Source organism: Urocitellus parryii, chromosome 2 (genome assembly GCF_045843805.1).
Source record: "Urocitellus parryii isolate mUroPar1 chromosome 2, mUroPar1.hap1, whole genome shotgun sequence".
Taxonomy (NCBI): Eukaryota; Metazoa; Chordata; class Mammalia; order Rodentia; family Sciuridae; genus Urocitellus; species Urocitellus parryii.
The window spans coordinates 215,399,615-215,687,972 of record NC_135532.1 but is presented as its reverse complement, the minus strand read 5'-3'; the positions used below and the strand labels follow the sequence as shown (position 1 = coordinate 215,687,972).

Genomic DNA, 288,358 nt, shown 5'->3' with positions numbered 1-288,358 from the left:
CGATGGCTTCCCCTCAGACTTGCCCATTGGCTCACAATCCTAGAAGCCGATCCCTTACAAGAAATCTTTAAATGTGTACATCCTACTTGTGGAACCCTAATACGATGTGCAGAAGGAGAATACTTTCTGAATCATGACTCTTGGGGGATCCTCATGTCACTTAAGCAGCAGGCAGAGAAGGGGATCACTGGGTGGTCTGGGGTGACTGATCTCAATAACCAAGAGGCAAATTACCATGGATCCCAAGAGATTCACTGGAATATTTCTTAGTACTTCCTTGTCCAATGGGCTTAGACCATGGACCAAAAGGTCTCCAAGGTCTTAAACCCTTCTGAAATGAAGGCTCGGGTCATCCCTCTAGATACAGAACTCAGTCTAACTTAGGCTGATGTAAGATCAGCTGGAGGGGGTCCCCAAAAGGAGGAAGAAGGCATCGGTGATTGCCAACTCAATAAAGGTCAAGAGTGACACCTGGGGGGCAAAAGGTGGCCTGTGCTGAATGTCTTCCCTTTGCCCCTCCAGCTCTGCTCCCAGGGGTCTGAATTTGAATGACGGCATCAAAGGGCTCCTGTGCTCTGTGACTTCCATTTGTCTTCTGTCCTTGGAACATCACTGACTGGAGATGAGAGGGGGATGGACCTGTGAGGTCAGGCCTGGTGTTCTCCTGATCCCTCTCTGAGGTTGCTTATAGGCTGACGGAATCCCTCCAACCCCCGTCTTCTCCACTCATCCCTCTGTGTCCCGGGTCCCTGTGCTCTTAGGCTGGAGATATCCACTACTCCAAGCCCAGTGATGCCACATTATTTCTTGTTGCTATGGCTTGAGTGTGTTCTGCAGAAGTTCATGTGTTGGAAGAAAACTCCAAAGTCATAGGTTGCTGGTATTTGAAGTCTTGGCCTTTGGGAGGTAATAGGATGAGATGAGGTCATGAGGGTGGAACCCCCAGATGGCATTAGTGGCTTTTTTTAAGAAGAGGAAGAGAGGACCAAGCTGGCACACTTTCTCTGTCTTACCATGCGATGTCTTCTGTCACGTTTGATGCAGTAAAAAGGCCTTCACCAGATGCCAAGCAGTTGCTGGCACCATGATCTTGGTCTTTATGGCCTACAAAAGCCTGAGCCAAATAAATTTCTATTTTAAATAAGTTTCTAAATAAATCATTCTGTGGTATTTAGCCTGTCACATTCAGTTACAGCAGCAGAAAACGGACCAAGACACTTGTGGTTGCCCTACATCCTGCTTACACTTTTGTAAGGGGCCCCTTTTTAAAATTTTTCTTAAATGATTCAATTTGAGAAAACTGCTGCTTGCTTGAACCCTGAAGGATATAGGCTATTTGGGCTTATTTAAGTTCCTGAGCATTTTCCCCAAATTGTCAAAGGCTCTTGGGCTGGGAAGGACTGTGCATGTGATGGAGACCACATTCCTTTCTCATGGGAGATAGCTGAGGCCCAGAGCAAGAGTGGCAAAAGACTAAGTCCAAGGTCATCCAAGTTCACATAGACAACAGGGTAGAGCAGGGCCCATCCCAGGTAACCTGGCCAGGAGCTCTGCCAGCTCCCTTGCTCTCCTTTGTCCGTCTGTCTCTGTGGATGACTCTCAGGCTGTTCTAAGCATAGGAATTCCTCTGCAGTGAGGAGGTAATAGCCAAGGTGGACCCCAATAACAATACGGTGGGAACAAGGTGGCTTCTTGAAGACCTTCCAACCACTCGGAGACTAATGCTCATGGTATCACCACTGGAGTCCACGGAGGAGGAGCTCCAGGTCAGGCCCAGCCCTAATGCAAGGGGGAAGCTTGTCTCGTCCCCTGGGTCCTCTCCTGTCAGCCTCTTGGCCCCTACTGCCTCTGCCTCCACCAGCTGCTCTCAAAGCTTCCTTCTTAGGCAACACTGTTAAGATGTCACCTGTTAACCCAGTTTTCTAGGACATTGTCCAAGCTGTTTGCAATGGATGAGAGAACTCTGGCAAATGTGGGTTTCTGGAAGTTATTACGTGATGAGAGTATAAAGGAACAGGGGTGTCCTTTTGCTAAAACATTTTGCCTGTCTTGCACATTTACTCCTGTCCTTCTCTACCCTCTTTTTCCTGCAGTTTCTGTCCTTCTTAAAAAGCCACTAATGCCATCTTGCCATCTGGGGGGTCCCACCCTCATGACCTCATCTCATCCTAATTACCTCCCAAAGGCCCAACTTCAAATACCAGCAACCTATGACTTTGGAGTTTTCTTCCAACACATGAACTTCTGCAGAATACATTCAAGCCATAGCGACAGAAATAATGTGGCATGGCTGGGCTTGGAGTAGTGGATACCTCAATTTGGGGGAAGTCAGGACTGAGGACTGGGCAGGACATATTAAAAGGCCATCCACCATATGGCAACAACACAGTTGCCCATCAACAGGCAAATGGATACACAAAAAAAGGTGGTTAGACAAATTTCTCATCCATACCATGGACTACTACTCAGTCATAAAAGAAATGAAGTTCTTTATATGGCACAATATGGGTGAACCTTGAAATAATAATTCAAATGAAATAAGCCAGATAAAATGAAAGGGCAGCTCTTGCATGATTATATAATCCCATTAATATGAAGCATCTAGAATAGTCAAGATCCTACATGCCAATTAAGGAATGAACATTACTTCAATGAGTTGATAGATGAAGGAACAGCAGACTTGTCTATACTTAAAAGACACCTGTTTATATGCATTGATATTACTGCTATATGTTTTCACAACAATTTGGGCTATAATATACATTAAGATCTGCAAAATCTACCTATAGGCTGATTGTTTAAATGTGAAATTTAAGTCATAATAAAAGATTTTACAAGTGTTGTCATAATTAGGCAAAATGTTTTAAATTACTCAATTTTTAAAAAAATAATTCATTTTATCATGACCACCATAACCAACTGAAAAACTTTAAAAATCCAAGATCAAGTCCCTGTGGCCAAGTCCACCCTCTGACCAGCAGCTTTGCTCTCATTAGCACTCACTGCCTGGCTGATTTTTGCTCTCATTTGCATTGTGCAAAAGGCCTCTGACAGCTTCCTTTCCTCTCTGTTCAAACAAACAATAGTCCTTGGAACAAAGGAGGAAATTTGTAGCAGGTGAAAGTTGAGTTTTAATGATGCAGAGGCCAAATTGTTTTTAAACTTGAAATATATAAAAGACTCCAACTCTCTTTTAATTTCTCATTTCTCACAATCACCATTATACTTTATCAAATCCTTCACACTGAATCACAGAATCTTTGAAGGAAACCACTAAATACTATACATTGTACTAAAATCAGCAGATGCACAAGTGCCTCATGGCATGGTATTTGCACATGTCCTACACAATCCTCCTGCACACGTTAAATCATTGCTAGTTTACTTGCTTACACCCAATACAATGTAAATGCCCTGTAAATTGTTGGGATAGTATATTGTTTAGAAAATAATGTAAGAAGTACAGGTCTGTATACATGCAGTTATTTTCTTCCAAGTTGTGAATAGATTTTTTTAGCAACAGGGAAAATCACCTTTCTGTCTGTGAATTTTTTTCCTCTTCTAGAACATGAGATAGAGACATAAACTTATAGGACTTAGAAGCAATGACCAGTGACATTTTCACATTTTTTTGAGGGAAGAAAACATATCCTAGAGAGGTTAAAAAAAAAAAAAAGCATAAGCCTGGTCATTTGTGTCCATATGTAGCAGCGGAGCTATTAGGCCCTGGCAAGCTCAGCAGATCAGGACTCCCCAAGCTGTTCTGGTTCTCTTTATGCCCTGAAATCATTAAAGCAGGCTATTTAATTGGTGCATAAAACAGTGACCTTAACACACTTCACGGTCACCTTTCCCTGGAATCTTCAAGACAAAAGATTGGTGAAAACTTTTCTAAATAAACACAATCTTTCCAATGTTCAGTCATATAGGAAGAAATGTCCGCTTCTACATATGGGGTCATTACCTGTCTTTGAGAACTTCCCACTGAAATCCAGAGGTGGCATTAAGGATGGAAAGACCAGATATAACCTGGCAGGTATGATATCAGAGTTCATTAGTCAGGGCAAGTTATACTAGCTGCAGTAACAAATGTCCCCCAAATATCAGTGACTTAACACAATACAGGCTTATATCTGCTCATGCCACAATCCATTTTAGATTGGGAAGTCTTCCAGGCAGTAATGCAGGAACCCAGACTCCCTCCATCTTGTTTTTCTGCCATTTTAAACCAATGGCCTTCACGGTTGCTGTGGAACATAAAGAAACAGTATGTGGAAAACACAGAGACTCAGTCAGGGTGCACATCTCTCCTGCCAAATGTCATTTTCTAGAACTAGTTGTTTGCCCCCCACCTAAACACAAGTTTCCAAAAAATTAGTGAAAACTGTACATAAGAATGGGTCAATAAGTCTAGTAGAAGAACACAGTTTGGAGGCTCCAATGAGGATCTGCACAATGGCAGTGCCAGTGGCGTGGGTCCCTGTTGTTCCCAGGGTGGTGGCAGAAAGCTTCAGGGTAGGCTTGCACTTCACTCTCATGCATGACACTCACACATACCCGATGCCTATAAACACTTACAGCCTCCCGAGAACCGAGCCCTCGTGCATTCATTCCCTCCTGATTCTGCATAGACTTTCTCAATGTGTCAGATCTGTTACACGCTTTCCCTTGCAATGTCAAAAGCAGCTCCCTCCCTCCGACCTGCCAGATGACCTGAGCAGCGACCTGATCCTCTGAGCAGGTGGAAAGATCATCTCAGAAAATCCATAGAGATGCCAACTGCTGTGGGCCCCCAAATCTTTGCTGTTCTCCATGTTAACATATGTATTCTTAACTCAGCCCTCGTTCTGCAAGGGGAACTGTGTTTTGACAGGTAACTTGATGCCCTCTTCACCCAAAGGTCAAGGGTAAGACCTGGCAGCATGGTGAACTCTGTCTGAGGTCATGCCTTTACCCTGCAGGAAGGTGTCTGTGAATGGGCATTATATGGACACTTTGGAGGAAAACTTCCCCCTAGGATGCTGACCTTAGATCCCACAGGGACCTGATTCCACCTTCAGAGTGACCACTCTCCAGAGCAGATGCTGGGCCAGGCAGGGCAGATGGTCAGATGTTGCCCTCTTCTCTGTTGGCATCCTGTCACAGAAGGACCCAAGATCAGAGAAGTCCAGAGCTCTCCTCTGCCTTTACTCTTTTACTGTGTCTTTCATGAGTTGAGAGATGATTAAGGATCAAAAAGATGAATGGATGGGTGTGGGGATGGATATGATGCTCTTTCCCCTTCCCAATTCTTCAAAAATCTATAAAACCAATGGATAGAACATCAGAAAATGGCGATTATTACTTTTATGGTCACCATCGCTTTTCCAATGCATGCTTGCCATTATTCTTCTTTCTCCCACCTTTGAGCAATCCTGAACTGAGCACATTAATGTGTGAAGGTCCCTGGTCAACATGACTTCAATCCAACCTTCCAGATTTGCTTCAGGTCACCATCGTTCCTCAAGGACCCCAGGGATCCTCTCACTGAATTATAAACTTACATGCTTTCTCATCTAGTTGTACTCCCTCTGCCTAGGGCAACCTTTCATTTAAAAAAAAAAAAAACTGGAAAAGCTTTTCAATCACCCAGAACCTCTAGCAAATATCACCTCCTCTCTGAAGCCCACTCTGATTGGCTTCCCTTCTTCCAGTACTTACAGTATCCTGATATCTTAACTATCGGCTCATTGAGTGATTAATCCCTTTGATCTGATCTTCCCTTTGATCATCTTATTCTTTAGTCTTTGTCCTCCTTTGGTACTGGTGATTAAACTCTGGGGCACTTTACCACTGAGCTACATCCCCAGTACTTTTTAGTCTTTAGTGTGAGACAGAGTCTCACTAAATTGCTGAGAATCTTACTAAGTTGCTGAGCCTGGCTTTGAACTTGCCATTCTCCTGCCTCCGCCTCCTTTGAGTTGCTGGAATTACAGGTGTGCGCCACCACACCCGACAATCGTATTATTCTTTCTGCCCACCCGGGTTCCCTAAAGTCATTGGCACGTATCAGGCCCTCAATTAGGGTTTGCTGGATGAATGAGGATGCTGAAATTGGGAAGAGATATCACAGGACAGGAGGAAGGAAACCCAGAAGATAATTCACAAATGGGGCTGCCCTTGTGTTGGCATCAAGTAGCCACAGGGCAAGGTGCTTCCTCTTCACAGGACTCACATCCTCTGGCACCTTACAGCTTTGGAATGACTCGATCTCCCCCTTTTATTAAAATGCCTGCCCCTGAGAGGCTGCTGCTGAGTTTTGTGAAGAGGCACCATATTGGATGAGCTCCGTGAGCACCTGATATTCTTATTTCTTGCCTTCCTTTCAGCCAAAAAAATTAAAGCACCATCCCACTGTTAAAGACCAAGAGGAGAACTGCACGGTGAGAAAGTGATTAGCCCAAACTGCCTCACAGGTGCCCCGCAGCAGGTTCCCTGCCGAGGGCTTGGAGCACGGGGGTTTCTTCTGCTGACGAAGCTGTGCAATCCTGCGCTTTCCAGGGACTCACAGACAGGCTCTGCCACTGGTCAGAGGCCTCCAACTCATGTTCCCTGTGTTGACATCCCCGAGGGGAGAGCGAAGAGCAACACCCTCGGGTGTGTGCTGACCTCAGCGGGGCTCTGATCCTGCTGAGAAGTCATTAAACCTTTGCTGAAAGAGGCGCTCCCTCCCCCAAGAAGAAATGAGAGTGATGGGAAGCCAGAGGGTAATGGGAAGAGTTTCTATAAAAGATGCTCATTGAATTCTCCGTCAAATGAGGAGGAATGGTAAAATCCACAGATGAAAAATATTCAGCGTTGCCATATATTCCCAGCATGCCTCCAATACTGTTTTATAGGTAGTGCTGTTAACCAGCCCTACAGGTCCTGAAAAGGTAAGGTAATTAAGTATGGAGACAGCTCCTATTCTGAAGATCCCATGAGAAGACATCCTGGCAACTGATAATAATGCATAGATGTTTCATTTCACCTCTCTCTCTCTCTCTCTCTCTCTCTCTCTCATACATACATACACACACACACACACACACACACACAGAGAGAGAGAGAGAGATGCACACACATTCATGAACCACTGAGAGAAATAGCTATTGATTGGCACACCCCAATTCCTATCTGTCTGGGAACTACCTACCTACCGTACCCTTAGAATTCCCATTGGATCTGCATGTTCCCACCTCCCCCTACACACCAGCTTCAGATAATTGATTGTTCCTGGGGTTGGTTCCTGACTCCAGGATACCAGTTCTTCCCACCCCAAGAATTACAGACCTGGGGTCTAGGGAACATCCCATAAGTCTCCATGGCCATAGCTGTGAGATGTGACCACAGCTATTCTGTTTCCTGCATGAGGTAAACCACAGCTTGCAGGTCTACCTGCGAAGAAGGAAGAAGCGGAGACAAGAGGCAGAGGGGTTCTCTGATTCTGGGTTCCTGGATGTAGCTGGGTCCGAGGCATGTTCTGTCCTTGCCTCCTGTATTAGTCAGGGTTCTCTAGAGGAACAGAATAAACAGGAAGTAAGATTATAAAAGGGGATTTATTAGATTTGGCTGACACAACCAGAAGTTGGATTGTCCGCAGTGGCCGACTGCAGGCTGGAGAGCTGGAGGAACCAGTAGCTGCACAGCCCAAGAGGTGGAAGCCCCAGAACAAAGGGATCCACAGTTCCACCCCAGCCCAAGACTGAAGGCTTCTGAAAACTCCCTGGAGAATGACTTGCAGAGTCACTTTGGAAGAATGAAGGAGCTGGAGTCTGATGTCCTCAGGTGATCACACTAGCAACCAAGAGCCTGTCCAAGGAGAATTGAGCTTGCACCTGATGCTGCTGCTTTCTTGTTCTTCCAACTTTTTTAAAAAAGTTTTTTAGTTGTAGATGGACATAATACCTTTGTTTTATTTATTTATTTTTATGTGGTGCTGAGAATTGAACTCAGTGCCTCACGCATGCCAGATGAACTCTCTACCACTGAGCCACAACCCCAGCCCTCTTCCAACATTCTATTCCATCCAAGCCCCATCCTATTGGACAGTGCTGCCCATGCTTAGGGAGGATCTCCGCTTCAATTGGCTATGCCACATGCCAATCATTCCTAGACACATCCTCACTAACATACCCAGAAGCCTCTTAATTTTTTGCATCTCTGAATTCAATCAAATTGACAATTCAAATTAACCATGACAGCTGTATCTAGACTAGGCAATGATTTTCTAGATTTTATGAGCTCTCGTAATGTTTGCTGCCTAGTTTTTGGATGATCCACTGGCTAAGAGCTTACATTTTTTAGTGGTTGAAAAAAAAATGAAACATTCTGTGACATGCAAAAATTATATGGGATTCAAATAAAGTTGTATTGGAACAGCCACACTCATCTGATGACACATTGCTGTGGTTGCACTCAAACCACCCCAGCAGAATTGAGTAGCTGCAGCAGAGACCCTCAGATATCCCAAAATGTGTGAAATATTCTGGCTCTTTACAGGTGTCAAAACATCTGGCTCTTTGTAGAAGCAAGAAGCCTATAAACTCAGCAACAATGGTGGATCTTTTAAGAAGCCATGGAATTCAATCAGCCTTTTGAAATGTGACTCTTGGCTACAGAAATTCTAGCACATGCTAGAGTTTTGGGGAAGAATCTGGGGAAGAGTATGGGGGAGAGTTTTTAACTGAAACTATCATCCTGGGGGGAAAAAAGAAAAAAAAAAGGGACACAGGAAGGAAGGCCCCTCAGCCTTTCCACACACAGACGTTCCTCAGTCATTGGTATGTGTAACCAGGAGGAGTACATGCATTCCCTAGAAGAGGACCCCCATGGATTAAGGAAAGGAGTGCATGGCTAGTAGCCCGTCTCCCGCCCTGCCACTTGAAGAGCAGGGTCCATGCAGCTGCCTGCCTAATGGTAGGTCCAACAGACCTCAGGCATCACTCAGTCTGTCCTGTCAGGGGCACTCCATCTGATCCTCGCACACTTCCACCTCTTCCTGGGGTGGGCTCAAGAAGGTCCTGAATTTGCAGCCTTCTACTGTCTCCTGAGATTGAATTCTAACCCAAAGAGAAACTTTGGGGGTTTTACTTATTTATTTATTTATTTAGGTGCTGGGGATTGACCCCAGAGCCTTTGCATGTTGAGTGTGTGCTGTACTACTGAGCCACACCAGCAGCCCCAAACAGAATCTTTAGAATCTAGGGATTGTTTATATTTGCCCAAGTGGTCCTGGAAAATTACCAGAAAAAGAAATAACAGCATCAACATTTTACATCAGACTCAAGAAAAAGAGAAACAATCCAAAATAGATGGGGTGGGAGTGGGTTGAATTGCATCCCCCCCCAAATTCATGTCTACCCAGAACTTGAGAAGGTGATCTTTGTTTGGAAATAGCAGCTTTTCAGATATAACTCACTAAGGATCTCAAAGTGGTATCATCTTGGATCCTAAAACCCATGACTGCTGTTCATCTAAGAATAGAAGATGACCATGGAGGCAGAGATTGGAATGTTACAGACACCTGCCCAGAAGTGCCAGGGACTATCAGGAGCTGGGAGAGGTGAGGGAGGACCCTCCCCAGAGGTTTGGGAGGGAGCACAGCCCTCTGACACCTGATTTCCCACTTCTCTTCTCCAGGACTGTGGGGGACAAATTTCTGTGGTTTTACGTCACTGTTTTATAGCACTTTGCTATGGCAGCCCCAAGACACTCAATCAGGGGGATTGAGTTTCCATTGAATATGGCAGTGGACTTAGGTAAGAGGCAGGGAGAGAGGCCATTATCCATGCAAGAGACTAGGAAACACGTGAGCCATGGAGACCTCCCATCTCATGCCTGGCTCCCTCCTGTTCCGTCTATTTAAAAAAAAAATCACAAATTAAACACTTCCAGGTCAGGAAACTCACTTTTAAAGCATCTGATTCCATGTTTGGACAGCTCCTTATGATAAACCCGAAATCTCTTTCCTCCCGCAGACAGTCTTTCACGTATTAAAGATACTCTCATGTATTCTGACATATTTTATTCTCTCCATTTTTCATCCCACTCCTTCCAGTTGTGTCTCTCACAGGTTTCTTCCCCTGAGCATCTCAGCTCCTCTCCTCTGAACATGACCCAATTCTTTTGTGTCCCCTGTCATATGAGTCTTTGAAGCTGGACGCAACGCTTCGGTCGCTGTCTGACCTGCCCAGAGGGAGTGAGATGGTTGCTACTCTTCTTCTAAGTATTGTCAGTTGACTTCCACTGTCTCTTTGGAGTCATGGGATATTTAACTTCAACCATCACGTTGGCCTGTGTTGTCTGTCGGAAGAGAATGTTCAGAACCCAGAGTATTCCAAGAAGTGGACTGTGTGTGTGAATCTGCCATCTGGAGAGAATTCCCCTGGATCTGGCAGGAGAACAAAAGTCCAGGGCTCCACCCCAACTTCTGGGGGCGGGGTTGAGGTGGGTAGGTGAGAACCTTATTTTATATCAGCTGAAGGAGGAAAGGTGATACCCCTAATTCCCATAGGAGGGCAAATAAAATTCGTAATGACAATCTTTGGGGAAAAAAAAACCGAATGAAGTGAAAATTATTACATTTGCTTTAATACCATCTTAAAGAATATTTGTTCTTACTGGAAGTAATTAGTGATAATCACCATCAATTTTGTGCCAGGTGCAGAACAAAGTGCTTCCCATCCATCATCACAGGATATCCTACCGCTCTGCAAGTTGCATGTAACTCGCTCCCTTTTACAGTTGAAGAAGTTGAAGTTTAAAGAAGTTAAGTGGTTTGTCCATAGCCACACACGTGCCAGAGAGTGGAACGCAATTAGAACCCAGTTTATCTGAAGCCGACATCAAGTTTTTGACCGCCATGCTCTAGTGCAGCCAAACTGTCAGCCAAAATGAAGATCTGGGAGGCTGAGTTATCACAGCTCTTTCAAAACACACATCACACCACACTCCTGAGCTTCTGCTTCCCTCTCCATGGTGGCTCCCAGCCTGCGTTTCCACTCTCCTTTACCCCATCATGGACCCTCCTACTCTTCCGAAGAGGAGACAAACCAACAAACCAAGGTGTGACCTCTGAGTTGCCCTAGGCTGGACCAAACGCTCTCCCTACTTGTAGAGCGCTCTCTTCCTAACCCTGTCCCCTAATTTGTGTTTCCTTTCTCCCGCTCTTTTCCTATTTGTGGAATGCTAGCTTCCCTATCGCCACTGTCCTTTGAAAAATTCCATGCTGTGGACACCAGCTCCACCCCAGGCAAACACTCACCGTCTCCTAGAGGCTCCATGGTGCCCACGGACCATGACAACACCCCAGCCCTCACCAGCTTGGGGAACAAGAACAGTGCAAGAGTGATCTAAGTTCTTATTTTGTAGCCAGTGCATCAAGAATAACTGAAAGAGAACTCTTAGAACATTTTTGGGCTGGTGTCGTAGCTCCGTGGTAGAGTGCTTGCCTAGCATGTGTGAAGCACAGGGTTCAACTCTCAGCACCGCCTGTAAATAAATAAAGGTCAAAATGGCACAACCTTCAAAAAAATTCTTATATCTTTTCATTTCCAAAGTGTGCATATGCCTTACCCCTTACTAATGGCATACTTCAAAAGAAACTCTTTCTCCACATCCCTGTTCAATTGCTCCAAGTTCACTTTAAGGGAAAAAAAAAAAAAGTCATAGATCATTTCTACTTTTCTCCCTCAAAGAGAATTTTTTGGTGGGGAAGAAAAATGATATTGATGTTAGCATAGTATACTCATCAAGACAGCTGCCCCTCATCCTGTGAGAACATGCCTGTGGTGGAAATCAGACATTTTTATCCCTTAACCGTGCCCATGTCCTTAAAGCAGATAAAAAACAAATATTCACCCTTGGTTGCAAATAGGTAATCAGGCTACATCGATGGCACATTTCTAAGAGTGCATCTTCTGTGAACTCACTGTGTGCCCTTTAGAGATGCCCATAACCCCTCGGGTGTTTTGTTTTGTTCTGCTTTGTTTTGTTTAACTAAGGCTGGATTAGATGATCTCCAAGATCATTTTTGGCCCCAGGACTCCACTATGATTGCTCCTCTTTCCCTATTTTTCTATGAGCTTGCAGTTGGCAGAGCCTTACTGACAAGTTCCATGGGTGGAACATAAATGCAGATAAACGGGGGGCTATTCAATGACCTATGCTGGATTCTGTTCCAGCCCATTTCAGTAAAGCTGGGGCCCAGGGTTCACCCCCCTCCACCGCAGCATTGATGTACATGGCAAAAATCTAGCTCTGAGAATCAATGCTGAATCCCCCAGATGCTTGTCCCCAGGACTCATGGGGGGGAGGGACAAAGGAAGAGCCACACGGCCCTCATTAATCCACGTGGAAATAAAAAAGATTAGCAGCACAGACACTATGACCACTGGGAAAATGACAGAAATAAAGATCATTACGTGCATCTGCTTTTCCAGGGGTAAGAAACGGAGATAAAGCCTTAAGTCTTTAATAAGGCTAGAAATTAAAACTGGGATTAACGACACCACGAAGCATCTCTAAGAAGATGCACAGGACACTCCTGATTAGGGTGTGCTGGTCTGGTTTCTGGAACATTTTCTATGTTGTTGAATTTTATTTAGTTTTTTTCTCTGGTTGAAAAAAAATAGTCATTGCCCAGTGGTTTAGGCCCACGGGCTGCTCCCTAGACAAACCCAACCTGCTTCAAGAAGATGCTTGAAAAGCATTCAGCACCATTTCCGTGAGGTTTCTGCAGAAGTGGAGGAATCACTAGAATTTACAGGAGTTGGGGTCTGGCCTTGTCCCATGAGATGCAGAAATGGCAGCTTCCCATGCAAGGTGAGAAAGGGCCTCGCATCTTGAGCCTGGAGGGATGATGGGGAGGGTGGATTCTCCTCATCAGATGCCTCTGATTCTTTCAATGGTCCCAGTGACTGTGTGTGCATGTCTACGAGGCTCTGTTAAAATGCAGATGTGCTGGGCTGGGGTTGTGGCTCAGTGGTAGAGTACTTGCCTAGCATATGTGAGGCACTGGGTTCGATCCTCAGTACCACATATAAATAAATGAATAAAATAAAGGTCCATCAACATCTTTAAAAAAAATTTTTTTTAATTGCAGCTGTGCCACTTGGTTGAATGGTCCTCTCCAGAGCTATGTGAGAGTCCTAAGCCCTGGTTCCTCTGACTTTGCCCTTATTTGAACAGAGGACCTTTACAGAGGTAATCGAGTTAAAATGAGGTCACTAGGGTGAGGCCTAATCCAATACGACTGGTGTCCTTACAGAAAGGGGAGATTTGGACAGAGGATGCGAAGTGAAAAGATACGTAGGAGGGTGCCCTGTGAGGGAGGAGGATGCAGCAATGAATGCATCTGCAGCCTGAGAACACCCAAGCTTGATGGCAGACCACCAGAGGCTAGGGGGTCCCGGGACAGTTCCCTCCTCAGAGCCCTCAGAAGGAGCCCTCTTTGCTGACACCCTAATCTTGGACTTCTGGCCTCCAGAACTGTGAGATCATAAATGGCCATTGTTTACGTCATCCCACTTCCAGGACTTCCTGATATCAGCTCCAGGAAACAAAAACACCAACACTCAACCCACCGGAAATTATTAGTGCCTGAGCTCTGATCACCTAGCAAATGCAGAATTTTAAAGGAACGAAAAAATATGTCCCAGCACGGAGGATAGAAAGATGGAGAGGAAGGAAGGGTGGGTGCTGGCCAAGGCCCAGGAGGGGGGTGTTGCCACAGGGCTATGGGGTGTTCAAGACTAGCCCAGGGGTACTGAGACCTCAGGGAATTGAGGACAGGGACACAATTGAAGGCCAGGAAGGAGTTAAATATAAATTGTCCTTCTCTCAGTCCACTGAGGTAGAGGACACTAATTTTTATCCGTATTTGAACTTGTAATTAATCATAGATTTTCAAAATTGATTATACCTAGTAGCAAAAGCTACGAGGTGGACTTAGCTCTCTTCACCTGAGACGCTGACCATCAACAAGAGCCATGGCCGCTGTACTGGCCCCAGTGCCTGTGAGCAGGGCTGAAGTCATCAGCACTGCTGATCCCGTTGGGTGGAGATAGGAGCAGAGCTGTGGGGCGGCTGAGGACATGGTTGCAGACAGCCCAGTTGGTGAAGCCTGGGGGTGGGAGACTGGGGTCTCCAGGCCAACTCTGAGCAAGCTGTCAACAAAGGTGAAGCCTGAGGCCAACCTGCTTCTGGCTCCTAGCCCCTCCCCACCAGCGCTTTTCTTCTTCCCTCCCCCTTCCCTGATCTCCTTTGCCCTTGCTGAGTTCAGCTGCTTCAAGAATGTAGCTGCAACCCAATGTGGCACAGTAGGTCTCAGGAAATAGAACATTCTAGAGCACAGAAGTCAGACATTGTAATCATTAAAGTTAAATTCAGTTGTAAGTCACAGAAACAAACCTCAAACCAAGGGGATTAAATGAGATGGGGCGCTGAAGGGGTTCAAAGGTGGACAGTTTAGAGCAGGAGGTGCCACACAGTGTCAGGGACTCCTCTTCCTCATTGCTCCACTTTGGAGGTCCCTGAAGTCATCCCATTGTCCCAAGATGGCTGCCAGAACTCCAGCCAACAGGATCACATTCCAGCCATGAGGAGAGGGAAAAGGTCAGGAGAAGGGCATGCTTCCTTCCTTTGGGGACAACTCCAGAAAGTCAAGTTACCACGTTAGCTGACCTGACAGTCACAAGGTCACACCAGATTACAAAGCAGGCTGGGAAATGCATTCTTTGGAATTGGCAGCACTATGACCTAAAATCAAGAATTTCATTACTTTAAAATGGGTTTGTTCAACCTCAGCACGATTGACGTTCTGAGGCTGATGAGACTTCAGTCGGGAGGGGCTGCTCTGTGAACTGTAGGATGTTTAGTGGAATCCCAGACCTCTACCCATTAGATACCAGCAGTAGCCTTCTTATGGTGACAAACAAAAAGGACTCCATTCTTTGCCAGATGTTCCTCTGAGGAACAAAAATCATATCTGCCCCCTGTGGAGGAGAATGCCCATCTCTTCCACTTGTGCCTTACCTGCTTATCACTTGACCAATTCCTACAGCCTCCTCTGCCACCAAAGGTGATCTTTTTCCTATTGTGACTTTATGTTGTTCCTTCATTCATGCTAGAGCTTGGATCTCAAATATCTCCCAAAAGCCCACGTGTTAAAGGAGATGCTATTGGGAGGTGGTGGAAACTTTAATAGGTGGGGCTTAATGGGAGGTCTTTAGGTCATTGGGGATGTGTCCTCCAAGAGCATCACAGGACCCCAGCTGCCTCTCGCTCACTGGCTCTCTGGCCATGAGGTGAGCAGTTATGCAGTGCCACATATTCCTGCCATGAAGAGCTGCTTTGCCATAGGCCCCAAACAATGGTGCCAATGGACTAAAACTTCCAACACTATGGTCCAAAATGAACCATTTATCTTTTTAAGTTGCTTAATCTCAGGTATTTGTTACATAATGTGAAACTGACTAATGCACTAAATTGTAACTTCCAAATCTGTTTCACAGACAATCTTTTTTTAACACCTCAAATTAACTCTGTCCTAGAACCTTTCAGTTTTGTGGGTAGGAACCATGCAGTCATGGCAGGACACGGCCTCAGAATTAAAGGAAAACATCATAGAGAAACAAGCTCATGTGAATATATTTTGGAATACCGAACTTCCTGAAGAAAATGCATTCATAAAAAATGTTTTTGTGTTGTACAAACATGCACACCAGACATTGGTGTTTGGGGACTGAATTTTTATAACTATTAAAACACAACTTGTTCCTAGTTGCTGAGTAACCCTCCACCTAAGGGCTGAGGATTCATGGGGAAGAGGGTTGGCACTGCCCTGGAGAGACAAGCCATCAATTAACTGAATGCTTCAAACCAAACTTTTTAAGGTGAGTAGTTTGGGGAAAGGGAAGACAAAAATCTTGAAAGTCATGTTTCCACAAGACAAAGAAAATGGATTTCTTGAATTCCCAAAGTTGCATTTTATGCATGAGGAACTCAATCTGGAGGACTGACCATAGAGTAGCTCAAAGAAGGTGGGATGAGACGTGAGGGAAGGCCCCAGCCTACAGGGAGAAGGAAGTCCTTCCAGGGCCCCCGAGAGGAACTTGGAAAGAATTCCAGGGCTGTGAGAGAAGCACCCACAAGGAGGCACTGACACCCGTATCCTGCTGAGTCCTGGCAGCCACGGGACAGGCAAGAGGTCAGGAAGAAGTAGGCAGCCGCACTGGAGCCAAGGGGCGCTTGGACACTAACTCTGTTGTACCAGGGCCCCACCCCCACGACCTCATGGACCTCAATTACTTTTTTACTTCAAATAGTCACACTGGGTGTGTGGTTGGGGGTCAAAGCTACTCCACAGTGAATTTTGAGGGAAACATAAGCATCATAATTGACCATTTAAGTATTGCCTTCTAACACGTTAGAACAGGAGCTCCAGAGCAAGTTTATTTACATTAGAGAAAAGTAGATTAAATTTCTCTAACTACATTTGAGTGCTTAGCCTATAAAAAACTTAGGTCCTACAAAAATGCAAATATCATAAGTCCACGTGTTATTGATTCTTTTCACGTGTTTCCATATTTAACCTTTCTTTAATTGAAAAAGCACATAAAATACTAACAAATAAAACGTCACTATACTCCATCTACCATAACTGGGCAAAAAAATAATAAACATGATACTCTCTAATCTGGAAAGATTCAGGGAAGTGAGAACTTCTTTGCTGGTCAAAATAGGAACTGTTTCCATCTTTCTGCAGGGATGTTTGTTAATATATATCACAAGCTTTTTAAATGTGCATATGTTTTGATTAAGTAATTCTACTTTTAGGAATTTGTTCTTCAGAGGTACATTCTGAGGAAAGGGTAAGAAACATGCACAAACATTTATATAAACAAACTCACACAGTTTATTTGAATCATCAAAACCCTGAAAATGCCTGACCATCTAATTTTATGGAATTAATTGCAGGAATTGGACAGTCCATACTATGGAATTCCACACTATGCAGCATTTAAAACTCAAGTTGCAGAAGCACGTTGATATTTGCCACATATTGCTAACTGAAATTCTAAGCCACAAAACTGTAGTTTTAAGATGATTTGATCAGTCACAATAGTACTGCAAAACAAAGCATTTCCCCAAGCTTGGTGGCTTACCAGCTGCCACTCCCATGCCTGGGGTATGTTTTTGGTTGTCTGCCGTGTGGCTGATCTAGGCTGGGCTCAGCTGAGTGGACTTTCTCAGGTAGAGGCAGCTGGGCTGGGCTCTGAGCTGCAGGATGGTTTGAGGTCTCTTCCTGTGGCCTCTCATCACTCCAGGACCTGCAGCTCCAAGGAGCACATTCTCAGGGTGACAGAAGCCCCACTCCATGACCACCCTGAGAGCCCCTGCTTAACTACATCCACCAGCTTTCCACTGCACAGCACGAGCCACGCGGCCAAGCCTCTCACATCAATGAGCTGCGAAGATACTGTGCTGCCCCAAACAGTGCCTGGCAGAAGGCCTGGGCACAGGAGCATTGAAGAATTAGAAATAGGATAGCTGTCTTCCATCTTTAATGCTTATTTTGAAATAAATAATGCAGGATATCTACCTGTCAATCTATTTCTGAAAGAAGCCTTTTTCATAAGGAATGCACTTGGCAATAAGAGGCCAAAGTCTTGAGTATGGCTCAAGCAAGTGGAAGGTTGAGTCTTCTTCTGGAACCCCAAGATCCGAGGGTGACAAACTGACTGTGTCACTAGGAGTCAGGCAGGTTTCTTCTTCATCCTGACCCAGCACCTGCAGCACGTGGTCTTCGTCCTGAAGTCACAGGAGCTGGATGCCCTGCAGGTCCACGTGTGTGCTCCCTGGTCTGCTCCCAACCCTAGGATTTTTCAGAGCATTGATTTTTGTTCACCTGAATGAACATAGACTTTGCGTCTACCTTGGGGACACAAAGGGCTGCTGGGAACTGCCATCTCCTTTACCCATTCACCTTAAAGACAGTTACTAATTGATCAACACATAGTCTAGAATCATCCAACATTTTTACCCCAAAATGATGCCAAATTATCTAAGACCTTTCCTGGGTTCTTTGCTTCTTCTTGTGGCATTTTGACTGCTTTAGACCTTTGCACGTCCATTTCAGAATCAGCATTTCCGTTTTTACAAAAGTCCCTTCTGGGATTTGGGTTGGGATTGTGTTAAATATATATATATATTTTTTAGGAAAGCTGATATATTAACATTCTCAGTCTTCTAATACACAAACATGGTACATCTGCCTGTTTTCATTCTTCCTCATAAAAAGAAAAGTAAAACTGAATAGAATTTACTATGCCCCAAAATGTGTAGAGAGTAGACATTTTCTGTGTAACAGTGATCATTTGAAAAACCGCAATAAAAACAAATTCTATTTTAAATCACAAAAGCCAGACCTGCACCAAATCCTACAGTCACTACCCAAGTGAATGCTAGGGAACCCGAATGTCCACTCCTGGTAGCAATACATGTCTTTATCTACTTACCATTGATACAAAGATCCTAAAATGGGAACTTTTTTATCCTGGCACTAAGAGTTATCATTTCATAATCCAGGAACCAATATGGTCTATGAAATGTGTCACCTGAAATTGAGGAAAAGAGGATGAATCCCCAGAATTCCTCAGGAACCCTCTTTTCTGCCACCTGCCTCTTCCTTACACCACTAAAGTTTATTTTGGATACTTTTGCAACCCTGATTAGGGGAGGGAAGCCAACACATATAAAGGTGGGAAAAGTGTAAGTTCTGCTGGTGCCCTGCCCAGAGCAGGGCATGCTGAAGCCATACAGGACACACCAAGTTAAATGTGGGAGAGCAAAATCAGGAGCCCTGACCAGGTGACCCACCAACTGTGCAAGAATAGAGAACACAGATGTTCCTTCAGAGTGGGAGCTGGCGGAGGGTACTCTTAGAGTACCCAGTTTCAACTCCCACGGTGTGACTGGGGAGTGCCAGTCCCTGGGACAGCCAGGCACCTGATCTGGTGACTGCATGAAGAGGTATGTTGTTCTGGAGGAGTTTTGAGCAACAGTATCCAAATAGCAATTGTTCTGGTCAGCTTTTTCACTGCTGTGACCAAAAGACCTGACAAGAACAACTTTAGAAGAGGAAAAGTTTATGGGGTGCACGGTTTCAGAGGCCTCAGTCCATACACAGCTGGCTCACATTCCTCAGAGGCTCAAGGTGAGGCTGAACATCATGGTGGAAGGATGTGGTGGAGGGAAACGGCTCCAGGTATCAACCAAGAAGCAGAGAGAGCTAAGTTCAACTTACAAAACATACACCCAACACTCCACTTACAGGGACCACCAAGTTAATGGCATTGATACACTGATTAGCTCTGACCTTTTATAACCCAGTCATTTCATCTCTAAACTTTTCTTGCATTGTCTCTCACGTGAGCTTTTGGGGGACACCTCATATCAAAACCATCACAGCAATGTCCCAGGCCCAGTCTTCCCAAATACAGAGTAAAGAGAAACCTGCTGCTCACTAAGACTTCTCCAGCCTCACGTGTACCGAAATGCCAGCAGGGCACACTGACTGCAATTTTTACTTCTGATTACTCGTATAGCCACCCTGAATCATTTTCTTCCTTCCACATCCTTGTCCACGTTGCCTCAGTTTCCACTCCTCGTTCTGCCTGCTTGCCCGTCCGGTCTCAGTGTTACCAGGAGAGGACAAATCCTGCAGGTAGCTGTCACTCACCCACAATGGCAGTGGTTGGGAGAGCCAGGCTCCTGCTGTGAAGGGCCAAGCGCCCTGGGAGGGAATGACCAAGGTCAATGTTGGGGACACAGCATCTGCAGCAAAGCTTTGCCCCATTCTCCTCCCGCAGTCATTGTTACTTTCCACTGACCAGCTGCCTGCAGGCTCCCAGCAAAGACAAAATGGGTAACACAGCCACCATTCAGTGCAGATTAATGGCTGAAATGAGCCACACCTCTGAACAATTGCTTCCCATAAGAGGTACAGCACTGAATGGCCAGGGAGCCCATTGATGACTGTTATAAAAGAGGTGAAGGCTTGCATGGAGGGAAAGAAAAGTTTCCAACCACCCCGCAAACCTAGCTCCGATTCTCCCTTCTCTTCCTTTCTGATTGCCCATTTCGCCCACATTGCGCTAATCCAGGATCGTTTTTTTATGTACAGGGACTTGGGCAGCAAGCTGAAAATTCACAGATTTGCTACTGTAAGTCATATCCCCGCGTGCTGATCACGTTGGTACCATTATCTGTGCAACTTTCCGACTTGACAATTAGTTACTATCATTCACACTGTGCAATCAGCTGTTAAATCCTCCTTTATGCTAATTTGAATATGAATGTGCTGTTCAATAACATGTTAGATTGCCATGTTTACAAATATACTCCAGGTATTTAGAAATTTAGATGATGCAAAACATACTGTTGGACTTGTGCTGGGTGCCAGTTTCAGTAACTTAAGCCTATTTATCAGTCACTTAGCAATTCCTTTCACATACTTGTGTTTTCCTCTGTTGACCCTTCGCAACCAAAACTAAAATATGCTCTTTTTGTTTGTTTGTTTTGTTGCTGTATTAAACTAATCATCTTCAAGATGGGACCTAATTAACAGTTACTTCAACTTGGGTCTTCTTTTCTAATTCCTGCCTCTTTTAGAAGAGATGAAAGAGCAAATGGGGTCAAGAAAGGAAAACAATGCTCTTTGCAGCCTCAATGTTAAATATCAAGTCCTAATGGAGTCTCTGAAAACAAATGATTCTTATGTAGCACAAAGCGGGAAGAAAATGAAATTTTTGAATGAAGGTAGAGCCTAAGGCAGCAAGTTAGGCCCGGGAGTGGCCTCCTGGAAGGAGAGCATGTGCACCTCCCAGGCAGGGCTTCCCAGGCTTTGCAAATCTTCCTGTGCATTTGGATCACCTAGTGACTCCCTAAGACCTGCAGCCACTGATCCTGTCAGTAGGCAGGGACAGAAGGGCTGGGGCGCCAGTGTCTCACCAGCCTCCAGATCTGCTAATACAACTGCTGCTCTGGGGACCACACGGAGCAGCAAAGCTCTAAACATGTACCATAGAACCTCTACCTTCAATTCTTGCTTATCCAGGAGGAGATTTAAAAATGAAGCCTGATATTTCCTCTTTGGGGCAAATAGCCCCCAAAAAACTGGAATGCAGAGTCTTGAAGAGATATTTACACATCACGTTCCCTGCAGCAGTATCCCAATAGTCAGAAGGAGGTAGCTACCCAGTTATTAACACAGATGGAGGAGTGGATAAACAAAATACAGCACACGGTCATTCCCCATGTTGGAGGGGGAGAGCCTACCAAAATCCAAGGATTCTCAAGTGTCTTATATAAAATGACAAGTGTTTGAATATAACCTATATACACCTCCCCATAGGCCTTAAATCCTCTCTAGATCGCCCGTCATACCTCATACAGTGCTGAAGCTCTGTAAATGGCTGTCATACTGTATTGTTTAAAGAATGATGACAAGAAAGAATTCTGTACATCTTCGGTGCAGATGCAATTTGTTTCTGAATATTTTTGATCTGTGGTTGGTTGAATCTGTGGATGCAGACCAACTGTGCACAGACATTGGATCACTATTCAGCTGAAGCAGAGAATGAAATTCCTTTTTTATTGGTTCTTTTTAGTTATATATAACATTAGGATTCATTTAGAAAAACTTATAAAAACACGAAACACAATGTACTCTGATTCAGTCCCCAGTATCTTCCCTCCTTTTCCCCTCTTTCCTCCCCCTGTTCCCTTCCCTCTACTGTACTGCTCTCTCTGCTAGTTATTATAGTTTTTAAAAATTGTGGGTATACATGATGGTGAGGTTCACTGTGGTGTATTCATAGATATACCTAGGAAAGTTATGCCAGAATCATTTCAATGTTCTCTCCTCATCCCATCCCTCCTCCCTCCCCTTCAATCCCCTTTGTCCACACCACTGATCTTTCTTCTATTTTTTTTTATATTCCCCCTCCCCTTATTTTGGATTAGCTTTCACATATCAAACATTTGACCTTTGACTTATGGGACTGGCTTATTTCACTTAGCATGATTTTTCTAGTTCCATCCATTACCATGTTTATGGCCAAGTAATACTCAATTGTGTATACATACCACATTTTCTTTACTCATTTATCTGTTGAAGGGCACCTAGTTTGGTTGCATAGCTTAGCCATTGTGAATTGAGCTGTATAAACATTGATGTGGCTACATCATTGTAGTACACTGATTTAAAATCTTTTAGGTATATATATACCAAGGAGTGGGATATCTGGGTCATATGGTGGTTCTGTCCCTAGTTTTTGCCACTTTCCAGAGTGGCTGCACCAATTTGCAGTTCTACCAACAACATATGAGTGTAATTTCCCCCCAACATCCTCACCAACACGTATTATTTGAATTCTTGGTAATTGCCATTCTGACTGAAATGAAATGAAATGTCAGTGTAGTTTTAATTTCATTTTCCTGATTGCTAAAGATATTGAACATTTTTTCTTATATTTGTTGACCATTTGTATGTCTTCTTTTGAGAAGTGTCTGTGTTGTTCTTTTGCCCATTTATTGATTGGGTTATTTTTTTGGCAGGGGGGGTGTTAAGTTTTTATTTCTTTATATATCTATCTGAGGTGCAGGTGGCAAAGATTTTTCTCCCATTCTATGGGCTCACTCTTCACACTCTTAACTGTTTCCTTTGCTTTGCAGAAGCTTTATAATTTGATGCCATCCCACTTAATGATTTTTCATTTTATTCCTTGTGCTTCAGGAGTCTTGTTAAGGAATGGGTTCCTGTGCTGACATATTGGAGTGCTGGACCCACATCTTCTTCTAGCAGTTGCAGGGTTGCTGGTTGAATTCCTAGGTCTTCCATTGAGCTAACTTTTGCACAGGGTTATAGATAGGGGTTGAATTTCATTTTACTATATAAGAAATTCCAGTTTCCCGAGCACCTTGTGTTTAAAAGGCTAAAGTTTTTCTGATATATGTTTTGGGCACCTTTGTCTAGTATCAGATAACTGTGTTTATGTGGGTTTGTCTCTGTGTCTTCTTTTCTATTCTCTTGGTCTTCATGCCTGTTTTGATGCCAGTACCATGCTGTTTTTGTTACTATAGCTCTGTGGAATAATTTAAAGTCTGCTATTGTGATGCCTCCTGCTTTGATTTACTCACTAAGAATTGTTTTGGCTATTCTAGTTCTCTTCGTTTTTCAAATGAATTTCATAACGTCCTTTTCTAGTTCTGTGAAGAATGTCATTGGAATTTTGATGGGAATCTCAGTGAATCTGTACAGCACTTTTGGTAGCATGGCCATTTTGACAATATTAATTCTGCCTACCCAAGAACATGAAAATCTTTCTATCTTCTAAGGTCTTCTTCAACTGAAGACTGAAATTCTGACATATGCTATAACATGAATGAAACTGAAGAACATGAGCTGGGTGAAATAAACCAGTCATGGAAGGGAAAAAGTAAACACTGCATGATTCTGACTATACGAGTGAGAGACCGAGAGCAGTCAAATCCATACAGACAGAAGGTAGAATGCTTTTTGCCAGGGTCTTGAGAGAGGAGAAAATAGGAAGTGTCTAATGGATATAGGATTTCAGTTTTGCATGATCAAAAAGTTCAAAGATAGATTATGCAACCATGTGAATACACTGACCGTTACTGAACTGTACATTTAAAAATGTTTAAGATGGTGAGCTTTGAGTGATGTGTGCTTTACTATTTTTTAAAATAAATTTACAAAATGGGAACAAAATCAAGTTTGGTTTCAGGAACATACTTAAAATGTATACATACACATAAATATATTACAAAGAAAGTTATATTTCAGCTAATTCTTACTAAAATTTTCAAGGAGCTGGTCAGATGTCACCAGCTCTGATATGAGCTGGGAAAAAAAATCAATCCTTTTTCTTCACATTCCCATATCCTTCCATCAAAATTCTACTATAGCAACGATCACATTCTGGTTGATGTTCAAGTTCTCTGTGAATGTCCCTCCTGCAGTGTGAGGCTTTGAGGCCATGGCTGGATTCCCCATAGCAGATCCCCTTGCTGCCCTACCTACCCTCAGGCATGTCCCCTTCTCAAGTCCCCTTGGAGCTTCCAAGGAGGAGCCTGAGTCCCTCAATGTGACTGGTTCCAGCAGTCAACTAAAGGGCCCATACATAACAGGTGGATTTTGTGGCCAATAAGACATATGCAGAGTCTTCAGGGAACATTCTGTTTGTTTTCCAGAAGAGACACAAGGAAGAGGTGTCCCTCTGCTTCTGAGGGGTGCTGCCTCTGGATGAGACACAGGGGAAGAAAGCAGCCACCTTGACAGCCTCAGAGCGACACAGCACCAGGCAGGACACAGCCAGGGGGACTCCAGAGAGGTGAATCCAGAGCCCAGACTGTCCTGCCTTCCGATCTCCTACCACGCAAAATAATAAAGAGCCTCGTGACTTCAACTGGTTGAGCAGGAGTTTCCTGTTTCTTGCAGCCAAAACCACCTTAGCTGACACCAGTACTTTGCAGGCAGGAGATATTGTGAGGTTTGCTGGGTTGAATTCAAGTAGGCAGAAAAAACTGTTTTGCTGTGCTGAGATGACTCTTTAAGAGACATGACGAGGGTCCCCTGCCCCAAGCCACCTTGTACATGAGAAGTTGTTATCCAACTAGAAAGGTAACAGGGTGTTTTTGTTTGTTTGCTTTATTAAAAAATATTCCCAGGGCATTTTTTTTTCCTAGAAAACATCTAAAATTCCATTCCATTTACACAGTTTTATTTAATTTTACCCTCTGCAAACCTGTCTTCCAAGAGCAATGTTCAGGAAAATATAATAATAATGGCTGATGTTGGCCGAGCACCTAGAGGACGGGCAAGCTCGGCTAATCCTCACAAGGGCCCTCAGAGGGATGCTCTGACCATGCTCCTCCCACAAAGGAAGAAGTGAAGCCACAGAAAGTCTTATTGACTTTCCCAAGACCACACAGCTTGTAACACGTAGGCCCAGATTCAAACCTGGATGGTCAACTCCTACCGCTGGGCTCTGAGGCCAGCTGTGGCCACGGGCATGGTGACTTTCCTCAGCTCAGGGGAACCGCAACCCACTCATTCTCTATGGAGTGGACAGAAAGTCTTCTTAAACTACTAAAACCTCATGAAGACCCAGCTCATGTTAACCTGGGACTCTGTGCACGTCAGTGGACTCCAGTGGATGTTCTAGATGATGACACAGATGGGGACACAGATGGTGACCCAGACCATGGGGCTCGGCTTGGAATGCCCTCCCCCCCCACCCAGCCCTGCTTCTCTCTTACTGGACACTCCAGCTGCTCTGGCCTTTCAGCTTCTCTAACATATCAAATGGTTTTCATCTCAGGGCCTTCACACAGGCTGCTCATTCTGCCTGGACTCAACGCCTTCTCTGCCCCTCAGACAGACAGGCATACACACACACACACACACACACACACACACAGACACACACACACACACCTTGCTGTAAAGAAATCTTATCATGGGGTCAAGAGATGCATTGCTTTGCACATTTTTTCTTTAAGTGAATAAAGAAAGAAGTTAGTGAGCTGGGTGCAGGAGTGCACCTGTAATTCCACAACTAGGCTGAGGAAAGTTCAAGGCCAGCCTGGATGATACAGCATGACCCCATCTCAAACAAACAAACAAAACAAAACAACCCCCCCACACACACACACAGAAAAAGAAGAGAGAAAGAAAAAGACTCACTGAGAAAAATGACTTGAAATATCCAAGCACCCCCCCAAACCATTAAAGATGAGAATCATTTAAAAATAGAATAATCTGGGCAAGCAAAGAATCATTTAAAATAGACAAAATAAATTCATTCCTGAACATGTCCAGCTACTTAGAAAAGGTGATTAAATTCAGTAAATTGTTTTAAAATCTATTTATTTTTTTCCAGTATATATTTTTTAAAATTAATTTATTCTTGCATTACAATTCTTAATACACCATTATACCATAATTTATTATATCTCTGATTATATATAAGGTATATTGACACCAAATTCACATCTTCATACATGTATTTTGTATAATGATGAGGGTCTCCTTTTAGAGCATTGCTTTAGTAATTACAACTGACTTGATATTGACTAACAAAATTCTAGCTCACCACTGAAACTGTGTGCTCAAGTATCCCCCATTAAAAAACACAAGGAAAGTATCAGACTTTTTTTTGCTCTATCTTTAAAAATATTTTCCCGTTTTTATTGGTTTATTATAGTTGTGCATAATGGTGGAATTTGTTGTTAAATATCTGTATGTACACATAATATAACAAAATAATTTGGCCAATATCATTCCCTGGTGTTTCCCCTTCCCTCCTCCGTCCCCCGGTCCCTTTCCTCCACTCTACTGATCTCCCTTTCATTTTCATGAGATCCCCCTCTTTCATTTCCTTTTTCCTTTCTCACTTCCACAGGTGAGAGAAAACATACGACTTTTGACCTTCTGAGTTTGGCTTATTTCACTCAAGTTCCACCCATTTTCCTGGAAATGACATAATTTCATTTTTCTCTCTGAACAAAATTCTGTGTGTGTGTTTGTGTGTGTGTCCCACATTTTCTTTATACAGTCATTCAGAAAGTATTGTACTTTAAGTGTGGAAAAAAACGTAAATACCTAATTTCTTGGTTTCAAATCCATTTTATTCACAGGACCCATCAATTATTCACCTGATGTAGCTAGAAATGTGACTGGTTTAAAAAAAAAAAAAGATAGGAAGGAGAGGAAAGAGGGAGGGGAACATGTGCATCTAAACTTACTTATCACATTACCTGGAGGTTATTATCCATTTATTCTTCAATACCTCCAAACTTCAAATAGCGTCTGGAAGTTTCCACTTGCAACAGTTTTTCTCCAGTGGTTCTGCCTGGCAGCAGGTGCATGGGTTAGGCCGTTCCTTAGATGTACATCACACAGCCAGACACACATCTAATGCAAAGCTAGATGGGACTTCAGAGGTTATCAAGTGTTTGTTTTATGCATAAGGAAACCGACATTTGGATAATTTAAAGCACTGGTCAAACACAATGAGCTTTAAAGTGTCCACCCACATTAGCAATGAAAAAGCAAGAAAGGGGATTTATATCACTGCCACCTTGAACTGGTTGAAGTATATCTTTCTTTTTTATTGGATTCCCTCATTCATTCATTCCACCACAAGTATTTAGTAGGAAGTGCCAGACATTGCCGGCAGAGACCCCAGTGAACAAAATCAACATCACCACCCTCATGGAGCACATGTTCCAGGTATTTGGTATAATTTAAATTCCTGATTCTATTTTCCTTCTCAAGGTTGCTGTTTGAACACTTCTCTGAAACTATTTAATTAAAACTGAGGGGGCTCAGCAAATGTCCTGCTGACATGATAATTTGATGAGTGCAGGCATTTCAATAAGAGTCCACCTGATTGATTACAAAGAGAACTGGAAGCTGTGTACAATCGATTTTTTTAAAAAAAGAGAGAAATTAAACCCCATGGAGAAACAATGTTTCAATATAACATTCAGATTCCACAGACACATGTCCTGAAACAGGAGGGGACTGTTAGAAGAAAGACAAAAGACAACTAAAAGCATTTTTAAAGGCTTTACATACGGAATAAGAAAACATTGAACTTTTGGCAAGCATCCTAGCAGCTTGCAGAGCCAAACCCCTCAGTGCCTGTGAGTGTTTAGCCCACAGCTGTTGGAAATGAAGAATGTCAAAATACGCGGATGCAAGAATCAACGCACATACATCAAAAAAGCCACGCTCCAGGGGAGCCCGGGGTAGAGCTGGACAGAGGGCTGATTTGCTGATGGCTGGGGAAGCCCTAGAAAAGGAAACCCTGCACCTTGCAGAAGACCAAGCGATCTTAATGTCACAGCCACGACTCCAAACTGTGCCTTGTGCCTCTGTACCATCAATGAAAAAGCAAATCATCTCTGACATTCGGAAACCTACTTTAGTAGGACCCGAAGTCTGTGGTAGTTGCTTCGTTCTGCACACATGACTTACAGACTCAATAATGAAACTCGGCAAAGTTAGGCAGGGCTCTTTTGGCTTTGGCATTTTCTTTTTCCCTAGCCAAATCTTATGTATATTGCACCAGTAGAAAGTTATTTTTTAAAATAAAATTTAAAAATCACATTTAATGAAGAAAAACATCATATATTTTGATAAGCCAATATTCTAAAAATTCATAAAATCTCATGTTTCTTTGGAGGTTCATAAATCCCTGTATGTCTCTGGTTTGAGTAAAATGATCACATTCTAGCCACAAGGGGTGACCCACTCACCATGGGGCAGACACTTGTGGCATTGTTGGTGATGGTTATGAAGTGGCAATGTAACTGGGAGAAATTGTGAAGTTTTCTTTTTGTAATGTTTAATCTTTAAAAGAGTTGGCCATATTTGTTTCATAATTTTAATAAACATTTACTAAAAATATAGAGAGTGAGCCTCTTCCATGACTAGAGATGAGAAGCATGTGAGAGGGTGTGGTCCTTTCACATAAAATGACAAAGAACAGTGTGACAATGCCAGAGAAAGCAGCAGAGAGATGACCTGGTGGCAAGTTAAGTCACAGGACACACAGAATACAAGGATTTACATTTTCCTCTGGCCACTCCTCAAGAATACAAATAGTGATAACTGCTGGTAAGGATGTAGGGGGACTTGTACAAGGTACACTTGGACATCGTTGGTGGGCTGGCAAATTAGTACAGGCACTTTGGAAAGCAGTAGGAAGATTCCTCAAAACACTAGGAATGGAACCACCATATGACGCAGCTATCCCACTCCTTGGTACTTATCCAAAAGGACTAGAATCAACATACTATACTGATATGGGCACATCAAATGTTTACAGCAGCGTGATTCATAATAACTAAGTTATGGAACCAGCCCAGATGCCTATCAACAGATGAATGGATAAAGAAATTATGGCACGTATACACAAGGCAGCTTCTCTCAGTGATATATAAGAATTAAATTAGGGCGTTTTCTCATAAAATGGATAGAACTGGAGAACATCATGCTAAGTGAAATAAGCCAGACTCAGAAAGTCAAGGGTTGAATGTTTTCTCTCATGTGCAGAAGCTAGAGCAAAATAAGACAGAAAGTGTGGTTGGGAGGATGGTTGATGGAAATAGGAGGGAGATCAGGGGAGCAGAGGAAGGGGATTGAGGGGGAGGATGGGAAGAGGGAGGAACTAAGGAATGAAACTGACCAAATTATGCTATGTGTGTACAAATATACCACAGTGAATCCCACCTTTATGTGTATCTATAAAATTTTTAAAAAAACAATAAATAAACAACCAGGTAAAAAACAATAAATAACAGGAAGATTAGTACAGTAGAGGAATGGGAACACAGGAAGGAAGGAAAGAAGGAAGGAAGGAAGGGAGGGAAAGAAGTAGTGCCAGGGACTAAAATGGACCAAATTATATGCCATGCATGTATGATTATGTCAAAACGAACCCCACTATTATGCATAATTATAATGCACTAATAAAAACTTTTTTAAAAGAATTAAAACTTTTCTCTTGCAGAGCCAATTTACTCAAATAATTCAAGACTTTTGTAAGTGTTACAAAAATGGCCTCTAAAATGTCATCTGCTACTTGGGTTAAAAAAAAAAATAAAAAGAAGAAGCAAGAGTTGCCACAGTCTGGCTGGGCACAAATCACGAGCCACTCAAGCAGGAACAAACTTTATTTCTGAACTCCACCAGCACACTCCACACACGCTCCCCAGGAATTCTCCCGAACGCCAGCCACGTGGCTCCTCCAGGAACCACCAACCGGAAAATCCCTCCTCCGGCACTTCCCCAACCAATGCCAACTCTTCAGGAATCCCCGTGAGAGCTCAACCGGAACTCAACGGGGACTCCGTGAGAACTCAAAAGTCATCATCTTAATTGCTCGCTGGTGTCACCTCTCAACCACTACTTCTGGCAAAAATGCCATGCGTCATCCCGACTCGGCTGTGGCCCTCAACAAAGAGTGAGAGGGCAGCAGAGATATGTTGTAAATAGCTCTCTTGAGAATCTGAATTCAGGACAGAGAGTTCCAAGGCATGAGAACTACAGCTGGCAGGAGCTTGAATTCATAATAGTGAATATGGCTGCTGGCTCCACTCTGTGCCCTTTCCCCCAAAAGTCAGTTGGTGGGATTCACATTAAATAATAACTTTCTAGAGGACAGCTTGACTAAGAATGGGAAAACTTGTATCTTTGGATCCAATCATCCCTGTTTTAAGTCTTTATCTTAGAAAAACTAATCAGAGGAACACAAAAATGTGTATGGATGAGATGCTCATGACAGCACTCTTCCTAGTATGAAAAGGATGGACACTACCAAGTGAAAAAGGGGACTAATCAGGTAATTAAACAACATCTGTTGGGTTGGTTCTGTTGCCGCTTTTAAAAAGGAATGAGCACATATGTAGGCAGTGACATTGGAAAAGCTACCAAGGCTTGTTCTTGGGCAAAAACAAGCAATTTATACAATAGCAAGAATGTCACAGCACTTTTTGCCAAGTGTGGTGGCACTCACCTTTAATTCCAGCAGCTCAGGAGACTGAGGCAGGAGGATCACAAGTTCAAAGCCAGCCTCAACAACTTCGTGAGACCCTAAGTAAGTTAGCAAGACCCTATCTCAAAATAAAAAAGGACTGGGGTTGTGGCTCAGTGGTAAAGTACCCCCTGAGTTCAATCCCTAGTACTAAATAAATAAATATATTTTTAAAAAAACAATGTTACAGCACATTTTTTTACTCCACAAGATGTATAAATACACAGAGACATATCTGGAAAGGAGGTCTCCAGTCTAATAGCAGTAGGTATCTCTGGGTGGAGATTTCTGGAAGACTTTCACTTTGTTCCTCATTCTGCCCTGTGTGGCTTGGGCATTCTACAACAGGAGTGGTGGACTTCCTCATCAGGTACTCAAAGGAGCCTCCAGGACAGAGCTGACAGGAATCCTTGAGGAGTCCTGGGCCCCTGGGATGCAGAAAGGCTTAAGTGATGTGGAAGCAAAGAAAGAGCCAAATCAGTTTTATAGCAAGAGAAAGAACTATGACCAAGCAGAATTTCTGGGTGATTAGGTGGAGTTCTCCGCCAGACTCCTGGGGATTGCCTGTCACCATCCTTATTAACAGAATTCCTGGCATCATGGAACTCAGTGGGCCATTCCAACAGTGTAGCTAGCCAGTATTTTGTTTTTGTTTTGGTTTTTGGTTAGCTTGGGGCCTCTGCTGGGAAAGCAAGTACCAAATTAACTTTCTCAAGAAATGCCATCAGCTTTGGAGGTGGATGAGAAACTGTTCCTCGGAGCAGAGTAAATCATCAAGGTTCACGAGTAGGCTGTACACTATTTGGATGGGTAGTTGTCTTCAGCACTAAGAGATAGAGTACATTTTTGTTTCCTTCCTAAAAAAGGAGGAAAAGAGGTATGAGAGGATGAACCTCTAACTTTAACAGGGATTCAACAATAAAATGTGGCTGTAGAATATTACTACGTAAACTGTGAAATCCTCCTAAACCAAAACTGGGAATGATTCTTTACCAGAAAGTATAAATATAAACATTAAAAATAGCATTAATGCTACAAAATTTCCAGGAGTAAAAGAGGCAAATGAGAAGCATTATGGGGCCTAATTAAGGTTTTTTTTTCTGGTTAAATATTCTTTATAGAGTTGATAGAGCTAGCCACAGAAATCAAAGGTATTCGATTTTTAAAGAATTGTCACAGTATTGATTCAACACAGAAGCATCGTTCAATACAGCAATAATATAGTTTCCACTATATGTTTAAAAAATATTATAAAAGTTTAGCCAAAATACTTATTAAAAGATAAATATCTTCAAACTCGTTACTCAGAAGAGCTTCAATAAAAGGACATCCCAATTCTCTGAGGGTTTTCTTGTTTGATAATTTTAATAGTGGTCCTTTGAAAGCTCAACCTAAGATTTGCAAACCCTGCCAAATTAAACATAAAACAGCCCAAAGAAATAAAAAAGTAAAAACATAACACAAAACCAAGCTGCAACAAAGAATCCTCGAACATTTGAGGCTGTTTAAATGTTATTTTCGAACATCTCAAAACGAAAACAAGCATCTCTGCTCAAACCTAGTTAGAAAATGTTTGATGTCACAACACAGATTTTCTATCATGCACTTTGAGTTAACACAGAGATACAACTTAATACAATAAGCATGGCTTTCCTGTTTGAGATTTTTAAATAGGAAGAAATAGAGCACGCAGGGTATTTACTTGGTTTGAATTAATAGCAGTGGATATATGGGATATTATTCAAAGATCAAGTTATTCTGTGACCATTTGCTGCTTAAAATTTTCCCATTTAACAGAATCCATACATTGGTCATGTTTAAAATGAGAGTATTCTGTAACGACGACAAAAAAGTATTCGAGTGTATAATCTTCAAAGTGTTTAATTTGTATTAAAGCTAAATCCAGAGGCTCTGAAACCTCGGGGGCTCTCGATGTGGATTTTTGTACTGGTTCACACACCTTGAGACAAAGGCTTATAGTCAAGATGTGGAGGAAAAAGGCGTTTTTTGTGTGTGCAAGATGCGGGGCAAATTTATTCCCGAGGCAGCCTGGAATGGGCTTCAGAAAATGGATAGAGTGTCTTCCCTAAGAAAGGGCCTCTAAGTAAACTCGACTGCCATTCAAAAGATTTGCTCTGACACTTAACAAGTGGTGCAGGAAGAAAGGAAAATCTGTTGTCAGGTTTGGGGTGTTTATCAGCTCTTCTCCAGACACTTGACCTAATGCTGCGCCCCCCCTAATCCGCTGATCTGCATGCGGTGGCCTCGCAAGACTCAGCCCAGGACTGCTGGCAAAATTGCCTGGAACACTTATCCCCACACATTGATCCTTCAGTATATTGTGAGCCACTCACCTACTCCCCCTCCTCCCCGCCCACCCCCCTCTCGCGACGCCCCCGAAATTTAATTCTGCTCACAAATTGTGAAATAAGTTGTTTGGGCTGGATTTGTCGAGTGAATTGTCCCACTAATGAAACAGTCTGTTCATTATACAGTTGTAGGACGGAAGATTTAGCGCTCCCATACCCCGGGACCCAGGCAGGTTAACGTTTCTAGACTGACAGTTGACAAAAGAATGAATAGCTCTCTCCTGTCAAATCAGGCTTACACACAGATTGGCACACAAACAGTTACTGCTTGTGTGCATGCGGATTTAGGGTCCCCGTCTGCTAATGCCCCAGATTTGTAAGTACAAATTGGTTAGTCTTCAAACTGTTTGCAAAAGGAATAAAATGACCAAAAATTAGTTTGTTTTAGCCTTTTCCCTTCCCCTCCCCTCTCCCAGCAAGTGAAACATTAAAAAGAAAAAGAAAAGAAAAAGGATAAAATAGCGTGTAATGGTCTCATGGAATATTGTTGGGTTTTTGCTTAAAGCATAAAATTAAGCAGGGCCATTGTTTAGCAGGAAACATTTGGTTGTGCTCTGGCACCCTGCTTCCCAGAAAGCAGCTGAAAATCTAATGGAATTAATGGAAGATGTGTGATTTTAAAAGATAGAGAGCAGGGAGGGAGGGAGATCAAAAACTCCCATTTTTATTCATTTTAGTACCTGTTGCTTAAAACTGGTTACAATTCTTCCCTCCTTTTATCTGCATTGGCCATTTAAAATGGATCACTCAGATTTCCAAAACTTTTTCATAGGCGATTATGTGTAAATTAGACAAAACCCATTTTGCCTTTTTAATGTCCGTTTGAATTCTGTTGTGAATAAATTAAACTAATGCAAAATCGTCTAGGGAGAATGCTCTATGGAAAATGAGGTGACAATTCTTTTATGTGATTTTTCAGCATGTGATCATTTCTGTTCTGGATTAGATTAAATAACTCTTGAATATATATTTTTACTACTTTATAGAGAGATGAAGGTAACAGACTAAGAATTTTTTAAAGTCAAGCTTGATCTGAAGTCTTTGTATTAAAATTTCTTTTCTTTTTCTTTTTTATCAGATACAACACCATAATAGCCAAATTCCTTATAATACTAACAGTTACTCTTTTATATTTCAATAAGTTCACTGTCACATCTTTCCATGTACTCTAGAGATAATTTTTTAAAATTGGAACTTTGCAAGGAGTCGTTATGAATTAACTTGAAACTTCCTTCAAACCTTTTCCCTTATCCACGTCCAAACCTTGTACCAGTATTTTGCAGCATTGAGAGTTCCAGACAACAAATATAATCTTAACCCAAAAAATGTATGAAGTCAGTGGCAATCAGCTATTGGAAATCTGAATAAAGCAAGAGGGTTAAACTGCTGGAGAGAAGTGAGACAACCTGCCTCTCAGGTATGGTTGAACCGTGGTTTATCGAGTCATGCAAGCCTATGGAATATGCCACACCTGCGAACCCTTGTACAAATATCAGCCACTTAAATCTGAGGACAGCAGTAGGTGAGAATTATAAGCAACTCAACAGCAAACTCAGCACTGCAGCTCCACTAGAACAGACCCAAGTGGTCTCTCTCCATTTTCCGTCTCTATCCTCTGCTACCAGAACTTGGCCAACAGTTTCTTGTAAATTCCTTTTGCATCCAACCTCAGATATATCTTTTTTCCTACTTCATCACAACATTTCAGGTATTTCCAAGACAGGTTGGATGAACTGTGGGCTAAGAAAAGGCATATGTCTAGTGGAACATTTTTAGAGAAATATGCTTAGATAAATGCCATTTCTGGGCAGATTTTATCCTGCAATGACTCCTTTACCATGGAAAGCCATCAGAGAGTCAGGGGGTCAGGGATCGAGTCACCTGTTTGGGGCAGACTTCTCCTCCTGACCCACTCAGATGACCAGCAGCACAGGGTGAGGAAAGCTAAAGCTGACCCAAATTCTATACAAAGGTTGGAGAGAAATGGATCAACACTTGGGGCTGCTTATTGTCTTATTCCCATGAGAAACAAAAGCTGCTGGTGAAGCATTGTTCCGCTGTAGGCTGAAACACAAAGCCTAGCTGGCTGAAAAGGAGCTGAGGGGGAGGAAAGAGAGCCACCTCTGTAGCAGGAAGGGTGGCAGGTCTCTGCGGGAGGGAATGCTGTCGACCTACATGTACTGTCTTCTGCGGTGACAAAGCCTCTGGGTCTCAACTTGAGAGCTTCCCCACCATCTGAAAAATGGGGAGAATAGTATCTCTTACTGTTGTGATGAATAATTAATTTATATATGTGTCACAGTGTCTGGTCTACTCTAGCAATCAAATATAAATATATTCTTTTCTTTAAAAAAAAAGAATATATTTATGTGTGTCTATATAGACACATATATACATACATATATAATATATATAAATATATACAAATACATATACACATATATAAATACATATGAGTGTGTGAATATATATATATATATATATATATATATATATATATATATTACCCTCTGTATCTGGGGTTCTGCACAGATTTAACCAATTTTGGATTGAAAATATTTTTTTAAAAAAAAATGTTATCTGTACCAGACATGTACAGATTTTTTTCTTTGTCATTATGCCCTACAAAACATAATAACTATTCACAATAGCACCGACATTGGTATTAGTTACTATAAGTAATGTAGAGATGATCCAAAGTATACAGGAAGATGTGCATAGGTTATATGGAAATATTACTACATTTTATATCAGGGACTTGAGCATCTGTGGATTTTTGTATCTGCATGCGAATACTGAGGGATGCCTATATAAATCTCATGAGGTTTCTGAGCAGGCTCACTTGGGTGAAGCAGAAAAATACTAGCATCTTATTAGATATTCAGGGACACTGAAAAGCAGAGGGTGATGGTTTTAGCTTAGTAAATAGCCTCACTCCATTGCCACATCTCTAAGACTTAGCCCATCCAGTATCAGTCTGCGGGTCTAACTTCTTCATCTTACAGATTTACCATTTACCAAGGTTAAATGTCACATCGAAACCACATCTTTCACATAAAAGTGTATTGACTTGAGAAAACTCTACCAAAATCATGGCCTGAGGATGAAGTAAATGGGGAGCAGGAATGTTAATTAAAATGGATTGTAGGAGAAATGTACCTGCTTTACTATCACAGGTTTTCCAGCATGTCCTAAGCACCCCCACCCACCCCAGCAACCTCTGACATTCATTTTCCTCTTAGCCCTTTCCTTTCTGTGATGGCTGCCAGAACAATCTTCTTCCAAGTACCATTCAACACAAAGAGCTAAGACACAACCATGCAGGGCTCAGGTTAGAACGGTAGCAGCGCATTGCCTGAGCTACCTATTACTTTGATTCAAGTGACTCTAAATTTCAAGGGTTATCAGCATCCCAGTTTGGCAGAGGACACAGAAAGAGAAGCCCAAAGCTCCTGCATTGCATAATTTTGCCCAGTGCAAACCCACAGAGGACCTACATGACAGCTACCGTTCTTTAAGTACAGATGGGTCCAGGACATTAGTCCTAGGTGAGAAGCAACATGGTATAGGAGTTGAAAACAGCAACCAAACAACTAGGCTGAGCAGAGGACTCAGCTTTGAATTTTATTTCAACTACTTATAAGTTGTCTGGCTTTGGTTGTTATTTAATTACCTTGTGCCCTGGTATCTCGGTCTAGGAGATGAAGGTAATACTATTCATACCGCTTTCATGAGGCGAAATTGATAAACACATATGACATGTACATACAGAATTGACGTCCCAGTCGTGTGGTTGGTAAATATTGGCTGCTTGTTACTGCGTGTTCTGGGGATGTTCTACCTCCTGGCTAGAGCAGTGTGGCATCAATATCACCTGGTTAGCAAGGCAGTGTCTCAGCCCCCCTCCCAACTGCTGAACCAGAATCTGCATTTTAGTAAAGACCTCCGATGAGTCCTGTGCCAGGTGAAGTTAGAGGGGAGCTGGCTTCCAGTGGACTCCCTTCTGCACTCTGGATTTGTCCCTTGAGGACTTGGCTGGGAGATGCTTAAGTGAATGCTGGAGTCTTCAGCTAGGATTCCCCATATGCCAGCACAGGGCCCCGGCAGTGGGGGCTGCCAAGCTGGTTATTTAATGAGTTTTATGATACATTAAATCTTCCAGACCTCATGGCAATTTGACCAATAAAGAAATAACTTTTTTGAAGGTAGCCCAAAACAAGCCAACTCAAGCGGATGATAGGATTAGCATGGCGATATTGAAATCAGAGTTGGACCACGTGAGTCGACCTCCATCCATCAGGGCTTCTGTCCTCACGGCTGATTATGGCACATTGTTTCATCAAATTAAACACCAAAGGGATGTTGTAAAGGCAGCATATGGTCCTCTTTCAGACGCAGTTAGCCTGGCATTGCATGAGCCGCCTCATCGGGGCTCCCCTGAAACCTTCTAAATCAACACATTGAGGTTATTTGCTTTTGCAAAACAATGTCTCATAAAAGTGGTTGCTTTTCATCACAGGCTTGCTGTTGTCAGAAGCAAGGCCAGGATGTGAGATGTGGAGGAAAGTAGATGAAATCATGATGGGAGGGAGGAAACTGACCATCCCTCTTTTCCTGTTCAATCATGGAACAGAAACTATGGTGGAGAGAGAGAGATGCTTGCTTCTTCCCACTGGATGGATGCTGAAGGCTGAGAAATTGACTTTTTCTCCCATTAGGCAGAAACAGACTGGGAGTAAGTTTTAGAACCAAGACAGGAATAATTACATGTGGTTAAGAGACCTGCTGAAAGGCAGGGAGTGTTTTCTCAGCAATCAGGAGAGAAAGAATGAAAAACCTTGCAGAGATGCCAGATTAGTACAGCTTTTTCAGTTTCTGGTGGTTCCAGAAGAACTCTCAGAGTTGATGATGCACGGTGGATAAGCCCTAGAAGGTGACACCAGCCCGAAAATGAATTTCAAGAGAAAAGTCATTAGGCAACATTAGGAGCAGTGTTTGGTTGCTATTTGCATTGATGTGGCTGGCCTTTCCTCCAAGGAACATGAGGCTCACCAGTGTGTAATTAGCAAATAGCAATCCTCAAAGCGCCCCTATGAGCCCTAGCATAGAATGGTGTCAAAGGCAGCAAGTGACTTTAGCCATCTTCTCGTCTTCCGACTGCAACTCTTTCTCTCATCCCCTTCTCAGAGCATCCCACAAATAAGAAGTTTTGGTCAACCTTGCTGCTGGAGTGGGGCTGGCCACCAGGCGGCTCCCACTTTCTGTTGCTTCTAACCCAACAGTTGTCACCAGCCCTATGGAGACAGCCCTATGTCCATAGGAGACAGCCCTATGTCCATAGCCCCCTTCTATTTCTGCTTAGAGGTAAATACAAGCAAGAAAGTAGGGCATCTTTGAATGCCAGCCTAAAAAAATTGTTATTTTGTGATCATTGTTATTATTAAAAGCAAGACATGATAATTTTTTTTATATTTTCTTAGTTGTCAATGGTCTTTATTTATACGTGGTATTGAGAATTGAACCCAGTGCCTCACACATGCTAGGCAAGTGCTCTACCACTGAGCCACAGCCACAGCCCACATGATATTTTTTTTAAAAAAATTCAAAATAGACCAGCGTAGATATAAAGGAAGAATCAAAGTCTTGTCATTTGACCCCCGTCCTTCTTTACCTTCCCCTTCTGTCCAAGAGCACCACTGTTGCTGGTGTGTCGCATACCCCGAAAGGGGTCTTGCTGCTCTGAATCAACTTCACAGCCACTCTGGAGTCTCCTCCACAATGCTGAGGATGAGCCAACCAGCCTGCAGCCTCGTCCTGGCCAGAATGTCCAGGACGTCCTCGCAAATGTGACGGACTTTCCCTCAGAGAGTGGGAAATACTGGTTTTTTAATCCTGGCTAATTTAAGTCTGGTAGAATTATATGGTATTTTACCCGGGTATTTTACCCTTGATAAAAGGTGCATCTGGGAGCTCACCACCTTTCCACCAAGAGGCAAAAAACAATAGATAGCCAGGCAGCTAAGATAATAAAATCCATGATACTAGCAGTTTATGTAACCTCAAAACTCCAATTAATTATTGTAAAACTTCAAATGACAGAAGTAAACAATTGTGAAGGTCTGTCGAAGAAACCATTATTAAACCAATAGGGTGATTTTATTTTAACCACTTACAAGCTGTCTGGCAAGAAATATAGCAGAATTCATCTCTGGTCCAGAAATGGCACCATGAGAAGACTTCATTCTAAAAGAGAAACACTGAGTTCCTGCTTGAATCACAGGGCATTTCATTTTATTTAATTATTTAAAAAAAATTTAAGTTGGACACAATATCTTTATTTATTTATTTTTATGAGGTGCCGAGAATCTAACTCGGGGCCTCACATGCTAGGTGAGTGCTCTACTGCTGAGCCACAACCCCAGCCCACATGGGGGCATTTTAAAGGAGGAAGAAAGAGTGCCTTGGAGTGGGCTCATCCAATACAAGCTAGGAGCACAATACGGAACTGTACAACCAGTGAACCTGCACAACCAGGTTGCTTCTGGCGCAGGACTGATGGGCACTGGCACGTGTGTCTAGTCTTTATGGCTCAACTAAAGTAGCGGCTGTGCTTAACCAATTTAAATGACCTTAATAAACTCTGTAACCCTGGCGTTGGGCCACTTTGGGATCTGCTGCAGCTGAAGCGTAGCAAACAACCAACCTGCTGGGGGAAGGTACTACTCAAAACACACCTGCGGGGAGCTATTTTTTGGTATCAATTTAAGACCCAAACACTGATGCAATTTGGCCCTCTTTAGAGCCAGGCCTCATCAGCCGCCCTCCTCGTTAATTAGCGTGAGCTGTAAGATGTTGCTAATAGCTACACATCTTGTAAACATGTTGCACAGGGCCTGCCCCTGAAGAGCCCGCATTGGTAAGTGATATCTCAACTGGGGCTGGCAGAGCTGAGCTCCTCACCAGGGAGCAACAGCAATGTGTACGGCCTCAGTTCCCAATCAAAACATCCTCCTTTTGTCATTGTCCCTATCTTGGGGACTGCCTTTGGTAGTAATGATAATAATAATGAGAAGGAGAATAAAAACAAAGAGGAGGAGGAACAGAAGAAAATTGCATTTACATTCCCTAGAGAATATTCATCCCCATCAAGGCTGGGTGGTGAGATTATGGAAGTACTGTTCACTGAGGCGAACAGAGACATGGAGAGAAAAACGCCTGACTGTTCCTTAGTCACTGAGATGGCTGGTCAGGGGCTGTCCAGCCAGGATGAAGGAAGAGGTGAGGAGACCACGTGGCTGTGCTTTATTTACTTGCTAACTTTATGCTTGAATTCTTCCTTTGCAGGACGAGGTTCAGTTTTTGCATTTGGTGGTACATCAGGGGAGATGGTGGCAGAAACACAGAGGAAGCCTGGATACAGGGTGGACAGTCAGCCCAACTGCAAGGGCTCTCCCAGTTTTAGCAGGGAAAGCCTCCATCCCAGGCAAACCAGGGCCTGGCACTGCAGAAGAACAGGGTTGAAAGAGTACTGGGCTCCTGCCGCACTCCCTGTTCTGACATCAGAGGGAAACTGAGGCCCAGGGGGCCAAAGAGGAAGTATAGTGGTTACTGTCTTCTTAATGGATGATGAATGTATCTAGTCTAATGTGGGTAAAGTCACCAGAGATGACTAACTGCAAAAATGGTACAAGACAAAGGGCTGGCTCCCGAGTGTGGGGCATGCATTCTCATTCTGCCTCTTCCACCAGATGGGAACTCTGGGTAAAGTAACTCCCACCTGCCAGGTGCTATGTGCCAATTGATTTAAACTGGTGACTTAGTGATACTCATCTAAGGGCTATTTTTTGATCGAAAAATGGGTTTGGAGAAATCAAGTAAGTGTCCCAATCTCATAATAAGCAGTGAGTTTTAAAGGCAGGTTCCTCTGACCCCAGCAAATGCTCTTCTCAGAGTGACCCTTACACTGGTACAGAGCTGTCAGCAAATCCACCTGCCTGTTGCTCACACCCAGTGACTCATGAGACGAGAACTGCGACTGGGAAGGATTTCTTTTTCCACTGGTGCCACACCATCAGGGAGATGACACAACTGTCACAGAACACCTTACTTTTACAAAAGATTTAGATTAGCAAAACATGTGCGCTCTCTCCTCTCTTCCTTTCTTTTCATAACCAACTGAACATCTTATGGACTTGAAAAAAAAAAATTTAAGTCACCAGTTTCTTATTCCACCATAATCAGAACATAAACTCCATGAGGACAGGAATATTGGCCACTACTCTAAGCCCAGGGTACAGACGCCTGACACAGTGGGTGTTTGAAACATATTTGTTAGATGGGAAAAACAAAGGAACTTACAATTCAACAGAGGAATAATTTTATTATATGTTTTATTTCATAAATTATTTATTTTTCCTACTCAGTCATTTTGTTGTTGCTGTTGTTGTTTCTTCTAGTTACACATAACATTAGGATTCATTTGGACATAATTACAAAAGCATGGAACATATTTTGCTCTTATTCAGTCCCCAGTAATTACCCTTCCCCCCCTCCTCTCTCCCCCTGTTCCCTTCTCTCTACTGATCTTTCTACTACTTATTTATAGTTTCTTTCTAATTAGTGTCTTGTGGATGTACGTGATGGTAAGATTCACTTGGGATATTCATATGTGTGCAAAGGAAGGTGAGGTCAGATTCATTCCTCTGTTCGTCCTTTATCCTGCCCCTCCTCCCCTCCCCTTCATCCCTTCCACTGATCTTTTCTCTATTTTGATCTCTCACCCTGCACAAAAATCAACTCAAATTGGACCAAAGACCTAGGAATTAGATCAGAAACCCTCTGGTCTAATTCAATAGCTAGAAGACGTAGACCCGACACTCTAACATGTTGGCATAGGAATCAACTTCCTTAACAAGACTCCTACAGCCCAGATATAATACCAAAAATCAATAAGTGGAATGGCATAAAAAGCTTCTGCACAGTAAACAATTAAAAACATGAAGACAGAGCCTGCAGAATGGGAGGAAATCTTTGCCACTTGCTCCTCAGATAGGGCATTGATATCCAAAACTTATAAAGAACTAAATATATATATATATATTTCAAAGTTGATCCAAAGCCAAGAGAGGAAGAGATAGAAATAAGAGAAGTAGAGACATAGCCACAAAAAAATTTAACCAAAAAGATTATTGGGTGAGCTCTTAAATTGATCTACATATTTATTTTTTTAGAGAGAGAGAGAGAATTTTTTTAATATTTATTTTTTAGTTTTCAGTGGACACAACATCTTTATTTTTATGTGGTGCTGAGGATCGAATCCAGCACCCCACGCATGCCAGGCTAGTGTGCTACTACTTGAGTCACATGACCAGCCCAAATCTACATATTTTTAATTTTTATAAATTAAATGCTCTTAGTTATACTAAAAAAAATTACTAAAGAAATAATTTTTGCATCCCTTGTAACAAAGAATTTTTTAAAAGGTAATAATAATCATAAATTTATTTTTCTAAAAAGTTTGATGAATTTACCAATTTTGTGGTAAAATTGAATCTCTCTTCTAGAATATTATTAATGTAGTGTATATGTTGGGAGAACAAAACTGAATGGTTTTCTAATTTTTAGTTATTTTTCATTTTATGTAATTATCAGGTGTCTAATATGAAAGCAATAAAAAGAACTCGGACATTTTGAAACTGATTTTTTAAAAATCTTAAATCTTTTTTAAATGGCACTTTGTTAAACTAAAAGTTTCTACAAACATAAGCATATAACTATATTGTGTCACCATATATATCATAAACATGGTTTCAAAAATGTTGTTAAATATAGTTTCAGCACATTTTAGAGGGAAAAAGAAACTATTATATAGAGCTAATCTCAATAAACCAATCCATCGGTTTTAATAGCACAAGATCAGAAAGTAAAGCTTAAAAGCAACATGCGGAGGTTACATATAAATTTAATGGTCTGAGAAATAACTGATTGAATTATCCTGCCACTCTATATTAGATAGGTTATTAAGACAATGCTCAAATAAATTATTTCTTTACAGACACAAGAGGTCTGCTATCACAAAGAATTGATTACATCTCTGACTATTTCAAGGCAAACAGTGCATAAAATACCCCTGCTACAACAAGGAAATGTGTCTATGTCAGGCTAACATGCATGAAGCCATATGAACTCTGCTTCTTTGGGCTAATCTGTATACATCCCTAGGACTATGACTAATCCTCTTTATTTGAACAACTTCAAAGACTCTGATTTGACACTCACGGCACACATATAATAGACACACTCTTAGCTCCTGCCAGCAGGTAATCAGAAGCATCAAAAAGGTATATCTTAATAAAAAATTGCTTTGCATCCAAGTCACCACATCAACTGATGCAACAGAAATTCATCCTGTTACAGGTCATGGCTCAGAGCAGAAGGGGTCTGGTTTGCAGAAGGAAAAAAACATCATTCATTCAGCCTATCAGACTTGGAAATGATCACTTCCATAATTAGGTATAGAAACCTGTTGACTTTTTTTATAACTATCTATGTAGCCAGGCACTTTTTTGAGTTATCTTGTTTCTAACAGCTTTTGGTTTGTTTTTATGCATTTCAAAGATACATAATGATATAATCTGCAAATAATTCACTCCCCACATTTACAGTTTCTTTTCTCTTATCTAATTACAATTCATAGTGGTCAATATCACTTTATATTTGAAATGGGAAAAGGCTTCTAGCATTTTACCACAAAGAATCATGATGGTTTTTCAATCAATATATATCTGTTTACATGTAAATTTATTGTGCCTAGGATCTATTCCTATTTATAACTTTTTAAATAAAATGAAAGTCTACTGAATTCTGATTAAAAAAACTTTTTGAATCCAGAAAATTAATCATGGAGGTTTTATTTGTCACCTTTAATATAGTGAATTATGGTAACAAATTTCATAAATATCAAACCATCCTTGCATTTCTATGACTTTTGCTTTTTAATACACTCTGAAATCTATATGCTAAAATTTTCTTAAAGATATATAATACTTAGAAATAATCAAAATTATACCTCTCTGTACCGGCATTTCTGTTCTCTTTGGCACTAGGGAAGGGAATGCTGTTAATATATCTCTAGTATTTATTTCTATAAGCAATTTTTAATAATAATTTTGCTCACACTTACATAACATGTATCCTATGACAGATGTCAATTTAACAGCTTTGCATACATTAAGGCTTTTATTTATTTATTTATTTTTAAGAGAGAGAGAGAGACAGAGAGAATTTTTTTTAATATTTATTTTTCAGTTTTCGGCAGACACAACATCTTTTTTTGTATTATTTGTATGTGGTGCTGAGGATCAAACCCAGCGCCACATGCATGTCAGGCCTCATCCCCAGCCCCTATATATTAAGGCCTTTAATACTCAGAACAACTCTGTGAGGCAAGTACTATTATTATCTTCATCATCATCTCCATTTTTTATATGAGGAATCTGAGCTTAATAATTTTTCAAGGTCACAAAAGTTGTAAGTAACAATATCCAGGCAATCTGGCACGAAAGTTTATGCTCAGATTCCCTAAGTCACTCATTTATTCAACTGCAACATATATCTACTGACTGACTCCTATTTTCAAAGCACTATATGATAGTTTCCTTTTAAAAGAAATGAGTACTTTAAAGAACACGTAGGTCTAAGCAAGAAGTCAAAAAAGTTGTATACCTTTATTCCAGACACTATTTCCATATGGCTTTCTCCCAACCTTCCAACACTTCTGTCCAACATTCTGTGTTCCGGTATGTCACACCAAGGGAATATTAAATTAACCTCAATCAATATACTAACTTAATCTGATGGCATTCAGGCAGATTCTTTGTGGATGCTCCTGGAAAGGCATGTTCTTAGTAAAAAAGGAGAACTGTCTTTTTGGTAAAGAGGTTGCAAATGATGCTACCAGATACAAGATGTGTCATCTGGAAAAGGTAGAAAACTAGCTAGCGTTAAAGAAATACTGTAAGAGATAGAGTGCTTGGTCAACAGAAGGCATAAGAAAATAACCAAGTGCCAGCCATAGGCAGAGTGTGAGTGGAACAGTGGCCAGCAGGATTCCACACTGCAGACCTTTTCCTCTGCCCCAGGGGTCCTGTGGCATTTTTGAAGTGTTGGTCCTTGATTTCTTCTATTACCTGGTTTTCATCCATCTCCTGAAGCCCTCTTGTGTGGGTTGCTGCATCAACTATGAGAGCAATGAATAGGAAGCACTCTCATCAAGGTTTCTCAGAAGGAGCCTTGTGAATGGGCCTGATGAGCAGGAGCTGGGGGGCCAGGAGGGTAGAAGGAATGTTTCCTTTGCCATACAGTATGTAATCACCAACCCTGACTCATTTGGCAAGCTCTGCCCTCTTCTGTCAGCCTCACAAATAGGTCCAACCTCCCAGGGCTCCACACAAGGTTGGCTTCCCAAGTGTCATTGAGATGAAGCAGCCAGAACATGGCCTGAGGACTGTGGATCCAGCCTCTGACACCAGCACTACCCCTTCCTCCACAAGCCTATGTTACTCTATGGATCTATAATTCCAGGAAAAACTTTATTTTCATGGCTAGGCACTTTAATATTTAGTATTCTCAAGGTGAGTACAACCCAGTAGAACCATTTCCTATATGTATTATTTTTCCTAAGAAATTATGATTCTACTAAAGTTATGATTCAGATGGTTCAGATGGGTCAAAGCGATATGAAATTATAAACATAGTTGTACTAAAGTAACAGCAAACTTCTCAATGGTTTTGATTTTTTTTCCTTTTCTAGACCTTAACTATCATACTTATCTAATTTTTATAATAATCACAACCAAGATGTGTTTTTTCGTGCTTTTCTTGACAAGCATTTTTAAAATATTGCTATGTTCCTTTTTAAATGATTGTTTTAATGGCTAGATATTCATCTCACACTAAGTTCATGTAGTCAACTTTGCCCTGCTGCTGGACACGTATAGAAAAGGACATCATGCACAGGTAGGACAGCCCACCCTTTGGAATCAGAAAGCCTCAGTTCTGTTCTATTTGTAACAGTGCCATCTGAGTACCTTACCCAGTCTGAACATGCCTTTCATCTAGAAGTGAGGGTGGCTACAGCACCTGCCTCCCAGGGTCACCATAGAATAAAGGAGCTGGTATGTGTGTTCCTGAATTGTAGAGCCCAGGCAGGTTGGATTTATTTTTAGCTTATTCCAAATTTTCTGTACTAAAAATAAATATTATAGTGGATATTTTCAAACACATAGGATTCAACTTCTTTTGCATTCTTTGCCTAGGATAGATTCTAAGAAATAGGATTATTACATCAAAAAATATGAATTATTTTTATGGTTCTTTGATCCAAATTGCTCCCTGGTTTTAAAATGGATTGAACCAAGTTACATTGCAACTGAGTATATATGGATAAAGCATTTGCCAAAACCTCACTGGCAAAGCAAAATTTTATTTAAAAACATATCAGCTAATTATATAAGTTGTTGCTGCTTGCATTATTTGGTCACTAGTGAAGTCTGAAGATTTTTCATGTGTCATCTTGTGAAAAAAGGTGAACTTTTATAACAATATTAAGGCCATTTAAAAAAAATAAGTTTCCAAGGTGTCGTAGGGAGAGAGACCATACCATATAGAAAAACCAAGATGAACTTTAAAATAATACTTATGTGAAAGGTTTGCAGGATTCTGCAGTCAATGAGCTCTCATAAACCAAGACTTCAAGTTTCAACTTTTTGCTGAGATACATCCATACATGATGGTTTATTCAGACCTAGTGCCCAGTCCTTCACCCTTGGTCCTTTTCTTATCATGTAGGTATTACATTGTGAAGAAAGTAAGTGACAGGTTTAGAGGCTGAGACTTTTCCTATTATAAACTGAGGCTTGTTGAGGGAGGGCTAGATGTCAATTAATATACTAATGGATGAGTATATATTAGGTATTACTAAGCACTTCTTAAAAGATGATTCCCACTCCCAAAGAAACTATAAGCTTAAAGACTTGACAACAATAAACTATCATTGAACATTGAACATACTTCACTGAAAACTAATGATATTATCTCTAAGCACCCCCAATAGATCAGGAAATGGGGGGGACTATGTAGCCTAACTGGGAAGAGCAGAAAAATAAGAGAAGAGGCAAAACTTATCCTGTGTTGGATCAATGGCAGCAGAATGCAGACAGAGGGAATCTGTCCACATAAAGCAGTTGGGACCAGGTCACTGTGCATGGTGGTCCCATGAAGAGGGTTGAGGCAGTTGCATCCTGGTCCAGGAGAATCTTAGGTCCAGAAGGCAGAAGCAAAATTTGGAAATAAATGGCAAATCACAAAGAGATAAGGTAGTATTTTAAGTACTATATATAAGCATTTGTATAGTGGTATAATATTTGAGGATGGTGTTTTAATTACAATATTTGAGCATTAGCATTTTAGTATAATATTTGAGTATGGTATAATAATATGTGAAGATTAATACTATGGTATCTTATGAGTATTAGCATTAATACTATACCATTTGAGTATTAACATTTAAGTATCATATTTGAGTCAGTCAGCTTTCTGTTGCTATGACAAAATACCTAGGAAAAACTTAGAGGAGGAAAGATTTATTTGGGCTCATGGTTACAGAAGTTCTGGGTCAGCTGGTTCCGTTACTATGGGACCGTGGTGAGGCGGAGCATCGTGACGGAGAGGGCATGCAGAGGAAAGCTACGCACCCCATGGCAGCCAGAAAGTAGAGGAGAGAAGGAGGAGGACAAGGACAAATATAACCTTCAAAGGCACAGTGCCAGTGACCAACTTCCCCCAACTGGGCCCCATCTGCACAATTTCCACCACCTCCCAAAAACGTCATCAGCTATGAACCCATCAGTGGAGGGACGAATCCATCCATGAGGTTGGAGCCCTCAGGATCCAGTCACTTCCCAGAAGCCTCATCTCTGAACATTGCTGCACTAGGGGACAAGTCTTCAACACACGAGACTTTGGGGAACATGATAGATCCTAACTCTAACAATGTTGGAAGATAGCATTATGGTTTTATTTGGTTGACATGCTACCTGTAGGATTTTACTTTATCCTACATGAGCCTTGTTTTTTTTCATTTGTAAGAGAAATTTTTTAAAAAGTGTGTGTGTGTGGGGGGGGGTGTGCCGAAGATATATTTGCACAATTTATTTAATGCCTTACCATTTACAAACAAGCTCACCATTTTTATCTTGATGGAACTTTATGACCCCGTTTTACAGGTGGAAACCCAGAGGTTCAGGGAAATCATGACTTATTCAAAGTCGTGGGAGCCAGCTTAAAGTCTACAAAAATAGAATTTTTTACTTTGCATCTACTAAGCATAGCTAAGCATTTTACTTGTTACCTCATGGTACTCTCTAGCCTCCTAGATGTGAAATCAGTGCTACTTAGCCCTGGTTTATAGAATGACATTGAGTTTCAGGGAGAGGTAATCACCCAGGCTCATGGAAGAACAGGATGAGCTCAGCCCTGTCTGACCCCAAAGCCTGCACTCATTCCACTACACAATCAGCTTCCTGGGAGATGATGGGTCCGCATTTTGGATGGGGAAGCCTACGAGCAAGTCCTGCAAGGGGAAACACAGGTTGCTGGGTCCTCTTGAGGGAGCAGTACCTTTCAGCATGGTTGGGGAACAGGGGATTCCAGCTCAAGTTCAATCCCAGCAACAATCTAGTTCCAAAAGAGGTGTTCTCAGTTACACTGTATATTAATTAAAATAAGTCCAAATCCTGCTATTTCCCAGTTTACCTGGGTCAGGCAATGATGAAATATGACTCAAACATTTTTTTGCTAGTCAATAAAAATAGCTTGTTTGTTCAAAGGAATGAATGTGTTTCTTCTTCCAAAGCTGAAAAGACATACATTAACACAGAATGCACTAACATTTATTAACTTGTTGACAAAAAAGTTCAAAGCAAGTTTGTATTTCTTTGGTTTTTTTCCCATCTGATTGTGGCAACCTTTGTAAAACTCTAAAAAAGTAAAGCAATAATGAACCCAGAAAAAAATGTTCAAGCAAAAATGAAAAGGTTCTTCTCTCTTTATTTGGAGAAACTTAATTCCTCAGGTTTAGGTTCTTAGGATTTTTGTATTCTCACATGATACCATATTAATTTTTATTCCTTCCCTTCTCAAAAGATGTAGTGCTGATTCTGATTATGAATCCTCTGAATTCAATATAATCTGCTTTGTTATTGATTTTTTTTCATTCCTTGGCATCCAGTACAATGTTACAAAGATTGTGTTTCAGTTATAGTAACTGCAAGTGATTCCAAGCAGCCACTTAATAGCTCAAGAAGTCAGAACCCTTTTGTAAGGCTTCATTTATTAAAAAATAACCACTAATATGTCAAGAGCTTTGTAAGGTTTTGAACAACCAATAAAAAAAAAAAACCACTAAATTCTTTGTCATTATGTATTCAAAGAGATGCTCTTAAAATGTAATTTTCAGGTATGATAGGAACTAGGAAATAGAAGTTACATGACATTAATTTGAAATATATTTATATTACTAGAATTTATTTTATTTATCATTTGGTGATTTTTAACATTTTTGCCTGTTTGCTGTGCCTATTATTACCCAATCTTGGGCCAAAAACGTGTTATCAGAGGTGATATTTGAGATATATCGAGACAATGATTTATATCATTAATTGTTTCATTAATAGAGCAAACTACAAAACACATTTTAATTTTGATCTGGTGTTCATTAGCACATGGTAAACTGGTAGAGAACAATTTATAACAGCAAATTTGTCCTAGGAAGTGGATGTGACGACACACTTTAAAGCAGATTTCCTGCATTTTCAACTGTAAGCAAGAGAGGACATGTGGGAACATGAGAGGACAGACCTGTGGCCCCTGTGGCCGCAAACTGTGGCCTTTGCAAGTTTGATTCAACACTTCAGCAGACCCATTAAGCAACTCAGAAATACGTTAGATCACGGAAACAGCTGGTTTCTTGAGTTTCAGGCATCTTTCTCCATACATTAACATTCATTAAATTACACAGGAAACAAGACCAATATTCCACAAAGAAGCACAGGCATGTATGAGAATCTCTTGAAAATGAACAGTAGGTTTTACATGATTTGGACCTCAGTTTACCATGGGAGTTTGTGGCTGATTACTGAGGTTCTTCAGGAAAGAATGAGAGTGAGGAACTGAGATTGCAACCGTACTGACAGCATGAGAGCATTGCTGGTGAGGAAAATAAAATACAGGAGAGACACACAGCCCACTGGGGAGAATCAGAGCCTGGGCAAGGGCAGTGTCTCTTGCCAGCACTTAGCTCTGCCAGGTTCGTGCAGATATCTTGGCTTGGCACCCTCTCCATCCATCTGCCAAGAGGGGACTTGGCTTTGCCCACCTTTCCCAGTTCCACTTTGGAGTGGAGATAGCCTGAAAGATAATAATCAACAGGCTTAGGAGGCCATAGGCTCTGGTGGGAAACTGGCCTGCATGCCCCTGTTCTCCCCTTCTTCACCTTTCCAACCCCACCTCAGTCCCAGCTCTTGACTAAAGATCTGGTATCTATGTTTACACCTTCATTTTAAGTAGTTGTGTTCTAGTCAGCTTTTTCACCACTGTGACCAAAAGACCTGACAAGAACAATTTTAGAGGAGGAAAAGTTTATTTGGGGGCTCATCGTTGCAACAGTCTCAATGCATAGATGGCTGACTCTGGGCCCAAGATAAAGCAGGACATCATGGCGCAAGTGTGTGCAGGAGGAAAGCAGCTTAGGACATGACAATCAAGAAGCAGAGAGTGAGCGCTGTTCACCAGTGACAAAATATACACCCAAAGGCATACCCCAGCCACTCACCTCCTCCAGCCACTCACCTCCTCCAGCCACTCTCTGCCTGCCCACAGTTACCACACCATTAATCCCTATCAGGGGATTAATGCCCTGACTGGGTTAAGGCTTTCAAATTCAATCACTTCACCTTTGAACTTATTTGCATTGTCTCACACATGAGCTTTTGGGGGGACACCTCATATCTAAATGATAACAAGTTGGGTTACCCTTCTATTTACATTTTAAACTTTATCTCTTAAATCAGGGTTAGGTGGTCAGAGGTACTGTTCACCCACAGAAGTGTGGAAACACGGGTGGGGAAGGTGGAGAGACACCACACTCTTACCAAGCCTGCTGGCAACCCGGGACTCAGGTTCCAGGGGCCTTGAGGGGTCATCTGGTTTGGCCTTGGGACCTCAGGTTTCAGCCTTGAGGCAGATGCTCAGGACTAAGGACCACACAAGTTTGCCTGGTCAGTGCCCACTGGGGCCAGGTCCCAGGCCCCATCCCTGGGCAAAGTGGATCCCACCTGCAGTGAGGTAAAAGCAGTCTCCCTAGGGTTTTGTAACATTCGGAACTGCTGCATAAAGAGGAAAGAGGAAAGTAAATCCAAATAAATAGTAATGAAGCAGGCCTGGTCCCACGTGCATAAACTGAGAGAACTGGGTGGAGCAACTTTTCTGTCCTTCTCAACTCTCCAATTCTGTGGTTCTAACAAACAAGATAGCAAATGTTAGGATAAAGACCACTTTAAAGTGGAGGATGGGCCCTGGAACCACCTACATTTTAATTTCTCAGCTAGAAAATTGCTTTTCCCTCCCAACCCTCCTGCCCTTAGTCACCAAGTCTTCTAGTTTCCTCCTTCGACTTGTTTTTCAAATCTTAGCTTCCCTTGCCAGGTCTGTTCCTTTCACACCCACCCCTCTCCAATTCCCCTCTCTTACATATATTAATGTAGGACCAACTTAACCTGCCTAAAATGTCATTTCCATTTAGATACCCTGTGAGAGGGAAGCAGCTATTTACCACATACAATAAAATATTCTGCAGTCAGTAAAACCAGGGTGGGTTTTTGGGTGAGAGTTCATGACAAATCAAAAAGCAAACAAGCCAGGCTCTATGTTGCACACCTGTAATCCCAGTGACTGGGAAGGCTGAGGCAGGAGGATGGCAAGTTCAAAGCCAGCCTCAGCAACTTAGTGAGGCCCTAAGTAACTTAGTGAGATGCTGTCTCACTAATAAAATACTAAAAGGGCTGGGGAATATAGCTCAGTGGTTAAGTATCCTGGGTTCAATCCCTGATAACCATGCCACCCCAAAAGAAAACAAAACAAAACCATGTAGTCCCATTTGAATGAACAAGAAAAGCATTACAAATACATTGAATCATCTTGGGGCAGTGGGATTACATGAGATTTTTATGTTCTTATTCTACTGCATGTGTTCCAATCTTTTTGAAATAATTTTATAATAGGGGAAAAGTTCATGTGATATAACAGCAATAACAACACAAAAGCTAATATTTCCTGGGCATTTCTTGCATGCCTAGCACTATGGCAAACACATTGCACACATTATCTCATTTTCAAATGAGACTAGGAGACAGGGATCCTCGTCCCTTCTGCTGTGTAGATAAAAGAACTGAGCTCAGCATTAGTTCCAGAAATCTAATCAGGCAGTCTCACTCCAGGGTTCATCTATTTGAAGAATTTTTATTGACAAAGGAAGTGCTCCTGATCATTCAAATATATATGACATGTTTTTGTCATGTGCGGAGAAAAATATTGGCACCAGAACGTTAACAGTGTTTGTATCTGGAAATGGAATTTGGAGAGATCACAATGTTTTTCTTTATATATTCCCTAACAACCATAGATTACCCAAATGATAAAGAGAAAGTGATAAATAGGAAGTGATATTATGGGTTAACTAAGAAAATGAATCACCACATAAACCGTTTTAATTTTAGAATGTGTTTGGAGTTCCAGAAATTTAAAAATACAACTACTTCGCAGATAGGGGGCTAGCTGAAGTCATTTTTGATGAGTTGTATGATTATACAACAGTGTAACAGTACTTCCTCCGGAACTGCCAAGAACTCCTTGTAGACCCAGGAGCTAGCACAACTTTTTTTTTTTTTTGGGGGGGGTGGAATTAGCCCCATAAATATCTATTGATGGAAACTGGCAATATTAAAAGTAATGTTCCAAAAAGCTTTGCCCTGTCCTGTTTCACAAGGGCCTCGGAAGTAAGCATCCTGACTCCTATTTGGGGGACAGCAACTCTAAAGCAGCATTTCCCACTGCAATTCAGATTCTTTTCAAGACAGCAGAAAGTAAGAAAGAAAACGCCATTCTCAAATCCAAAAGTTGGATCCAGAGATCCTCAGGCCCCCAAAGTGACCGCTGTGCACCCACCCTTCTCCCTCACTCTCCTCCCTTCCCTAGATCTCTTCCCCTTACCCTCCGTGGGCGCTGCACCTTCCCCCAGGTAAACAGAAGCCTGCAACTTCTCCTTGGGCAACTTGAGTGGCAGCAGCTGCTAAGCCCTGAGCCCTCCTAGGGGAGGCTGGCGCGGCCCGCGAGCCTGCGCGTCGGGCTTGGTTTGCGGAGAAGCACTGCCATCTAGCGGTGGGGAACAGCAACGCCGCCACGACTGCTCCCGAGACCGCAGGATGTAACGCAGGTCAGGTCGGAAGTTCACACAATCATCTCTCTTTGAAGCCAAATTACATTTAAGCTTTCCTAGGAAAAGCTTTTATTCTCGTCTTTCTATCTTAAAAGGTGCTTCAGTGAATTGAAGGAAGCATAACTGGGTGCTGCTTTCCCATGGGAAAGGAAATGACAAAGGAATAAAGCCACCTTGGGTTTGCCATCAATTTGTCATTTCCCTCGGTTCTCTCCTCTCCTTCTTGAACATATCTCTCCTTTTATCTTTTATCTCTCCTTCTTGATGCCTGACTCCTTTGTCACCTAATCCAACCCTCTGGACTCAGGTTACATAGGTGACGACCAGAGCTCATGCTAGCAAACCCTCCTGGTGTGCATTCTGGTTGGTGATCATCTAGGGGGAACATGCCTCTAAGAAATCTCTGTAGGGGCTGGGGTCCTAACTCAGTGGTAGAGCACTTGCCTAGCATGTGTGAGGCACTGAGTTCGATTCTTGACACCACATTTAAATAAATAAGGATCCATCAACAACTAAAAAAAATTTAAAAAGAGAAAAGAAATCTCTATAAAAGTACAGATGAGATGATGACCCCAAATTCAAATTAAAGTCGTAAGATTTCTGACAGTCAACTTGGGAATGATGAACACTATCAAGTTTGCCCTACAGCATGGGCGAGCAACCCCAGAAAGTTTAGAATAAAAATAAATAGGGTGATTGGGATTTTAAAAATTTACCTTGGAGTCAGATGATGAAAGAAAATCTAAATATATCAATAATAATATTAATGAACCAAATTATTACATTTAAAACAGATCAGATTAAACATTCAGTTAGATTTCATTTATAAAAGAAAAACCCAAAACATACAGGCAAGGGAATAGTCAAAGTGAGGTGAGGAATAACGATCTACCAGGCAAAGTGAGCCAAAAAAAATCTGAGGTAGTCATCATAATTCTAGACAAAATAGCAATGAAGAAGGTAACTAACTTTCTTCTTTGGGAAGAAAATATAAAATTCAACTCTCCAAGAAAGCAACAATGCTAAACTCAAGGTCATCACATAAAATAGCATCAAAATATATAAACAATAATTAGAAAACAGGAGATACTATAATTAAATGGAAACATAAAGGGCTAAGGGTTGCTAGGGCAATCCTGAAGAACAAACTGGGGCCTATTTATAAAAGTTCTATTATAAAGCCCTAGGAACCAAGGCAGTATGGTATTGGCTTACGAATAGACGAACCAACCGAACAGAATGGTGAAATGAGTGAGAAATAGGCCCACATAGATATAGTCAGCCAATTTATAAGAAGCTCACCATGGGTAAATTAAATTAAAAAATAATTTACCCTTACTTTACGCCAAATGTGAAAATCAATTGCAGATAGTGGTAGGTTAAAAGTGTTACATTGAACATATGAAACTGCCATTTTTGTAAGCCAAATATTGGTAGCATCATGAAGTTCAACCTAATAAAACAATGAAGGCTTTGATACAGAGCACAGGAAAATATTGTCATGATATTCAAGTAGGCAAAGATTTATTTTACTGGCACACAAATTGTAATAATAATAGAAAAAACTTAAGTAAATTAGAACACACTAAAATTGGGAATTTTTGTTTATCAAAAGACATAATAGAATAAAAAGTTAAGCCACCTATCTAGGAGAATATATTTGAAATATATGTAGCCAACAAATAACTTATACCCAAATTACATAAAGAACTCCTACAAAGTGATTTTTTAAAAGTCAATCAACGTAATAGAAGACAGGCAGAATTATGGACAATTATGTCACTTCACAGAGAAGATATCCATTAGACTACTTCACAAAACTTAGGCAAGACCTGCTGACGCTCCACCCCTAGGTGCACGCTCAGCAGAAATGTATGCACGCGTTCACCAAAAAACATTTATAAGAATGTTTGTGGGGGGCTGGGGATGTGGCTCAAGCGGTAGCGCGCTCGCCTGGCATGCGTGCGACCTGGGTTCGATCCTCAGCACCACATACCAACAAAGATGTTGTGTCCGCCGAGAACTAAAAAAAAAAATAAATATTAAAAATTCTCTCTCTCTCTCTCTCTTTCTCTCTCTCTCTCTCTCTCTCTCTCTCTCTCTCTCTCCTCTCTCACTCTCTCTTTAAAAAAAAAAAAAGAATGTTTGTGGCCTCTGTATTTGTAAAAGTCTAAACTGGATGCAACTCAAGTGGCCATTAATAGTAGGATGTAAATAAATTGTGTTATAGTTGCCTATTGGAATAGCACTCAATAGCCAGTGTAGATGAATCATCTGTAGCATTCTTAGTCTACTTGAGCTGCTGTAACAACATATCATAAACTGGATGACATTAGAAATTCTCATTCACAGCTCTGGAAGCTGGGAATTCCAAGAACACAGTGCCAACAGTTTGGGGATCTGCTGAGGACCCACTTTCTGGTTCATAGATGGTTCATTGCTGTGTCTTCACATTGAAGAAGTGAAAGAATTTGGGTCTCTTCAGCTCCTATAAATGTCACCAAACCCATTCATGAGGGCTCTACCCTCATGATCTAAACCCCTCCCAAATGTCCTAATGATATTATATTGGGGATAAGGATTTCAAGAGAAGAATTGGGGGGGACTAATATATTTACCATAGCAAAAATATAAAGAGCTCAGAAACAATCTCATACATATATAGAAAAGTTAATACTTACATATCAATAAGTGAAAATTAGTTATTCATAGAAATGAATACCTAAATCATAACATACTCAGGTAATTAAAAATATGTTAAAAACTAAATGTAAAAAGAAACTTTAAAACTTTGGGAAGAAAATATAAAAACTATCCTTATAATTTCAGAGTAGGGAAGGAATCCGAGGCCAGTCAACTGGCCCCAATCCCAACTCCATGACTCACTGTGTGAGTTTCAGTTCTTAGTTCCCATAACTGAAAAATAAGGATAATAATAGTACAGGTGATGGAGAGACTGAAATAAAAATATGCATAATTTTTTAAACACTTCCTGACATGCAAATGCTTTTTGTTTGTTTTGCTAGTGGTAGTATCTGCTGTTGTCATCAATGTTCTTATAGAAGTAGAACTAGTTACAAGGGGCAGGTGCTCTCCAGTTGGTAGATATACTCCCAACGATGTTCAGAAATTCTAGTAATTAAGGAAAGAGAAGGATATTCAATATTGGAAAATACCAAAGAAGGAAAAAATAGGAAGACCTAATCAAGAAGGGACAAATTAAAAGTTCAGGAACCATCACAGAAGAAGAAATATGAATGGTTAACAAATACATGAAAAAATATGTTCAACATCTCTAGCAATTAAAAAAATGCAAATTAAAACCACACTGAGATTCCATCTTACCCCAGTCAGGATGGCAATTATCAAGAATACAAGTAACAGTAAATATTGATGAGAATGTGGGGTGGGGTACACTCACATATTGCTGGTGGGACTGCAAACTGGATGCAGAATGAAGATTCCTCAGAAAACTTGGAATGGAACCACCACTTGACCCAGGTATCCCACTCCTTACTTTTTACCCAAAGGACTTAAAATTGCATAGTACAGTGATGCAGCCACATCAATGGTTATAGCAGCTCAATTCACAATAGCTAAACTGTGGAACCAACCTAGATGTCCTTCAACAGATGAATGGATAAAGAAAATGTGGTTCATATACACCATGAAATATTACTCAGCCATAAAGAAAAATTAAATTATTGTATTTTCTGGCAAATGAATGAAACTGGAGAGTATTATACTAAGTGAAATAAGTCAATCCCCAAAAACCAAAAGCTGAACGTTCTCTTTGGTATGCAAATGTTAACACACAATAAGTGGGGTAGGATAGAAGTTCATTGGATTAGACACAGAGGAATGAAGGAAAAAAAGGGGGGATGGGAATAGGAAAAACAACAGAATGGATCAGACATAGTTTTCCTATGTTCATATAATACACAACCAGTGAAACTCTGCATCATGTTCAACCACTAGAATGAGATCCTAATTAGAATAAGTTATACTCCATGTGTAATAATATGTCGAGATGCTTCTACTGCCATATATATCTATTTTTTTTTGAGAATTTTTAATATTTATTTTTTAGTTCTCGGCGGACACAACATCTTTGTTGGTATGTGGTGCTGAGGATCGAACCCGGGCCGCACGCATGCCAGGCGAGCGCGCTACCGCTGAGCCACATCCCCAGCCCTGGTGACAAGATTTTCCATGAGATTCTTTCCCCATGTCAAATAATAACATCTCCAACCACAGATACCCATTCTTATATTTTTAAATATTCTTGGGAAAAATGTTCATTCCCCACAGCAGAAACCCTTTGCTGAATTTGAAAACTGGTTTTATGAACTAATGAGTCCCCATTCTAATTTTCCTGTTTATCTGGATATGTTCTTTATGAAGTGTTCTGCCCTGTAAATCAGAAGATGGGATACTAATCTTTCCTTTTCTTTCTTTTTTTTTTTTTTTTTATTGGTCGTTCATAACATTACATAGTTCTTAATACATCATATTACACGGTTTGATTCAAGTGGATTATGAACTCCCGCTTTTACCCCGTATACAAATTGCTGTATCACATCAGTTACCCTTCCATTGATTGACATATTGCCTTTCTAGTGTCTGATGTATTCTGCTGTCTGTCCTATTGTCTACTATCCCCCCTCCCCTCCCCTCCCCTCCCCTCCCCTTTTCTCTCTCTACCCCTTCTACTGTAAATCATGTCTTCCATTTGTATTCTCTTGACTTACCCCTCCTTACCTCTTATATGACATTTTGTATAACCCTGAGGATCGCCTTCCATTTCCATGCAATTTCCCTTCTCACTCCCTTTCCCTCCCACCTCTCATCCCTGTTTACTGTAAATATTCTTCTCAAGCTCTTCGTCCCTACCCTGTTGCCATATATATCTAAAAAGAACAAATAAAAAAAACAGTACAAATTTTAAAATAAAGTTTAGGAACCACTAATATCAAAAACCAAACATATGCAAATGTGTTGTTACTCTTTCATGTTATCATTTCATCTGTGAACATCTCCCCTGCGGAACCTCAGACGGCCCCCATCAAGAAAATAAGGGTTGAAGACTTGTCTGTAGCTTCCTATTCAGAAAGGCACAGTGCATTAGGGGTGGTCAATAGAAATCAGATGATTGAGGAACATACTCTCTAGGCTTGAAGCTAAAAAGATAAATAGCATAATGAGCTTTGAAAGCACAGTTTTCTGGTAAGATTCTGTAGAAATGAGAAATGGCAAAACACCGTCTTCTTGGAAGTCCAATATACTTTGCAGCAAGGCCTTTCCCGTCACCTTTTACAAGTATTCTTGCACTTATTAGTTTCTTTAGTCTTTTAATAACATAATATTTTTACTTCAAACAATGAAAAACTTTGGGTATAGGACTGTCAGTCACCTGCCACAACAAATGACGTGGTATGCAGATATATCATTTTGCGGTTTCCTGTGGTAAGTTTTCTGTTATACCATGCTTTTTTTTCTAGGAAAATTCATAACTGTTGTCTTGATTTTATCACCCAGTTTAACACATTTGCAGCATTTCCTGATTTTTGCAAAGTGATATTTAAAATACTAGAGAACTATTTTTTTTTTAAATCCTGTGAATCCAGACTTTAAATTTAATTTCTGCAACAGTTTTGTCTTTAAAACCAGTAGAGTTTCATGATTTTTGAAGACATTATTTTGGGCATGTCACACAAGTAGTAATTAAAGATCTGAACTATCTAGGGTTTTTCTTTCATAACAAACTTCAGAACTTTATAAAAGAAAAGCAAATCTCATTTGAAGACTACATGTTAGAAGACATCAAGTCAGAATTTGGAAGATGATAAATAAGCAGTTGGCGTCCCCTGCCACCCCCTTTCCTAGTAGGCCCCTTTTACCAAGACAAGAAGATTTTGTTCCTTATTGTATCATATCAACATCCCAAGTATAGCAAAATCAGTCTATTATTGCCTCATGGATGGCACTTCTAACAGGGATTGATTTTTTGTTACCAGTCTGAAACTTCTAGTAGCAATAGGATAAAGGAGTGGCTCCTAACTAACAGCTTGCAGGATAAAGTGCTGTTTAGTCCTTGGGGCAGCAGGTCAGGGTTTAAGGTCTGATTCTGTGAGAATTGAGTATCACCAGTAGGTGGCGTAGTTGATCAGAAATCCACAGTCCTGTTGAAGATATGGAAGTTACTGTCTAAACTGTGGTTTGAAGGGAAATCTGAAGGGATGCTACTAATCCAGGTACTTTGGAAAGTATCAGGAAGTGAGGATTTAACTAGATGAGAAGCCAGAGTAACTGTAAGTGTAAGATGTGAGTGAGGGATGGCACCACTAAGTTGGGGCAGTTCCCATGTCGGTTTTGCAGGCACTCTCTCTTGAGAAATGGAGCTTTTTTTTTTTTTTGGTGCTGGGGTTTGAACCCAGGGCCAAGGCCTTGTGCATGCAGGGCAAGCACTCTACCATCTGAGCTATAGAGTTCTAAGCTTGAATCTGCTCCCATATAGTCATCTAGGCCAACACCCTCTCCATCTAGCTCATTGAGGCCCTGGAATACACCATACTTAGCTGAATGCTCAGGTTTGGTGAAGATTTTGGAAGTAGACCCAGCAACTTCCCTATCACTGGCTCTCCACCTAGATGGATAAATAGACCTATTCCATGACAATGGTTGTTTAAATATCTGGGCTAATGTATCTCTCAGATTTTCTATGAGTCTCCTCCCCGTTGGACAGGTATTTTGCAAACTGGGCTTTGCACAATCAAGGTTAATAAGGTAATGGTTGGTGAAGGAAAGGCAAGTTTGCCTTCTCTGCTTGAGCTGAGCCACTGTGTGAGTCAACTTTCCTTTACTGTAACAAATACCTGAGATAATCAACTTGTAAGGAGAAAATATTTCTTTCAGCTTATAGTTTTGGAGACACCAGTCCACAGCACATCATGGCAGAGCAAAGCCATTCACTGCACGGTCAGCCAGGGACTGAAACAGAGAAAGGTGCCATGGTCCCACTATCCTCTTAACAGAATACCCCCAATGATCTGAAGACCTTCTACTGGGCCCATTTCTTAAAGATTCTACCACCTCCCAATAGCACCACACTGGGGACTAAGCCTTTAACACATGGGCTTTTAGGGGACATTTAAGTTCCAAGCTATAACAGACATCCATCCTCTCTTGTCTTCAAACATCAGCACTCCTAGTTCTTGGGCCTTTGGACTTGAACTTAGACTTGTACCCTGGGTGCTCCTGGTTCTCAGACCTTCAGGATTATCCTGGAACAACTCCACCAGCTTTCCTGAGCCTCCACCTCACAGGTGGCAGATGATGGGATTTATCAGCCTCCATAATCATGTAAGCCAATTCCCCATAATAAATTTCTTTCTTTATATCTGTGCATCCTATTGGTTCTATTTCTCTGGAGAACCTCATTAATGCATTTCTATTCTGACCTTTTTTTTATCAGCTGTATTGAGATATCATTTACATGCTACATAATCAACGATTCAAAATACAAAACTTGATGGTTTTAGTATACCCAACAGAATGGTGTGACCAACGTTACCATCAATTTTAAAAACTTTTTGTTATCCCTCAAAAAACAAAACAACAACAAAACACTAACAGTCATTCCCCATCTCACCCCAACCTCCAGCCCCTGGCAACCACCAATTTACTTTCTGCTGTGGATTTGCCTACTCTGGATGTTTCCTATAAATGGAATTGTACCGCACGTGGTACTTCCAGACAGAATTCTTTTATTTAGATAATGTTTTTGAGTCTTACCCATATTACAATATGTATCAGTACTTCATTCTTTTCCATTGATGAATATTTTATTGTATGGATATATCATATTTCATTTATCCACTCATCAGTTTATAGACATGGGTCGTCACCATTGGGGAGGTATTATGAACCATGCTACTATGAACATTTGTGTACACGTTTCTGCATGAACGTGTGTTTTCATTTCTCTTGGGGATTTACTTCCCAGTGGGATTGGCCTGCTTAATGATAACACTATGTTAACCTTTTGAGAAACTGTCAGGATGTTTTCCAAAGTGGTTGCATGGTTAATCACTTCTTATTTTTAAAGTTTCTCAGTGTTCCAGAGATTCATTCTATTAATTTTCTTATTGTTCTCTGGTTTTATTTTCCTGTTTATTAATTCCATGTAGACTTAATTTAATATGTAGTAACAACCTATATACAGATTTTTCTCCAAATTCACAGCCAGTGACTTAAGAATCATTGTTGAGCAATTTAATCTCCTCATGATATCTATTGCCTTCTTTTATGTATCAAGTATTTAAATAGAATTATAATTCTGGGTTTCTTATATTGTTCCATTGATTTTTCCATATATGTCTATATCAGGCCCACATTATTTTCATGATTGTTATTTTGGGTTTAATGACTCACATGCCAATATTCCATTATCATTATTTATTTTTAGGATATTCTTTCTTTATCCTCATTTGAACTTCAAAATACTTATATCAAAGCCTTTCCAAAAAACCCAGTGTGGATTTCTTAAATAACCATGGTATTCGCTCTATAAATTAATCTGACCTAAGTTGTTCTTTCTATAATATTTAATTCTTCCACCTTGAAACATGTCCATTCTGTAGGAGAAATTTCAAAATAAAACTGGAAATACTTGGTGACTTGTTTGCTCCCTGGATTAAAAGAGAAAGAAGACTCAACATGCTTCTGGGGTTTGGGGCTGAAGTGACAAGGAGAAGCTTAATATGAGCCAACAGAGTATTGCTAAGGCCATCAGAAAGGGGGAAAGGCTTTTGGGTTTTTTGTTTTTGTTTTTGTTTTTTTCCAGTGTTCCCTCAGAGGGCAGAAAAAACAGCCCGTGTCTCAAAATTACCAGGAGATTAAGCCATACATAAGAAACCATTTTATATACTATAGTTCTCCAAAAATTATAAAAGCTGCCATGTAAGGAGGTCAGCCCTTCATCCCTGGAAGCATTCAAACCAAAGAGGAATTACCAAGCGTCGAGGACAAAGCCCTCCTCTTTCTAAGTGTGGGTTGAGTTTACTCTTCAAATGGAAATGACCTTTATATAACTGAAACAAGAGTCTAGAACTCCTGGAGAAGACCAGGGTCAATTATTACACTTTAGACAGTGTCCAAAGGAAGGAGAAAGAGGAGCTGAAAGGAGAGAGAGAAAATGTGACCAATGAAGTAAGACAGACCATCAAAAAGAGCCATCGACTTATGGATGACAATGGAGTGCCCAGGAAAAGTGGGCCGATGGTCATCACCACCGAGAGGGAAAGTAGGTCAAGGTTTAGAAAGAGCCCCTATACTTGAAAAGCAAATCATGGGTTACACTGGAGAGAGAAGATCCTGTAGATGTATGTGACAGCCGAGTGGCTCTACAGAATCAAGCAACAGTGCATTTGTTTCAGGATGAGGAGTGGTTCCACCTCTGAAGTCCAGAGTCCTGACAGTAGAGATTAAGGGGTAGAAAGTACAGTAGATGCCTGACATGTATGGCTTTAATATCTATGGTTCTTACAGTTTGTCACTGACCCGGATGGTCTAAGACACATAGTAATTTGTAAATTTTGCCAAGACACATATTGGAAACACATCAGCTGAGAAACTGCTGTACAGCAGTGAGTCACTTATTTGGAGAGCAAAGCTAGCCAGCTGCCCAACATCTGTATCATATCATGCCTTTGTTATTCTCTACTCATCGCTGCATATGCTGTAACAATCAGGAAGCAATAGAGACTCTGCTGTCTTGTGGATCCAGGTAAATTTAGACATAATGTTGATATAAAAGTGACATATGATGACAAATTACTTTGGTGATGGAAAACCACCTGGTGTGGGGACTGATGATATCATTTTTATGCTGCAGATATTGTTCTGTCCATTTAATGGAGGAATTAAATAGGAGAGGTACTCCAAAAAGTGGGATTTTTAAAGCTCTTTGGGAACATTACTTAAAATTATCAAGATTCTACTTATTGGAAGAGGTATGGCTATTGTTATAGAAGAAAAGCTGTGAGGAATTGGAAAGAGCTGGGTTTTAGCTCACAGGTGGAAGAATTTAATTTGGAACAGGGAATGAATAAAGAATGTGTCTTAGCCTGATTTCCCCAGAGGGTGGACCATAATAAAAATATAAGCATATACATAAAAGTACTTTATAAAGGACAGTGGTCACAAGAAGCAGGAATGAAAGAGGGAAGCCATTAGAGACAGCACAGGGTACCTTACAGAACTGCTTGATCCCATGGATCACCAAGAAGCTGTATGACACACATCTCAGTACCTTCCTGTCTGGGGTGAGAAAGGAGGAGGCATCTATTCATCAGCTTTAATCTTCGTCGGTCACAGAGTCCACTCCATTGAGACACTAAGACCCCATCACTTCCCAATTGCACTTGTGAAGACACCAAAAGTCTGAAGGCACAGTGACAGCAGAAAAGCTTTAGTGTGGGAGGCAGAAAAAGCTGGCAGGTTGCCCCGACGTGCAGCAGCCCTGACTCTTGGCAGAGCTGGTCACCACAGTGGTTGCTGGAATAAAAGACAGATGGGTCTGACAGGATCAGAAATGGTGTATAAGAGGTGCCTGATCCGAGATGTCTATAGTTGAAGAAGTATTTGGGGGTGAACATGAGACTAAGAAAGCCCAGGGCAGGTCCCCAGCTCCTCTCAGATACAAGGTCTTCTGACAAGGAGGCTGTGATAGGAGTGTTTGATTCAAGTGCAGAGATCATCAAAGCCTCTACCCAAATAGTGGGATAGTGTGTCCGATTTTTGCTGCTGTGACCAAAATACCTGACAAAAACAACTTAGAGGAAGAAAGGTTTATTTTGGGCTCACGGTCTAAGAGTTCCAGTCCTTGATCAACTGACTTCCTTGCTCTGGGTCTGAGATGAGGCAGAACATAATGGTGGGAGAGTGTGGCTAGGAAAATTGCTCAGCTCCTGACAGCTGGGGAGCAGAGAGAGAAAAAGAGGAGCAGGGACAAGATGTAGTCGCGAAGGACCTGCCCCCAGAAGCCTACTTCTCCAACCATGCCCTACTCGCCTACAGTCGCCATCCAGTGTTCCATGAAATCATCAGTCTCTAAGATGGATTAACCCGCTGATGATGTTTCAGCTCCCACACTCCAATCTTTTACTTCTGTACTTTGCTGCATTTCCTAACACATGAGCTCCTTGGGGAACATTTTAGATCAGTACCATAACAGACAGTGTCAGGGGTTTGTTTGAAGCTGAAGTAGGAATTTTAGTTCTTTTCATTCTCTTCATGAGGGCCTGCCCCGTAAGAGGGGCAGCTGAGAAAGCAGACTGGCAGGTGTGGGGCGTAACCCAAGGGGGCCCGGCACACAGCATAGAGCAAGGGTGTTGGGATGGATCATCGAATGGGGGTGTGGGCACCACGGAAGCAACCAATCAGAGTCAAGGGTGGATAGAACAGACAAACCATCAGAGGCGCTGGTATCTGGTGGTCTCCAGAGCAGAGCAGAGCAGCAGCAAGGAAAGAAGATTAAACCCACTGCTGATGGCAAGATCTAGAGCAAAATCAGGCCACTGGGTTTCATCCTGCAATGAGTTGAGAATATGGACGCTGAAGCTGTCCATGAAGAGAACAGGAAGGAGAGGAAACCCTGAGGTGGCTCCTAATGTTGCCCAGTCCTGGAAGATGCTAGTGACAATTTGGAGGCTGTGAAGTGGGTGGCAGTAGAGACCTCGGATGAGAACACAGGGAGAAGAGGTGTTAGAAACAGTGTTATTTGAGGCTTTGTGGAAAAAGATTTTAGGGACCAGCATGTTACCTAAGAATCACAGTAGCTGCTAAAGTTTGAAAACACAGGAGGATTTGTACTTACCAGAGATTATTTCTGCAAGAGAGGTTGGAGAAGAGGATGTCAATTTTCACTTTTATTTAATACAAAAGATGTAATTTTGAATGTGCTATAAGGAGCCTGTATTGTTTTTGTGATTATAAAGGAGGAGGAGGAGGAGGAGGAGGAGGAGGAGGAGGAGGAGGAGGAGGAGGAGGAGGAGGAGAACGACAACGACAAAATTACCCAAGGACAAAGCTAGAATTCAATCCCACCACCTCCTGCCTCCACCTGGGATCAGGAGGTGTGGTTTATTAGTCTTCCCAACCAACACTCATTTTTGCTAAAGTAATTTTATTTTATTTTAAAGCAATTTTAAATTAAGTGACCTGGTTAACACAAAGAACAAATGGAAGTAAATGCTTTTACAAGATAGGGAGATATGAAACCCAGGGTAAATGTTTAACATGCCACACACAAAGACCCAGTCATACTTCAGCAGCAACTGTTTATTTGGCCTTCATGTTTCCAAGGAGGTACCTGCTTCCTCACAGCCTTTGCCTTTAGCCTAGTGCCCCACTCAGAAAGAGGTCCTGGAAGGCTTGAAGGCCGTGAATAGAGGATAACAAAGTAACACTCATAAGAGCTACCATGACTGAACGCCTGCTGTGTGCCCCGTTTATGCTCCATGTTTATGTTATCTATCTTAGCCCCTAAAATAAAGAAGTAGGTGAGATGGTACCAGCAAACTTCCACTTACCTTGGACTGGCCAGAACTAGCCACAGGGATATGATTCATGGTTCTTGGTTGCTGAAAACAGAGTCTGTGATAGTTAAATCAAGCCAGCTAGGGGGGTGTCTAAAACCTACACATAGGTCCTCCAGTCACTGGGAAAGCTCAGGAAATGAACTCTTGCCCAACTCTAAAAGTCACCCCATAGCATCAGGTCATCATGGGAACTGCTGTGTCTTCTACAGTCAGAGAGTTGCTGGATTGGAAGGCCACATTCTCCAACAGGAAGCTATCACCAAATCCTCATCTCTGGGGAAATGCAATATTTGTCACAACAAGGAAGTAACTCAATCAGAAAACTGTCCCCACCGAGCACACCACACCACTTCTGCTGATTCCCCTGCTAACAACAACAACAACAACAAAAAAGATGCTGGGGACTCTCTCCTCTTCCCATGTCTAGCTCAGATCCCACACACAGCCTCATGGTTCCTTCCCACAAATTCAGCTCCAAATCAATTATAAATGATTAAGAAAATTTAAATCAAATCTGAAACACCAGCTGCAGGGGACTCTGGTAAGCTGAATGTTAGAGCCTCTGAGCCTCTAGAGCAGAGGAAAGCAAGAGAGAAAGGTGTTAGGACGGAGGCTGAGTATTCCAGACCATTGTAGGAGCCATAGTTGCTCCAGCAAATTGTGTCGCCTGGTGCATGGTTGGCCAGCCTTCCCCTCCCCCATCCTCAGGCATCCCCAGTCATTGGAGCACATATATTATCTCATTGAGTCCCCACCTCAACCTTTTAACAAAGCACTAGCAATGCCTCCCTTTACAGAGAAGGAAGCTGAGGCTCATAAAGTTGAAACAATGTGCAAAGAAATCACAATCAAGACTTGAACTAAGTTCCACGTCTCACATGATAGAATTTATGTTAGCTTTGCTGAAACTGAATGCCAGGGAAGTAGACTCTGTGTTCTCAATGCCCCTTGTTCTGGCTACAATTCACTGGCTTTCCAAACAGCCAACAACGCCTGGGACTCTCCTGTCTCCAAATCTTTGACCCAGCAATTTTCTTAATTGCTTGAGTTTCTTGATCCCCTGGACTACCTGAGAAGTCATTGTGTCAAACCAACTGGGTCAGAAATTGTCTTTTCCCCTACATCTGACCATGCAAGTCCTACCCCTCCTTAGGGCCCAGATCAAATGTCATCTCTTCAAAAAGAGTTTTCCATTCTGACTGGAGTGAGATGAAATCTTAGAGTAGTTTTGACTTTCATTTCTCTAGTTGCTAGAGATGATGAACATTTTTTCATATGTTTGTTGATGGATTGTATTTCTGTGAAGTGTTCAGTTCCTTAGCTCATTTATTCATTGAGTTCTTTGTTTTGCGGGAGGTAAAGAGATTAATGCTCTATCTGAAGTATATGTGGTAAAGATTTTTTCCCATTCTGTAGGCTCTCTCTTCACATTGATGATTGTTTCCTTTTCTGAGAAGAAGCTTTTTAGTTTGAGTCCATCCCATTTATTGCTTCTTGATTTTACTTCTGGCACTTTAGGAGTCTTGTTAAGGAAGTCAGGTCCTAAGCCAACATGATGAAGATTTGGGCCTACTTTTACTTCTATTAGGCACAAGGTCTCTGTTCTAGTGCCTAAATCTTTGATTTACTTTGAGTTGATTTTTTGAGCAGAATGAGAGACAGAGGTTTAATTTTATTTTGCTACATATGGATTTCCAGTTTTCCCAGCACCATTTGTTGAATAGGCTATCTTTTCTCAATTATCAAGAATACAACAATAATAAGTGTTGGCAAGGATGGGGGTGGGGAAGGTACACTCATACATTGCTGGTGGCATTGCAAATTGGTGCAACCACTATGGAAAGCAGTGCGAAGATTCCTCAGAAAATTTAGAATGGAACCACCATGTGACCCAGGTATCCCACTCCTCACTTTATACCCAAAGGACTTAAAAATCAGCATACTACATTGATGCAGCCACGTCAATGTTTATAGTAGCTCAATTCACAATAGCTAAACTATTAAACCAACCTAGATGCCTTCAACAGATGAATGAATAAAGAAAATGTGGTACATTCAGTCATAAAGAAAAATGAAATTATAGCATTTTCTGGTAAATGAATGGTGCTGGAGAATATCATGCTAAGCAAAATAAGCCAACCCCCAAAAAAACCAAAGGCTGAATGTTTTCTCTGATAAGCGGATGCTGATCCATAACAGGGGAGGGGGCAGGCAGAGAAGAATGAAGGAACTTTAGATTGTGCAGAGGGGATTGAGCGGAGGGGGGGGGGAGGTGTATGGGGATGGGAAGGACAGTGGAATAAGCCGGACATTATTACCTATATACATGTATGGTTATACTACTGGTGTGATTCTGTACCATGTACAGCCAGAGGAAGAAGTTGTGCTTCATTTGTGTACAATGTATCAAAAATGCATTCTACTGTCATGTATAGCTAATTAGAACAAAAACCAAAAATAAAAATAACAAAAATTTGTTTAAAAATTTAAATTAAAAAAAAAAAAGAGTTCTCCAGGGTCCCTGGCAAAGCACAACCCCACCTCCTCTCACACATTTCCACAATCAAATTACACAATTGCTTCGTGTTCCTTGAAGACGAGATCCTGATGAGATCCTGGCATTCATCTGTGTGTCCCTTAAATCTCCTGGCACAGGGCAGGTGTGAAGTAAGGACTCCCTAGTTGAGGAATGAATGAATGAACTTCCCCAGTGAGGTGTTCTCTTCTCTAGAATATTGGGTAATCTGCATCCAAGTAATACACATTAATTGATCTAGTCTCTTGGTGTTTTTAATTAGTGAACCTGTCCTCCATTACTCCCATCCATCTGATTTCTCCCATATTAGTGAGCTCTCATTAGTTGCTCACAACTGGATGTTTGTACCGCATTCCCCAAAATTCATATGTTGAACCCTAACCTTCCATATGGAATTTTAGGGGGAGGTGATTTGGTCAAAAGGGTGGAGCCCTCATGAATGGGATTAGTGCCCTCCAAAGGAGCTGAAGAAGAGTTCTCTCCCTTCCACCCTGAGAAGACACAACTAGAAAACACTGTTCCCAGACACTGAATCTGTTGGTACCTTCATCCTGAATTTCTCAATCTTCCAGAGTGCTGAAAAATAAATGTATTGTTTACAAGCCACCCAGTTTTGTTATTTGGTTGTAGCAGTGGCTACAGATGGACTTCTAGTTTGAACTAAAGCATCCCCCCCTCCCATCTTGCCTTTATCATTCATTATGTTCATCATTATCATTTATCATGTTTTTTTTTCCACTTTTAAATAAAAGAAACAATTTTTTAAAAAGCTAACTGTCCAGGCCAAATGCTAATGTTCATCTAAGCTCACTGTTTCTTTCTTTCTTTTTTTTTTTTTTTAATGAGTTAACCCTGTAAAAACCTAGTGTATATGAACAGGCAGTAAACACATTACTATTAATAGACAAACAAAATCCATTAGTCCAAATGAACTAAGCCATAAGTTAATGTAGAATGTATACAGAGTTTTTTTTTAATCTATTTATTTGTTTTGTGGTTTCTAACATTTTTTTAAAAAAATGAATTAAAAAATAAAAAGAGAGAGAGAGAGAACAGAACTATATCCTTGAAGTTGAAATGAGTCCATTTTTTTCCCGTTGGAACAACCACAATAGGATGGTTTTTACACCAGGGCAGGCACTTAGCCTAAGAAACAATTCATCAGGCCAAAAAGAGTGGAAAAATCATGGAAGTAAAAGTATCAAGGAGTCTCCATAGTCTACTTTTAATCCATTCAATTTCCTGCTAAAATAGAATTTCTTCCATTTGTGTCAATCCTTTGGGGTCAACCTATAGCAGCATTCCCCTCAGTTTCTTCTGAAAAACTCCCAGTTTAGAGCCCCCCAAAGAGTGGCCAGCAGTCTCTGAGGCAGGTTCCCTCCTGCTGTGTGGTTAATGAAACTGGTAGGCCAGCCGCTTCCTCCTGGTTGCCATGGAAATGACCAGGCCGCTGGCCCTCTGAAAACGGAACAGAACAGCAAGTGCGAGACCACACATTCCAGCCTGGCTCGCAGATTCCACCAGCTGTCAAGCCAGGGTGAAGGATCAGTGGCCAGGCAGAGGTCTGTGGAGCAGGGAGACAAGGCCCCCGTCAGGAACTCCGAGATGTAAGTGGTTTCTCTGCTCTTCTTTTCTAAAGAACATATCTACTTTAACAGACACACAGTTTTAAATAGCTTCAGAATTTCTGCTGCATGGCAGAAAAGTTGTGAGACAGTTTGAAGAGCCACTGACAAGGTCACCTCTTTGTGGCTTCTGCCTGCGTTCTCTGAACACAGAGTGCAGGGATGGGCGGATGGGCCGTGGTCACTCTGAAACACTTTCTTAGGCTCCCAAGAACATGAATCGCTTTTTACTGAGATCTGCCTTTAAAAGGAAACGTTTCCAGTGTATTGAGCAAAGAATGAAGTGGTCTTCTCATTTAGTCCCTGAATAGATACACGCATAACAAATATAATGATTTTTATCTCTGTGGAATCTGAGCTTTTTGTTTCTATTTTAAAACATCTGCCCATACTCTTGTGTTACTCTTTGATGTGAAATGGCAATTAAATCAAAGATAAAAATAAATTTCTTTTTTCTTTTTTTATTGTGATTGCAAACAAAGAAAAACTAGGAACTCTCAAAGCATCAGCTTATGTAGTTTTTTTTTTTTTTGCTCTGTTTGTCTTTTAATAGTAATGTATTTACTGCCTGTTTATACACTATTTTTTACAGAGTTAACTCATTAGAAAAACACAGAAAGATAGATACAGTAAGCTTAGATGAGCATTAGCATTTGGATTGGATATAGTGAGCTTTTTAAAAAAATTGCTTCTTTTATTTAAAAGTGAAAAAAACACATTAAATAATGCATGATAAAGGCAAGATGGGGGATGCTTTAGTTTAAATCCAGAAGTCCATACACAGTCCTGCATAGATTTTATTGTTTAATAAACATGTTTGGGGCAGTTTTTTCACAAAAGTATTCTGGTATATTTGGGGGAAAGAAAATGTTTCAAAAGCTTTGTGCATAATATTTAGAAAAACTTGTCCTTGAAAAACACCAAAAAAACCAGACCTCGTTTGTTTGAAATTTTGTTTGAAAGATTTCTTAATGAAAAGAACAATCCTTGAGAAGTTTTTACTTTTTATGTTTAGACTGAATGATACAAGGTTTGGAACTAAAAATTTATTTTTCATTCAATTTTTTTTCTGACAAAAATTGGGCATTTTCTGAAAATAATAGTTTTGATAAAGCATTTATGGAAGTGAGTACTTTTCAACAGCTGACTTGGATTTCCCAACTTATTTTTCCAGACCAGTTTTTATTGCTTAAAGCTGGTATTCAATCAGCTTTTAAAATCCAGTGCCCAGTGCCTCCTGTCCCTGTGTATAGGAGCCAGTAAACTGGTGGGCCCCAGAGTGGAGAGTTAGGCCGTGCTGTTCTATGGGCATGCGGCCAGGGGCAGATGGAAAAGCTGTGGGTTTGAACCTCAGTGGTCCAGTCAACTGAGCATGTACCAAGTCACTCCAGGGGAAGACTTGACGGGTTGGCATTCATTGGCGAAGCCATTCTCCCCAGGGCTTGTGTTGAGTAGAAAGATACAGTTGCTGAACTTCAGGACCTCCCAGTGGCTCAGTCCCTTGGGGATGCTTTGTCTCCCATTCCATGCCTATGTTAGCAGATGCAGAGCTCAGTTCACAGTGTCCTCTGTTCTTAAGATGAACTTCAACTTCATTTTTTTTTCAGTTTTCTTTTTTTTAATGCTATTATTAGTGCATTAGAGTTACACATATTACTGGGCTTCATGGTGACATAATCCGAAATGCATGGGATATAATTTGCTTCATTTCAGAGTCCCTTTCCCTCCTTTCCTCCCTCCCTCTGTTCCTCTTCCTCTATTCTACTTGTCTTCCTTCTATTAATTTATTGTTTTTAATCGGTGCTCTATAGGTATGCACAAGGATGGAATTCAATGTGGCACACTCATATATGTACATAGCACAGTGTGGTCAATTTCATTCCACGGCTCCTCCCTCTTCCGTTCCCCCCTCCTTACCTCCGTCTTCTCTATGCCTCTTCATGCCTGCTATTTTCATGGGGTCTCCTCCTTTTTCCCCTTGTTTTGCTCTACCTTCAGCATATGACAGAAAACATTTGAAATTTGACTTTTTATGAGCTTTGTGAAAACTTAATTTATAAATGCTTCTTTTTCCCAGAGTGTTTCTGAAAAGTTTGTGTTATAGAACCCGTTTAATTCCTTTTGTTGCCTACCTATTTCGTGTGAGATCTCTATAGACATTTTTAGTTGAAGGCCACAGAGTCTGGTAATGGGATGGAAGGCACAGGACATCATTTCAGCCTGCCCTGGAGTGATCCTGGAGTGGGAAACAGCACTGTGATTTCTGCTGTGGCTCCTTGGAGTGTATTTGGCTGTCTGAATTCAAATCTTGGCCATTACTAACTAGCACTGGGACTTGGCACAAGTTATTTAACCGCTCTCTGAGTCTCCAATTCCTACTATGAAAATAGGACCATATTGTCAACCTTTAGAATAATTGCAAAGATTGAATTATATAAAACATGGGAAGCACTTAGAAAAATACCTGGCACAAAAGAAGAATTCATTACAGGTTATTATTAATAGATTAAATATATATATATATATATATAGTTCCTGATTTCAGCCAGTTTTCAACATATCTGCATCTCTCACCTTTTTTATTTTTAAGCACATTGACTCTCATCAATGACTTTTTTTTTTTTTCCAATGGGTTCAATCCTACTGGAGGTTGAACTCAGGGGCACTCAACCACTGAGCCACATCCCCAGTCCTATTTTGTGTTTTATTTAGAGACAGGGTCTCACTGAGCTGCTCAGCCTTTGCCAAGGCTGGTCTTGAACTCAGATCCTCCTGTCTCAGCCTCCCTTTGGAGTCACTGGGATTACAGGCTCTATGACTATTTCTATACTTAGCTAGCTTAGCCTTAAGGACACAGGGCTGAGGAACAGTAACATTTTGATACAATAGCGTTTCTCTTCTATCTGAATTTTCTTAGGAATTAAGAGTTGTGTGTTTGACAGATGTCTATTAGAAATCCAGGAAGAACTGTCAAGGAAAATACTAGACATATGGGCCTGAAACTTGGGGAGGAGATTAGGAGTGGGAGATACATCTTGGAGAGCTGTCAGCACACTGGTGGTATTGAAAGCCGAGAGGTGTTCTGCAGTCACCAGGAGGTAATGCACATGGAGAAGAGAGTCAGGCAGGGTGGGAAGATGAGATGCCTCCCAAGGAGACAGAAGGACTGTCCATGGGAGTAGTATCAAAAAAACCAGGAAGAAGAGAAAGTTCTCCACTCAAGAAGGAAAAAGGCAACCAGGTCAAATGCTGGTGAGAAGTCAGGAGATATGAGGCCAGGAAATTGGCCTCTGAATTTGGTGTGTTGAGGGGTGGAAATCCCTGAAAACTTGATAAGAATGTTTCTGAGTGATGGCAACAAAAGCCTATTGAAGTGGCTTAAAAATTAAAACAGAGCTCAATGGTGGAGGGTTTGCCTAGCACGGGAAAGGCCTCGGATTTGATTGCTGGCATTTAAAAAAAAAAAAAAAAGAAAGAAAGAAAGTCTAACACAAACCGGTTCTGACCTCTATATGACCACAGATTTGCTTGTTTGCAATCTATTAATGGGAAACTGACATAGCACTAAGAAAAAGAGGTCTGGGCCAAGTAAGAACTGTCAGTTATGTCCTTAGCCTCCAAAGTTTCATGAAAGAGATGAAATTTAAAGACAGTTGAGGAAATGGAGGTGGTTTCTTGGAGAAGACACAGATATTGTCTCCAGACCTAGCGGGCAGTGTAAGCAGTAAGAGGGAGAAATCAACTCTGGTTTGGAGAAAACATAATGCAACACACACACACACACATACACACACACACACAAACACACAACTCCTTCCCACAATGCCTCCCCTTTCCCAGTTTGATGTGTTTCCAGTAAAAGGATTACTTCCTATTTGCATTTCTTGAGAGGCCTGGCCTCCAGTGTCATTAGGGAAACCAGAATCTTCTCTGTGGCCAGAGATTCATTTGGAGTTGCACCTGCACCATTTGATGGCCACTCAGCTTAACCCAAATTGTGATGCCCTAATTACCTACTGGAGCTGTGCTGTTGTCACTGAATTAACTTCCCAAGAGTCATCAATGACATCAGGATCTTTTTAATAAACTCCGTATTTTAGACTAGTTTTAAATTTACGGAAGAATGGTGAAAATAGTACTTTGTCACCGTTCACAAAGAGCTGTTGATGCACTATATTATAAGCTGAAGTCCAGACGCTGTTCAGATTTCCTCGGATCTCATCTAATGCTCTTTGTGTCCCAGGCTCCCATCCACAATCCCACACAGCTTATACTCATCATCCCTAGGAGGCTTTTTAAACTCTTAGAGATCTTTCAAGAAAGCAATGAGATTTAAACGTTCTTTGATTCCAATATTTATATCTTAAACCACCAAAGGAAAACTTCATTTTTACTTATCTAAAATCGAATGGTGATAGGTTTAATGTGAACACAGATGAAAGGAAACAGCTCAGGAGTGACTTCTGGCAGTAATAAGTTCAAGGTACCTTATGGGAATGTAATATGTACAACTGAAAGGGGAAGGTCTGAATCCCCCTTTATTGTTGTAGAGCAGGTAATTAAAATGTTAAAGGCTTGCCAGCCTTGCCTTGTTTCTCATCTCCTAGCAAAGGGATTAGGGAAATCATTTCCTTGGCAACCTCACGGGAAATGCTGGCCCAGTGATTTGAGCAAAGCTCTCCCTGAGTTAGCGCTATAAGACTAGACTCTTAAATGGTAGGTTGTGGGGCACTTTTGCAGCAGGGGCTGTTATAATCCCCCAAGCGAGAGCAGTGAAGGTAAGGGCTGTGTCATGCTCACAAATGTCTGAACCCCATTCGGCCAGCACGCTGTATTTATGATTCCTGAATTTACAGACTCGGCCAATCTCTGGTCAAAAATATTCAGAAGAAACAGTGCATCTGTACTGAACATGTATAAGTTCTTTTTTCTTGTCATTATTCCCTAAGCAATAAAGTATAAAAGCTATTGATATAGCATTTATATTTTAGTAAGTATTATATGTAACCTAGAGATGATTTAAAGTATAGGGGGATATGCATAGTTAATATGCAAATACTACACCATTTTATACAAGGGGCTTGAACATCCACAGATTTTTTTTATCCACAGGCTGTGGGGGTAAAGGGCGTTCTGTAAGCAATCCCCTGTGGATATTGAGGGATGACTCTGCTTATGTTTCCCTGAGGCCTAGAGAAGATGTGTAACATGAGACAGCACAGTGACCAGGGGCCCTGACTTTGAGCTCCTGTCCCCAATTGAGGCAAGTATTCCATCCTGTGTCCCCATCAGATTCTCAATAAACTTCCAAGACAACCTCAAATCTAGACTAGGCTAACTGGTAAGATCAGAGGAGGTTGCCAGATGCCATTCATGTTTAAATCATGGTGATAAAATTTTTGTTGAAAAATAAGACGAATTTTGCTTCCTGATTTTTTGTTTTGAGCCGGGACCTTACTATTTTGCCCAGGTTGACCTCAAACTCCAGGGCCAAAGCAATTCTCCTGCCTCAGCCTCCTCCATACCTGAAACTGCAGCTACCATTCCTGGCCTGCTTGCTGATTTGATGACATGATACACCACATAAAAGAAGTAATAAAGGTTCAAAAACATGCATCTTTGACTTTGCTATGGTAGGATTTATTTGGATGATCTACATATTCAAGAAGAGCCTCTAGGTGTCACATACTATGCTAAGGACTCAAGAAATACTGTCCATAAGAAAACTGGGTCTTATTGCATCAGAAACCTGCCTTCCATAACACACCAGCAGCCAGGGGGTCCAACATCCAAAAAGCAAGTTACTGGGTTAAATCAACATATAGTTGAATTCAATGTTCTGCTCTTCAGTCTCTTCTTCCTTGACTCAGTCTAGAAGTTCCTGAGAACTTCAATCTATTTTTATGATTTAGTCAATTTACTGCCAAAGTTGTGATTCAGTTGATACCTGAGGGGTTCTAGCTTCACCAGAAGGTTAAATTGACACTAATTGCTTGTGTTTGGCTGGCTTGTGCTCCTCCCTACCTGATACAGTTCCTTGCTGCTCCCCCATCATTCTGTCTGCACAATTAAGTCCGCACCAATTATTTCTCAGAGCTCCCAGGAGCATCATGCCTCTCTTCTGCTCATCCCTGCCTCAAGCACTCAGGCATCCCCAACACTCTTTCTTCTTCCTTCCTCAACTGTTTTTACTCATGCAAACAGCCACCTGGAGATGGTCCTTCTGAACTCACAGGAGGGATCAGATGCAGAAGATTAGGCTTGGCTGTGGGCAGGAGAAATGCTGTGAGAATGTCAAGCTTGGAAATTCAGAAGAACCTTAAAGGAGCTCAGGATGTGTCCCACAAACTCATGATCCAGTCTGGTGAGGGTAATAAGCCACATGACACAATCGCAAACCTGGCATGGCCTGGAATAAAAAGGATGATTTGTTTTGGTCCAAAGAGGTGGTTTGATGTGATGACTTAGTTTCTTCATAATCTCCATGTTCATTTCCTATTGCTGCTGTAACAAATTCCTACAAACTTTGTGACTTAAGACAACATGAATTTTATTCTTCTACATGTCTGGAGGTCAGAGGTTCCAAATCAGACTGACTGGGCTAAAGTCAAGGTCACAGTAGGACTGGCTCCTTCTGGAGCCACCAAGGGACAACTCTTCCTTGCCTCTTCCTGTTTCTAGAGGCTGCAGTTCTCCTGGGCTTGGGGCCACATCACTGCAATCTCTGCTGTTGCCTTTTTCTTCTCTGTCTCCTGTGTCCTCAGGCCCCTGTGATTACACAGGACCTAGCTCATCAATCCAAGATCATCTCCCCATCTCTAGATCCTTAACTGAATGACATCTGCAGAATCCATCTTACCACATAATGTCACATATTCAGTAGTTCCAAGGATTGGGACATGAACATCTTGAGGGGCCATTATCAATCTATTACTTTATTAGAAATAGGACAGCAGAAGTGACATTTTGATTATATCCCATACTCTCACTATCCCTTTAAACATTTTATACAAATTCAAATTAGTAGAAATGGGATCTGGACAATTAATTTATATCAATTAATTCCCAGGATAGCTCACTAATAATTTCAGAACTTCTCTTTCCCCACAATTTACAGAGGGTAGTTGTAAATCTGATTTAATTTGTTATGGTAAAAACCAGGGAAAGAGACCTTTTTGTTTTATGCTGAAACTGTTCTCTAGTCATTTTTTTTTTTTTTGTATAGTGATGCAGTAAATGAATTAGTTATTTGGATTTCTTTGAGGTGGCCTCTGAAGATACCTTGATGGAGCATACCAACACAGCACTGTTAACATTATAATTTTGACATGGCAAAATATTGCAAATAATGCTATAATAATATGGACATTGTAGCATGCTTATGAGTAGCAGTAATAGTACTTATAACACTAGTATACTGTGTGTATAAATATATATGTATGTATATATATATATACTTATATATTATCCCATGCATCTAGCTTTGCTCTTGTAATCACATGCCACACTGAGAGAAATAAGTATCAGAAAAGCTTTTAGACTGGCGTGACCACATATCACCATTAGACATGAACAATCACAAAGATCTTTTAAATTATGTCCTCTTAAGACCTAATTGCATGCTTGAAATTTAATTTTGCTTCAATTTCAACGTATGGAGACATGAATTTTTAATTTGCTTTTTCTAAGTATGCAAATATATCAGATGATAGAAAATAATTTAGGTTCTACTATTTAAATCAAACAAGATGCCAATCACATAAAAATCACCAGAAGATCAGCTCTTGCTTCTCACAATGAACTTTGTAAACCACAATAAAAGGGAAATAATTGCTCTTGTCAACAGAGTGGCAGATTCAGCGTCAGGCACTTGCAAAGGCATGTGAAAATTTGGTGGCTTGTATAGGAGTGTGCTGCTGTGGAATGTGAAGAAGAAAGAAAAGACAACACTTATTACATTAAGAAAACATTGGGGAGAGACCCAAATTAACTTTCAACTTCATAAGCTTTAAAATATCAAACAACAAGGATATAGCTCCCCGCTTTTAAATATCATTTTACATAGTGTTTATCTCCAACCTGCCTCCTGCAGTGCTTTTGTGGAACAAAGCCAAAATAAGAAAAATGCTAGAATTCTCCTTTCTCAATAGGGTTTCAAGGTCCTGAAACCCTAAAACCCTCACATAGTGCCTCTGTGACCATCTCTTCCATAAAACCCAGAAGAGCCGACCTTCTCTTTTGGCCTGGTTGGGAAGGGAGATTGCACAGCCATAGACAGATTGACAGGCCTGAGACAAGTGACCACTAACTTCTAGGACTTAGGGAGGAGTCCCCACCCCACCTCCCAAGTATCCCATCTGAGTCCTGCTATCCCTCTAATGAGGGCCAAGGTAGGGAGGGATAAGGCTAAATGTGTAAAGAACTTTGGCAAGGATAAGTTGGTTTAAATTCCTCTAAGGCTTAAGCAACTGACACTAGACCCTTTCTCAGGGTAGGTTTTCCGTGCTGGGCACCTGGAAAGAATGGATGTAGAAGATGATCAAGGAACCGAGAGGAAGGCTCTGCAAGAAGACCCTGGGAATGGAGATATAATTTACTTGCTTCATAGCCTGCCCATAGCTAGTCCTCATCGGCAGCTGGGCTTGCTGCCAGTCTAGTCAAACCCCTCAGGGCCTCCTGTCTCTGAGAGTGAGCTGTGCCTTTCAGATGGCTATCAGAGAGCAGAGCGTACTTATCTAAGAATGAATTCCCAGGCAGGCTGCATTGGGATGCTCAAAAGGAGACAAATGGCTCCCAGTGTGGCCCAACTGGACTTTCCTGCTTTCTGCACTGCTAGTTCCCCGGGAGGGATTCAGGCACACTCACTGGAGGAAAGAGCCTCGTGCTCACCCTCTCCCTCCTTAAACATACTTTCTTGGTCTCTCCAGCCACTCCATGATTCCTGATACTGAAATAGTTTTATCCAGAGAACTTAGTGTTGGGGATTTGCAAATAGATATAAACCTTCAGAGAAAATGCAAAAGAAAAGTGTTTCCTCACTTGGAACTCTCTGTCCTATCTGTTTTCTTCCCCAATTCAGTCTCTCGCAGACAACCCCAGTTTCCTTCCTCAAGCATAGGTCTGATGAGGTCTCCTCTGCTGCAAACCTGCACTGCTTCATTTTTGCTTCTGCGAGGGCCTCTGAAGGAGGGACACAGGCCTGCCAGTATTTTTACTTTTTATTTCATTAAAAAAAAAAAAATTCTACCCATCGTGGATTGTTTGTAATATGGATAATCTATAAGTATGCTAATACATGGGTGGCCTTTGTAAGTTTAAAAATTATATTTATGGGGGAGGCATAAAGTTGCTGCTGGCATAAGGTCTAAGCACCTCAGCTTGGCCAGCAAGGTCCAGCCCTGTGCTCAGCCTAAGGGGCCCCAGACATCTGATAGGTGCTCTGAACACAGCAAGTGCTTAAGTCATCCTGAGGTCTTGCTCAAGTGATTCCTGTATCTGTGCTGCCTCACCTGTCCTAACTCAGCCCCCTCCCTGTTGGGCCCAAACTGCATCTGCCTTGGGAGTCTTTCCTGTTATCTGCAGCCCAACACTTCATTTGCATCTTTAACAAACACTACTGAAGGCACTGTCTCCTGAGTAGTTGCCCAGTTGTTTGTTCCCAGAGCACATTCTACATCCCTTGGGCAGATTTCAAATCCCTTGGGGGGTGGGGCAGGGGGCGGGCAGGACATCTTCCTTTTTGATTTCCCATGAGTTCCGTCATTGCCTGGAATTAAGTAAATGTTCTCTACATGCTGATCTAGAGAATGTCATTTTTCTTTCAAGAGAAGAGGATGTAAAAAGCTAAAGTTGCAAACTAACATTAGCACTTAAGGGTAAACGAAATGCTGTGGTAAACTTCCAAACATCTGTACTTAGGATAATAATATCTTCCTCTGACATCAGTCTGGAGTCCTTGTGGGAGAGGGGCGTGCTCTGCTCCATAAAATCTTTCAGAGACTCGAGTTTCTAGTTATAGTTCTACCATTTCCTGGGACCCTCAGGTCCTCCACAGAATCTTCCACCGTATTCTTACTGGTCAGAATTCAGTTCTATATCACCATTGCACTAAAAGAAATTTAGAAGTAAAGTCCAGTGGTGTGCCAAAGTGGGAGAAGAGAATGAGAATTGATGGACTTCAGAAGTCTCTAATAGCCCCAGATTATAAGACACAATTACTGGCTTTATGGAACCATGACAAAAACTCAGACAGTGTAATGCATCTGAGTTTTTCAAGAAAGTTGCTGAAAACTATATATAGTCATTACATGTTTAAGCCTTTAAATTACTGAACTATTTAAAAACCACAGTTAATATTCAGAATCAGCTTAAATGTTGTTTTTGTATTGCAACTGAAGAAACCTCAATAGCAATTCATACTAGCAACTAGCTGCAGGAAGGCAGAGACTTCTGAATTAAGCAGATACAGACATCAGTTACTTCAAAACAAATTCCACCCAGATTCCTTCTCAATCTAGGATTACACCCAACATTTAGATCATGTTTATATTTGGCTCCAAAAGGAATGTCTGAAACTGTTTATAAGAAGATTATTAGCAGTAAGGAGATACTGTGTTGGTGGGAGGATGGCATTTGGACCATTTGCCCTAAACAGACTTGAAATGTCATAAATAATGATATTTTCAATTCTATAGATTTTTTTTGTGGAAAAATCTAGTGACATTCTTCAAATCCTTGTAGCAATTAAAAATCAAATGTGAATTAAAATTTTAATTCAGAAGTGAGTTCAAGTTGAGACCAGAGTGATTCTTCTTTTAAAGGAGAAAAGGCAATCAGAGAAAAGACCTAAGTGAAGAAACTGGGGAGATATGAGGACCAGAAATTAATGAAGTGCTACAGCAAAAAGCAGACAGTCAAATATAAAACTGAGCCATGGCACTGGGAATAAGGATGGAATAAAGCCAGGGCCTGGACACCCTAAGGAATACACTTTGAGCCAGGTCTTTGGTAGCAAACAAGGAATTCTCTCACAAATGCAGTCCCCACAATGTTCCCCTGCAAGTATCCTTGAAGATACTGAGAAGGTGAAAATGAGGGGTCTTCCAGTAAGGAAGACAATTTAGAATTCTGGGACTATGCCACAAAAATGAGTGTATTTGTCTGTTTTCTGTTACTATCACAAAATAAAGGAGGCTTGGAACTTTACAAAGAAAAGCAGTTTATTTAGTTCGTAGTTTGGGAGGCTGAAGATCCAAACAGCATAACATCAGCTCTGGTGAGGACCATGAGCATGTGGGAAAGAGAGATCACAGGTTGAAATAGAAAACCAGAGCTCAGGGAGAGGCCAGGCTCACGTATATAATAATCCTCCTGGAAGAACTAACCAGAGTCCCTGGGAAACTACATCAATTCCTTTTGAGGGCAGTGCCCTTCATGACCTAATTACTTCCCTCTAGGCCCCGCCTCTTAAAAGTCCTGCCACCTCTTAACATCATCATGCTGGGGACAAAGCTTCTAACACATGAACACTTGGGGGGACAAACGACATCTAAGCCACAGTGGTTGGACATGTATTTGCATTCTTGGGGTGTATTTCATCAAAGGGGTGCCAGTGTTGGCTGAAACTGATAGGAGGAATGTGGTCATGCTCACCTCTGAGTCTTGGCTGCACCCAGGACTGTTCAGCTCACCTTGCCTTTGTGTGGTACTGCTCCCTGGTTTCATTCATACAATTGACAGTTTAAAAAGTTTTTTCGTCCATTGGCATTTGGTAAACTATGTTTTTCCATTCAATTAATTTAAATTGTTGGGTCCTTGTTAGGTACAAAGCTCTGTACAAAGAAAGCACTGAAACAAAGAGTATAAAGGCAGATAAGAGCCCTCTTGAGGGGTTCTACCCTAAAGATACATTCAAACAATGACAGTGTGGTGTGACGATGTCTGTTATAACATTTTGTGGGGGGGGGGGGTATTACCTGGGGGTAGAAGATGCCATGCTAAACTAATAGAAGAGGTAATATCTAAGGAGGGGAATATTTCTTGAGTGTGAAAAATAATAAAAGGAAAATTACCTATATAATTACTACAGGGAGACAAGTATTGAAAAATCAAAAAATAGGACAGAAGATTGGCAGACTATGGGGCTGGCAGGCACCCATGGGAAGGAGGAGTTAGGAGTTCTCATGGGCTGGAACCCTCTAACCTACCTTGGCCAGACACATCATTTTCTTGGCAGCCAGCTTCTGTGCCCCATCATTGAGATTTTCCCCCTATGCCATCATCGAGGCCCTTAACGTCCCGTCCATCATGGGCAGGGGAATAGCAAAGTAGGAGAAACATAACTTATTCATGCCATTCTGCTTATGCCATAGTAGAATCTGTCCACAAATCAATAAATATACAGTGAAACTAGGGTGTCCAGGATCTATGGTTCAACACACTAAAGAAAGAAATTCACAGCAAACTGATGGCCTCTTTGTGGTTACCCCTGTGCGTGGTCACCAGGGGTGTTTGCCTCAACCTGGCTACCCTTATTTAGGCTTCCTGCATCTGGCCTCCTTGTTCTGGCCTTTGGGCTCCCTGATGTCCAGTAGGCTGGGACCACCTGAGGTCTACTCAGGGCCCCCACCTTTAGGAAGTTGTTTGCAATTCCTTTTGGAGACTTCCAGACCCACATGTCCTGGCAAATCAACCTCCTTCCCCTTCCTGCCTTCTCTCTCTCCCCTGCGGGTCTTTGAAGAGAAGCAGCACCTGAAAGACTGAGGCAGACTCCCCCTCACCAGGTTGTGGCTGATGTGTGGGTGCTTCACCCTCCCTTCCCCTTTGCAGCCAGGGGTCTGAGGGGCTAGTGGTATTGTCAGCATTCCTGGTTCTGGGAAGGCAGGGTTACTGGGACGTCAAGTCCCAGAAGTCTCTGACAGAATCTGGGACAGCTGATCATCTAAAATTATCTTGCAATTAATGAATTATTCTCTGTTTCTTTACTAAGTGAGGGAGTCACCAACACATTCTAACGCCGTTCAAAACCCTTAAGCCTCTTACTCAGGGAGAGCGCTGGTTCTCCAAGTTTATCAAAGTTCCTTCTTTTATTACAAAATGGACCCGTTGAGATAACCTTTAAGAAAATCTTGTGTCAACTTCAAAATAAATACAAAATGCTATAAACCACCTTATCCAGTTCCCCCAAGTAGAATTTAATCTATCTCTCTGCTATTCTTATAATCATCTCTATGTTCAGTAGAGCCTTTCTCAGTTCAGCCTTGTCTATCTTCCTCCTGTGAGTAGGAACCCCTTGAGGGGAGGATCCAGGTCTTGTTTATCTGTTTTTTTTTTTTTTTTCTGCCCCGTGGGCTTGGCCAGGGCCTGACACAGCACATGCTGGGCCCTGCCTACCTCCTGATACAGTTCTCTCCCCATTTCTACTGCTGTAGCTTCTGGGTCCTCATGTGCAGACCTGGCTTGGGCTTGGGCTTGGGCTCTGATGCCACAGCCAGTTGCAATTAGAATCAAGTCCACCAGAACATAAGCTCCATTAGGGTTAGTCCCTGGGTTGTCTTCTTCTGGGCCATATCCCTACAAAGTGCATGCCACCTAATAATCTCTCAATAATCATTAGTTGAGTAAATGAATGAATGAAGGAAGAGATGGATGGATGGATGAATGGATGGAAGGAAGAATGGATGGAAGGAAGGATGGATGGGAGGATGGATAAAAGGATGGAGTAAGTTACAATTGCTGGGAACCAATTCTCATCTTCTATCCTAGTTTACTCAGCTGAGCTTCTCTTTTCCTCCCTGTGCTCCAGTTGCCTGGTGATAGACCTGTGCCTCTCTACCTGAGCTCTGGCATTTTTAGCTTTGCCTCCCATGCATTTCCTACCTCCTCATTTCACTCTTCATGGCCTCATCTTGCGCCCTCGTCTGCCTGGCCTCCTTCCCACTGTCACCATGCTCTTCAGACACTTGATGCGGGTGCACTGACTATTCCCTGTTCCTTCCTGTGCTGGTCTTTTTGATATCTCTGGGCCCTCCTAGTCACAGTCCCATTCCAAGTATCCGCCTATCTATGGTGTGCTGTGAATACAGATGGACTGAACTGTATTATTTGGTTTCTTGTCTTCAATCATAAGGTAACTCGGGAGAAATCTGTTTATTTTTGCAAAACTGAAGTCGGATGCGTTCTGCCATGATGCTTCTCTTATACCAGTAATACCACAAGAGAGAAGCACTCATCTATTATACACCAGACATTGTGGGGCATTTCCCCGCTAACTTGACATTGGTGTTACTCTTTACTCGGGCTGTGGCTGTGGCTCAGTGGTAGCGCACTTGCCTGGCATGTGTGAGGCACTGGGTTCAATCCTCAGCACCACATATAAACAAATAAATAAAATAAAGATCTATCAACAATTTTTAAAAAATTTTTAAACAAAAATAAAATAAAAAATATATTACCTATGTAGTTCCTTTAGCAGTGCTTATATATTGCTTAGTTTTGGACTCCACAATAAATTGAAAAAAGTCAATTTATAAAATTTTGGGGGGATAAGAGTAGATAAATAAAGATACTGTGATTAATATTGGTGGGCAATTAGCTTTTTCATTGTCTATTAACCTAGTTACAATTGACTCTGATACATAAGTACATTTGTAGAGAGCCAGGAAAAAAGATGAATGGGTCTTTAAACAGAGTAATATGCTCAGGGCAGGGGTGTAAGGCACGTTTGTCTAGCTAGCAGTGAAAGTTTATCATTAACCAAATGTTTCACTTATGACATTGAACATGCTGTGCTGTTTAGCAAGCAGTGCATGGGTAGCTAAGTCTCCCAAGGAACTGTTTGTCTCCTGAATTCCGGGAAGTCAGATACTGAGGGAGAGGAAGGCCTGTGTACGTTGAGGGGTTAATGGGTACTAAACACTAGTAACTGGATGTTTGGAAAGTGTGCGCACTCAGCGCCAAACCCTGCCACAGATGGGATGCCATAGCTGTCTTGACAGGTTAGTCTCATGGTCAGCAGACATCACTAGGAGTCTTCTGTCTTCAGAAAGCTGAGCAGAGTTCAGCTTTCTGGCTGCTGCTTCTCTAGAGGTTCTGAGATGAGACCATTATTGCCTGTGTTTATTAGAATTACAAGAGAGAAAAGTTTTCAACTGGTAATTTAGGGGGCTCCTTTTTCTTAAGCTGAGTATTTCTAATGAGAGGCTGTGATAACAAAGCTTCATATTTTCTTTCAGGTGAGCTCCAATGAATTGGCCCATGAAGGAAAAACAGGAACACATTGGGCCACACTGGACGAGAATGGCACCGCCTTCCAGACGCTGCCTCCTTCTGATCGGTGCACTGGGCGTCTTTGCATTTGACCGCTTCACACAAGGTCAAAAGAACAGCACACTAATTTTCACAAAGGAAAACACCATCCGGAACTGCAGCTGCTCTGCAGACATCCAGGACTGTGATTACAGTTTGGCCAACCTGATGTGCAGCTGTAAAACTGTCCTGCCTTTTGCAATAGAGAGAACCAGCTACAACGGCCATCTGACCATCTGGTTCACAGACACAACTGCGCTGGGCCTCCTGTTGAACTTCACACTAGTCCGGGACCTGAAGCTTTCCCTGTGCAGTTCCAACACCCTCCCCACTGAGTACTTGGCTATTTGTGGGCTGGAGAGACTTCGCATCAACTCAGAAGCCAAGCATCCATCCCCAGAGCAGAGTTTACTCATCCATAGTGGTGGGGACAAGGATAGCAACTCCAAAGAGAAGCCAGTGTCATTACATAAAGACTGGCAGACATGTATGTATATATCATTCTTAGATATGGCTCTTTTCAACAGAGACTCATCCTTAAAATCATATAGTATCGAAAACATTGCTAGCATTGCCAACGACTTTCCTGACTTTTCTTACTTTAAAACCTTCCCAATGTCAAGCAACAAAAGCTATGTGGTCACAGTCATTTACTAACTTTGTAATTGTGTCCAAACTCTAGGAACTTCGACAAATGATGGATCATTTGAACAAGGAGTCTGGGAATAAGGTCATGAGACAGTTATTCCTACTCACAGCTGTGCCTTTTAACCCCCAAACTCTGCTCATGGCAGAGCCACACATAAATAACCAGCTCTCTCTGCTCTGCTCCATGCTCAGCCTTGGCAGCTATTTTGAAAAAGAAAGTGAAAAGAAACAAAAACAATGAACTTGATTCAGTCTGGAGACTTGTCTCAAGGGCCAGTTAGAACCTAGGTCTTGGCAACTGGGAGCTTGTCAGACCAGAAGAGAAGAAAGCAATGCCCATCGGAAACAGCTTATTGGGGCTCATTATAGAGTAAGACATCCCCCACCCCCACAGAAAGGCATCTTCTTTTAAAATACAATAGTCACCCTTTATCTGTGGGGGAACACATTCCAAGACCCCCCAGTGGATGCCTGAAACTGCAGATAGCACTAAGCCCTACCTATACTCTTTTCTCCTACATACACATTCCTATTATAAAGTTTAATTTATAAATTATGCACACTTATGGATTAACCACAATAACTACTAATAAAAGTAGAACAATGATAACAATACACTGTAATAAAAGTCATGTGAAAGTGCTTCTCTCTCTCAAGGTATCTATTACACTGTATTCACCATTCTTCTTGTAATGATGTGAAATGATACTTAAAGGAAGCATCTTAGGGCAGGAGCATCATGTCCCTGGACTTGAACACTCAGGGTCACTCCAGGTGAACTGGGCTGCACAAAATAATCACACAGAGACAGATAAATACCTTTTTCTTTGGATTCTGTGACAGCTCCTCTGACCTTAGGTGTCTGTGGAAAGAGAGAGAGGAGCATGTGCTGAATCATTTTTTTGGGAAGAAGCCATTCATATTAGGCAAGGGGTAGGATTACAAAGGAATAGGTGAGCGTGAGCCTAGCTCAACCCTGGCAGGTGACGCCTACACCTGGAGTCACGCCTTGCTCTCTGAGCTGGGACAATGCCAAGTCACCACGAAATATAGTGCTTGGTCAGAGCCTCCTGCTTCAGGACTGGAAGGCGTGGTCATTCACAGCAGCTCCCCACACAGGAGAGTGGGAGATTTTAGCACATCACTCACTCAGGACAACTTGAAATTTAAAACTTATGAATTGTTTTTTTCTGGAATTTTCCATTTAATATTTTGAAATGATGGTTGACTGCCAGTAACTGAAACCATGGGCGGGGGAATTGTGGCTAAGAGGAGAATTCCGTACTGCTTTAAGTTTTTTTCTGCTTTGTTTTGTGACACTGTCTGGAATTCCCCTCAGTGGAGAATGGTAGATATCAGAAGTTTGGGGACTTTGAACTCCACAAAATTTCTAGGATCTCTGAGGCTAATATTTTCCAAATATCTTGCTAAGAACAGATGCACTGAGAAATGGGAGTTTCAAGAGCATGATTTTGGAGGGTGGGATAAAGTAGAATAGGCATAGATAGGGCAGGAACTTGGCACCCCAAATGAGGACAAGGGTTCTGAAGAGGGGGATGCAGAGGTGAAAATTGGAGGGCACAAAAAATAAAATAACTGCATATTGTATCTCAAGATGTTGCTTAGAGCAGCCTAATCCCAGGGAAAGGGTTCTTCAAGCCCTTCTCTTTCACGTCCTCCATTCTCTGAATCTCCCAGCTTTGTCTCCCTTATTCTACTCCCCCCACTTTTCCTCTCATTTCCTCTTCCCTCTTTCCTCCTTGCTTCAGAAATCAGAACTTAGATTATTATCAGTTGAAATATTAAACTTCATTAGGGGCTAGCCTGGGAGTCTAATAATCACTTCTTATTCCCATGGAGAAGAGTGCTCAACATATTATTAGTGTGTGTCGATCCCATGCTGGAGTTGAGCCCCAATGCCTCATGCACACTGGGCAGAGGCTCCACCACCGAGCCGCATGTGCTGTGTGCAGTTCCTGGTAAACTTTACTTTTTTTCTTTGTCTTTGATAATTAACAAAATAAATTTTGGTACTCAGACCATTTGGAAATTCAAGATTGGAAAGGTAAGACACTTTATGTAACCTGATGAACACACAAAAAAATGGTGTTATGTGTGTTGATAAAAGGAATGAAAGCAACATATTTTTTCAAATCAAATTGGTTCAACATTACAGAAAAAAACCCTTCACCTCACACAACTTGCCATTACAGTAGAACAGAAAGAATCTATGACAACTGTGTTCAAATGTTTACACTCAAAACACAATGATGTAAAAATATTATTGCACCCATGATTCCATAATGATAAAAAATAGTTTGATATGATGTTCCAGAGATGGGCCACTTTCATTACAGATGACAATCATCGCATTTTTTTTTCTTTTAACCTTAACATAGGGTGACTGAAGTAATCTGAAATTTCTACATTTGCTTAATTGGTGGGGGATTTGGCCATTCAAGCTAATTAACATGAGTTTATAATGTCAGTGTTTAAATTAGGCCAGAATGCAGACCAGAGTATGAATTTTAATTTAAAAAATGCAACAACCTCATTACTGCATTGTACTTCAGAAGTAACATTAAATTAGAAAAGACAAAGAAGGGGGAGAAAAGGAGGAGAAAGAAGACAAATAAGGCATAAGTGAAAAATAATAAACATATCTTTACTGTCATTAGTTATGGAAAATGTAACAGATTGGATTTTAATGAAGTTTTATTAATGCATAAAACTAATTGATGTTATAAATTATGTACATCCTATAAAACCTATCATTTGGTAGCTTTAAATAGTTTCAAAACCCTTTCACATATGTTTTCTTAGTTCTTATGAGAAATCATTGAGAGCTAATGAGTTTTAAACCAATAGAAGGTGGGATCTAATTTAGCTATAAGTCAAGGCTGAGGTTTCCAGATTTCTAACTGCAACTGTAGGTTGGGTGTTGCTGTTGTGGGATAAATAAGGGATGGAAAATCCACAGCACAGACATGGTAATAAAGGGAATTCTGCACTCAGCAGCAGGGTGGGAGGAAAGCAGGGAGTGGTGGGATGGCTGTAAACTGAGGGTGTAACTCCAGTGGCTCAGCTGCTGCTGAGTGCTGCCCTGGAACACTGTGGGACCAGATCTGATGCTTCAAAAGAATTTGGAATTCCAGCTTTTGATGTGAAAATTTGCAATTTGTAAATGTTGACATGCCATTCAGTGTTTTTTTTTTTTTTTCAAAACATCATGTGGTCAACAAACTATGCTAATAGTTACATCTGGACTGGAGCAAGTTGGTGAAAGTTTAGCCACCATTTAAAAAAAAAATCTATATCTCTATCTGTATCTGAATATATGGGTCTATATACAGATACACACACACAGAGGTATCTGTATGTATATATATATATGTCTATATACAGATATATATAATGTACATAGTTCATTATGAAGTATATGCTGTACAGAATTTGAAAATGATAATAAGTATGTATTATTCTTTATTAAGAATTCTACAGCACAATTAATTCTCAAAGAATAGTATGCTTGATTTTTGTCAAATTCTTATATCTAAAACCAACTTAGAGTTGCAACCAATGAGAAAGTGCAGTTCTGGCATGAATAGTGATTGAGATTTTCATTTATGTTGGGAATAAGAGCAAAGTTAAACAACAAAAATACACACATGGGAACATTAGTTGTTAGTCGATGATGTAAGCAACTTCTTTGCTAAATCAAGTGATAGTTTTCAAATCCTGGAGGAGTATTTCTTCTATTTGGGGGCTATCTATAATTTAAAGGGTATAGACATGATTTAAGTTTAATCTACATTTTTTATCATTCTCAACAAAATAATAACTCAAACTCATATATGCAGTGTTTTCCTGATTTCAGTGTTTTAAATATTGTCACTACAACCAAACAAAAGCTACCAAGAAAACACAGAGTTGAGAACAGTAGGACACCATTAAATGACATCCTCTCAACAGATGCAATAGGTACAAATAATATAAAGAGCATTATAGTAAAGTGTAGTAAAATAATTAGGGAGCCATGAGTTTTAAGTATTTATTATCTTCATTTTATATGACTTATATAATTGTAAGTTTATATAATTTAACTTTTAGCAATGACTGTGCTTAACACCCAGCTTGGAAAATTTCTAAAAATTTGCCATGAGGTCCTGCCAGCCATATAAGTCCATGCCACCCACTGGCAGAAAGAGATGCTGAAGGATCTGCAGGAAGACGATGAGTTTAGGGAAGGGAAGGAGAGTCAATTCAGTAGAGAAATGCCCATCTTCTCACCTTCCAGACCCACAGGTGGAAGTCTTAGGGATTAGCAACCACCCTACATGCAGTAGTCCACTCTTCAATATACAGAGCAGTGGTCCCAAAAGTTCCTAATGTGGGAGATGGTGGGGTTGAGGAATTTAAGATCTTATGAGAAAATATGAGTTAAGAGCTAAAACTCTTCAGTCAAACTATAAAAGCCCCCACCCCCGAAAAAGAGAAAGGAAACAAAGAAATGAAGAAGAGATATGAATGATATTTTATGCAAATTAAATTGGTAAAGATGGGAATCAGATAATCAATTTCAATTTCTCAGACTTTCTCCCTGGTAATTTCAGGACCTTCCTTTGTCCATAATTTACAGGAAGAAGTTTGGAAATTTGATTTGATTTGTTTCAGGAAAAATGAGGTGACAAGGTCCTTTATTTATGCATTTGAAGTTGAACAGAGTCACTAATCACAACTCAGTGGTGCACAAGGTCGGTCATGATTTACTCAGTTCATCTCCAGAGAAGCAGAGGATCTGCAGAGTGGAGAAGAATCATAAAGCCTTTCTGACTTAACCAACGCAGCACAACCAACAGACAGAGTGGCAAAAATAGCCCCAAACTTAACCCAATTTTTTAAAATTTTGTACATGTGGAAACAGAAAGAGACTAACAATCAAACAGGAAAACAGGGAAATACACAAACATGTGAGCTGTAACTCAAATAGCCAATAACTGAATTTAAAATTACCTTTACTAAAAGAAATGCAATGGAATACTAATATTTCATCCATTAGGTTAGTAAAAAATAGTTATTTTTTTAAACAATTTTTTTTAAAGAGAGAGAGAGAGAGAGAGAGAGAGAGAGAGAATTTTTTAATATTTATTTTTTAGCTTTCGGCGGACACAACATCTTTGTTTGTATGTGGTGCCGAGGATCGAACCCTGGCCGCACGCATGCCAGGCGAGCGCGCTACCGCTTGAGCCACATTCCCAGCCCAAAAAATAGTTATTTGATATTAACTTTTGTTGTGTCTGTAGGCAAATACATATTCTCACACAATGTTGGTGGGAGAATAAACTCAATTTAAAGTACAATTTAGGAATGTGTCTTAAAATGAATACAAGCTTGAAGCCAATGATTCTGTTTCTCCATATCTGCCATAAAGAAACGTTCCTCCAGAGAGAGATATGTCAATTAATAAAAGTCCATTTAACCACTCACATGTCAATTAATAAAAATTAACTTAACCATTCACCTATAAGCATATTTTTCATATGCATACTATACTTCAATAAAGAGTTTTTAGAAGAAAACAATGAGTAACATAACACTTGGGTAATTGTCTTCTAGAATTGATAAATATGAACACTCTGTCATGTTTATCCTAAGATTTTTTAAATGAAAGAAATAAAACACTATTAGTTTTTAAAATTGGAAAACAATTATGAACTTTATATAGTAGGTTTGTTGTTGGAAGTAGTATTGACACCACAATTCTGAAACTGTATTGAGTGTATTGTAGGATTGTGCAAAAGAGTAGATATATTGAAGTTCTGAGAGATCTATGTCTCTGTTAGAAATATGAGTTGAGGGAGGGAGAGGGAGTGGCCAAGGATATTAGACTGAACTGAAGGTATTGTACAAGCTCATGATTTAAAAAAAATTTTTTTAATTACCAGCTCATGATTTTTAAGACATGTTAGTAAAAAATAGTTATTTGATATTATATAATTTTATCCATGGAGAGGACCTAGACATAATGACACTCTTGTGGCAAAGAGCACACCCCACACCCAAATTTTGGTTTCTTCAGTGTCATTTCCTATTAAGACAAACAAATATACAAAAACTAGGATGATGAATAAATGGCTGATTCCAAAGGGCAGAGCTGCAAAAAATAAGGTGAACCTGGAATACCTTACTGGGTCAGTATGAAAAGCTCAAAAAGTTGATTGGGGACCTATCAAAAAAATACGGGGGCCAGCTTAAATTATTCTACTGGCCATATCAGGGACAATCTTGACATCAAATAATCAATTATGGAAGTGGATTGCAGTGTGTTGATTTGAAGAACATTCCAGAGCCTATACTGTTCACAAAATATAAACAAAGGTTGGAAGAGGGAAGAAAAAATTCTGCTATACAGAAGGACAACTAATAAAATGTATGTGCATAACAGGGTAAGCAAGAACAGGAAGATGGTTACTGTGATCTTCGTTCATGTAACTGTCACAAGGCATACTGGTTATCTATACCTCTTGCCTCTGTGGCCCATTCCATGTTCCTCTAGCTCCTTCAGCTGGGATCTTTACCTGCTGGGATAACCCCAAACTTTCTTCCTGAGGGGTGTGAGCCCTTGGCAGTCCGGCCTCAGCTGGATTTCAATAGTCTTCCATTAAAATTTTCCTCCAGATATGGAAATACCAGCAACCGACCCCTAGAACCCTGTAGGTTCCAGATATGTTCTTCACTACCCCACCATGCTAGAGTAACTTTATTCTCCTTTAATAATAAGGACAAATCATCCAAGACAATACAGTAACCCCCTTTCCCCTCTGATGATTCAGAAGCATGAAATGCCAAAAATAGCCAGGGTACATACTCAACTGTCAGTTAAATGTAATCTTCATTGTGTCTTCTGATGGAAGCATTTCTTCATTGAATAAAGACTCACTTTGTAGATAAAGGCCCAATTTGCAGAGACAGGAAGTGAACATTTTTTAGTGATTAGGTATAACAGAAATGACACTACCACTTCCAGTCCTGGGTTTTAAGATTTTTGTGTTCTCACTATAGAGTTAGAAATTTGAAATATATATTATATATATTCCACAGAACAGAACCCCAGCCTCTCCAGCATTTTCCCAGCTGGTGCCATGCTAAGTCTTCAATAGGCCACTCCAGTGTGCTACAAGATATATAGCCCTGTATATTATCCAGGTTCTTCTGGGTAATGAGATGAGTGGAAACACTAGTGCACTATGGGAACAGGAGCCCCCGAAACACTTTTAGCATCAAAAAAAAAATGGCCCCTGGTCAGAAGCAATGTTCTATATGAGACAGCATTAGGTGAATTAATGGCTTCACTAATTCCGTGGAAGGTGGTATTGGCAGAAGTACTAGAGACAGGGAAGTACATAGAACAAACACCTATTTCACCCAGTGAAGGAAAATTGTTGTCCCCTTCATGATGGAAAACATTACTGTAACTAAACTGATTCTCCCAGGAAATGTTCTGAATTGGGGACCGGTAGCTGCTGTTGATGAGTTGGGCACTAAGCATTTAGATTAGTGAAAGGACATCCTTGTTGTTGAATCCAATATAAACCTTCATCTCTGATACCATGGCCACTTTATAAGACCACTGCATAAGCAATGGAATAGAGGCAGACTGATACCCAGGGAACTAGTCATCATATCTCCTTGATTATTGAGAGCATTTTTTTTTTCAGTGAGGTGACTTTAGAGTACCCATCTAATCACCAATATCCTCCTACTTCTACCTAGTCTGAGAGTCTATGTGTATAACTTTTCCCTGTCTTATTCTTTCCAAATCTCTGACAATTGACTTCAGCCTTTTAAATCCAGGGTCCTGTGAGAGAATTAACTCCCATAGAAAATAATGTGACATTTCTCAATTTTACTGAGGGTGGAACATAGTCAGATACACAAAAATAAGTTAATTATAGATTCATAAAAGGTATAAGTTCATTTGTTATATACAATAGATTTCAAAGAGCATTAAGACTTTTAAGGAATTCCACCTCGGGAGTGGTGATCCACTCAAACCATCAGTAAATCATGAGTCAGTATATATCTCCCCTTCCAGCCATGACTCTTTCTGAGCAAAGCAGGAAACCAGATGAGTTGCTTGAAGTTCTGCCTACTGGGAAGATTTTATTTTATCATTCTCCTGGTCTGCTCCTAATGGGACTGCAATGCTTCCGAGTCCTCTTCCAGATGGGGCCATAACAATGTGAAACTGTCTGTGTACTAGAGACTTGGATTCTTTTTTTCTTCCTTAATCAGTTTGTCACAGGGAATTCCTAAAAAGGCCATATATATGGCTTGAAGGAAGGGCTATGGACATGAAGAGTGGCAATGCAGAGAGAGTAAACACTGGGAGCAGGAGTCATCTGCTCTTGCAATGTGCTTATGTCTGAGATTTGCTAGCTCTCAACAAGGTGTATACTGCTTCCATTCATTTATACAGTACATGTCCAACTTTATGTTTTGGTAGATCAGATAACCTCAGCTCATTTGGGACAACTAAAATCATATGGTCATTTGGCGTTCTAAAATAGACACTCACTCTCCATTAGGAATTAGGGCAAACCAGAGCAATTGCTCAAAAGGAGATTTATTTGCCACTTAATTGAATTCAATAAATCTATTTAATACCAGATTCATATTAATCACAGGGCTTAAGATCATCATAATCGTGAGAGTATTTCAAGCCATGGAACTTAATTTGATCCCTTAATAAGACAATGAGAAAGAAAGCCCAAAGAAACATTTGAAAACTTGGGGGTCATTTAAAGAATATCTACTGAAGGGCTAACAATGTCAGTGAAGAAAGAAACACATGAAAAAGGGATGTCTGGAAGCAGGTAAATGTTGCATAGCCAGCTCTCCATAATAAAGCAGCTCTGATTTGAGGCATTTACTGATTTCCATGGCATAAAGTCTCCTACCATGGCCAATTTCAAGCAATGAACGTGCTGTCACTGAACCTGGAGTTGAGAAGAGACGCAATCAGTTCTTTCAACCCAAAGGAAACAGCTCCAGCACACAGTGTGATTGTCGTGCTTCAAACAGGAAAGTGGGCCTATCAGGCTACAAGCTGTTGATGGGTCCAATAAGATGAACCCAGGGGTGTCCTGTGGACTAGCAGAGGTAAGTTATGGGCGAGGTTGACCAGGTGAGTGTTGGTGAAGTTGCTGGGACAGGACTGACTGGAGTGGTTTGAGGAGTGAACAGGACATGAGAGTGACCTGCAGGAATGCAGACAAATGTGTGGAGGAGTCTGGGTGTGAAGGAGACCAGGGAAAAGGAGCCACAGCTGGAGAAGGCCAAGGAGATGTCTGGATGGAACACATAGTTTGAGCATGCTGATGGGATGACACAGCAGAAAGGGTGCATGGGACTCTTAGAAGACAGAAGGGATGGGTATGAGGGTCAGGTTCCTAAGTGAAGGAGATCTGGTGCACAAGTTGGCGGATTAATCTTCGAGAAGAGGAGGACACTTTCATTTCCATGAGCAGAGGAAAGGATGACAAGGACAGATGAAAGCAGGTTTGCAGATCCCATTCCCTTCAGGGGCTTACCTCCTCAGTGAAAAGTGACATGATTTTGTCATAGTATGAAGCACTTTGAGAAGAGAGGAGGATATACATAAATAAGCATCTCACGATATGGAAAGTCAGCTTACCAAGAAGACCTATTATGAGTGCTGGACAGATGCACTTGTTGGAGCCCCTCATATGTGCAGCCTCTTCATTGCCATATATTTTAAAGTCTTTACCATTGGATTATCAGGGTGATAGGAAGAGGAACTGATTTAAAAAGAAGAATCACATGATCACTTCCAGGTTTTTAACCAAAAGCATCTTTCCTCTTGCTTAAAAACCTTTCCTACTTCTCTTGTTGCTCTGTTAGGAGACATTAGGTGATCCGCGAGTCGGTTTTGTGCAATTTGTACTTTGCTAGAAGACTAACATCTTCTGTAGAATTTCAGCTGTATTGTCATTAGGTGGCACATACTATTCTCCCTTAATTTGGCCTCTTCTCTATTTCTAATCACACCTAAAGTTATGGGGTATGTGTGTGTGTGTGTGTGTGTGTGTGTGTGTGTGTGTGTTGTGTTCCTTTATTAGGCTTATTAGCTAATTTTCTTTGAAATCCCTACAATTTGGTTTTTATTTGGTTATTTTATAATCTACTAATTTGTCTTTGAACATTCCTATTTCCTACATTCTTGGAATTATTTAAGTGTTTTTAATAGTTTCTGAGAATACTTTCTTTTTGTTACTATTTTTGTAATTATAAATTTAGTTTAAAGCTACACATAATTCCAAGTGCGTCTTGAGGTGTATACAATATATTTTATATGAAATAGCAACATCTGTATTATAGTTTACAGATAATTTATATTTTATTTTCCTCTTTGATTCAGAGATTTAGATGTTTGATTAATTCCCAAGGAGTTAAGATTTTTTTAGTTTATTTTTTTACTTATTTGTTTTTGCAGTGTTGGGGATTGAACCCAGGACCTGTGCATGCCAGGCGAGCACTCTACCACAGAGCACACTTATTTTTTTCTTTCAACTAGGAGTTTCTTAACTTATTTGATTTATAATTTAACTTTTCCTCTAGTTGGGGAATTTGTCTATAAAAGTTTTTTGGGGGAGGGGAACTGGGGATTGAATTCGGGGCACTTAACAACTGAGCCACATCCCTAGGCCTATTTTGTATTTTATTTAGAGACAAGGTCTCACTGAGTTGCTTAGGGCCTCACTTTTGCTGAAGCTGGCTTTGAACTCATGATCCTCCTGTCTCAGCCTCCTGAACTGCTGAGATTACAGGCAGGCACCCTCGTGCCTGGCTAAAATTTTTTTAACCAATACTGATTATTGAACACAGGCCCTCATGCAAGGCAGGTAGGTACTGAGCTACATTCCTAGTCCTCCCTGCTACTCCCACTTGTTTATTTTTTTGTTTTTAATTCTTTTGTATGGGGTCTCCTTAAGTTGCGCAGGTTGACCTCCAACTTGTGATCCTCCTATCTCAGTCTCCCAAGTAGTGGGATCACAGCATGTGCTACAGCACCTGGCCTGTAAATATTTGAGAGTTTGTTCAGATTTTTAAAAATTTAGTTACCAGGTTAATGATTGATATTTATAAGTGTTTCACAGAAGAAACAGATTATTAAGTAATCGAGTTTGGATAGTAAAAAATTATCTCTTTATCTATTTATATTATAGTTGAGGTCACTGACGATATTACTAAAATTTTCCATACCTTACATGATTTTTGGCCAAGTGATCTTTGTGATTCAGAAAGAGGCTTATTAAAATATTATATATTAGGGCTGGGATTGTGGGTCAGTGGTAGAGTGCTCGCCTTGCACGTGGAAGGCCCTGGGTTTGATCCTCAGCACCACATATAAATAAATAAAATAAAGTTATTGTGTCCAACTACAGCTACAAAAAATAAATATTTTAAAAATATTTTATGTTGATAATATTTAGTGTCCATTTGACGTTTCTATTTATGAATTTAACACAAAACAGGAAAAGTTTGTTGATCAGGGACGGACACAGAGAAAGCCACATGTGACAGCCATGAGAGAGTTTTGCTGGGTGAGTACAACAAAGAAGAGAGAGTTGAAGGTGTTGCAAGAATGTGACTGTTTAAAAAAAACATAAATGAATAAATTTTAAAAATTAAAAAGTAAAAAAGAATGAGACTGTGATCTGTGAAATCCAATGTGGATAAGGAGGGAAACAATAAGAAGAGGATGGACAGTGGAAAGTGAGGGTTAGTGGACTGGAGGTAGAGCAAGCCAGCTGGACAACAGGAATGATGCAGGCACTGGGGAGGTCCAACATGCAATCTTTACGGCTAAAGTAGAGCGGCAGATAGGATTATTAGAGGTGATGTGAGGCAGCCGGGAATGCAAGATCAGCCACTCAGATACCAAAGTCACTAAGAATAAGCCAGTAAATGAACATCCCTCAAACAGTAATGAAAAAAATGCACCAAAAATTAAGTATTTGTAATATTATAAGCAATTTCTGTTTTCTTCTTCATATCATTCTGTATTTTCTTTTTCCCCAATTTTAAAAAAATTTGTTCGTTTTTAGATATACATGACAATAGAATGAATGTATTTTGGCATACTATACAGATATGGAATATGACATTCTAATTAGGACCCCATTCTTGTGGTTGTACATGGTGTGGAGTTACACTGGTGGTGTATTCATATGTGAACATAGGAAAATTAAGTCCAATTCATTCTGTTGTCTTTCAATTCACAGTACCAAAAAAAAAAAAAGTTCTGTATTTCTAAATTTCCAAAGTATGTAGGAAGTACTTTCCTAATTAGAGAAAGATTACTTTTAAAAGTCTACTTAGAGTTTTTAACAAATTCAAAGCTGTGAGGGTCTTTGGACTTGTATTTATTGTACAACTTTGCCACCTTTCCGTAAAACTTAAGAGAAACTTTTTCTTCTTTTATACCCAGAAGGGATGTTCTTAACCCTGCTGTCTTCAGTAATACATCTGTTTTTAATTTTTCACTCCTAGTCCCAGAGGGACAGACAATAATGTCTAAATGATGCTGGTCCAACACAGCTGGTAAGTGTTGCAAAGAAAAGATACATTGCTATTATTTGCTTATGCCTTAGTATTATAGTTCTTAGATATATCTATAAAGTGTTCATTGTGAATGTAATATATATCATATGGGGTGTTATGTTTCTGAATTACACTCTCTTACACAATAATGTTAGATGATTCCAACTGCTCATTTTATAGGAGATGTTTTAAGAAAAGCTTATTGAAGGAGATACCCTGAAGCTATTAATTGTTGATCATCTTGCAGGAAAAGGTTCTGCTTCAATCCTGGAAAATCACATTTTCTAATGATAAAAATACGTAAATGGCCGCTGGCACATATGTGCAAATATTATTTTTCTAAATTTTCTAATAATTACTTTAAAAAACTCTGGGTCTATTAAACCTGGTTTGAGTCATGGTTAACGGTTTGATAGAAAATGTGCTCTCATTGAATTAGAATCAAAGGCTAAATTTTAATTTATTGGATACTCTATCACTGAGCTACACCCCAGGCTAGAAGTTTTCTAACATTTTCAATTAGGGCAAGTCACATGCTATGGATGGAAGCACATGTCTCTATTTGCAGGTTAGCTGCAATAACTACCTGGAAGAGAAAGGGCCATCCTCACTTTTGCCTGCTGCTTAAATGCCTACCTGTGGGGGGGTAGCTTTATGGATAACTTTTAAAAAAAATACAACGCACCAAACTCTTTGCTGACCAAACTATAGCTAAAGACTTACTGAGCTGGTAAATTATTTAAAAATTACATAATTTGCAAGGAAAAATCAACAATAAGGGCTGGGGGTGTGGCTCAGTGGTAGAGCACTTACCCTACATATGTGGGGCTCTGGGTTTGATCTTCAACACCATGTAAAAATAAATAAATAAAATAAAGGTACCATGTTCATCTACAACTAAAAAAATTTTTAAAAATTGTTTTAAAAAATCGACCATAATATAAAATTAAAGCACTGTTTTTTTGTTAGAATTCATTGGTCCTAAGATTTTTAGATCCTAGGATTTTTAACGGAAATAAAGTTGAACCATTTTGTTTAATTTAATTAATTTTTATTTTTTTTTAAATATTTATTTTTTAGGTGTAGATGGACACAACACAATGCCTTTATTTTTATGTGATGCTGAGGATCGAACCCAGGTCCCACCCGTGCTAGGTGAGTGGTCTACCGCTGAGCCACAATCCCAGACCTAATTAATTTATTTTTATGTGGTACTGAGGATAAAACAAATATTTATTAAATACTACTTTTGTGTGCAAAATACCTTTTCAGGTACCAAAAACACTGCACTGAATTAAACACAGAAATTCTCAGACCTGCCTTCATCAAGGAAAGGTCTGAAGAAATTTAGTTCAATAATCAAATGATTCTGAATTTCCAAAGTAGAACTGAGATGTCCAGAGGTATAGTTTTAGAAAAAAATCCTAGATTATGGATTTCTAGACTATTAGACTTTTTACTTGACAATAATTTTTTAAACTGTGAAAGGACTCACAGTTTTAGTTTGCCAAATAAGGGCATATGTTTGCCAAACACACTGGGCTGGCAGAGTAACTCAGTGGTGGGATACCTGCCTAGCATGCAGAAGGCCCTGGGTTCAACCCCCAATATACAAAACAAACACACAAGAAACTAAAAAACTGAAAAACCACTACCATATATTACCACAGAAATTCACAGAAATAAAGACATTTTCTCATCTTAATACTGAAGAGAAAGACATAATCTTAGACTAAAGAACCATTTTTTTCACAAGTGGGTTTTTGACTACTGTCTATGAACAGACTGTCCTTACTATTCTTACCTGGCAGCTGCCTAGGGGCAAATTTTTAGAGGTTCATAGACTTGCATTTGGTAATCATTTTCTAAACTAAAGAATCTAAGGCTGAGTCAGCAAACAAAACTGATTTGTCTGTTTTATCTGAATTTTTGTGGGTCAATTAATCCAAGTCACAATTTGGTGGAAGAAATCATTAAAATTATTGGTGAAAATACATTTTTTAAACTAACTTATTGATTCAAATCAAATGGTTGATATAACAGTTCTATATAGTCCTTATCATCTTAGAATACTAAAGACATTCCAATATTAAATGGTGATGATATACTATGTTAATAAATTTTTAAAAATATTAATCAATTTAATACTCAAAGCACAGAAGCACTTTCTCAAATAATTCATTTCCAATGGCTGACAGGCAATTGTAGCAGCACTTCAGTCTCAGGAGTTTGATTTCTACAAGATCTATAATATCCAGCAGAAGGAACTTTGGCTTACTTGGGCAGCAAGGCAACTTTTTAGTGTTTAACTTTGCCCTTTAAGTATCTGAATACGGTAGACTGGCAAAGTCATAAATACATTTGTTATCTTTAAATATTTGGGCTCACTATAAAATCAGAAGTGTTCTTCCCTCTATCCATACTCAATTGGTGCTTTTCAATGTGTGAGATCTTTTTAAAACTTCAGGCCACTATTTCACCATGTTCTGCTTCTGGGCCTTATCTTTGTTACCTTTACCTTAATTGTTTTACAGCAAATTTATCTCCAGGTCCAGGTGTCTCATGGCTGACCAGCCATAATTTGAATATTCTTTTATTGAAAATGGAGTTCCACTTCACCAGTGAAACATGCTGTTGGAATCAGAACTTAAACCAATGCTGAACAGCCAGAATATAAGAATTAAGAGTAATGTGAGTAAAATAGAAGCCATGATGTCATTAACTTTTCCTATTAACTGAAGGAAAAATGTTATAGGGAGGTGCTCTTAGTTCCAAAACTAAGTTCGATGTGGGCAGATTTCAAATTCAGTAAAAGAAAATCAGAAAAAAAGACACAGATGTGTACAAAATAGAAATTCTTGGTGGTCTTGGGACCTTCTGATTTAACTTGGAATTTAAATATCAGTGAAATTGTGTTTGCTGGTAGAAGTGAATTGAACAACTTCTATAAAGAGCAATTTAGAATTAGCTAAATGAAAAACGCACACATTGGGATCTAGCAATTCTAATTCTAGTACATCCTAATGTTATGAATATGTTCCAAAGTGTTTCACTGCAACATTGATTATTATAGTGTAGGGGAGGGGAAACTTGTTACTCTCCAAAGATTCAATAATTGAGGCTATGAAGTAAACTGTCAGTAGACAAACTAACAAGAGAAAAACCATTTAAATTATGTACATATGCACAAAGTCCCACAAAATATGAGATTTGATGAAGAAGTAGATGATTCAAGTTTTTATGGCATACTGAGCTACAGAAAAGAAGAGGAACATACGGTTTCTGGTGGGAGGTGGTGGTAAGTTATGAGAGGGTAAAGAGAAGAGCTGTATGGTGAATGAAGTTTGTCTTGTTTCACAGATAGCCTCTTAGGTAATACAGGTTGTCTTGGAGGAGCCCATCAGAATAGGGGCTCTGTTCTGCTGTGATACAGTCAATGTTGCCTGGTTAATGAGATTCTCTTTTGGGGACTCTACTGAAGTGGCATCCCCCTTCTCCACAGAAAAGCCCTCTTCACCATGGCTGATTTTAGGTCAGCAAAAGAGTCTCTGCAAAAGAGTTCAATGTAGATAAACTTCCTATTTTCGTGTTGCCCTATTTACTTGGCCACTGGCCGAGAAGATACCAGCACTCCAGGTGCTGGATACTCCCTTACTAGTTTTTCACAAACGTATCCAGTACAGTACTTTGAAGAAATGTGCAAACAAGGCCTCTGGCCTTGAGCTGGACTTCACAGAGATATCTACATTTTTAAGATAAGTTACAATTGGGCTCCATGGTAACAGCTGGCAGGGGGAGGAAAGAAAGGGGAGAAGCAGCTCTCCCCTTCTCAGGTGTTGTCCTTGAAGAGTGAACTTGCCCAGAACAGTGAAAGAAAGAGCTGCTTTTATGTGAACTTCTGCAGACTGTGAACTTCTGAGCCCCTCCCCTTACACACTGGGTATAAAATTCTGAAACTCCCTGAACTCCCGGGTTCAGGGGATTAATTGACTACAGCAAAGGCTGTGCCCTCTGAACCTGGCTGCAGCCAAATAAAACTGTTTCCTGCTATCTTCTGTGCCTTGCCTTCTTTGTCCCTACAACACTACTTTTATGCAGATAAGGGAATTCTTGAGAATGCCCCCTCTCTGCACTTTGGTGGTTGCAGTGGTGGGGACTAGGAAGGGAAACAAGAAGGCAGAAGGCCAGTAAGATCTTAGTCCTATTTTAATTGAAAGTACCCAGAATGCCAAAGCCCCAGATTTTAAGGTATCATTTTTATTTAAACCCCAACAACAGCAAGACTGGAAATAACTTCAATACCAAATTTTACAAGACTCTAAGTAAATGATGCAGCTGTGTAAAAGAAAAATGAGACAAGCTTTTTCTTTTCTTGGAGGGGGGGGGTTACAGATATAGACAGATATCCAATTTGTTAGGTTAAACATACAGCTTACACACCGTCTGTGTAAAAAGGGAAATTCATTTAAAATATGCACATTTGCCTTTGTGTTCATAGAATATCTCTGGAAGATCATGCTAAACTGTTAACGCTGCTGCAGAGGAGGTGAACTTTTTTCATAACGAATACTTTTTGAATTTTGAAACATGAAACTGATTTCACAAACCACACATACACACCCGAAGGCTAAGCTTGCAGGAAGAACAAGCTCCAAGTCTGACGATAAAAAGAGAAATGGGGTTCAACTTCAGAAGCAATCACCTTGTTAAGACCTTGGTGGTTCAGATAGTCCCTTTGTAACACAAGTCTGAAGACTGTCACAACATCCCCACCCCCAGTTTTCCTCCCGTTTGTTTCTGAAATTAACGATGCTTCGGAAAGAATTTAGTCACAGAATTGCTATTAAGCTTGTCCCTGCCTCCAAAACACTACATTTGCTTTCCTTGTAACAGCTTTGTGTGGGTGATGTCACCCAGATAACAGTTTATCATAAATAAAACTTAATGTCTAAGTGCTCTATGGCTATAATGCTGTAGAAATACTAAGTTTTAATGTAATTACTGATAACTCCTACAGTCTGTTTTGAGAAGAACACCCACCCAGGGAACACACTTTCCCCCCCAACTCGCCTTCTCCTTCTGCTCCACTCCACCCCTCCGCCTCTATCTGCCCCGCCCAGAGCTTGGCGGGAGGTTTTCTCACGTGACCGCTTCGCGTAAGTGCGGAAGACGCACTGCAGCAACACAGTCGAAGACATGATAGAGTCTACTCTTTACTCCCATCTCTATGATCCTCTTTGTGACCAGTCGAACAACACGGGAGTCCCAGAGTTCCGTGCCAATAGTCCTCCAAGCCGAAAGAGGGCGGTGCAAAAGCTGACGTTCTCACTACAGGCGCGAGGCGCTCTTTCTCCAAGTATTGAGGGAGCGTGGGAGCTCAGGCGCATGCGCGCTCGGTGGTGCGCGCTAGCGAGAGGGAAGACACGACCCGGCTAGAGCTCCGGAGAGCGCGCGTGCGCCTTGGTGAGCTTCGCGCTGTCTGGGCCGCAGTGTGGGAGCCGGTGTGTGACCACCGTGCGGACCGCAGGGATGTTCCGAAAGGCCCGGCGGGTGAACGTGCGCAAGCGGAACGATTCGGAGGAGGAGGAGCGGGAGCGCGATGAGGAGCAGGAGCCGCCGCCGTTGCTGCCGCCGCCGGCCACTGGCGAAGAGCCGGGCCCTGGCGGCGGCGAAAGGGCCCCCGGGGGGGAGTCGCTGCTGAGCCCGGGGCTGCCACCGCCCTCCGCGCTGACCCCGAGCCTCGGGGCTGAGGCGGGGGGCGGCTTCCCCGGCGGCGCGGAGCCCGGCAACGGGCTGAAGCCGCGCAAGAGGCCTCGCGAGAACAAAGAGGTGCCCCGGGCCAGCCTACTCAGCTTCCAGGACGAGGAGGAAGGTAACCGTCGCGCCTCGGGCACCCAGACCTTCGCATCCCGACCCCCAGGCCCCCACCCCAGTGCGCGCCGTCCCGGGATGCCGAGCTCCCGCACCCCAGAACAGAGCCCCTTTCCTCCCGACTGCCTGCGAATCTTCCCCCGCCTCCGGCCTTGTGCTCGGGCAGGGGAACCGTTCCCGCGTTGCCAGCAGCCTTTTCTCTTCTGCCTGCTCCTGCTTGTTCTCCCTTGCGTTTCCCACTCCCAGGGGGAAGGAACTCTGATCTGTCGTCGGAGTCTTTTAAGTGGGAATCCGTGCTCCCTGTCCTGTCGCTTCTCCCGGGTGTTTCAGAGAGAACTTGATTTGATTGAGCTCCTCAGTAGATTGCTCTTGGCACGCTCTCTGAGCCCTCTGCAGGCCACTGTGCCCACGTCTCGCCGGTGCTCTGGTCCCAAGCATCCTTGAACAGGAAGGCTGGGTTTTGAAAAGGAGTACTAGGTCTGGAACAGAAGTCCACAGTCACAGCTCTGGTTCTCTAAGTAGCAGAAGTCTGCTTTCGCCTTGGATTTTGGAACAGTGAAGAGACGGTGTAAAAGTAAACATGCAGTTTCTTCAGTCTCCCGTGAGATATCAGGCTGCAGTGGATTTAGATTTCTGAACCTAAATGAGCCTTAAAAAAATTTTTTTTTATTGTTGTTAACTTCCCACACAGTTGAGTGTTTATGACTTAATTCTGTGTTATGAGAAATGACATTAAGATTCAAATATTGATTCAAATGCTTTTCATGTTTCTAGTAAGGTAGGCAGTTAATCTTTGCATTTCTGTTATTTTGTTTGAGAGGAGTGCAGGTCAGTTTCTGTCTTTGATGATACATAGACTATTTGGTAGCTTTGTGCTTGACCTAAAAATTGAAAAGGGTGGATTCATGACTAAAACTTATTTTTGCAAAGTAATTTGCTTTTAGCTTAGTCTTCAACTGTCAGTTTATGATGGATGTGGAGTTAACTCAGACTCGACAGCACCTTTTGATTTTGGATATAAAATTGTTTCAGGTTTGAAAATTATTTGAGACTTTCTGAGTGATTTTTTTTTTCCTCCTGAAGTAGATGATTTAAGGAAAGTAATAATAAATACATTTTTGTGAAGCTACTTCTGTTATGCCTTAAAAGTCTCAAGATTTCATTACTCTAGATGAATTTGGGAAGTTGATCTCAGTTTTTGATAGATACTTGAAATAATTTCAAATTTTATAATGATTATATTTGGGAGTATACACTTGGAAGAACTTGAACAGCACATGTGATTGGGGGAAAGAAGGAAAATATTTTCTGAAAGTAGTTGGTATAGATCTTATTTAATTTCTTTTTTTAAGAAAACGAAGAAGTTTTTAAAGTGAAGAAATCAAGTTACAGCAAAAAGATAGTAAAATTGCTCAAGAAAGAATATAAAGAAGATCTTGAAAAGTCCAAGATTAAGACAGAACTCAACTCATCAGCAGACAGTAAGTACCAAATAGTATTCTTTTGAAGTAACAAATAGACAACTCTTCTTCTGTGATTTGTGACATATTGTGAACTCATTTCTTTCACTCTGTCATTCTCAAGTGTCCATTTTGAATAGCAATGCAGTTCTGTTGTTTAATTCTCACACAGTTGGTTTTGTAAATGCATTTTTTAAATAGATTGTTGCTACTGGAATGTTTCTTTTGAAATAATTAAATCTTTCAGTTTTCCTACCAGTGTTCAGGACACAGGTTTATTCCTGTTTAAAGGAGTACTGTACAAATCCCTCTACTAGTATTTTATGGAGACAAGTTATCAACATTTTTGGTGCTATTTCTGTACTGGGTTTAATTCTTAGAGAATATTTAGGAATGCAGTAAGATTAGTGTTTATAATACCCTCCCTTAGCAGCCTTATCTGAACATGGGTGAAGAGTCCTCAGTGTGAGGCAGGTACATTGTACAGATAATGTCTTTTTAGTTTTAGGTGGACACAGTATCTTTATTTTACATTCATGTGGTGCTGAGGATCAAACCCAGTGCCTCATATATGCTAGGCAAGCACTCTACCACTGAGCCACAACCCCAGCCCCCAGATAATATCTTTTGTGTTCTTTCAAAACTTAAGTTTAATCTCCCCTCCCCACTGTGACTAGAGATGGAAGCTAAGACCTCATGCATGTAGGCATCACTGAGCTCACTCCTTACCCCTAAGCTTAAACATTTTTTTAAGCCATTTTTTTTGTCTTTAGAAAAGTAGACTCATTATAATGTGCTATGTGGTCTGAGTTATTCTCAAACAAATGCTTTATATATATTTACAAATGCTTTATATATATTTTTGTAAAATTAAAGGTAGAATTATTATTTTCCAGGTTCTCATTGGTAGACTTCTTGCTTTTCTCTCAAATTTACAATCTAGTTGTGGAGACAACATCATGTAAACAAGACTTAGTGTTTAGCAAAATGTCCCAGTGAGTGGTCAGAGGCTAACTACATTTTTTTTCCCCCCAGAAGAGGGAGGACTGCTTCATAGAGAAGTGGGGCATGAAGCTAGATCTTTGATAATTAGAATTCCAAAAAATAGAAGAGGGAATGTATGGGGATATCAAGAATTAAAATGATTAGAACTGTTTATAAAAAAGCAAGAATTATCTGACAGGCAAAAGCAGGTGACTGGTAAAGGAAATAATTAAAAGGCTTAATGTGGGAAATACATTATTGACAGATTGTGAAGGATATTCACTATGCAGTAAGGTGTTTAGAAGTGCTGGGTTCCTTGGCACACCAAGATGGTGACATGATACATGCCTTTTGAAACCTTAACCTGGTATTGACATACAGCATGGATTGGCACGTGGTTGGAGACTGGAGACCTAAAGCAGTTTAAACTCAGGGGACAGCTTTGATCCATTAATAATGTGTTTAAAAATGTCAAGATGGAGACTTTTCCTGGCTGGGTGGGAAATAGTGGAAAGATGAAAAATATTTGCTATGAGTATGGAAGAAGAAATGGAAAGAAAGGATTATTTGAGAAACATTTCAAGGGAGAATTGATAGACATCATACATGTTTTTGATGCTAAATTTAAAAGAAGTAGTCAAATTTGATGTGCCAGGGTGGCTGAGAATAATTATGAATTATATATAGGAATGCCGAAGGCAGGTAGTAGGAGGAATATTTTTAGAGGAAGTGATTATTTTAGGAGTATAGGAAATTGCCTCATTTTTCCTGGAGCTCTTGAGAAACAACTATGTACAGTGAAATAGTGTAAGAAAGTTCCTGGCAAGTGGGAACTGAAAAAGGCCTTTTACCTATGGCTTTTGTTAGTAAATAAAACCATTCACACTTAAGTCAGAAATTGAAGTGAGTATGAGGTTTATGAGGTTCCTTTTGTGACTTCTTCCTGCTTTTTATCCTCATATAGTTCTGATATTTCACTCACCAAATATCTCAATATCCTCCCCCAAAGGTGGAGCCATTGTGTTATAGATATCATTGTTATTGCTGAAATGGTGGTCTTAGAGGCGCTTTTGTTAATCAAACTTTTTCTGCCTCTGGTCTTCCTTTATAGGCAAAGATGAATTAACTTCGAAATGAGTAATATTGACTCAACTTCCATTTTTGTGATATTCCTAAAATAATGTTTTCTTTTTAACTTGAATTTGAGTAAAATTGACTAGTGAACAGCTGAAGTTGTAGATTTAGGTATAGTGCTTATTTGAAGTGATAATTAAAACTGAATGGAATTGACAAGGAGGCAGTATAAAGGAAAAGTTACTGAGGACCAAAGACTGCTGCTCTGTAATAAAGCATACATATCATGGAGAAGAAGATTTACCAGAGAGACCAAAGAAGAAAAAGAAGGAAATCTTGAAGACGTTTGTCAGTGGTATAAGAGAGGTTGGGAAATTGAGGACCAAGGAAAAGGGCTATTGACAGGATTGCTGAGTTTTTTTTTTCTGGGGGAAGGTTTTCTGGCCACTAGCCAACCTTTGTGCCTACAAAAAGAAGGAACACCTTTTGCTAAATTGCTCAACCATACTATCAGAATTACCTGTGACTGCAGTCATTGGATTATCTTAGAATGGAAGATATCAAAGCCCTTCATTTGCTAAGTCTAAGACTCTGAAAATTGTTGAGGAAGTTGAAGAGAGCAGAGAGAAGTAGAGGACAATAGCTAGAGGGACCAATTAAGTTAAGTAGAAGAGGAAAGAGAGCCTGACCAAGTTTACTGTGATGGGATAGTTAATTGTGAGGGCAAATTTCCTGAAGTAGTGGTAAATGAAACCAAAAGCACCAGTAGAACCTTGAACAAAGTTATTTTACATCTCTATAGATATGTCTAGATGGGTCACAAGACCACTAACAAAACATCCATTTGTCACCGTGCTTTACCCTTGTATTTGCTCAATCCCAAGCAAGTAACTCTGAACTCAGTAAAACATTGAATCTTTGAAATATGCCGAAATTATCCAAGCATATCTGATCAAGTAAACTTTTTGCGGTTTTATTTTCATTCTATGAAAAGCCATTGATGCCATGTGGGTTTAGAGTAGAAGGAAGGGGCTGGGGATGTGGCTCAAGCGGTAGCGCGCTCGCCTGGCATGCGTGCGGCCCGGGTTCGATCCTCAGCACCACATACCAACAAAGATGTTGTGTCCACCAAGAACTAAAAAATAAATATTAAAAAATTCTCTCTCTCTCTCCCTCCCTCCCTCTCTCACTCTCTCTTTAAAAAAAAAAAAAAAAGAGTAGAAGGAAATAGGTAGTTTTTCTTACTCCATGTAACCAAACATCTGATAAAGTGAATTTTAAAGTCTTGTAGCTTCAGAATACGAAGTATATGGCTAATGAGATAGGTGGTAGGGAAGTTAAAAGAAGGATACTATCTCTGGGACTGTAAGTTAAGAGATTAGAATATGGCTTGAGAAGAAGGGAGAACTTTTGAAGCAGTTTTAGGGGGAGAACATGTTAGGGAAACAACAGAAGAACATTTTTCTGAATTAGAATAAACTTTTGCTTTACTCTTACATTATATTCGTTGTATCCATTGTGAGCATCGCTTCAGTGTAAAAAGGCCTTGGGTTTTTTTATTTTACTTGGGATGGAAGATATAATAGGATTAGTTAGTTATAGATAAAGTAAACCCAGGACAGTTTACCTTAAAGCTGTGGTGGTGTCTGTTGGACCCAAGTGGAAGAAAAGCAGACTTGAAACAAGCCCATGAATGGACTGGAATTGAGAACCAAAGAGCCCTTTTTTCTGCTCCTCTGACAGAATGTGGCCACTCCATAGTTCCCGTCTTGGTTTATATATTATGATTCTTCTTAAAGCTACCTTGTCTCTGACTTGTCTCTGTCCCAGTTCCAGATTTCTAGAAAGAGAATCACTTGCCTCTATTTTCAGTCAGAGCTCATTCTTAAAACATTGAGTCATGAAAGTGGGGTCAGGCTAGCACAATGTAAATGCAACTGTTAGGGGAATCTTTCCTCCTCAATGGTAGATAACAAGTTCCAGAGAAACCTATCTGGTCTGAAAGAAAAGAGGTTTTTTGCGGGGGAAGGCGGGGCACAGAAAGTTGCCTTAAAGGAGTTTAGAGTGGAATATTGCCATACAAAATGAAATAATGCTTAAAAGAAATATGAGCAGTGATTTGTGGGAGTTCAGAGAAAGACAGTTTGATAAATTATTAAAATTTTGACTAAAATTACCTGAACTCTCAAAGAATCCCTGTGTGCTCTATATTATTTTCACCTAAGTATGCCTGTTGAGCCATTTTATATTCATGCATTAGTTTTGAGTTTTTAATAAACAATTGAAATATTCCAAGTTTTAGTGGATTAATCCTTCAATTGAATAAAATGTACCTACTTAATTTATGGATTATATTTTAATTACTTCAAATATTTAGATGAACAACCTCTGGACAAAACAGGGCATGTCAAAGACATAAATCCAGAAGATGGAGTTATCATCAGTGAGCATGGTGAAGATGAAATGGATATGGAGAGTGAGAAGGAAGAGGAAAAGCCAAAGGCTGGTGGAACATTCTCAAATGCTTTATCTTCTTTGAATGTTCTCCGTCCAGGTATGTACTTGAAAATGGTTGTCAGAACTAAACTAAGTTCTCATGAAGGGTCATCTTTAAAGATAGTTATTAAGGAAGGAAATTAGTTAAGTGATATTTCACATGACAACTCTGAAGGTAGGGTGTTTACATTTGCAAATACAGAAAAATGAGAGAACTAAAACTTGCCCAGTTTTCCCAAGTTTATTCTCAGGCAATTTTATTATTAAAGCAAATGGGTTTCAAATATTTGGGTAAATAGTCCTAAAGTCTTTTTTCAGAATAATACTTCAATTCTTTCCAGAACTGCTATAAAAAGCAAAAATTGCTGTTAGTTTTATATTTTATATTTTTATATTTTTTTCTTTTTTAGTTTTCTATAGGAAATAGTTTTCAGATCCATGCATGGCTAATCAGCTTTGGAATAAATGAGTGGTTTTTAGCCAAATTTAAATTATGAAGAAGTACCACTTATTAATTTTTATAGAAATTTTAAAAAATGCTGAATAAAAAATGAACTAAATAGAATTAAAATCTTTTAAAAAAAAGAAATAACAATTTTTTTTTTTTTAAATGCCTCTCCTGTGGGTTGGGGATGTAACTCAGTAGAGTGCTTGCCTTGCATGTACAAGGCCCTGGGTTCCATTCCCAGTACTGCAAAAAAAGAAAAAAAGGCCTATCCTGGGCTGGGGAAATGTTGATAAATGCCTAAATGTATCTCTGGTAGCTAGTGGCTACCTAATTGCTGTAGTCTTTATGGGAAGCTATTTGTCGATATGAATGCATTTCAAATGTTTCTTACCCTTGACCTTGTAATTCCCTATCTAGAAACTTATCTAGGAGGTGTTTTTATTGCAACATTATTTACAAAGAACAAAATTTAGAAAAATAACAATTATATCAGTAGTAAGCTGTTAATTCTTAACATAGGCAAAAGGTTAATTTGAATGTATAATTGATTATACTTTATCAGTTCAGGCAATATTGCTAAGGCATTAAAAATGATGTTTATGTAGGGCTGGGATTGTGTCTCAGTGGTAGAGCGCTCGCCTAGCACGGGCAGGACCCGGGTTTGATCCTCAGCACCACATAAAAATAAAGGCATTGTGTTGTGTCCATCTCCTAAAAAATATATAATAATAAAAAATGATGTTTATATAGAACAACAGTAGGGAGAAAAGTTTTTTATGGTTTAATATGAAGAACAATTAGATACAAAGTTATACATGTGAACTAAAAAAGTATAAGAGAAATGTACTATAAATCAGTGTTTTAGGGTCATGAGATTCTGGGTACCATTTTTATTTTTATCAGTTTTTCAGGTTAGTGATATAGTTTTATTACTTAAAAATTAAAAAGAAAAATACAGGTGAAATTAGTTTGGTTTTCCCCTTTTTCCCTCATCTCTTTTCCATATATACTGCTTTTAAGTTTTCTTACTTTTGGTTTCCATTTAAACTGAAATAAAAATAAAACACATTGCAGGCACAGTTTGGGAAGGGGGTGCCAGCAGCTAGCATTAAAACATTATTATGACACAGGTACCTTGCATTATCATATTCTTCATATTTATAAGAAAATACAGACTAGTACTGCCATATTTTATAATTCTTAGCATTTGTTTCCAGGAGAAATTCCAGATGCAGCATTTATACATGCTGCAAGGAAAAAGCGTCAAATGGCTCGGGAATTGGGAGATTTCACTCCTCACGATAATGAACCTGGTAAAGGCCGCCTTGTTAGAGAAGATGAAAATGATGCCAGTGATGATGAAGATGATGATGAGAAACGCCGTATAGTTTTTTCAGTGAAAGAAAAGTCACAAAGACAAAAAATTGCCGAGGAAATAGGTAACTTTATTTAATTGGATAGAAAGTCCATTACATTGCTATTAAATGTGATTTAACCAAATAAAAAGATTTTACATTTATTGAACTTTTATTTTAGAGGACTAATCTTGCTTGGGTACAAATAGCTAATTGAAAATTTTTGAAAACTATAACATGATTGTAATTGGTGGTATTTGTTGAACACTTTCCTAAACACTTTACATGCATAAATTTATATAATTAAGTGTTCTTAATTCTTTGTAGAATTGATGTCAAACTTGCAAAGATTAAGAAACCTAAGATTTGAACCATTACTTTAAAAACTGCCTTTAGCTTCAAGGGGTGCTTTGATCAAGCTAGGCATAGTCACAAATATCAAACGAGAGAGATTATAACATACATTTTTTAGTAAGATTGAGTTAATAACAATAGTGCTCAATTGTGAAACAGGACTGCATCTCCCCCCCATCCCATTTTCTGGGTATTTTTTACTTAGTTTCCTTTTGCTTAGTTTCCTTTGTTGCTCATGGTTCTAGGTATTGAGGGGAGTGACGATGATGCATTAGTAACTGGAGAGCAAGATGAAGAGCTTAGCCGATGGGAACAGGAGCAGATAAGAAAAGGAATTAATATCCCTCAGGTAAGAAGAATTAAACTTCAAAAATTAAAAAATAGGTTAAAAAATACCTTTTGTCTATTTTGTTAAAGTGACTGTAATCCATATTGAATCTTTGTCGTTGATTCAGGTAGCATAATCAAGAAAATCACATGAGGTTATGTATCAAACTGGCTTTTTACAGTCAGAATGATGAAGGAATTTCTGGTTTCTTAGATCAGTGTTTCTCAAAGTAATTTTTCAACTAGTAACATTAGCGTCACCAGGAAGCCCATCAGAAAGATGAAATTTAAAGTTTGAAACTTTGAGGGTCATACCCAGCAATCTCGTTTAACAAGCTCTCTAGGTGATTTTGATTCATGCTGAAGTTAGGGAACCACTGCTGCAGAGAAAATGTTTCTTCCCTCTATGCCTTATTTCCTCTGACTTCAAAAAAATTACTTTGAAGAAGAGGGATTTTCCATGAATGTGAAAATATACAGATAGGTGAAAGACATCTTCCCACATATTTACAGTGATCTGTTTTATAGAAGTAAATAGTATTGTGGATAAAATTGCATGAATGAATATTTTTTTTAATATTGTTTTGAGGCAGAATTTGCATGTATTTGAGTGGTATTAACAAAACAGTATTAAAAAAAACCAAACCCAGAGAAAGTCTTGGACTAGATTTCAGGAGTCTGATTCTCTGATTGCCCATTTATTCTCTTGATATTAGACAAGTCACTTACCCTCTTCCATTGATAAAATGGTGGCCCTGGATTATTTTTTTAATGTCTGTTCCGATTTTAAATTTTGGATGATCTAACTTTCCAAAAATTACATTCATCAAGTCCACCAAGAAGACATAAGACATTCATCCAACCCTTCTTGTATTTGACTTTGAAGAATTCTGTAGTAATTTATTTTAATTACATGATGTTTGGGAAATGGGCATAATATTTATTGTTTTTCTTTTTAAATGCTAAAGGCATTTTATTCTTTTCTAAAGTTTAACTATTAGTTTTCATATAAATCCCATTTTTTTTCTAGGTTCAAGCGAGTCAACCCACTGAAGTGAATATGTACTACCAGAACACTTACCAGGCAATGCCTTATGGTTCATCCTATGGCATTCCTTATAGTTACACGGCCTATGGATCATCAGATGCCAAATCTCAAAAAACAGATAATTCAGCCCCTTTCAAAACTCCCAGTAATGAGATGACTCCCGTTACTATTGATTTGGTAAAGAAACAGCTTAAAGACAGGTAGGGCAGATCAACTTCTTAAAGACCTGTCCTCTAGCTTTCTGTTCCCTCAGGCAACATGTAGTCTGGGGTAGCAGATGCAGAATATCAGCAAAGAAGATTCACTGGCCCATCTTCAAAAGCCTAACAGAAGATGACTTCATACTTTGTTCTGCTACCTTCTTGGATTACTTCTGTGGAAGCCTCGAAAAGTTATAAAAAATGCCACTCCATGATCTTTTTGAAGAAAGTTCTGAGTTTGCACCTCTTGGACTCTGAAAAAGTGTAGTCAAGATATGGGGGGAAAAGCAAAACAGTGAAATTTTGGTTAGCCCACCAAATAACATTATATGAAGTCTATAAACTGCCATTTTTTGAAAGCAGTACAGATGAAAAGATGCCATGCCAAGTATTTTTATGTTCTAATAATGGATCTAAATGCATTATAATAATATTGCAAGAGTCCTGACAGCATAAACTCTTGGATGTAAATATGTTATATTTATCCTTTTGTGTTCTTAAGGTTGGACTCCATGAAAGAATTGCACAAAACAAATCGACAGCAGCATGAGAAGCATCTGCAAAGCCGAGTGGATTCTACCAGGGCTATTGAAAGATTAGAAGGGTCTTCTGGGGGTATTGGTGAACGGTATAAATTTTTGCAAGAAATGCGAGGGTATGTCCAAGACTTGCTTGAGTGTTTCAGTGAAAAGGTAAGAATGCAAAAATATTAATCTCTTTGAATAAGGCAAAGTAGGGAGGTCTAGACGGCCTTATGTATATAGAACATTCTTTAATTCTCAGAAAATATACTCTGAATTCAACTTTAGAAGTGATGAAAAGTCATGCTTTATTTTCTTCAATTCATTAGTGGCATTCTCACTTGAGGGTAATACAGTGCCATTGTTAAAAATAGGAAAAAAGAGAATACCTCAGAGCACACTTAAATAAGACTTTGGCAAGTCTTGTCTCAATATAATGGTAGATTATTGGCCTGTGCTGAATAGAATAGAAGGTACTTCTCTGATGGAATTTTCATTTTATGGTTCAGATTTAAACTTATTTTTAAAATACTCCTACATGTAGTTATATTATTTTTTGGTTTTTTATCCTAGGTAGTTAGTTGCCATTGCTTTTACTAGTATTTTTGTCTAAAAAACCTATCATTTATTTCAGAAGTCATTCTTTGGGCATAATTTCTTCTAAGTCTCAATTATTCCAAGTTTTTTTTTTTTTTAAATTATGATGGTTGGTACAACTTTTAGTATCCTATTAACCATTGGTTGTTTACATCTCTAAAAATTAGCTGCATACAGCTAATTTCTCAAGTAATGTCCTAATCAATTTTTCTTTAAGATAAATGTACTGTTTGACACACTGGCTTATAAATATTCGTGGACTTTACCACCTTATCTTTCAAAAAAATTGAAGTCATGGCCTTAGATATTCTCTCTAAACTTTAGATTGAAAAGTATATTTCTCTTTATCATTGGCTAGGATTAGCATAGAATCTGTAAGCATATAGTATGATAAAATGAGTGTTTTACTTTTGTCTTTGTTGATTGCATCAATACCATAAAAATCAAAGGCTAGCAAAAGAACACTGTCTTTGTGATGGCTCTTAGTGGTTTCAATCAGCTTGTGGTCAAATCCAGCATGGTTAGCATTCATTGTGTCTTCTCTATAGGATTTATCATGTTTTCCTGTAAACCACATCCCCTTCCCCTATTTTCTGGAGAAGTAATAACAGTCTGAGTTATGATGTCCCTTGTGACCAATCATTTGCCTGGAGGTGGGGAAGAAGCATGAGCTCCTCTGTGCTAAGCAGGGGCGAGAATCAGGACTGGAAATGGGACGTATAACTTATACCGTGACTACATTTTAATTAAAAGGGGTAGATACATGTTATTTTGAAGAGGAGTATTTTATTCTGATTTTTTTCTGCATTCATTTGTATTAAGAGTATGCTGATGAGCTGTTAATATCAAAATTGTCATAGAAAATATTGGGGTTTTTAAAAAGTGTTTAGGGACAATTGGATAGGTTTGAATATTCAGTTTAGTTGTTATAGAAATATCCTTTAAGGGTAAGACCATTAAAGATATACATTTCTTTATTTTTTTCCTCTTTCCTTAAGCTTTTAAGTGATTTTTGAACTTAGATTTTAAATTGTTTGTAAGTCATTTTAACTTTTCATTGTTTTGTTTCCCTATGTTTATCTTTCTTCTTGTGTTCTTTGCTTTAAATTTGGTCCTAAAATAATGATTATTTTGAGTTTGGAGAGGGTAAAGAAATTGTCATGGTGCAGACTCTTGAGACAAATTCATATTGTTAAAAAACTTATGAATGAGAGCTGAAAATGAATTTTAAGGTTTTAATTTTCCAAGTTTTCTCTAGGCTTTGTTAAAGTGTATTCAGGTACCTAAAGAGAAAAATGACATAATCAGAATCTTAATTATAAGTTGATAAATTCTTTATATTGCCAGCTTGGTTGTGTAGCTCCTACAGGAATTTTAATGTCCAGGACTAAAAGAATGTATCTTAGGTACATTTGTCTTTAGTCCTGTGTGATTAAAAAAAGAGGGGGTGTGGTTGGGTGGGAGGTGGAGAAGTGTAAGTGAAAATGATTTGGCAGTAGTTGCTTAAGAAAATGAAAAACATCAGATTATAACAAATTTTAATGACAAATTTTAATGTCTTTGGACTCAGCTGTCCAGGATAATCATTGCAGATTTGGGGGCATTGTTTGCCCATGGTGTGGCATACTAAAGAACAAAATAACTCCCATTAGTTTGACCTTTGTGTGAACATTTGCCACTTTTGCAATGGAATCATGCAAGTTTATGCAATTGCTTTTATTTTAGACATCTTTGTATTCCACCTGCCTCTTTTTATTTTCTGTTTGCAGTCTGTTCAGTTCAGGAAGCTGCTATAACACTTGGTGCCAGTGTTCCCAAACCCTAAGTAGTGTGTTTTCCATTTACACTAACCATCGGGAAACTAGAATTTCTGGTTTCCTCAGGTATGTGTAGTGGTTGTTAGTGATTTGTGAAAGTTTCGTAGCATTTGGCTATAGTATAAAGTATTTATAAAGAGAAAGCTTTCTGGGTTATTTTTGTTTACACTTAGTTCTCCGGTTCTGTAAGTTGTTGTATTCTATATGAATCAAGTAAATGAGTTAGCTATGGATATAGCCTGGAAAATTTTTTATTGACTTTGTAAGTTTTGACAGTTTATGTGATGAATTTTATTACAAAATATGGATAAATTTAAACGTTGGAAAGAAAGAGAATTTTCTAAGTTTGAGATGTACGGATTTCAGACAGGTTAGTGATAGCTAGAAATTTTGCCCTATTAATCAGTCAGTTACATATAAAATATGTACTGTAGCAGGTACTTGGCCTATAACGAGTGAGAAAGCAGTTTAAGTGTTCAGTATTGGGCAGTTAGCAGACTCTTTTTCTTATGTACTCATAGAGCCAAATTGTGGGTATTTTGGCATTGCAGATTGATGATGGTTTACTTTAATCTCCAAAAATTGTGGTGCAGATCTTGGTGCTAGAAAATTAAAAATGGACATTAACAAGACTTCTAAGTACTTAAATATTCTCTTAAGCACTAGAACTTTTGACATTTCTTTACTTGCTCTCTGTTAATATCGAAGTGTTGAATTTCTTAACCAAACTTTTGCTCCAATAACTAGGCACTGGACATTATTGCACTTACATGGATTTAAAGAAGAAGTGGTGTTTCATAAGCATTGCCAAGCTGAATTGCTATTCATGTCCTGTTGGGGATTCATGATTATTTTGTCCATAGAGAGGGTACTTTTTCAGAAATCCGGAAATAGTATGGAACCCTCAAATAAGTAAGCAGCTGAGGAGTTTGGTGTTACGGAGTGTGTTGTATTTTTACAGGTGCCACTGATTAATGAACTTGAATCAGCAATACATCAGCTGTACAAACAGCGAGCTTCCCGCCTTGTCCAAAGACGACAAGATGATATTAAAGATGAATCTTCGGAGTTTTCAAGCCATTCAAGTCAGTCCATCTTGAAGGTTTTTATTTTTCATTAAACAACCTTGTTTACTTAGTGCAGCCTAATTGAAAATTAGAAATCGAGGAGCTTTTTTCCTTTCTTTTTCCTTTTTAAAGAAATTTCTTTGTTGTGTCAGGTAGAGCAAATATTATAATAGCATGTACTTGAATTGTGTTTAAGAAAACATGGCCTCACAAAGAAGGTCAAGAACATGCACTAATATTCTGTCAGTCGTACTCTTCTTTGGACATATTTTTTCATTCTCCTTGAGAGTATAGAAAGTATTTTATCTTAAAACCATTATCTGGCCCTTTATTTTTTCATTTTCATCCTGTCCATAACACTGATAAAAATGCTATTTTTGTTCATAGTAAAAGGTTTTAGGTTTAGGGATTGGGGAATTTTGTGGTAAGCGGGAGAGGAGTTACATTGCATAACAAATGTCAGTCCTAAGATTAAAGGAGTTTTGAGCTTCACCAACCCTTTGGATAAAGCAAAGATTTTTTATTTTTTTATTTTTTATTTTGGTGGTGCTGGGGATTGAGCCCAGGGCCTTTGCATACGAGGCAGGCACTCTACCAACTGAGCTATATCCCCAGCCCAAGTTTTCTTTTTAATGTTCCTTCCACTTTGCTTTATATACTGGGTTTCCTTTAAGTCAGTTGATACCTACAGTTCTTGAAATTTAATATAAAATGTAGAAATTGATTAATTTATAATCCTTTCTTTATGACTTGAATTTTGGAAAACCAAATTTAATTGAAAATCTCTTTAAATAGAATAGTAGAGATTCTTTAATCATGCTTTGAAAATCTTTTAAATTCCATTTTTCCCTCTGACTTCCATATTTTTGGTGCTATGTGAAGAATTTTACTAATGTGGGTTCTTCATAGCTTTTTATCATCTCATTGTTTCCCTATGCTCACAGTCAAATGAAAGTATGTATCACAGTTACCTGAGATACTCATTTAAAATGCAGATTTCCTGGTCCTGTCCCTAGAGGTTCTTATTAGGTCCTCCAAGTCCAGAAATCTGCATGTTAAACAACTACTCCAGGTGATTCAGATGGCTCAGTCTTCATGTTATTTTTAGAGCAGTGCTTTGCCATACAGGGTATTCTGGATAAGAGTCCTCCTATGTGTGGGATGGGTTTTGGAGAGGCTTAAAATCATGGTAATGTGGCCCTCAGAGCTGAGACAGACTCATCTGTGAGCTTTATAATGGCTTTGACCTATTTTTGCCACACAAGTTTAAGTTGACTTGACACTGGGCACTTAAATAACTAATGCATCCCTCCCAGATCACTTTTTGATCCAGACTGAACCAGATTTCTGGGGAAGATTACAGGTAAACATGATTTGATGAAGGAAAATAATTTCCTTTTAAGTTAAATGGTTTGTGTGAGCTATATATCTTACTAAATCTTCCCTCCCATCTATAATCTATTTTTTCATAATAAGCAGCTATTTACTTACAATGGAATTTGAAGTGAGAGTTGAATGATGTATGTTAATTTAGATGGAAAGTTGGAAAGAATTTAAATGACAGGAAAGTGGAAAATACTATCCTATGGGAGTACACGTTAATTGACAAAAGATTTGAGGAAAATTACATGGGACACTGAAGAATCAGTTCATTTTCTGATTTTTTTTTTTTGAAAGAAGCAAAGCATAGGCTGAAATTTCATTTGCTAATAAGTGCTTATCTGCAACCTGTGATTATTGTGTATAATAGTTCTTACAGAAGTGAAAGGAGGTCATCACTTTAGTCATCTAAACTGACATTACTAACTAGTGAATTCTGGAACACGCCTTCTTCCTTATATCAGTTATTTTGAAGTATTAATGAAGAATTCAGTTAAAAATGTCAGCTTTTAAAAATAATAAGATCTAGAATAGGATACACTGAGATGGGGAACTAATTTTCAAATTTGTTTTCCTGTTGCCAATTGTAGTGACATCTCTTGATATGTGGGGGAAAATATACACAAGGCTTGAAGGGATTTCATCCAACTTACATATGTCCTGTCCTCTTGCACCCAATCCCTTAGGTTGTTTCCTTCCAGTTACTATCCTGTATTTTTCCAGAATATCTTCATAGTATGGGAGTCAAATGCAGAAATGAGTGAAGTGTAGCAGACAGATGTTTTCCCCACCCTTTCCACCATAGGAAGGAGAGCCAAGGTATCTTTATTGGCAAAATAAAATGGGTCCAAAGGAAAGACCCTGAGGCATTAACATATGGGGGGTTGGGGGACAACAAAAATAGTAGGCAACCTACCAGTAATCTGATGGAGATGCCTTTTCTAGACAGCTCCCATGTTGTGCATACAGAACTTCCCTTCATGCCCTATATATGTGAAGACTGTTAATTATCACCAGAAAAGCCAACATAAGCAGTGGAACCAAAGGGATTGCAGAAACCGGCAATGTTGGTGGCAAAAACAAAACAAAACACCCCAAAACTATAACACTTAATTGCTAGTTTCAGTGATATAATAGAAAGGTATCTTAACAAAAATATAGGATGCTGTAGAAGAACGGTTTTGAAAAAATATGAACTCCTTCTTAGAAACTAAAATTATGGTAAATAAAATATACATTTAAATAGGAGAGTTAGAAACCAAAGCTAGAAAAATGCCCTAGAAAGTTTGCAAAATGAGAGATGGAAAATAGGAGGAAGTAGGGAGAGAGATGTAAAGTGTGTGTGGAAGAGTAGTATTTGAGAAGGTATTAGTTGGCCTTACTCAGATAGGCTTTTTAGTTTTGGTGTTGCCTTCCTGTAAAAATAAATTTCCATGAAGCAAAATTAGAGTAAAATAGAATAAGTTATTAAAGTCTTGGCAACAAAATTGTTAATTCTTACATCTTTCTACCTGTTTCTTTGCTGTCATTTCATGCCACTTGATATGTGATTGCCTGCATTCTTCTTTCTTAAAGATATAATCTTTTATTTTCCCCTTTGCACAGGTAACTTAGAAACTTTTTTTTTTTTTTTTTTTTTTTTGCAGTCATCATAATAGCATAAACTAGTCCTGTTACTTAAACATAAAAATAGTGAATAAGCCCAGTTGCATTTGGGTAGGATTACTGAACTCTTAAAAAGAATTGGTTCTTTAGTTTTTCTGGCTTCTTTTCATGGGAACCTAGAATAATACTGAGATTTGTTCTAAACTAAAAACCTATCCCGTTTACCGGTCATTGAAGAATCCTGCTGTTGAGATTAGCAAGCAGTCTATCATAATGGCTTATTCTGTACAGACTCTTTCCTCAGTATTGTTGAAGGAAGGCCTTTAATTTTAACTATTGTTGTTTTACAGATAAAGCACTGATGGCACCAAATCTTGATTCCTTTGGGCGTGATCGGGCACTGTATCAAGAGCATGCCAAACGTCGGATTGCAGAGCGAGAGGCCAGGAGGTAGTACTAAAGATGCTTACTGTGGCTTTGTTTGTGAAGGGAGGAGTCTCTTTTATCTAACATTGTGTCGGTCCATAGGACCCGCCGTAGACAAGCTAGAGAACAAACGGGGAAGATGGCAGATCACCTTGAAGGCCTTTCTAGTGATGATGAAGAAACTTCCACAGACATTACTAATTTCAATCTGGAAAAAGGTAAGATTTTATTTGGAAATAGGACTTGTCAATTTGGTTTTTATTTGGCTGTGGTTTTTACCATGAAATGGTTGGAATTTTTGTGACCTCTACATTAAATCAGATAATGAATATCATACTGAATTCTCAAAGAATTCAAGTTGTATTTAGGACTTGAAGAGCATACATGATGTTTCTCTTAAGAATATTAAGTGACCAAAAAGTGTCCAACCATGGAAAAGCTTTGCTGTAGCCTATCTAGTTTGGGCAGTGGGGGCACTTGCCCTAAAAGAACTTCCTGATTTGGGGAGTCCTGGATGATTTCTATCAAGATTACCAGTTAGTACTCTTAGGAATACCAGGCATTCCCAGAGGGTCCCCATATATATCTTTCCCATCTTTGGCAGTAGTTATTTGAAATTGTGTTGGTTGCTGGCCATTGCAAAAGCCTGTGTCCTCCTCCTTATTTCATAGTGAACATTTCTGAATGTATAGGAATTTTGAAAGAACAGCAGTGATCACCCCATACTCATCACCCCGATTGAACAGAGCCTCCTTTTCACCAATTTCACTTTATCTGTGTGTGCATGTAGATGTTGTGGCACTTCGCCCCTAAAAATAGCCTGAAGTGTTTCATAAAAACACCGTTATATTTCTGTGAAATTGCAGTACCATTATCACACTATTTTTTAGTATCATATTCAGTCTTCCTCAGTGGTATCTCAGGGAAAAAATTTTTGGAACTCTTTTATGTTTTTGCTTGTTGTCCAAACCAGGATCCTCTCAACGTTCATGTTCCACATTTGGTTGTTACAGCTTTTAATCTAGAATAAATGAGTATCCCTTAATACTCACTCCTATTTTATTTTTCGTTTAAAGATGTTAACTTTTTAAATAGAGTAGGCCTCTTGTCTTACAGAAAACATCCTAAATTCTGCATTCATCTGTCTGTTTTCTTGTGGTATTGGTGAACTTGTTCTTCCATTTATTACTTTTACATTTATTGTAAATTGGAATTTGCAAGATTAAAAGGTTGATTAGATTCTGGTTAAACCTTTTTTGTTTTTTGTCTTTTTTTTAATAAGAGTACTTCATATTGGATACTGTTTCTTATTGTATAATTTCACATGACAGATGCTAGATTGTCTCACTTTAAGGGATGTTAAGATTGATTTTATGATGAAGATTATCAGGACTTTAATATCTCCATTAAAAAGATTTCCTAAATCATCCGAGGCATTACACATATATTCCAAAGTAAACTTTCACTTAGAAATCCTAGTATTTATTCATCGGGAACTTGACTAGGTGAAGTTATTGTAATCACCAACAGACTGTGTGTGCGTGCGTGTGCATGTTATTAGGCACTGGACCCGGAGATGCTTTGCTCCTGAGCTATGTATCCCCAGCCCATTTTCTGGATTTTGAGACAGGATCTTGCTAAGTTGCCAAGGTTGGTCTTGAACTTAGCAATCCTCCTTCTTCAGACTCCTGAGTATCTGGAATTGCTCCCATGTGCCACCACACTTAGCTACCAATAGACTTTAAAAAGTGACATGATTGGTCACTGATAATGAGGCATAGCTCTTGTTTACATAGCAGTTTGTGTACTGAAAAGCTAGCAGCAGCAAAATTTGTATTTTATGCAATTATAATTAATATAGCAGGGTTGCTGAAGTTTGAACCATGTTGGAGAAGAGGCATTACTAAACTAAACCTCTGTAACAGAAAATTGTATATATTGAAAAAAAGTTGTACATATTGGAAACTTGTAAAACAAGAACTGGTTGTGTATTAGAGTTCATAAAAGACAAAATGAAACCTAAACTTAGTTTATCCTTCATTCTAAATTGCAATTAATAACTTAGTCCTTTGTTAATGAGCCTCTTATTGATATTCAAGCCTCAAAGAAAGCAATGAAAATAGTGAACTGTGGTGTTTTTTTTTTTTCTACTTCACACTAAATTATGATTCTCTGTGGGGTTTTGTTGTTGTTAGATCGTATTTCAAAAGAGTCCAGCAAGGTTTTTGAAGATGTCCTTGAGAGTTTCTATTCAATTGACTGCATTAAATCCCAGTTTGAAGCATGGCGTTCAAAATACTACATGTCCTATAAGGATGCTTACATTGGCCTTTGTTTGCCAAAGTTATTCAACCCCCTCATCAGATTGCAGCTCCTCACTTGGACTCCTCTTGAGGTAAGTGTCTTCTATCACTGTTGGTAAGGAATGTAACCTGATTTCTCTGTCATTTTAGTCTCAAAATAGAGATATATGCTTAAGCAACATATTTTTCAGAGGAGATAGGGCATAGGCTATAACTAATTAATATAGACTGTATCTGGGAATAATCTTATAATTTTTTAAGTTTTATCCTTTCTGTTTTTCAATTTACATATAAATATCTCTCTCAGTTAAAATGATATGTACTAATTATGGTATATGAATAGTGAGAACTTGGACCTTTTATCCTAACAGAACTTAACCTAATGGAAAAGCATAATTGGACAGGTGGGAAAAGACTTGAATTAAGTCAGAGGCAGTGGAAATTTTGAGGGTAATACAGATTAAATGTAGGAGATAGAATTGATAGGACCTTTTTGCCTCTATATAAGAGAAGAAACTAGAACTGGCTATTTGAGACTAATGATGTTTATGATAGGGTTTGGAAGTTGTAATAATTTGGGTGTATATCTGCATGTGACTAATGTTGAGTGGGTTGAATATGTAAATCAATCATAAAGAAAAGGACTGTAAAAGAGTGTAACCCTGGACACACAACTAAAATAAATGAGCTCTGGGAATCATTCTGCTCATAAGCTTTGCCAGACCTTGTGGAGTTTCCCTGTGTGTTTGTCTGGCTTGGTAGACAATAGAAGCTCGAGTCTGTGTGTATTTGGAGGTCTTTTTCTACGTGGCTTCTTCCTTTGCCTCACAACATCCTGCCATTTCAGTTCCCCCACTGCTGTCTCCTCAACTTGGCAAGTCTGCTGTGCTCTGCAAGGAATCACCACTTCATTCTGTTCTGAGCCAGCATTTGACTTCATTTGAGTTCCTTTAATGGATCGTAATCCTTGCTCTCTCTGGTCCATAACTTGGAAATACATGTTTTATATATTTTGTACAGTTTTTACTGATTATAACCAAAGGCTCAATCTAGTTTCTCTTATTTCTGGCTTGAAGCAGAATCACTCACTATTTTAAACTGTTTGGGTAATCTTTTAAATGTTTTAGGCAAAATGTCGTGACTTTGAGAATATGCTGTGGTTTGAGTCTTTGCTGTTTTATGGTTGTGAAGAACGAGAGCAAGAAAAAGATGATGTAGATGTTGCACTACTACCTACCATTGTGGAAAAAGTGATTCTCCCTAAACTAACAGGTAAATCTCCTGTCTTCTGAATTGACCATTTGACACATTGGATTTCCCAAATCTATTTTTGAGAGTATTTATTAGAGTGTATTTCCTTATAAACATTATATAGTAAATAATAGTTACCAGTTGGCCCAGAGATTGCTAAGTGATAGGGAACTCTTAACCTGAAACTTGAAGACCACGTTGGGTGGGCCTAGAATTGGGACAGTAATTAATCTGTAGGTGAGTTTTAGTGACTCCAACATAGCCTGAAGCCAAAATTAATACATAGTTTGGGTTGTGGGGATGTGTGTGCATATCTGGGGAACAATTTCAGTGCTTTCATCAATTTCTCAAAAAGATTAGGGGTAATCAGTATAGGAACCTATTTTAAGCAATAAGAATGAATTTTAAATAGCTGGGTGTGATGGTGCATGCCTGTAATCCCAGCTGCTGGGGAGGTTGAGGCAGGAGACTCATGAATGAGTTCAAAGCCAGCCTCAGCAACTTAGTGAGGCCATGAGCAACTCAGTGAGACCCTGTCTCAAACACAGTAAAAGGGCTGGGGATGTGTGTCAGTGGTTAAGTGAACCTGGGTTTAATTCCTGGTACCAAAAGAAAAAAAGGAAGAAGAAGAATGAATGAACTTGTAAGTTTAGTTAGAAAATCTTTATACTAAGACATCCTTTGGTATATAGAAATCCCTCCCTACCATTTTTATTTTCACTGAGGAGAATAAATAAGAAGGTATCACCTCTTCACATTCCTGTCCCCCTCAGCATTCCCACAGTTAATTGAAGAATACTGAAGCTTGTTTTATAGAGAGAAGAAATAAATCAGGATTGACATTTATTAGAGACTGCTTGACATCAGATTTAAATAAGCTGCAGTTTACTTTTATATTTCAACATATCCTATTTTTTCCTTAATAGTGATAGCTGAAAATATGTGGGATCCTTTTTCTACAACACAGACTTCAAGAATGGTTGGAATTACACTAAAATTAATAAATGGATATCCTTCAGTAGTGAATGCAGAAAATAAAAATACACAGGTAATTTAATCATTTTTAGGAGTTTTTTTTTTTTTTAATATTTGGACACGGTATCTTTATTTATTTTATTTTTTTAATGTAGTGCTGAGGACCAAACTCAGGGCCTCACACCTGAGCTACAGCCCCAGCCCTGAGACATTTTTTTTTTTTCTCTTGAAAATGAATGGTTATTCTAAATCAACTGAAAATCTGATTTCCCTATTTGGACAGCATGAGCCTTTAAAGCGTAAAATACACAAAGTTGGAAATACTGGTTTTCAATTTTAAAAATCTATGGTCTGGATAACTTCGATATTATTTCTCACCACCACAATTCTATTCCCAATTCAACTAATTGATATACCTTTAAGAACTGTGTTTTGGGGGAGAAAGAGAGATGTAAAACTACTAAAATGGCTTACAATTGATGGTTTAATTGTTAAAACACTTGAACAGCATATAAAGCAACTAGATACTGTTTTTTAACTACTTCCAAGATTAAAATGCTATTTTCCCTTCAGGGACATCCTTACCTAAATATGGAAAAGGTGTTCTTTATCACTGTTAACTTTTTACTGACCTCATTTTGAGAAGAAGCAAAGTATGTGTCTGATCTTAAAACTTATATGGTAGACTAGGGGATGGAAAGTTTTCTAAATGGCTTCATTGCTTGGTAATTATTGGGGGGTCATCTAGCCTGCAACCCGTGCTGGCTTCATGAAAGAAGGTTCTAACCATGAGAAAACACTAGGGAGTTTTAAAATAAAGAGACAAGACTCTAATTACCTTTAAAACCAGCTCCAGGACGGCTTCTCCTAGCTCCAGCCTCCAGCCTCCAGCCACCTAATGCAGTATCGAGGTTTACTGGCTAGCTAGAGAGAGAGATAACACAACAGGGAGTGGACTTTTATTGGGGAAGAAAAAATTCCGGGGAAAATCCCATCCAATGAAGATTAAGAGGGGCAGCATCCCAAGGTTAGGGGCGACGACTGGGTCTTCAGGGCAGTGGCCAGACACGCCTCTGCAGGGACAAGCCCTCAGACCTGGAGAAGGGTGGGGAAAGCTCTGACACAGCTGTGTCTAAGTGCCTCTCACCTAGCCAGGGAGGTAAGTCAAATCACATGCGAGGATGGCCTCCCACAGGGTCACTTAATAGAGAGTTGTAAGTATTAATGAGTTTAGGGCCTTCAGTGAGGAAAATCAAAAAACTTAAGAAAATGGTTCACTCAAAATTCAGTATTCAATTATGTGGTTTAGAATATGGCTTATTTTTATTATCATAGCCCTTATTAAAGCATGTTATCTACTTTTTAATTCTTCAGGTTTACCTAAAGGCACTTTTGTTGAGAATGAGAAGAACTTTAGATGACGATGTTTTCATGCCCTTATATCCAAAAAAGTAAGTAACAATTAAGAACATTAAACATAATATTCTCTATTGTCTTTCAGAAAATGGTTCTAAAATTTTAGAAGACAAAAGATAGCTTGAAATGTAAACTTAACCTATATAGTATAAACATACAGACTGGCTCAGTGGGAAAGTTGTTCCCTTAAGTGCCATAAAAGAGTTGATGGTCTTTGTTCCCCCTCAGCCTCAGAAATAAATTTCCATTGACTGTTTTGTTTTGTTTTGGTTTTGGGGGGCGGGGGTACCAGTATTGAACTCGGTGGCACTCAACCACTGAGCTACATCCCCAGCCCTATATTGTTTTTTATTTAGAGACCAGGTCTCAGTGAGTTGCTTTGTGTCTTGCTATTGCTGAGACTGGCTTTAAACTTGCGATCCTCCTGCTTTGGCCTCCCAAGCCTCTGGGATTACAGGTGTGCATTACCACATCCAGCTTCTATTGACTCTTAAATGTAGTATTTTCCAGAATATAATTGTTTGAAAAATTACTTTTTTTTTTTTTTTGCGGTGCTGGGAATGGAACCCAACACCTCACAAATGCTAGACATACACCCTACCAATGAACATACCTTCCAGCCCCCTACTTAATTCTGTTGTTAACCTATTTTACTTGTAGAAATATTTGTTTATAGCTATAATTTGGCGCTTATATATAAAATATTTGATCATGGTATGTTTTCTCTTAGTGTCTTGGAAAATAAAAATTCTGGGCCTTATTTGTTTTTTCAACGACAGTTTTGGTCTTCAGTTAAGGTATGTATTCATAGACTATATTAAAAATCTTGAGATTTTGACTTCAATAGTGTATTTGGAGAATATTTTTATTTTTTATAAGCTGTATAGGGATAGCTCTATTTATAAATACAGAAGCTCCACTTTACCAACTAATTTCATTGCCAAAGTTTATTTAAGTTTGATATTTCCACAGGAGAAAATGAATTCTTGAGTTTCAAAGTGAGGCCCAAGCTATCAAACACCTAACTAAACCACCTAACTAAATAAACCACAGCAAATATATTCAGCAAATAGAGTAGAGGGTCTCTTCTGAGTTTTAGGGATATAGCACTGAATGAGATAGAAGTGTATCTTTCTTGGGGTTCATAGTCCAGAACAGTTGACAGATAGCAGGTAATCACAGATGTGATGAGTTTTAAAGGGGAAATTCAAGATAGTAATGAGAGCTATAACATACATCAAGAACTAGACTAACAGTTGTTGGAGATCATATTTCATTCTAAGGAAGTCATTTAGATTGTAGACCAGAGGAATTAATGGAATTTGACTGTGAGGTGAAGGAGAACAGACAACACTACAGATACTGGAAGTGCATACATAATGGCTAAGTTAGAGATATATTAGAGAGTCTTGATAACATAGACTCTAGTAAGTCATGTGAAAGATTGATGGGTAAAAGTTGTAGGAAGCCACTAGATACTTTTTACTTATTTATTTATCTTTTTAAAAGTATTATTTTATATACATTCACTCTTTAGTATTCTGTGGGTTTTGAGTGAATACAGTTGTGTATCATCACTACCAAATGGAAAATGTGTACCAATTTCAGCATTCCCAGAAACTTCCCATTCCCCTGTAGTAAAGCTCACCCCTGACCTCTCCCTGGCCACTTCCCCCATATATTTATCTATGTATTATGGTTTTCTTTGCAAGAATGTCTTTATCAATAGAATTATATGTAGCAGGGAGCCTTTTGAGTCTCGCATCTTTCACCTAACATAATGTATTTGAGATTTATCCACATTGTGTGTTATCAGCAGATCACTGCTTTTAAATTGGGCTGTTTTCTTCTTACTGCACGTAAAAGTTTTTTCCATATTCTGGAGGGAAGTCCTTGGTCAAGTAATGATTTGTAAAGAGTTTTTTTAGTGTGTGTGTCTGTGGCTTGCCTTTTCATTCTTTCAGTAGTATTCTGTGTACAGAAGTTCTTAATTTTGATGAAGTCCAGTTTATCACTTTTTCTATTATGGACTGTGCTTTATATGTCATACTTGAAAAATCTTTCTCTTAACATAAGGTTGCAGAGTTTTTCTCCTATCTCTCTTTAGAAGTTTCATTGTTTTAGGTTTTCTGTTTAGCTCTATAATCTATTTTGAGCTTATTTTTATGATAGGCGTGAGATCTGTATTAAGGTTCTTTTGTTTCAGCAATCATTTGTTAAAAAGACAAATTCCACTGAATTGCTTTTGTACCTTTGTTGAAGAGTAGTTGACCATTATTTATGTGGGTCATGGAAGGGTTTTTACTTTATCAGGGACATGAACACATTACTTTTTTTTTTTTTTCCCCTGTGGTGCTGGGGATTGAACCCAGGGCCTTGTGCATGCAAGGCAGGCACTCTACTAACCTAGCTCTATCCCCAGTCCCAACATTACCATTTTTTTAAGATTACTTTTTCCTGTTTTGTCAAGTTAATGGGTAGTAATACTGAAAATGAGAACTTGTATTCATTATTTATTTATTGTGTGTCAAGCATGGTGCTCCACCTTTTAAACAGATTATCTCATAGAACCCTCAGAATGGCTCTATAGTAGACACTATTATTCTTACTCTATTGATGGGTCAGTGAGGCACTGAATAACCTGCCCAGAGTCGTTCCAATGGTAATTATAGAATTGGAAATCTAGCTCAGGCCAGTCTGCCTCTTGAGTATATCTGCTCGCCTGGAATTCTGAGTTAATACTTAATGCTCTAAGGCTTCCCTTGTAAATAATGAATTCTTTATTATGTATCTGGAATGAACTAACTGTATAGTCCTTGGGAAAAATTGAGGAGAGTCATTCAAATCACTTTTTTCTCTCACAGAACCCTATTTGAGAAAGGGCACTTTAGAGCTCATCCTCTTAATCTTACTGGAGTATCTGCAATGTTCAGAAAGAGATTATGGTAGCTTAGACTATTGGGATGGCAGCAGGAACTAGAGAAATGTCAGATTGGATGGAGGTGGAGTCAAATAAGTTGATGAAGAGTTTAAGAATGACATTCAGGTTTTTTGCCTGAGCAGCTGGTTAGATAGTGTTACCATTTACTGACAAGTTAGAAAGTTTTTTTGGTGGGGTGGGAAAGAGTCTCCATTTTATGATAATGACAAGAACATCCTAAAAGTCATAGGACTGTCTGAGGCATAATTTTGAATAGAGGACACTTATCTAAGAATAATCACTGCTCAATAGTCCTTCAGGTAGTGATGAAAAATGTTTTACGTGTGTGCTGACCAATACAGTAGTCTCCAGGTACATGTGGCTATTCAAATTTTAGCTAATTAAAATTAAAATGTTCCACCATTCTAGGAAATATCTGAACACTTTAAAAGTGTTATACTTTGGGAAGGCATTATCCTGCATATTACATGTGGTATTTTATTGTGTATCTAATTTACTTTATACCTAATTTAATTGCATAACATTGCTTCTCCCTTTTTTCCCCTTATTTCTAGCTCTTAGGAAATTTTCTTCAGTGGTATGGCATTTTCTCAAATAAAACTCTTCAGGAATTATCAATAGATGGTTTATTAAATAGATACATTCTCATGGCTTTTCAGAATTCAGAATATGGAGATGACAGCATCAAAAAAGCCCAAAATGTGAGTTGAATGATACATATTATTATTTTTAAACCATATATGTTAATTTCCTTTGTTCAAAGAGGGATATGAAAACTTTATGATTGCCCTTTATTATCAGACTTAATGTAAGGTTGGCTATCTGTTTACCCAGGTAGTTCCAAACTCCCCACTCCCTAGCATTTTTATATCAAAGTATATAATGTGCTGGATGCAGTAGTACATGCCTGTAATCCCAGCAGCTTGGAAGGTTGAAGGAGGAGGTTTGCAAATTCGAGGCCAGCTTCAGCAACTTAGATGATGTTTTATAATAAAGAATAAAAAGTACTGGGATGTAGTTCAGGGTAAAATGCTTTCAGGCTCAATTCCCAGTACCCCAGAAAAGGGGGTGTAGGGGAGGAGGAAGAAAATATAATGTTATCTATATTTATATCTATTCATTTATTTGTATCAGTGTTTTGGTATTAGTAAAAGTTTTGATTTCATGATAATTTTTTCACAGTTAAAATGAATGCTATTTTGAGTGTTATAAATGGCTTTTTTCACTTATTTAGTAATATTATCTTACTTTCCACTTACATACACAAGTTATACAGTAATATGTAATTGAAACAGTTACAAAATTAATGAAAATTTACAAGTAAGAGTACAAAGTCCCCCCCACCCAAAGTCTCTGACATGATGCCTCAGTACCTCAGATATGTTTCTTTGTATTTCTAACAAACATGGGGTATTAGTCTACAAGATTGTAGCATAGAGAATAGTATCAGGAAATTAACACTGATATATTACTGTTGCCTAATCCTTAGAAATGCCTCTCAGTGCACATTTTATCAGTTATGTCAACACTGTCCTTCTTTAGCAAAAGAAATATCCAGAAGCTGGGTAGGGTCGCCCACACCTATACTCCCAACTATTTGGAAGGCTGAAGCAGGACGATGGAAGGTTAGAGGCCAGTCTGGGCAACTTTGCAAGACCTGCCTCAAAATAAAAAGAGCTGGGAATATAGCTTTGTGGTAGGATGCTTGCCTAGGATGCACAAGGCCGTGTTCAGTCACTCTTAGACTTCAAAAAATTCTTTTAAAAAGGAAAATAGTATCCAGACCATGCATTGTGTTTAATTTTTATATCTCTTTACCCTCCTTTAATCTAGAAGACTTCTTCATCTTTCCTTGGCCTTTATAACCTGGACACTTTTGAAAATGATAGGCCAGTTATTTTTTTATATATATATATATGAAATACATTTATAAGACCACAATACTTTCATTTTATTTTAATGTATAACTTGTGTATATAAATTCTGAGGATTGAAACCAGTGCCTCATGTGTGCCAGTCAAGCGCTGTACCACTCAGCCCCAGCCCCTAGGCCATTTATTTTTTAGAATATCCCCCAATTTGGGTTTACCCGATATTATGTCAAAATCAGATTCGGGTTCTTCCTCATATTTGGCAGAAATTGTCCCAGATTTCCTGAGCAGAGTCCTTCAGAGTTGACTTCTGTAATCTTATGACATTTCCCCTCACTTGGCGGAAGTATATGCTTGCTTCTTTCTGGCATGACATTTTTTTGTCTAAACTGTATTTGCTCTGCCTGAGCCCTGGAATCAGTCATGTTTCTAGTGATCCCTGTGTTTCTGTAGTGATGAGCTTTCTTTATCCATTTGGACTCTGATTTAAGTACTCACACCAGGCTGCCCTTTCCTAGGAGAAACCAGTCTTACCCTTCTTTTCAGGGCCTTATGTGTGCAAGGCAAGCGCTCTACCAACTGCCCCTCCCCAGATCTTCACACCCTTACGCGGTATGGCGTTCTGTGGCATGATGCCCTGTACACCTCACTAAGACTCTTGCCCTGGGCAGCACCTGTGGTGTGAATGCTTGCTTAGCCTTACTCTGGGTCATATTTATACACGCATTTTTATACAAAAGCATTTCATAAGAGAGAACTCAGTTCATTTAGGGTATCTTGCAAGACTGGAAAATAAGCACTTGATTATCCATTTTATAGTTAGATTATTAAAAAATGGGACAAATCATCTTTTGTATTGAGTACCTGATCCATGTATAGTTAATACAGAAAGTGAGTCTTTTTAAAAAAATCTCTTCAGATTAATTAATTTAGTCTAATAGCACCTCTTTAGGCCAAATACATTATATCCATTATCTAGACTCAACTTTTACATATTGTCATTTATTCTGTTTTAACTATTGTATTTTATATCCTTTCCTACATAGGTAATCAATTGTTTCCCCAAACAGTGGTTCATGAATCTGAAAGGAGAAAGAACTATTTCTCAGTTAGAAAACTTCTGCCGATACCTTGTGCACTTAGCAGATACAATTTATAGGAATAGTATTGGGTGCTCTGATGTGGATAAAAGAAATGCAAGGTAACTTTTTATAATCACTTGTTAAAATAGTAACCTGTAGTTTTAGTTGTCATATTTAGTGTTATTAAAATGTTTTTTAAGTAGTCATTTTTTAATATAAATTGTACATTCTCTTAGTATTCTAAACCTACCCAAAGTACACATAACTTTGCTTTTTTTGGTTTTTGTCTTTTTTCAGTACGTTGAACTTATGAAGGTTGTTAGGGAAAGATCTTTGGTGAGGGCCAGCCTTGAGGAGAATGAATATTCTATCACCTCAGTGAAGAATTGGAGAGAACACAGGCTCTAGGAATGTCATGAACTTTGGTCCTTTGAGATTCATTATATAGACGTGAATCCTAGAAAATTTGACCATTTAAACCTAGAATATGTTGATACAATATCCCAATTTTAGAATCTTTATGTTCCATGTTTTTCCTTTATCATGTCATGGACTAAAAGTCACCATTCATGATTTCTAGAACAACTTAAACCTAATTTTTGTCAAGAATTGCTAGGAAGAAATGAGTGAACTGTTATCGTTTCTGTGGACAATAATATTGTGAATATTTGTATAATGTGGGGTTAAAAATTTAGCATAAAATATATAACTATTACAGTTTGAAAGAATTTTCAAAATTTTGTGATTTTTGTATATTTCTTATATCTGTTTATACCACAAGTATAGCTCTGTAAGAAAACTTTTTTGTTTAGGAAATATTCTGGGGGCCTTGTTTCCCTTTCTCAAAAAGAGTATTATTTTCTTGTGAGAAAATTTGATTTTCAAGATACAATTAAAAGTAAGTAGTAAAGCTTTTAATGATAAAATTCTTAGACAATTTTGCCTTACATTTTAATTTTGTTATTGTGATGTTGATTATTATTTGCACTTTTTTCCCCCAGTGTGTTGTTTTTTTACTACATAAAGCCTACCACTTTAAAAATTTTGATTTACACATACTTTAAGATTTTTATTTGAAAGTTAATTATTAACAAATAATATTTGCTTTATATATATTTTTTATTTATATGACAGCAGAATGCTTTACAATTCTTATTACACATATAGAGCACAATTTTTCATATCTCTGGTTGTGTACAAAGTATATTCACACCAATTCATGTCTTCATACCTGTACTCTGGATAATAATGATCATCATATTCCACCACCATTAATAACCCCATGCCCCGACCCTTCCCCTCCAACCCCTCTGCCCTATCTAGGGTTCATCTGTTCCTCCCATGCTCCCTCTCCCTATCCCACTATGTATCAGCCTCCTTATATCAAAGAAAACATTCTGCATTTGGCTTTTGGGGATTGGCTAACTTCACTTAGCATTATCTTCTCTACCTCCATCCATTTACCTGCAAATGCTATGATTTTATTCTCTTTTATTGCTGAGTAATGTGTATATGCCACATTTTTTTTTATCCATTCATCTATTGAAGGGCATCTAGGTTGCTTCCACAGTTTAGCTATTGTGAATTGTGCTGCTGTAAACATCGATGTGGCTGTGTCCTTGTCGTATGCCGTTTTTAAGACCTTTGGGTGTAGACTGAGGAGAGGAATAGCTGGGTCAAATGGTGGTTCCATTCCAGTTTTTCAGGAAATCTCCATACTGCTTTCCATATTGGCTGCAACAATTTGCAGTCCCACCGGCAGTGTATGAGTGTACCTTTTTCCCCACATCCTTGCCAACACTTATTGTTGTTTGTGTGCATAATAGCTGCCATCTGACTGGAGTGAGATGAAATCTTAGAGTGGTTTTTGATTTGCATTTCTCTAATTGCTGGTGATGATGAACTTTTTTTTTTTTTTCATTATTTGTTGATTGATTGTATATCATCTTCTGAGAATTGTCTCTTCAGGTCCTTGGCCCATTTATTAATTGGATTGTTTTTTTGGTGTTTAGCTTTTTGAGTTCTATATATACCCTAGAGATTAGTATATACTAATTATATACTCTATCTGATGTGTGAGGGGTAAAGATTTGCTCCCAAGATGTAGGCTCTCTATTCACCTCACAGATTGTTTCTTTTGCTGAAAAGAAACTTTTTAGTTTGAGTCCATCCCATTTATTGATTTATTGATTCTTGCACCACAAGAGTCTTATTAAGGAACTTGGGGTCTAATCCCACATGATGGAGATTAGGGCCTACTTTTTCTTCTATTAGACGCAGGGTCTCTGGTTGTATTCCTAAGTCCTTGAACCATTTTGAGTTGTTTTGTGCATGGTGAGATGTCAACATCCATAAATCAAAGGTATTTCTGTATATCAGTGACAAATCCTCAAAAAGAGAAATGAGGAAAACTACCCCATTTTCAATAGCCTCAAAAAAAAAAAAAAAAAAGCCCTTGGGAATCAACTTAATGAAAAAGGTAAAAGATGTATATAATGAAAATTACAGAACCCTAAAGAAAGGAATCAAAGAAGTCCTTAGAAGATGGAAAGATCTATCTACTTGTCTTGGATAGGCAGAATTAATATTATCAAAATGACCATACTTTCAAAAGCACTATACAGATTTAATGCAATTCCAATCAAAATTCCAATGACATTCCTTTCCTCATAGAAATAGAAAAAGCAACCACGAAAGTCATCTGGAAAAATAAGAGACCCAGAATAGCTAAAAGCAATCCTTAGCAGGAAGAGTGAAGCAAGTGGCATCACTATACCAGACCTTAAACTATACTACAGAGCAATAGTAACAAAAACAGCATGGTATTGGCACCAGACTCGTAGACCAATGGTACAGAATAGAGAACACAGAGACTAACCCACAAAACTACGATTGTATTAGACAAAGGTGCCAAGAACGTGCATTGGAGAAAAGATAGCCTCTTCAACAAATGGTGCTGGGAAAACTAGGAATCCATATGCAACTTAATATTTGCTTTCCTATAGAAAAGTACTTCAACTATTTAAGCATTTGTCCTTTGCATTGCACATAAAATAGATTCCACCTAGTTTGCAAAGTTTTACAAATTATAATCCTTGCCCTAAAAGGGCCTTATTATTGCAGTGTTGTAGAGGAGATGAGTCAATAATGTCATAATTTTATGCTCTTTCTCATGAGTGGTTCAAAATCGGTGTTGAAATAGTCATTCTTTAAGTGTGCTTCCTGGCCATCAGCATTACCTGGGAGATTGTTAGAAATTTGGATTCTCAGGTTCAAACACATATTGAGTCAGATCTCTGGAGTGGGGCTGAGTAATGTTTTAACAACGCTTTCGATAATTCTGATGTTGCTAAAATGGGATGATTACTTAGTAATAAGGTAGTTAGTGCACCAAGGAAAGCCAGACTGTTTTGTGTAGTGAATTCAGAGGAGTGGAATTCAGGCAGGATCTTGATGAATTGATAAGAGAAGTAAAATCTTGTGTTTCAGGATTTCTCCAAGGAGTTGGCACTGTGGTTTAGGAAGTAATGGGAGATAGGGCTCTGAAGAATTTTGGGAACAGATTGCTTTTTTATTTTGTATGATCATTCAAATTATCCCTCTCAGTTAACTGTCCTTTAAAAATGATATGTGGGTGTGAATTGTGTAATTATGCATATATAAGTGTGTGTGTTTATACTACCATGGATTGATTAAAACCATTCATCTGAGTGAAATTAGTTTTTGTTTTTAATGTGGGCTAGTCATATAAACATGCAAGTTTAATTTTATATAAATACATGTCAAGATTTTATGTATGATATAATTTTCATTTCTGTTTCCCATATGTAAAAATGCATGTTTGGACAAATTGATTGCAAAATCTGTATAACATCAAGAACAAATTTCCTTTAAATGTGCTAATGAAATGCTCCTGCTACATTTTTTTTTCTTTTTTCTTTTAGAGAAAATATAAAACAAATAGTAAAACTTCTTGCAAGTATTCGAGCTTTGGATCATGCTATGTCTGTTGCAAGTGACCACAATGTGAAAGAATTTAAATCTTTGATTGAAGGAAAATAGACCTATGAGACTGAAAAGCTTATTTGCTTTAATATCATTCCCAATGTATAAATTTTGTATATATGTAAAGTTTCTTACACTGTAAAATACTGATTTTCATTTTAATACAAAAAAACATTATATTCAATACTGTGTCCTTAAATGCAATTTCTTCAGAATGAAAGGAATTCAGATTATTTCTAGGAGTCTGTTTTCTTTACTGCCTGTCATACTTTGTTTACTTAAGTATTTTGTATGATCATTCAAATTAACCCTCTCAGTTAATTGTCCTCTATAAACAATGTGTGCAGTGTAAATTGTGTAATTATGCATATGTGTACATAGATATATATATATATTTATATCACCATGGACTTTCACACTGGAAATTTGTGGTGTTTTTCTACAGAGAAAGCCTTTTAACAGCAGAAAATTATCCAGTAGCAAATTGTCTTAGGAAAATTACTACACTGTTGTAACAAAAGGGCTGGAAAGTGACTAAATAAATGTTCATCCCTTTTTGGTTAGCGTCGCTCTCACTGTAGCTGTGCTGCCTTAAAATTTGAGAGTTGAGTTATGGACTCAGTCATTGAGTGGATATTGAACCTTGTTCTTTGAATCAGCATTACAGGCAAATGTGGGTTTCATGTGAACTCTAATATATGCAATATAGTTTCAAATGGAACGTGAAAGTTTAATTTTTGAAAATAATAAGCCCACAACCTAACTGCATGGTTTAGGCTGTCTGTCCTGTCTCATTCATAATTTTATTCCCTGCCCAGCTTACAGATACATGCATCTGAATTGAATTTTAGTAGTCTTATTATATTTAAAATCCCACATATGTGAGTTATATATGCAATAAAGAATACGCCTTGCTGATTAGCCACACCCAGGCAATTTAATATCCATGGTCTTCTATAATGTTTGTACCACATTGTAAATACTCAAGAGAACTTGTTTTAAAGTTTATGCTTTCAGATTCTGTGGTTTTCAAAAGGAACTTTTTGGAAATTAAGGACTATTGTTTGATAATTATATATGTAATTACGCTTTAGCCAAGCATTAAATTAATTTTTAAATATACCCTTTGTTGTATTTTGCTGGTGACTAATTTTAGAGCATTTCAAAATGAGTCTAGTATAGCGAGAATTAACAGTTTCATATGTATCCTTGATCAAGGCAAGTAGCGTTTAGAATAGTGTCATGCAGCATGCTTGCTCTGTCAGTTGTATCTTTATTGTGGGAACATTGCTTATCTCCCTACACATTCATTCTGGGTGAAGTTTTGTTATACTTTACTGGCCTACTAAGTCAGACAGAACACATTCCCAACTTCACGGAATAAAACATACACATAAATATCTATTTGGGCCTTATACTTCAAACTGTGTTTCTAAACTCCTTAGGCTTACTACTCTTCCTTATGCTTACTACTCTTCCTTATCTGTTTTTAAGAATTCTTAGAGTGAATTCAGACATTTTGTCCTGTGACAAAATCAGGCAACTTGGGTTTCAGAAATGGGTGTGAACCAGGACTTTGTAAGGTAAATTTAACATAGAACTGGCATGAGACAAATGTTTGTATATCTCAACCAGAAGATTTTCATTTGAAGGAAATTCATTTGTTAAGGTAATAAATTACCCCAAACTGGGTGAGCCGTTTAAAGAACAAAAATTTATTCTCTTTGAGTTCTGGAGGTCAGAAGTTAGAAATCAAGTGTAAATAAGGCCATTCACCCCCCCAAAGGCTCTAGGATTAAATCCTTTTCTTTAGAGCTTCTGGTGGCTGTTGATATTCTTTGGCTTACAGTCATATTGCTTCTATCACTGTTTCTGCCTTCTGAGTATGTGTATAATTCCCCTCTGCCTCACTTTTATAAGAAAACTTGTGATTACATTTAGGATTTACCTGGATAATCCAAAATAATCTCAAAAATCTTTACTTCAATTTCAACTAAGATTTTTTTCCCCACCTGAATAACTACTCATTTAAGGTTTGAAGGATTAGGATTTGGGGGTGATGCTAATTTTTAGGTTATCACTGGCTTCATTGCTCACTTAAAAATATTTTAGTTATAGTTCGGTGCACAATACCTTTATTATTTTATTATGGAACCTAGAGCCTCACACATTCTAAGGGAGTGCTTTATCGCTGAGCCCCAACCCCAGCACCTCATTGCTCACTTTCAAGGATCAAGAGGATGTTGGCTTGTCTTGAAAGCCCCTAGGATCTCACTGTTAAATCTGTATGCCACCTAACTTGTATTTTAAGTTAGCTCACTCTAAATACACATTAAGTTTGGTGGAAATCTGGGCAGCTATTTTCAAATACTGTAAAAGGTATAAATAAGAAAGAGAAGAAATAACACATTTTAAAAGTGACTAGTAAAATTGCCTTTGTTTTTCAAATCCTGTGCTTTTTCCAACTAAAATGATATATTTTGGAAGGATTTGAAAAAGCTGTAACCTAAGAGTCCTGCTACCCTCTCGTGCCCAAGAATCCCAACTTGAATATGAGAGGTTTCCTGTATAGATTCCCAGAGACATGACGTGGTGCAAAAATCATGGGCTTTGGGGTTAAGTTTGGTTTACAGTCCCACTTTTAAAATGTTGATTTCCATTGTCATAAAAATAAAACTTCCAAGCAAAGAAGTTGAAAATATGGCTACTGAAGCCATTAATTTTTTGGGGGGTGGTGGCAGCTGGTGCATACCAGGGATATGGAGGTATTTATACTTGAAAAAAAATTTCCAAAAACAACCACTTCCACCTGGTTTTCTTAAGTGCCATCCCTAACTGAAATGGACTCTTCCAGAAAGGGAAATGAGTGACCACTGACAGATTATTTTCATTTTAGTTTAATTTTAAGGCTGCTATGGGTAAACCACTAGAAAGAGCAAAGCTTTTTTTTTTTTTTTCTAAGAAAGTACTAAATGAGAGAAATCTCTAGTTCTCAGAACTAATCCAAGTGTCTGCATTTTTCCTTGACTTAAAAGTGGCTTTTCTAATGAATTTTAGCTTTCTTAGCATTCTGAAACCAGGGTGCATCCAGCTTCTCTAAAATAGAGAGAAATGTCAAATCAAGTCACATGACAGGGCCTGGAGGGGGAAATGATTTTGCACAATATCAAGTTTAAATTCTGCTTTTGCTGGCAAATGCAAGAGGGGAAGAGGTAAAGGAAAAAGCAAAGGCAAGTGGAAACCGTTTCTCAGAGTGCTGGGTTCTTGAGGTTTTCAATTCCTTTGTGCTTTGTTGGCTTCAACTTCATTCTCATATTTAAATTTGTTAAGTGTTAACTGAATAGGTCTTGGGACACAGACATTATCCAGTCATGATTTGTTGAAAAAATTAGATTTAAAGGAGCCGATGACGTTAGTTACTAAGTTCCACTATTGGCAAAACCTATTCGTCATTCAGGGACAGCCATATTTTAACTCTGCCTTGAGCTCCCGGTGGGTGACTCTCCAGTTTCCATCTCACGTACAGTTGAGCAGTCTTCCCTATAGTGCTCCCGAGAGCTGCAGAACACACACACAAAGGTACCGAACGGAACAGTTTTAAAGCCGGCCTTATTTCTTACTGCTGCCTATCCAGGCACTTAGAATTAAGAACTCGGAGCAGCTTGCTATGAAGACACCATGGACAGCTCTTAAGGCGCCACCTGGTTGGCGCCGCGTGCTGATGGTTCCTCCCGCTTCCCCCAGTGGGTCTAGCCGGGGGAGGCAGCAAGGGGTGGTCCTGACGCCCAGTTTGGGCACGTATTAACACCCAGCCCCCAAAACTCTTCCCAGGAGTCTCTCCCTGGCGCGCACTGGGAGGGCTGGGGAGCTCTGGAAAGCACTCGCCAGAGGGCTGGTGAGGTCGGATTCTCCCTCTCCCAGCATCCCCGGCGGTGGGACCTGCAGCAACAGCCTAGAGGACTCGTCGCCCGTTCGAAGGCCGCTGCAGGTAGCGGCTGCGGCCAGCTGGCGCCAGGGCCCGGGAGGGCACGGGGTGGGCGGTGCTCATCTTATGCCCCGCCCCTTCCCGCAAGGGGTGGGTCTTCCGCCCGGGCTGCGGCGCAATGCGGAAGAGATGGATCTGCTGGAGCGGAAGTGACGCTTCCGGCGGCTGTGGCGGCGGCGGCTGCGGGAGGAGGAGGAGGAGGAGCCGAAGGAAGAGGTGAGCTCCCGGCGGGAGGGCGGGGAGCGGCCGCGGCCAGACCCACCGGCAGCCGGGTTGGCGGGCGGACGCTTCTAGAGGCGGTCTCCGTCGCCGCAGCCTTCGCAAGAGCGGTGAGGGTGGCCCTGGCAGCCGGGACGCGGGAGGGCGGGCGAGAAGGTGAGGAGTCACTGCGGGTTGTGCCGGGCACCGTGTCGGGCTGGGGGCTTTGGTGACAGCCGCTGTCAACCTGCCTACAGGAAAGGAACTGAATCCGTCTGAGCGCCGGGACACTTCTTCTGGCGCATAATGGAGGCGTTGGGCTCCAGGCGCCTCGGTTCCCCTGGGAGGGAGCCGCTTTCTCGGGCGGTAGACTGCCAGTCGGGTCCCTGCTCCGAGTTGAGACTCTTCCCGAGTGGCCTTTCTTATGGACCGGCCCCACTTGCGGTCCCCGCAGCCGGCGGTGGCCTGGGGCTGGGCGGGCGGCGGCGGTAACCTGGGTCGCTCCCCCTGCCCTTCGCCGCCGCCCGGGAAGAGCCCGTGGTGGCCGATAATCCTTTTCCTCCTTTGGCCCCCTAAGGAGCTTTGAAGCAGCCTTCTCACCTTCCCTCCCACATTCTAGCCTCCCCCGTCCCCCAGGAGCGGCGTGAAGTTTCCTGGTCGGTTCCCTTCCAACCCAGTGACCAGGAAGCTGGTAACCCTCAACAAAAATACGCTCAAAAATTTTCCCTTGATAAACATAAATTAAAAGGGAATTCATCTTAACCAGACTGTTCATGGACTTACAGTGCTAAAAGCCTATCCCTGTCTTGAAGAGAGAATTTGTAGTGTATTCTTTCGCTTTTTGGAAAAATTTAGTGACGATTTAGGTTTTGGATTGAACATTCAATCCAAGCTCGCTCGCTCGCTCTCTCTCTCTCTCTCGCGCTCGCTCGCTCTCTCTCTCTCTCTCTCTCTCTCTCTCTCTCTCTCTCTGTGTGTCTCTCTCTCTCTCTCTCTCTCTCTCTCTCTCTTTTGCCCCCCTCCCCCTGCAATAAAAAAAACCTGGCAGGGAGGGACTTCTGGATGCCGTGCAGTCCTTGCAGCAGAAGGAACCCTCAGCATCATTTGCTTTGCTTTGCTTGGTTTTCATAGGACTGTCTCTGAAGAAAGGAGAATGGCGTTCAGCAAAGGATTTCGAATTTATCACAAATTGGATCCCCCACCTTTCAGTCTCATAGTGGAAACTAGGCATAAGGAAGAATGTCTCATGTTCGAGTCTGGGGCTGTGGCCGTGCTCTGTAAGTCCTCTGTTAGAGACAAACTGGGCATGGTCTCTGTTTTGATTTGAAATTCTCAGATTCAACAATTAAAAAAAAAAAAGACTTAACAGCATTTCTCACTATGTTACATCTAACAGTTTATGCTTTTATTTCCTTTTAATATTTAATATTTCCTTTTATTTTCCTGTAAAGTTTTTGTTAGTAGGTTTTTCTTGGGAGGATGATGGGAGGTTATAGGTTTTAGTTACAGGATTTTGGGGTTATTTTGCTGCTTCTAAAAGTATATTTTTTTTTCCACAGAAATGTCATTTGCAATTTATGTCATGTTAACCCTTAAAATGGTTTGCTTGACATTTTTTACTGTAATGAACATGCTTTCTTGTAGGTCAGTTATAACAGTAGATATTATTTGATATTGTTGGGTATTATGTTGAACATACATGTATATGTATATGTGTATAAAAATTTTTTATTTATATATATATTTGTGTGTGTGTTGCTGGAATTCCAACCCAGGGTCTCATGAACGCTAGGAAAGCACTATATCCCTGAAGTACATTCCCAGCATTTATCTATTTGTTAATTCTGTTTATCTTCATTAGATTTAGGCTATATGAGAAACTGTCTCAGGGCAAAAAAACTTTGAATATTGCTTTTCTCTGTAAAGCTAGCATAAATGAATGTATAATCTCTGGGGTATGTTATTCTTCCTATTATAAACTTCACAGTAATAATTAAAATATATTTTTTTAAATTTAATTTTTGACTAATACATAAAAATTGTATGTATTTATGGGGTATCATGTAATGTTTTGATACATGTATACATGGATGTTTAAATCAGTTTAAGCATATCTGTCTCTTAAAACATCACTTTTTTATGGTGAAAACATGCAAAATTCTTTCTTCTAGCTTTCTGGAATGTGCAAAACATTATTATCGATAGGCACCCTACTGTGCAATAGTAAAATATTAATTTTTTGTGGGAGGGGTACTGGGGATTAAACCCAAGGATGCTTTACCACTGAACTCTATTCCTAGCTATTTTATTTTAGAATCAGGATCTCACTAAATTGCCAAGGCTGGCCTTGAACTTGGGATCCTCCTGCCTTAGCTTCCTGAGTAGCTGGGATTACAGGCATGTGTCACCATGCTTGGCTTAAAATACCAGTAATTAAGAGCTAAAAAACCTTATTTTTAATAAATAATTTTACTTATGAAATTAATCTTGCCTTCAGCTTGGAGTTACACCAAAGTGTGTGTTGTATAGGGAACTGTGCTTGGAAGATCTTGACATATTCTCATTATCTTCAACAGCCCCAGGCCCCTGAACTTCCTATATATTAATCTGCCAGAAGAATCTTCTAAAATCATTTTGGTATTCAACCAAAGTGTAATTCTGTTTTTCACTAAGATTAAGTTTGGACTCCTCTGTAATTTGGACCCTGTCTTGCTGTCTCCTGTGTAGGACTCCTTTATGGACATGAGCTTTTTTTTGTTTCTTCAATGCTGTTTTCCCCAAAGTATTGTGAATTCTCCAGCCTTCACCGTGTTGTTCCTTTGTTATACCTTCTTCCTCCAAGACCACTAGCTTTCTCTCTCATTTTGGACTTGCCCTGCCAGTTGTACTCAAGTCTTCCTTTCTGAGAATCTACCCCACCCATTCATTACAGCTCACTTTTGTTGCTACATCCTCTTTATTTCTGTAGAACTTCATCTGTATTAGAAGATGAACACTTTTTTATGTTGAATTTTGTTATTCTCTAAATGCTTATAGGTGTTTTTCTTCTACATAAATGATGCCAGTATCAAGGTGCATGCCTGTAATCCCAGCAGCTGGAGAGGCTGAGCAGGAGGATGGAGAGAGTTTTCAAAGCCAGCCTCAGCAATTTAGTGAGGCACTAAGCAACTCAGTTAGCCCTGTCTCTAAATTAAATACAAAAAAGGGCAGGGGATGTGACTCAGTGATTAAGTTCCTCTGAGTTCAATCCCTGGAACCAAAAAAAAAGATAAATGGTAAAAGTCTTTGTTCCTAGTAATACTTGGTTTTTATGTACCAAAAGTTTATAATTTCAACAATGTCTTGTTGCCTTAGGTTTAAAGAGTAAAGTTTTAAAATTCTGACATTTTAGTCAACACACAGTGTTAATTGGCAATCACTTAATTTTCTTGGCTTATGCTAGAACTGCCATGAGATTCCAAACACGAAACCTTATTTTTCAAATTATTAGCACATATGAATAATTAGTTTGCAAGCAAAAATATGATGAGAATAGTTCTGGATCCCTAGGGACCAAATTCCACTCACCCAGCCTTAGGACTCTTTCTTTAAGAGTCCTATTGATAATATTCCAAGCTTAAATTAGTCATGATGACTTGATCAGTGAGCCAATGGTTTTCAACCCTGGCAGCACATTAAAATCACCGAGGGAATATTTACAAATACTGGTGCCTGGGCTCCAGCCTCAATTAATGCTGATATTATCATTGTTGGATGGCAATTTCTGAGCAGAATTTATATAGGCCTTGCTCTTATAGATTAGGGGATTCTTATTTTTGGCTTACAGGGTTATCTAAAATAACCATGTTTCCAGGATCTTGGTGCCATTACTGTCTATGATGAGGTTAATAAATAGTTTTCTTGAAACCTTTAGGCTGAACCAACTGCTGATATTATCATAACACTCTTAGTATATTGTTTCATATCACATGGAATTGTGTTCAGGTTTCAAATTCTGGATGCTGGGCTCCTTTGAGAAGGCCTATGTCTTAGTAATGGTTATGTCTCCATGCTTAGTACAATGTTTACTCATATTTGAAGAATAAATAGTTATTAAATGAATGATATTAGGGAGAAGACTAACTTAAACTATATCACAAAGTTGAAAAACACAGTTATTATATGTTGGAAAATATATTTTTTTCTTTCAGTTTTTTTTCTTTTGTACTATTTGGTGATTGAACCTTAAGACTCATTTTAGATGAGGACTCTACCACTGAGCTATTTCCCTGGCCCAATTTAATTATATTTTAATTGACACATAATAATTATAACAATTTATGGGATACAATGTGGTGTTTTTATACATGTATACCTTATGTTATGATCCAGTCAGGGTAATTAACATATCCAGAGCCTTAAACCTTTATTATTTCTTTGTGGGGAGACATTAAAAATTCCCTCTTTAGCCATTTTGAAATATACATTATCATCACTATAGTTATTTACTGTGCAATAGAGTACCACGATTTATTCCTCCTATCTGACCTTAATTTTGAACCCTTTAACCAATCTGTTCCAAACCCCACATCATCCCCACCACTTTATCCAGCCTTTGGCAACTGTTATTCTACTCTCTACTTCTATGAGATTGACCTTTGTTTTTTTTGTTTTTGTTTTTGTTTGTTTTGTTTTTTGTAGTGCTAGGGATTGAACCCAAGAGGTCTCACACATGCTAGGCATGTGCTCTACCACCTGAGCTATATCCATAGCCTGACAGTGACTTTTATAGATTCCACTTGAGATCATGCAGTATGTGTCTTTCTGGGCCTTGCATATTTCACTTAACATAATACCCTCCTGGTCCATACATGTTGCAAATAACAAGATTTCATCTTTTAAGATTAAATAGTATCCTTTTTGTATATATGCCACAAAATACAGGATCTTTTCTTAAAAATTTTATTTGTGGTGGTGCATGCCTATAGTTGGTTACTTGAGAGACTGAGGTGAGAGGATCACTTGAGCCCAGGATTTTGAGATTAGTCTGGCAAACATAGATCCTATCTCAGAAAAGAAAAAAAAATGAAAAAAAGAATTTCTATTAATTGAACTACTGTAAAAGATATATCTTACTTATTCAGATTTGTTACTCAAAAATACTATTGGAACAATTATTAACCATATTATTAAGTTTTTTTTAAATTGCCAATTAAGAATCTATGATGAATGTTGTTTATACTATAATTACTGTTAACAATTTGTTTAAAATTACTTTTCTTTAAATGGAAAATAATATTTTTTTATTTCTTCTGTTGCATTTATTAAAAAAACTTTTGAAATATTCTTAAACTTACAATTACTGTTTTTTAAAATAACTTTATTTTATTTATTTATTTCTATGTGGTGCTGAGGATCAAACCCAGTGCCTCACACATGCTAGGTAGGTGCTTTACCACTGAGTTACAACCCCAGCCCATAATTAATGTTTTTTAGTGATATATCCATTTTTGAAAATTATTAATTCTGAAAGTGTTCAGTTAAACTGAAATCTGAAGTCTGTGGAGCAGTGGTTCAGTTTAGCAGGTGGACTCAATGACAGGTATACTTCATTGGACCAACATAGATAGCAAGTGTGATGGTCACAAGTTGTAACAGTACATATTTTTTTTTCCTAGAAACAGATTTATGAAGAGGTAAAAGAAGACTTGTTTCAGATTTGTATGGTTCAGTGTACCTAGACTTCTACAGTTTCACACACACAAAAAGACTTTCACAAGAAAAGGCAAGCTGTCAATCATACATGAATTAAATGTACAAACAGTGTCATTGTTTTGCAGTCCATCTCATGCTCAGTAAATACATAATCCACTTAATAATTGTATCCTAAATAGAAGATGAAGAAGAGAGAAAGTCAACAGATGAAAACTGAAGGATGATTCTAAAAACAGGAGTTATGCCAGGCACAGTGGTACATATCTTAATCCCAGCTATTTGGGAAGGTGAGACAGGAGAGTTGTAAGTTCAAGGTCAGCCTGGGCAATTTAGCTAGGCCCTGTCTCAAAATAAAAAATAAAAAGTTTGGGGAGATAGCTCAGTGGTAGAATGCCCCTGGATTCAGTCCCCACTACCTCCACCCACACATAAAAATAAGTAAAAACAGGAATTATAGTTTACTTTAAAAGATGGGGCTGGGAACTGTGCATGTGGCTCACTGGTAGTGCTTGCCTAGCATGTGCAAATCCTATATTTAATTCCTAACATTACAAGAAACACAACAAAATAAAAGGTAGGAATATAAGGTGGTAATGTAAATTGAAAACTCTTAAAGCTTTTGTTCTTTTCCATATCACGTGCTAGTATGGTGGTAAAGATGAATTGCATTTTATCTTTATTGTGTTAAGATTATTTTCATTTTTTCTAGCTCGAATAATTCAAGCCACACACTTAATAGACAGCAAGACCACATCACTTAATTCTTGACTTGGCTTTACTCCAGGTTGTCCATCTGAGTTTCTTTGTCAACCTAATTTTTTTCAAATTATGGAAATATGAATCATAAAAGTAATAGAACTTTATTCTGGATATCCTCAGAATGTGAAATGTCCTTATTTTTTATAGAATTGTACAGTGTAAAGGAATCATAATAATGAAAAATAGTTGCTATCTACAGTAAGTAAATATTGTCACAATATTAAACCAGTGTATTGTTTCATGGTGCCCTTAGAGTCTCATTAAGCTTTCACAACACCTTTAGGCCACAAGCAATATTTAATAGTTCTTTTTATTAAATAGTTAGGGCCAAACAATAAATATTTAAGTCCCAGTTTTAATAGCTGTTCAAATAAATAATGCAAATAAATTTAGAATAATTATTTCCTTAATAAAAAACCACAATTATTTACTAATGGATTGTGGGTGCCTGTTGAGTATTACGTAGCTTTTCAAACCTTGCAATCAGGGGGAACATGCCACCCTCCTTTCCTTTTCCACATTGATTTTTGAGTGGTATTTGCTCTTTATCACCACAATCACCAAATAACTTCACAAAGATAGGTCATCAAAAAAATGTGCTGCAGTGTAATATTAAACTCTGAAACATCTCAAGCTGATAGTTGGTGTCTAAGACATGTTGAGATGCTTTCCTTCGTTTTAAAATATCTTGCAGTTCCCCTGAGAGTCTGCTGCAGTGCCTGGGGACATCTTGGCATACAGTTTAAAAGATCTGGCATTTGACCTGTTTCACTCAATTCTGTGGATTATGCTTTAACCCATGTTTTAAGAGGTGGAAACTGAGTCCTGGAAAGATTAAGTAATTACTTCAATGACATGGTCCTTCCATTTGATTTTTCCATTTTTCCACTGTAATTATTGTTTGTGGTGTTATGAGGATGGTGGCAGTTTTTGTATGTGGGCAAGAGGAGCAAAAAGGAAAGAAAGTCAATAGAGGAGTTTAAAATTTAAAAGTTTAAAATAGTAGCATTTTTTAGTGAGGGAATTGTTAAATATGTGTTTTTGCCTATAAACTTTAATATGTTAATATATTAGAGGGGAAATATGGTTTGCTCTAAAGTAAGGTCATAAAAACATGAAATTTCTTTGCTGGGCCAAGTTAAATATCAGGTTCTAGAATTTTGGATGTCAAATGAAGTAGGTGGCAACGACAAGCAATGTGCATAGATTTTGTTTTGTTTTAATTGCTAAATGCTGTCAGTCAGCATAATTGTCCTTTAGATAAGCTGCAGTATTCTGTCTCTTTTTAAGAAAAATTTGCAAGTTAGGGAAGAAGTGACTTTTTATAGTTGACTTTTTAGCACAAAAATGATGGAATTTAGACTTGTTATGGATCAATACATTAGGGTTACAGAATTTCAATTTATTTTTAGGAATAATATTTTTAAATACTTTTTAGTTGTTGGTGAACCTTTATTTTATTTATTTGTATGTGGTGCTGAGAATTGAACCCAGTGCCTCACGCATGCCAGGCAAGTGCCCTATCACTGAGCCACAACCCCAGCCCTTTAGGAATAATTTTTGAAATGTACATATTTAATAAAAAGTAAAAAGCAAGGCAGGCACGATTGTGCACTCCTATAATCCCAGCATTTTGGGAGGTTGAAGCAGGAAGATTACAAGTTCAAAGCCAACCTCAGCAGCGTAGCAAGACCTTTAAGCAACCCAGCCAAGCCGTGTCTCAAAATAAAAAATAAAAAAGGCAGAGGATGTGAGTTAAGCAGTGGTTAAGCATCCTTGAGTTCATTCCTGAGTACAAAAAAAAAATTCAAACCAGCTCTTCTAACCTGGGCCAGTGGCAGGATTAGCCCACTAATGTTGGGTAAAATCAGTAGTTTCTAAAGTACTTAAAGTTCTTTATCATTTAACTTGCTACAAGGGAAAATAAAAGAAAAGGTAGAATTTGTCTGCAACTGAACCTCATCAGGTGACTTTTTCTTACATGATTTCAGGTATATCAGATGTTATAACTTGTTCCATAAAATATAACTAGCCCAGAACTATAATAGGAGTTTGGCTTCTGACCACGATGAGGTAACAGACATTGAATTATCTTTCCATCTTAAATTACAACAGCAAAATGAGAAGAGTATAGGACATGTTTTTCAGACATTGATCAATAGCTGCAGAAGATGCTGACCCCCAGCAGAAGGAAAACAAATGCGGTGGGGCCTTGCACTTACTTAGTGCCTGAGAACTTCCAGGCCACAGCAGCAAGGGAGGTACTCAGACAAATCTGGCAGGCTTTCTGAGTTGAGGGGACAGGGTAGGGAATGTGGGTGGCTCTTAGTGTCAGAAAGGAGATAGCTACACAGAGTTCCAGGGATCTGGGGAGGGCTCTCTTTGAGACTTTAGCTGAGTACTGACCAGTGCCAGTGTATGAAGACACTACCCAAGACAGAAAGAATCACCAAAAAGGAGGGGGCAGAAAAGTTTCTGAAGCTTACAGGACTGAGAATTCATTTTGAACAGCCAGAGTAGAGAAATCTTATAATACACAGGGAATTGGGCAGAATACTCAAAAGGATTTATTGCTTCAGTAATGGGACAAAGTAGCCCTAGAATAACTTCTATTTTCATCCTGCCTGCAAAGCTTAAAAACAAGCCCCAAGAGGATCACACTGTTTCCCAATAAATTTCCAAGTAACTATCTTAGAACAAAGTTTCATATATTATATATGTATATACATATAAATATATAACATGTATATCATATGTATAAATCATTCAACTTGGTCAAATTTAGAATATAGGAATTCAAGTATATATGTTATATATACAATATATATGAGATTATATATATATATCAACCCCATAAAATTTACAGTTAGAAATTAGCATATATGCAAAGAAACAGAAAATATACCTCATAATGAGAAGAAGAATCAGTCTATAGAAACAGATGCTAAAATTAATAAAGAACATAAAAACAGCTATCATAAATATACTCCATATGTTCAAGAAGTAGAGGAAAGAATGAGCATAAGGAAAGATGTGAAAAATGTGACTCACTTGGGCTTGGTGGGGCATGTCTGTAATCCCAGCTACTCAGGAGGCTGGGGCAGGAGGATTGCAAGTTTGAGGCCATCCTGAGAACTTAGTGAGAACATGTCTCAAAATAAAAATGATTGGAGATGTAGCTCAGTGGCAGAGTGCCCTGGGTTCAATCCCCAGTCTCCCACCACCACCACATACAAATAAAAATGTGATTCAAATCAGTTTTCTAGACAAGAAAATAATATCTAAGGAAAAATATACTGAAAGGGATTAGTAGGTTTGACACTGCAGAGAAAATTACTTGAAGACATAGTAATAGAAACTATCCAAAATGAAATAGAGAAAAGATGAAAATAAATGCATCATTGAACTGTGACATAACCTTAAGTGTTCCACTATGTACATGTAATTGGAATGCCAGAAGGATGAGCTGAAAAGGAAAATGTCTGAAGAAATAATAGCTGGCAGTTTTCTAAATTTGGTGATAACTATTTACCACAATTTGTAATTTTGCATTTCTTGGTTATATAATGCCTGTCTTCCTAACATGATTTCTAAAAAAAGATATCAGGGTCCTCTGTTTTTATTCCTAGAATCCTGCCAGGATCCTGGTGTGTTGTAAGCATAGTAAATGATTATTGCATTAATGAATGAAAGGTTATTTTTTTTTAAATGTTGCCAAGATTGTATTATGCAATTTATGTAGATCATTGATTTGGATGGCTTAATGTCTTTCATCTAGAATTTTAATTAATTATAAAAGGAAAATCTTTTAAAATAAATTTTCTTTTTATGTATGATGAAATGGAAAGAGGCCTTACTGCCAGCTAGCTATATGATCTTGGATGAATCACCTAATCTCTGGCTTTTTCTTCTTAGAATGGGAAGCTTGGGCTATATGATATCTAGCATCCTCTGCACTGGAGGTTCTCTACGAAAGTGCTAGCTTCATGCAAATAAGCTGACCACAAATTACTGTGCATGCAACCACAGGCAAATTGTGATTCTAGGAAGAACATCTAATTTACAATCTTGCCTTCATTTTCTTATTTGCTCTGGAATGTTTGAGCCATAGCAAAATGTTGACACTGGATAGGACCTTTACTGGATGGCTTTATTATTTAGTTTGAATTATTTAATTCATCATCAATTAAATTTACATTGAAATTTAGTCCTAAAAATGCCTTTTAAATTAAATATAATTTTAACTAACCTGTTAATCTTGAGTAATACATTAAGTTTCTATTCAGATTGCAAGTTTAGCAATATGGGTATGCTCTCCTTATGACAACTATTCTGCCTTTAACAACTATTTTTTTTAGAAATAGGCAAATGATTATGCTTACATTTGAATTCTTTACTTTGATTTTAACACTTCATTGTTTGCCTTAAATTCTAATTTGAGGGGGGAGGGTATAATCTAATAATGGTGAGCTATGACATAGTACTATACAAGTACGCTACTACAGGACAAAAAAGATTGGGTCCAATAATGTGATACAGAATTATTGATATGTAACAAAGATGTTGTGTCCGCCAAGAACTAAAAATAAATATTTAAAAAAAAAAAGAATTATTGATATGTTAATGAATAATATAATAAAGAAATATTGATATGTTAAATTTTGATAGAGAATAATTGATATATTTATACTCAGAGTTTTCTGTAGTCTGTAAATAAACCATCTCTGCAGTTCTATTTTATTTTCTTGTAGCTTAGGCCTATCTCAATCACTGATTTGTTCAGGTAAAATAATATGCATAGAGCCAAAATACAAGTGAGTAAAGTTATCTGAATTACATTAATGGATATTACTACCATATAGTTTTAAATTTTCCTCTTCTGTGATGTGAAGAGCAACAATAGCTTATTTTCTTTTTCTTTCTTTATTTCTTCCTCTTTTTTTTTTTTGGTACGTTGGATTGAATCCAGGGTGCTTAACCACTGAGCCACAGTCCCAGCCCTTTTAATATTTTATTTGGAGTCAGGGTCTTGCTCATTTGCTCAGGGCCTTTCTAAGTTGCTGAGGCTGGCTTTGAACTTGCAGTACTCCTGACTCAACCTCTTCAGCTGCTGGGATTACAGACTTGCACCACCATGCCTTGCTAAGCTAATTTTCTAAAGATAAGTTCAACAGGATAGAAGACTAAGGCTAAGTTATTAGGATGCATGTGAAGAAAACATTAGTTTTAATGTCTCCATTTTGGAATTGCCATAGGTATCCTTTCCAAACTTATTATATATTCATTATTTGATGCATATATGATAACTTGGGAAGATTAGTAACAGTTGTAGGACTTACTGCTTTCTTTCAAATTTATAAAAGTCTAGATGTCGAACTTTTGGCTAATACCCATGGCTTAGGGTACTTGGAGAAAAGTAACTTCTCTGATTATGTAGAATTCTAGTAGTTTCTAGTTGTTTTACTGACAGGCCAGAAATATCTTGTATTCTCTCCTTTCTGAATTTATCTAGTATGCCAAGAGTATTATTAGAATAAATTTTAACCTTTTGATTTTGGGAAGTATTAAATATAAATCAAAGTAGAAAGAGTGGTATGAATGACTCCCAGGTGTGTATTACCCATCCTTACTAATTATGAATTCATGGACACTTTTATCTATATCTTTATCATCTATCTCCCCATCCCTCTTTATTTTGAAGCAAATCTAAGATATCACTAATATTTCACAATGCACTTCTAAAAGATGAGGGCTGTTTTTTTTAACATAGCCACAATGTTACCAACACTGAAAATTTAACAGTAGTTTTAAAAATCAGATATCCAGACAACATTCAAATCTTCCTGATGCCTCATAAATATTTTTGTTAATTGATGTTTATGTCATTTATTTTATATTGCTTAAGATTCTATTCTGTGGCCTTATTTCTATTTATATGTTCAATAGTAATAGAATCAGAGGGTCTTCAGATGATCAGTGCCAACCATCTGAGGATGTATAGCTGTAATTGTAGACTTATAGATTTATATTTATGATGGCTCTGTGTTCTTAGGAAATACATATTTTCATTAACTTGAAAACTAAGAAAATATTTATGACATGAATGAAAGTTGGTGTTAAGTATAAAGTAGGAAGAAGAGTTTTTATTTTAAAATAAGCTCTCAAAGGAGTTAGGTACTGTTTATTCCTGAGGTATCTTAGCAGTAACTTTTTGGAAGTTGGGATTTACCCTAGCTTATGTGTTTGTGAACTAATGACGTCTTTACCTGGCCTGAACTGTCGAAGTTCTTGATCAGCTAGAATTACTCCCAAAACAGTGTGCTCTTTAGACATTCATAACAACTTGTAAAAAGAAAGGTTTGTTTTTCTTAGGATATTGTTTAATAACTACTATGAATAGAAGAAAAAAATTCAATCCTCTTATAAAAGGCAATTTATTCCTGTCATTGAATGCACAGTATATACCTTGGAAGACTGCACAAGCAGGAAAGTGACCTGAACTTCTATGTATCTCTCCAACTTTCATTTCCACTCATTCTTTCAGTTTGTTTCCTCTGAACTCTCCACACACTCTGCCACTTTATAAACTCTACTAGTTTGATACTCAGTTGGCAGTTATTGAACAGGGCCTATCTTTCCCCACCCCACCTTCTCACTCCCACCTATATTCCCTGAAACAGACAGCACACTTGATAATTTCCAAATCTTGCTAAGAGTAATAATTAAAGTGAGCTTCAATAATGAGGGCACTGAAATACTTCTAGTGGCAAAGTAAAATTTTTATTTTCCTACTTTTCTTTAATTATAGAACATTTCCTTTTGTGCTAAAACCTCTCAGCCTATCTACAAGATGAATACTTCATCTAGAGGCACAGTTTTCAGAGTGTCTGAATTAGGTTGGCATCATGTTGAACTATAAAGAAATGAAACATCATTTCTATTACCATTAGCATTCAAGTTACTGTACTTAATGTAAAATAGAAAAAAGCTTATTTCCAACTAGAGTAATCCAGGAAAATTTTAGGAAGTGGCGTTTTGCTTAGAATTTGAAGGATGGGTAATATTTGAAAACAAAAGATGACTAAAGGTTCTTAGAGATGGACCAGGCACTATGAACAGAGGAAGAGAAGGCAAAGAATATAAGAATATGGAACATGTATAAGGGACAACAGATTATTCATTTTGGTTGATGTATGGGATGCAATGAGATCATATTAAGGAAAAAGGAAGATAGGGATGAATTGAGTAAAACATTTACAAATTCTGTGAGGTGATTTTTGGGGAGAGGTACCAGGGATTGAACTCAGGGGCACTCAACCACTGAACCACATCTCCAGCCCTATTTTGTATTTTATTTAGATACAATGTCCCACTGAATTGCTTAGCATCTCCCAAACTGCTGGGATTATAGGCGAGCATCACCACGCCTGTCTAAATTCTGTGTTTCATCTTAATATTGTATGCATTTTCTTAAAAAATGTAGTATAGGCTTTCTTATTTTAAATAATTTCATAAGTGGGAGATCCTCAAATTATTTTATAGAATTATTAGAGAATTACAACAGTAATCTGATTAGGCTTATCCCTCTTATATCATGTATCTTTTTGTTTTTTCAGAGAGACTCATAAAATAAGAAAATTTTTTTCTCTGTTAAAAACATGTATGGAGAGTAGGACACTAAGGTTTTATAAGAGTTTATCTTATTTGTGTCATTTAGAGAGAAGTGCTTCTTAATTTAGAAATGTATGTGTACATTTTTTAAATTGAACATACTTTTTGAGCTATTTGAGAGTTGGTTGCTTATATGCTACCTAATGACCCCCAAATACTTTATTATATGTTTTCTAGAAAAACATTCTCCTGCATAAAATTAACAGTAATAATTACTAATTCTCAGGCTCCATTCAGGTTTTACCAGTTGTCCCATATTTCTTATAGCAGAAAGATCCAGTTCAGATTTGTACATTTTATTTTGTTGTTATGTTTTTTTCCTTAAACCTGGGGAGATTCCTCAGTCTTTGACATTTATGATCTTAAGAACTTTGAAGGCTAAGGCTAGTTGTCTTGTAGAATGTCAGTAGTCTGGGTTTGATGGTTCATGCTTAGATCCAGGTTCTTCATCTTTTTTTTTAATATATTTTTTTTTAACTTTTATTTGTAGATGGACACTGTGCCTTTATTTATTTATTTTTTTCACATGGTGCTGAGAACTGATCCCCTTACCTCTCATGCTAGGCAAGTGCTCATCACTGAGCCACAACCCAGAAGCCCCAGGCTCTTCATCTTTTTTTTTTTAATAGCAGATGGACACAATATCTTTATTTGTTTTTATGTGGTGCTGAGGATCAAACCCAGTGCCTCACATGTGCGAGGCAAGCACTCTACCACTGAACTACAGTCCCAGACCCAGGTTCTCCATCTTTAGTGGCGTTATTGCAGACATGGTGTTGCATTTTTTACATTGTATCCTGTAGATGGTACACAGTTTTGACTTATCCCATTACTGTTGTCCACTTGGATTGGTTAAGATGATGGTCTATCGAGCATGTGTGGCGGACTTGTTTTCTTTACAGTTAAGTGTTTTGAGGGGAGATACTTTGAAACTTGATAAAAATTACTCATTCCTCATCAGAATGAATTCCTGGGCTTATTCAGTGGATTAAAATCCAGTACTCTTATTTATTTTGATGCTCATGTTGTCCCAGACTTCATCAGTAAAAGCCCTTTACATTGGCTTATGTGTTTCTGTGACATGTTTACATGATTCTTTGAACATTTCCTTTCCTTTTGGTAAAAGGATGTTTTAGGTTCATCTTGTCCCTGTCCTTGCCCTGGAGTCAGCTATTTCTACAATGCATTCTAGAATCCTTAGTGGAGAATGATACTTAACTTTTTTTTTTGGTGGGCAGGGAGTACCAGGGATTGAACCCAGGGGTGCTTAACCACTAAGCCACATTCCCAGCCTTTTTTGATATTTTATTTTGAGACAGGGTTTTACTGAGTTGCTAAGGGCCTCACTGAGTTGCTGAGGCTGCTTTCGAACTTTTGATCCTCCTGCCTCAGCATCCCAAGCCTCTGGGATTGCTGGCGAGTGCTATTGAGCCTGGCAAGAATGATATTTAGAAACCAAGATCTGGGTGTGTTCATTGCTATTGGAGTGTTGCTGATTTCAGGTCCTTTCACTGTGTAGTCCTAAGAAGTATATGTAAATGTGTCTGTGTGTGTCATACTCATTTATATCTTTTATATACTCATTTATATCTTTCTTCTGTCTAGAAAATTGGGGTCACACTAGTACCTCCAATTCCAATCAACACTGAAGTTCCATTCTAGTTTTCTTTCTTTTCCTTGTTTGTAATTTCCTTCTCTGACAATGAAAAACTTGTCTCATCCTTGGTCATTCTCTTGTATATAACCACTCTCCTACCCATTTCATCCCACTGGGGCTCCAACGCCCTGCCTCAGCCTTTTGTCCTATGTACCCTGCCCTCTACTGCTCTCAACTGCAACATATCATGTCAGTATACTTCAGCATCCCTGGAGTCTCCCATACCTCATGCAGGCTGTCCCTCCTCCAAGTGGATGTCCTCTTTTACCACCTCTGACTTCAACTTCACATATAGGGCTATCCATATTGCCTGGGCTCTGACAGCCTGCATTGGCCTTTTGTCTACTCTATCCCAGGCCTTTAGATTAAAAATTTTTAAAAAATAGAGTGGATGTTTTCTCTCATGGAATTGGAAGTGTCTGGAGTTAAAAGTACATATAGTCCACGAATTCATCAAACCTACAATTGTAGAACCCTCTACTGAGTGCTAGGCTGCTGGGGTTAGGGCAGGAACTAGACCAAGTTCCTTCTCATGAAGCTGCAGTCTCAAATGCTGGCTGTTTAGGCTTAGACAAATTAGTAGCTAATTAATAACCTTTCTAAATCTGTTTTTTCATATGCCAAGTAGAAATGGTAATTTTGCTCTTGGGGTTGTTGTGAAAATTGAATAATGCATGAAAACATCTAGCTCTTTGTTAGATACTGTCATAATAATCACAGAAATAATATATAAGTACCTCAGCTGAGATATTGTTTTTACATTTATTTTAATAATTTGAGAGGAAGCCAAAAATTCCTGTCAGGGAAAATGACATCTACACTTTGAATTATTTTTTTTCCTTTGTTCTAGTTTTATCTAGGAATGTGCACATTAGTTAAAGTTCATGTGTGTATCCTCTTTCCGAGTCTCAGAATATAAAACAAAGTGCAAATAACTAAACAGAATGGCATTTGCTTACATATTTTAATTGGGTGACATTCTAATAGATGGACCTTCATTGGTCCTGAGAGACATGGTATGTTGTTCATATATTTAGAACACAACTAATGAGGAGGTAATTATGATGCATTATTAGAAGAGAGAATATTTTGTTGCATTGTATTTAAGTTACAGAGTGACTTTTTCTGTTTTCTAAGGGAGGGTGATGACTTAATGTTAAATTATATTTTTATTTTAACTTTTATTAGTTGATAGTGTTTGAACCAAATAATGATTGCTTTGAAACTGATAGATCTAGTAATTTCTATGTTACTGTATTAGTGCTGTCAGTTTAAATGAATATAACATATGACATGTAAAACTCTAAAATAATATTTGTCCTGGAAAGCATATCTTTTATCATGAGGACAATAAAAAGTGTCTCTAATGTTTGCTTTTGTTATAGTACTCTTTTTTTTTCTGACAAAGCATAGATTTATTGAAGGAGAAAATAATACTCCATAAAGCAGAAGTGGTAGGGGGAGAGGGGGAGGGCAGATGAGAGAATCTTGCAATGCACTTATAGAGGCAGTATTTAGGGGAAAGCAGTTATATTTTATTTTATAAAATATTATTAAATCTGTGATGTTTTAAATGTGTGTCTTACCATTGGAGGTCAGAAGTAACTGTTTTATAAACATGAAACACAATAATATTAGAAACTCTGGGAATGCAGAATGAAATACCATTCCCAATACCATTAGTAGTAGCTTGGTGAAATTTTCCCCACTCTGGGTGGTTAGGTAAAAGCCCACACTTAATTATGAACGTATTACAGAACTGTGACATTACCAATTCATGGAGAGATTGAGTCATTTAGTCTTACCCAGTGCTGCCAACTCATAGAGCACAACTCATTGGAAGGCAGAAGTGAGTTCACTAGAAAGTGGGCTTATGAGTAGATGGTCTGAAAAGCAGTGAGGCAGACAAGGAAGGTGAGATGTTCTGAAATCTGGAAAAAAATTTCAGGGCAAAGTAGGAGTGCCAAATTGCAAGGAATATTGGACAAAGCAGTAGACATGGAAAGGCTCTTTCATTGGCAAAAAGAGACTGGAAATGGAATGTCAGATGGATCTACTTCCATGATTTTCTAACGTGGAATACATGAATGATGCCAAAGGTTCTGTTTTTATCTTGTAGATGAAGGACATAAGAGGAAATTAGTAAGTCTAAGAAAGAAGCAGTAAGCTCTGAGAGAATCACTCAGCCAAGAAGTGAACTGGGCATGGGATGAGGGACAGAAAAAAGAGGGCAATAGAGAAGGACAGGACCTCAGAAGGGAAAGGAAAAAAGAGGATCTCACCTGAATTGTCAGCTTTAGAATGTATTCTTTCTAATTGTTCTTTGATATACTAGCTGTAGTTCATATTTCTTTGTAACATTTTTAATATATATTTGCTAAGTACTAGGAAGGTTTTTCCTTTAAAGTTTTCTGATTTTTTTTTTTCTTGGAGGGGTGGAATTTTTTTTTCTCTCATTAAAACAGCCACAATAACCTGCCCTAGGTAAATTATTTTGTGGGTTATACTTATTAGCAAGATACCATGAATTTTATTGCAGAAAACAATCAGATGAATAGCAGGTTTGAGATTTCCTTATTCCTATACTGGACTGTGTGGTGAAGTATTGCCTATAGCTTTCATCATTTCAATGTTTTATCCGTTTTCTAAGTGTCCAGTTCTAAGTATCAGGAACAAAAGGATGAATAAAATAGTTCAGGTCAGTGGGAAAGGATGGATTAATTTATTATATGGTGCTGAAATAATTTGACTCTTGAGTTATGTTACTAGTTGGAGAAATATTTCATATGCTTATATTAATATCAGATTTAGAAATTTTTGCTTGAAACCTACTTTATAGCTAAATACAATCTAATGTTTCTTGTCATTTTTCTTTAAAACTTCTGTTCTAGCATCTGCAGAAAAAGAGGCAATCAAAGGGACATACTCCAAAGTACTAGATGCCTATGGACTCTTAGGTGTTTTGCGGTTAAATCTTGGTAAGTTTGTTGTTCAATATAATTCATCCACATTTTTTATTTCTAGTTTTATAATTCTAAGAATTTGAGAGAGACTACCTTTATGTCATTTAACTCTATAATGGAGCTATAAGTGTGATAACATCTTTTAAACCTTAATTAAGCTACTCTTATTATATTTTTGCCAAAAAAAGCTTGCTAATTCTCAAGCTACTTTGATTTTAAGTTCCAGAGATGGTTTCCTGTTTCAACATGTTAAGAGAAAATCAAAGCATTTTTCTTTTCTTGGCTTCATTGTATTTAGGAAACAAGTGTCTTTATTGAACCACAAACTTCTTGGTGTAGTGGATTCAAAGGTCTCAGTTTGGGCCTATGTCTGCCACTTAATGTGACCATAGACTATAGAGTAACCTTTGTGTTAGTTTGTCCATGTTAGTCATGGTGTGACTTGAAGTATGGACTATTACTGGTCTGTGAGTTAGAAAGGAGCTTGCACTGTCATATAAATCCAACACATGGCTTTCTTCACTGATAAAGTCTAGTGAACTATGAAGAAAAGAGTCAGTTAAACTAAAGGGTGAATTTATTGATATAGGAATTGTTTTTTTTTGATACCCAGGATTGAACTCAGGTGAAGGTCACTCAATCTCTGAGCCATATACCCAACCCTATTTTGTATTTTATTTAGAGGCAGGGTCTCACTGAGTCACTTAGCGCCTCACCATTGCTGAGGCTGGCTTTGAACTCATGATCCTCCTGCCTCAGCCTCTCAAGTCACTGGGATTATAGGTGTGTGCCACCGCACTTGGCACAGATGTTGTTGATTTCCCTTCTGTACAGGCAACTTTTTTCATTGTGTGCTGTTTACAGTTTCTGGATCATGCTTTGAGTAGCATTGGTCTATAAAATGGAGATTTGTCTTTTGTTATTAATAAATTATATGTAAAGCACTGTGCATAAGTGCATTGCTAATTTTAAGTAATCCTGAGGTATATGTTTTAATCCCTTTTTATAAGGGATTATATCTCAGGTTGGTTAGGCTCACGTACTGAAGTTGGCCTAGAAAATAAATCATAGAGCCAAGATTCAGAGCCACTTCTACCTATGTCAGAGATTGTGGTTAGAATACACCTTTGCTAATTTATAACTTCATACTAATTTCATAGGATTTTGTTCTAATTAAATTAAAAAAAGTCTATGAATGTTTTTATAAACTGCTTTCTGTCCATATATCATCACGAGCAGCTCAAATTTATATACTATTTTTCCACCTTTACTGTTCACAAAGAACTTTCACATTCATTTTCTCATCTGAACTTTCTATCATAAGATATTTTTAAGATATTTTTTAGTTATACATGGATACAATATCTTTATTTTGTTTGTTTATTTTTATGCAGTGCTGAGGATCAAAGCCAGTGCCTCACTTGCATGAGGCAAGCACTCTGCCACTGAGCCACAACCTCAGCCCTAGAAAAGATATTTTTTATTTGATAGATTTTATAGGCTCAGATTAAGTAGAGGAACAATTTTGTAAATGTGAGCTTTTCCTGTTAATATTTAAATGCTTATTATAAAAATGTATTTAAATAAGGATTTTTTCCAACTAAAAAAAATCTAGTGAGTTTAAACATGTTCATTACAAGTTTAGAATAATCACAATATCAGATTTAAAAAATGGAAATACAAGAAGAAAGAAGAACTTGAAATAACATAAAAATATTGGAATTTTTCATCCAGTAAAATCTTTGGGTTTTGCAGGTGATACTATGTTACATTATCTGGTCCTAGTCACTGGATGTATGTCTGTTGGAAAAATTCAAGAATCTGAAGTTTTTCGAGTTACTTCCACTGAGTTTATATCTCTTCGAGTTGATGCTTCAGATGAGGATCGTATTTCAGAAGTACGAAAAGTTTTGAATTCAGGAAACTTTTATTTTGCATGGTCTGCTTCTGGAGTCAGTTTAGATCTGAGTCTTAACGCACATCGAAGTATGCAAGAACACACAACTGATAACAGATTTTTCTGGTGAGTCTATGTTTCATTTTTTTCCCTTTTTAATCATGTGCTGTGCAACAACTTGGTCTTTGTGGTCATGATATCCATCAATTGCTGTTTCTGGAGATAGCAAGGGATGAACTCTACTGATTCTTCTTTTCTGCTTCTGAGTCCTCAACAGAGCACTTGTGGCACGTAGCGACTGTCAGTTTATTGAAGTTGGCATGTGACATAAAATTCATTTTCTCTCCTGATCCTGACTGACCTTTCATTTTAGAATAGACTTAAAATATTTGTTATAAATTTGGGAATGACTTTAATGGTAATAAAATTGTGTTCCTCATATTTACTGTTCTTAGTAAGCTCTTGTCTGGCGTTGTCATCATTCTAAATCAATGTTCTCTTATATTTTCAATTTTAAGATTGTAAGTAGATGACTTCAATTCAAGAGCAACAGATTGCGAAGAAAAGTCCAGTACTGTAGTAAATAAAACTTACATATGTAGCTAACTGTGATATATTACATGAAGGTGCATAACTGTGCGTAGTTATCAATAAGCATGAATAGTAAATAGAACACTTCTATTAGTATGGCTCTATGTAGCAGACCAGACTTCTAGTATAGTAGCTCTGTTGTCTACAGCCAGCATTGACCTTGATGTTTCTCCTTAATGCTTTATGCAGATTTTATTTCATTATATTGACATATGCTATAAGGCCAAAGCCCCAGACTCTCTGCTCTTGGCCTTCCTTAGTAGTTCAGATTCAAGACATTTTCTCCTATGTATTTTCTCCCCCTCACACTTTTACCATCACTCTATGGTCTTTGAGTAGTGCATTCAGGTATGATCCATTTGCTTTGGCTTTCAGGTAGGTCAAAATCAACCACAGCCTTAGGGAAGAAAACTAACTCATAGCTTACATGAAAGGGTCTTGACAAAGGGGAGCAGAGAAGGCAGAATGAATCAAAGCTTTATAGCACTGTCTATAGCAAAAGAGGAGACTTGAGTGATGGGAAAGAAGAGATAAGTAGTTGTGGAGGGGTTAATAGAGCAGTTGGATGGACAGAAAGCCCTCTTGGCTCAGAGAAGCTAGTAATGATGGATGTACTTTGGTCTAGCATTCAGAAATAGGCAAGAGTTAAAACTCTGTCAATCCTACATTTTTTTTTTCTGGCTAAAGACATTAAAGGCTTTTGGAAAAGGTAAATGTGTTGCAGCTGTGCATTGGGCAGCTGTTGTTACCTTTTTGGTCCCTCCTTATTCCTGTCCCAAATTACTTAGATTGAGAGAAAAATGCTTTCCTGCCACCTCAGGGAACCAAGCAGTTGCAGATAACATACAACTTTAAAGTTTAATCAGTAGGAGTAATTCATTTATGTTTTCATTCAATTAAGGATGGAGATGGGGACAAATTTAGATCACAGAAAGTCTGAGGGTTTTGTCCAGTAGGAGACAGGTTGAACAAAGGGATGGCTAAAATACCAAAGGTGAAGTTTCCTCTTTTTACAATTTTTATTATTTTGCTAAAGATTTGCATGTGAATTTTATTTTGCATAGAAAAATCAAAGTTTTTAGAATTGATTCTATACCCTAACAGCTTAGTGTAAATATTTTTCAGGATCAAGTAATATTTGATTCTAAAGAGTGCCAAATATCTACACAAAAACAAAGTAGTTTTATTTACCATTGGAAATTTTTTTGTATGCGATGGTGGGGATGGAATCCAGGGCCCTACCTATGCTAGAGTAGGCAAATGCTCAATCACTAACCTACACTTCCAGCCCCTTTGGAGATTTGAAACTACTGCCATTCTGGATTTCTTTTTTTTTTTTTTCATTTCATTCTGGATTTCAATAGAATTTTTAGAGAGTGACACACTGATAGTAAAGAAAAATGAGAACTCACAGCAGAGGAAGAAACTCTACCAGTATGAAACACATAAGGTTCAATGTCTACTTAAATGATTGCAAGTGAGTCTCTTAACTTAATAGCATGACATAGCTATCAGCCCTGGTGCTTTGGGTGTTCTGGGTCACACTCAACATTCACACTCAGGTGAATGTAAGTATTAGTGAAATATGAAACCTAAAGTCATTGTATTCATTAAATAAGTAATGGTCATCAGATTTAATATTATCCCAGTAGTAATCTCATGACTCATTTACATTTAGTGTACTTTCTTAAATGGACAAAAGGGGTTTGGGTTGCAGCAGTTGTACCTGTATCTGTAGCGGAGGACAGGTATTTGAGGACAACCAAGAACTACTACTGTTCTTGTCTCTTATTAGTAACCGTAAGTCTTCAAGCAAATGGTATTACATTTGTTTATCTAGTTTAAGATGGCAAGCTAATGTACAGCCCCGTAAGAAAGGTTTCTGCCTAAAATGGTTGCAGAGTTTTAAAATTCAGAATCAAATTTAGTAATACAGAAAATTCACTTTTGAATTAAAAGAGGGTTTCTTGTTTTTCTTCTCGAAACACTTGTTTTTTCAAAACATTTTTCTTAATGTTTGGTTGGAGTCTTTCGTATTAGTTCTAAGGAGGACTGAGGTTTCAGTAGAGATCTGAGTAGTGACCAGCAGGGTGAGAAAGCCAATCTGGAAGTAGCATTAGCCCTGCTCCCTGCTTTAATTGCTTTTATCTATTTGTTTGGATAAAACTATTCCCCTGCAAAAGTTTATAAATCAGGCTCCATCTGCTACCTACAATTCTAAAAATATTTGGAGTGGACTCCAGGTGTAGATTAGTGGTAGAGTGTGTGCCTAGCATGCATGAGACCCAGGGTTCTATCCCCCGCACTACCAAAAAAAAAAAGTATTTGGGGCAGTGGAAAACACTATGCCTACACCACAGTGGTACTGTTTAGTATGGCATATTTAAATTAATAGAGCCTTGTTAAAGTTGAGTCTGTGAATACAGCTTTATAAAGTGGGGTATGTATGTACTAGATTTTGAAATGTTAGGTTATTTACATTGTACATAAAGATATAACAAATGGAATATAGATGTAAAATAAAAAATGATTTCCTGGGGCTGGGGTTATGGCTCAGCGGTAGAGCACTCGCCTTGCATGTGCAAGGTCCTAGGTTCAATTCTCAGCACCACATAAAAATAAATAAAATAAAGTTATTGTGTACAACTACAAAAAAAAATATTAAAAAAATGATTTCCCTCATAGTACATGTAATGGATTGAATTATTTTGTTGCCTTTTAATTTAATAACATTATTGTTTAATGTTAGCACTGCTCAGTAGTATTGGGAGCACTGTTTTAATATTTGTACTTTCTTATTTAGTACTCAGTTGCCTAATGCAGTTATTTCCTTTTCTGTTAGGAATCAGTCTTTGCATTTGCATCTCAAGCACTATGGTGTGAATTGTGATGACTGGTTATTACGCCTCATGTGTGGGGGAGTGGAAATAAGAACAATTTATGCTGCTCATAAACAGGCAAAGGCTTGCCTCATTTCAAGATTAAGCTGTGAACGAGCTGGGACAAGGTTTAATGTCCGGGGGACAAATGATGATGGTCACGTCGCCAATTTTGTAGAAACAGAACAGGTATATACAGTTTATATTGCTTATCAATGTGTTATAGGAGAGGCACAGATAATACTAGGATAACCGATTTTTATTTGAGACAGAACTCATTTTGACATCTGTAATCTCATCTGTGGTATAATTGGCAACTTTCTAGGGAAGGCTTCCCTAAAACAAAAAAAAAACTTCTTTTGGTATGACTCTTAAAATAGTTAACAAGTTATTCACTAGCTAGCATGGCACAATCAGTGGTGTACATTTGATATTGAATTAAAATCCTCAATTATAGAGCTAGACAAGAAGAATATTTTTTATGCAGTTAAACCCAACTCTTAAAGATAAATATGTGTACTACCTAAAAATTAAAAATTACATTTTTGCCTGTAAAACTATATAATTATTCAGGCCATGTACCAGTCCAACTCAGATCTATCAAATTAAGTTTTGAGAAATATAAAAAGCTAAGGAAGCTACCCTCAGTGGCAACATACCCATAATCCCAGCTACTTGGGAGACTGAGGCTGGAGGATCTCAAGTTTGAGGCTAGCCTGGGTAACTTAGTGAGACTGTATTTCAAAATAAAAATTTAAAAAGGCTGGGCATGTAGCTCTGTAGTAGAATGTGCAAGGCTCTTTCTTTGTTTACCAGGGGATAGCACTGCAAAAGGAAAAAAAAAAAAAAGCTAAGGAAAACAATTGAAGGAAACAAAAGTATGTATGTAAAATTCTGAGATTTAAAAGGAGGTTCTTTTTATTATTTGGATGATTAATATTATTAACTGGAAAAAATCAAACTTATTTAGAGACATATTTTGGATACTTTGATTAGGACAAATTATGAGAGATAAGTTATAAACTAAAAATGTGCAACAGATTGTAGTAACTTTGTTTTTCTGATACAGAGGTAATAACCCCACCACCTGTGAAAATATGCATTGCTGTTGTTGTTGTTATTTTCTTTCCTTTCGGCAGGTTGTGTACTTGGATGACTCTGTTTCTTCCTTTATACAAATTCGGGGATCTGTTCCACTGTTCTGGGAGCAACCCGGGTTGCAAGTATGTTTGACATTCAATTTTATTTATTATTTTTTTCTCTTAAAAAAATTTCCATATTCTCTAAATTTTCAGGATAGTTAATTAATTCACTAATTATTCTATTCCATTTAATAATGTTAGCTGGATTCACAAGTGAGGATCTGAGAAGTGTCTTGTCTTGGATATTTTTTCTTTTAATGCTCTTACAAATAGTGCATTAGTTTTGTGTTTCTGTCATGAAATACCTGAAGCAGGCCAACTTTATAAAGAAAAGAGGCTTATTTTGGCTTATTTTCAGAGGCTGAAAGTCCAATATTGGGCAGCCCTATTGGTTCAGCCTCTGGTGAAGGCCTAATGTTGGATGGCATTGCCTGTGGGAGCATGTGTGGGAGAAAGAGATCATGTCTGGGAAAAGGAAGCCAGAGGGAGATTCTGATGTGGCTCAGGCTTTTATGACCACTTGCTCTCACAAGAACTCACTACAGGAAGCCAGCATTCCTTTCTGAGGTAGCTCCCAATAACTTAAGGACTTTCCATTCTAGACTCCACATCTTAACAATTCCATACCATCTCCCAATAGTGTCACCCTGGGGACCAAACTTCTGGCACATGAACCATTGGGGGACAGACCATATGCAAGCCCTACTAAAATCCAGCTGCTGTATTTCATTTTAAAAATTTAGATGTTTGCCGGGTGTGGTGGCACACACCTGTATCCCAGTGGCTTGGGAGATGGGAGGCTGAAGTAGGAGGATCAAGAGTTTAAAGCCAGCCTCCGCAAAAGCTAGGCACTAAGCAATTCAGCGAGACCCTGTCTCTAAATAAAATGCAAAATACGGCTGGGGATGTGGCTCAGTTGTTGAGTGCCCTTGAGGTCAGTCCCCAGTACCAAAAAAAAAAAAAAAATTAGGTTTTTATAGCACATTGATTTTCACAGTGTTTACATATTTATTATCTTACTGTGTTAGTATACAATAATTTAATCTTCAGGCAGAAGCATGTAATAGTTAAAGCTTCAATACTGGCTTTTCAACCAACATACTTAACTCTATTGCTATAAGCTGTGTGATTTTGAACAAGAGATTTAATTCCTGTCTCAGTTTCCTTATATGTAAAACAAGAATAATATTAAAACCCTTCATAGGGTTGTTTTAAGGACTAAATGAAAAACACTTAGAAGAGTGCCTGACACAGTCAGCAACATGTCAGGATTAGCTATTGATGCTATCACCAATAATGTATCTGCTAAAGGAATTTTACTTGGTAGTCTGTGATGACGATCATCTTCAGCATGTTTTCCGACTTGCTTTCTGATAATTTTTAAATCTCCTTTGCTGATCTTTGTAACATTTTTTAAAAATATAAGGTCATAATACCAAATTTCATCCAATAGTACAATCTTATATTTTAATTCACAAATCCTTATGCCTAAAGAATAAGTCATAAACATTTTAGGCTTCTAGGTATGTATAATCTAGTAAGTTTTGTACCTTAGCATATAGCATCAAGAAAAGGAATAGAAAAGGATCTTACCTTGGACCCCTAGCCCAAGTAAGTGTTTCTCACAATTATTTAGCTTAGCAGTTTTTAAAGTCAACCTTCCTTTGAATAGGAATGGATTCTTGTCTTGAGTGTTTTTTATACCAAAGTAGTTTTTGCTCCATTCTAAAATAGTAGGTAATAAAGAAATGAAAATATATGACTATTTTTAAAGATTAGAAAAATACATAATTGATTTTAAAAATATTAAAATGCCAAGTCCAAAGATTAATTGTTTCATAGAAGGCAAACAAGTAATCTGTTAACCTAGGGTGGCTTTTAATGGATAGTAGGTGTTTTATGTGTTCTCAGAACTGGAATTTATTTTAAGGGATCTTTGAATTTAGTGTTGACTAGTGAGATGTCCCACTTTAGTAGATAGAGAATCCTTAGGCAATTGTTCTTTGTCTTGCATCTTTTTAATTAATTCCCCTGTGGCTTTTTAATCAAAAGGTTAAAAGTATCATTTGAAGTGGTGATAAAATGCAGATTCACAACTCAACTTTAGATCATCTAAAAGCAGAATCTGGAATGCATTTTTAAGCAAGTGCCCTTCCATTCAGAGTCAAGAACTTCTGTTGTACACCATCTTATTGTAATAGTCTGAATCAGCTGGTCCTGTAATACTTTGCCCTAGCATTCTCCAAGGCTTTGGGACTTTGTATTTATTTTACTCCTTTCATCTCACTTAAGGTCTCATAATTTCTTTGGACCCTGAAGATTCTTACAGTTTTCTAACCAATCTCATCTTTCTAGGCTCTGTTTCTGGTTACCTTTCTGACACTTCTTTTTAATTTTTGATGTATTCGGCTTCACATATATATATACCCGAGACCTACCTCCTCGTAATCTGGTTTACTCTACCTATTCTACTTTATGCTTTGCTGTTTTCTAACAGGAATCTTCTACTTCCAAAAGTAAGATGTGTTGTCCTTCAACATCCAACTCAAATCTCATTTGAATAACTTCTAATCACTCATCCATGCTGATCTCTCTAGTTAATAATTAAGTTCTTCTAGTATGTATTATTTTATACTAGTTGCTTATTGATAATTACAGTGTTATGCAAGATAAATATTAAACAATAAAAAATGCTATGTCTTAAACTTTTGTATATGTATAGGCAGTTAACCTGAGATCATGCTAAAGAGAAGGTGTCAACTTTTGCTGAGTTTTCTCCAGTTTAAAATATTTAATCTCCTGAGGCACACATTTTTCTTTTCTTTTTAAAAAATGTTTTATTTTAGTTGTAGGTGGACACAATATCTTTATTTTATTTATATGGTGCTGAGGATTGAGCCCAGGGCCCCACACAGCTCTACTGCTGAGCCCCAGCCCTGAGGCACACATTTTTCTTTTCTTTTAATATTTTTTGGCTGTTGATGTACTTTTTAAAAATTTATTTATTTATATGTGGTTCTGAGGATTGAACCTAGTGCTTCACACATGCTGGGCAAGTGGTCTGCCACTTAGCCACAACCCCACCTCACATTTTTCTAATTTTAAAATTTTATGAAGACTTTGAAGTAGTATAGAATGAAACTCAATCAAATGATTCAGTTAGTGTAAATGTGAATCTAAGTTAGAGCATTCAAATTCTTATAAAAAAGAAAAAAGAGTCCACTGGTTATCAGGATAATCCTTATGTTGTCCGATTTAGGACAGCAAGGGAGAATACTTGATGTTAATATTTCAATTCAGTTTTGAGATTGGATAAGCATATTAGAGATTATTTTCTCTTTTTTTTTTTTTTTTTGGTCAAACTATATGACTGATATGGCAACCCTCCTTCTATACCTCCTACACTTAGAGTCACTTTGTTCACAGATTATCAAGAATGAATTCTAGGGAACTTTGATCTTAGCATCTAAGAGAAAAATGTTAAAGTTCAAATTGGTCTTACCTTTGTATTTCTTCTGTTAGATCTTCCTCAGTCTTGCCTCATCTCTCTACCACACTCCTATGTGTAGAAAGAGACATTATGAGAATATACAGCAGATATATATGTTCTATATTGTATTTTTCATTTAATCCCAAATTTCTAATTCTGAAAAATGTGCTGTTACTCTAACTGCATGGCTTTGAGGTTGACTTGGAAAGGGTCTTTTTCCTGGAAGGAATTACATTTTTAATTCATTGGAGCTTTTGGTGAAGGAGAGGTGATTATGGAGTATTCACCATAGCAAAGAGAAAGACACATGGACATAGTAGTGGTAGGCAGTTTGGAAGAGCAGTAATTTAGGTCAGGAGATGTAAAAATATCATCTGAATCTTTTTTGGAATTGATTATGTAGATCTAAGAGGGCAAGTTATCTATTAACTTACATGGGGCAAGTAGATTGAACTTAAAAATGAGGTAATATGTATGAAAGCACTAAATCAATGAAAATTATTATTAGGTGAAAAGTATTTCATAATGGTGTAACTTGTAATTCTTTTTTAATGAGATTGCTTTTTTAGAAATAAAAGGGAGGGGAAACTTTTAGAACTGTTTTTAAGATTGTCATCAGCTATTTGATTTACTACTGGGTGTTCAACAAATGGATTGTTACATATTTCAAACAATGATAGTTTCTTGTCTACATGTTGTTTTTTGATGTGATTAAATATATTTTTCTTGTCTAAGGTGGGATCCCATCGTGTCCGTATGTCAAGGGGTTTTGAAGCTAATGCACCTGCTTTTGACAGGTAAGACTCATTATTTTTACATAGTGTTATAAGTTTTGATATTGTTAAGCAGTGAGATTACTTGTGTTTACTGAGTGCTTTCAACTTTTTTGATGCCATGTAAAATTCCTCTGACTTCTAATTCAGTTTGAAGACTGTAATGTTATAACTTCTAGGGGTGAATCTTAATCTTTTTAGCCTTAAGACTTCCATTCTGGGTGCATTGTTCCCTGCTGGCTACTAGCCAAATATAGCTGCTAAGCACTTAAAATGTGACAAGTCCAAACTGAGATGTATTATAAATGTCAAATGTGTACTTGATTTCACTTAGTATAAAATATCTCAATATTTATTTTATAGTGATTACATGTAGAAATATTTTAGGTGTGTTGAATTAAATAAAACATTTAATGACCACTGTTTCATTTTAGTTTTCTAAATGTTCCTTCTTGAAAATTTTAAATCACAGATGAAGCTCATGCTTTATTTCCTACATATGGTATCCCTCTATCTGGTAGTCCCCTTTATCCTCATGGTATACATTGTGAGACGTCCCCTCCTCCCTGGGAATGCCTGAAACCTCATATATCTATTTGTATACTGATTTTTCCTAAACATATATATTTGTGACAAAATTTAGTTTAGACATTAGGCAAGGTAAAAAATTAGGAACAAGATCAAATAAGATAGGACTGTTAACAACAATATACTGTAATAAACATGTTGTGTAGCTGGGTGTAGTGGTGCATGCCTTATAATCCCAGCAGTTCAGGAGGCTGGGGCAGGAGGATTGCAATTTCAAAGCCAGCCAGAGCAACTTTGTGAGGCCCTGAGTAACTTAGCGAGAACCTGTCTCAAAATAAAAAGGGTTAGGAATGTGGCTCAATAGTTAAGCACCACTGGGCTCACCCCCACCACACACACACACACACACACACACACACACACACAAAATTAATTATGTGAATTTGGCTTCTCTCTCTCAAAAGAATCAAGACCAATTTTAACAATTTTGGATTGCGGTTGATCTTGAGTAACTAAAACTTTTTTATTTTTCTTCCTTTATTGCTTGCCTATGTCCCAGAAGCCCAAGGAAAAGGGAAACCACAGATAGGGAAAGACTGCTGTATAGCTTCTGGAATGATTGAAAGTGGAGAGAAAGAAGACACATATTCAGGGCCTAGTTCAGGAGTTATACCTAGTAAGGAGGTCCTTCTAAATGTTTTCAGAGTATGTAATGACCTTACTGTGTAATCAGCCAAGCTGATACCTTGTTTTGTCTGGTTCCAGTCTTCCAGAGTGGAGAGAGGGCTGGATGAGTCCATAGCTTCAGCATGGGTGAGAGTCCATAAGTCAGAGAGGAAATTGCATTAACTGAGTTTTCATAAATTCAGAGGTATAAGATTTATACCCAATTTGGCCAATTGTCTGAGTTTAAAATACTGCCACCTAGGTTCTGTTTAATAATGAAGTCTTAATTCTGTCTATGTGTGAGTTTATAGAGATGAACCCAACAACTACGTATAACTGTAAAGCTCCAGTGGGAAAAAAAAATGGATTCTGGTTTTTTTGGGTGGCTTATCATTTGACATATGCTTATTTCCTTTTTCTCCTCAATAGGCATTTTAGAACACTTAAGAATTTATATGGCAAACAAATAATTGTAAATTTGCTTGGATCTAAAGAAGGTGAACATATGCTAAGTAAGGCTTTCCAGGTAAGTATGGCCATTTCTTCTTTTGTTCTGGACCATGGTCACCTAGAATAGTATTTTTAAAAAATAATACAATAATCAAATTCTCCTGGGATATAAATTATTTCCTAGAGAAAGGTTAGTACTTATTGGAGTCTCTAATTCTTTGGAACCATTAGAGAACAATTTAGACTGTGCTGCTGAAATTTGAATTTTGGAAAGCTTTCAAGACAGTTGTCCTTCTTTTTTTAATCTGCTGTTTAGTTTTTTAGAGAAGCAGAAAAATACCACCCCCCCAAGCAAAAGTGTTCATCTATCATTAGTAGAGAAATATCAGGCAGTTTCCTCCTTTATTGATTGCCTATGTCCCAGAAGCCCTAGTCATTTGTGTACACGCAACACTACACCGTCGTGTGTAGATGAAGAGAAGACAAGTGAAAGGAACTCAAATGCCTGGCTTCTCAAGAAAATTACTTTTAATAAGTGCTTATTAAGGGCTGGGGATATAGCTCAGTTGGTAGAGTACTTGCCTCACATGTACAAGGCCCTGGGTTCAATCCCCAGCACCACAAAAACAAAACAAAATAAATAAATGCTTATTGAGTCAATATTGAATTAATATAAATAATGATGTTACATAAAATTATAAACTTAAAATGGTAGAAATCATTTTTTAAAGTTCAGTCTCACATGTCTAAAAAGTAACCTAGTTATTTGGCTATATTTTAACCTTGTGATATAAGTATTGTTAATAAACAGATTATACTTTAGAATGTGAATTTTTAGTAGTGTACTTTAAAATGTATTATTAAATGAAAGTATAGAAAATTAATCTTTCAGTTCTTGATACTTTGTGTTACAAAAAGAAAACTTTGAAATTCTTTAATTAGTATAAACAGTTACTAAATTGTGTTGGAAAATAAAATACTTGTGATTGGAAATAATTTTTCATTTTCTAAATCAGGCCAGAATGTTATTTAAGTTTCCTGGTATTAATTATGTCACTCAGTTTCTCAGGGATAGTATATGAGGTTTTAGGGAATACATGACATTAGGTACCAGCAGGTAATTTTCCATTTTACTGTTAGTGTCAATAAGGTCATATTTAACATTCAGATTACTATTTGCCTTTTTAACTTTTCAGAGTCATTTAAAAGCTTCTGAACATGCTGCTGATATCCATATGGTGAATTTTGATTATCATCAAATGGTTAAAGGAGGAAAGGCAGAAAAATTACATGGTGTTCTTAAACCTCAAGTCCAGAAGTTTCTAGATGATGGATTTTTTTATTTTGATGGAAGTGAAGTTCAAAGGTTTGACTGCTGTCTTTCTCTGTTCTTTAAATTGAAACTTTGCTATACTTTTAAATTTATTCTTATCTTTGGACTCTTTAATTTCCTTTTTAAAATTAAAGTTTATAATTTAAATATCATTTTTATGCTGAATTTTCTATAGAATTCAACAAATAAGAGCACATACTATGGGAAAGGCAGCATAGTCTGTGTTTCAATATTAGTGGCTATGGGGATAGGCTCTGTTATGTGCATTTACATTTGAGGAAATCAAGTCATAGTCTCTAATCTGTTCCAAGTCACATGACTAGGAAGAATTAGAGCTAAGATACATCTGGCACTAGACCTCTTGCTGTTATCTATGAAACTATTCCATTTTTAAAAAATAATTAATGTGTTAATGTTTTTTGACCCTGGTTAAAACTGTTAAGTGCAAATAGAAATAAATGGCATATGCTTACTCTCTGCTTTAGTGTAATTTAAATTTTCAGTTTTGTATAAGCAATAAAGGAAAAAAAGTAAATATTGTAGGATTTAAGTTCAGAATATAGGTTGAGGTAAACTTTGTGAATAACATTTAAATTTTTAATTTTTTCACCTTTTTAAATTTACTTAGTATCAATGCCATAGCAATGTTATAGGATAGTCAGTAGAGAAGGTAGATCTTAAATTTTCTAAACTTCTTTCCCTGAATATTTGATTATCTTTTAAGTGCAAAGGACTATAGGATTATAAACCTGAATGTTCGTTTAGTTCCAGACTACTGGCCTAATTAAAAATAAGTGTATCACAGATAAAGACTATATGGCACAATGTGAACACATTATAGACTCTTCATGGTGACTGTATGGATAGTCATGGCATAATTCATCTTTTTAGTATGTTTGAAAATTGTAATAATGAAAGGGGTGCTATGTTTTAATCACCTCAGTTATTTTAATCAACTCAGTTGTTTTAGTTTTATTTTTGTTGCAAACTAGTTGTATTAACTTTATTGAAACTATTACAGATGCCAGAGTGGTACAGTTCGAACAAATTGCTTGGATTGTCTTGATAGAACAAATAGTGTGCAGGCGTTTCTTGGCCTAGAGGTAAAAAATAAATTAAAATGCATGTATCCTCTACCATATGCCTCTTTGAATGCTTTTATAATACTTATATTTTTCACTAGTTTCTTTTCAGAATATAAAAATGAAGTTATGTTTCATTAAATGCATTTCTACTTCTTTTCTAGTCTTTTTTTTTTTTGCTAAAATACCTTTTGATTTAAATGTTTTCCTTTATCTGTTCCTCACATTCTCTTTATGTAGCTGTCTATTTCCTTCTATTCTCTTTGAAAAACTGATTATTTATAGTGTTCCAATAATTCCAAGAAAAAAGAAAAGGAGGGAAAAAGGCATGTTGATTATTTAGATGGATTTTATCACATTGCCATGGGTTTTTTTCCATGTTCTGGCTTTAAGTGACTGAATATACTTTCATGGATTCTGAGTAAGCTTATTGAAATACTTAAAACTTGCAATGAAAAGTATAACAGGTGTTAATTTGCAGGATCAGTCTTAGCTGACCTTCCACTATTGGAAATTAGATTCAAGAATGTTCCCTGGGGCTGGGATGTGGCTCAAGCGGTAGCGCGCTCGCCTGGCATGCGTGCGGCCCGGGTTCGATCCTCAGCACCACATACCAACAAAGATGTTGTGTCCGCCGAGAACTAAAAAAAATAAATAAATAAATATTAAAAATTCTCTCTCTCTCTCTCTCTCCTCTCTCACTCTCTCTTAAAAAAAAAGCCTAGGACGGGCTTTGTTTAAAAAAAAAAAAAAGAATGTTCCCTGGTACAATATTTGGTTGACTGGTTACAAATTTTAATGCGAGGGTAGGCAAAAACAAACTAATAGTGATGTAAGATCAGTTTCACCCACTTCCTTGAAAGGGGAAAGTTTAAATGATGAAGGAGCTCTTGTCCTGGGGGCTTATTTTGTTTTCCATTCTAGCAAAGAACAACTCTGCTCTAAGTCTTGGGGAATCTATTTACCTTTTTTAATGTTATTTTAGTTTTTGATTCTTATATAATTATGGATAATCACTGTGCTTAAAATATAAGGTAAAAGAAAACATAAATAGGAGTTAAGTAAAAATAAAAGGCACAGAATATTACTGGATTCCAAGTAAGAGAAGCAGATTGAAGAAGGATTTTGTATTGCTTTGACTTTGCCAGATTTCAAAGCTAGAATTCACATAAAGTAATGATCAGAAACTTCTCTGAACACTTGTACTATTTGTTATCTGAGATGGAGGAATTGTGGTAGCCCAAAGCTCCTTAAATTCCTTGCCTGCTGTATTCCTCCTAGTTCTCCTTTGTACATACTATCAATATAGATTTGATATATAAAAATCTGTCATGACATATGCAAAGCTGTAACTTATTTTCTTTATTTGTGTGACAATTTAAGAGCAGCTTTCCTTTTCTTTATACTCTCTTGACTTTTATTATCCAAACTTGTAGAATCACATCCAAAAATTAAAGCAACTTTGCTATTTCCATATATATTTGGGAAAACTAGATAAATGTTTTCTGATGAATACTGTTGATTAATTATATCTTTTAGGTGATCAAGGTAAACTAGTCTGATTTATAGGAACATTTGAAGATTAATTTTATCATTTAATCAGAAAGAAGTTTTTATTAATAAAGGGAATATAAAGTCACTTTAGTTTTCATTGGTGTGGCATGTACTTCAAAAATTGAAGTGGTAGAAAACAACAGCCTAGTAAAATGTTCATGTTTTCAGAAACCAGTCTCATTGTCCTATAACTATAAATTTTTATTTGATTCTAATAAGTTCTTAAGAGTCATTACAATTCATTATTATGTTTATAAAAGGTTCTTGTTTGCTGATTTAGATGCTGGCTAAACAGTTGGAAGCTCTTGGCTTGGCTGAAAAACCTCAGTTGGTGACTCGCTTTCAAGAAGTTTTTCGGTCCATGTGGTCTGTGAATGGTGATTCCATCAGTAAGATATATGCGGGAACTGGAGCTCTTGAAGGGAAGGCGAAGGTAGATCCAGATCTATCATAATATTACCAATGATAGTCTTTCATTTTCTCTTTTTTTTTTCCATTTTCTCTTAATAAAGCTTTAAAGTGACTTTTTAAAAAACTAACAGATTTTTAAGTTAATAGATATCTACTTTAGAATTCTGTTTTATCATGCTTTTGTGCCCTCTTTGATACTTCCTTCTATGGTGGGTGATAATAATTAAATGGAAAAATTTTTTTTAGTTTTGAGAAGGGTACGTATATGAGACTAATTTAATCAGTGATAATCCACTAAGATACCATGTATTGATATTTTTATGATTTTTACCTTGAATGTATATTTTACTTTTTTATCCTTTATATTAATTGTAAAAGTGATTTTTTTTCTTACCGTGGTCCTCCTAATATAGTATCCTATCTCATATGGCTTTGTGTCCCCTGAACTTGACATAGCACCTGACATTGAATAGATATATGACAAATGCTGAATGGACAAATAAATCCATCAATAATTTATGAAAAACCTACTATTAACATTTCTAGGGCTTTGTTGTTGAGTTTTTGTCCTTCTACTTATTTTGCTTTGAAAATGAGGCTGTCAGAATGTGCCAGAGAAGTACAAGATAGGGATTTAATTATAATTCTGATTTTCATCATTATTTTTTGATTGCTGATATTATCTGTAGACTACTTTACCCTTTAGTATTTGGTCCTTAATGTGGAATTTTGGAAGTATATTGGGTTATTTATCATTATTTTTTATCCTTAAAATAGTGTTTAACTTTTAAGGGATCCTGGTTTCACTTGAATCTATTAATATTTCAGATCTCTAAAATCCCTCATTATTTAAGGAATAGAAATGAGAACATTTACAACTTTTATAGTTCACATTGAACTTCAATATAGCAATGGAAATTCTGTAAAGACATTTGTCGTCTCTGTGTCTTTTGAATTTTCCAAATCTGAATTTCTCCTCTTCTGTATCTCATAAAATGCTATGCCTCAACTCAGAGATATTGGCCTCACTTGCAGAGTTTCTTTTGCTCAACTCTTAGGAATAGTTTGCATTGACTTTTAAAAATATTTACTTCTTAAATGCTTCCTATATTTGAAAACCTGAAATTGTTAAACTTTCATTTATTTCTTTTAAATAGACATACTTCTTGCTATTAAAAGCTGATTCTCTACAACTATTGCTTAAAATAATCTGCCTTTATTGTTTTTTCCATGACTAAGTCAATATATGTACAGAAGTTACATATATTTTCAGTAGACTTTTATCATTTACAATATGTAGATAAAAATATAATATAAAAAAACCTTTTTATATTAAATATACTAGACTGAAATGAGCTAAAATCTAACATCTGAACTGCTCTTTCTTTTCCTTTCTCTGGGTTCCTTTTGATTAATTGCCTGATAATGTGAATGGTGAGTGTTTTTTCAATATCATTTGTGTATGTTATCTGAAGGGAAACAATGTTTTAATGTGAAATTTAAGTAAAAATAGAGTGGCATTCATTTGGTGGCATTGAAGAAAATGACTCTTTATTCTGAAAAGAAGTCTAATTATTGTTATTCCTTTAAAGAAAAGTATATTGCAAATTAAAGTTATTTTTTAAAAGGCAAGAGTTTGGGGGTTTTTGTTTTTATTTTTTGGGGTTTTTTGTTTGTTTGTTTTGGACAGTCAAAATCTATAAGATCAAATTGAATCCTCTTTGTGATAACTAACATGCCTAAGTAAAAGACATATACATTAAAAGTCATAATCACCTCACTGTAGGAATATGTTTATTATTTTTATGATTTATATTTGTATAGGACAGAAAATGACTCTAAATAAACAAACTATATAAGTACACTTCTGGTTATTTCCTTTACTTCTCTGTATCACTACTGGATGTAATTGTGGCACTTAGCTTTTTTCTTTCTTTGTGAACTGTTATGTGAGAGAAGAAAGGAAATAGTGACATCTTGAGGCCTTTTAATGTAATGGTTGTACCTGCAAAGTAAGGTGATTAGGTCCTTTTTAAACTAAAATCATATGAAACCAATTTATACTTGCAGAATGTTGACTCAAGTAAAATGAACAGTATTTAGAATGAAAACTCATGCTTCTTTCTCCCTCAACAGGCTGGAAAGTTAAAAGATGGTGCTCGTTCTGTTACCAGAACAATTCAGAATAACTTCTTTGATAGCTCCAAGCAAGAGGCCATTGATGTTTTGCTACTGGGAAACACTCTAAACAGTGATTTAGCTGACAAAGCTCGGGCACTTTTAACTACTGGAAGTTTGCGTGGTATGTGTACTTACTTTATATTTTATTTATTTTATGTAATTTAGAATTCTTGTAAAAGTTGAAGAGGTAAATGTAAACATTAAAACAAATAATATTTAGATCATAGTTGATTAAATAGTTTTGAAGGAATTTTTGTAAAGGTGATTTTTAAAAATTGCATTCTTCAACTGTAGCTTGTCTTTTTAAAATGTTTATACTGTTAGTGGTATTATTTAAACAGAAACTGGCCAAATATTTTCTTCTCTAGATTATGCATATTTTCTTCTTAGATTACAAGTGAGGGAGTAAATGATCTTATGTATTACCAACTTTATAATAGGTGAGTTTTCATATAATATTGAGTTAGCACTTATAATAGAGCGTTCAATAATCTAATTATATTTTAAATACTTTATTGAAAAAATGAATATGTTGTTTATTTTTCTAATCGCCACCCCCCAAAATTCTGTACTTTGTCTTAACTTTATTGTGATAGTTGGAATAAATATTAAATCACATTAATCAATAATATAAAGTAGTGCTTATTACCGGTCATTAACTGCTATTACTAATTTCAATATTTGGCATAAATATATGGTTTTTTAAGATAGCTTTTTATCTTCCATTCTGTCTTTATTTAAAATCAAATGAATTTCTTATGTCAGTGAGCACATAAAAATAGTACTGTAGGAAAACTCAGCATTCTTTATATACGTAGTAGATTAGTGTTCCTTTTTTTCACCTCTGAGCTTTATTGGTTTATAATTGAATAAATTGGACTTCTTCCATACTTCCACTGTTTTTCCATTTTGACTTTATAGTGCTGTTGACTTTTTTTTTTTTTTTTTACTGTTAGCCCCATATAAACCTTCTAGTGTTTCCTGCTCAAGTGAAGAAAATTGTTCATGCATCAAGTTATGTCCTTTTGTTTAATTATTTGGCCAAATAGGTGATTGTGAGCTCTTAGAGTTCCACATAGTGCTCTGAAGGGATTATGGTCAGCTCCTCATGCATCTGTTAGAGGCTAGGCGACCAAGACTGACTCCTCAGACTCTGGGGGAAAAGATCTGGTCTTAGCTACTATTATTGACTTCAGGCTTTCTTCCTGGCTTTCAAAAGTAGAGACTGACTGATTTATGTTTTGTCACCTCTTTCCACCTGTGCCTACTTTGATGTGGAGGCATTAATAAGCAACAATTGAAAGTAAGTGGTTGAAGGAAAAGAGCAGCAAAGAATCCAAGTAATTCCCAAACTTGAGCATCAGATTTTTAGTTTCCTGCACATTTTACTAGATGTAAAATATGCCTTTAAAAAATTAGTGCAGTCAGTTCTGCTATAACGCTTGTTTTGAGACTGGGAATTTGTTCCAATATGGTTGAAATATTAGGAGTGAATTGAGCATAATGCCAATTTTGCATGAGCTTATGCGTGATTTTGCTGGCAAGCAACATTAGGTAAATGTAGAAAACTGTATCCAATAAAACTGAGATAGGTACAAATAACAAATATGTAAAGCACACATACACATAAGCATGTATCTTAATACATCTTCTTTACCCCAATTCACCCTGTATGTTATGAGCCATACCTATCCTCATCTGGTATTTCAACTGCTCATCCATTTTTCCAATAACCCTTCTGCTAGCATTCACAATTTTTATGCCCTTCTGATTCCCATTTCTACAAGTTAACTTCATATCTTTTCAAGATGAAGTGCATTATTGTAGTATTCATGCACTTTGTAACCTTTTAACATGCATAATACATGCTATTGTGTTTATTAGGTTCCTATCACTTTGGTATGTTACTATTGAAGTTTTAATGTGATGCCCCAACCCTATTTTCCTCATAAACCCCAATTCCCTCTGGGAATTGGCACAATTTTGCATAATACAGTGATGTTTTTAGAATGTATATATCTTGTTACAGCTGAACTGATAGTACTTATCAACTGGTGAGTCTCAGGAGACATACTTAAAGGTATGTATTAGAGCAGTACTTTCCATATCTTTAGAGTCTTCACCTTCCTAAGTTTTCATATTCATATCCTTAAACATGTGCACATGCACACATATAGACAAACACAGAAGCAACTGAAAGTGCAGGCTTTGGGCCTTCTGATTGTGAAACAGTGGAGCTGAGTCACTGTAGAATATCCTTTGATGCAGAGGATTTGTATCAGTTATTGTCATCTATTTGTAATCTTTGGTGTCCTATAGCCAACAGGAAAAAAATCAAGTCATTGAATTGACTTTTTTAAAGAAAAGTGAGATCATCTCAGAATGTTTTATCATAACACTCTGGATTTTAACTGTAACTTGTTGTTTTACTAATGATTCTTTGTTTTCTTCTTGGTGCATCCATAGTTTCTGAACAGACATTACAGTCAGGTACAGTATAGTCAATTGATCTATAAATAAAAGCAACTTTTTCTTTCTTTTTCTAAAGTTTATACTGTACACAAATAAAAAGATGTAATTGGAAATTTTCTCATTTTGTCCTCAGACTCTAACAGGATAAATTGATATTTTGTTTTAATCTGAAAGAAAAATGTTACTTTAAAAGTTAAGTACTTCATTCAGAAGGAGATATACAAAGTTCTGTATCTTCTCATATCAATGGCTTGATTCCAATTAAAGATAATTCAGCTAGTTTTAATTTCATTTTTTTATTTCTTTAAACAAGCATTGTTAGTTCTATACCTTCCTTTGGATTAATTTCAGAATGCTATCTGTGTTATTTGTGGCTTCTCAACTGTGGCAGTCACAGTGGTGAAAAAGCATTGTCACATTTTCTTACATTATGGATGGCAATATTCTTTTTTGGGGAGGGGGTGGTAGTGAGGTGTGAACTCAGGGGCACTTAACCTCTGAGCCACATGCCCAGACCTATTTTGTATTTTATTTAGAGACAGGGTCTCATTGAGTTGCTTAATGGCTCACTTTTGCTAAGGCTGGGTTTGAACTCAGGATCCTCCTGCCTCAGTCTCTTAAGCCACTGGAATTACAGGCGTGCACTACTGCACCCGGCTGGATGACAATATTCTATAACTACAGACCTGCACTAAAATATGATCTGAAATTGTTTAATTTAAAAACACTAGTATTACTAACCAAGTCAGAAGACTTAAGTACATAATACCTAAAGGTTATTATTTTTCCTGCCTATTTATTCAGAGGAGCCCATTTCTTCATTCTGTGGACAAGGTTTACGATTTTGTCTTTAAAGACGAATATGTGGCAAAAGGAACAAAAGCAACAAAGCTCATGCCAGAAATTTGGCTGAAAATAACATCTTTTCTTCCCCTTGTTAAGATTTGGTATCAAATTACTTAAGATTTGTTTTGCCGAATTTTTCTTTTGAGAAGAGTAGGGAAGAGAGTACTTGGCTATGTTTTGGGATCATATAATGATTTTCTGAAATAATGTGGTATTTAGGGATGGACATCTGTTGTTTGAGCACAGATTCATTATTTCTTTAAGTACATTAGTGTATATGTGTGTGTATATTTTACACAAATATACATATATGTATGTGTATACATATTACCTTATTCCATTTAAAAACCAATTTGACTTTATTAATTTATACAATGCCACAACCTCTTTTTGTTCATGCTATTCATTATTCTCTTGCTTAATATTTCAAGTTATACAATCATAGAATGTATTTCAGTGTAGAATGTATTTTAGAAGCTCTCTTCACAGTAGTAACAATGGCAGTGACTTTAATGATAAAGACCAAAGATAAACCATAGTAATAGAGAATGATTTTTATATAGGTACAGTCAGCTTTCAGTTAACCATACCAACAAGCCAAAACAAATAATCTGATTTTATTACTGTCCAAATACCTCTTCAGGTAGTCAAATCACTGGCAAGAGGGTGAGAAATATGCATATCTACTGCTGGAACAATGGGGATATGCTTATTATCTGAACCAACAGTTTTTTCACTAAAACTATATTCATAATAATCCTAAAGCATGATAATCCTTACTGTTTCCACTCTTATTTTATCAGTAGACTGATACTTCATAATATCATAGTAATGTAAGATTATGTGGTAAAAGGTGAAATAGTTTTGATTTCCTTTTTCTCTTACCAGTTAACTGCCAATTAAGTGCAAATATTATGGTTTTAGGTTGAGGTACTGTTAAAGTTCTATTTTTAAGTGCCAAGAAGTTCATTAAAATAGGGTGTAGGCTTAGAAGGGCAAGATAGATGATACACCAAAAAATATGCAAGAAGAGAGGCTGAGGATTCAAAATGTATTGAGCATTCATCTTGCAATTTTGTATTTTATTTTGTATCGGGCATCTTTTTTGTTGCTAGGGATATTTCAATAAACAAGACCAACCTTTTTTCTGTTGTCATGAAGGGAGATAGCTACACAATGAATAAATAAAATACAGGTTGAATATCCCAATACAGGTTGAATATCCCTTATCTAAAATGGTTGGGGGCAGAAGTGATTCATATTTCAGAGTTTTGAAATATTTGCATAGATTTACTGCTTGAGTATCCTAATCGGAAACTCCAAAATTTCAACTGCTTAAAAATCCAAAACTTTTTGAGCATCACATTTGTGCTCAAAAATTTCTGGATTTCAGATTTTCAGATTGGAGTTGCTCAACCTGTACATAGTTTGTAAATGGTAGATGCTAGAGAAAAAAGCAATAGAGGATAATGGAAGGTCAGGGGCAGATAGCAGTTTTAAATAAGGTGGACAGGGATGACCTCATTGAAAAGACTTTAAGGAGGTGCGGTGAGAGCGTTGCAGGCAGTGGAAATGGCCAGGACAAAGGCCCTGTGGTAGGAGTAGACCTGGTATCTTTTTGAAACAGTAGGAGGCCAGTGGCAGAGCAGTGAGTGAAAAGGAGAAGGTAGAAGGATTAGATAAATTATTTAGGGCCTCGTGGACCATTGCTAAGGACTTTTGTTTCTATTTCATTTTCAGCTGTCTCATATCTTCCATAATATATATTTTTGCCATTATTTATCAAGCTACCTATCAGTAGCAAAAATCTTAAAAATAAATGCTCTTAAATGTTTTTGTTTGAGGAGAAATAAAATATAAGTTTTTACCAGCCTCTTCATAAAAATTGTTTAAAGTCCAGTTACTGTATTCCTAAAAATGTTCAACTTGTAGATTTTGTACTTTGTAAAACAGTATATGTTTCATTGTAATGGAACTGTTTATTATGCATGTTGTATGTTGCTGTAATGATTTTGTAATAGTTTTTTAACTTTGGCTATTATATTTGTTTTTATTGATTTCTTTTTAAAAAGTGTGTTGCTTAATTGCCTCAAGCTGGGCTTTGCATTCAATGCTGGATCATTTTTATGCCTGTGCATGTGTCTTATTTGTGCTTGTGATGATAATTACACTTTTCAAATCTCAGTTATGAAAATAAATTTTTATAAATGGCATAATGCAGCTAAAATTCTGTTGTGTTTTGTTTTTGATTAGCATCTTCAAAAGTACTAAAGAGCATGTGTGAGAACTTCTACAAGTATTCAAAACCCAAGAAAATTAGAGTATGTGTCGGAACCTGGAATGTGAATGGTGGGAAGCAGTTTCGCAGCATTGCTTTTAAGAATCAGACACTCACTGACTGGCTTCTTGATGCACCCAAGTTAGCTGGCATTCAGGAGTTTCAAGGTTGGCTTTTTATTAAGTGGTCTTAATTTTAAAACCTGACTGGTGATTTGTTGATTTAGGAAACAAATGTAGTGCTTGATAATGTGCGTTAATTTTAAAAAGAAACTTTGGCTTCCTTTATAAATTTGAGGGCCAACATTATTATAGGTCAAATCTACCTCTTTTTTTATTTCTATACCTTTTTTATCTTTGATAGTTGAGTTTTGAAATAGGGTTTGATGTAAATAGATATCATTGAAGGTAGTCACACACATGTAAGAAAAACTAGTCCTGTTTTATTCTTCTGTTTTTTAATTAAATGATAGTAGAATGCATTACAATTCTTACTACACATATATATACACATATACAGCATAATTTTTCATATCTCTGGTTGTATATAAAGTATGTTGATACCAATTTGTGTCTTCATACATATATTTTGGTTAATGATGTCTGTTTTAATCTTTTAAACTGACATGAACAAAGATTATTTTGTAATTGATAATTTGAATATTATTCTTCAAGACTAATATGCCTAATTTTTCAATTCTAGTTCTTTGTTTAATTCCTATGGTAAGAAATATCAGGGTGGGTTATAAGTAGGCTTACAAAACTTATTGTAAGGATGCTTTCATTATGAGTCTCATTAGAAAAAGGAATTTAAGAGAACTTAATTTTTAAAAATAATCAAATTACTTTGAAAAATAGTATATAGGGTCACCTCTTTAAAAACCTCTGTTCCTGCTGATGGGCAGAATCACAGCTTCTGGGACAGGAGTTCCCTGTGTTTCTCCTTTGCTAGCAAAGCAATAAAACTTTTTTTCCTTTTTCTCAAAAAAAAAGTGTATAATGAACAATGTTATATATGAAGGTTATGAGTACAAAAAGTAGTATTTTTTCTTTCTTTCTTTCTTTTTTTTTTTTAGTCTTTTTAAATTTATTTTAATCCTGTCTTAATCACTGGGATTTTCCTAAAAATGCCCTTTTTTGCCTAATTTAATCCAAGCTAGAAACAGAAGAAATAATAATGATAATAATAATACAATAATAACTAACCCTGTAATTCTACATAATTTACAGATGCTTATTTAGTCTTAGACCTATTATGTTAACATTATTCCAGCTTTATGGATGAGGAAACTGAGATAGAAAAGTGGAAATAACTTGCTCATGGTCATATAGCAGTAATGGCACAAAGAGGGTGTGAGTTAAGGCAGCTGGGCTCCACAGTGTGTATGACATGTCTCAATGGATGTGTGAACTTGGGCAAGTTTCGTAGGTTCTCCAAAGCCTCATTTTCCTGTCTGTAACAAAGATAATTTTCTGTCTTATATAAGTTTTTTGTGTGGTAGCTACATGAGATATGGTGCAGGTTTGAGCTTGGCATGTAATAATAGTCAAAACTTTTTTATTTTTCAATATTAGTTCATAATATTTTAGGCTCATTTTAGCTATTTGTCTTTATTTTTAATATGGAGTTCCCCAAAGTACCCCAGGACTGCTTATCTGAAGTAGCTTCCCTTCTTTTTTAGTTCTTTCAGATAAAAAAAAGGATAATAGCTGAGACAGAGTGATATATCTTAACCCCTGGTTCTCCTCTCCTTTTCCTGGATTACATTCATGTAGGAAATAGCAAAAAGGTTCAAATTTGAATATGAAAAATGCCTCCCAGCTGTTATCTCCAAAATTTGAGAGTTTCTCAGCCACTTTATTCGTTATGTCTTTTCTTAATAAATCTTTCACCTCTCCAATTTTGATTCACTTTAGGCTTTAAGAAGTGATAATAGTTTCTCTATTGTCCATGACTCAAATGTAAGATTCTTTCAAAATGTTACTTAAGGGTTTCCAAGAGTAATAATCTTTTAAAAATTTTTTTATTTGTTCTAATTAGTTATACATGATAGCAGAATGTATTTAGAATGCATTCAGTGTACACAAATGGAACACAACTTTTCATTTCTCTGGTTGTACATGATGTAGAGTCACACCACACGTGTAGACATACATGTAACTAGGATATGATGTCCATCTCATTCCACCATAATTCCTGCCCCCTTACCTCCTTCCTTCCCATCCCTCCCTCCCCTTTGCCCGACCAAAGTTCCTCCATTCTCCCCACCCCCCATTATGTGTCAGCATACACTTCTCAGAATATTTGGTCTTTGGTTTTTTGGGATTGGCTTACTTTGCTTAGCGTGTTATTTTCCACCTCCATCCATTTACCTGCAAATGCCATAATTTTATTCTCTTTTAATGCTGAGTAATATTCCATTGTGTACATATACCACAGTTTGTTTATTTATTCATCTGTTGAAGGGCATCTAGGTTGCTTCCACAGTTTAGCAATTGTGAATTGTTCTGCTATAAACATTGAAGTGGCTGCATTATTGTACTATGCTGTTTTTAAGTCTTTAGGGTATAGACCAAGGAGTGGGATAGCTGGGTCAAATGGTGGTTCCATTCCAAGTTTTCTGAGGAATCTCCAAACTGCTTTCCAGAGTGGTTGCACCAAATTGCAGTCCCACCAGCAACTCATGAGTGTGCCTTTTCCGCACATCCTTTCAACACTTATTGTGGCTTGTATTCTTGATAACTGCCATTCTGACTGGAGTGAGATGAAATCTTAGAGTAGTTTTGATTTGCATTTCTCTAATTACTAGACATATTGAACATTTTTTATGTATTTGTCGATCAATTGTATTTCTTAAAGAATCAAGTTTAAGACATAGTAGAAAGTAAATTTAAAGTAATGTTACCTTTTGTATGAATTAGTTAACTCAAAACACAAAAAGTAGATTTTTATGAGATCTGGTGTTACGTTTTATTGGATGAGATTGTAATTTGATTAAGGCTATACTTAAAAGTATTTCTTGGATGCTTAATTGTAGATAAAAGAAGTAAACCAACTGATATATTTGCAATTGGTTTTGAAGAAATGGTAGAGTTGAATGCTGGAAACATTGTGAATGCAAGGTAAGCTGGTCAAGTAACACTGGAAATTTTTCTTATTGAGGGACTTGGAACACAGGTAACATGTTAGCTTTTCATCATTGCTGTGACCAAAATGCTTCACAAACAACTTGGAGAGAAAAAGGATTATTTTACTCATGGTTTCAGAGGTTTCAGTCCATGGTTAGTCATCTTAATTGTTCTGAGCTTCAAGTAAAGCAGAACATCATGGCCTACCAGGGAAAAGGCTGCTCAACTCATGAGAGAGACAGGGTCTCCAAAGGCATGTCCCCAATGACCTACTTCCTCCATCTGTGCCCGACCTGTTTACACTTTTCTAGCACCTCTCAGTAATCTATCTAACTGTTAATGGATTGATCCATTGATGAAATCAGAGTCCTTATGATCCAATCACTTGCCCAAGTCCCCATTTCTGAACCTTGCTCCATTGGGGACCAAGTCTTTAAAAACGTGAGACTATGGGGGACATTTCAGATCCAAGCCATAACAGGTAATTTAGTTATTGTTGCCAGGATAAATTGAGATAATATATGGAAAAGTGATCTTTAAGCTATGTAATATCAGTTCTTAAACTTTTTGGTCTAAGAATCTCTCTACACTCTTAAAAATATTGAGAATCTTTATGTGGGGTGTCCCCCAAAATCTCACATTTGAGACAATGCAAGAAGGTTCAGAGGAGAACGGATTGGGCTGTGAGAGTCTTAATACAATCAATGAATTAATCCCTGATGAGATTAACTTGAGTGATGGCTGAAGGTAGGTGGGGTATGGCTGGAGGAGGTGGTACATTAGGGGCATAGCTTTGGGGTATATATTTGATTCTGGCAAGTGAAGATATCTTTCTCTGCTTTCTGATCATCAAATGAGCTGTTTCCCTCTGCCACACTCTTCCACCATGATGTCCTGCCTCACCTCAAGCCCTGAGGAATGGAGCCTGCTGTCTATGGATTGATACCTCTGAAACCACGAGCCACTAAATAAATCTTTCCTCCTCTACAGTTGTTCTGATCGGGTCTTTCAGTTACAACAGTGAAAAAGCTGGCTAAAACAATCTCAAAGAGATTTTATTAATGTTGGTATATTTATTATATTAGAAGTTAAACTTGAAAATTTAAAAACACTTATTTAACTCATTTTAATCTCATTATCCCAGATGTAGAACACCTATAAAAGCAAATATACCACTTATGGTAACCTTGAAATAATATTGAATGATTATTGTTTTAACAGGTAATCTTTTGAGAAAATTAACAGGTGAATATTTAGAGAGTTTGAAAAAATATAGATGTATTTCATAGATGAAAAGATATATAAAGGGTATATAAACTCTAGATTATATTTTCAACCTGTTTTAATGCACCCATATAAATTTCATTGAAATATTCACAGAATAACATTCCAAAATTTACTGAAAAGTTTGGCATGGTTTTATAGTTCTGCACATTTCTTTAATGTCTGACTTAAAACAACTAGAAACTTATATCTACTTCTGTATCACTCTATTGCAGTGTGTTGTTTTAGTTGAACTATATGGAAGAAAAATCACATAAATGTGTAGTTGAAAAGGGAAAATTTTTAATGGACTTTCCAGATAATTTCTTCTCTGATATTACATCCAAACTCAACAAATGGTAGTGTCTTAAAAGTTAGTTGCAGAATAGAATATGAAACCATATCAATGACTTTAATTCCTCTATTTATACTGAAGTTCTTCATTGATACTTTATCCTTTCATATTTTTTAAAATATTTTTTTTTTTAGTTCTTGTTAGACACAATACCTTTATTTTGTTTATTTTTATGTTGTGCTGAGGATCGAACCCAGGGCTTTGCAGTGCTAGGCGAGCACTCTACTGCTTAGCCACATCCCAGCCCAATCCTTGCATAATTTTGTAAATCATATATTGGTCATTTGGAAAAGTTAACTTAGTCATGTAGAGTTACTAAAGTTTGACACATCTTATCATACATATCAAAGCACTATATTAGTTAATATCATCACTGATATATGAAAACTTTTTTTAAATATTGGAAACTGTAAAGATATGATAGCAGACACTAGTTTTCCAGAATTCTATTTTTTACTTAAAAACTCAACTTTTATCATTATAAACAAATGTTCTTGGTTGTTTTTCTTGAAGAGACAGGGTTGGCTGAAAAAAATATATGTCTGATAATTAATCAAATCTGAATAGCCATAGTCTGTCATTAGTTCTTTCTTTATTTTTAAAAGAATATTTATTTTTTAGTTGTAGGTGGACACAATATCTTTATTTCCTTTTTATGTGGTGCTAAGGATCGAACCCAGTGCCTCACATGTGCTAAGCGAGTACTCTACCACTGAGCCACAACCCCAGCCCTGCCATTAGTTCTTTCAAGAACAATTGTATTCCATGAAAAATGTGACAGTTTTATGCCTGTTATCTCAGTGTCTCTGGAGACTGAGGTAGGAGGATCGTAAGTTCAAAGTCATCCTGAGCAATTTAGTGAGACCCTGTCTCAAAATAAAAACTAAAAAGGGCTGGGGATGACCTTATATTATACTACAGAGCTATAGTAACAAAAATAGCTATTGTAACAATATAGTAGTTTGGGAACCAAAACAGGCATGAAGAATAAGGGAATAGAATAGAGGAGACAGAGACAAACCCACATAAATATAGTCATCTCACATTAGACAAAGCCTCCAAAAACATACACTGGAGAAAAGATAAACCTCTTCAACAAATGGTGCTGGGAAAACTGGAAATCCACATGTAGTGGAATGAAATTTAATGCCTATCTCTCTTCACAAAAGTCAACTCACAGTGGATCAAAGACCTAGGAATTATACCAGAAACCCTGCAACTCTTAGAAGAAAATGTAGATCCAGTACTCCAACATGTCAGCTTAGGAACCAGCTTTTTTTAAATAAGACATCTAAAATACAAGAACTAAAATAAAGAATCAATAAATGGGATAGTATCAACTAAAAAGCTTCTTCACAGCAAAGGAAACAATCAAGAACATGAAGAGGGAGCCTACAGAATGGGAGGAAATCTTTGCCACCAGCACATCAGATAGGTTGTTAATTTCCAGGATATGCAAAGAACCTCCAAAAGCTTAACACACACACACACACACAAAAAAAAAACCCAAACAAATAACCCAATTAATAAATGGGCAAAGGAACAAAACAGATGCTTCCCAAAAGAATAAATACAGTCAACAAATGTATGAAAAAATATTTAACATCTCTAGCAATTAGAGCAACGCAAATTAAAACTATATTGAGATTTCATCTCACTCCAACCAAGATAGTAGAATGAACAACTTTCCTACAGTGAATCTCAACATTATGTACATCCGCAAGACTGGGATCCAAATTAGAATATATTCCATGTTTGTATAAATATATCAAAACAGAATCTACTGGCATGTATGATTAAAAAGAACAGTTAAAAAGTGGGGGCTAGGGATGTAGTTCAGTGGTAAAGTACCCCTGGGTTCAATCTCCCAGGTCTGTGTGCACGTGTGTGTGTGTGTGTGTGTGTGTGTGTGTGTGTGTGTGTGTGGTGGTGGTGGTGGTGGTGGTGGTGGTGGTGGTAAGAAATGGCAATTAGCTCACAGCTCAAAGTATTGATACTTTTCCTTGAGATAATCATACTTGAGTATGTAGAATCACTTTGTGTATATTTCCCATTTATCACATTATCACATAGAATATTGAAAAGATTTGACTCAAGGGTTAAGCTTGATAAAACTATGCTTACTGCATCATTAAGGACAGTCTTAAGGAAAAATGGCTTTTTTATTTTCCTGAAATTACATCAAAATGAGGATATATTGACTACCAGTACAGTTTGGTGCCTGGTTTCAAGTGAAGTCATCACTTTTAACATTGTTGCTTTGACATCATCAGTGCAAATGTCGGCCAACACAGTGAAAAAAGCAATGTCTCGGTAGTGTTATAAAAACAGTTTTGAGGGGGCTGGGGATGTGGCTCACGCGGTAGCGCGCTCGCCTGGCACGCGTGCAGCCCAGGTTCAATCCTCAGCACCACATACAAACAAAGATGTTGTGTCCGCTGAAAACTAAAAAAATAAATATTAAAAAATTCTCTCTCTCTCTCTCTCCCCCTCTCTCACTCTCTCTTTAAAAAAAAAAAAAAAAAACAGTTTTGACTCCATTGATTTGGGGAATCCTCACAGATGTCTCCAGACCACACTTCAGAGAACTGAAGCCAATTTACAAGTACAAATTGAGTAAAACTTAAAGCTTAAGTGTTTTAACAAAATATAATTGCTTTTATGTGTGAAAAATTGCCCATTTTTATAACATTTTAAAAGATTTTCAGAAGAATATTGTCGCTAAAATATTATGGTTTTGTCATCAATTTTAGAAATTACAATTATTTTGTTGGCCAAAGTGAATTATAATTCAGTTAGGGAAGTAGAAAGACATTGTGCTGCTCAAGTAGCTTTTTTGAAAATATATATTTGATTTTGAAATAGAGCATACTTTTAAGATTATTGGTACCAAACAAATTGATCAATTGATTGTCTAAAAAGAGTTAAATCAATTTCTCTTTAATAAAAAGCAGTGATTGTTTATTCATTTATTTAACCAGTATCATTTGATCACATAATTTTAGGTAGTACAGATATATACCTCAGTGAATAGTACAGACAGAAACACCTGCCTTATTTTTTTTAATATTTATTTTTTAGTTGTAGTTGAACACAATACCTTTATTTCACTTATTTTATGTGGTGCTGAGGATCAAACCCAGGGTCCCGCATGTACGAGGCGAGTGCCCTACCGCTGAGCCACAACCCCAGCCCAGAAACACCTGCCTTCTTGGACTTTGTATTCTAGTGGGAAGAGACAGACAATAACTATAATAGATTATAGAGCATGTTAGAAAAGTGTTATGAAAAATAGATATAGTGGTAAAGGGAATCAGGTTTGTGGAGGTGGAAAATGGAATGATCAGGGTAGGGTTCAATGACCTGAGGAGTGGCATAAAGAAAATGAGGAGGATACTGTTTTCTTTCCAGAAAGAATCCACATTATAGTAATTGGGACTATGGTAGGTGGTGAGAAAATGTTTGGAGGTCATATTGCATAGTATTAGATTGATGGGTAGAGGTCATATTTATACTTAATATTTGTGTGACCTGGAACAAGGAGAGAAAACTGTTTTGCTCTTGATTGGCAGCTCTTAGTTTCAAACTTAATGCTATCAAACTTCAATAGATAAGAAAAAGATTGAACTTTTATCTGGTATTTCCTAGATGAATAATATTGCATATAATCTCTGCTTTTTATAATCCAGTCTATTATGATTGACTATGAAATGTAGAAATTATGATGTTAACATTTTTCAACTCCTCATGAAATAATTAATCTGAGCAATCATCATCAGTAAATGCTAAATTCTAAAAAAAGGGTTAGTGGGGAAACTGAAATCCATTACTGATCTAAATCAGTTTAACATTACTGGAGATGATGTGCCTTTTGCTTTGATATGGTGGGAGGTACACAGCACAAACCAGTAGTTTAGTTTTACCAAAATTAATGTATAAATAAATTTGATCATGGTTTTTAATCTAGTTTTTACATTAATCATTTTACAGGAAATATAAGGGATAGAGGAGATATGTTAAGATAAAATTAAAACATCAGCCAAGTCCAATTTGTTGAATATTTTATGGGCACATGACCCAGTTTCTTTCCAAAAAAAAAGAAGAAAAATGATATTAAAAACAGGATGGTGGAGGGGGGCAGGGGATTAGCAATGATGGTGGAATGTGATGGACATCATTATCCAAAGTACATGTATGAAGACATGAATTGATGTGGACATACTTTATATACAAACAGAGATATGAAAGATAGTGCTCTATGTATGTAATAAGAATTGTAATGCATTCTCTTGTCATGTATTTAAAAATAAAATCAATTTTAAAAAACAAGTCATATATGATCTTATATTGAACAAATAAACAATATATACATATTGAGAAAAAATTCAGAAAAACAGGATGGTAATATTAGAGATGTAAAAGATTAAGAGAGATTCAAGAGACTTGGCAAGCAAATGTGTTGTGTAGGCCATGTTTTCCCTCTGTTTTAAAGAAATAAACTGGGTTAATCAGCATTTCATTGCTTTAACCAAAATACGCAACCATAACAACTTAGAAGAGGAAAAGTTTATTTTGGCTCCCAGTTCCAGAGGCTTAGTCCTTGGTCAGTTGAGTCTATTGCTCTAAGTCCAAGGTGAATTAGAACATCATGGTAGAAGGGGATGGTAGGGACAGCTGCTCCATTCATGGCAGCAAGGAAGCCTAAAAGAGGAAAGGGGGGAAGGGGACACAGAAAAGATGAACGCATCAGTGACTCACCTCTTCTGGCTGCACCCACCTGCCTAACAGCTCTCACAACCTGATAATTTGACCTCTAAACATTCCTGCATTGATTATGCTAAGTGAAGCTAGCCAAGCCCTAAAAAACAAATGCCAAATGTCTTCTTTGATATAATTCTCAACTAAGAACAGCGCAAGGAGGAAGAGCATGAGGAAAAGATTAACATTAAACAGAGACATGAGGTGGGAGGGAAAGGGAGAGAGAAGGGAAATTGCATGGAAATGGAAGAAGACCCTCATTGTTATACAAAATTACATATAACAGGTTGTGAGGGGAAAGGGGAAAAAAAAACAAGGGAGAGAAATGAATTACAGTAGATGGGGTAGAGAGAGAAGAGGGGAGGGGAGGGGAGGGGGGATAGTAGAGGACAGGAAAGGTAGCAGAATACAACAGTTACTAATAGGGTATTATGTAAAAATGTGGATGTGTAACCGATGTGATTCTGCAATCTGTATTTGGGGTAAAAATGGGAGTTCATAACCCGCTTGAATCTAATGTATGAAATATGATATGTCAAGAGCTTTGTAATGTTTTGAACAACCAATTAAAAAAAAAAAAAACATTCCTGCATTAACACAGGAGCTTTGGGGGAGTGGGGAAGATGCCTCATGTCTAAACCATTACACAAACCAACCACAATAAGATATTTTTAGGTATTAAGTTATTAAATTCATATTAAATATGAACCAAGTATTAGATGATATTAAGGAATTGTTAAAATTTAAGTGTGATAGTAGCATTGTGGTTATATAAAAATAAAAATGTCCCATTGCATTAGAGATGAATAATGAAATATTTATGAATGAAATGGTGTGTATCAAATTTGGTCTAGAATGTTCCAGGTTTATTTAAGAAAGCAAAAAAAAAAAAAACCAACAACCACCATGAGTGGGGGGGTTGACAAATGTTTGTTATATTAAAGCTGAATAATGGAATATGGTGGTTTATTTTATAATTATCTCTTGTACATTGAAGAGTTTTCATAAGTAATTTTAAAAACTAAATCAATTGTAATTCCATAAAATAAGAAAAATGTCTGAAATGTCTGGAGGCACATACTTCTCCTTGACCCTAATGAATACCTAAGAAAAAAATAGTGTACAAGCTTGTAATTACTTGTGTTATTTATTAAGTCAGTTCATATTTTCTTTGTAAAGGAGTTATAGATAAGATTTTGAAGTGTGCTATTATTTTGGCCAAATTTCTTCTTAAATGAAACAAACAAAAATAGCCTGGAGAAAGATTTTTAGAGTTTTGAGAAATTCAGGTAAAGTATGGTATCTTTTTAAAGATTCCCTTTTTAATATTTTCTGTTAGCACAACAAATCAGAAGCTATGGGCTGTAGAACTTCAGAAGACAATCTCCAGAGACAATAAGTATGTGCTGCTGGCTTCTGAACAGTTGGTAGGCGTCTGCCTGTTTGTTTTTATCAGACCACAGCATGCTCCTTTTATCAGGTCAGTAAACAGCACTCTTCTAAGGCTACTTTCTGCCACTAAATATCTATAAAAAGGGCTAGAATATTGCTTCAGGGAAACACTTATGTGTAGTTCTTGTTTCAAAGGGATGTTGCAGTTGATACTGTGAAGACTGGGATGGGAGGTGCAACTGGAAATAAAGGAGCAGTTGCAATCCGAATGCTCTTCCATACAACAAGCCTTTGCTTCGTCTGTAGCCACTTTGCTGCAGGGCAGTCACAAGTCAAAGAGAGAAATGAAGATTTTGTAGAAATAGCACGAAAATTAAGTTTTCCTATGGTAAGCTTCTGTTGCTTGTCCTTGAAAATAAAGCTTTGAAATGTGTTTTTAATTACCTCAAATTCTATATTACGGTTTTTGAAAATTTAAGTTAGTTCTTAGAAACATCAACAGTATTCACCTTTAGAGATAATTTCAGGTGTTGTTACTGTTGGGTTAAAGAAACAGAATTGTGGGAGGAGAGGCATATCTGAGGCAACAAAATAATGTAAAACATTTATACAAGTTGTTTTGAACATAAAATTCCATCTCATGCTTTCAGGGAAGGATGCTCTTTTCCCATGACTATGTATTTTGGTGTGGTGATTTCAACTATCGAATTGATCTCCCTAATGAAGAAGTCAAAGAGCTCATAAGACAGCAAAATTGGGATTCTCTTATAGCAGGAGATCAACTTATCAATCAGAAAAATGCTGGACAGGTACCTACATTCTTGAGAAGTTATTTGCATTGAGAAGGGATTTGGGGTTATAAAACATGCTTTCCTTAATCAGTTTTTTTAATTTCTTGGATGATATTTATACTTATGTGTAGATAAGCAGATATAGAATTACCTCTCTTGAGAATCAAGAGAGAGAGAACATGCTCATGTGTGGCATACAGAGCTCATTATAATTCCCAGAAAGAAAAATGTGTGTCTGTAAGACTCACTTTCAAGTAGAAAGTATTCTTTTGGTGGGCACAAGTGGTGGTAATAGTTTTGAATTTTAGTTTCCAGGGTTATTGGTTTTGGTATTTAAGAGCATAGGATAATCTTTTTAAAAGATTTTTTTAAGATGGACACAATATCTTTATTTATTTTGTTTATTTTTATGTGGTGCTGAGGATCGAACCCAGTGCCTCACATGTGCGAGTCAAGCGCTCTACTGCTGAGCTATAAACCCAGCCCCATAGGGTAATTTATTTTGTTGTTTTCTTCTGTTTTATCATCTGCCCTTTTTTTTGGAGGGGTTGGATACCAGGGATTGAATTCGGGGGCACTTGACCACTGAGCCACATCCTCAGCCCTATTTGTATTTTATTTGGAGACAAGGTCTGACCGAGTTGCTTAGTGCCTCACTTTTGCTGAGGCTGGCTTTGAACTTGAGATCCTGCTTCAGCCTTCCAAGCTGCTGGGATTATAGACGTGCACCACTGCACCCAGCTCTCATCTGCCTTTTTGAAACTTCTTATGACCACAAAATTTTGGAAGAATTTATTTTAAAAAAATAGTTGGAGCCCACCTGATACAATGCCTGGGGATCATAAGATGTGAATTCTTATACTCTAGGTACCATTTAACAGTTTTAGACATCAGCTCTGTATTTGGGAATAAGTTGTAAGACTAGATGATTTCCAAAATTCCAAACTGTTTTCAATGTCTCCTATAGCTTAAGGACATAGAGAATTCCCTTATTCATGTTTTTTTTTAAATATGTTTAATGAAAGGTTAAACAAGTGCTAAGGAAAAGGCCACATTTATTTTTTGTTTTTGTGGGTTTTTTTAAACTTTATTCCATTTAGTTAGTTAAAGTGTTCATTAGATGATACAAATTTCATTCCAGGGTATTTAGTACATAATAGATATTTAATGAATGATTGCCTGAACAAAAACAGAACTTTTGTGCATTTTACAATAACTTGCTTTGTGTATGTTTATTTTAGATTTTTAGAGGATTTTTGGAGGGAAAAGTAACCTTTGCTCCTACCTATAAATATGACTTATTTTCTGATGACTATGACACCAGTGAGAAGTGCCGCACCCCTGCATGGACAGACCGTGTCCTCTGGAGGAGGAGGAAGTGGCCGTTTGATAGATCAGGTTGGAAAATGGACTTCTTTATTTAGGTGAATTAAAATGATATAAAACCAATGAAGAAGAAGAAAGCTAATTCTTTTCAACAAAAGTTACCTAGAATAAAATAAATAAAACTTAGATATGACATTTTAAAAAATAATCTGTTTTTAGTGGCATAATTTCATAAAAAGAGAAGGCAGGAAACTTTAAAAATTTTTCAATTGAATATTCATTCAAGTTTTTAGGTTGAATAAATAAAGTGGTCTGTGTGTACTTTGAACTGCCACTTGTCTATTGAATTATTATAAAACACTATTTGGTCACAGGCCTCTAAGTAATCTTAGAAGTAAGGCCACATTATAATTTTTACTAAATAAACAATAGAATGATAAAACTACTAAAAAAACCTTTGTAATTTAAAGGTGTCTAGACTTCCTGTCCATTAACAAGGGTGTCTGGCATTCCAGCCTTAGACAACTAAAGCTAAGGAAAGGAAAGATATGCCTCTTTGCTGCACATGATCTGTCCTGATCATATGGTCTTGTGTTTTGTTCTGACTGCAGCTGAAGATTTAGATCTTCTAAATGCTAGTTTTCAAGATGAAAGCAAAATACTGTACACGTGGACTCCTGGCACTTTGCTGCATTATGGAAGAGCTGAGCTGAAGACTTCTGACCATAGGTTTCAACTGTCTCAGTATTTCTAATGGTGCTTGAAGTTGGTTTGAAATACATCCTTTTAAAAATATTTCTAACACATCTATCGTCCTTTATGTTTTCAGGCCTGTTGTTGCCCTGATTGATATAGATATATTTGAAGTTGAAGCCGAAGAGAGGCAAAACATTTATAAAGAAGTAATTGCAGTTCAGGGTCCACCAGATGGTACAGTATTGGTTTCAATCAAAAGTTCTTTGCAAGAAAATAATTTTTTCGATGATGCATTAATTGATGAGCTCCTGCAGCAGTTTGCAAATTTTGGTGAAGTTATACTCATAAGGTAAGTAAAATATTTGTTATCCAAAAGCAGCTCATGATTCATAAACAATAGTTTCCTGTATTATAAATCACCTAATTGGTGTTTTAATAATGTATGAATATTTTTATTTCCAAACTAAAGAAAAATCATACTATAGATGTTATTCAAAGAGTGCATAGGTTTTGAAACTGAATTCTCTACTTAGAAAGCTTAAATTGAATAATGAAAATTTTATATGAACAATTGAAGAGAGAAATATGTGCAAATTCAGAGATGACTTCTTGAGATTCCTACACAATGGAATGTATAACCAAGCTCTATAACAAAACAAAGCTGTGACTATTTTTTTAAGGAGTGATAAAAGTTAAGTGGAGAGATTATCCCTCCTTCAGATTAAGAAATGTGATGTTTAGATTAATTTAAGTCTGTTTAATTCCAACCGAGAGAAATGGTGAACAGTTAGGAGTCATTCGATTCAGTCTTGGTTTCCCTCATTGGTTTAACATCTGCCCTTTGCAGAAGCAGATGCTTCTTTTCTTGTTTTAAAAATGTTCTCTCCCATATGTGTAGCAGTTTTGAGAGATTGAATGACATGTGTATTTGAATGCCATAGAGAAAGAAGTACTATTAAATGCCTTTTTGTGGTGTTTGCTTTCTTAGGTATGTTTACAGATGTTCAATGAGCAAATCTCTTTACTAGGTGCTATGGAAGAGCAGAGGAGCACTTGATGCAACTTCTGCTTTTAGTCTTGTTGGGAAGAGCTACATAATAAACTTCCCTATATTCTAAAAGTACAGTTCACAGATGGTGTGCTTTCTGTAGAATGAAAATCATGCCTGAGACACCATAGAAGTAAATGAGGAAATTGTATTTAGACTTCCCTCAGATTTTTTGACAACAATATTTTAAACCTTGAAAAGAAAACAAAAATCTTTCAAAATTTTAAGACTCTAGGAAGTACATAATGAAATCTTCCAAGTTCACAGATGCCAGTAAGCTCTGCCAACTACAGAAATGCCATACCACCAAAAGGATCTGTGCACTGTGTGAGTAGGCAGCAGAGTAGCCAATAAGCATCCTCATGAGTAAATGTGAAATACTGCACTCAAATGAGTCCAGATTGTGTAAGGAATGAAAGGTTGATAAAGGAAAGGGACCTATCTGTCTTTGTAACCCACTGGGATTTTCTTAGCTCAAAATTGGAGCCAACAGCATTCCTCAAAATGCTTATTATCATGATTGGAAAAAGTATTGGTAAGAAAATAAGGTGACATTAATATAAAACTGTGAGGTGTCTCCACACTTTGAATATTCATTGTTATACCTTATGGTAGCCCAGTTGATAAAGAAAAAGCAAGCAATGAAAGTAAGCAAAGAAACAAAAGTAAACAAAACTGTAAGCATTAAAACTAAATTATTCCCTTTTGGTCTAGAATAAGAAGCCATTAAAAAATAACTGAGTCTGTAAACGCCTTTAAATTTAAATAAGAGGTTCCTGGAAATGTAGACAGGACAAATTTGGATACATTTAAATATATATATTAATCGAAGGAAAAGACTATTGCTTTTAGGTTAGTGGTGAAAGTAGGAAGAAAATACAGTTGCTAGAGGACCTACTTAAATCCATGAATGTCTAAAAACCGAAATCTCTTGTTAAAGTTAAAAATGTGTAAGGGTCACTGTGTTAATTGAGGATAAGGACCAAGAAATTCTTTTATGACCTAGAATCATAAAAGCTTTGGTACCACGATCAAAGAACAAATAATGTTCAGTGTTGGGGAACTGGTGCGGCCTCAGTGCAGCCCTAACAGGTGGTTGTGACCTTTGAAGAGGAATATCATCTGTTGCCAACAATGTGAAAAAGATACCTTCATATTCTCTAAGAATAACATCTCTGTATGAGAATGACAGCATCTTGACATTACAGCATCCTGCATCCTGTAGCTTAATAACTTTATGCCAAAGAAATTGAATCAGTTACCTTGGTCATGTTTTAGTGATTATAAAAATCTGTTCCAGGCCCTTGATTTCAATGGGGTAAAGTACTGTGTGCACTTTTGCTTAATATCCGTAATGTATACCTTTGATTCCTAGTATGAAAGTGTGCATGCACGTAGGTGTCTGTGTGTGTATCGTAGATATTTTCTCTATATAGTTGCAAATGGTTCGACTCATAAGATTGTTTCTGTAAACAAGATTGAGAGTTTTATTTTACTGTTTTGTTCTTTTTAGCACAATAATTTTATTATATAACAGTGACCGTCCTTGAAACTTGTTCTAATGTCCTTTTTTTTAATTTCCCCTTTGGAGGTTTCATTTCATTTCAAAAGTATAAACTTAAGATCATACCAAAGACCATTGAAGGGCCAAGAGTTGTATTGTCAAGAACTGAAGACAGACTATAACCTAAGACTTCTTATAACGTGTGTGTGTGTGTGTGTGTGTGTGTGTGTGTGTGTGTGTGTGTTGTGTGTATCTGCGTCTGTCTGTCTGTCTCCAGTGGTAACTCCCTATCATCTTTCTTGATCAAATGTCATTTAAGGAAGACACTGACACAATAAAAATACATACTCCTGGACTACAGGGTTAGGAGACTTGTATCTTTGCTCTGTAGTTTACTCTCTTTATATTTAAGATCACTTTGAACAAGGCCCATTTCTTCTGCCTGTTTTATTAGTATAGTGTTTGAAAGAACAGGGATTGAAATGTGAGGGGGAAGAGTGCCCTCTCCAGGTCATCATCAGTCCTACTCTCCTCCCTCCTTATACTCCTGACCTCTGTCAGCCTGTTTATCAGTAATCAGTGGACTTTAGTCATTTAGAGTTAGTTATATCTAAAGAATTAATTGGTTTTTTATTGCTTTTATCTTTATTAAAGATTTGTAGAAGATAAAATGTGGGTTACATTTTTGGAGGGAAGCTCTGCATTGAGTGTTCTGAACCTAAATGGTAAAGAGGTAAGTTAGTTGTATTGATTTTAAGCCATTCTGAAATTGTCTGTTGACTCTACTTTTAGGCCTGCAACAAGATTATCTTTAATGTATTTTCAGTTAATGAGGTAAAAGACCTTGTGGTATGCTTAAGACATTATTTCATTTTTTAAGTTTAGACTAATTATCTGATTAGGTTAGGGTTACTTTAGTCCCTCCCTAAAGATTTTTTAATTTGTTATTTTTAGATATACATGATAGTATAATGTATTTTGACATACATACATTGGAGTACATTTTATTCTAATTAGGATCCCATTCTTTTGGTTGAACATAATGTGGAACACTCTTGTGTTCATAGGAACATAGGAAAGTTATGTCTGATTCATTCTACTATCTTTCCTATTCCCATCCTCCCTTTCCTTTATTCTTCCCCTCTGTCTGATCTAATGAACTTTTGTTCTTCCCTTTCCCACCCTTATTGTGTGTTAGCATCTGTTTATCAGAGAGAACATTTGGCCTTTGGTTTTTTGGAATTGGCTTATTTCACTTAGTATGATAGTCTCCATCCATTTACCATTAAATGCCATAATTTCATTCTTCTAGAGATAACTGAGTGATATTCCATTGTGTGATATATATATATATATCTCACATTTTCTTTAATCATTCATCTGTTGAAGGGTACCTAGGTTTGTTCCATAGCTATTATGAATTGAGCTGCTCTAAACATTGATGTGGCTGTGTCACTATAGTATGCTGCTTTGAATGAAGTCTTTGGGGGCATATACAGAGGAGAGGGATAATGGGTCAAATGGTTCCTTTCCTAAGGATAAATTCTTAAGTGTATATTTGCTAAGTCAAAGAATATAGACATATTGAGTTTTAATACTCATTTCCAAACTTTCCTTCAGAAAAGTTTTATCCAGTTATACTGTACACAGGTTTATCTCTATCTTACATCCTAATTAATACTAGATCTTTTAATTTTTCACTTTGAAAAATCTGAAAGATTTTTGTTTTGGACACCGAGCAGATTTTTGTTTTGGACACCGAGCAGGAGTTGGCGGCGGCAGCTGTGGAGGCACAGACGAAAGGCAGAGAAGGGCAGGCCGGGCGACCAGGCGGATTGGCCGGCTAGGTAGTCAACCTAAAAGAACGAACCGCGCATTCTACCGCTTACTTATTTAACCAACCGCCCACCTAGAGCACCCGAGCCCCTCCGCCGGCAACCCAGGTTCGGCCGGTCCCCGGCCGCCCGCCGCAGCCGTGGTGGCAGCCCCGGGAGGAGCGCTGGCGTCCGTTTCCTTTGATTCACGGGATTTGAAGATGGCTGCACAATCAGCGCCGAAAGTTGTGCTAAAAAGCACCACCAAGATGTCTCTAAATGAGCGGGGTGGTGCAGCACGGTAGCATGATATACCCTGGCTGCAAAAGGCTTGCTGCCCAGTCCAAGGCCAGCAGTGTTGTGTCTGGCCTGTAAGAGGCAGGTAGCAAGCCATGAATATGTCCAAAGGCCCTCGAATGCCATTCCTGGGCCTTGTAAGAGGCACTTGCTTTGCTCCATTTCACTTTCTTTCCATTCTGCTTTTTAGTTTGTTTTTGTTTTGGAATCTTTTAACAGTTAAGTGTTCTTCTGTCTCATTCCATTAAGCTTAACCATGTCAGATATAATAGAGAAATATTTTCTCTTAATGATTTAAATATTTGCTCTTGGGCTGGGGATGTGGCTCAAGCGGTAGCGCGCTCGCCTGGCATGCGTGCGGCCCGGGTTCGATCCTCAGCACCACATACCAACAAAGATGTTGTGTCCGCCGAGAACTAAAAAATAAATGTTTAAAAAAAAATAAAATAAATAAATATTTGCTCTTAAATTATTAAACTAATATTTCTCAAAAGTACTCACTTGGAATTGGAAAAAATGATGCTTTGAAACTGAGAAAAATTAAGGTATTTAAAGGCAGTTTCTATCTGAGAGCTTTGTTTATTCAGTATATTTGGCCAGTAATCTTTATCAAGTTGATGTTAAAATGTCTATTTTTGCTTCTTCTGAAGCATATATACTTCTCTCCTTATCTCTGAGAATGTAGAACATTAATTACTTATATTCACATGTTCCTAAGAAACTTGTATTTATAAATTGATACACTCCTAAAATTTATGTGGATGTATTATTTCCCTGGCTTTGAAAATGCTCTAGGCCTTCCTCGTATTTGCCCTTAAACTGAACCCTTGAGTTCCCAAAGTTTAGGCTTTCTTTGTTTGTCTTTGAAACTACATCTTCTGTCTCTTGTCATCATATCTGCTTATTGCGTGTTTTTCATACTTTCCACCTCTCTTAAGAGCTGTTACCTGAGCCCTTGTTATCACTTTTGATTGTGCTGCACTTAGCTGCATTTCTAAGTTTCTGATTCTTGCAAGTTTTGTGGAAACAGAGGAGTCTTTAACCCACATCAGCCTTGATCTAAACGTACCACTTTACTTAAAAGTTCGTGGGATCTGGAGCTCCTGGTCTAGCAAGCCATGAAAATGCCAATAAATGTTTTGTAATAAAGCTTTTGTTTAAACATCCATTTTGTTCGACCTTGAAGCTTTACTAATATGCTGAAGAACAAACAGCCGATGCCAGTGAATATTCGAGCTTCGATGCAGCAACAACAGCAGCTAGCCAGTGCCAGAAACAGAAGACTGGCCCAGCAGATGGAGAATAGACCCTCTGTCCAGGCAGCATTAAAACTTAAGCAGAAGAGCTTAAAGCAGCGCCTGGGTAAGAGTAACATCCAGGCACGGTTAGGCCGACCCATAGGGGCCCTGGCCAGGGGAGCAATTGGAGGACGAGGTCTGCCCATAATCCAGAGAGGCTTATCCAGAGGAGGACTACGTGGGGGACGTGCCACCAGAACCCTGCTTAGGGGCGGGATGTCGCTCCGAGGTCAAAACCTGCTCCGAGGTGGACGAGCCGTAGCTCCCCGAATGGGCTTAAGAAGAGGTGGTGTTCGAGGTCGTGGAGGTCCTGGGAGAGGGGGCCTAGGGCGTGGAGCTATGGGTCGTGGCGGAATCGGTGGTAGAGGTCGGGGCATGATAGGTCGGGGAAGAGGGGGCTTTGGAGGCCGAGGCCGTGGAAGGGGAAGAGGTGCCCTCACTCGCCCTGTATTGACCAAGGAGCAGCTGGACAACCAGTTGGATGCGTACATGTCGAAAACTAAAGGACACCTGGATGCGGAGTTGGATGCCTATATGGCACAGACAGATCCAGAAACCAACGACTGAAGCCTGCCTGCCTGTCCTTCTGTGAGAGACTCTTGTTAAGTCACCACATCTGTAAATAACCTTGAGATAACAGATGAGAAGAAACCTGATAGATGCTGGAAGGACCTATCTCAATAGGCTATGGACTCACCTGTCACCAGTTTGTGCATTTAGTGTGTTCCTTTTACTTTTTGATACTGTGTTGTATGAAACTCTTTTTTTCCTTTGATTTAGTTGGGTTTTTTTGTTTGTTTTGTTTTCCTCTTCCCTTCACCCAGACTTTGAAGATGAATGTGTTGGCCTTGTGGGTAGAACACTTTGCCTACCTCTGCCTCCCTTCACCTATATCATACACTGACATTCTCTGTGCCCCCACAAAAAGTTCCAGAAAGAGCCAGTTTTCCTCCTGGATGCCTTGGTTTCTGAGATAGAATTCTGTTGTACATCCTGTTTAATAGCCTCTTAGAAGTGTTAAGAAAATCTGGAGCTGAAAAATAACGTTTTGCTGCATTGTTAACAATGTAGTAAATTGGGAACATTGACATTGCTATAGGGACACATAACAGGTTACCATGGTATCTGCTTTGACTGAAGTTGCTACCAGGTGCATGGATACCACATCATTGATAACCAGCATGCTGGATTGGATACGTGTATTTTTCTACCCTCAGATGAGATTTCTGAGCTTGCCTCTTGGTTGCTTTGTATCATATCCAGAGGGATGGGCTGCCTTACACCTGCAATCGAGAGGAAGAAGCCCTTTGGTTTGACTCACACAGCACAGGGAGAGGAGTGGGGCAGTAGGGAGACCACCACTGGAAAGGATCAGGAGCTGCCCGTGCCAGAACGCAGTTATCATGTTTGTCCCAGGCCACTGTTGGGCTTCTCCATTGTTGGCTTTATTTGATCCTCTTCTTTCTCTTGAAGGTTTAAGTTCAACCATATTCTGTCAACTGTTCCCAGTTTTCAGTGGAATCTTGTATTTCTGGTTCATTATAACAAATTGTTCTCTCAAATCAAAAAAAAAAAAAAAAAAAAAAAAATCTGAAAGACACAGAATTGTATATCATCTGGTTTTAAGACTGTGGTTGCTAGAAATTGAGTGGTTTTTTTGTCTTTTAGTTACTTCAAGGCTTGTTTGTGGTGCTGGGGATGGACTGCAGGGCCTCAAGCTTGCTGAACAGTGCTCTACCTCGAGTCATATCCTCAGCACCAGCCCATTTTCCACTGGCCTGTTCCTCTTTTGAAGCTCCTTTTATGTTAAAGATATTAATTTCTTGTTAAGTATGCTGCAAATATTTTTTCCTAATTTGTCTTGTAACTTTATTGTGTTTTAACTATATAAAAATGACTGATTTTTAAATTTAATTCTAGTTTTGGTCTCTTAAAAAACCTCTTCTTGGGGCTGGGGATGTGGCTCAAGCTGTGGCGCTCTCGCCTGGCGTGTGTGCGGCCCGGGTTCGATCCTCAGCACCACATACAAACAAAGATGTTGTGTCAACCGAAAACTAAAAAATAAATATTAAAAAATTCTCTCTCTCTCTCTCTCTCTCTCTCTCTCTCTCTCTCTCTCTCCTCTCTCTCTCCTCTCTCTCCTCTCTCTCTCTCTCTTTTAAAAAAAAAAAAAAAACCTCTTCTTTATCCCCTGATGATATAAATATTAAAGAGCAACTCTAGATTTGACATTCCTTGACAGCTCTCATTTCCTCTTGGAGTGTTTCTTTTTTCTTTCCTGGATAATCTAATTTTCCTTGTTTTGTTTTTTCCCCTTCTTTTCCATTCCATCACTCACCCTCAAGTCTAGATGAAATCTATAAATTTGGAAATTTTAAAAGATTTCCAAAAATCTGCAGAAGTTATATTTGTGGAAAGTATATGATTGATCTTTTGAAGGTTACTCATTTCCAGACTTCCTGTCTGTTTCCTTTATTAATACCATTATTTCAACCCTAAATTTTTCAGGATCAATAAAATTTATTCCATTTCAGAGGAGATTCTGGGAAAGGTATACAGTATACATGGGACAAATCAGGAAGACCTTCTTGAGCATTTTCTTTTCTGTCATCTTAATTCCTTCCCTTTTATTTGGCTCTGATCTCTACCAAGTGGATATTCCTAAGGAATAGTATCTTAAATGACCATTATGTACTAGGGATGTAAGAATGCTTTTTAGACTTCTTTGGTGAATATAAAAGAATTTTATTGGGGCTCGGATTGTAGCTCAGAGGTAGAGTGCTTACCTAGCATGCGCAAGGCCCTGGGTTTGAATCTTCATCACCACATTAAAAAAATAAAATAAAACCACCTATAAGTAAAAAATAATTTAAAAAAAGAATTTTATTGATTTTAACAAGTAATAAATGACCTGTAAAGCATGTGGCTAATTTATGAAATTGAATTGATTTTAATACTTGGACTAGTAATCAAGTGATAGATTATTAATTCTATGTACTCGGACTTCAAAACTTAATGTGGATGCCAAATTACTATTAAATACAGCTTTGCCATTCAGATTACCAACTTTTCAACCTTTGTGTCTTCAAGGAATTCTAATATCAATAACACATTCAGCCAGGGAAGCTCTGCACCCACAAAGATGCCAACTTTTAGCACAGCATATTGATCAGAGGTACACAGTTCATTTGCAAATACCAAAAGAATTTCCATCTTGTTCATGTCAAAAAACTTCAAACAAAAGAATTTGGAACTGTGTGTTATATAACTTATGTAGAAAGCAAGTTTGTTATACTTAATATGGGTTTTAAGTGAGAATTTCTTTTTTGTGCACAATCTGACAATTCTTGACCAACTAGTCTTAAAGCCGTTGGAAAGTTTTTTAAAGTATTTTAAAAATATTTCAATATGACATGGCACAACTTGATTATAACATGTTGTTGGTTTAATTAAATCATATTTTAGTGTAAAAACCACTCAAATTTTTTTTAAAAGAGAGAGGAGAGAGAGAGAATTTTTAATATTTATTTTTTAGTTCTTGGCGGACACAACATCTTTGTTGGTATGTGGTGCTGAGGATCGAACCCAGGCCGCACGCATGCCAGGCGAGCGCGCTACCGCTTGAGCCACATCCCCAGCCCACCACTCAAATTTGTAGCAAAGGCAGAGTGTCAGTTTTGCAGATGACTGTTGTTCTGTTTTTAGAATGTTTAATTTTTGTGGAAGATTTAAAATGATGTTCAGTTCTCACAATATTCTAAATGCTAACACTGTATAGGTTAAAGATACTCTAACATGTCTTCTATATGTTTTTTTCATGTAGCAACAGTTATTTCTGTTATTTATTATTTTATTTTAATCTGATGATCAATAAAATACAAAATTGGGTAACAAAGTTGTCAGGGAATTTACAGCTGGCCAAGAAGAGGTACTGACTGTGGTAAAGGAAACTTGAATCTTTGTGCAGCCTAGAAAAGAAAACCTTTATATATAGCATCACAAGCCTTAAGGGGAGATTTGGGAATAGCCTTCAAACTAGTTACAAAGTGGAAGAATTATGTTGAATTGAGTCTAATTAAATTAATCATTTATACCATTGCGTAGTATGACTAAGGCAGCCTCTTTCTTCCAAAATAATAGTTTTCATATTACTGAATTTCATATCTTTTTTATTCAACTAGTTATTGAGCCGGACAATAAACATTACTTTAAAAAGTCCAGACTGGATAAAAAATTTGGAAGAAGAAATGAGTTTAGAGAAAATTAGTGTCACATTGCCTTCATCAACAAGCTCTACCCTGCTTGGTGAAGATGCGGAGGTTGCAGCAGATTTTGATATGGAAGGTTCGTTTGTTTGTTGAATAGGTTTACTTCTGTAGTGCTGGGAAGTTTCTTTCCCATCAGTAAAGTCTTAATGCCAAGTTTATCTTTCTCTTCCTCCTTGGGACACACATAGAAGTATTAATTAGGATTTATGTGCCAGGTACGTGCCAGGTACGTGCCAGGTGCTGGAAATCCAATGACTTTGGCCCTTGCTGTCCTAGAATTCATTGCTTCGCAGGCAGTTATAATAAAGTGGCATCAAAGTGATAATGAATGGTACTATAGTAGCTCATAATAAAATTGCCTGGCCTGGATTTGAGGAGTTGGGTGAGGTTTCACAGAGGAATTGAAATTTAAAAATCTGAAGACTGAGGGGGGAATTGTATTAAAAAAGATAGATTAGAATGACTTAGGGAGAAAGCATATGTATAGGCCTGAGAGGGAGAATGAAGATCTAAATTCATTATACAAGAGTGTTTCTGAGGGAGAAAAAAAAATGCAGCAGGAGGAACAATTGTGGGGTGGAAAATGAATTTCATTCTGAATATGTGGGATTTGAAATGTCTGTGGGTTCAGGAGTTCCAGATATCGGCTCTTGAAAATGTGGGTTTGGTGCTCAGGAGAAAGCTCTGGACTCAAAAGGTAGCTCTAATGGCCAATAAAGACACGGTTATTTAATACTCTGGCTTAGTATTAGGGTTATATAGAGACAAGAGAAAGAATTGAATATGGAAAAATAGTCCTGAGATAGAATATGAATATACAGTTCAAAGAAAGGCAGAGGCTGCCCAGTAAAGGGAAATGAGAAGAAACAACTAAAAATGTCAGGGACTCAGGAGAATTTTGTAGTTTAAAAATTGAGGAAAGAAAATGTAACAAGGAAGGAGTAGTTCGTGGTATCTTGGAGACAGAGAGATGAGTAGAAATAAGGATAGAATCTTGACCTTCTGATTAAATAACAGGGAAGAAAGCTGTCAGTGACCTTCGTAGGAGTAATTTCAGTGGTTGTTGGAGCCAGATGGAAGAAACTGTCATGGGTGGAAGGTGAAGAAGTGGAGGGGGTGTAGAAGCTCTTTAAGGAAACCTGGCTAAAAGTGGTAGATAAGAGGACAGGGGGGGTGGGGACGACGCAGAGGTAGTTTTGTTTGTTTTTTTAACTAGAAGAGGCTTGAGTGTGCTTCATACTAATGGAAGAGAGCTGCTAGAAGAGAAAGGACTGATGAAGAAGGGCAGGACAGAATAACAGCAAGGTCACTAAGCAAATGGGGTTATCAGGACCCCATTCGTTCCATCCTCAAATATCTGAGTGCTGAGCATGGAATTAGACTCCAGCCTGCAGGCAGGTTGTTTGTGTGTGGAGGGAGGCAGGGGTCCCACCTTAGGACTGTGAAATGTAAGTGTTGAAGTTATCTATCTGTAGGAGTGGAACAGTTCACAATTTCAGAAGAGTCAGGAAGCTTCAAGATAGTTTCTGAGAGGGGTGAGGGGAAAAGTCAACTAGGAAATCATGCAGTTTCCGGGCAGCTTTGAGAGCCCATAAGAGACTGAAAACCATAAATTTAATACATTGTCCACAAGTCACACAGAAAGATGGTAGGACTCAATTTGCCATCTTGCTGCCTTCTTAGTCCTTGACAAATGCGTTTAAGAGACCAGAAGGGTGGAGGTTGGAGATAACTGCAACAAGTGAGGTAGAGTGTTAAATAAATCTCTGATAGCATAGCTTCAAAAGAAAATAGGACATATTTTTAGAGGTAGAAAATTAATGTTCTGGAATTGGAATTAGGTTATAAGGGGCACCCTGACCCCACTTTCCAGCCCTGAGGTAAGTAGAGATGAGGACACCTCAGGGGAGACTGACGTTCATCTAAAGCAAAGAGGGTCTGTATTGTGGGGATCGTGAGGGAGGAGACTTCTGGGGAAGGGTGTGTGGCTGCCTGCCCAAGAGCTTATTTCCTATAGAACCAGACCTGAGCTGGGCAGGGAAGCAGGGAAGCTCCGTAGAGACAGTAGACAGGCGTGGAAGGAGAGCAGTCCACTTCTGAGTCTGCACCAAGAGAATGGCAGAAGCCCATTTGGTCACTCCAGCTTGAAGGAGTGGTGCTGTGAGGTAACAGGTGTCTTTACATTTTCTGTAAGAGCATTTGTACTATTTCTAATTTTTTTTACATGTAAATCTTTTAAACATGCCTATGTGCTTAGTCCATGTGTTTTGGCAAAGTCCTAATGTTAAGAACTTTCATTTGTGTATTTAAATCACATAAAACATCTTTGAATAAGTTGAAATGGTCCTCTCTCTAACACCTCTCTTTCCTTAGGTGATGTTGATGACTATAGTGCTGAAGTAGAGGAGCTTCTTCCTCAACATCTCCAACCATCTTCAAGTTCTGGCCTTGGCACTTCCCCAAGCTCTTCACCCAGGACTAGTCCCTGCCAGTCACCCACAATATCAGAGGGTCCTGTACCTTCCCTTCCCATCAGACCAAGCCGAGCACCATCCAGAACTCCTGGGCCTCCTAGTTCACAGAGTGTGTATTTTACTTGAACATTTTGTATAGACTTTCTCTAACCAGTGTGTTTGATTTTAGACAGCCACTATTGCCTAACTCTTGTGCCTATATGATGAATACCTGCATACAAAAGAGGAAAATTTGCAGATGATAAATTTTCAATGAAAAAGAAACTCATTGTCATTGATGCCACAAGATGAAAATTTTCTTAATTCTTTTTCTATGGGGTTAGCATTGTCTGTGTCTTACAGTTGATGATTTTCTATTGTTCTGGTAAGAATCCATAACTGTTTGGGCCTTTCATTCTTTTTCTCTACTGGCCAACAGACTTCCCATGACTTAACTAATACTTTGTACTTCTTAATAGGGTCACTTAATACATCAGCTTTTAACACCTGGGCCTAGATAAGAAGTCAGTATAGAATTAGTATCATTGTGGCTATGGTACCAAAGGGAAGTTTAATGGTAGATTTGAGTGCTTTTTTTTTTTTAATTCATACTGAAAATGGGTATCATTTCTCTATGTTCATATATAAATTTTTTAAGTTAGCAAAATAGGACATTTTAATATATGAAGTACATTCCTTTCTGCCATAGCCCACTTGTCACCTGATCTTCTTACCTACTGTACTTTCTTCAGGTTCTCCTGTTGACACTCAGCCTGCAACCCAATCACAGCAGAAGGATTCTTCTCAGACTTTAGAGCCCAAGCGGCCACCCCCTCCTCGCCCAGTTGCTCCTCCCACACGTCCTGCCCCTCCACAGAGACCACCTCCACCTTCAGGTAACTAACCACTTTATTTTCATTTCTGCTAAAATTTGAAATTTTACTCCACTTTATTTTAAAATGTTCTGCATCTTTTCATATCTCAGGCTTCTAGTTTTATTGTTTTTCATCATTGTTGTTACTGCTACAGCTTTTCTCAAAAGAATACGGTAGGTACGTCAAAACAAGTAAAACATTTTTTACCAAGTAAATTCCTCCAGCATGTTTTCAGAACTGCCTTCTTACTAGTGTTCAAAATGTATTTGTTTTGGTTTTGCTAAATTGATGTAGTCAGACATAAAAATTGTTCGTAAGTAAAACTAGCTTTAGTTTTTAAAAAAATCCTCATTTCTGGCTTTATAAATTCATTAAAATTGACTAATTTCTATAAGTTGCATGGTTATAACTAAAGAGCATGCATATTATTTAATAATAAAGTTTTATATATTTGTTTAAATGTTCCTTTTTTCCCCACTGGACATTATAGTTGTACATAATGATGGGATTTGTTGTTATATATTTGTCTTGCATACAATATAACAATATAATTTGGCTAGTATATGCAGTTACAGTGTTGTTACTCTAATTCTTATGAATATGTGCATTGAACAAAAGCTTTTTAATAGTATCTAGATAACTATGTATAATTCCTGACACTTGACATCATGAATACTCTAGCTAATCTTGACATGTCAATTCTTTATTTAATGTCATTTCCTTTCTGCTGCATATTTCTTACGAACTATAAGGGGCTAGGAGTCCTGCACCTGCTAGAAAAGAATTTGGAGGTAACCATTTACAATTGTTATCATGTATGCATCTTGGTTCATTAATGTTTTAGAGTTTGATCCCTATTATTGAGAGACATTTTAGATTTGTTTGATAACAGTCAAGGTGAATACATTAATACCCCCAATTAAAAATGGCTCCAAACTTCTATTCTTTTAAGTTAGCTGTGCATGGTGGTGCATGCCTGTTATCCTTGCAGTTCAGGAGATTGAGGCAGGAAAGTCAAAAGTTAGAGACCAGCCTCAGCAGATTAGCAAGGCCTTAAGCAACTTCTTGAGACCCTGTCTCAAAATAAAAATATAAAAAAAGGATTAGGGATGTGGCTCAGTGGTAAAGCACCTCTGGGTTCAATCCCCTGTACCCAAAACATAAATAAGTTAAAACTTTATTTCAGATTCCCCCCCCCATCCCTCCCTCCCTTTTTTTTTTTTTTTTTTTTTTTTTGGTGTTACTAGAGACTGATCTCAGGGGCACTCAACCACTGAGTCATATCCCCAGTCCTATTTTGTATTTTATTTAGAGACAGGGTCTCACTGAGTTGCTTAGCATCTCGTATTTTATTTAGAGACAGGGTCTCACTGAGTTACCTTGCCATTGCTTAAGCTGGCTTTGAACTTGTGTTCCTCCTGACTCAGTCTCCCGGGCCTCTGGGATTACAAGAGCAGGACACTGCGCCTGGCTTTTTTTCCCCTTTGTGATTGTGAAATATTACAGCTTATATTAGTGATTTAACTCTGGATATAAAAAATGAGATAATTCAAAAAAAGGCTTTCAATAAACATATTGTTTGATTCCCTAACGCAGATAATCTCAGATATAAAAAAGAAAGTTGCTACCCCACTTTTATTGTTAGAGTTTAGGGGTTTTGTTTTGTGTTTGTAGTGCTAAAGATAAAACACAGTACCTTGTGCATGCTAGGCAAGTACTCCTCCACTGAGCCTTATTCCTTGACTTGAAGAAAGGGAGAATTGAGTTTTGGGCTCAGCATCATTATTTTCACTTTGGGGGCCAGGGATGAGGCTTAGTGGCAGAGTGCTTACCTAGCTGTGTAAGATTTAAAGTAATAAAAGAGCCTTTGTGCAAAACTAATTGTGTACCTGCCTTTCATTTTGTGCTGTGGGCCCTGAACAATATATAGTTTTTGTTCTTTCTTTGAAAAGGTATTGGAGCCCCTCCCAGTCCTGGGGTAGCTAGGAGAGAGATGGAAGGTAACAAGACTTTTGCATTATAGAAATGGTTCTCTCATTTTATTTCTAAATGTCAGCCCTCCAGTGTTTAAAGGCACATGAATCTTTTCTTAGTCCAATTGTAAACTTCCACTCTCCCTCCTTATGTATACCTTGTACTTCTTTGCTTTTCATTCTGTGTTGTATGTTTCTAATAGCTATCTTCTTAATTTCCCCAAGATTTATATGTTATTTGTGCTCTTGTTTAATTATTTCATGTATATTTAGGTTGTGAAATTAACCACTTAAAAGAATGCCTTCAAAAATATTTTTTGGAATATGCCAAATGCTCAGTGACATTCTTCACTAATCCAAAGTTTTAAAAATTAGTAAATATAATTAAACCCATTAATTAAGGTCCAAGAATATAGTATTTTGTGGATGGTTTCAGAAAACATGTATTTCTATGTACATTGGTACTGAGCAAGATTTGTTTTAAATATTATTAAGATTAGAGACCTTTTGTTAAGATTAGTTATTAAAGGTCTGATATGTTTTATGTAACAATTACACTTGAATTGCTTTTCAAAAAGGAAAATAAATCTAAGAGGCTGCTTGCTAATCCCTCTACTCCTTTTGTCCCCATGAGTAATTTTCATTTCATCCTTTAGCTTTCTAATAAGTTTAAACCACATTTTAACACCATCTTCTACAGGCAGATATTTGGTAATATGACAGATATATGCCTGCCTTCTGTCTCATACAATTTAGCTGTGAATCCAGAAGTTCTCATCATAACTTTATGTACAGTAATACAACATGAAGCCCCATGAGGAACCACTTGTGTAACTTGAAAAAGACAGCCCTGCCTACTGCTCAGGAGCCATTTGTCTGCCAAGCTCTGAGGAGAGGCAGTTTCAATGGCCACTGCTTGTGACCATTCATGCAGCTACCCTGTGTTCTCAAGGTTCACGAACAGAGAGCTCTGTGAGGACTATTGCCTTAAAGTGAACCGGCGAGTGAAGCTTCAGACAGCTACTCTTGTCTCTTATAAAGTTCTCTCTTATTAATTTTTCTCTTTTGGAGTATTTCATTTAGGACCAGTAATACCCACATCCTTGAACAAAGCTAAGTACTTTGTTAAGTACTCTCTGCTGGTAATGAAGTAGAACAACCGACTGATATTATACAATATTATTTTATTGTTTATTTATGACTAATTTTTTTTCCTTCCTGCTTCAAAGCACCCAAAAGTCCTGGAACAACACGGAAAGATAATATAGGTAAAAACACTTAAATATAGTTACTTACTCTTAAAACTGGACCATGAAATAGACACTTGGACTATAAGTACATGGTTTCTAGTTCTTTTTGTTATTTTTACACTTAAATATATGATGCCCGTCTTTGTTCCAGGACGGAATCAGCCTCCGCCTCAAGCAGGACTTGCAGGCCCAGGACCTGCTGGATATGGTGCAGCCAGACCGGTAGGTAACACCTAGCCTCAGAGCCAGAGGATCTCAGTTTTGGATCCCAATTTGCTACTATTCAGTTTTCTTACCTTGGAGAAACCATGTGACTCTTCTAGGCCTCAGTTTCCTTAACTCTTAAAGTAAGGAAATTGTTGATCTCCAAGGTAGCCTCCAACTCTTAACATTATTTCCACGTTTTTTGAAATAAACAAACTTTATTACTTGGATAAAAGTGATATACTTAACTATTTTATCATATTAAATATCTTCATCTTTAAGTGTATGAGAAGGTGATATTTTGGTCAGCTATTTATCATGTTATCTAAGTAATTAATGCCTACATAGACCATCCTTCAATAAGAAGGATTTTAGTTAGCAGGAAAAAAATATGACCGAATTGGGTACTAAAACTGTTCTGAAAAACAAGTAGTTTTCAAGGTTTTTTCCCTCCTTTATGAATCTACGGCATTCTGTATTTTTAGCATGCGTTCTGTTTTACACATAATTTGCCCATTATTTATCCAAATGAAAATTTCCTTTGGTCTATAACAAGCAATCAAAAAGCAAGAGAAATAGGAACAGAAACCAATAATCAATAACTTTGGCCCGTGTAGTAGAGTGATCCCTATTTGATGAGTGGAGAACCTAAAGCTATCACGATACCTAGAAATGAAGGTTGTAGGAACCTAGAGAACTACTTCGCATGAATATAGAATTTTTTGCCTTTTCTGTTGTAGCTATCTATTTAACAATCTGAAGGGGATTTTCTCTATACAATATTACTCTCTGAATTAAAATGCCTGTAGAATAGACCTAAAGATATCTTTTACACACTGTATTTCAAAAAGGAAAAATTGCCATGCACTGACTCCACTACCACACTTCCACAGAACTTTTAAAATTTTATTTAATACTGTAAGAATTGGGAAGGAAAGTCAGAATTTTTGTGGAGTTGAAAGCTCATATTAACTTGCTAAAAATAAGTATTATGGGCTTAGAGCCCTCAGCACACATGAAAATAGAAAAATATATTTTCCACCATTGTATCTTCTAATGTATTTAATGTGGATTATTGAGTTAGTTGGTAAAGAGTTTTACTTCTGTGTTAAAAAAAATCTCAGGGTGAAGTTTTCTGAAGTCTCTAGTAGCTCAGGTATATATCTCTCTATCTCCTTATATACATTAGCATTGTCTCAGTCTCTTCCATGAAGATTTTAAAATTTATTAATGTATGTGACGATAAGTAGAGAATAATTAAAATGACAAGATAGAGATTAATACCAGAAAGGAGAACAAATGAGATGAAAAAGCAGACATTTTCACAAAAATCTTACCTGTTGAAAATAAATAAATGTCTTAAGTGTTATATTTCCCACTGTAGACAATTCCTCCACGTGCTGGAGTTATAAGTGCCCCACAGAGCCATGCTCGGGCATCTGCTGGAAGACTGACCCCTGAAAGCCAAAGCAAGCCACTGGACACATCAAAAGGTAGATACTATATCAGAAATCCCAGTTTTGTACTTTTTTCTTTCACTTTTTTTTCTTTCCCCTTCTGTTACCTGCCACATTCCACAACTTACTCAAATAGGGATATACTTTCTTCTTCATGCCAATAGAAATGAGCTATTTGTTGGGGCAAGAGGGAATAACAACTGGAATGTCCTCCTAACATTTCACCAAAGAAAGACAAACCATGGTTTTCCAGAACAGAGCTAACTTCTGACAATCATTGGTGTTTCAGGCTCAGCTCTCCTTCCAGAACCACTGAAGCCTCAGGCTGCTTTTCCTCCACAGCCTTCTCTGCCTGTACCTGCTCAAAAGTTGCAGGAGCCTCTTGTCCCCTTGGCAGCACCTATGCCTCAGTCTGGCCCCCAGCCAAATTTGGAAACCCCACCACAACCCCCACCACGGAGCAGGTCTTCCCATAGCTTGCCTTCAGAATCTTCTCCACAGCTGCAAGTAAGTCTCATTATTAAACAAATTATTATCTTTGGTGTATACACTTAGAAACACAGTTATTCTAATCATTAACTTTTTTTAAGAATTACATAAGAATTTTCATTTTTGCCATTTGGTATTAATAGCATCCCGTGTTAATGACTTTACCAAATAAATGTCATTTGACATCTCAGATTAGTCACATAACAAATGTATGTTCTGGTTATTTGGGGATTTTGAAGTTATTTTTCAGACACTGCTTAGATTAAAAATTCTCAGAGCATTCCTAAACCAGGTTCTTTAGGGCATTTCCAAGTAGTTTCTCATGTTAATGTTAAAAGTTCATGACTTTTTAAAATGCATAATTTACTTTCGGTGGGGTTCTTTTTTTTGTCTTTTTTGGAACTGGGGGTCAAACTCAGGGCTTTGCGAATGCAAGGCAGACGCTTTGCCACTGAGCTACATCCCAGCCCATAATTTACTTTCAATAGTTAATAAATTGGGATGAACAAGAACATTTTTATTTTTCTCATTGCTCACAATCATAAATTACTTTGGGCTTTCACTTCCTGAAGAGAGATTGGCCATTAACATGGTGGATAATTTCCAAGACAGGGAAAATAATTTCTAGTTCCTTTTGATGTAAGCAGTAATTCTTTTCTGCATTGTAGCTGTCACTGGGGTTCATAAGGTATTTCAGTTAGTCATATTAGATCAGTTTAGATGGTTTGTGCTTCTTAAAAACCATCAAAATAATAAATCATCTCATTAGTGTCTCTCAGAAAACAGTGCCATTGCCTTAGTGGGTTAAAATCCTATGATCAGAGAGATTCTTTGATCTCTCACATTGGAGAGACTTCTGGTGGATATATACAAAATTATTTTATATAAATATAATCAAATAAATTGAACTTTTAATTTTCTTATTTGTTATACACATATAAATAAAATTGTTAAAATGAAATTTAACAGGTGCATATTTTATGTTTTTTTTTTTTGTCATATATAAATTCTTAACTTGAAAAATGTCATCAGGCCAAGGAAATGTATAAAGTTTTAAAAATCTGCTTCCAAACTTTGGAAAGACCCCAAATACAAAAAAAAATTGCAGTTTCCCTTAAGCATATTGATATATAGTAGTTTGCATTTATTTTTATACAATATGAATATACCCAGTTAGTTGCCAGAAGCTAATGGCTTCTTGTATTTTTACATGGTGAAAAAAAGATACTAAAGTAAAGACTCAAAACAATCTGGATATCATTAGCAGTTGGCAGTCACATTTATAAAAGGATAGATATATAATAGAGAAAAATATTTTAAAAATTAAAATAAGCTACCTCCACATTTTTTTAACTTCAGAAAATTGAGGATACTGAAGATATTTAATAATGGTAGAAACCCTTCAAAGAATATATATCCACTTATTTTCCCTCTGTCATTCTCTTCTAATGAACTACAACTTTTTTTCTCACTCCCTTGTAATGTATACTATTGTATTTTAAAATGTAATTGGAGGGCAAATCAAGCTAGCCACTGCGAGCTCTTACTGTTTTAGGGCCTCTAGCCTAAAATAGAGTACCAAGTGCACATTAATTCCTAACACTATGTAATGTGAAGACAGATGCAGTACTGTGCTGAGAAACTTCAAAAGTCAAAACTGTCCAGGAAGATTGCAATTCATCTGTGGCACACAGGAGTGCAGTAGGAACAAGCCAATAACCACCAAGCACCATTTTTCCACTGTTTTGATTTCTGGTTTTCATCGAAACTAGTATGGTGATTTAATTTGATGACTGACAGCCCATGGTTTGTATGTGGCTTGGTAGATTTTGTTCTCAAAATTTGTTGTAGTCAGTTCATCAAAAATGACAAACATGATTATTACAGATTCTAAAGATTCTTTTGCCTGAGTCATTGATATTAAATTCCTCTGAACACTATATACACAGAAACATATTTCCTTTTTTGAGGGTTGGAGGTTTTATTATGTGTAGACTATCTTTGTGAAGGATCACAAAGTGGTTGCAGTTTCCTCAGGGAATGTATAGTTTGGGGGTTCAAAAGGAAGGGTGGGTGTGGCTTTTTACCTTTCTAGTTTTTAGCCATAGGAATAATACCATTCAGAAAATAATACACATTTAAAAAATTCTCTGAAGTAGCTATAACTTGAAAAATATGCAAGATTTTTCAATATTGACAAGGGTGAAATATTTATAAGAAATGTGGCATTTTGGCAATGGTATGAAAGAGTTTTAGAATGAACATTTAGTAATTTTTTAAGTATTTATTAATCTTGCTCTCAGTCAATAATGAATTTAAAACAAACACATACTTGACCTAACCTTTACTAAAATGTTTGTTGACTTTCTAATTTTTCTCTGATATACTTTTTCACTAATTTATATATATATATATAAAATATGTAGAATTTTTCTCTAATATAGAAAAGCTTCTCTTACCCTAAACAAATATATAATATAATATGTCATGTGCCCTTTACACAGCATAAAAATGCCTTATGTATGTTACTGACTTCCTGTACTCAGTCATCCAATAATGAGCTAAGAGCCAGAAATAAGGAAATCCAATAGTAAGTGATAGTTGACAGTGAGGGAAGAAATAAAGTAGAAAATCTCTGCCCTGTATATCTTAATGTAATCCTATTTCTACTCTCTTATCCAGTGCCAGAGCCGATATACATGACTCCCAAGATCATCAGGGCAATGGTAAAGAGGAGACTGTAAAGTATGTAATAGATTTAAGGATGGTGTCTCCATATTGTCAAGATTAGTTTTGCTGTTTAAAAATAAAATAATCTTCTGCCAGGTGCAGTGGCACATGCCTGTAATCCCAGTGACTTGGGAGTCTGAGGCAGGAGGATTACAAGTTCGAGACCAGCCTCAGCAACTTAGCAAGGCCATAGCAACTCAGCAAGACCCTATCTCAGAATAAAAAGGGCTGGAGATGTAGCTGATAAAAATCACCCCAGGATTAAATCCCCAGCACCAAAAAAATATAAAGTAAGATGAAAATAAGATAATCTTTTTATGTATAGGGTAAGATTCACCCCAAGTTTCTCAAGAGTACTAGATTTTAAAAATACTCCTAAATTATAGAAACATTATGATTTACTTTTAAGCAACAAAAATAAGATAGTTATTACTTCTTATGCCTTAAAATTAATAAATTATGAAATGAATTAGTGATGGTATCACCCCTCAAGACATTTTAGTAACATAAAATAAACCTGGATCCTGACCTACTTTTTTTAAATGACTGCTAATTTTCAGTGGTGTAGTGCTTTTGCAAAGTTGCATCTCTAATAATGATAATTATGACACCCATAGATTATCCTAAGGCTATATCCTGGTCTTCTTATGCTGTTGTAACAAGTACTGTAGATGGACTGACTGGTTTAAACAACAGGAATTTATTGCTCACAGTCCTGGAGGTTGGAAGTTCAAGATCATGGTGGGATTGTGGTGAGGGTTTTCTTCTTGGCTTACTGACAGTTACCTTCTTTTGTGTGCTTACATGGTCTTTCCTTAAACTATGTGCCTGAAGAAGAGGGGTGGGGGGAATGGACATGTGCACAATCTCTTTGGTGTCCTCTTGGCACAAGGTCACTCACTATTCCATCAAAGGAGCTCCAACCTCATGACCTCGACTAATCCTTATTACTTTCCAAAGGCCCTACCTCCAGATGCCATCAGAAGGTGGGGGAGGTTAGAGCTTTAGCATACAAATTTTGGGGGTGGTGGTAGTAAACATTCAGTCCATAACAGGCTGTTTAAAATATTTTAGAGCTCTGAAAAGCTTTGTAGAATTAAAAAAAAAAAAAAAAAAAAAAAAAAAACTGGTTAGTAATCAACTTAAGACAAAGTTTGGGTCATAATTCAACAAAATCACAAAAGGAATTAGAATTTTCTTTTGAACTTATGCTATAACCTGCAAGTATTAATGCTCTTGAATTCTGTATGTAACATGAAACTATAAAGTATTTTGAAGACTGATTTGTTAGGGTTGCTGGTTGGTCTCAAATTGTCCTCCTAACTCTTTCCTTTGATGTCTGTTCCCTTTCTCAAAGCAGGAGCAACCATCAGGGTAACAGGTATCTGACTATTTATCAATCTTACATGTGCTTTTCATCTGTCTTAGCACATTAGATGTATGAATTTGTTGCTTCATACATCTAAAGTTTCACCCATTTTTAAAACCACCTGTCCATGTTAATGAATTCTATTATCATACCATAAACCTGTCTTTTCTTTTTCTTAGTATTTTGGATTTTTAGGAACCATTTTAGATGTTCTTGCTAATGCTTTATCATTTTTTGCTTCTTTTTTATGAAAATTAACAAAACTAAACAGTGTAATTTCAAGAAAGTAAACTTTAGGTATATGAAAGCCTATTTGGCAAAATCACACTCATTGTTTTAACAATGACATAATTATGTAAACACAAAATTCAATTTTTTCCCTTAGCTTTCTTTTGGGAAGTATTTTTAATAGTTCTAGTAACAAAATTAGTTTCAGTAAGGAAGAATTGGTGATTTAGAAAGATAAAAGTTAACATTATAATAAGACTAATTAAAGATCCTTCCAACACCTTTCTCTAGAAATACCACTGGATTTAATGTTGTCATCACAAATCCTGCTTTGATTATAAATTAATCCTATGAATGAATGATGGTGTGGCTCTCATTGTTATTTCAAACTTGATTGGAAAATGAGCTTCTATCAAATTATCTTTAAACTTATTTTAAAATAAAAATTTTCAGTACATGAAAATAAAGAAATGTGTGTGTGGTATTTATTTGCCAGGTGCCTATAGTTGGTTCTAAGCTGTGCAAAGCATGAAGTTCTCCTTTCCTGTAATGTCTACATGGTAGACTGTTTTATCTGCCACAGGACAGTTTGTCCCAGTCCCAATCAAATCCTTCCATTTTGTTCTATTTATCACAAACAATCCAGAGATTATTAGTAATATAGAGTTAATGTAATTTTACAATGACTATAACTTTCCTGTCAACTCCATTTTCCTGTATAAGTCTGCTTTTCTCTAATACATGTAGAATACAGTTTAGTGTCTCATAACTCTTTGGTACAGATTTCTTGTTTGAAGAAAAATATACTTGTTCATTTAATTATAAACTATGTTCTGGGACCACTGAATAAAGGAGATATTTGAAAGTTATTCACTTAGGAGGTTATCCATACCATTTTCTCTTATGGGTGAACAGCTTTCCCTATTATTAAGCACTAAGCTAGTGTTTTTATAATATGCAATTACATTTTATAGGGTCTGCTGCTCTTTCCCCAGTATATTTCATGAGAAGGTAGTTACTTTGATAGCTTTCTAAATTCCTTTTGACTAGTGCCCCATTTTGTTACATTGCAAGTCTTGAGTGAAATTCTCCCTTCCCTGTACTTTCCAACCTGGGATTTTGTTTTTCTTATCTTTGAATTTGGCATGAGTCAATATATCCAAGTCACTTATCCTAGTTTTATTAATTATATAGGCTTATTTTTGAAAATTAATAATAAAATGCCTGATGAACTAAGTTGCTCCTGAGGCCAGGATGATAGTTGTTTTCCTCATCAGGATAGCTTAATTTGCTCAGAGTCCCATGACTAGGCTCCACTCCAACCTAGCTATTTTGTGAAGAAGGCACAAAGAGATTTAGGGGAAAAGTACAAACTTTGCATGACCATAAAATAATTCTGGCTGGGTACGGTGGCATATGCCTGCAATCCTAGCACCTTGGGAGACTGAGGCAGGAGGATTTCAAGTTCAAAGCCAGCCTCAGCAACAGCGAGGTGCTAAACAACTCAAACAACTCAGTGAGACTCTGTCTCTAAATAAAATACAAAATACGGCTGGGGATGTGGCTCAGTGGCCAGGTGCCCCTGAGTTCAATCCCCAGTACCAAAAAACAAAACTAATATCCTTAAAGTCAAATTTCTATAGTAACAATTTTAAATGAAAATATTTTTAAAAGAACAATGAAACCACATCATCCTTATAGATGGGTGTTGGAAGTTTATTATATAGTTTTATCATAAGTTCTGGATATGGGTTTCTTAAGTTTGTATTAAAAAGTGAACTATGTATAAACAAATTTGATAATTCTGTCTCTTACCATTTCAAAAATTACATGAACGAAATAAATTATATAAAATTTCTTTGAGATTTAAATAAATGAATTTAATGAATAAGAGGATTTATTTATAAATAAAGAATAAAGTTTATAAAGAATAAGATTTTAACATATTCCATGCTTGTATAATTATATCCAAATGGATTCTGTAATGTATAACTAAAAAGAGCCAATTAAAAAATAATAGCTGTTTCCATCTTTTTAAAACCACCAGAGTAACAAACTACACAAAGTTACTTTTTAATTTCTAAATTTCTGTGCTTGCTTCCCCAAACATAAAAAGGTAATAGTAATTGGAACAGAATAGGTGTTATTAATAAATATAAACTGATTATTCACTGTTCTCTTTCTTTTCCAGGTAAAAACAAATGGAATCTCTGGCATCAAACAAGAACCACCATTAAAGAGTGACCCATTTGAAGATCTTTCATTTAATCTGCTTGCTGTATCAAAGGCTCAGCTCTCTGTTCAAACATCACCTGTCCTAACCCCAGACCCAAAGAGGTTGATTCAGTTGCCTTCTGCAACACAAAGTAATGTCAGTACTTTGAGTTCTGTAAGTTGCATGCCAACACTGCCTCCAATTCCAGCCCGGAGTAACTCCCAGGAAAACATGCGAAGTTCTCCAAACCCATTTCTTACTAGCTTGACCAGCACAAACCCTTTCACTGACAGGACTGCTGCTCCTGGAAACCCATTTAGAGCCCAATCTCAAGAATCAGAGACAACTTCATGGCTCTGCAAAGAAAAGCCTATTATGGACAGTCATTTCCCTCCTCTGATGCCTGTTGGTCATAACACAAGCATGCCGTCAACCTCACTCGATGGTTTTAAGGACAGTTTTGATCTGCAGGGCCAGTCTGCACTAAAAACAAGTAACCCAAAAGGATGGGTAACCTTTGAGGAAGAAGAGGACTTTGGTGTGCAGGGGAAGTCTAAGTCAACTTGTCTAGACTTGATGGATAATCAGCCAGGTTCATTTGATAAAGACTGCAAGAAAAGTACAAATGTTTCTTTCTGTGTGTTGCCATCCAGACCTCCACCTCCACCTCCAGGCCCTCTGCTTCCCCCCAGCACCAGCCCTCCCACAGATCCTTTCATATCCTTGGCATCTAAGGTATCTCACATACTGGACTCTACAGAAAGATAATATTATACTATAGAGAAGGGCTTTGTGTTTTTTGCTGTTTTGTTTTTAGTTTTGGCAGGACAGAACCAAAAGAATTGGGCATTAGTCATTCACTGTGTGCAATAAGAATTTTTAAGTGCACTGATACCCTCTTAAAGTACCACTATTTTATGTGTACAAAGTTGGAATATGTGTATATTGGAAATAAGGAAAAATCCTTCTCATTATTAACTGGAGTTTTGATATGTTGAGACAGCAGTAGCCTTAAAAAGTACTTAAAACTACCTTTGAAAATAGTCCTTATTCAGAAATTACTCATCAATCTTCTCTGGAGAATCTAAAAAAGTCCACACAACTTTTACTGGAATCATGCTAGCCCTTTCATGCTCTTGAAAATTGGTATTCATGAGTATTTACCAAAGACTGCCAAAGTTATATTGAGACAGTTTTGAAAGGCATTTAACAAAAAAAGTGTGTATGTATATATGTATGTGTGTGTGTATATACATATACACACATATATAATCTACATATTAATAAAACTATTAAATTTTAGTATATAACTCAGACCAAATTTTACCTAAACGTTCTAACAGAGTCCTTTTTTCTGTATCATTACCAAAAAGATGACTGCAAATGTGGATGTTTCATTAATTTTCTTCCCCAAACTAGAATAATCTCACTTCACAACCTAATTTTCTATTATGCCACAACCCGACCCTTCAAATACATACACCCTTATTACTTTCCACATGTTTCTCTCTGGGAGGAGGTTCTTACAGCTGACAGCAGCATGTTTTATGGTCAATCATGTGGCCAGATACTCTAGCACTCTCCAAAAAGTACCATGGCCTTATATTTAGGGAAGGCATATACCGTGGAGTTCAATGTAAATGTACTCTCTTCTCTCTGCACATTAGGGTATATGTTGCTTATTTCCCTCCACACTTTTCTTTTTGCTGCTTTTGCTCTGGAACTTTGCTTTTGGTAGGGAAAGCAGCTGTCCCCTGAGTACTCTGAATTGGGGATATCCCAGTCTATGTTTTCTCCCCCTTACAAGGCTACATAACACATTTTTGCTGCTTTTTTAGAGGCTATACCTCAAATTAGCTGTGGATTTTGTCTCCTGCACTGCCAGTATGCAACTAATCTGCTTTTATTGATTTTATGAAGTACACAGAATTTTTACAGAATGTAGTATTTTGATATCATTAAGTGAACCAATCAGAAAACTCCTTGAGCAATAGTTGTTTTGTGGTTTGAGTTAAAATCATCTTTGCCCATTAAGATTTATATTAACATTCTTTTATATAAAGAGTTGCATATGTCCACCTAAATTCCTATGTCCACATTTAATCTTTAAAGATGTGCTTCAGGAGAATACAATAAAATAGAGTTGATAGCTAAGAATATTTAAAGTGTAAAAGCACAGCAAACTGCATTGCACTTAAAACATAAATCTATAAGGAAAAATCACTTTTCTAAATGCTCAAATGTTATCAAAATACTTTATTTATAGAAGTGATCCTCTCTGTTAACAGCCAGGATTTGCTGTTAGAAATAACTCTTGTTTTATATTGTGCTTTTGGGGGGTTCTGATCATTTCAGCAGTAGTATCTTTGAAACAGCAGTATTACTATAAGCTGTGTGCTTCAAAATGTGAATGGATTTGTTGAACTGTGGCTTTAAATCTATGTGACTAGTGTACATGGTATTTGCTTCTCCATTAGCAAAATAATACATTGTTAGGTAAACTTCACTAGTGCCAATTGCAGTTCTGTGAGCAGTGTTTCCTATTGGATATAAACTACTGTCTAAAATATACATATCAGCAGCAGCCCTGCTCTTGTCAGGAAAATTATATTTGGCAAGTTGCTAAAAAATGCACAAAGTTATGAAAGTTAAAGGTATGCTGCAAATAACTAGCCGTTATTCTGTGTATTATTAAATATTTACTGGTTCTGTTCAAAGCAGAGCAGAATTTAGACACTAAGAATCTTTGTGAATTCTTTGTTCTCTATAGTAGATTGCTGTTTATATGTATGTAAGAATTTTATTGCTTATGTGGCATACAATATTTATAACTATATACTTTATAGAAGTACCATATTAAAGTCAGTGGTATACAGACATTCTGTATATATCCTGTGAAATGTGCTGTCATATGAAATAAATATACCTGTCTTTACCATGCTGACTACTTTGCTCAAGAGGGAAGAATTTTTCTCAACCATTTTCCATGTACTTTCCATATATGTTTAGTGACATTTGGAGAAAATAGGTTAGCTCCTATTACAAAATGAGGTATTTTAACTCAAGACATTATTTTCATTCATTTCATTTCTCCATATACTGCTTACTCTTAACAAGTAGGAAGACAGATTTTCTGGGTCATTAAGAAACCCTTGCATTTATTCTGTAAACAAGCCTTCGTTCAAAATTTTGTTGGTTTGAAAATAACACATGAATGGATTATTTTTGACCCACAGCAGAAGAAACAACAAAGGAATCAGGACATGAATAGCCAGACAAAAAGACAAGTCCCACGTCAAGTCCCAAACACAAATTTAGAGACCATGGCTAGCAGTTTTCCATGAGTTTGCCCTTGTGTAGTCTTATTTGATGATATTCAAAAAATAACTTTGTTTCCTGTGGGAGGCCATCCTCGCACATGATTTGAGTTACCTCTGGCTGGGTGAGAGGTGCTTAGACACAGCTGTGTCAGAGCTATTCCCCATCCTTTTCCAGGTTCAAGGGCTTGTCAGTGCAGAGGTGTACCTGGCCACTGTCCCGAAAACCAATCGTCGCCCCTGACCTTGGGATGCTGCCCCCCTAACCTTCATTGGATGGGATTTTCCCTTGAATTTTTTCTTCCCCAATAAAAGCCCACTCCCTGGCGTGTTCTTTCTCTCGCTAGCCTCTTCAGTAAACCTCGCTACTGCATTAGGAGGCTGGAGGCAGGAGCTAGGAGAAGCAGTCCTGGAGCTGGACTTTCATGAAGCCAGCGCTGGTCGCATGGCAGAAGTGGCACCCAGAAGTGAGGCATAAGTAAATATGACTATGTTGAGTTAGGGAGCACGCTATAGAAATATGGGATTTGTGACATTTTTAGGGTCACAGAAGTACCAGGCAGTTTTTGGAGCGAAGGGATGTTAAAAAATTTTAATAATGGGGAATTCAACTTCTGATAAAGACATGTATTTGACTATTTTAGAATAATTAATCAGAAGGGAAAGTAAGTTAAAAAGACTCAATTGCTACAATTCTTAAACATTGTAGGTTAATTTTGCCTTTGTTTTTGTGACCAAGATTCACCAAATTTACATACATGGGATAAATTAGGAAGGAAATTACATAAAATTTGCCTTTCTAATGAATTACCTGGAAACTTTGAGAATATTCAAAAGGTTTAGACTGCATTAGAGATTTGTCTTTTTGATTATATGGGCCATAGTCTGGGGCCCCCTGAAGATCTATTGAAAGGTATTCAGAGAGCCATTAAGTCTATTCAAATGGAAAAATTGCCTGAGGCTAAGGAAATCTCCTTTCCTCTAAGCCAGCTAAAAACAAAGCTAAGACAAATTATATTCAAACAAAAAACCTCGGGCAAAACCGAAAGTAAAAAACTTAGCTTTGCATCAACCGAACCAGAAACCAGAACCAGAGTAATCCAGAGGAAGACCATAGAGAGGAAGCCTGGGGGTGGGGGTGAGTAGAAGATCCTTCTCCCGGAGAGGAAAATCCGGAAGAGATTCATAGAGAGATAGAAAGTCCTACTCCACATGGCTTACAAGCCCAGATTCAACATGGCAACGGGAGAATCTACGGAGGAATCACAGTCTGAGGGAGCAGAATCAGGGAATTTCAACAGGCTGTTCTTAATAGCACCTGCCCCAGCCATTCGAATTCGGCCACTGTCTGTTAAAAGAACAAATTTTAATAGATACTCTGAGCTGGCAATGACTTTCTTACTCCAGCAGGTATTTAGGAAGGCGCAGGAAGCTGGGGAAGATACTAGCGAATTTCAGCTCTTCCCAGTTTTTGAACAGGTTAATGATCAAGACTAGTGTGTTCGCATCCACGCGGTAATTCCTTATAAAACTATTTTTAAAGAGTTAAAAAACGCCTGCGAGGTCTACGGTCCAAATTCACCATTTATGCAGAGCTTGCTTGAGACTATTTGCTCTCAACCGCTCCCAACGAGTGACTGGGGGGATTTTCTACTTTGGAGGTCATACTGGACAGACTTTTGTTCCGAGCAGGAGCACCCCCTACTGGAAATTAAAATTAATCATAAAAAGTTCAAAGGTATAGTGGACACAAAGTCAGTCCTGTCTAGTCACTTCTGGCCTAAGAATTGGCCCTTACATATAGCACCAGCTAACCTAGAGGGAATTGGACAAATCTCACAGCCTTCTCAAAGTGCAAATTATCTCCTATCTCCTTTGGGAGGATCCTGATGGGACCAATGGAGTTTTTAAAACTTATGTGTTAAGAGTCCTTACCAATAAACCTATGGGGAAGAGATATATTAAGCAAAATAGGATTATTATTAGTAACTCCAAATTCTATGAGATGATTTGAGGAAATTAATCAAGGGATTCTTCCTGGAGATAATGAGGGAATTTATCAGGGAGAGTATCTGCTTACAAACCAGTCTCCTCAATAGAGATTAGTAAATACTCCAAACCAAAATTTTTACTAGGGACCCTGAGTGTCTCCCCTATCCAAAAGACAGCAGAAAAGATCACCTGGCTCACAGAAGAGCTTATATGGATTTCTCAGTGGCCCATCTCAGGGGGAAAAACTTAAGATAATTCATATGTTAGTTGAGGAACAACTTCAGGCTGGTCATACAGAATCAACGCTTAGTCCTTGGAACACCCCCATTTTTGTTATTAAGAAAAAGTCAGGTAATTGGAGGTTACTACAGGATTTAAGGGCAATAAACCATGCAATTCAGCCTATGGGATCATTGCATCCCAGACTATCTTCCCCCAAAGCAATTCCTTTAAACTATAGCTTAATGGCAATAGATCTAAAAGATTGTTTTTTTCTCAATAAGGTTGCATCCTGAGGATTGTGAAAAATTTGCTTTCAGTGTCCCAGCAATTAATTTCAAAGAACCCTTAAAAGATATTACTGGAAGGTCTTGCCTCAAGGGATGCGTAATAGTCCTACTTTATGTCAAAACTCTGTGGGTCAAGCGATAGCTCCTATAAGAGATAACTTTCCTGATGCATATATTATTCATTTTATGGATGATATATTATTGGCTCATGCTAATCCAGAAGTACTTTCAGAAATTTTTACTCAGAGGCTTCACTTACAGCAATGGGTTTGTGCATTGCTCCTCAAAAGATACAAAAAAATGCCTCCCTTTCAATATTTAGGTCAGATAATTCAAGGATGTACAATCCGTCCTCAAAATCTGCAGATAAAAGTTAAGGAATTACATACCCTTCATGACTTTCAAATTAGGAGATATTAATTGGCTGAGGCCATCCTTAAAACTAACTACTTCTGATTTAAGTCCTTTATTTCAGATATTACAAGGAGATCCTTCTCCTGAAAGACCTAAGCAATTTCATTCTGCTTGGGATCTTATTTTGCTCTGAAACTTAACCTCTGACTTATTGTAATCCTAAAGTCAAGAAAAAAATCTTCAGAAAAGCTCTGTGGAAACAGTTCAGTTCTCGGAAAAGCCGGAAAAGCCACAGATAGGCCAAGATAACCACATATCTGAAATTCCAGATGGCTTTCACCTAGGTATGGTGACCAATATCTAAACTAGAAGCCCTGCAGTTTGGCACGTACTCCCATTGCGACACCCTCACGGTTTAAACCAATCAGTTTAAATGAATCCCCCTCTTGTAGTGACCAATCCCTCCTACCCAACTTGTTCCCGGCAGTGAATGTGCTAATCATGTTTTAGAGTTGTTATTTGATTTTCCCGCGGTGTGTGATGATTTGCTAGGAGATGCTATGATGTATGTGGAGGTCCCTGCCTTCTCCAAAGAATGTATAAAACTGCTGCAAACCCTGGGCTCGGGGCCTCATAGGGTCACCTGTTGCTGTGTGTGTGCGGAGGACCAAGCTAGCTCGCAATAAATACCTCTTTGCTGCTTACATCAATCTTGGGTCTCTGGTGGTCTTTTGGGGGTCCCGAATTCGAGCATAACACTCCAACCTCTCCACATTAGCTGACAATAGAGGCTAGCTTTAAAAAAGGTTGAAAGTGCAATTAAAAATGCACAGCTTACTAGAATTAATCCAAAGAACTAGTATATTTATTAATATTTCCAACTGTACATACCCCTATGGGAGCAATATGGCAAAGATTGGGAGTTATTGAGTGGATTCATTTAGCCCACTCTCCCCAAAAGACATTAATTCCTTTTCATGACTCTATTGCTCAATTAGTAATTAAAGGTAGAAGGAGAGTTTTACAATTAATTGGATCTGAACCTGATATTATAATTATTCCATTTTCTGTTCAACAAAATAATTGGCTTTTTCAAGCTTCTAGTTTATGGCAAATAGCTTTTGTTGATTTTCCTGGTCAGATAGTAAGTCATTACCCTCGTGATAAAATTATTCAATTTGCATCAATAACACCGCTTATTTTTCCAAAGATTGTACGTGCCCAGCCCATAGATGGAGCCCTATTGGTGTTCACTGATAGTTCAAGCTCAGGTAAAGTAGTTTTTTATAGCCATGTTCACACAGAGGTAACACAAACCTCATATACTTCTGCCCAAAGAGCAGAGCTACAAGCTCTCATTTGTGCCTTAAATTACTTTACAAATGAGCCTATTAATATTTATTCTGAAAGCTTATATGCAGTCAGAGTTACCAAAAACATTGAAACTTCAGTTATTGGATATACCTCATCACAAGAGCTATTTAAATTATTTCATAATCTACAAAAGGCAGTACAAATTCGAAAATACCCATGTTTCATATGACACATACGAGCTCACAATAATCTTCCAGGACCTTTAACTTCAGGTAATGACAAGATTGATAAATTAGTAGCTGTTTGTCAACAGATGTCTCCATATATTTGTGCACAAGCTTCACATTACTTGTATCATCAGAATACTTCTAGCTTACATAAAAAGTGTAATATTACCAGAGAACAAGCTTGTCAAATTGTAAGTCACTGCCCTAAGTGTGTTATTCACACTCCATCTCTGCCATCAGGGGTAAATCCCCGTGGATTAAAACCAAATCAGATATGGCAAATGGATGTAACTCATATTCCTCAATTTGGTAAGCAGTGTTATGTGCATGTCATAGTGGACACTTATTCTAGATTTATTTTTGCCACAGCACGTACTAAGGAAAATGCTCAACATGTAATTTCTCATTGCTTAGCAGCTTTTTCTGTTTTAGGGTGCCCTATGCAGATTAAAACAGATAATGCTCCAGCTTACGTAAGCTCTTCTTTTCAACAATTTTGCCAAGAGTTTAAAATTAATCCTAAAACAGGAATTCCTTATAACCCCCAAGGTCAAGCCATTGTGGAACGAGCTCATTTATCTATTAAGCTTCAATTACAAAAATTAAAGGGGGGGAATAGGGTTGTGACTCCCCAAAATAGCCTTAATCATGCCTTGTTTGTTTTAAATTTTTTAAACTGTGACGCAGAAGGTCACACTGCAGCTGAGAGGCAAATGTCTCCCTCAGTAACAAGCCCTTTGGGCAGAGTTTTGTGGAAAGATTTATAGACCAGTCAGTGGATAGGCCCAGACCCAGTGATCATGTGGGGCCGAGGTCATGCTTGTATATTTCCAGAAGGTGCTTTTCGTCCTATTTGGGTGCCTGAACGTGCTATCAGACTTGGAAGAGATAGAACCCAGATTCAAGCGACTGAGGATTGACCCGGAAGAGCCCCTATCCAAAAGGAGGAGATATTGGAAAAAGATGAAGAAAGGCCAGATTGACCCAGCCGAAAAGCTGGTTTCATGGGAAGACGTGAAGAAGCTAACAACACAGGCTTCCCGAATACTTCGACTCCTAGGAAAGAACAGGACCCCAGTGATGATGGTAGCAACAGTAATTGCCCTGCTGGGCTGTCAGGTAAAGGGGAATCAAGTAGACATTTACTGGACATATTTCCCAGATCCACCCCTGGTACACCCAGCTGTGTGGACTGGAGAATCCATTCCAGTATTTACTAATGACTTATTCATGATGGGAGGATTTACAGATACTCATATTTACTCATACTGATGTGACTAGATTTAATTATTCTGGCCATAGTGCCCAATTACCTTTGGGTTGGTCCCATGATAAAGATGCTAGCTGTCTGAGAGTATCAACTGAGGAAAAGACAGCAGTTGGGAGACCTAGACTGACTAATCATACTATTTATGGAGACTTAAAACCTTATACTATAGCAGTGATTAAGATGGGACTTTCTCATAACAAACCAGTCATTTCTGCAAAACCTTCACGAATACCACATTGTCCAAATAGTTCTACAATTGAGATTGGCACCTTTTCTAGATGGATAGATTGTGTAAATACTTTTCCTGTACAACATAAGGTGTCTAAAGGTAGTGGGTATATTTTTAGACCGGTCTCCAAAAATTGATGAGACAATTACGAAAAAATTCTGCTATGACACCTGCAGGATTTGTTGGCAATATTTTGACTTACAGAGAAGGTGGTATTCAAAAAGATGTTTGGTGCTTAATTGCTGCCTCAGAATTCTTAAATTTTACAGACAAGTCTTTACCAAAATTTGTTGGCAAGAGCTGTAAGGAGGGGTCTTGCTATCGCTTATGAGCCTGTGTCCAATGTCCTTACGTTTTAAGCATTGGAAATGTAAAAGTTAAATGGATAGATGATAGATATGTTGTAACATGTAACAATTGTAACCTAACCAATTGTATTAGTAGATATAATAGAGGAAAAGGAGTGCTGGTACTTCATCAGCCCTCTTTGTTTTATTGCCTACTAATATTTCAGAGCCATGGTACACTGATGCTGGTTTTCAGGTCTTACAGTGCTGCAGGCTGCCTGGCCCCGGGTCGAGCAGGCTGGCTGAGCTCCGCTCCTGCCGCTGCTATCGCCGAGCACTGCCTGCCGCACCCCTGCTGAGCGCTTCCCTGCTGGGCTGTCAGTGCACGCCGGCTTGCAATCTTGCAACCCGGTTGGGCACAAAAACACAAGTCAGTCAAACTGAGACAAAGTTTTATTTTGTGAGAGGCCGTGTGCGTCCCCTAACAAGTGGGTCCACCACGTGTGTTCTACCTGAGCCGGGGGGGGGGGGCTCCACTTCCCCTGGAACACCCTCCTACCATCCTTTCCCAACCAATGGGAACTCTCACATTACAAGAGTGACATGAGTAACCTGAGTCCCGAAACGGGCCCAGGTAAACAGCAGGAGACAATTACCATAATGTAACTTAACATAATCATAATCTGAATGGCTGGTTGGCAGTCACTAAACCCAAAGGTGCCTGTATCAATATTTTTGCTGTGGCTCCTAGCATTACAGCAAATTCATACCCAGCTAGCGAGACCTAGATGTGCCATTGGAATTACAATTGTGGGAGTTGTGGCTTTGGTTTCTTTCATTGCATCCACTTTCACAGCCTCGATAACTTTTATCTCAAAATATTCAACATGCAAAATTTCTTAATAATTTAGCCCAAAATACTTCCAAGGCTCTGCGCAATCAAGTAAATACTGATGAAAGGATTGAGACTAAGTTAAACACCTGAGAGGCGACTGTTATAAATATAGGCAATGAACTTTCGGTTTTAAAGTTTAAAGAAAGGCTTAAATACCACGAAAGTTATAAATATGTGTGTGTTATAGCTGCCAAGTACAATGCTTCTCTCTGGGATTGGGAGAAGGTTAAGAACCATTTGTTGGGTATTTGGCATAATAATAATAATAGCTTGGATCTTTTGGAACTCCATCATCATATCCAAGATATTCAAAATAATAGAGCTGATTTTTTCGGATTCTTCTTCTTTGGCTAATCAAATATTGAAGGAATTAAATGGATTTAACCCCAGAAATATTCTTAAACACTCAGCCTGGTACATTATTGGATTATTCTCTTTGCTGTTAATTATTTTTTGTGTTGTAATTATAGGATGCCGAGTCTTCAGAGCGACAGTGCAGAGACTCGAGAGAGTAAATCATCGCCTGCTTTTTAAAAGAAAAAAGGGGGAATATGTGGGAGGCCATCCTCACATGTGATTTGAGTTACCTCCCTGGCTGGGTGAGAGCACTTAGACACAGCTGTGTCAGAGCTATTCCCCACCCTTTTCCAGGTCCAACGGCTTGTCCGTGCAGAGGCGTGCCTGGCCACTGCCCTGAAGTCCCAATCATTGTCCCTGACCTTGGGATGCTGCCCCCATTAACCTTCATTGGATGGGATTTTCCCTTGAATTTTTTATTCCCCAATAAAAGCTCACTCCCTGGCGTGTTCGTTCTCTCTCTCTCTCTCTCTCTCTCTCTCTCTCTCTCTCTCTCTCTCTTTCTCTCCTCTTCTGTAAACCGCATTAGGTGGCTGGAGGCAGGAGCTAGGAGAAGCCATCCCAGAGCTGGTATTAAAGGTAATAAGAGTCTTGTCTCTTTAATTTAAAACTCCCTAGCATTTACTCATGAATTGAACCTTCTTTCATGAAACCAGCACTGGTCGCTGCAGAGTTTCCCAAATAGTTTAATTCTGGTCATTCAATTCTAAGTTACAGGTTCAAAATAACTGACTTTACAAAAACCCTTTAAGATAATCTTAGAATTATATGTAGTTTTAAGAAATAATACAGAGCAAGCCCATGTACCCTTTACCCAGTTTCCCCAAGTGGGAACATCCTGCAAAACTATACTACAGTAGTACAACTAATACATTAACATTAATGAGAAGCATATCATCACCATAAGGATCCCTTTTCCCATTCCCCTGTCATCTTATCCCATCACAGTCCTTTTCCCCTGTCCTTAACCTCTGCCAACCACTAATCTATTCTCCATTTCTATAATTTTGTTGCTTCAAGAATGTTGTATAAATGGAGCTAGGGGTATAGCTCAGTGATAAGGCACTTGCCTAGCATGCTTGAGGCCCTGGGTTAAAAAACTAGCCCCACCCAAAAAAGTTATGTAAATAGAATCATGTAACATTTTGAGATTGTGTTTTTTCACTCAGTATATTCCAGAGATTCATCTAGGTTGCATGTATCAATAGTTTATTCCTTTTGTTGCAGAGTATTATTCTACAATATGGATATACCACAACTCATTTAACCATACACCCATCAAAGGACACCTGGCCTCCAGTTTGAGGCTATTAGAAAAATTCTATGAACTTAATTTTTCATTTTTTCTGAGATAAATCCCAGGAGCACAACTGTTTGGTCATAAGGAGGTGGCATGCTTCAACTGTCTTTTTGTTTGGGTTTTGTTTTTGTGCTGGGGATTGAGCTAGGAGTGCTTTACCACTGCTGCATCCCCAGTCCTGTTTCCAAGTGCCTACCATTTTATATTCCTATCAGCAATGTATGTGAGATTCAGTTTCTCCACATCCTTTCCCTACTGGCTACTATCACTGTTTTTTGTTGTTGTTGTTTTTACTGTAGACACTCTAGAAATGGAATTTCATTGTGGTTTAATTTCCATTTCCCAAGCAGCTAGTGATGTTAAATATCCTTTCAAGTGCTTATTTGCCCTTTTATATCATCTTTAGTAAATGTCTAAGTGGATTTTTTTACTGTTGAGTTTTGAAGTTTTTCTGTATACTCTAGATGCAACGTATCCTTTGGCATGTGGTTTTCGACTATTTCTCCAGTCTGCAACTTACTTTTCATCCTTTTCACAGGATCCACAGTCAGATCTTGAGCTCTACAATGATAAACAAACTCAGGAGAAGCTGGTATATAAGTCAAAATGCCCATTTCCTTCAGGGAGAAGAGCTTAACGGACCTATTTTTTCTTTCGCTCAACCAAACTCGCAGAATGAAGGAGGTGAAGAGCGAGAGGGAGCGAGGAAGCCGGCGAAGGCACCGGGATGGGGACGTGGTGGCGGCAGCGACCGTGGTGGTGAGGCTGGTGGGGGGCAGGAGCGCCTCCAATCCACGGAGAAGTTCGGACTTCTCCGGCCGCAGCCCGGCCACCGTGGGAACCGAGCCCGAGGAGTTAGCCAGTCCCCAGCCAAAAAGAAAAACAAGTCTTCAGGGAGAAGAAGCAAGTCTCCTGGGAATAAGAGAAGCCGAAGTCCTCGTCACTCAACAGTCAGAGTGAAGCAGGAGCGGGAGGGTCGTCCCCGGAGAGGACGGGAGGATGTGCAGCATGGTGAATCATAGAACAGGAACACAGGAGAGCTAGGGACAGTGACCGGAGAAGTTCTGATGAGAGGCCTGGGAGCGGGCAGGCCTCTGGACGGGATGGGGACAGCCCAAACCTGCAGGCTCAGGAGGAAGAGCGGGAGTTTTTTTTTTTTTTTTTTTCAGAGTAGAAATTAGAAATTTATTAAAGGACAGAAGAAAAGACTTCTCCCGGAGGAAGAAGGGGACCCAAAAGGTGGAATCCAGTTAGCGGGCAATGTGTTCCCCTTTTTATAGGTTTGGTGATGGAATGTAGGTGGGAAGGGTTTGGGACAAAGGAGTAATCTGGTCATTTCCGAGTAAAGTTTGCTGTTCATTAGCACTTCTTTGGGATGAGCTATCTCCAGATCTGTTGGGGGCTGTATCCTGGGCTTCATTAACATTTCTTTGGGATGGGCTGTCTTCGAATCTGTTGGGGGATGTTCATTAACATTTCTTCCAGGTGGACTTTGGCTTAGGGCCTTTTCGGAACTTTATTAACACTCCATGAGTTGTCCTGTTTTCCCTGAGTCATTCCCAGCATGGCCTCCATTTTAGATTTCACTCATATTAGACCCGATTTACCTAACTACACTGACTACCTAACTTTAAATCTGGCTTCATTCCCCCCTCTAATTTGGGAAGCTCCTTACTGCTGTAAGGAATGGGGGCGAAGATCTTTCTGGCTTCTTCAGGCTGACAAAAGGGGCGATGTTGGGGCAAGCAGTTTGGAGTCCCCTTTTAAAAAACGGGTCTATCTAGTGGTCCATGATAGGCTGGAGGGCCATTTGAGTGATGGGCGGTCTATAAGAGAAACAAGAATTCATTAATATTGGAACCATATTAATGCAGCAATAAATACCACAGCACAGGAATATGCCAATAAGTATGATACCAAAGACAGAGACTAACAATGTTTCCCACCAGGAAGTACCAGAGAACCAGAAGCTAAGATATTGATTCCATGACAAAGTTGCTGAGGACATGGCTTTTATCTGAGTATGTAAATCCTTAAGGATATTTGTCACATTGCCAGAATTGTCAGGGATATAAACACAACAACTAACATCTAGGGTTACAGATATCTTTTCCTTAAGACATAGTCTAATAATTTAATGTCATCTGATTCTGTAAAATCCTTTTATTAGTATGACCTCTGTGTATAATAGAGAAATCTTTAATTCTGTTACTTAGGGCTGGATACTCATACTAGCAAATACTAAGCCTACCTGTGTAGGTTAGGAATATCTGTGGGCCTTAAAGTAAAACTACTCTAACAGTCCCTTTGACAGTTATCAGGCATTTCTGTCTAAGAATCTCTTTTGTAGCCTTCAGTCTACTTATTTATGGAAGTTACATTTAACTATTATTATCATTTAAAATGTGCAGGAATAGCTGTGTTTTGGCTCTTTAACTGTCTTTGCTAAGTGTTTAAGATGAAGTAAGTCAAACTGACTTCTGTTACTACCTATTTAACAGTCAGCTGAATTTCTCCTGGGAGTCCTCGGGAACTTCACAGCAGCTTCTCAGTTCTGCTAGTGCCATTTGCGCTAGGATGGGTTCAGGCCTTGCTTGACCATGTGGCTTCCCTCAGAAGCATCAGGGATGTCTCCCTCTTTGATGAACCTCCTCTTTACAGCAAATGCACTGATTGGCTTTCTGTCCTCCACTGGTCTCATTAATCTCCCTGATTGGGAGGTTATGTGGCCTAGAGTTGCAGAGCTCTTTGGAGAAGTACCCTATCCCTGATTCAGACTGACTCAGAGGGCAAGAGCCAAATATTGGTTTTCTTGGCCCTTTAATTTAACTTTAATTTTAAAACTTAATCTTAAACATCCAGCAAATAAGTTTCAACAGCCTTATACTAAGTACTGGGCTTTAGTACCTATCTCTCTATCCTGTAGGTGATAACTCCTTATCTTAAGTTAACCCAGGTTGTGAGTTCTTAAAGCAGTACCTCTTTAAAACATTAACAGGCAATCCTTAGACCATCTAAAAGCAAACTACAAAACAAAACTAACTAGGATAAAAACATATTTAGTTTACGTAATAGCTACCTTGAATTCTGGCAAAGTTATACATTATAATCCCCTGTTTGAGGTCCTGGCAATCGTGACAAAAACCAACTTTTGGACACAACCTTAAATGCACTGAAATCTAGCCTACTTCTTTCATAGTCACTTTCACATGAAATGGGACATAGAGCCTTATCTCAAGTAAGGTGGGGCCCTTCATAAGTCTTAAATGCTATAGTTCTGAAGCTGATCTTTGCTTTTTGGACATCATTTTACAAAGCCTACATAAATTGTTGTGAACTTGAGCAAACATAACATAATATCACATCTAAAACAAGAATTAAAGAAAGGCTGAAAGCTTTTAACCTTTTGTAGAAAAGTAGCAAAGTACTTTTGTGTTTTACAATAAAACCTTTACATAGATTAGGCTCTCATTAACTTAAAAATACATTTAAATTGTATCTCAGTGTAAAAAGTAACATGGAACTTTACATAACTTATTGATAACAAGTTTAGTTATAGAACACAAATGATCCAACATGTTTCTTTTAAGCTTAAAATTAGCATACAATTTTAGAACACCAGTTTGATATAATGTTCTTTCTAAAGCTTCTACCTTACAGACTTGTATACCTGGAATATATGAACACAAAAATGGCACCAATTACATTGATGTTCTTATATTAACCAAGTTTAGCTTTTAAAGAAATAACATAGCACAATTCTCTAAAACAGCACTTGTTTAACCAGCTGTTTAATTTCTTTAAGATTATTTGCTCAAAAACTTACAACTTGCATAGACCTTCTTTGTATCACTTACTTAAACCCTCTTAATTACTTAATCATATAGACTCTTATCCAGAAACACTTTCCCTCTATTAAATCCATACCTAGAACCTTCTAGTTTTTTTTTTTTTATCTGTTAACCTCCTTCTGTTCATATTTTGAAACAATACCTGTAAACTTTTGAATCTAAACAGATTACTTCATAGACATCAACATTTTATTAGGGCCTTTTTGAACACCTAGAAAAAACTTATAAGCTTAATTTAAGACCTCCTTTTTTATCTATTTACCAAATTTAAATTGAGCCATGTGAATCAAAGATATTTGGATCCATTTTTAATTTTTTTATGAGCGCTCCTCATCTGTCATTTGTCTGTCAATCACTGCATGATATATGGGCATACACATACAGACATATCGACATACAACACGTAACACAAGTGTAACACATAACACGATGGTGAAGGCCTTGTAGATTTCTCAGGTGAAATCTCATTGCAATGTTTTTTTTTTTAAAAAATCCAGTTGATCAAAAATAGAACTTACCAGAAAAACATTAACTTGTCTGTAGGAACAAAATCATGAGCTCAAAAAAACATAGAATCTAAGAAAAGGCAAAAGTCCTAGAAAAATTGACTGGCCAGTAATTAGTAAATGCCATACAATTTACTTCTTGATTTGGTCTAGTTTGAGTTTAGGTAAAAAAGACACTTTTACCCCTTTTTTTTTTTACTTGGGCCTGAGCTCCAAGTTGCTTCTGTTTGCATACCAACTTAAGTCCTGGCTGAGGTCTGGAAGGACCTGGGGAAACTGGAATTCTGACCAGAAACCACATGCCTGAGGCACTTTAACCATAAGTCACAATTTATCTTCCTATGTTAGAAAAACTTGCTCACACAACTGGAAATAGGATCCTTCTTGATAATATAAAAGCCACTATCAGAAGAAGTTCCTTCAGGATCATTAAGCTACTTTCTTTCTGAAGTTCCTAAAGTAGTATTAAGTTACATTAAATCACCTGGAAAAAATCCACACACTACCATGTATATCTAAATTAAGTTTTGAAAATTCCCAAGATTGTTGCTAATTAATGTCATTTCAATAAGCCAGATCAACGTTTTAATTCAACACTTTTTCCTAAATCTTACACACAGAGAGAAACAGATACCAAATCATAATTTACTATCCTTGCCTAAATCAATGCACTGTATACCTAGTGAAATCTCCTTAGGCTACCCAGTTCAAAAATTGATGAAAAAATAAAACTGAATGATTGGGAGTTATTTGCTAACTTGGAAGTAGAGTTCTTTTAATTTTCCATCCTAAGTATTTAAGTTCTCTGGCATGAATTATCTGACGTCACAAACTAAACAGTTACTTAACCCTAACTTTTAACTGTAAGATTATGCAATGCTTCAAACTCATTTAGATACCAGATGAAATATCATTTAGACACACATTTAACCTAGATTATCCCCAAGAAACAATCTATAATAACCTTTAAAATAGACCAGATAAGAAAATACCTCTCTAGGTTTTGAACTTCCATTTAATTATGACTCCTATCAGTGGCACCTTAGATTTCCCATGAGTGGACCAGATGTTCTCACATAGGGGCAACTATAAGTGTAAAATCAAGGGTCTCAGTGTGACTGACTTTACTGCATTTGGGTGGAGTAATCCTTACAGTGTAGAGAAAGAATGAGAAAATTTCCCCAAAGCGAAAAAGGCTCTGGCAGCTGCTGGGAATTCCTCAGTTTCCCTTTCACTTGCAAGATTAGCTCCTTTGGATAGATCCAATCCTAGGCAATCTGCATATCTCCTAACCTTCCAGTAGAGTCAGTTTTTATCTGCCTTAGGTCTTGAAGGGGGAAGGGTGTATGTACTTTGATCAGCCCAAATTTTCTGATTCTTTTCCTCAGTGAGTCCAAGATATCATAGCTAAGTATCACTTTTTGGTGATGGGCTATTGTAGGGCACTAAAAGTTTCTGTCTTTTGAGGTTCTGAATGATCTTCAATAAACCCTTTTTTGCCTCTGGGCGTAAGGGGTATTGTCTCTGATGTGGAAAGACAGAAGGGTCTTTTAAAACTATTTTGATAGGAACTGCACTTTTTGCCCGTCCAATTTTGTCTTCAGTAGCCCACACTTCAGGGTTTATATCACATTCTAATAAAGGCAGACATAATGGTCCTCTTGGTCTTAAATTCAGTTTGAAGTTTTGAAAGTATGTCTCTTCCCAATAAGGGGCTAGGACATTCTGGGACTATCAGAAATGCATGAGAAAACATCACCCCGTCCCACTCACAACTCAGTGGGGGAGTAAGCCTTCTGGTAAAAGGCCGTCCAGACACCCCTTGTACGAAAGAGGTCCAGGATAAGAGGTGAGCACAAGGAAGTTGACCTTTTGGCTCCCTACGAAGAAGCATGCCCAGGGCTCACATGCGGTGATAGGAGTCACGGGAGCCAAGGTTGAGCTTGGGCCCCATCGTCAGGCATGTGTAGAAGGATCTGACTTCAAGGACTTACGTCCCTGGGGACAGTCATTCTTCCAGTGATTGCCTTGACATTTAGGGCAGGGCCGTGGAGGCGGACGCTTGGCCTTTGGGCAATTCCGTTTGAAATGTCCTTCCTCTCCACATTGGAAACAAGTCCCTCTTGTGGATTGAGGAGCATTTCGTCCTCCTGCACCCTGGGAGCTTACTCCTCTGCTAGCAAATACCAGCGTTTCAGTTTTTTTTTTGTCTCTAAGCTCTTTCTCCCTTTTTTTCCTCTATATCTCTATTGTAGAAAACCAAAGTAGCAATTTGGAGGATGTTATCTAGAGATTGATCAGGGCCACATGCCAATTTTTGTAACTTCCTCCGGATGTCTGGGGCTGACTGAGTGATAAATTTGTCCTTTAAAAGTAGTTGGCCCTCTGTGGATTCAGGATCCACGGTGGTATGTTTTTTTATTGCCTCTTTGAGTTTCTCCATGAAAAGAGCAGGGCTTTCCTGGGGGCCCTGAATAATTTCTGAAATATTAGAATAGTTAATGGGCCTTTGTTTGATTCTCCTAAGGGCTTCAAGGATCAATACCTGAAAATATCTAATTTTCCAAGCGTCTTGCTCATCATTTGGGTCCCACTCAGGATCATTTCTGGGAACTGCCTGTGCTCCAGTTGGGTAATTAGGTTTTATGGCAGATACCATGGCTAAGTCTACTTTACACTGTTGGCATAATTTAGGATTTTCCCTTAGAGCAAAGAAAACCTGAACATGGCACCTCACACCATTTTTCTTTCTTTTTGCAAAATTTATCAAGTTGTAAAATAGTATTAAAATTGATACTTCCCTCTGGTGGCCAGGTTTTTCCATCAGGGAGTTTGTATTGAGGCCAGACCTGGCGGCAGAAGAAAATGAGGCGCTTTTTCTTGAGTGTTTGAGGGTCAAATTTATCCCAATTTTTCAATACGCAGGCAAGTGGCGTACCTGACGTATTAGAGAGTGAGGCTCCCATCTCGGTGTAGAATCTCGGTATGGGACCTCCAATATGTTACCGCTGTTGACCGGTGACGAGTTCTTGCTCCCCGATGTTGAAGAATAACACCAAAGAAGCACGCCGAGGCAAGGCCAGAGTAGAAATTAGAAATTTATTAAAGGACAGAAGAAAAGACTTCTCCCGGAGGAAGAAGGGGACCCAAAAGGTGGAATCCCAAGAGCGGGAGTTTTATGATGCCAGGCGCCGGGAGCATCGCCAGAAGAAGGAAACCAGTGGCGGTGCTAATGAGGCTCAGGAGGTGATTCCTCCACCTGGTGGCGATAATAAAGACAAAGAGGTGCCTGCTGAAGAAAAACCAAGCTGTGAACTTTCTGGTGCACTTCTTGAGGACACCAACACTTTCCGGGGTGTAGTCATTAAATACAGCGAGCCCCCAGAAGCTCGTATCCCCCCCCAAAAACGATGGCGTCTCTACCCCTTTAAAAATGATGAGGTACTTCCAGCCATGTATATCCATCGACAGAGTGCCTACCTTTTGGCATTGCAGACATGCCAATTGATCATCCCTCGTGTTCAAAGCCACATGCAGTCTTTCAGTATCGGCTTGTGGAATACACCCGTGCTGGTGGCACAATTGGCCGAAGGGTGAAGCCCTACATCATTGACCTTGGCTCAGGCAATGGAACCTTCTTGAACAACAAGCGCATTGAGCCACAGAGATGTTATGAACTGAAAGAAAAGGACGTTGCTTAAATTTGGATTCAGCAGCAGAGAGTATGTCTTGCTTCATGAGTCATCAGATACCTCTGAACTAGACAGAAAGGAAGATGAGGATGAGGAGGAAATAGTATCTGACAGCTAGCAAACTTAACCAAACCATTGAGACATTTTTCCTTCTTGGAAGACTTTAGGATTGCCTCAAAGAGCACGGTGGTGCTCTCTGTAATGCCTTTTATTGCCTTAAGTCTTTCCTGTGTTGCTGACCAGCTTATTTTACAGTGTAAGAACACTGACTTAGGTTTTGTTGAACTTTTTTCTGTGCACATCAGCCACGTGTCTCTGCCATTTGTTTTCAGAAGAGTCTCACCGATTACAACACGTTGTTTTAGTAGAAGTATTGTGGCTTTAGTTGGTGCTTTCAGAACTGCTGCCTGGGAAACTAACCCTTATTTGAAGGGGAGTCATGGCTTGTTCTCTTTGTATAGTTACTTTATTATTTATTTAGTTGTTAAGCTTTGTGGACCAGGAGTTTTTGTTTGGGGGCAAACCTTTAAACACAATCTTAATAAGCTTTGGTTGTCACCAAAACAGCCTCCACCAAAGCTTTGACCTGGTTGAGCTCTTGAGTCATAGAAGTTGATTTTGCACTTAGCTTTTTTGGGGGGTGGGAGAGGAGGGGGTTTACCGAGTGACCTCATTAGTGACTGTTTAACTTAAACAGATGCTTTATGGCACCTGCTTAAGTACATGACTGTACAGGAAGATCATGGCTATTACCAACGGGTGCTGATTTAATATCATGAGAGGCTGAAATGCATTGTGGATCTGTTTCTTAAGAGAAAATTCCTGATTTCTTTATAGAACATGTATATAACAATTTTGATCATCTTGTCTGTTCTAAAGTTTGCCTTTTTTTCAAATGTTATTTCCCTTTTTTTTCCCCTTTGAGTAATAACACTGTTGCTAATGTGGCAGGATCCTTATTCTAACAACATGCATATATGTCTAAAGGAGATTGTGTAGCTTACATGTTTCTACACATTTCATCCTTAAAAAAATTGTTCAAAGGTTATATTTACCATCCAAGTCTGGAAATCAAGGGGACTGTCCAGTTTCCAAATTTTCTACCAGAGGACTATGTGTAAGTAGGAAAGAAGTCTTTAACTACTTACATATAGTTTGTGTGTGTGTGTATGTATGTATATACATATATCTATATCTATCTATCTATATATATACACAAATTGTGTTAAAGAGCTGTGTACCAATTTTCATAAGACAATGTTTTGTGATATAAATGTAATACCACATGATAGGCAAAGGCCTCCCTGCATTTGAAGAGCAGGTTTTTGTTTATATGTATTTTGGGGATAAAAAATAAAATTTGTAAATATAGCCACATTTCAAAGGGTAATACTTTCCTAGCATAGAGGGCTGTGTGTATATAGGTATGTTTGCTGCTGAAGGAGTCTTTGTATCCAGTGTTTTTAAGGTAAAAATAGGTAGTCTCTTGTTGAGTGCCACTGAGAGAGACCAGGAACTAGTGAAGAGAGGACCTACATCTGCCCTGGAATCCAGTCTTCAGATCACAGTGAGTGAATATTGGTTACCTTGAAGCAACAGTGCTTTTCTGAACTGGCAGTGAAGGGTTTTTGCATCCTAGAGTATTCAGAACTTAAGGCAGGTTAGGTGTAATTGGCCTTTCACACAGTGAAACACCATCTCTACCATTTCGTCCTCACGTGGTAGGGGTGCTGGGCAAAAGGAGATGCAGCTCACTCAGTGCTGCTCTTGACTCTCCTAGGTTGAAACTTAGGCTGCTGTTGAGTTAGATTCTCTTCTTTTCCACTGTTTTTACATTATGGTATCACATATGCAGGTGTACTCAGGGGTAAAGTTTGGCTAGAGCAGGGAGGGGCAGCTCTGACTAGTGTTTATTCAAAAGAAATTGAAAGATTCCCTTTGAAGAGTGACCACTTAATAAGGCCAATTAGATGAAAGGTAAGATTAAGGAAAACTACCGCAACCAAGGGAATGACAATTGCTACTTCACATCCCATGAATTTTACACTGGCCCCTACAATTGCTACTTAGTGCCATATGTCAGGTAATACATATGTGCATGTCTTAAAAGTAGATTCTGTTTTGATTAATTTTTCTCTTGGGGCTGGAATTGTGGCTCAGCGGTAGAGCGCACGCCTAGCAAGGGCGGGACCCGGAGTTCGATCCTCAGCACCACATAAAAATAAAAGCATTGTGTTGTGTCCATCTACACCTAAAAAATAAATATTAAAAAAATTTTTTTTCCTCTTGACCCAGATAGGTTTTCTTTCTGGGATTAGGGAGTAATCTGATAATCTTACTCCAGGGCCCCTTTATTTGGTGTTTGTTGCTAAAATTGCTCCTTGGTAGCCTTGAACTTGGCTTCAAAACACCTTCCTTGTGGGCACTGTGATAGGCTGCTTTGCCTACATTATTTAAAAAGAGGTCCCAATTATATAGTGAACTTCTGCTTTAGTGGAGGACTAACTTCCTAAATTAAGGTATTTTTCCCTTCCTTGCTGAATGTGGTGGCTCATACCTGAAAATACCAGTGACTAGGGAGGATGAGGCAGGAAGTTTGCAAGTTTGAGGACAGCCTCAGCAATTTTTCAAGGCCCCAAGCAATTTAGTGAGACCCTGTCTCAAAATAAAAAAGGGGTAGGGATATAGCTCAGAGATAAAGTGTCCCTGGTTTTACTCTCTATTCCTAAAGAAAAGAAAAACACTGTCTCCAGATCCTAGAAACTCCTGTTCATCGTGGCTATTTGCTGCTCCTTCATTCTTTCTCCTCTGGGGCTGGCTTTTCTGTGAATCATTGCTGTCAAAATCAAAACTACATGCAAAACAGCCCTTTGCTTCTGAGCCCCTCCCCCAAGTCTTCTGTGGTCATCCGCAATTCTGTGGAGGTATGAGACAAAATCTTCAGATTTTCCCCATTGGGCCTCTTATTTTCTTTTCCTCTCTAGTGCTTGGGATTGAGCCCAGGGACCTCTACCACTGAGCTATGTCCATAGGATCTCACTCATTAAGTTGCTAAGGCTGGCCTAGAACTTAATCCTACCTCAGCCCTCAAATTGCTGAGTTCATGGAAGTGTGCCATAGTGCCCAGCTCCCATCAGTCTTCTAGCAACTCTAACCCACTCACTCATTCTATTATTGACAAAGGATAGCTCATTAAGTGCCATTGGTGATGTAACTTTATATTACTTTATTGTGTGCTGGTGATAAGATGAAACAGAAGTAACCAAGATAATGATAAACTTTTAAGAAAAAATTTTAGCTTAGTTTTAAAGAACTTAGAACTTAAATATGTATTTCAGGTTGAGTATCCTTTGATATGTTGCACAGGTAGTTATATTTTTTAACATCCTTCCTGTTGTGAAAATGAGTTGTGGATCTGAGGAACAAAATGTCCTGTTAATTAGAGTCTAAATGTGGCACACAATGTCAGCAATGCCTATTTAAGAAATAATGTTCTGGTTATGTGAGTTTATATCAAGTGAAAAGGCTACTTGGTTTAAATTAAAATTATGGATCTTAAAAAAAATAAGTCAAAATGCCAATGCATTAATGTCAGAGAAACGTGTCTGATCAAGGATTAACAAAAGTCAGAAATGGGAACTCATACATTGTTGGTGAGAGGTTAAATTGGTCCATCAACTCTAGGGATTTAAGAATGTCAGGTGAAATTTATATCCCCTATTAACAAGAAATTTGACTTTTTGAGAAATCGGTACTGAGGAGCATGAGCTTCATCGTTTGTAATGGTGAAACTAGAAACAAACTAAACAACAACAGGGAATGGAATGGCATATTCCTATAGTGAAATAATACACAGCAGTGAAAATAAGTGAATGAAAATAACCCTCACTGTGGAGCAATAAAGCAAATTACAGGATAATACCATAAGACATCACTATGTAAAACTTAGAATAGCAGTTTACCTCTGGGGAGAGGGGAAGAAGGCAATAGGATTAGAGAAGGGTATAAAGCAACTGTCTAAGCTCTGGACTTTTCCTAAAAAGTTATTAACCATGTAAAAATTGCCTTTTTCTTCCTCACTGCCTGATATCCAGCAGCCATTATGAATGACCTATAAATTATCCAGACCAGAAAGTTCATCACTGATGAACTTATGATGGTCTGTAGCCCCCTCCATCGTGGGCTACGGAACCAGGGTGACTCGGGTGAATTGAAGCTAGCACAAACAGATCACACTGACACAGAAAGTACCTTTTTTCTTAGGGCGTTTCAGAAGGCTTCTCCACATCTAGCTGAAAAACACAGGAGGGAGGCTGGCAAGAGAGGGAGAGGGCATGTCCTGAAGCCTATTTATTGAGTGGAGTCCTTCAATACAACATTCCACCCAAAAAAGGTAAGGGGTAGTATTACAAAGGAACAAGAAGGCTGCCCACTCCCAAAGCCTTACTCCCTTGCCATTCCAGATGGGATCCACCTGTTTCTATGCTCTGGGAAACCAGTCTCCACATTTCCATCATTCAAGGCTAAGGGTTTTCGGCTCCTTATGTGGCAGTTCTCAACAATGGTCAAAGGATACCTTTGCCCTAAAAATGAACAGTACCTAAATACACAGAAAACTAATCACAAAGCACAAGGCCACAGCAAATGTCATCTTTTTTTTTTTTTCTTTGAATATTTGAACCCACTTGGCTAACAGGACTTCATCCTATTGCAGTCTGATCTCTGGGTGTTCAGAGAAGCAGACATGAATTAATCTTGCCACAGCCTAAGCGCTTAAAAGTGTCAGTGGCTCAGATCCCTCAGTTTATGTTGTTTTGAAGTCAGGTAACTGAGGTCAGTTATTCACGTATGGGGGACCTAAAGTTTGAGGTAACATGCTTCAGAAGGGGGAATTCATTCCAAATTCTCGCATTTGGGATCTGAAACCGCTCTTAAAAACCTCAAAACAAGGGCTGGGAATGTGGCTCAAGCGGTAGCGCACTCGCCTGGTAGGCGTGAGGCCCGGGTTCGATCCTCAGCACCACATACAAAGAAAGATGTTGTGTCCGCAGAAAACTAAAATAAATAGATAAATATTAAAAAAAAACCCTCAAAACAAAAACCACAAACTCCAAAACGTAGCAAACTACAGGTTTTGCATCATTACAAAGCCACATAGCAAGTGCATCCCGTTTAGACTTCTTTATACCTCTATTTTAATTTGCCTTGCGCTTTCATTTTTGTTTTCCTAGTCGTCGCACTAAATCTCCATGAGAGCCAAGACTCTGGATCCTCAGCTGTGTCGTAGGGCGCCAGGAAGAAACAGTGAGTACGCTGCTTGCCCTTCTGGTTAAGATGTGTTGGTCGACACCTAACTGGATATTTTTGGGAGGACTGCTCTGCAACAACCTTGTGGGCTACCGTAGACACATAAATCCGAATCAGCCTGCACAAATAAGTGCTGGCACTCGCCCACGTCCCCCGGAGCCTCGAAACCGGATCTACACAGACAGCTGGAAGCAAAGACTTAGAGCTCTACTCCAAACTTCCCCAGACCGGAAGCAGCGTGAGTCGTTTCCGGAAGTAAAGACTGCCAACGGCGGAAAAGACTGGGATTTGGGGCGACTATGGGGAAAGTGTTGCTAAACCTGGCCCCTCTGGTGCCCATCAGCCCACCCATTCCCGACCTAGCACCCCCTGCCTCGGCCCGCCCATTTCCCTGGGTGGAATCTTGGGCCCCTAGAGAATCGGCTGGCGGTCCGCCCTCCCCTCCAGCGACTTAGTCTGAGTTGCTGGAGCAACGTCCACTTCCGGGGTCGGTTCGCTCGAATTCCGCTCCCCCCTGCGGCCTGGGTCGGCGGCCCTTGCGTTCCGTGTGGTTTGTTGCTCAGGCAGCAGCTGCGCACGGAAGCGGATTGTCGGGTGTCCGGCACCCGGGTTTTCCTACACCGCTGACTTAGGGCTGGTTCGGACCGTGGTTGCTGCTGGCAACGTACACTTCCGGGAGCGAGTGCCGGCCCCAGCCCGTCGGACGCCCGAACCCGGGGTTCCAACCTCCACAGCGGTTAGGTCGCCGCTGCTCGCCGCAGGGGAAGACCTCGATCCAGCCTGCAGGTCGCCTGTCGCGGTCCTTTTCGTCCCCTCGGCGGGGCCTCCAGGGCCGCCATGGTTCTACTGCACGTGAAACGAGGCGACGAGAGCCAGTTCCTCCTGCAGGCGCCGGGAAGCGCGGAGCTGGAGGAGCTCACGGCGCAGGTGGCCCGGGTCTACAACGGGCGGCTCAAGGTGCAGCGTCTCTGCTCAGGTGCGGCCGGCGGGGCCGTGTGCGGGGACGGCAGAACCCGGGGCGGGCGCGGGCCGGGCGGGTGAGGACTGGGCGCCCTGGGATGGAAGGTGGGCTCCGGCGGGCCTCGGGGCGAGGAGCCAAGTCTGTGGGACACCGGGGCGAACCAAGGATCAACAACAACGAAAATACGAAGAACGTAGAGCGGGTCTGACACCACCGGCTCCGAGGGGCAGTGGATGAGGCCCTGGGTCCCACGTCCCAAGCCGGGATTCGGGGTGCTATGAATCAGTGGGGATAAAAGGGAGCCAGACCGGGCTGAAGAACAGGTGTGAGGGTGGAATGGTACCCGCTTGGGTTTACACACGGTGCTTGCCCTGTTTTGAGACCCTCGAGGTAAAGCAGTGTCTGCCTTGGGACGTCCTTGAGAGGGGAGAAGCTGTGAGCAAGTGCTTCCCGTCTCCTTGGAAGCAAGCGAGGTTCCCCTGTGCAGTGTGTGGTCACCCCCCTCCACTCTGGAGCACCAGTGACCAAGAGAAGGGAAGTGCCCCCATTTTTTATGGTGTCTCATCCGCATGCACGAGCTACTGGTGGATGTTGAACACTTGAAACATGGCTGATGCTACCAAGGAACTGAATTTTTAATTTTTCTCATTTTAATTAATTTTTAAAAGGCACATTTGTATGGTAGCTTCTACATTTAAGAGCACAGCTTAGACCTTAACGTGATTCTCTGGTATTATTATAATTATTATCATCATTATTGAATGTGTATGTAACTGTATATACATATAGGACAACTATGTAAAATTAATAAACTTGTGATCTAGTAATATCTAACTATATAAAATAGGTTATATGATTTATTAAAATACATAAATGTGTGATTTTTGCACCATTGGGAATTTTTTTGTGGAAGCATTTTTTTTATTGGTTGCTCAAAACATTACAATGATTTTGACATATCATATTTCATACATTTGATTCAAGTGGGATATGAATGCTTATTTTTACCACTTGTACAGATTGCAGGATCACATTGGTTATACATCCACATTTGTACATACTGCCATATTAGTGTCTGTTCATGTTTTTAGGAGCATGTTAGTTTCTGAATTAAACATGTGCTTCCAAAATAGGCTCAACATTATATTATTTTTAAATTAAAGCATATGAGAAGAAAAGGAACTCAATATATAAACTGAAAATGTGGTGCCGAATGTAAAAGTCATGTTGGTGTACTTAGAATCCAGTTGCCAGTGTCACCTGTGACTCCGCAGGCATCAGTGTTCTGCCTTAGGAAGAGGAGATTGACTAAAGAGATTGTCCCCCAGTTGCTGAGAATCTAGAAGGGGGAAAATAAAATTCAGTTACACCATTCATTCCATAGTATTATATCCTTACAGGTCACATGATATCTTGACAATCTTGTGGGAACACCTAGTTCCACTTACCTTCTTCACAGAAAGAGAGGAAGGGAAGGAGGAGAGAGGAAAAAAGCCAGGCAGTTTTACAAATTAATATGTAGACTGGTTGTGGGGTGAATGTATATGGATTAGGAAGAATATAAAGCTATGCATTTGGATAATGAACATAATAACTAAAACACCGAGGCCCATGTCTCTTATTTTCGAGAGGTGTAGTAAGCTGCTTTAAATCCTCTCCACTGATTTATTTAAATTATCTATGAAGCAATACAAGCCAGCCTCAGATGATAGAGCTGTAAGCCAAGGAAGACTGGAGGTCGATAACTGTCTTGCCTGCCTCACAAGGTCACACTTATGAGATCATCTGTGGGGACCCTTTGGGAAGATGGTAAAGCCCCAAATGCCTATGGAGGTTTTCCCTGACTTGAGTTCCAGGCAGCACAGCATGGGGCAAAGGTTTAGCACACAGAATCTGCAGCCAACTGCCTGGGACTGGGGGTGAGTGCTTGAGCTCTCTCTGTTTCCGTTGACTGAGCATGAATCAGTGACTTTGTCAAGGATCAGGGAGGGACAGGACTGGCACATAGTAAGTGGGCCAGATGGACTAGCTCTCTGACCTTCCATTTTTGTGTGGTTTGAAATGTTGTAGTGATGATTATGATATATATTGTCTTAACATTCCCTTCTCTTTAAGAAATGGAAGAATTAGCAGAACATGGCATATTTCTCCCTCCCAATATGCAAGGACTGACAGATGAGCAGATTGAAGAACTGAAATTAAAAGATGAATGGGGCGAAAAATGTATTCCCAGTGGAGGTTCAGTATTTAAAAAGGATGACATCGGACGAAGGAATGGACAAGGTAATTGGCCATTTCTGTATGCAGGCCTGAAATACCAGTGTATGAAAGCAGTCATTGAAGTTAAAAACAAAACTATTCATTCTGTACAAAGTTAGGAGAGAGTGCTTGGTGTGACTCCTTGGTAAGACTAATCCAGAATGATTTAGGTGGATAAGAAGGCTTCTGCCTTCTTGTGGTTACTAAATTGCCACTAGATTATAAGTGTATCAATGAACCATATGAAATAACCATTTCCATAGTTTAGAAATGGCTGAGTACTGGCAATTTTATATGGTTCAGTCCAGTAGTTTGGGGTAGGTGTTTATTGGAAATGTAACGAAGGTTGGGTGCTACCATTTGCAGATGTTGGGTTTGTTTAAAGGACATACCTCTGATGCAAAACACTTTAGTATGGGGCAGAACACTGAAGAAATCCTCCTTTTGGTGGATGATTGATAATGTGGGATTTAAAGGGGAAAAAGGGGTGAAAATCCTTTTTGATATCCCTTTTAACCTGTGTAAAAAGCTCCATTTTATTTATAATTGATCATTTAAGAAACACCTAAATATCTACTATGTCCCTAAAACACTATTAAGAGCAGAAGAGCCTGGTGTGGTATAGTGGCTCTAGAAGCTGAAATAGGAGAATCGTGTGTTAAAAGCCAACCTCAGCCACTTGGTGAGGCCATGTCTCAGAAAGGGCTGAGGATGTGGCTCAGTGGTTAAGTGCTCTGGGTGTAATTCCTGGTACCCAAAAAATAAAAGAGCAGAAGAATATATATAAAGTAGTATCCCTGCAGGGCCATTACAAGATCAAAAAAAAGTTTGTTTGTTTTTAATATTGAGGATAATAAGGAGTCCAAATATTGTTCTTTTATTTATTTATTCATTTATTTCTTGGTGCTGGGAATTGAACTCCCCAGGGCCTTGCACAATACAAAGCTGCTCTTATTCCTCAGCCCCATTTCCTTTGAATTTTCCTGGAAAATAGTTGGTTGTTTTCCATATCTTTTCATAACTAAACTCATTCTCAGTCTGGAGATATTCTTTGCTTTTTAGAAGAAATTACATCATCATCAACCAACAACAATATATATATATATATATGTATGTATATGACCAGTTAGCAGTTCATTATTCATCTTTAAACTAATACTGCCCTAAATTAACCATTTCTATTCTAATACTGGTTTGTATTTCTAATATTTTCAATGTGTAATTAATACTGTTATTAATTAAGTATATGGTTTCAACTTGCTCTATAACCCCTAGATTTATATACTCCATTTCCATGTCTTTTGCTCCTAAACTTTCAAGTTTTTTTTTTTCCCTTTTCTAAGAATCAGCAGATTATGGGCCATGTGCCACATGCAATCAGTTGCTTATTTATTTCATTTTTTATGCAGTGCTGGGGAATCAGGCCTCATGCATACTTCTGCTTTGCCACTGCCCTGCACCCCCAGCCCAGCTTTCCTATTTTTATAAGGTTTTACAGCCACCTGGTTCATTTAAATATTGTCTGTGGCTACTTTTGTGCTATTGTGGCAGAGTTGAGTAGCTGCACTGAAGCCTGAAAAGCTTAAAAGATTGACTGTCTGGCCTTACAAGAAGTTTGCTGGCCTTCTCTATGCAAGGATGGGTACTCCTACTCTTTGTAAATCTTTTTCACTTTATATATAGTACACTGCAGGCCTCTGTTGTCAAGATGGGATTATTACCTAATTCCCCACAGCTAGGCTTCCTGAATCCCTCCCCTACATTCCAGAGGCGCAGGCTCTCTCCTTGCACATGCTTCCTGACTCTCACAAGAGGTTCAGGAGAGTCCAGAGACTCTATATTTGATGGCTGTCTCTCTTCCTCTTCTTTTTTATTTTTATAGCTCCAAATGAAAAAATGAAGCAAGTTTTAAAGAAGACTATAGAAGAAGCCAAAGCAATAATATCTAAGGTCAGCTTTTTAAAATGATGCTCTAAAGCTAGTCTTTTGAAATACAGTTTCTAAAATGGTATCTTCTGGAATTACCTGTCAACCGAAGTTTTCTGTTGGTTTTTTAATTTTTGCCTTCCAGAAGCAAAAGAAACAAGCTTGTTTGGGGTAGGCCCTAGCTTTTCCTTTTTATAATTATGAAAGTTATCCAAAATCCTTCTAATTCTTACCAGGCAGACAAGTTTTTGTTGATCTGTGTGAAAATAGGTTCATATTTATAATACAAGTATGAATTAACTTAATCTGATTTTGTTTCTTTTACCTATGTGAAGAAGTTAAGAATAAGTACAGGGGGATTTGAGTATCATGGCCATAGAATAGCCCTGTGATTCTTGATTGATACAGTTTGTGTTTAATATAAATTAGTTTTTTGTAATTTTCTCAAATATTTATATAAATGTATTTTAAAGAAGGAGAGGCATAAATGATATCATTGATATGCAGGTAATGTGCATCTGGCAGAAAATAATTTAAAATAATTTTTAAGATACTTAAAGAAATGCCATTTTTACCTGTTGCATTTACTTTTAGTGGATGACGTTAGTTGCTGCCGCCTCATCTGCGGTTATCTTGATTTAACTGCTTTTTCTTGTACTCCTTCTGATTCACTTGGCAAAACTGTTACTTTAAATATTTCTGAGACTCTTGAAGCCCTTAACTAATCTTTCAAGAGCCTCAGGGAAGACTTTCTATTAATTTGGTAAAGGCTCTGTGAAGACTAACTGGAAAGGCCTTGGTTCCTTTGTTTGCGGCACTTCTTCTCTTTGCCTGTAGATTTACCAGGGTGCTTTTTCCTCGGCCCTCATTTTCCCTTAGTGTTTTGTCTCTTCTGCCAACTGCAGATTCCATCCCTCTTCAGCTAACTCTTGCACGTCTGTCCTCTGCCCCAGCATCTTCCTGAAATTGAAGCCCAAGTTTCCAGCCCAAGGTTCTGAGATGGCTGTACCTCAGTGTCCAGCAGCACTTCAAACTCAAATTTTCTAGGACTGAGCTCATTGTTTCCCTCACTCCTTTCCCCTCCATATTCTGTACCTAAGACTGAGCACACCACGCCAGCTTTTCTGTTTCGGTTAACAGAACCACCAGTGTTTTGGTTGACAGGCTGCAACCCTGTGTCTTCGGTGTGTCCCCATGTGCTTTACGTCCTATACTGCCTGCTCCTGAGATGCCTCTTAAGTCCACCTCCTTCCTTTGGTTCTACAGCCACCTCAAAGCTCCTGTAACCTTCTGCTTTCCGATACTAACTGGGTGTCCTATAATACATGTCAGTTCTGACACTCAACTATCCACAGTACAGACACCACAAGTTAAGAGCAAAACCCTTCAGTTCTGACACTACTGGAGTTAGTATCAGATCCCACAAGTTAGAGGGCAGGGTGACCACCATCACTCCTCCTACCTTCAGGCACCAGCTGCAAGTGGGTTCCCCATAGTACCCACACTTCTCTGTAACCTGGGTATAAATTTGGGGCTTCCCATTTCCTTACCCCAACTTAGTAATTTGTTAGAGTGACTCAACTCATTGAAAGCACTATATTCATGTTCACACATCCATTATAAAGGGTGCAACTCACAAATCGTCACGCAGAAGAGGAGCAGAGCTCCTGTGCTTTGTGCCCACGGAGTCTGTGTGTGTGTGACCAGAACATCAGTGTATCCACCAACCAGGAAGCCCCACTGAGCCTTTATGCCCAGAATTTTTATCAAGGTTTGACAGGCATGATTAAATCATTTGGCCACCTGATCAAGTTCAGTATAGCCACCCTCCCCTCCCTGGTAGTTGGGGCTCAGGGTGAGGCTGAAAGTTTCAGTCCTCTAATTATTAACTTGATCTTTCTGGCATGGCCAGCCCTTTCCTGGAAACCATCTTAGTCCATTTTTTTTTTGTTCCTATAACAAGATACCCGTGGCTGGGTACTTTACAAAGAAGTTTTATTTGCTTACAAGCTTGGTAGCTAAAAGTCCATTGTCAGATGATCCCATATGTTTGACTGTAAGACACACATACACCCCCCCACACACACACATGCATGCGTCGCTGTGTCACAACACAGCAGAGTGTGCAAAAGGGGCCATTCGAGTGGGATAGCCTCACTAACAATAGCCCACTTTTGCAAGAACTTAATCAGGATCCTATGAGCACTACATTAGTCCCTTCCAAGGATGGCATCCCTGTGACCTAATCACCTCCCACTGGGCCCCATCTCTTAACATTGCTTTGCCATGTGCAGCGCAGGTTTTCAGTGCTCACCATGGATCACTTTGTTAGCACAAACTTGGGTATTGGTGAAAGGGGCTTTGTTATAAATAACAAGAGACTCCTATCATTCAATTTGAAGCTCTGTGCTAAGAGCCAAGGGCAAAGCCAGATATGCCCTTTATTGTGTCACCCATTCCTCTGTAACTGGTCTCTCTCTAATTAGGTCCATTCTACCCACTTCAAGGTTAATCTCCCAAAATATCACTCCTTCCCAGAAGAGCCAGTCACTGCCCGTCACCTGGCAGAGTAAATCCAAACTCCTTGCTGGCTCCTACAGCCATACAAACAGCAGTCTGCCCAGCCCCGTCTCTCTTCTCCTGCCTTCCTGGGGCCAAGTGGGTTGGTACCTGCACTTCTCTGCTCTGTGTGTCCTGAAGCACCTGCTCACAGTTCCACCTTTCCAGTCCCCACATGTTTTAAGGCCCACGTAAGAGGCTTGTCCCCCTGCAGCCTTTCCTTACCCTCTCCCATCCATGCTGCTAGGTTTTGCCCTTTCTTCAAGCGCCACACTTCTCGCTGTGCTGCTCATAGTCTGCTGTCTGATCCAGGTCGCAGTGGATCTGGCTTAGTCCTCAGGTGGGTGGAAGTCACTTGAAGAGCAAGAACTGTGTGATTGCTGTTTGTTGTGCTGGCAGGATCTGGCAGGAGTCTTCTCCTGGAGCCTGAGCAACACTTACTGCGTGGACTGGCCAGGTTGTAGGTAACAGTGCCTCATCCACTTTCAGAAACAAGTGGAAGCCAGTGTCTGTGTCACCATGGAGATGGTCAAAGATGCCCTGGACCAGCTTCGAGGTGCAGTGATGATTGTTTACCCCATGGGGTTGCCGCCCTATGATCCCATCCGGATGGAATTTGAAAATAAAGAAGATCTGTCGGGAACTCAGGTATGGGTTCCTGGGCAGTCTGGAGGTGAGGTCATGTTCCCTCAAAGCCCTTCTGGCTTGGCTGTCCTCTTAAGGGAGCAGTTTTTGCTTCATGCTTCAGAGCAGTGTTCAGAATTCAGGAAAGGACCCTGAGAGGGTGGTAGTCAGAGATGAGGGATTCCATCCACATGTAGAGGATTTTTGAAGATCATTTCTATTTTCTTTGGCTGCTGGAAAGCCAGAAACCTAACTTGTGCTATTTCCACCCAAAGATATGGGCCTTTTTCCATGACATTTTGTGTTACAGCCTTACACCATGGCCAATGTTCTTTCCCCACTCTTATAGTCCATTTTCCTTTGAAATTTTCATTTATTCTTTTTAGGTAACATGTATCTTGCTAAGCCACCTTGAGTAGGTGGAATATGCAGAAACAGAGAAGCAGCCCCATATGCCTGTTTTTCCCTGGATTCCATGGTTTCCCCATGGCCATAGGTCCATCTAAGAAGGACCTGGTATTACAGATGAGGTTACTCCCCATTTACCACAGCAAGAAGGTAACTGAGTCTGAGCCTGATTGGAAACTTAACAGGGAAGATGCTAAAAACAGCGAGAACTCTGAGTGGGATGGAGGATGGGGTCCCCTGTGGGGAAAGGAGGATGCCAGAAGCTGTCCCCTGCTGGAAGGGCCACTGCCAGGCTCTGCACCCCTGGCAGGAGCCACACCTGTGGCTCATCCTCACACCTTTGAAGCCAGTTCTTCTGATTGACCCCAGGCAGGACTCAGTGTCATTAAAGAATCAGAGGCGCAACTGTGGTGGGCAGCCAAGGAGTTAAGAAGAACAAAGACGCTTTCAGACTATGTAGGGAAAAATGAAAAAACCAAAATTATTGTCAAGCTTCAACAAGTAAGTATCTTTGCTTTAACATACAAGTGTTTCTTATTTATGTTCAAACTGATAACAATATGTAGTACCTGAAAGATTTAAACTATTTGTACAAATACTTGAATCCTGTTGGCTTGTTCTTACAGGAAATATCTTTTCTGTGTACACCAATAAAAACTGGAAGAAAATGTGGCTTAATTGGCCATATCTGGAGTTTGTTAATTTGTAGGGAGGAGGTATGTGCCATGTTAATTTCAACCTAAAAAAGCAGGGCTGCAAGTCAATAAAAATGTGTTCTGAAATGTCATATCCAGCCTAGAGCACTTCTAAGTTTCCCAAGCCTCCAGTGCTCTGCAGAGGAAGAGGAAGAAGGGGTAGAGTCCTCTAAGGCTGTCACGTAGCTGTCCGCCTGTGGGGCTGTCTTGGTTTATGCATGCTCCTAAATCACAACTTTATGATGTTGGGAACAAAGCCCTCCACCGTGTCTGTCTCCCACCCCCATTGGGCCTGCAGTGGCTCTCTTGGGAGTGGCTGTGACAGGGACAGAATAGTGCAGTGCTGTCTCCAGAGCACAGGTACTGTGAAATCCAAGACACCCCATAATATTCACTTTGAATCATCAGATGTGGATGACTTTCAGATGGCAGAGGCCAAAATGTAAATTTGTCGCAATTTTCTGGATTGTTGATGCAAGAAGACTCCTTAGTCTACAATTTGCTTTCCTCTTTTTTAGAGGGGACAGGGAGCACCAGCCCGCGAACCTATTATTAGCAGTGAGGAGCAAAAGCAGCTGATGCTGTATTATCACAGGCGACAGGAGGAGCTCAAGGTAGCTGTTTGGTGGTGGGTTTTCAACAGAGCTGGGACCCAGGGCTTGCGCCCCATGCCTCACCTCAGGGCTAGGGGCAGGTGGGGCTGCAAGTTCTGTAGGATGTCGGGGAGGGACCTTCCTAGAGCTTCTGCCTCTCTCCAGGGATGTCCCCCAGGTTAGCTGGAAACGTCCTGCTCTGGGAGGGCAGGGAGAGGGGAGGTTGGCCACCTTCCTGAGATACCTTCCTGAGCAAGACATATTTATTTCCAGAAATTGGAAGAAAATGATGATGATACCTGTTTAAATTCTCCATGGGCAGATAACACTGCTTTGAAAAGACAGTTTCATGGGGTAAAGGACATAAAGTGGCGACCAAGATAAAGCTCACCAGTTGCTGAAGCTTTCAAAACTACTATCCCACCTTTCTTTTAGGCAAAATAATTACCATCTTTGATGAAAAATGTTGAAATTTCTACTTTCCTAGTTTTCACTCTGATTTTTAAAATAACAGTTATTCAAAGTTCTTAGAACTTAATAAATATATCCTCAAAAGAAAATGTGTAAAATTATTTTGTTTCAGGACAGCTATGAAGTGTCTTAGGGTTTTTTGATAAAATACTAATGACATGATTACAACATGATTTTTGTCTTCCTGGTTTCTTTATGTTCTAGTAAAAACTGCATTAGAGAAAATTCAAGAGTAGCTTTTCCTTCATAGCAGGTTCACCCACTCTGACATGGAGCTTGACTGTCGGTGACCACTAGAGGGCACCAGATCCATACTGTCCTGTGCATTTCTCCTCAATTGGTTGGAAACTGAAATCTCAGTCTGTAAGGCTTGGGTCTCACTCTGCCCAAGGGTCTAACTACAGCCATGCATCTCCAAACCTCCAAGATGAAGTTTGCTTCTGGCCAGTGCCTCTCTGCCCTTGTCTGCCAGGAGTAAAGGCCACCTGTGATGGCAGTTGGTAGCCAGGCTGGTCTGACCTAGGAATTTAAGATCCTTTATTCTCCTTCAGTAGATTTCAACAGAGTAGATCGGGTACTGAAAATATGTGCAGGTCCTGGTGAAGGGTGGCAGGGCTTCCTCCAGGCCCAGCCTCGGTTCTCAGTGTGCTAGGGGACCAATGGCATCAGGCTTAGGCAGCCACATTTTGCTTATTGACCATGGTGGAGTGTGTGGTTCACCCATCATCCTTTGATTTTAAATAGTCCAGCCTGTTGTGCCTATGAACTCTGACCCTTCAGCAAACTCTGACCCTGCAGCTGCTGTGGTGCTACTCGAACTACCTGTGTCAGCCAGGAGTGGCCTAGAAAACCACTTACGCTTGACCTCCAAGATGTGGTTCTCCTAGTTAGAAGGAACACATCTTGCCTGCCCCAAGGAAAAATGAGTTAGGAGGGCATTTCTCTATGCTGGCCTTCCTGTGCCCACTGCTCTCTCCTGCCTCAGTGCCCGAGCTCCTCACCATGGCCACAAAGAGGAGGTGTGGGGACAGTTTCCTAGTCCCATTGTGGGAATTCAACCACTTACCCCTCTACACATCTCCATGGGGCGGAGGAAGTAAAACTGGAGCTCAGCAGATTTGTCCAGACTACCCCAACCACCTGGAGGAGATGACCTGGGCTCCTGACAGAGGCTGCAGCAAAACTAAGCCCTGGACATGTTCATCCTCCCCTCTCCCCACCTCCTCCCTGCTCCCTTCCATCACCAAGTTGCTTTGGGTGGCTGCCTCAGAGCTGGCTTAGGAGTTAAGCTGCTTTCAAAATTGTTTCCTAAAGTGGGGTGTAGCTGGCTATGTGCCATGCTGTGTCTTCCTTTTTCTGGTCGTCAAGTTTTGTAAAACCAAATTTGCATCTCTCTTCTCTTTGATTACCGTTTTAAGTGTGTCTGCCTGAAAAGTTTTTGGCCTTAGGTGATATAAAAGTTTTCTGTAAAAATCTGTTTTTATTTGAGGAGCACTCTCTTTGCCAATGTGTGGTTTATATGCATAGATTCACACTCAGACTTGAAAGAAAGAGTGAATCAAGGCACACGGTAAATCATGTGAAGAAACACTACTCCCATGAGGGTGCTCTAGTGGCCGTATTCTGTGACTTCGTATAATCAGCAGAAATTACTAACCCGAGCCACTCATTTCTTGTGAAGAGTTCACTAGATTCCTTGCATCACACTCTACTGCTGTATTGTGTATCTATGTGAAAAGAACAATCTTCTCTGCCTTCCTTCTGGCTCCCTAAACTCTAAGTGTCGCAAGGTATGCTCATTGGAGTGTAAGCTGTGAGTGGCCCCTTTCACCATCCCGGAGGATGGGGTGACAGGCAGGCCCTTGTGCCCACTCTGCTCACCACGCTATGTGAATTCGTTTTGCATAAATTTCTGACTCAGAGTCACACAGCTTGTGAGGGTGGCACTCAGGGGCCACACCTAGGACTTGCTCAGAAGGTCCCAAGACATCATCCTAGTGGCAAAAATTAGCTTGGCAGTGCACACTATCGATTAGCTCAAGTTTGTGGTCTAGGTTTTATTTTCTTCTGCTTTTAATCCAATGTACATCTTTGGATTAATGTTGAAAGGACATGAAGTGACTGTTGTGTAAGTAGTAGTCCACCTGGCTCTGTGGTTTTATCTTTTGACCTAACTTGTCTTATTGGGTTATTTCGTGGAGACCAGGAATGCTAGTCATAAAACTTCACACCACCTAAAATGTTTTTGACCAACAAACTGACCACACCAGGCAGTATTTCTGTCACAGGATTACCTCGTTCCTTGGCAGCTACACTGCAAAGAATGTGCCATCAAGCTTGAAATTAACTGTCACATGCTTAAGAGCACAATAGCACCGGGGAGTGTCAGCCCTGCCAAATTCCCATCCAAAGCCTCAGCAGCCACTTTTTGGAGAGGTGATGAGAGACAATGGCCTTGACAATGGTGTCAAGGCCATTGACAACACTTCACTGTCAAAGCCACAGGAGTTGGCCTTCCTTGTTGCTGAGAGTCTAAGGACAGATGTGGTTGCTTCCCCGAGAATTCAATACTAGATATGGTAGTAATGGCAGCCGGCATTCAGTTAGACCTCAGTATTTCCCAGACACTTGTACCAAGCACTTAACTTATTTTTTTCATTTATACCTCCCAACAGCCAAACTAGGAAGAAACTACTATTGTCACTTCATAAATTAGAAAACCAAAGCTCAGAAAGTTTAAACTGCCCAAGAGGCAAGAGGATAAGTTCAAGTCCAGCCCATACAACAAGGAGAAGTCCTGGCTCCAAATTTTTAAAAAGAGCTGGGGATGTAGCCGCAGCAGCAGAGCGTTTGCCTAGCGTATATGAAGTCCTGGGTTCAATCTTTGGCACTGGAAAAGGGAGGCTAATCCCATTCGTGAGAGTTCTACTCTCCTGACCTAATGGCCTCCAGTGTCCCACTTCCTGATGCCATCACCTTGTGGCTTAGGTTTCACCTGTGAGTTTGAGGGGACACAAATACTCAGTTTCTAGCAGTTCCCTAACCTCTTAAAGGGAAAAAGAGATACCTCTGCCCACCTTTGAGATGCTTTAAGCAAAAAGGGCACTTGGTTCAACTCTGAAACAGCCACTGCTCCAGACCATAAAAGAATGTGTCTGAGGAGAAATCCCTCCTGCTTCCAGGCCCGATGCAGGCAGGTCACAGGATGCTGGGTCACTAGCAAGACTCAAAGGTCCGTTGATGGATGGATTCCCTCAGGTAATCCCTGCTCCATTATTACTTTGGATAAATCATATTCTCTGTCTTCAAATCAAGAAAGCAACAGCTGAGGCTGTCCTGCCACTCCAGTAATGACGCAGCATCCCCATGAAGTGCAGAATGGAAAGCATCAAAAGCCCCGTTGGTGGTTTTGTGACCTAAGTCCCTGATCTACACTAGCCATGTTAAGTGGCAGCCTTAACCGTAGCTCATCGCTGTTTCTCCCCTAACCCTCCCCTGAATGCATCTGGTGCACCAGCCCAAGGTACCTAAGCACATTGTAGATTTTTCCTTGACTTTGTGAAGAAATGCTGTTGTGCTCTGAGGTCCAGAGGGTGCAAGTCAGAACTGCAAGAAGGTGGCACATATCCCCCATTACAACACTGAAGCAAGACGGAGCTGGTGCACAGCAACGTGGCCATGCTGCCTGCAGGCTTCCTCTCCCACTCCCTGCCACCTTGCCACCACTGCCCCAAACAAAGGAGGCTCATACAATGGCAGCATTATTCTTGTGAGTCCTCTGTTTCTTGTTATCCTATTTGCATGGTGCTAGAACAGATCCTATAGGCTTAGAGCAAAATAGAAGATGCACTGGAGCTCGTGCCAGCAGAATCCTGTGTTATGGCTAAATCACTTACAGCTGTAAAGATAAAAGGGAGGGAGATTAAAAACTGGGAGCCCTCTGAGTTTGACTACTTGACTTTGACAGAATGAACTCAGCTCACCTGAACAGGTACTCAGCTTTTGTTGGCACCTGTTTCCAGGCCCTGACCTCTTAGTGTTTCTAGAGGTAATTTACATTCAGTCACAGAAGGAATTCGGGGGTGTCATAGCTCTCAATTTTTTCTCAGGAATTAATTCGATCAGCTGTTAGATATAGGCTTTTAATAGATGTGCACAGATCGACCAGATCCAGAGAGTAAATGAGTATTAAAAGACTATTAGTAAATATAATTTGACTTGTTAAAATTTAACTCAAGCAGTCTATATTGGGAAATTCACCATGGGTTGAAATAGAGGAAAATGAAAGAAAACTTTGCCTGGTTGGAAAAAAAATTATACTTGCCTGGTTGAAATTATTTTAAAAATTGGGAAAGAAAGAATATTTCAGTGTATGTGAAAAGCTCATCCTTTTGAAGCAAACTTAAGGACTTAATTGTGTAACTACCAAAATGCATAGGGTGAGGCACTAAGTGCACCAAGTGCCTTGGAATGTGACTGCATTTGGATTGGAGACAGAGCCCGGGAAGAAACGATTAGGGTTTAGTTAGGTCAAAGGGTGGAGCTCTGGTCTAATAGGATGGGTGTCCTCAGCAAAGGAAGAGACACCAGGGGCAGACACAGCAAGAAGGTAGCCATTTTTGACCAAGGAGAGATCAAACCTGCCAGCACTGTCGTGTGGGACTTCCGGCCTCCAGAACTGTGGGAAAATAATACCTGCTGTTTACACGGCCTGGAGTGTGGTATGTTGTCATAACAGCCTTGTAGTCTAAGACCAAAAACAGAGGAGATGGATGTTTTTTTCTTTGGTGAAAGTGGACTCTTTCTTAGCATGCCGTAGAACAGACTGATGTGATAAAATAAATTCTTTTTTCTCAGTGAGGAAAACACCAGGACATGCAATTTGAGCGCTATCTATATATCTCAAGTTCCCCATTTCTGCCCTGGGTCAGGCTGAGAGCCGACTGCTCCCCAATCCCCAGGTCCCTGGGTTCCCCCCTTCCTAAACTCTTGCTAACCACCCCCTTTGAGCTGTAATTAATCACAATATCTGTTTGCTTGTCTGTCTCCCTGGATGGACTGTGAGCTTTGGGAGACAGAACAGCTGTTTTAGTCAGATTATAACTCTGTCCTCCCAAAGGCAAGTGCCTAGACACTGTCCCCAGCCTTCCTGAAGAACTCTGCAGCGGCCAGTGAGGACAAAGGGCAGCACAGTGCCCTCTGCTGTGGGCTCATGCCTGTGGAAAGCAGGGTTCAAAGCTGATTCTGTGAGTGCAGGGCTCAGTGACCAGCTTCCAGGACCCCAGCCAGCCTGGCTCTGTTGTGCCTGAAGATTGCTCCTGTTTGCACACGTGCTGCAGGCCGTGGAGTCCTCGGGCACAGGTGGATCTGGGGCTGCTCAGTGCATAATGTGGTCTATGGGTGCCTTTGTCACAGTTCCCTTGGGTACCTGGAGAGAGCCCCAGTGCAGGTCCACCCTCTAACCTTCTTGACCAAGGAAGCTCTCCACAAGCAGATTTTCCTCCTAGGGGAGGAGTCCTCAGCAGAGGGCCAGAAGTTCATTGTGCAGAGCCCACCATAGTAGATCACTTTTTTTTTTTTAAAGAAAACACTTAAGGGACCAGCAGCGTGGTAATGAATCAGTGCCACTCAGCACAGCATTAAATGGGGCATGCAGGTTCTTTCTGTCTTGGAGGCCTCTATCTAGTGTTTCTCAGAAGGGCATAGAAATGTCATCTTTGTAAGAAAATGTCAAAGAGGCATGTATCTTAGAAGTTTCCTGCTGAGTATTTGGAGCTGGAGCATGTATTCACCCACATCACCACACCCTTCAAAATAGATCTCCTAAATGGGGGATTAGGACTCCCCTTATCCAGACAGAGTTTGGGGACCTGGAGCCCCCTTCAACCCAGAGTGTCCTTTTGCATATCAGGTGTGCTACAGCAGATTCATTCCTTTAGAGCTTTCCTCATCCACTTGGTTCTACTCCTGTCACAGTCTGTTTTTTGTAACTATAATAAAATGCCTGAAACTGGGTAATAAAAAAAAAAGCATAGATGTTTTTTAGGCTTGTGGTTAGGAAGGAGGCTAGGAAGTCTAAAGCCCAGCCCTGCGTCGGTTCAGTGCTTTCTTTTTGCATCACAACATGGTAGAAGGCATCATAGGGCAAGACATCAAGCTTCTAGCTCAAGTCTCTTCTTATAAGGTCACTAATGTGACTCTGGGGCCCCATGCTCATGACCCCATCTGAATCTAATCACCCCAAAGGATATGTAGTGTCCCTCAAAAGTTTATGGTGAGACAATGCAAGAATTTTCAGAGGTTAAATGATCAGATTATGAGAGGTGCGACATAATCAGTGGAATAATCCACTGATGTGGACTAACTGGATGGCAGCTTTAGCAGCAGGTAGGGAATGGCTGGGGGAAGTAGGTCACTGGGGGTGTGCCCTTGGGGTTTATGTTGTGTTCCTGTTGACCAAGAGCTGTCCCTCTGTTTCCTGGCTGTCTTGTCCTGAGCTGCTTTCCTTCACCACACCCTTCCACCATCAGTCCTGCCTTACCTGGGGCCCAGAGCAATGAAGTCAGCCATCTATGGACTGAGATCTCTAAAACTGTAAGCCGACATAAACTTTTCCTCCACTATGTTGCTCTTGTCAGGGTTTTTGATCACAACGATGAAAAAGCCAAGACACCCTACCTCTGAACACCATCAGCACATGAATTTGGGGATTAAACTTCACACACATGAACTTTGGGCAGATACATTCAAAATGCAGAACGGTCTCTTGGGCCACACGTCTCTGCATTATCCTGCCATCGGGTCCAGCAGCCACTGTGGGCACCTGTGGGCACCTGTTGGCACCTGCAGCCACAGGATCCTAGTGAGACCTAGCCAACGTCACAGTGCCAAGACTTGGTTTTTAATCAAAATCCTATTGTCATGCTTTTGTCCTTAATTTTCTAAGTAACTATTAGGAGACTTTTAACTATAATGTGTTCTCAATTTAGAAAATTTGGGCAGAAAAAGAATAAAGAAGAAATTAAAAGTAATTCAGATACCAATCTCCAGGGAGTATTACTGTTGATTTTTTATGATGAAATTGAAATCATGAAAATACAAAAAAGTCATGACGAACCCCAAGAACCTACCACTCAACTTAAAATTGAACAATTTTGCTAATCTTGGGTTTTCTGTCTTCCCATTGCCTCCTACCAAAGTTAAAGAAATTCACCGACTGGGCTGGGCGTGTAGAACACTTACCTGGGTTTAACCCCAGCACAGAAAAAAAGAGAGAGAGAGAGAAAGAAGAGGGATGGGGGAGGGAAGGGGAGGGAAGGAGGGAAAGAGGGAAAGAAAAGAACCCCAGATATCATTTCATTTCATCTTCAGTTTTCATGTGTCCCCAACAAGTCATTCGTATAGAACAATCACCAAGAAAACATCAACAAATTCCAAAACTATAAACCATACAAAGAACATTCTCTGGTCAGAATGCAGAAAATCCTGGAAATTCACATTAACATTGAAATCACACAAAAAAACCCTTTCTCCTGAAATTAAGCACAACTCTATGTACATATTCATCATATATAATCTCTTGGGAGAATAGGGATACTCAAAACATAGTTGTACAATTTCTAAACAGCAATGGAAGATCATATTTGACTTAATGAGAACTAAACAGGAATCCAGGTAAATGTATAGCAGTAAATTCGAGAATCAATTTAAAATTAAAAATAAATCAATTAGACATTTAAATAAAGAACTAGAAAAGAATCAACAAATGAATCAAGAAAATATAGTGAAGGAACTAATGAAGATCAAAATGAAGATAAAAAGTGTAAGGAAATTTTAAAAGCTTGACAAATTGACAAAACTGGAGAACTATTAACTGAAATTAATAAAGGGAAAAATCACAAATATGCAAAATAAGAAACAATAAGGAGAAAATAACTGAAGGAAAGAATTTCTAAAAATAAGATAACAAGTAAGCAAGTAATTTTGAAAATGTCTATGAAGTAGATAAATCTCTAGGAAAGGGATACAAATTCAAATAAAAATATAAGCAAATGTAATCCAAAAAAATCATTAAAAATAACATATCATGACCAAGTGGAATTTATTGCAGGAAGGCAAGGGTGGTTTCAAAATTAGGAAATCCACCCCACTAGTAGACCCAGGGAAAGATCACGTGATCATGTCTTAGCCTGAGTGTTTATGTCCCTTTCCAAATTTAGATGTTAAAACTCTGCTGTGTGATGGTCTTGGGAGATGTGGCCTTGGGGAGGACATTGGGTCATAAGGGTAGAATCCTCATGAGCCGGATCAGTGCCCTTAGAAGGCCTGAGAAAAGTCCCCTGTCTCTCCGTCCCACCTTGTGAGGCCACAGCAAGGAGCTGCCATCTCTGAACCAGACACTGATGGCACCTTGATCTTGCACTGTGTAGCCTCCAGACTGGGGGAAATAAATGCCACTGCCGTCCTGGGTCCATGGTGATTTGATCCAGCAGCCAGCTAAGACTGATCTTCTCCATAGATGTCAATAGGGCATTCGACCAAATTCAACTCCTAGGTGACACCACCGTAAACCACCAGTGGCAGGGTGCAGCTGACGTGGCATCCTAGCACATTTCCTGGCTCTTGGACATCCTTCCAAAATGTGAGGAGGAAGGGGTTCCTTGTTGGTTCTCCAGAGCCCCTCTCAGGAGGAGGTGGAGCTTGGAGTGAGCTGTGGGCTGAGGTCTCACCACAATAGTTCAAAGGAGCAAGCCCACGGAGGTGTCTAGGGGAGAGTGGCTCCCGCACACCATCTCGGCCCCTAGTGCCCTACGTCCCACATTTGTGGGTCAGGAGTCAATGTGAAGCTGGAGAACAGGGTCACCTTGAACATAAAAAGCAAGGGCAGGAACAAGTGCCCCGGCCTGGGATTCAGCCCTGTGTCTGAACTTGGGCGGTCATGGCAGAGCTGCAGGGTACTGGTGGTTTTAACCTGGCAGCCTTCGCTCTCCCCCTCTGCACAACGCCACTGCATCTGTTGGAACCATGCTTGGTCATGTGTGCCAGAGGCTCAGTCACAGAGAGAACCACGGGGGACTCTGTGTTTCTCACGTACCAGGAGGTTGGGGGCAGGCAGTTTGTGCTGGGTGCAGTGGAGGAAGCCACCAAGGTCCCTGCTCCTGCTTGCTCCCCGCCCCACTGCCCTTGGCTTGAAGTTTTCTTTCCCAGGGGTGCAAAATGGCTCTTGTGCCTACCTCTGAGCCTCCCCACAGTGTGTCAGGCCCAGATAGGACACAGGGCAAAAGGCAAGAGGCCACAGCATGGGTGCCACTGGTTTGTCCTCTTTTACGAGCCCACCAGCACCTTTCCTGAGTAGAATATCGTCCAAAATGAAAGGAACTGCTTTGTCCAGGTGAGCGGTAGAGGAACACCGGGCGGTCAGGATCCGCTCACCATTCACAGGCAGACCAAGGCCTCCTGAGCTTACCCTGCTATGGTTTAGACATGAGTGTCCCCCAAAAGCTCACATGTGAGACGAGGCAGGAGGTTTAGGGGAAATATGATCTGGTTGTAGGAATCCATCCCAATCCGTGGATTAATCCCCTGGTGGGAATTAACTGAGCTGTAATTGAAGACAGGTAGGGTGTGGCTGGAGGAGGTGGGTCACCGGGGTTTGTACCTTGCCGTGGTGAGCAGAGATCTCTCTCTCTCTCTCTCTCTCTCTTTCTCCCCCTCCCTCCCTCCCTCTCTCCTTCCTGGTGCCATGTCCTGAGCTGCATTCTCCCACCACACTCTTCCACCATGATGTTATTCCTCACCTCAGTCCCTGAGGAATGGAGTCGGCCGTCTATGGACTGAAACCTCTGAAACTGTGAGCCCCAAAAATAAACTTTTCCTCCTCTAATTGCTCTTGTCAGGTCTTTTGGTCACACACCCCAACTACCTCCATTAGGGGCTCCACATCTAGTGCCTTAGACCTCTGCCTTAGTCACCCCAAGGCCAGACACCAGACAGTTAGGACACCCGTGCCACCTGGAACTGGCCCCAACTGGCCCATCCCATCCTGCCAGCCCTGCCTTGCTCATTCCCTCCTGGGAGGTCCACAATGGCGGCTCCTGCCCCACGCCCCCTGCCCCCTGCCTCCTCACAACCCTGGCACTTCCCTGTGTGGCCTTCTGTGGTGTGGTGTGCCCCTCACCTTGGGGTCTGTGAGTAACCCACTATTTTTAAAAATCATATTTGTCTCCTGATCTATAGGCCTCACCACACCTGAATAACAATAAAACCTACATTTTAAACATGAGGACAACACAAAAATATAGGTGAGCCCACGGCTGCTCCGAGACTGATCCCGGCCTGGAAGGAGATGGTGGTGTGGACCTCAGCCTCGGGTTGGCCCCCAACTCTGCCTGATGCTGAGACTGGGTGCACCTGCCACTGTCCCACATCAACATCGACCCTTACCCCACCACTTTATGTGTCTCTAACTGGACCCACACTTTCAGAACCAAGGAAGAAAGAAGCTGGCCAAGTTTAGCATCTCAAAGAAACATTCACAGCCTGTGAACCCAGAGAGCTTCTGGGCCACTTCAGTCAAAGCCAGGAACAGTTCAGCACTTCCTTGTATGTGACGCACACACCACCTAGCTACATAGAGCTCAAGATCTTGTCCCCCTGAGAGTTTCCATAGCTGAAGGGCAAGCACAACTCTAAACGGAAGATGCTGTGTGCTAGCTTGAGTCTTGACTGTCCCCCCAGGCCATATGCCAAAGGCCCGGTGGCCAGTCCCCAGAGCTGTGTGTGGGGGGAGGTGTTGGGACCATTAGGGGGTGGGGCCTAGTGGAAGGAGGTGAGGTCATGGGGGCGTGCCCTGGAAAGGGATATGGGCACCCTGATTCCTCCTCTTTCTCTCTCTCCCTTTGCTTCCTGCCCACCGCGGTGAGCAGTTCTCCTCCACCCTGTGCTCCTGCCATGATGCACTGTGTGGCCACAGGTCCAAAGTATCCGGGCCAAGTGACCATGGACCAAACCTCTGAAACCGTGAGCCAAGGTAAACCATTTCCTTTAAAGTTGATTTTCTCAGGTATCTTGATGCAGCAACTGGAAGCTGACCAACACGTGAGGCCCTGTGAAGTGGGAGCGTGGAGGTGGGCTCACAGGCAGGGTCTCAGCTTGGGACAAGAGGAAACTCACGAGGATTTGCTCTCCAGGGAAGGATGGAGCTGACCGTGGGAAGTTAATGTCAAAGCAGGCTCACACCAATACACCAGGCCGTCAGCACACGTGGTAGAATCTCCAAAGTGAGAGTCCCCTCCTCTGTGGCACTGTGACCCATCACCCGAGGCTCTTGGAGCACCTGCCTGCTGCCCTGAGACCAGGTTTTCTCAGCTCTCCCTGGGAGCCCCAGCACAATTCCACCCAGCCTTTTGGCCCAGTTTGTTCCTGGGCCCAGGCAGGTTCTCAGCTGCATTGTGTAGGGAACCCTCTGCCCACCTCTGAGGTCTCTCTGTGCAGTTGTCCCTTCTCTAATCTCTCTTACGGGAACTCTAGCCACTTGATCCCCCAATGCTCAGCTCCATGGCTTCAACTACTGCCCATTCCCACCTTGTCCAGCTTTTTCTAATTCTGATGTTCTAATCCTATGTTCTCAAGTGCTTTGCTCTCTCCTCTCCAGCTTGGCAGGGTGGAGCGAAAGACATATTATTGATAATCACTCATGGCTGTTTGGCCATTGATCAGGAGATACGATGCCAACCCCTAGACTATGCTGTCTTTTCCAGGGCTGCTGTGCAGTTGTTCAGGTTGTACACAGCACAAACATTTCGGGCTGAGAGAATTGTGGGGGCTGAGATGGAGCATAGAGTTGCATCTACCCAGAGAGTGCACCTTTTCCAAAGTTCCCACCTTGTCCTGCCACCATGCCATGTGTTCAGGGGCCCCATCCATAGAATGGAAGGTGTCTTTTGTAATTCTCACAAGGGCAATATCTTGACCTAGATGGAAGACCTCTGTCACGGGCAGTGTCCTGAGTCTGGGGAAGCTGGGTGAGGTGTGACGCTCCAAGTGACTGGTCTGAATCCATGAGAGCCCGGCCCAGTCCTGAACTCGGATGTCTGTGCATTGCTAAGGCTCCCCACGGTGACTGGCTGCGGTTCCCGGGTGTCAGCGTGGACAGGGACAGGCAGGGAGGCTCCCGGGCCTCCTCCCTGATGGGATCGAGTGGAGTGGACCCTACTTGTCTTGGCCAGGAGACAGGCTGAACGTCCGTCTTGATCATTCAGCTCTCTCCCTCAACTTCATGCCTCCCGGTAGCGATCCTCTCTTTGTCCTTAGTAATCTCTCTCTCTCTCTCTCTCTCTCTCTCTCCCCCACCCCACCCCCTCTCCCTCTCTCTCAAAGTCAGGCACAGGCTTCTACCCTCCAGCAGTCTACCCCCCAGCACTCCTCATTGCTAGTGGTGCCATACGATGAAGCGAGGGACAGAGACATTAAAGGAACCTGGGACTTCTTTCTAACAGTGACCCTCCCGTCTTCTCTTTGCTCATTTCTGCTGCTAGGAACCTCGTTTGCACCAGGACATGGGTGTAAGAACACAAGGGCAGCGGGACAGAAGGAGCCGGGCTCCAGACACCGCGAGCCACGGTCCCCGCAGGGCTGGCCGTGTGGACCTCGCCCTGAGCAGGACTCGGCCACTGGCAGGTGAGGCGGTCTCCCTGGGAGAGTGGCGCAGCCGTCTGCCTTCCTCTCACCATCCTGGGCCCCAACCCTGCAGCACCTAAAGAAGAGAAGCCAGAATGAGGACCCCTGCGTCCCCCAGGGCTCTGGAGAATCAAGATGCGGTGGAGCCATTGTTGTGCCAAGTGTTGAAAGACGGAAGGGCAAGACGGATTGGCTTGCCGGCCGGAGGAGAGCAGGGGGGCTCTGAGCCCCCGAGACCCGCCCTTAGGAATGCGCCCCACGCTGCAGCGCCCGGGTCATCTGCTGACATGGGCTCACTGACTGCTGTTGGCTGGGCCTCCTGCCTGGCAGCCTCCTCTCTGGTTCTGAAAGGTAAGTCATGACCACGGGCACCGGCTGGCCCCTCAACACCCAAGAGAAGCAAAAGCTGTCCAGAGCTGCCCCTCCCCGGGTGAACCAAAAGACGGGTGGAGGCGTCATTATTTAAGCAAAAAAAAAAGAGAGCATTTTGTAATTCTGGAGTTGAGGAAACGGGCAGTCCCCTTAAGTGGCAGGCACGTGTCTGCTGAGGTTCTTGTGGTCCTTCTCGGGATGGTGTGGGCATGAGCGCCTGGGGACACCATGGGCTCGTGTTCCAATCCTGACACAAGCACTTGCCAGCTCTGACGTCTGAGCAAGTTACTTTGCCTCATCTGTAAAATGGGAATGAAAATGTGCCCTGGGTAACTCTTATCCCAAACCAGGGGTATCGCAAGGTTAGGGGATTTAGGATGGTTTTGTATTTGGGGATATTTGCATATGTATAATGAGATATCCTGGGGTTGGGACCCAAATCTAAGTACAAAAAAACCAAACAAACCATGAAGACAGCTGACCACACCTGCAGTCCCTACGGCTTCCCCTCAAATCTCCTGGGGAGGCGCTGGGTATTTATACCCACAAGCTTGACTTTCAAGACCTTGGATGAATTTTGCAGCCCGGCCCTGTTGAGAGGTGGATTTTCCAGATGGGCCTGAAATCCAATGACAGGTGTCCTTTTAGGAGAGACACAGAGGAGAGGGAGAGGCCCCCAAAGTCAGGCTGAGGCTGGGGAGATTTGCCACCAGCCACGGGATGTCTGGAGCCACCAGGAAGTGGCAGAGGTGAGGAAGGATCTACCTCTGTTGACATTCTGATTTCTAACTTCCACTACCCAGAACTGTCACAGAATGCCTGTGAGCTTAAGCCACCCTGTTTGTGGCAATTGGTTACAGCAGCCACAGGAAACAGAGTTCAAAGTTATAGTCCTTCCCAGGGGCCCTGGCCCTCACCTCTTACCACCCTGGCCTCCTTCCTTTCTTCAGCAGGTGAAACGTGTGGTCTCCCTAGGGCCTTTGCACTCCCTGTTCTCTTCTCTCTGATTTGTGCTCACGTAATGCTTGCTAGAAAGCCCTTCTCTTATAGACTAGCACACACCCCTCAAGTGCTGTGTGTGCACAACATGTTTTCTGTTTGTTCATTTAAAACCCAACATACATATGCATATCTATGTGTGTATATTTATATAGGCTTGGGTGTAGCTCAGTGGTAGAGCACTTGTCACCGTGTTTGAGACTCTGGGTTCCATTCCCAGACTGGAAAAAAAAAAGAGTCCATATTGATAAAGGAAGGATATCTAAAGTACATAAAAAACTTTTAAAGCTGAACAGTACAAAAGAAGTCACTCAATTTATTGCTGAGGTGTCCTTAGGTCACTCAATGACCTAAGGACACCTCAGCAATAAATATTTCCTGACTGAACAAGTGAAAGGGCTGTCATTAGCTGGACCACCTTCTCCTTTCTCCAGGACCTGGGTGGAAGGACACAGGAGCGAGCAGGAAGCGCGGTTGGAGAGCCCTGCTCCTGCAGGCGGTGCACCGCGGAGAGCGCCCGCCAGCGCCCCCTGGCGCTCCACCACAGCGGGACCCCGAGGACTGGAGCTTGAGGGTGCTGGTGGGTGCTCCCCACTCACCCCCAGGAAAGCGCCCCGCGTGGCTTCCAGACCCTCCTGCGGCTGGGGTCGGGGAGAAGCTGAAGCTGAGATGACAGCGGGGCCTGTCATTGGAACAGCAGCCCCTGCCCTGGCTGGTGTGGATCGGTGGCTGCGGGGGCCGGGAGCTGGAGGAGCCACGGTGGGACGAGCAGGAGCAGCCGACCCTCCGGAGCCCACGCTGCCCAGGGAGCCCAGCGTCTCCTGACCAGCGCCTTCCCTTTTCTTTCCTCTGGGATCACGTTCCTGGGAGCAGCGAATGTGTCACCCTGGCCTGTCCTGAGCCGTCCAAGCGCAGAGAAGGGCATTATCCAGGCTGAAACGGTGTATTTCATACCCACACACTTGACTGTCAAGACCTTGAATGAATTTTGCTGAAATAAATGCTCACCTTTGGGTTTGGTCCAAACATGTGAAGTTTTGGTCCCAAGAATCTTTTCTGTGTCTTTCTTTTTCAAAGAATATTAAAAGTGACTGAAAAGAGGGATTTAGGAATGAATGACGACTTTTCAACATGCCTTATGAAATGAAAAGGAGCCGTCGCTGTGATATTTCTTAGAGGAACGGATTAGTGAAAATGAGGTCTTGAGTCCAGTCCCTGTTTAATGCAGTGTGACACGACTGTCCTTGCGGGTCTCTGTGTCTAGACCTGCGCAGTCGGCAGGGAGGTGAGAATTGGGGTGAGGCCCATCTGGGATTTCCCAGGACTGCTACCCCAGATCAGCCCTGATTGTCTTGTGTTGAAGGAAATGCCTCCCTCCCTCCCTTGGTCACCCCATGGAGGTTTCCACAGCCATGAGAGGTGCTCAAAGTCCCACTGAATGAGCCCAGAGGACCAAACTTCCCAGACAAGTTGACGCCATATGGCACCTACATCACTCACCGTTCATGGTGCCAAGTGCAGGTATTTATGAGGGACTGAGAAATAACACCTGGTGTCACATCACATTCTTTAACTTATTTTTTCCTTTTTAGTTATGCTTGACAGTAGAATGTATTTACATGGAGTATAACTTCCCATTCTTGTGGTTGTACAGATGTGGAGTTACACTGGTCATGTATTCATATACGCACTTGGAAAGTTATGTCTGATTCATTCCGTCTTTCCTATTTCCATCCCCCTCCCTTCTCTTCATTCACTTTTATCTGATCCAATAAACTTCGATTCTTCCCTCCCAGCAACACCCCTTATTCTGTGTTAGCTTCTGCATAACAGAGAGAACATTCGGCCTTTGGTTTCTGGGGATTGGCTTATTTCACTTAGCATGATAATCTCCAGTTCCACCCATTTATCTGCAAATGCTGTAATTTTATTCTTCTTTATGGCTGAGTAATATTCTATTGCGTATGTATACCACATTTTCTTCATCCAAAGGACACCTAGCTTAGCTATTGTAAATTGAACTGCTATAAACATTGATGTGACGTCACTGCGGTATGCTGATTTCAAGTCCTTTGGGTATAGAGTGAGAAATGGGGTAACTGGGTCAAATGGTGGTTCCAGTCTTAAGTTTTCTGAGGAGTCTCCATACTGCTTTCCAGAGGGGTTGCACCAATTTGCAGTCCTACCAGCAATGTATGAGTGTATTCTTTCCCCCCTCGCCCACATTTATTGTTACTTGTATTCTTAATAATTGCCATTCTGACTGGAATCTCACTGTAGTTTCAATTCACATTTCTCTAATTGTTAGAGATGTTGAACATTTTTTCATATATTTATTGACCAATTGTATTTCTTCTTTTCTGAAGTGCCTGTTCAGTGCCTTTGCCCATTTATTGATTGGGTTATTTGCCTTTGTTTTATTTTAGTGTTAAGTTTTTTGAGTCCTTTACATATCCTGGAGATTAATGCTGTATCTGAGGTGCAGGTGGCAAAGATTTTCCCCTATTTTGTAGGCTCTCTGTTTATGTTCTTGATTGTTTCCTTTGCTGTGAAGAAGCTTTTCAGTTTGAGACCATCCCATTGATTAATTCTTGATTTTACTTCTTGCATTTTAGGAGTCTTCTGGAGGAAGTTGGTTCCTAAGCCCACACGATGGAGAGCTGGACCTACTTTTTCTTCTAGTAGGTTCAGGGTCTCTCGTCTCATGCCTAATGTCCTTGATCCACTTTGAGTTGAGTTTCATGCAGGGTGAGAGAGAGGGTTTTAATTTCATTCTGCTATGTATGGATTTCCCAGTTTTCCCAGCACCATTTGTTGAAGAGGATATCTTTTCTCTGATGTCTGTTTATGGTGCCTTTGTCTAGTGTGATATAACCCTATTTATGTGTGTTTGTCTCTGTGTCTTCCATTCTGTTCCATTCGTCTTCCTGTCTGTTTTGATGCTTATACCATGCTGGTTTTGTTACTATGGCTCTGTAGTATAGTTTAAGGTCTGGTATTGGGATGCCTCCTGCTTCACGTTTCTTGCTAAGGATTGCTTTGACTATTCTGGGCCTCTTATTTTTCCAAATAATTCTTAACTCACTGGAAATCACCTGTCACCTTCAGCACTGAGAAAGATGACCATGGAGACCAGGGCTGAGGTTTGTGGCCCTGACCAGCCCCAGCAGAGCAGCAGGTGGCTGTGGGAGACCACAACCATGCATCCTATTGCAAGCTGGTAGAAGGTAGGGGCTTTGGTTTCTTCTTGTGGAGACTCCTGGTGCCTAAGCTGGACCTTGACACAAAGGAGACCTACATATGTAGCTGCTGTGTGGGAAAGAACTGTCATGGTAAAAATGCAAAAGGCATTGTGCCTGTGTGTGTGTGTGTGCGTGTGTGTGCGTGTGTGTGTGTGTGTGTGTAGGTACGTGCCCCCCCCACACCTCCCCCTCCCCTGCCACCACCACCCTGTGTCATCTCTAGGGACTCATACACAGCAGGTCTCCCCATAGCTTACAGATGGTGGCAGATGTGACTGGGCATAGTCAGGGCTATTTGCCTGACTCAGTCACCCTGGACCAGTGGACCACTGAACATGGAGGCTGCTCTGTGGACCACGCTTCCTCCAGCGGCTTTGCAGCCGACAGAAATGGAGATGCTCCGGTGCATTTAACCAGTGTCCTTTGGACCCAGATCACTGCACTACAAGCCCTCAAGGCCACGGTTATGTTTGCTCTTTGCCTCACAACCACAGTGCTTCCCCCAGTTGGCTGCATGCTGGCCCTGGCTTGGGAGAACTGATGTTTAAGGATTTGTGCAAACTGGTTGTTAAACACAGTCATCATTAAAAATTAAATTATAGAAGTTTACAATTAAACAGCTTATATTAGACACAACAGTAGTAAATTCTCCAAACTCATCACTTCCTAATTATTTCATTTTATCTTTGCTCGGAAATGTTGTACAAGGAGTGCCACAGGATGCCTCTTCCCAGCTCGGTGACAGTAAGGTCAGGTCTGTAGCTTGCACTGGCCAAGGAGGGAGTGTTTACACTGTGGATGTGCAAAACATCAGGACTTCTTCCTTCCAGACGGCGGCCTCAGCCCACCTGGGGCCTGGCACAGAGCAGGCTCAGCTCACATTCTGTAAATAAAGTTCCTTGAGTGATCCCCATGTGATGTCACCTGCTTCCTGCTTGGGTCTTGGGCCTTGGGCTACTTGCAGCTCCTGGAAGCTGCTCTGGAATCCATTAGTTTTCTCTGTCACCACTGTGGCCACAGATGGTGGCACAACACAACAGGAGTTAGCTTTGGAGGCCAAAAGTCTCAAATCGAGGTGTGGCCAGGGCCATGCTCTCTCTGAGGCTTCCAGGAGAGGCTGCTCCCTGGCCCCTCTCAGCTTCTGGGGGCCCTGGCCATTGTTAGCCCTGCTTGGCTTGTGGCTGCCCAGCTCTGACCCCTGCCTCGGCTGTCGGGTGGCTTCCCCGTGAGTCTGTCTCACACACATGTAGCTCCAACCAAAGCTGCAAGAACACTCGATACAGAGGCGGTGTTCAGTTGCTTCTTTCAGGCTTGCTGTGAGGGTAATTCCTATACCCTGTGGTGCACTTAGCGGTTGTCAAAGCTGACGCCAATTGTTTATTTAATCTGATCCTCATTCCGTCACATGAGATGGCTTCTTATCACACACACTTTTGTTGCAAACACCTGAAGTTGTTCATGGGCCTCCGGGGGAGCATCAGTGGTCCCCTAGGAGCTCATGTATCCCGGGAGAAGCAGCTGGGGAAAAGAAAGCAATTCTAACAGCTGACACGTGACCAGTGCCTGCTCCCCCTCCCATCCCTCCACACCCCCATTGGCTACACCTGCTGGAAGCCGGAGACAGAGGACATAGTGGCACATGGCCTGGAGGCCAGCACAGGTGGAGAAGGCTGGATACAGCTGAGGACTGACCTTCACAAACAGAAGGATTTCTGTCCAGGGTGAACAAAAAGCCAAGTTGCAGGGGTTGGGCTGTGGATGCTGGCGTCCTGGAGACCAGGCAGGAGCCGGGTCAGGCTCGAAGCTGCGGGCCCAGGGTGTCTGGGAGCTTATTCCGAAGGTATGGATCCCTGGACCCCACTCCTTGAGATTCCACTACAGTGACTTTTTTTTCTGCTTCTTTTCAGAGATGAGGTCTCGCTATGTTGCCCAGGATAGCCCTAAACTTCTGGGATCAAGTGATCCTCCTGCCTCAGCCTCCTGAGAAGCTGGGACCACAGGTGCTTGCTACTGCACCTGGTTCCTCTATGGTTCTTGGGAGAGAGGGTGTTGGAATCAATGGTTTTAGATGTCTTGCACCAGTGTTGGGACGGTCCTAGGCAGGGACTGCAGATGGCCTGGCCGGAGGCTGCCTTAACCTGGGGAAGTCAAGGGCCAGGAAACCAGGGCCATCAAGATGGCTCGACTTTGTGCCTCCACAAAACCCAAACCCTCCCCTCAGCCTGCCCTGCAAACTGGTGTTTTGTCTTCTTCCCTCCTTCCCCTCTGCCCTCTGGGGATTGAGTGGGCAAGCAGATGTGGAGTGACATTGTGAGAAGCTCAGTGACCATAAATGAAGAGTGTAGGGACAAGAGCCCAGGGGACAGGGACATCTGACCAGAGGACTGACTCTGAGCAGCTGTGAGCAGTGTGTCCAGGGCCTCAGCTGGGCCTCACCCTGTCCCCAGGCCAGTGACCCACCCCACTTCCCAGGGCTGGCCAGGCTGGCCCAGAGCATTTTCCACAGCCCTGAGCCTTCCTTGTCCTCGATCTCCCCAGAGACAGGTGATGATCTCCAAAATTAACCTGGTGTGAGAGCAGCAGAGTGCTGGGGTCAGGGGACCAGCTCTCCAGATGACATCCCACAGCTCAAAAGACACCCAGACGACTTGGCCACTGGACTCTGCAGGAGACCCAGTCTCCTGACTGTCACCCCAGGCCACTCCTCCAGTTGCAGGCAGGACACCATCTGTTGACCCACGTTTGTCTCCCTGCCCCAATATGCTCTCATTGATCCTGGTCTCAAGTGATGGACTAATTTTGTCTATACTGAGGAAGTTCAAGGGCAGGACTGTCCTGGAGTGAAGATTTGCTATGACTCCACCACTGGCCCCCTTCACAAGGAAATCCAGGTTCCGGGCCCAAAAGTGCACAGTGCTAATGCTGATCTCAAAGATGGTGGTGGATTTCCTCCCACAGAGGAGCAGAGATTCAGGGGCCACTCCCTTCAGAGCAGGCCTGGCTTTCCATGCCACGTTGGGTGGGGGAGGGATAGAGACCAGCTGGAGTGACCTTATTGGGTGATTTCCCTGGAGCTGACACCCTCCATGAGACCCTGGAGTGTCCCCTGTCTCGCCTTCACTACCACAATAGTGACTGTCATCCTTCACTGCATTGTTTCATGTCTGTCTCCCAGACCAGGATATGAACTCCCTGTGGGTGGGGGCCACACTGTGTTCACCCTGTAGCTCCAGGTCCTCACACAGAGCCTCGCACAGAGTGGCGCTCAGAGGAGATCTGCAGAATGGGTGAATGAACTGACAGACAGGTGGATGCAAAGGAGGAGAGAGGAGGAAGATGGCATGCCTGTTTGGTGTCTGGGGAGAAGGAGCCAGCAGTGTGTCACAGAATACTGCAGAGTTGGTCCTGACGGAATCCTTTGTGGCTTTCCATCAACATGGAAGTGAGCTCTGAGCCCAGGGTCTGGAGGCCCGTGGAGATCATGGAGGCATACACAGGGGGGCAGAGGTAGGATCTGTCCAAATCGGCCAGGGGCACCCAATTCCTTCATTGCTAAGAATTATTAGTTGTTGTTGTTGTTGTTGTTGTTATTATTATTATTATTTTCTTTTGTCAAACAATGTTAGAAATAATCTACTTGTTTTCACTTTTTTTTTTTTTTTTTTTAATGAAAGTCATCTGTAAGTCCCTGGTGGCTCTTCTTACCAAGAGGAGATGGTGGAGTTGAAGTAATTCTATCCCAAAGCAAAGCAACTTGGTACTTTCATTAGAGGTTGTAGCCAGGTGGGGAGCTACCCTGCATGAGCTCCAACCAACTGCTCCAGGTCATCCACAGACCAGGGGTTCCAACAAGATGGCATCCCTCATGCCTATTCTGTTTCAACACCCCACCCCCATATGGGAAACCTAGGGTTTAGTATGGGAACCTAGGGTTTAGGATGCATGCTTCTGGAATGTAGTGCTGTGGTAAGGAGGGAGACAGGGAGGGGAGGTGGAGGAGAGAGAAAGCGTGTGTTCAAACTCATAAATACTCATAAATGTTGTATGGAATAGGCTGAGAAAAACTTAGAGGGACCTCCTGTTATCTGTATCTCTTTGCAAAAGAGATTAGAAACATTTCTGTTTTCTTTTATTCTTTCTTCCTGGTAGACATCATTAGCTGCCTAGATTGCATGGGACACTGAGTTCCACTTAAGTCTTGATTTTGATGGGAAGGAAGTTGGTATAGAATAGTTAAATCTGTGAGTTCATCCAATGGGGTTTGTATCCATCCAAGATTCAGTCCCTTTGTTTTGGTTTGGGTACTGGGGATTGAACCCAGTTGTGCTTAACCACGGAGCTACATCCCCAGTCCTTTTTATTTGATTTTTATAGGATCTTGCTATGTGGCTGAGGCTGGTTTGAACTTGATCCTCCTGCCTCATCTTCCTGAGTCATTGAAATTATAGGCATGTGTCACTGTGTCCAGGTAAGATTCAGCCCCTAGATACCCAAATATTTGGCAGAGGAGTGAAATAATAGAAAATTTGGTCAGGGCTGTATTCCTCTCCAAGGGCACACGATGATTGAAGAATTACCTGGGATGCATGTCAGGCACAAATATTTATCAGGTGCAAATATTTGTCACAAAGCCCCAGTGCAGATAGCACAGGGCTGTAGCTGTGAGCAGAGCCCAGATCCTGCCTTCAGGAGGCTTTGTGAGGTGTTCCCAGAACCCTCTTCCTAAGCAAGAGACCCTTTAACTGGTGAAAATTATTCAAACACAAAACACATCATTTAACTGTGGAAAAAACCTAGATGCCCTTCAATAGTTGAGTTTATAAAAAAATGTGGTATATATACACAATGAATATTACTCAGCAATAAAAGAGAATAAAATCATGGCATTTGCAGGTAAATGGATGGAGTTAGAGAAGATAATGCTAAGTGAAGTTAGCCAATCCCAAAAAACCAAATGCCGAATGTTTTCTTTGATATAAGGAGGCTGATTCATAGTGGAGTAGGGAGGGGGAGCATGGGAGGAATAGATGAACTCTAGATAGGGCAGAGGGGTGGGAGGGGAAGGGAGGGGGCATGGGGTTAGAAAAGATGGTGGAATGTGATGAACATCATTACCCAAAGTACATGTATGAAGACACGAATTGGTGTGAATACTTTGTATACAACCAGAGATATGAAAGATTGTGCTCTATGTGTCTAATATGAATTGTAATGCATTCCACTGTCATATACAAATAAAACAAATTAATTTTTTTAAAACTCCACCATTTAAAAGTCACTGTAAATCGGGCTGGGGTTGTGGCTCAGCAGTTGAGTGAATGCCTTGCATGTGTGGGGCACTGGGTTCCATCCTCAGCACCACATTTTTAAAAAAAGGTATTGTGTCCATCTACAACTAAAAAAATTTTTTTTAATTAAAAAAAAAAGTCCCTGTAAATTGTCCTGGGCATATGGTAAATGGAAAAACACCTCCAAGCCCAAAACTCCAAGTCGCAGAGGAACAGAGAGCATCTGTGGCACAGTACGCGCCAGTCGCGTTCCCATCTCCCTCCAGCTCCATCCATGTGACAGGAGCTGGACTTGCGCAGCTGTGGACATTTCTCTCCCCCTCGGCCCTTGTCTGGCCTACAGCTTCACCCCAGGAAGGGCAGGCTGCCAGCATCCCTTACCCACCAGCTTTGTGTTGCAGAAGCCATGCTAGGGCAGGCACAGAGGGGGGCCTGGGGCTCCTGTTCCCCAAGAAGCTTGTCTCCTAGGCTGAGGGTTCTGTCACTGGGGCCTCCGATGTCCTCGGTCTACTCACAAGGCAGAGGGTGTGCACAGGAGGGCAAGAAGCCCTGGTGGCTACCCCCCCTCCAGCACTCTCTCCCAGAGCAGGTGCCCTCCAGGAGAAGTGGGCCCCTGTCCCCCTTCTTCCCTGTCTGTGTGATGGAGAGGCCCAGAGTGACAGGTGGTCCTTCAGGGCAGAGTGGCGCCCAGCTCTGCTGGAGGCGACCGTCTGTCTTTGGAACAGAGCCTGGAGAAGTTCAAGCTCCAGGGCACCGTTGAACAATGGGGATGGAATAATTAAGCAATCCTGGATAGTAGCTCCAAGATACCAGTGGCAACAAGTGGAGCTGTAGGCCAGCCAGAACTCTGGGGGCACCCCGGAGAGGCTGCAAAGAGGAGCCCTCCCGGAAGGGCGCTCGTCCTCAGGGGTGCAGAGCCTGTGCGCATGCGCTAGGCCGCCCCCACTCGGGAGAGTTGCGAGCATGGCTTCGAGATCTATGTATTATTTTGCAGTTTGAAGTTTCCCTTTAATAATGCCTTCACGTTTTCATGTCAGTATAAAAAGATCTACGTCATTTGAAAATAACACAATGTATCTTTATTACTATTTTTTTTTCAGATCAGCTGGAATTTTCCCAAGACGCCTTCAATAAGAAGTTATCCCCATGTATGAACTGAGTGACGGAAGAGAGGCTCCAGCAGAAACCCGCTGGCTTGCGTGATTCCCCCTCCGCTGACCAACGCCCACCTGGCTTTCCCAGGGTCCAGAGGCTCTGACATCAAGGTCAAGTTCTAAGGAAGGAAGTTAGGCTGCTCAGAGCTGGGAGGCAACTCACCGGGTTTGCAAATTCTTCGTAGATGAGTAACACATTTTCTTTCTAGTTCATTGTTAGTGAGGAGAGAGAGTTTCCCTTTTTCTCTTTTGGTGAGGTAATGTCATTATTTCGCACATGCCTCTAATTGGAGCTCCCTCCCTTCCTCAGAAACGAGCAGAGCTTTTTCCAGGTCAGATTGGTGCTTAGTCATCTGAACATGAGTCCTGTCCTCTTCCCTGATCTTTCCCAGGCTGCATTTCGTCTCTGGAACAATAGGAAATGACAAGCTCTATTTTCCTTTTCTTGAAAGCACTCGATCCATAGAGTCATGAGCTTGGAACAGAGCAAGTGCAGGGAATTCATGTGTGCCCCCGCTCGGAAGTGACCAGCTTTCCTCTCTTTGTTCTGCCGAGACCCTGTATTCGGAGCTCATGATAGCCCAGACTTAAAAGCAAGAAGGTTGCATTTTTAACTCAAGATAAATTCCTGATTGGATTTTCTGTCAGAGCCATCTGGAAGAAACGCAACTAGGCTGCGAGCAGCCTTTAAGATTGGGAACCTTTTAAAAAAGGGCTGTGCTGGAAATAATTTGTCAGACCCTTGACATTGATTTGCATGGTGATATCAGTTGCATTTTAAAGAGTCCTCTCTCTGGGCCTGGTGGTACACTCCAGTGACTCGGGAGGCTGACACAGGAGGATCACAAGTTCAGGGCCACCCTTAGCAATTTAGTGAAACCTTGTTTCAAAATAGAAAATAAAAAAGCCTCTGGGGTGTAGCTCAGTGGTAGAGTGCCCTGGGTTCAATACCCAACAACAAAACAAACAAACAAAAACAAATTAAAGTATCCACAGGATTTGGTGCCCAGAAGAGATTTCTAAGAATGCCAATTTTAGATTCTCCACAGAATTAAGCTGTAATTTGCAAGATGCCAGATTAACTGGATAGTGATCAGCAACCTTTTTAAATTAAAACTGGTTTTTAACTGATACATAAAAATGTCAAGGTATACATATTAATGGGGTACCATAGGATGTTTCAGTATGTGTATTCATTGTGTAATGTTTAAATCAGGTTAAAAATATCTGTCTTCTCAAACAGCTATCATTTCTTTATAGTGAAAGCATTCATAACACTTTCTTCTTGCTTTTTGAGATATATCGTCCATAACTGTTATCACCCAGCTGTGCCATAGCTTCGTCCCCAGTTCAACTTCTGATCAACCTCTCCCCAAACCTCCCCAAACCCTTCTCTCCCCAGCTCTGGCAAACCCCCACATCCCACCCTTAGCTCCTCTGAGATCAACATTTTATGTTCCACATATGAGTGAGATCAAGTGTCACTTGTATTTCTGGCTTATTTACTAAAATCAGGAGCCAATACTATTCTAAGAGCCAGAGGCCACAGTTTGAGGCCAGGCCCAAATTCCTGGCTGTGGGTCCCTTAACCTACTCCAAGGATTGTCTTTTACCTTGGGAGGATGGAGGGAGGCTGCCCAAGGGAAAATGCCATCCTTCAATCAGGGCATCAGATACGTGGAATTCAGATCTGCCTCCTGGCCTCCTTCACCCCCTGTTTTCCAATGCACCCAACACTGGGCTGTTCCCCATCCCCAGCACACCATTCCCACCTCTAGCTCATTGCTGCCAATCCATTTCTCACCTCCACTTTAGGAAATGCTGCTTATTCTTTGAGGAGCCACGAGGCCATGAGGTGGACTCGGGCTCTCTGCACTCCCAGGGCTGCTGGGTTGCCTCGTCATCATTCCCACATTCTGCCTTGTGAACTTCAAACCTCTGAAGCCTAAAGAAAAGGCTGAATCTTCTCCTGGGCTCAGCAAAGGGATGGAAGGGACTTAGAGGAGGGCGGGCGGTCCAGTGCTCTGCCTGGAAGTGGGAAGCCAGGAGCCTGCGGGGTCGGGAGGAGGGAAGCCCCTCATGCTCTTCTAGGATGTCACAGCCTTCCTGGGGAACACTGGAAGGAGAGTGAGCAGCAGTGGTGACCCAGGAAGTGTCGGTGGCAGCAACTGCTACAGGACAGGTGCCTCAGCTGTGTGCTGCAGAGTGAAAAGGAGCTGCGGGTGGGGTGTGGCTGGGGGCAGGAGAGGGGACACAAGTCCTGAGGCTGTGGCTGGGGTGGGGGGGGGTTGGGGCTAACAAAGACGGACCTGTGCACCGAGACATGGGGGCCAGGAGACAGGACAGGTGGGCCATCCCCAAGAAGGTGAGCAGAGGTGGGGTGGGGGTCCCACATTCTGTACCTGGGACTTTGACGTCTGATTACATCCCTGGTTGGTGAGGCCTTGTGAGGCAATATCTGCTCCATTTTATCACCATGAACTGGGCGGGTATCTCTGAATCTGACGGTGTATGCTAGTGCAGCATTACCCAGTAGAACCCTCGGCACTGTCCAGGTCTGGCCACGTGGCTACTGAGCACTTGCAATGTAACTGGTGAAACTGAGGAGCTTTTACATTTCATTATCTTTATTTTTTGTGGTGCTGGGGATTCAGTCCTGGTCTGTGCCAATCCTGGCTTGCCAGGGGAGCTGTGTACCACAGAGCCACACCTTGGTCCTGTTAATGGCTTTAAATTGAATTTAAATAACCTCCTGTGGCTAGTGGCTCCCAGCTGGACCAGGATTGTCAATACCAGTGATTAGACACTCAGCCCACTTGGTCCTCAAGGAGCCCAGCACTGCAGCCCACCCAGAGGAGGTGCCCGTTGATTTGAGATTCCTAAAAAGGACTTGGTGGCTCTGGCTTCCTGAGTTCTCCCTGACATGGTTGATGGTTATCACAGCTGTTTCTGGCTGGAACCAGGGTGGCTTCCTGTGGACCGAGCATGTAGTGGAGTATTGTTAGGATTTAATCTCTGAGGCCACCGTCCAGTCTTGGAGTGAAGTTTGGCCAACTACATTGATGGTCAGGCTTACAATGGGCTTCTTAGAACAAAATGACCGCAGTTCTGGGTTATGACCACTCTGCCAAAGCTGGGCATGGCCTCCCAAGTCTGTGTGTGGGAGACTTCACAATGGACGAGGCCACAGAATCCAAGGAAGTCCAGGCTGTGACACCTTTCCTCTGAGCTCTGTAGACAATGTTATTTCTCCCCTATAAACTCTTCCCCATACCCAGGCCTTAGGAGCCTGCCTTGCTCTCTCTCCCTCCCTGCGCTCTTGTGGGGCCTCTGAATTCTGTCAAAAGCCCTCAGTGTGGTCTAAATGGTGCAGTCTTGACCCCACGTGTGCAGGACGCTGCTTCTCAGGAGGACACAGTCACCCATGACAAACGCCTCAGTGTGTCACTGTTGTGAGTGCAAAGCAGCATCACTCTCCACACCACCAGAAGATACTGTTGCTTTGCCATTTTACAGGGGAGGATATTGAGGCACAGGTGGGGTCAGGCCTGCACCATTTAGACCACACTGAGGGCATTGACCCCCGACCCAGGTAGGGCCCCGTTACAGCAGGGGCAACCCAGAGGGTGAAGATACCCAGAGTCTGTGTGGGGCAGAGTCATGTCCAGCCTGGTGGATGCCAGTTTTCCAGGGACCTAGGGTGCAGAGCAGGGCGGTGACGCTGTCCAGAAGGTCCTTCGAGGCAATGCAGTCTGCTGGGAGCATCCTGGAACCCCAGGGAGAATAGATAAGAGGCTTGGTGCTGTAGTTTGAGTATGGTTTGTCCTCAAGATTCATGTGTTGGAAACTTGGCCTCCAGTGTAACCGTGTTGAGAGGTGGTGGGAGCTTTAGGAAGTCATTGGTCATTACTTAATTACCTCAAAGAAGGGATTAATGAAGTTCTTTCTAGAGTGGGTTAGAGACTGTGAGAGCAGGTCGTGATAAAGGGAGCCTGGCTTTCTCCGGCTTCCTGTCTCACCGGGTGACCTCTCCCCAAACCGCTGCCTTTTCTCCTCTTCTCCACCGTGCCTGGAGTAGCACCGGCCCTCCCCAGAAGCAGAGCAGATGCCGGCGCCATGCTGTTGGACCTCTAGAACCATAAGTCAAAACCAACAGCTATTCTTGATAAACGACCCAGTCCCGGGTGTTTGGTGATAGCAGTAGAAGATGCTACTTGGCTCCCCACAATGGCCTGTACATCCCAGCATCAGGC

The 288,358-nt window shown here is 39.4% G+C and overlaps 5 protein-coding genes, 1 long non-coding RNA gene and 1 pseudogene across 13 annotated transcripts; 6 read left to right on the top strand and 1 right to left on the bottom strand.

The window, feature by feature from the left end:
- The first annotated feature begins 85,630 nt into the window (after positions 1-85,630).
- On the top strand, positions 85,631-86,296 carry Epcip (exosomal polycystin 1 interacting protein). Its single transcript, XM_026393507.2, has one exon. It carries the CDS (start codon positions 85,631-85,633, stop codon positions 86,294-86,296), a length of 666 nt encoding a protein of 221 aa, XP_026249292.2.
- Positions 86,297-104,329: 18,033 nt separating this feature from the next.
- On the top strand, positions 104,330-138,881 carry Paxbp1 (PAX3 and PAX7 binding protein 1). Of its 3 annotated transcripts, XM_077795387.1 has the most exons (19): positions 104,330-104,786; positions 106,138-106,266; positions 110,681-110,857; positions 112,465-112,686; positions 113,202-113,305; positions 114,314-114,531; positions 115,034-115,223; positions 118,428-118,551; positions 121,869-121,968; positions 122,047-122,162; positions 124,140-124,339; positions 125,375-125,519; positions 126,425-126,546; positions 127,848-127,924; positions 128,620-128,686; positions 131,385-131,531; positions 133,748-133,902; positions 134,596-134,681; positions 137,728-137,810. In XM_077795387.1, the coding sequence occupies exons 1-19, from the start codon at positions 104,444-104,446 to the stop codon at positions 137,736-137,738; spliced, it is 2,733 nt and encodes a 910-aa protein (XP_077651513.1). In that variant the 5' UTR covers positions 104,330-104,443; the 3' UTR covers positions 137,739-137,810. The 3 variants fall into 3 exon arrangements, with proteins under 3 accessions (XP_077651513.1, XP_026249308.1, XP_026249309.1); XM_026393523.2 differs by lacking the exon at positions 134,596-134,681 and having other exon boundaries at positions 137,728-138,881; XM_026393524.2 differs by lacking the exons at positions 134,596-134,681; positions 137,728-137,810 and adding an exon at positions 134,081-134,565.
- Positions 138,882-141,891: 3,010 nt separating this feature from the next.
- On the top strand, positions 141,892-227,392 carry Synj1 (synaptojanin 1). Of its 5 annotated transcripts, XM_077795383.1 has the most exons (31): positions 142,031-142,148; positions 143,103-143,248; positions 160,644-160,730; positions 162,471-162,738; positions 166,046-166,271; positions 167,222-167,305; positions 171,450-171,511; positions 173,111-173,207; positions 174,328-174,497; positions 175,486-175,567; positions 177,381-177,533; positions 179,648-179,813; positions 185,264-185,455; positions 188,326-188,410; positions 196,132-196,272; positions 196,380-196,572; positions 196,835-196,993; positions 198,217-198,373; positions 198,913-199,030; positions 199,131-199,346; positions 202,204-202,282; positions 209,140-209,302; positions 211,600-211,809; positions 212,432-212,575; positions 213,307-213,345; positions 214,507-214,554; positions 215,757-215,795; positions 215,929-215,999; positions 217,366-217,474; positions 217,728-217,945; positions 224,446-227,392. In XM_077795383.1, exons 2-31 carry the CDS (start codon positions 143,125-143,127, stop codon positions 225,235-225,237), a joined length of 4,692 nt encoding a protein of 1,563 aa, XP_077651509.1. In that variant the 5' UTR covers positions 142,031-142,148; positions 143,103-143,124; the 3' UTR covers positions 225,238-227,392. The 5 variants fall into 5 exon arrangements, with proteins under 5 accessions (XP_077651507.1, XP_077651508.1, XP_077651510.1 ...); XM_077795381.1 differs by lacking the exons at positions 142,031-142,148; positions 214,507-214,554 and adding an exon at positions 141,892-141,989 and having other exon boundaries at positions 179,657-179,813; XM_077795382.1 differs by lacking the exons at positions 142,031-142,148; positions 213,307-213,345; positions 214,507-214,554 and adding an exon at positions 141,892-141,989 and having other exon boundaries at positions 179,657-179,813.
- On the top strand, positions 203,301-206,515 carry LOC144253326 (chromatin target of PRMT1 protein-like). The gene is made up of 2 exons (XM_077795386.1): positions 203,301-203,664; positions 204,847-206,515. Exons 1-2 carry the CDS (start codon positions 203,585-203,587, stop codon positions 205,523-205,525), a joined length of 759 nt encoding a protein of 252 aa, XP_077651512.1. The 5' UTR covers positions 203,301-203,584; the 3' UTR covers positions 205,526-206,515.
- A 9,803-nt stretch (positions 227,393-237,195) lies between the features above and the next one.
- On the top strand, positions 237,196-244,687 carry LOC144253260 (smad nuclear-interacting protein 1-like; annotated as a pseudogene).
- On the bottom strand, positions 244,486-249,148 carry LOC144253261 (uncharacterized). The gene is made up of 3 exons (XR_013343248.1): positions 249,044-249,148; positions 248,821-248,882; positions 244,486-244,554 (listed from the first exon to the last, which is right to left on the bottom strand). It is a non-coding gene; the product is annotated as an uncharacterized LOC144253261 (long non-coding RNA).
- A 1,274-nt stretch (positions 249,149-250,422) lies between these two features.
- Cfap298 (cilia and flagella associated protein 298) lies at positions 250,423-260,499 on the top strand. 2 transcript variants are annotated; one of them, XM_026393543.2, is made up of 7 exons: positions 250,423-250,852; positions 252,953-253,120; positions 254,979-255,046; positions 258,071-258,229; positions 258,983-259,114; positions 259,827-259,922; positions 260,175-260,499. In XM_026393543.2, the coding sequence occupies exons 1-7, from the start codon at positions 250,714-250,716 to the stop codon at positions 260,283-260,285; spliced, it is 873 nt and encodes a 290-aa protein (XP_026249328.1). In that variant the 5' UTR covers positions 250,423-250,713; the 3' UTR covers positions 260,286-260,499. The 2 variants fall into 2 exon arrangements, with proteins under 2 accessions (XP_026249328.1, XP_026249329.1); XM_026393544.1 differs by lacking the exons at positions 250,423-250,852; positions 254,979-255,046 and having other exon boundaries at positions 252,959-253,120.
- Positions 260,500-288,358: the final 27,859 nt, after the last annotated feature.

Bases quoted from the DNA above. Each gene is read 5' to 3' on its own strand.
- Epcip (XM_026393507.2), top strand. From the start codon at position 85,631: ATGGCACCGCCTTCCAGACGCTGCCTCCTTCTGATCGGTGCACTGGGC.
- Paxbp1 (XM_026393523.2), top strand. From the start codon at position 104,444: ATGTTCCGAAAGGCCCGGCGGGTGAACGTGCGCAAGCGGAACGATTCG. The intron at 122,163-124,139 runs GTAAGATTTTAT...TGTTGTTGTTAG, and splicing joins TAATTTCAATCTGGAAAAAG to ATCGTATTTCAAAAGAGTCC. The intron at 127,925-128,619 runs GTAAGTAACAAT...GTTTTCTCTTAG, and splicing joins ATGCCCTTATATCCAAAAAA to TGTCTTGGAAAATAAAAATT.
- Synj1 (XM_077795381.1), top strand. From the start codon at position 141,892: ATGCGGAAGAGATGGATCTGCTGGAGCGGAAGTGACGCTTCCGGCGGC. The intron at 143,249-160,643 runs GTAAGTCCTCTG...CTTCTGTTCTAG, and splicing joins TGGGGCTGTGGCCGTGCTCT to CATCTGCAGAAAAAGAGGCA. The intron at 162,739-166,045 runs GTGAGTCTATGT...CTTTTCTGTTAG, and splicing joins ACTGATAACAGATTTTTCTG to GAATCAGTCTTTGCATTTGC.
- LOC144253326 (XM_077795386.1), top strand. From the start codon at position 203,585: ATGGCTGCACAATCAGCGCCGAAAGTTGTGCTAAAAAGCACCACCAAG. The intron at 203,665-204,846 runs GTAGCATGATAT...TCGACCTTGAAG, and splicing joins GAGCGGGGTGGTGCAGCACG to CTTTACTAATATGCTGAAGA.
- Cfap298 (XM_026393543.2), top strand. From the start codon at position 250,714: ATGGTTCTACTGCACGTGAAACGAGGCGACGAGAGCCAGTTCCTCCTG. The intron at 255,047-258,070 runs GTCAGCTTTTTA...ATCCACTTTCAG, and splicing joins CCAAAGCAATAATATCTAAG to AAACAAGTGGAAGCCAGTGT. The intron at 258,230-258,982 runs GTATGGGTTCCT...GATTGACCCCAG, and splicing joins AAGATCTGTCGGGAACTCAG to GCAGGACTCAGTGTCATTAA.